The sequence below is a fragment of the Ascaphus truei genome, chromosome 5, assembly GCF_040206685.1.
Source record: "Ascaphus truei isolate aAscTru1 chromosome 5, aAscTru1.hap1, whole genome shotgun sequence".
NCBI lineage: Eukaryota > Metazoa > Chordata > Amphibia > Anura > Ascaphidae > Ascaphus > Ascaphus truei.
In genome coordinates, this window is record NC_134487.1 from 280,059,096 (window position 1) to 280,347,453 (window position 288,358).

The 288,358-nt window shown below is 42.6% G+C and overlaps 2 protein-coding genes across 3 annotated transcripts in view; both read left to right on the plus strand.

The window, feature by feature from the left end:
- Nucleotides 1-28,203: 28,203 nt before the first annotated feature.
- Nucleotides 28,204-210,313, plus strand: ABTB3 (ankyrin repeat and BTB domain containing 3). 2 transcript variants are annotated; one of them, XM_075602253.1, is made up of 17 exons: nt 28,205-29,324; nt 129,233-129,382; nt 156,992-157,196; nt 185,045-185,197; nt 187,704-187,869; nt 190,197-190,286; nt 192,087-192,188; nt 194,177-194,270; nt 195,144-195,279; nt 195,878-196,098; nt 196,986-197,164; nt 200,605-200,710; nt 202,913-203,015; nt 204,424-204,505; nt 205,623-205,691; nt 206,438-206,551; nt 209,736-210,313. In XM_075602253.1, exons 1-17 carry the CDS (start codon nt 28,466-28,468, stop codon nt 209,943-209,945), a joined length of 3,039 nt encoding a protein of 1,012 aa, XP_075458368.1. In that variant the 5' UTR covers nt 28,205-28,465; the 3' UTR covers nt 209,946-210,313. The 2 variants fall into 2 exon arrangements, with proteins under 2 accessions (XP_075458369.1, XP_075458368.1); XM_075602254.1 differs by lacking the exon at nt 129,233-129,382 and having other exon boundaries at nt 28,204-29,324.
- Nucleotides 210,314-279,438: 69,125 nt separating this feature from the next.
- Nucleotides 279,439-288,358, plus strand: part of LDHB (lactate dehydrogenase B) — a 9,060-nt gene continuing 140 nt past the window's right edge. Inside the window, exons 1-8 of the mRNA XM_075602255.1 lie at nt 279,439-279,597; nt 283,738-283,871; nt 284,919-285,036; nt 285,838-286,011; nt 286,523-286,696; nt 286,835-286,952; nt 287,533-287,656; nt 288,195-288,358. The exon at nt 288,195-288,358 is cut by the window's right edge and continues 140 nt beyond it. Coding sequence (XP_075458370.1) covers nt 283,743-283,871; nt 284,919-285,036; nt 285,838-286,011; nt 286,523-286,696; nt 286,835-286,952; nt 287,533-287,656; nt 288,195-288,358 — 1,001 coding nt within the window. The 5' untranslated portion in view covers nt 279,439-279,597; nt 283,738-283,742. The remainder of the gene's footprint in view (nt 279,598-283,737; nt 283,872-284,918; nt 285,037-285,837; nt 286,012-286,522; nt 286,697-286,834; nt 286,953-287,532; nt 287,657-288,194) is intronic.

The following is a 288,358-nucleotide window of genomic DNA, read 5'->3' on the forward strand; positions in this document are numbered from 1 at the left end:
GGACATAGAGCGGACGGGAGGGCGGACGGGAGGGCGGACGGGAGGAGGAGGAGGGGGGGAGAGCGGACGGGAGGAGGAGGAGGGGGGGAGGACGGGAGGAGGAGGAGGGGGGGAGAGCGGACGGGAGGAGGAGGAGGGGGGGGAGAGCGGACGGGAGGAGGAGGAGGGGGGAGAGCAGACGGGAGGAGGAGGGGGGGAGAGCGGACGGGAGGAGGAGGGGGGGAGAGCGGACGGGAGGAGGAGGAGGGGGGGAGAGCGGACGGGAGGAGGAGGAGGGGGGGGAGAGCGGACGGGAGGAGGAGGAGGGGGGGGAGAGCGGACAGGAGGAGGAGGAGGGGGAGGAGGAGGAGGGGGGGGAGAGCGGACGGGAGGAGGAGGGGGGGAGAGCGGATGGGAGGAGGAGGGGGGGAGAGCGGACGGGAGGAGGAGGGGGAGGGCGGACGGGAGGAGGAGGAGGGGGAGAGCGGACGGGAGGAGGAGGAGGGGGGGGAGAGCGGACGGGAGGAGGAGGAGGGGGGGGAGAGCGGACGGGAGGAGGAGGAGGGGGGGGGAGAGCGGACGGGAGGAGGAGGGGGGGAGAGCGGACGGGAGGAGGAGGGGGGGGAGAGCGGACGGGAGGAGGAGGGGGGGGAGAGCGGACGGGAGGAGGAGGGGGGGAGAGCGGACGGGAGGAGGAGGGGGGGAGAGCGGACGGGAGGAGGAGGGGGGGGGAGAGCGGACGGGAGGAGGAGGGGGGGGAGAGCGGACGGGAGGAGGAGGGGGGGAGAGCGGACGGGAGGAGGAGAGCGGACGGGAGGAGGAGGGGGGGGGGAGAGCGGACGGGAGGAGGAGTGGGGGGGGAGAGCGGACGGGAGGAGGAGGGGGGGGGAGAGAGCGGACGGGAGGAGGAGGGGGGGAGAGAGCGGACGGGAGGAGGAGGGGGGGGAGAGAGCGGACGGGAGGAGGAGGGGGGGAGAGAGCGGATGGGAGGAGGAGGGGGGGGAGAGAGCGGACGGGAGGAGGAGGAGGGGGGGGAGAGTGGACAGGAGGGGGGTGGGTTGGTTAAAATTTCCGGGTCTCTCCTCTCCACTACCCCTGTATGTTTCTCCGCTCCCCCCCTCTCTCTCCCCTCCTGCCCCCCCCATGTGACACAGACACACACACACACAGTGACACACACAGTGAGAGCCACACACACACACAGTGTCACACACACACAGTGAGAGACACACACACAATGAGAGACACACACACAGTGTCACACACACACACACACACACACACACACACACACACACACACACACACACACACACACACACACACACACACACACACACACACACACACACACACACAGTGAGACACACACACAGTGAGACACACACACACACACACACACACACACACACAGTGACACACACAGTAACACACACACACACACACACACACACACAGTGACACACACACACACAGTGACACACACACGTCACCTCTCCTTCGGGGCGCCGCCATCTTAGGTGCCGCGTGTCCCCCCGCCGGGGAGGTGAGTGCGGGAGGGAGTAGAGCGGGAGGGAGGTGAGTGCGGGAGTGGAGCGGGAGGGAGGTGAGTGCGGGAGGGAGTGGAGCGGCTTCCGGCCGCCTCTTAGGTGCCGCGTGTGCCAACCCCCGCCAGGGAGGGAGTGGAGCGGGAGGGAATGGAGCGGCTTCCGGGCGCCTCTTAGGTGGGCGTGTGTCCCCCCGCCGGGGAGGGACTGGGAGGGAATGGAGTGGGAGGTGAGTGGAGCGGGAGGGAATGGAGTGAGAGGGAGGTGAGTGGAGCAGCTTCCGGGCGCCTCTTAGGTGGGCGCGTGTCCCCCCGGCGGGGAGGGACTGGGAGGGAATGGAGTGGGAGGTGAGTGGAGCGGGAGGGAATGGAGTGAGAGGGAGGTGAGTGGAGCGGGAGGGAGTGGAGCGGCTTCCGGCCGCCTCTTAGGTGGGCGCGTGTCCCCCCGCCGGGGAGGGACTGGGAGGGAATGGAGTGGGAGGTGAGTGGAGCAGGAGGGAATGGAGTGAGAGGGAGGTGAGTGGAGCGGGAGGGAGTGGAGCGGCTTCCGGGCGCCTCTTAGGTGGGCGCGTGTCCCCCCGCCGGGGAGGGACTGGGAGGGAATGGAGTGGGAGGTGAGTGGAGCGGGAGGGAATGGAGTGAGAGGGAGGTGAGTGGAGCGGGAGGGAATGGAGTGGGAGGGAGGTGAGTGTGATGGGGGGGGGGAGAGGACAGAGAGGGGTGTGTGTGTGTGTGTGTGTGTGTGTGTGTGTGTGTGTGTGTGTGTGTGTGTGTGTGTGTGTGTGTGTGTGTGTGTGTGACACTCTGTGTGTGTGTGACACTGTGTGTGTGTGTGTGTGTGTGTGTGTGTTTTTTTTTTTTTTTTGTGTGGACCTTTGGCCCGTCACTCCGCCTCAGGCCAATGCGAGGTGTGGGGGGCGGGCCAAGGGGGTGGTGTGAGTGTGTGAGGCCAATGAGAGGTGTGCGGGGGTGGGCGGCCCAAGGGACCAATGAGATTGCCGCTAGGGTCACCGGACATCCAGACAGGCAGGCAAACATACAGTGCTTTCACTAATATAGTATAAGATAAATGGGCAGTCTTTAAAACATTGTTAGAAAAGCACACTTATAAGTGTATACCCTTGGGTAATAAGTATAAAAGAAATAAGTCAAAACCAATGTGGCTAAATAAACAAGTAGGGGAGGAAATGGACAAGAAGAGGAAGGCGTTTAGATTCTTTAAGTCAGAAGGGGCGTAGACATTGTATCAGAATTATAAGGAATGTAACAAAAATTGCAAAAGGGCAATCAAATTAACAAAAATGGATAATGAAAAAAGGATTGCAATAGAAAGTAAGGTCAACCCTAAAAAGTTCTCTAAGTACCTTAATAACAAAAAAATGAGAAAAGAAAATATAGGACCCTTTCAGTGTGAGATGGGTAGGCAGATTATTGGAGATAAGGAAAAATCTGAGGTATTAAACAAATTCTTTGCCTCTGTGTTTACCAGGGAAGAATCAAGTTCAATAGTAGTGCCGCAGGAGGAAGCCACAACCTCCATATTAATGAAAAATTGGTTAACTGAGGAAGAAGTTCATAAGCGACTTGAAAAAATTAAAGTTAATAAGGCACCTGGCCCCGATGGCATACATCCAAGAGTTCTCAAGGAGTTAAGCTCAGTAATAGCCAAACCATTATATTTAATATTCAAGGACTCCATTTCCACAGGCTCAGTACCACAAGATTGGCGTAAAGCAGATGTGGTGCCTATATTTAAAAAGGGAGCTAGATCACAACCGGGAAATTACAGACCTGTAAGCCTGACTTCAATAGTAGGGGAACTACTTGAAGGTTTAATACGGGATAATATTCAGGAATACCTAATGGAAAACAAAATTATTAGTAATAGTCAGCATGGATTTATGAAGGATATATCTTGCCAAACTAACCTTATTTGTTTCTTTGAGGAGGTAAGTAGGAATTTAGACCAGGGTAATGCAGTTGATGTGGTATACTTAGATTTTGCAAAGGCTTTTGATACGGTTTCACACAAGAGGTTGGTTTACAAAATAAAGAAAATTGGACTCCGTAATAATATATGCACCTGGATTGAAAACTGGTTAAAGGACAGACAACAGAGGGTTGTCATAAATGGAACTTTTTCAGGTTGGGCTAAAGTCGTGAGTGGAGTACCTCAGGGATCGGTACAGGGACCCTTGCTTTTTAACTTGTTTATTAATGACCTTGAGGTTGGGATCGAGAGCAAAGTCTCCATCTTTGCTGATGATACTAAATTATGTAAGGTAATAGAATCAGAGCAGGATGTAATTTCTCTTCAGAAGGACTTGGAGAGACTGGAAACGTGGGCAGGTAAATGGCAAATGAGGTTTAATACAGATAAATGTAAAGTTATGCATTTGGGATGAAAGAATAAAAAGGCGACTTACAAATTAAATGGAGATATATTGGGGGAATCCTTGATGGAGAAGGATTTAGGAATGCTTGTAGACTGAAGGCTTAGCAATAGTGCCCAATGTCATGCAGTAGCTGCAAAGGCAAACAAGATCTTATCTTGCATCAAACGGGCAATGGATGGAAGGGAAGTAAACATAATTATGCCACTTTACAAAGCACTAGTAAGACCATACCTTGAATATGGAGTATAATTTTGGCACCAATCCTAAGAAAAGACATTATGGAACTAGAGAGAGTGCAGAGAAGAGCCACCAAATTAATAAAGGGGATGGACAATCTAACTTATGAGGAGAGGCTAGCTCAATTAGATTTATTTACATTAGAAAAGAGGGGCCTAAAAGGGGATATGATAACTATATACAAATATATTCGGGGACAATACAAGGAGCTTTCAAAAGAACTATTCATCCCACGGGCAGTATTAAGGACTCAGGGCCATCCCTTAAGGTTGGAAGAAAGGGTTCTTTACAGTAAGGGCAGTTAAAATGTGGAATTCATTACCCATGGAGACTGTGATGGCAGATACAATAGATTTGTTCAAAAAAAGGTGGGACATCTTTTTAGATGGGAAAGGTATACAGGGATATACCAAATAAGTATACATGGGAAGGATGTTGATCCCGGGATTAATCCGATTGCCAATTCTTGGAGTCAGGAAGGAATTAATTTTTCCCCTTAATGGGGTTTTTTGTTTGCCTTCCTCTGTATCAATAAGTATAGATATAGGATAAAGTATCTGTTGTCTAAATTTAGCATATGTTGAACTTGATGGACCTATGTCTTTTTTCAACCTCATCTACGATGTAACTATGTAACTATATGTAACCCAACCTCTATTGTTACTCTGATAATTCCAGAGAATCAGCTGGCCAAATTGGGAGGCTTGTAAATATTTAAGGAAGTTTGGGACGGCCAAAACCCCCTTACAGTCGGCCTCTAGTATAGAGGACAACTCCTCTGGCCCTGGGCCTACTGCATCCCTAAATGAAACGAGACACAAAAGCCTGCATGCCCTTCAGGACGCGGTTCGAGATTGGCAGCGTCCGGAACCAGTAAATAAACTTCGGGAGGAAATCCATTTTCACCTAAATGATTCTGTCTAGCCAAGAGATGCTGTACTTCTTCCATAATTCTAGGTTATCTTTCAAAAGCATCAGTATCGTTGGGTAATTAGCTTTATAAAGAGTCTCAAATGTTCTGGAGATATTAATTCCCTTTTAGGGGAGGGATTCTTTGCACCATGAGAAATTGAAATGAAAGGAGAACAGTAGGCTCTGTGGGGGGTTGATATTGAGGGCCATAGATTTCGCTTGGACATTTAAACCCAGAAATATATCCAAATTTCTCAAGAGCCTGAAACAGATTAGAGAGGGAGGTGGGAGGATTAGAGATTACCAGCAGGATGTCGTCCTCAAAAATGGACACTTTATAGTCCCTACTGCCAACTGTGATACTGGACTACATCTTAATTAAAAACACTGAAGTAATATTTTTTCTTAATATTTGTTCCATCATTTCATATTTCCTCAGTCTTAATTTGTGCCTGTGGCACAAGGGATATACAGTACAGGAGAAGATCACAGTATATACTTAAAAATGAGCGGTAATGCTCAATGTACTACTGTACTTCCTGGTAAAATATTTTTATAAATACATAAAACTAAAAAAGATGCAGAAAATACTGCGTGATACTTTCCAATTCCATCTTTCTTTCAGCATATAACAAATTCAAAGCAATCAAAGGAGACGAATGAAAAACTTATATTCATTCATTGCCGCCTCCCTAAGTCAATGCTTTGGTCGGAGCAGGACCTTCTCAAAAGGTTAAGCTACAGTGTTATCTTTATGACAATAACTTCATTTCATATCGCGCTTTTCTCCCAATGGGACTCAAAGTGCTTCACAATTACAGTGTAGGGCGCGGTACGAAGCACAAAGGAATGTTTACAGACACAGTCCCTGCCCGGATGCGCTTACAATCTATGTGTTTATTGCCTGAGACACAGGGAGATACTGCTGCAAATTCAGTATCATTGATTGTTTCCAGAGTCGGTGCCTTTACTCACTGAGCTTCTCCTTCAGCTCTTATTAGCTTGAACTTTCTTATTTGGGCGCTTCAGCATTTGTACAATGTAGTCTATAGGCTAGAGTGAAAATAGAAAAACAAAACGATGCACAGCAAAGAATATCAGGGCTAGATAGCAAGTGAAGTATTTATTTATTTAGGCAAGAGCCATGAGATAAAAACAGGGACAACAATTCTCTAGCGCGTTTCACGCCCAAACTGGCGATTTGTCAAAGAGTATTTTAAAGAACACCTGACCTGGAGTTGATAGAGAATTGTTTGTCTTGATAGCACATTGCACATGAGATCACTCATGTAAGAGCCTATATCTGGGTAAATATATTTTATTTACTATTGGCTCCATTTTTGCTAATTCTTTGAATTACAGTAGCATTATAAGTTTGGGGGGGAAAAGTACATTGTACACTGTACAATGTATAATGATGTCAAGTATCTCCATACACCTCTAGTCTTCCATAGGTCCTTCTTTTTCATCTTAAATGTTGATGTTGTGCAATGCTGTTCAAAATGGAAAACAAATAGGTAGCGCTATATCCCAATAGGCAGGCAGCCTGTGATATAATCCTGACCCCCAGTCAGGTGATGAGTATGGCAACAAATTATATCTATGGCGCTCTGCACTAGTAATATGCATGATAAAAAATAATAAATAATAAATAATAAATAAATTTATACAACCAGTCAGCTTCCACGCCAGCATCACGTATCCACGGCATTATCCACGCAGGAGACTCCACGTGTGAGCCCAGGAGTTTGTTACAGCAGCGGCCATCCACAAGAGGGGATACTCTTTAACAATATCCATTGCCTGATACCTTCTTACATTTGGTAAGCAGGAACCCCCACTTGAGTTGGAGTATCCTACCAGATCCTTATATATGTTTTTATGTATTTTTTTATGTATTTTTAATGATATACCTTATTAAATGTGTTTGTAATTTGTCACCTGTTGTTCTCAGCGTCTGTCTCATGTTGCATGTTTATATGTGTGTTTAACAGTATTACACTATGTTTTGATTTTCTTTCCTTACATGTGTACCCACCACGTGTGGAGCACCTATACCAAAGGGAGAATATCCACGACACTTTTTGTATAAATTTATTTATTATTTATTATTTTTTATCATGCATATGGTATATTACTAGTGCAGAGCGCCATAGATATAATTTGTTGCAATGCTGTTCAAGCCACTCTTATTTCAGAGCAGCAGCTTCTTCTTCTTCTTAGTACTCGGTGGGGCCTACGTACGTATCAGAGTTTAATTTCTTTTTGTGCGTGACAATTTTAGTGCTAAAAAGTAGTACACACCTTCATAAAATGCGTGTCCCATGTATGCAGGTCGTTATTTTTCTTCATATTGTACATTTGTTGTTTGAATTGAATTTTTGACGCATCATGTTACCTGATTGATATAATTTAAATTAAAACAGAATTATGTGTGGGGTTTTTTTTTTTACTCCGGGAAGTGGAATGGGGGAGTCGGGATATGGGTTTCAGGCTTTAGCCTTTCACTTTGTGGTTTTGTAAAAATTGGTGAAGTATGGGCGATATGGCTGTCTGCCATTGGCTGCTCGTTTTCATTGATAGTGGTTGGCTTTCTCTGTGGGTCCCCACAGTGGCTTAGAAGCCTTCTACCACTATCTTGGATGGACGGGGCCCTCTTGGCGGTTGTAGGCCGGGTCCCCAAGCAGATTATTTATTGATTGATATTTTGATGTATGGGGGACAAGGGGGGGGGGGGGTTGCGGTTTTGGGGTGGCCCCTGGGGACTACTGCCAGTTCTCAATGGGGGGGAGGGGTAAGGGAGAAAGCTCCGCACTCCCCCTAGATGGCGCCGAGGCTCCAAGCACCAAAACAAGATGCTGCCTCTCCCCACCTTGTAGCCTTCCCGGCAGACCTGTTAGCCGATGGCACGCTGTCGGGAACCCTTCCCGGCACTGGAGCGGCGATCCTCCTCTAGCGGCACCTCCCCGCCTCGTCCCCTGCCTTCCACATAGCGCCCCCTCCCCCCCCCCCCGCTGTGATCGGCCGATTTCAGACCTCCTGCTTCGCGCCGCCAGCCACACACGATGTCCGTGGCTCTCCGCCTCCCTGCCGCTTGTCCCGCTTACCTCCGCTGACTTCCCTGGGGCACAATTTTTGACACTTAAGGTGCACATTGAGAAAGAAATGTTAATGCATAGGCGCCTACAAGAGTAATATAATTTCCTCGAGGCCATTTCATGCTATTTGCGATGCTATTTGCGATGCTTAGTACATATGCCCATGTATGTTGATCGTGAATGGTGTTAGAAAACATTGGAGGAAATGAATAGGATCATCAGCTATAAGCCTGTGCATCGAGGGAGCCAAATAGTCTTTTCTTGGTCGCTGTTCTGTTAGGAGAAGCTGAAGTCGGTTAACAGTCATTACTTATTGTCACTTGTAGTTTGTAGATTGAATTATCATTTTAGGAAGTGAAAGGCAACTGTGGTAAAAGTGCCATCAAAATGTGATACTCTGCTTCAGCATAGGAAACTTTTTTGATACCATATATAAAAGGCAACTTTTATGTACTGTATTCTGAAGAAAAATATATGTACTTGAGACTGAATACATAGCAATGCTATTTTAAAGGAGCAATCCATGCAATATTCTACATGTGCTGTTTAAAAAAAATAAAAAAAACAGTTCTGTAGTATAAGATAATACACCTTTTTGTTTGTTTTTAAATCAACTCTTAATGCCATTTTTAATGAGTTTTAATATACTGATCCTCCTTTGATTTATATAGTAAGCTTTAGCACACTTCCCCAGCAGTGCAAAATGTTTGTAACTCTTTCCTGTTTGTGATCATTTGTTGCCAATGTTCCCAGCAGTTTAAGCTGCAATCTGTAACAATAGATAATGTTACCTTAGCAATATAATAGTACATTGTAGCTGCTGAGATACACTGACGGAAAGATTGATGGAAAAGGAAAAGGCGGCCATTAAGTGAACCCTGGGAAGCAGGATTTTGCTGATAGATCTCGGGAGAACTAAACAATTGGCAGCTTAGGTAATTAGTTTTCAATAAAGGAAATCAAAGGCTGCATATATATATATATATTTTTTTTTTTAAAGTGCCACTTGGGTGGCTCTTTAAGAAGGACTGCAGTTGCCTTTTTATGCTTCTTTTTTTTTTTTAACTTAAATTTTTTATTGAATCAAAACAGCATAAAATACATTACAGAATACTTTTGTCTTGTATGTAAACAATATTTTAACAACTGTGTAAGTAGCAACGAGGTCCTACTGTGCTTCGGGACCCGGTCTTCCGGGTATTTTGGTGTGGACTATACAGTCCAAGCCGTCTCTACTTAAGTGGACAAACAGACACTAATAACTCAACTTAAAAGGGGAGACAATACACACTCACAAAAAAAAAAAAATAAAGAAAAGGGAGGGAGGTTGAGGCGGGGTGGGGAGGGGAAAGTGGTAGGTTGGGGGTGAGGTAGGGGGAGTGCGTTGGCAGTAGATGCAACACGAGGCCCCGTGCCAAGCATCTCAGACGCTTGCAAGTTGAGTCGTCTCTCACATTACTGACATTATAATGCTGCTATATGGGATCTTGGGGGTATATAATACTTCCTGGAAATCCCTCCCAAGGAGAACGCATCTACTGCTATCAGAGCCATATTGAGGACCTCTCAATTCCCGGGATATCTGTCTGTGCCAGCCAAGGTGTCCAGACTTTTAGAAAATTGTCACCAGTATCGTTAACTAAACTCGTTAACTTTTCCATCTGGCAAATGAACCAAATTCGATTCCGAATCTTTGGGATGGTTGGGATATCAGATTGTTTCTATAATGCTGCGATCTCGCACCGCGTTGCAATTGCAAAATGGGCAATTAGTTTGTTATGTGCTTTGGAAAGGCCCGTCAATGGCCTGTTCAGGAGGAACAACCACGGGTCTGGGGGAATGGTGAGATCAAACAGTCTCTGTATCCAATGTCTAATGCTTTTAAGCAAAAAGAATATATTTCATTCACTTTAGTCAAATAAAATAAATTAGTGCAAGGAAGGCAGCACTGCAGGTCCGAATAACCTGAAGCCAAGCCAACATGCTGATGTTTAAGGATCCATTAATTATAGATCTGATGTGGCTAGAGAAGTGGAAAGTAAGGGGTTAAGTTAAGAGAAGGTTGTAGGAAGGGGGTGGAGCACTAGCGGGAAATGAGATAGGAGGAAGTGGTATATTTTAGTGTTCCTGGACCTGAGCAGGTGGTAACAGTCTCCATCCTGCCCTTAAAATAATGGATTAAATGTCACGGGTAAAGTCAAAAACAACAAGCTGAGGGCCGATCGCCGGGGGCAAAAGTCCACCAACCTCACACCCCTCCCCCTCCCCCCCCCCCCCTCTTTCCCTCTCCTCTTCTTTGCTAGCTATAGCCTCCCCCTCCTTGGGAGACCCCATTTTCTGGGCATTTCAATATGCCCACCTCCCAGAAAAGTTAGAAAATGTTGTATTGCATTGGGTTATAAAATAACCATATGTATGTCTGTATTCATGTAATTACCCAATAAAAAAATTTGAAAAAATAAATAAATAATGGATTAAAGCAGGGTGTACTCAACCCCAGTCCTCAAGACCCCCCAACAGGTCATTTTTTCCAGATATCCAGCTTTAGCACAGGTGGCTTAATCAGTGGCTCAGTCGCAGACTGATTGAGCTACCTGTACTGAAGCAGAGATATCCTGAAAATCTGACCTGTTGGGAGGTCTTGAGGACTGGGGTTGAAAACCCCTGGATTAAAGGTTAGGTAGGAAGTGGTATGGCTAAACTCTTATGGAACAGGGAACCTACAGTATTGCAGGCATGCTCCTTCTGGAAAGAGGAGGGGGGCGGCAGAAAGGAGGCGGCCGGCATATGTAAGTGCCTAAGGGCGGCGGGTTTTGAAATGGTAGGGCATGGTGGTGTGATCTCATGGAATGTTGGTGATGGAATTCGAGCACGGCTAACGTACAAGATCGACTGGAACTCTACATTTACGTGAGGCCGGAAAACTTCTCTTCATTTCTGTAAATGATTGTGAATAAAACGCTGTGATCATTTTCACCCACAATGTGTGCTTTGGTGGTTTGTGTGTAGGAGTGAATCACAGGGCAAAGGGGCAATGGGGGATTTCACCAGTCATGAATTGGCACGCTGTTGAACTTGGGTTATGAGGTTTTATTTGAGCTGTAGAGTAAATATCAGTGAGAGACCATTATACCTAACAAAGTGCAAAACTATGACTAAAAGGATTTTTCTACAGGAAGTTTTTTTGCAACCATAATAACAATGGAAAGTTGAGAAATCACTGACAATTAAAGTTAGACACAAAAGCTTGTGAAACTAAGGCATGTCTCATCTTGTCTGTTCCCTTAAATTGACTGCAAATGGTGTTTCTTCAGCTGACTTTCTCACTGGTACATATTTCAGCTAGCAATCTAAAACATGCGTTTCAAAATATTATGGTTGAAATATACCAGCAGCTGTGGGCTCCACGCATTAGTACATGCTGCTATTCACTTGATCAGCATTTTAGTGTGAATTGGTTATGCAATTTGGTGTGTCTGATGGCAGTTTGTATCCGACTATATACGCTGTCAAAATGATAACCTTACATTTTCTTAACATAGTGCTGAACGTTTCCAGTGACATTTGCTTATCTATTGTAAAAAATAAATACATCTTACTGTATGTTGCTTATAAAGAATGTACAGTAAAATAAACATCTGTATACAAAGAAGAGCCAAAGCACGTCCAATATGGTAAAACATTTAGTTAATTTCTTTATGTTTAATTTTTTCTATCAAAGTATGGGTCATTTAATAATAATAATAACTTTATTTATATACTATAGCACTTTTCTTCCAATGGGATTCAGAGCACTTCGCAGTTACAAAAAGGGACAAAGAAGAAAACATTTAAGGTTGCAAAAGAGACCAAACACAAGGAAAGATACAATGCAGGATGGAATATGTTACCCAGTGGCAGCATATACACTGCGAACAACATAGGGTTTCCAGTGGGGTTGCCATCACATTCTCAATAACCTTCCCTAGGCAAGGAAAATTTGTTTCAGGCCCGTAATTAGCCATGCAATCCAGGTCTAATGAAGGCTTTTTTAGAAGAGATCTCATGAATACTTCCATCAGCGGTTCAGAAAAGTTCCCCATCTGCAAAGACCACAGGACTATTTTGGCAAACACTGGACCGATTTCATCAACACAGCCTAAAAGAAGGCATGTTTGGACTGGGTCCAAATCACAGGTAGTGGGACGCAACCCCTGGATTGTTTGCACAAGGTCTTCTACATCCAGATGGTCAAAGCTAATCTATAAAGCCAGAGAATCTGCATTTTCATGCCTGGAAGCCTGACACATTAGATAGCACAGTTGGAACCCCAGCCCGGGTGGAGGGCTTACTAGGGCTTACGTGACAGGGAGAGGGGGGGGGGGCAGAAAGATAGCTGGACCAGCCATGGCTATACTTATAAGCAACACACTTATACAATGAGTCTGCCAAACTGGTTGGCCAGCTTGTACTCTTTGTACCGGAAAACTTGAAATAACAAAGCTAGTTGCCCACCACATTGAAGGAGAGAGGCCAAATGGATAAATGTAGACTTCAAACAAAGTGTGAACAGAAACTAAACACCAGTACAACGAAGGAATAAATACTGTGTAACCCCCTGTGTCTGCTATCAGCACAGGACATGGCCCTTTTAAGAATTATATTCCACGGAACCATGTTACTGTGCTTAGCCAGTGGAATGTCAGTTGGTGACATTTGGAAAGGGAGCTGAGGGAGTGAGGGTGTGCAGGCCCATCCTGCACAGAGAGTCCATGCAGGACCCCTGAAAGAGAGGGAACTGCAGAGAGAGAGAGTTGCCCCACTGGACCAGTGCATGCAGCAGGGCCCAGCAGAGATCAAGACCTGACAGTGCAGAGGGAGGTAGGCTACTACAGAGAGAGATTAGGGAGCCCAGCTGTGCAGGAATTACACCAGGTTGGAGTGGACGAGCTAACCCACAAAGTATATAAACTGCAGTTATATTGCCATCACAGTTTAATCTTTTTTAGGCCTGCAACACACACACAGTTTAGGAACTCCAACGATTGTGCTAGCACACAAGGATCTACAGGCCAGTACCCCATGATTGGGAGGCCGGACACAGAGATACAAATTATTATTTGTTTGCACAGTGTTCACACTGTTGGTATAGTTTGTTTAAGTATATACAGCTCAACCCCATTATAGCGCGATCCGTAACAACGCGGATCCGCTTATAACGCGGTCTCTTTTTTTTAAAACAAAATGGCCGCCGAGATCAGGAGTTCTGCAAGGACTTACCTGCATCTGCAGCTCTCTCCCTGCTTCATCAGCTTCGGGCGAGGGTAGTGTGTTTGTTTTGTTTAAATAGGGCTCTTGTTGCCTGTCCTTTCCCCTATGGCTTTTGACACACAAAGACTACATCTCCCAGCATGCTCGCTGCCTGAAAGAGACTCGTGATTTGTTATTAAAGTTTGCCCCAAAAAATTTTTGCAAGGTTCTTCTGGATAGTGCATCGCAAGTGTCTATAATCTTCCAATCATGGTACAACCGATATCTACGACACCTGACACTGCAGCCGCTGAATGGACTTGTTGTGTGGGGCCTCATTGAAGCTAGGTATCCGTACTTGGGCTACGTGGTCGTGAAGTTTGAATTTCCCAAGGAAATTGCTGGGGTAGCCGGACCCCTTGAAGTAGTGGCACTAATATGTCCTGAAGCCCATGAAGGAGGAGAAGCCGGAGCCATAATAGGAACAAATGCAAACATCTTCAGCAGACTAACGAAGTGGTGCCAGACTATTGGAGGAGATGATTACACCACACCATACTGGGAGTATAAAGACCACAGCTTTTATTTAACATCCAAACCATTCTGATATAATTGTTATATTGTAACCAATAACAAACAGAACTATACCAGACTGCCCATCGCTGTGTCATGAGCCAACGCATACATGTGACTCATAATCCCCCTGCTGGCTGGATACCTGGCTCAGCCACCATTACATATTTCACCTTCTGATGATGCCGGCTTCCTGATATCCAACCAGGGCATTATACCACCTTCCCCATAATCACCAAGACATTAAACCCCCATCTGCCCCAGGCCCCAGTCTGGCACCCCCCTAAAACCCTGCAAGCTGTGACAAAATTAAACAGTCAAGAATAAAACCACGAAGTGCAACGTGCTTTAATTTATTCCTCATTACCTTATATTCCTTAATTATTTAATAGCCTTTTTTAAACAAATATACAAATTGTGTTACATTACACACACAAAGAGATATAACACACATAAAACTTCAAACCAACACAAAGGCCATGACCCGAGACCCTTCGTGTTACCAATACTGCCTTAACCAACCAATAATGATGCCTTCCCAAAACAAGGTGAGTGGGAGGGAAGCTCCTAACTATTTATTTATTTTATTTATCAAATGTTTTACCAGGAAGTAATACACTGAGAGATACCTCTCGTTTTCAAGTATGTCCTGGGCATAGCGTTTTGATGACAAATAATACATGGTTACAAATACATAGTTACATAAGTGAACAGTGTTATACATGATATACAAGACATTGCATGCACAGTTAGAGCTAATATGTATTATAGGCATACGTAACAGTTACAGACCAGATTAAAATGTGAGACAGCTTTAGTTTTGAAAGAACTTAGACTAGTGGTGGCTATGTCTCCAGTAGAGTGTTCCAGTTGTGGGGTGCATGGTAAGAGAAGGAGGAGCAGACGGATACTTTGCTGAACTTTGGGACAATGAACAGTTTTTTGGAGTCAGATCTCAGATGATAAATGCTCCATGTGGTAGGGGTGAGGAGCTTGTTTAGGTAGAAGGGTAGCTTGCCCAGAAAGTATTTGAAGGCAAGACGGGAGAGATGAACTTTGCACCTAGACTCAAGTGATGACCAATCTAGTTATTTGATCATTTCGCAGTGATGTGTGTTATAGTTGCATTGGAGAACAAAACGGCATATTGAATTGTAGAGTTTGCTAAGGTGGTGTAACGCTTGTGCTCGCCACAAACCGGGACCGGACCGCGGGGGCGGAGGTGGGGATGTACATACACCGACCTTAAACCACGGAGTCAGGTCCAGAGTGCGTATTCCATGGTCAAACCGAGGTCAGGATTGGAGAAAGCAGAGTGGTCATTGGTCCGGATGCCGAGGTTGGGTCTGGAGAAGAGACGGATGGTCGTGGAAAGACGGGTCGGTACCAGGAGATGCTTCAGCATAGCAGCTTCAGCATAGCCGTGACCTCTTGAATGGAAGCAGGAGCTGGACATCATGGAAGGCCCTTGAAGCAGGTTATGCGGATAGGCCATAGGAACCAAGACGCGATGGTGCAGGAAAACCAGCGCTTCAGCACAGGATAGATTTCCAAAGCAGGCTAGGAACAATGAGTAAAGGAGGCCTCTGGAAGCAAGGTATGCAGAAAGCAACAGGAACTACGAAGCTATAGCACTGGGGATCCAGCACTTTAGCACAGGAAGGGATAGGATCAAGGTAGGCCAGGCTGAGGTGCTTGTAGTAAGCAGCGAAAATAACAATTAACAGATTTCAGAATTATGCTCAGCCCTTCCTGGGGGGAAGGGCTGACACTAAATAGCATGGGCAGCCAATAGTGATAGAGCTACATAGCAAGCAGCATGAAGCAGACTGCAGTGTGAGTCCAGAACCAGGTGATTCCAATTGCCAAGTACAGGGAACGCTTTGCCTGGAAGCTCTGTATGCTTGTAAGGGTGAGTTCCAGCCAAAGCCAGGACCGGAACCCTTACAGGTGGGTTTGGGGTGCCGAGCCGTATACTATGTCCTCATATTCGATAATTGGCATTAGCATCTGCTGTGCGATACGCTTTCTGACCAGCAGACATAGGGAGGATTTGTTCCTAAAAAGTACACCTAGTTTGCATAGGGTTTGGATGTCAGGGTATCAATGTGCATCCCAAATGTTAAATTGGAGTCAAACCATATGCCCAAGTATTTAAAACTAGTAACAGGAGTTAGGGTGGTATTAGCGTGTGTTCTGATCTGGAGCTCAGTCATTGGAAGTTTTAAAAATGCAGCCTTGGTTCCAAATACAATTGTTACAGTCTTGTCAGTGTTTAAAAACAGTTTGTTTTGGGAAATCCAATTTTCAAGTCTCAGAAAGTCAGACAGTATGTGTTCAAGGCCGGAGAGGCTAGGGCTGTGTGCATATAAGATTGTGTCATCTGCATACATGTGTATTGAAGCTCCAGAATAGAGCCTTGCGGGACACCACAGGTGAAATCCAAGGGGTTGGAGTTAAAGCCTGAGATAGACACATGTTGGTATCTACCTGATAGGTAGGAATGAAACCAGTTTAAAGTATGCTCCCCTATTCCAGAGCACTGGAGTTTGTTAAGCAAGATAACATGATCAACAGCCTTTGCAAAATCTAGGAATATTGCACTAGTGAGTTATCCCAGTTCCATTCTACACTAGATTTCATTGCAAACTTTTAGCAGGGTAGTTACCATGGAGTGCTTGGGGCGAAAGCAAGATTGGAATTGGCTAGGGAAATTTGTCTTAGTATAGTAATTCCATAATTGGGAGTGAACACATTTTTCCATGACTTTGGATAGTATTGGGAGAAGAGAGATTGGCCTGTAGTTTGAGACAGTGTTTTGTCCCCACTTTTAAAGATTGGGACAACTCTGGCAGTTTTCCAGGTCTTTGGAATATGTCTTGCAGACAAAATAGAGTTGACTATGGAACCAATTGGTTTGGCAATGGCTGGGGCACCAAGTCTTAGAAACTTAGATTGCAGTAAATCAGGTCCACATTGGCTGTTTATTTTTAATTTGAGGAGCGCTTGTGTAATATCCTCTTCATATACTGGGACAAATTTAAATTTTTGAGCAGTGTTGGGAGATTGTGGGGCTATAGGGGTACTCTCACAATGAGGTTCATGTTTGTGGTTTGGGTTGCATTTCGCTAATAAGTTAGTAGCACACCCCACAAAGTAATCATTGAATGCATTTACAATGTCAGTGGGATTTGTCAGAGTAATATCTTCCTTAGTGATATTACTTGGTTGTTGATGGCTAGTAGGCTGGTATATATTGTGGATAACCTTCCAGAAGTTAGCTGTTTGATGTATTCTGGTGAAGATTGTCATAGTAATATTGTGCTTTTGCATGTCTTGTTTGCCTTGTGCACATATTCTGCAGGCATCTGTAGTTATTAAGATCCTTGGTAGTGCCAGTTACTTTGTAGCATTTCCACTAGGCATCCCTGAAATGGTAGAGCGCTATAAGGTCAGTTGTAACCTACGGAAGGTGGGCCCCCCGTACTCTTATTCTGCATAGTGGAGCATGGGTATCACAGAGTTTTTAGAACTCGGATTGGAAATATTCGAGAGCAGAATCGGGAGTCGGGAATTAAGTCGATTCTGTACCAAGGGCAGTTGGTAAGGTCAGCCAGAAGCTGTTGTGGGTTAAAGTTTCTAAATGTTCTAGTGAGGAGAACTTTATGGCTTGATTGGGGTGATTTTTATTTTCCTTACACAGTACACTATTGCATGGTCACTGAAAATATCAGGAAGGGATGCCAGAGGATTGGATTCTGCTGGGATTTGAGGAGAGAATCCAGTCTAGCAAAGGAATGGTTGTGAGATTTCAGGTTTGTCCGTGTGGGTTGGGAAATGAGTTGCGTTAGGTTAAGGGACTCGAGTTGTATCTGTAGTTTGTGGTTTTTAGAGTCAAGCCAATTGTTGTTGAAATCCCAAAGAACTAGCAGCTCACTCTTCTCATTCAGAGAGGAAATGGAGCAAAGAAACTGGGTGATATCAGTCAGGGACTGTAGAGGGGCTTTAGGGGGGGCGGTAGATGCCAGCAATCAGGACTGGCTTAGAAAAGAGGAGGCAGATTTTGCCAACTAAGATTTCAAAACAGGGTGGGCTTGGGGGGCAATTTAACAGTGTAAATTATAAGGTGTCTGCAATATAAAATAACACCCTCCTCCTCTCTTTGACCTATCTTTCCTAGAAATGGAGTATCCCTGAATGGTGATATTTGCATCGAGGGTTTTAGGAGTTAGCATGTTTCTGTGAGAATAATGGGTTTGGGTTTATGCATAAGGCACCATGCCCTTAGTTCATTCGGTTTGGGCAGCAGGCTCCGGATATTTATATGGGCGACAGATAGACATTTTTGGAATTTGAAGGGGGTATTCTCAGATGTATGGGACAGAGTTTAAAAGGGAGGGCATTGGTTAAGTTCAATATCACCTGCTAAAGAGAGTAACAGTATGAGTAGTTGTTTGCAAGTTGTAAATTTGTGATGTTTGCCATTAGAGTGAGCGGTGGTTGGTGTGCTGGTTTTCAGAGTTTTCCACCAACATTCAGTAGATAGTGCAAGGTTTTTGAGTAGTGTTAGACCGGGTCCTACTTTAAAAAAAAATGGGTGACGAGTACCCAGCCAAAATCAAATGATCTACCCGGCCGGTTACCCGGTTACCCGGTTGGAACTTACCTGGGGGTGGAGGAAGACGGCGGCAACATCTAGGCAGGCCAGCAGAGTTCCTGTGGCAGTGGCAGCACACCCATTGCCATTATACTCAAAAGTAGTGATGTACCAAGTACCCGGAATTACCCGGTACCCGGTGGATTTTCAGCTACCCAGAAATTACCCGGACCCGGCAACTGAGAAGTGGGCCCGGCGCCGGGTTATACCCGGTGCCGGGTAATGTCAGGGTAGCTGAAAAATACATCATTACTTACCTGCTGTCAGAGACGGAAGGCGAGGAAGACCCGTGAGGAAGCCCGCGGCGACATCTAGGCATGTCAGCAGAGATCCTGTGGCGGTGGCAGCATCAGCAGTGTGTGTTCAGCCCATGTGGGAGCTGCAGGACACCATAGCAGTGTGAGCTGAGGAACCATGTGACCGGAGCAGGAGCAGAAGCGTTCCTATTGGACCCAATAATGATATTGGGTGTGGGCCAGGAGGGAGGGGATTGTAATAGGTAGAGAGAGTAACATTTCCATGAAGCCACAAGAAAGTTGAGATACATAGCAGGTTCATTATCACAGAGGTAGGTAATGTTGCATGAAGCTGTTGTGAGCCAAGTGTGTGTGTACAGACTAAACAGCAGAGGTGTGCCTTTTCCTTGCCAAAATATTTTGCTGCATTGCAATACCTGGGCCTATTCTATATAGCTCTATAAACTACATAGCTCTGGGCTACCCCTCTCTTCCTTTACTTACCTCTGAGTAACCCCCCAGCTAACCAATAGAAGCCCTGGGGGGGGGGGGAGAAGGGAGAGGGATACCATCAATCATAGCCACCCCTTCAACCATGGATCATCAGAACAACAGCTTTCCGAGTAAATTTATCAGCTGTACCATCTAACACACAGAAGCCTGAGTCACGGTGGCCTACCTGATCTCAGTCCCTGCACCCATGGACATGCAGGATGTTTTTCAGTGCACAATGAGGAAATTATGAAATTGCAACATGCTTGGATAAAAAAAGAAAATAGAATCAGAGTTGCAACACTCCTGTTATAGGAACAGAAAAAACATATTATTCAGCAGCACCTTCATACGTCTGTAACAGAGAACGAGGATCCCACAAAAAAATGAGATGCCCTTCACAATCATTTTGAGACTGCACAAAATGTTTTTGATGAACGTTTTATTTTCAACAACTGTGAGCAAGCACAGATCAGTATATTGCCAAACTGCGCAAAGTGGCAGATGTGCGTGAATATGGAGGTTTGCTACTGGCTGGTGGTAGGGGCAAAAGACAAAGGAGCTTAGATGAGAATGCGCAGAAATCCTACATTCACCCTCTCATGGGCTGTAGACATGTACGAAGCAAGTGAACAAGAACTCACCCCAATGAAAAGGATAAACTAGTCAGAGGCTCAGGCACTGGAGTGTGCTAATAAAAACAATCAGAGAGCAACACAAAAAATAACTAATAGCTCCACAAAAATAGTATACGGAAAGACACATGTGCAGCGCAGTGAGAACTATGGAAACTGTGCTAATAACAATGACACTAGAAGGTGTAAACACGGTGGAGAGAGGAACCATGAGGACCTAGGTTGTAACCACAGCCGTGACATCCTTCATATTATGACAATACACACTAAAAAGTCAAAGTGGTTTGTGAAGTTAGAGCTAGCCCCTGGACTTCACCACTAAAACACAATTCCAAACAAGGAATAGAATACCAAATAGACAACATCAGTTAGTACAATCTGCTATAAGGACTTTTGCCATGTCATGCAAGATAGATCAGCAAAACTGCAACCAAGAAAAACGAAATGAAAGCTCAATGATGGCAATATACTGTATTAACACCACTAGGTCAATGCTTGTTAAACGCAGAACACCAAGGACAGACATATGAGCTAGAATTTTACATTGTGCACACCAGACAGAAGCCATTACGTTCAGCCAGTACAAGCGAAAGCATAAATCTAGTACCCCTGAACCTCATGCCTAGGATTCATGCCATCAGTTCCCAGCAAAGACTATACATTCACAAAATAAAACACAGAACAGTGGCATCTCTATGGCTCAAATGCTTAAAGATTGCAATGATGTTTTAGAGGGTCTAGGAAGTCTTCCAGGCATGCTACACCTACTGTACATACAGACAAAACGATGCAACCAGTGCAGTACCTGGCAAGAAGAATTCCTGTAGCATTAAAAGAAAAAATAGTGGAAGCTATCAACAAAATGGAAACTGATGGTATCATCACCAAAGTAACAGAACCCACAGACTGGATTAGCAACAAGGTGGCCGTAGAGAAACCAGGAAAGCTTTGTATTTTACATTAACCCAAGTGACTAAAACAAAGCGCTACTAAGAGCTCACTATCAGACGCGTACAGTAGAAGAAATATTGCCAGCTCTTGCCAAAGCAAAAATATTCTCTGTGGTTGATGCAAAGGATGGATACTGGCACGTACTCTTGGATGAAAAAAGTAGTTATCTCGCAGCATTTTGGAGTCCAAAAGGCCTGTTCAGGTAGTTGTGAATGCTATCGGTATGAAACCTGCCACAGAGGAATATCAGCATGCCAACAAGATGCTATATTAAGCCTTAAAGAGATATTAGTGTTATAGCAGATGACATGCAATGTCTTTAAATATAATGTATAAAACTGTTCATTTAATGTAACCATGTATTTGTCATCATAACTGTGTGCCCAGGACATACTTGAAAACAGGAGGTAACTCCCAATGTATTACTTCCTGGTAAAACATTTTTATAAATAAATAAATGTCAAACAAATCGTAGTATACGGGTGTGGAGACAACATGTGTGAAGCAATTACTGACTATGATCTCAACCTTCAAAGTCTTCTGGAAGGAGACAGAAAAGTAAACCTAAAAATAAACAAAAACTAGATGAAGCTACAACTCACAGCTGTGCCATACATAGGACACATACTGAGCTCAGGTCTGCGTACTGATTCTGAGATGGTAAGAACTAACCAGCAAATGCCACAGCCCTCAAATGCCAAGTCCCTCCAATGGCTCTTAGGATTTGTACATTATTTGGCTAAAGTCCTCCCTTCTCAGTTAGACGTTTGTGAACCTCTTCGACGCCTACTAGATGAAGGTATAGTGTGGATGTGGTTGTTCTAACATGACACTGCTCTCAACCACATAAAGAACATGGTTACTAAACACCCTGTGTTGAAATACTATACTATGAAAGAAAATGCTACCATCCAATGTGATGCAAGCGAAAGAGACCTGGGAGCCGTTCTCTTGCAAAAAGGACAACTGTCTTTGCCCCGACATCCTTATCAGTGACAGAATGCTAATATGCTCAGATTGAAAAGGAATGTCTGGCAAAGTTTGATCAGTACATTAGAGCTAAGCAGTTCATAAACCTGTAGGGGCCATAACACCCCCCCCCCCCCTTGCTTTCAGCTCCAAAGCACCTTCAATGCATGCTGTTACAGCGGTATCACTTTAGAGGTTTAACACAAAAAAGTACCTAAAATGTATATAGAAGACTTTTTGTGTAGAACAACAGTACCTCAGCAACGACACCGAAATGCCAAGACTATGAGGTCATCAACATACTGACGCACCAAGAAATACAATAAGAAATTGAACATATTAATCAAACCACATATATTCCAGTTAAGAGAAAGGATTACAGAGAGTATGTGAACATATGATTAGGGACAAGGAACTAGAAATTCTCACATCTGTTATTTTAGCTGGGTGGTCAGACACACAAGAACAGGCTCCTAAGGCCACAACAAGATACTGGAACTATGGGGATGAGCTCAGTATACAGGACAACATAGTGATCAAAGACATCGGAATTGTAATACCCACTACAATGAGAAAATAAACACTTGTTTGCACACACAACAGCCACTCAGAGATACAGGCTTGCTTGTGAAAAGCTAGAGATGCTGTGCAGTGGCCAAATAGTAAGCAATTGTGAAGCTTGCGCAGAAGTTCAAGCAAGACAACAGAAGGAAACACTGAAGACACACAACATTCCAAATAGACCATGTAGAAAAATAGGAATCAACCTTATTGTGATGAATAATACCAACTACCCTCATCATGGTGGATTACTGCTCAGACTGCTCAGAACATTACAAACTATCAGACACCTATTCAACAACAATAATGAATAAAGCAATTAAGCATTTCAGCAGGCAAGGCATACCTGACTGGGTCATCTCATATAATGGGCCACAGTTTACCAGGATTGAATTTGCACAATTTGCCAACGAGTGGGAGTTTCTTCATATAACAACCTCCCTACAATAATCAGTCAAATGGAAAAGTTGAATCAGCTGTCAAAATTACCAAGGCTCTCCTAAAGAAAAGAAAACAAACTAAAGAAAATATAGGTTAAGCCATACCTGAGTGGAGAAATAATCCAACAGACAGCATGAACAGTAGCTCAGTGCAATGCCTAGTGTCAAGACATAAATGTTCATTGGTGCCAATTGACCACTAAGACCTTGAAGTTCTTGAAGGAGTCACAGAAAAGCTAGAAGAAAAAAAAAGGTACAATAGCCAAAAGTTACAATGACAGACATGCCAGAGATCTCCCAGAACAACATCCTGGAGAACCAGTACAAGTACAGATATCTCCTCAAGACTAAGTGGCAACCTGGAAAAAGGCTACACATTTAGGATCACTAAATCTTCGACCCTGTGCAAGTTGAAGGACATACATGCCACCGGAACGGAAACTTCATTTGATCAATACAACGTCATGCAGAACCAATAATGAAAGGGGCTCCTGAAAACAAACGGGGAATAGCGACCTGTACACTGGGGACCTCCAACAGTACTGACATGCAATCCGAAGAAGGCATCCGAAGAAGGCATCACAGAAACCAGAGAAGCTGCCAGCAGAATGGAAAACAACTATGAAAAAGTTGTGACAACTACCCCACCTACCATGAAAAGTACACGCGTCTGCTTCAACATCAAGCCACCAGAAATATACAAAGATTATTTTATTTTTTAAAAACCTCTTAGATTTGCATAGATAGCTGTTGTTATCCTCTTAGTTACATTTAAATAAATAATTGAAGTTCTACTTGGGTGAATTTTGCCTTGATGCAGGAGTGTACAGGTTCTTGGAAGAGAGCTCCAATTCCATAGGCCCTTGCTGGATTCTGGACTTTCACATTGAGACCACTAGGTTTTGCCCTTTTGAAAAAACATAAGTGACCCTCTTTGGCCTGGGGATGCTGGGGGTAGCAAGGGTGGAGAAACATGGAAATACTAGTCCTCTGGGAATTTGTGTTATTAATAATAATAATAAATAATAATAAAAAAAACTTTATTTCATATAGTTCTTTTCTCCCAATAGGACTCAAAGTGCTTCACAGTTACAGTATAACGTAAGCAGCACATAGAATTTTTACAGACAGAGTCCCTGCCCAGATGAGTTAACAATCTATGATTTTGGCACCTGAGGCACAGGGAGATAAAGTGTTTTACCCCGGGGAACTAGGGTGTATGTTGCTTGCAGCTGGTATTGTATCTGGACTAGGTGAGGGTACTTCCGACTTGTCAGCTCTTATTGACTTGTAGTGAGTCTCAGTGGTATGGAGTCAGGTTCCCTGATTTCTTTTAAGCATCAACCATCTCACAGACGTCCATGGAGTCTCACTGATAGAAGTAATTCCATTAAAATGTTCTCGCTGCTAAAAGTCCTTCCATTAAAATATTCCATTAAAATGTCATTTTTTTGGTCCAGACTTCCCTGATTCATTTTGGTCCTTGGAGGTTTACATCCTTGGTTCTGGTGGATTTTAGCTTATTGGAAGAAAGCCTCTTGGGGCAAGGAGGTCAGTGTAACTTGAGGCTCAGGAGTTAAATTTCGACTAATTTCAAATACAAATTTTACTTGTGAGCACAGTCACATCTCAGACAGGTCTGCAACCCTGCCTTTCCCCATTATGTTTCAGCATACAGTGCTTCCATGCAGCCAGGGATTCTGGGAAATTACATGCAAATGAGCACAGTGTCACCTTTTGCTTCCTGTCCATTTTAACATGGATCCCTTTAAGCTTCTGCCTGCCGTATTAAACAGTTTTTCAGCACAGCCTGGGCTAAAGAAGCGCATAGTGAGTAAAACGTAAAGGTGATAACCACGAATTGAGCAGCCTTTATTTATTTCCCCTTTGTGTGTCTTTGGGTGCCTCAGAGTATTTTGTAACCGTGCCTGGAACCCGTTACTTTCCCTCCCACGCTGGTATCAGTACAATGTAGGTAGGTCCTGGTTGCAGGTGGATGTCCTCCCTCAGTTCCTACACACTAGTACTGAGTTTCTTGGTGAGTAGCACGTTAGAATTAAAATGAAATAATAATAATGTGTTACTGGCCCTTTAAAAGGCAGCTACATACAAGCATTAAAATGTGCCCGCTTTTCTTTTCATTCTCATAATGTAGCTGCATGTGGAGAGAAAAAACCTAAAAATAAAGCAAGACAGAGAGACTCTGTGTTGTGCACATTTTTTTTCAAAAAAGCCTCGAGAGCACGAGGTAAAACTGCTCTTGTACCAGACATGCCTGCAATGTATTGCAGAGCCGCAAAGAGTAACTTAAAACAAGCAAAGGGCACTTACATAATGCTGAGTCCCCGCTAGCGCTGAGCGCGCTCATGCTTGGAGATCACTCCAAGCATGAACGCTGGGTGTCCTGTCATTTACGCGCGCGGGGGGGGATATTGAGCTCGCTGGAAAGTTATTTTTTTTGTTTACATAAGCGTCGAGGACCGGTGAGCACGTGCTCACCGCGTGAGCGAGGACTTGCATATATCTATATATGTAAGTAACCGCGGCAAGTGCTGCCCGCTTAGTGCTAGGGGGGACCCAGCCTAAGACGCTCATCGCTGTCTTGTTTCCCTTCTACTTCAAACGTTTTGCTCTCAAATTCAGGCTTACAAATCTCCCAAATTTTAAAAATGAAAGGACCCAGAAAAAAAGTTTTTTTTTTGTCTAATTAGAGTTGTATGGCACTTTTGCTAAATGTCTGTGAACCATGCGAAATTTGTCTATTTGTGTGTGAAAAATGTTGCAAAAATCAATATTTCACATTTTTTTTCACCCAAGCATTTAAAGTGAATGTGCAAGTTCAGGGGGCCCTTTTATCTTGCCTATTAGCTGAATTCTGGCAAAATTGGTATAAAAAAAAAAAGACAACGTTTGGACTAAATTCTGAGCAGTGGGAATTTTCACGAAAATTAGAAGAAAATGTGAATAATTTAGGAAAGCTAATTTAAAGACATTCGCACTTCTCTATCTCTAATACTTACTGCTTAAGGCTGCGCTTATAGTGCCGGAGACAGCGACGTGACGTTGCGTCAAAACAAATGCATTGCCCAGTTGCGTGCACTTATAGTAAGCGTGACGCGATGGCGCGACGGCTTGGTCGCGATCGCTGGAAGTCATCTAAATTTGATTTTTCCAGCAACCGCAGCCTGACATCACCCTCGCTGTCGCCGGCACTATAAGAGTAGCCTAAGGCCGCGGACATGGTGCAGGGAAGAGCGCTGGTCAGCGCTGACGCTCAGGAGCTTTTTCGTGTCCCTGCGTGAGCGTCAGCGAGCGCGCTTGTGTGCCGGGTGGGAGGCGGAGCGGGAGGCGGGGCTAGCCCGCCACGTCACGGCGCCGACGTCACGGACTGCCATTGGCTTCTGGCATTCACGTGACCGGCCCTGCACTTCCCTCAGCGGGAAAACTAAAATTGGGCTGTCGGCTGAAATTCTACATTCCTCCGCACGTCTGCGGAAGCGCCGTCTAAAGCCGTGCTGATAGGGATAATGTTTCCCCTCAGCGCGGCTCAGCACGGTCTTTTTGACCATGTCCGAGGCCTAAGGCAGCAATCCAATCAGCTGTTCCCCCCCCTTCTTTTTTTTTTTACATAGCATTGAAGCAGGGGGTCTCCAGAGCTGAACCCCATATATTTCAGCTCCGTGGACACCCTGCCTCATTAAATACTTAATTCCATAAGGGTCGTCAGTAGCTGTTCCACTCGGCCAGCAGGGTTCACGCAATGGCGGAGTTTCTAAGCTTCCGAGCCCTACGGGCCAATAGGAAGCCGTGATGTCATCAGGTTCGGCCTTTAAACTTTGCCAAGATACCGGCACCTCCTGTGGAGGTCTGTATCTTGGGAAGTAGGGGGTCCCAGGAGCCGAAATTAATGAGGTTCAGCTCCACAGACCCCCTGCTTCAAACCTGTGTTAAAAAAATAATTTAAAAAAAGCGCATGAATGGCTCCTTTAAATAAGAACATTATTATTAGTTTTCTTCTTTATTTTTACATAGTGCCGGCCATTTACACAGTGGGTTACACACACTGTCAACATACTGTACATACAATCTAAAAAGTATATAGAATAATGGATAACAAACACCAGGAAACTGGTATTCCCAGCCTCAGTCTTTGCCCACTTAGGTTGCGCTTATACAGCCGGCGACGGTGACGCGACCGATGACGTCACCCGTCGCGATGAGTTGTATTTGAAGTTTAGGCGACGTCGCTGGCTGACATCATAAAAGGGGAGGGCAGAGGGACGGAGAAGCTCCTGATTGGCCGCAAGGGGAGACCGTCACCGAAAAAATCAAATATCAGTGGCTACCAGATTTCTGGTAGCACTGTCGCTCCGTCGCTTTGTCGCCGTCGTGTGCACTATAAGCGCCGGCGACGGAAACAATGCATTTGTTTTGCCGCGACGCAACGGCGAAGTCGCGTCGCCGGCACTATAAGAGCAGCCTATGGTGGCGGCCAGACAGGGAGTGAGCGCGCTTGTGCTCGTGAGCGATGACATCACACGCTCTACTGGGCCAGGCAATTTATGGCCAGCTAGTTGTGTGCGCGGGGGGGGGGGAGGGGCGCGGCCATGATATCATGGAGCTAGTTCGCCCTCATTGGGCGAACCGCTCATGTGACGCGCCAGCGAGCGGCATAATCAAATTTGCTTGCCTCTGCATGCAGCTGAGCGCCGTGCATGCACAGGCGCTCGCTCACGCTGGCCACACACATTGCAGCAATGTGTTTCATCGCCGCCAGCGAGAGCGCGCCCGCCCGCTCAGGCCGAATAAGGGAAAGCAAAACCAAAATTTAGCACGAAAAAAAAAAGTTATGGAAATGTTAAAAAGTTAGTAACGTTTTTCAGTTTCCTTCAGACTGAGGCAGACACAACACAACAATGACGCAAATGGTCTCATCTGAGCGTCAGCACAGTAGCTGCACTTGCATACTGATAAAGAACACCACGGATTTCATCTTCGTGCTAAGCTTTGGCAATATGTTTCTCGTGCTAGCTTTTTAGAGACCCCCTTATCTGTGAATGTATGGGTTCAGAGACCAGAAACAGACTATGGAGAATGAAAAGAATCCCAATCTAATGTCTTATCTATTCACAATTGTGCCCGAGCGTCTGCCTAATAACTACAGGGCTGGAATTCCAAAGCATCACACTCCCCTTTCCCTGCTGCTGCTGCTCATACTGTTACAGTGCTGCCATTGGTCACTCCTCTGTTTGATTTGCATAGCCGTGCCCATTCCACTTCAGGATTCAGATGCAAGCTAGCTTGTCTTGTTATAATGCAGTGCAGGGCTCTGTGCTAGGTGGATGGCTTTCTGCTGCTGGGTGGGGGAAAAAGAGCACATTAACAGAGGACTTTTCCCTACGTTTTGCTTTTCCTGCAGCGATCTTGGCTATGCCTTGCCATTCATTATTTATTTTCTAACTAGCCATTTGTTGACGCAGAGAGGATTAAACACGGAATTGCAGCGGTGCTCCCTTTCCTCCCTTTAGTTAGTGGTGCAGTATGAAGTGCAGCTATGGCAAGAAGAGGTAAGACAGCCGTGAGGACGCTGGAAGATTTGACCCTGGATTCTGGTTATGGTGGTGCTGCAGATTCCATCAGGTCGTCCAACTTGTCCATCTGTTCTGATTCTCACCCAGTAGCTTATGCCCATGGAGGAAACTGTTGGCATCTAACTGACTCCATGCACAGTAGACACAACAGCTTTGACACTGTCAACACTGTCCTGGCTGAAGACTCAGAGGTCCTGGACTGCTCGGGACAGTGCTCCAGGCTGCCTGACCTTGAGGAAGTCCCCTGGAGCATTGAGGAGGTGGAAGCTCTTCTGAAAAAAGAGCAAATGGTGGCTGGTCCCAGCAGAGATGTCCTCTCCAAACTGTCTACCCTGGTCAGCAGAGCGCTGGTCAGGATTGCCAAAGAGGCTCAAAGGCTGAGCCTGCGCTTCGCCAAATGCACCAAGTATGAGATCCAAAGCGCCATGGAGATAGTCATGGCTTGGTCACTGGCTTCCAGTTGCACTGCTTCGGCTCTGGGTGCCCTGTCTCTGTATAACATGAGCACGGGGGACAGGCTCAGCCGAGGCAAATCCGTGCGCTGTGGCCTCACCTACTCGGTTGGGAAGTTTTATCGATGGATGGTGGATAGTAGGGTGGCCCTGAGGATCCACGAGCACTCAGCCATCTACCTGACTGCCTGCATAGAAACCCTGTTCAAGGAAATGTACAAGAGGGTCATCGCCATGCCTCGCCCAGAGAAGGAGAACGCGACTCCAAACTTTACTGCAGAGTCTCTGGAACAGGCAATCAACAACGATTCCGAGCTTTGGGGACTGCTTCAGCCTTACCAGCACCTTATATGCGGTAAAAATGCTAGTGGTGAGTAATGGAAAGCAAAAATAATGTTAAAAAAAAAGAGACATTAACATGTTCCATTCCATAGGGGCCTGCTGCCATACAGGTCTCTGCCTAGCATGTCATGGGTGATATTGTATTCACTGTTGGTGATATGAGCTGTAGATATACATCATTTTGGCATCACCAGTGACTTTGTCTATGGTATTATCGCAATATATCACAACCTATTGCAGGCATGGTATTCAGGAGTAATGCTGGCACTGTATATAACATCATACTGTAACCTGAACCATATCTTGGGATGAAAGTGCAAATGTACAGATACATGTTTTATGCTGTTAACAATTGCACATCAAGGTGAGGTGAATGCTCATATAAAGTATCCCCTACTGAGGCCAAGCATCTTTAAATCAATCAACCCACAGATATAAGAGGAACAATTTACATTTGGACAGATTAAGGGGCCACGTTTTTAGTGCCAAATATCTGACCTTGATTATGGCAATTTGAACATGATGAGAATATGAATTGAATGCTACATCTTCAGTATGGCTCCCAGGGTAGCTGTGTACACAGTAGTAACATGCACACGCCTCTAGCACAGCAATGTATAAATATGCATCATATGCACTGAAATTATTATTGCATTGGCACTGTATTGTGTTGCTTAGTGAACCAGTACAAATGAAACCCTTTAAAGTGTTTTTCACTATGTCTCCATATCACTCCTATACTACTGTACGTCCACGGTATATTTAACCTATTATTTATAAGATCTTAATTGAACATTACTAGTTATTTAACATTTAGCTAGTTTCTTTTTGTAATCTTTTTTTTTATCACAATGGAGACTGCTCCTAATATTCTTCTTAACAGAGAAAATGACATACTGACTATTAGCATAACACTGTTTGTTTATCTGGTTGGAATGTGTTCATATATAAATGTTTATTCAAATGGTTTGACCACTGGTCCTTGTGGTTGCTGTAGCTTTTGTTGATCTGGACTGTTCATTCATGCTAAGATGTTAATGGTTTCAGAGGGTGCTTGTTTACGCATACTGGCACAATGAATACATGTTGCATCAATTTCTGAGCCATTGCTGTGGTGTGCAGTGCATGGAACAGTGACTTATTTGACCACTTACAGTATATATAAAAAAGCTGTTTTAAAAATTGACTCTATGCAGTATTCATTAGATTTTGTTCTTCTCTTGCAAATCAATGTTTTAGTCTTGTTCCTATGGAATGGATGTACAATAAGGGTTGTATAAATAATATCCATATGAGGTTTCAAAGCTGTGTTTATATTTAGGCAATGTGCAGCTGTAATGTGTGTGTGTGTGTGTGTGTGTGTGTGTGTGTGTGTGTGTGTGTGTGTGTGTGTGTGTGTGTGTGTGTATATATATATATATATATATATATATATATATATATATATATTATATATATATATTTTTTATATATATATATATATATATATATATATGATATATGATTCCACCAAATCTTCACCAGAGAAGAGGTGACAGTGACCAGATATTTACCATTTGTGACGGCATACAAACTGTAATATTTGTAGTCAACATACATGCTGTAAAGTGATGAAAACATACGACAAAAACAAATACAGGTACAGATGATAAAGGTGTCCATGTTTAATGGAGGCTACAGTGTGTCATGTAAATGTGTCTTGCCTTTTGATATCATTGTAGAAATGGGAGTATTCATCCAGACCCCTTTTTCTTAATCTTGGGTTTAAACATAATTGCCCTGCAAGGAAATATGCCAAATATAAAGCTACCAATTGTTTGACACACATGTTGGTTTCTTATACTGCAACACTTACTGACCTCAGTAATGAAACCCTGATGTCATTGACAATTCTTCCAGTCATTTTCATTTTTCACCCCTTTACTGCATAGTAAGTCATTCATTCTTCGAAAAACATAAGGTGATTTCAAATAAAATGACATATAGAGCATAAAGGTGTTATTGTAGAATGTTTGCCTATGGGTTTTATATTCGCTCCTATATTGTTTTTCTAATTTAGGTTCACTTTCTTAGCCGTTTAAATGTTTTTTCTTTTAGCATTATACAAACACACACTCAACGCAAACACATACAGTTTACATACACATGCGTGTGCAAAGCATTATACTGTACACACAAATATATATGTATACACACACATATACTATATATATATATATATATATATATATAGTATACATAATTACATGTGCTGGCAGCTATAGAGATAAATACTAAATGTAATGGAAAAGTAATATATATTTACTTTTTTAATGAAAATTACCCTCCCCAATTGTTATGAGAGCCAGGATACATATGTCCATTGAGTTCAACATATGTTAAATGTTGTCGCCTGAGCTACCGATACTATATTAGTACATATATTATTGATCCAGAGGAAGGCAAACAAAAAAACAGCTGCTGATTTTCTTTTAAGATAAAGACTGAGTTGAGGATAAGTAGGGCTAAATTAGGATAAAGGTTACATTTCATAAATAAACAGATAGATATAATTAAGCAGTAGGATGGGGAGAAACATCATCACTGGGAAGTTCAATTGAAAATCAGCTGAGGAATAGCATCTGAAACTGCAAGAAACTCAGAGGAGAGAGCCCCAATGCATACTGTAACTGGAATACACAGAGGTGAGTCATAGTATGAACAATCATACACTACTGGTCTCCACTGAGCTCTGGAGAATGACGTGGTTCTTGTGGGCTCCATCACTCATTATTTACTGAAACTGAGATAAGTGAGGACTTGAAGTTGTCGCAACATTGTAAATTCCATATATATATACACACACCCGGATGTTGCAGGTGTTATTGCACCCATTAACTCAAAGCATTGCGTTATTTAACAGTAGTGCTATTGAAAATAATTGTTAAGGAGATAATACAAATGTTATTTACTGCATTATTTTGTGCATTTTCTCAGTGCCAATGGGGGTAATGAAATCTGCTACATCTGTGTATGTGTATGTGTGTTTATGATATATATATATCTTCCTATCTTTCATTTTGGTTTATTATAAGATTCACTTATTTGTTGTTTGAAAAACTATTGACTGCTTTCATGTAGTCATATTCTGAGTGTGAGGTAGAACAACTGAAATGGATACGCATCCATATTTATGAATAAACAAACTAAAAAGTCTTAAAGGTGTAAATGTCATTTGTTCAAATCCACTCTCTGGATAAGCTGCCTTAATACAAAGCAGAAAGAGAGAATGCTCTGTTAATTAATTGTGTAATAATATGCTTCAGACATTTGCTTCAGACATCGCCTCTGAACACATTTTAGTCATCAAGCAGTGCTAAGCATGTCAAAGTAGTGTGCAGCACCCCTGGAAAAAGTAATTAAAAAACAAACTATTTAGTTCACCTTTAATCCCTGCACTGCTTCAGGTGCTTGCAATCTATTACTTTGCTCTTCCCTTCAGAGTGGACATGGTTATGAATGTGTACTGGACACAACTAAGAAAGAATAAGGATTAGTTTTGCCACTTTAGGCCTGGGCCATGGTACTGCCGACCGTGCGGAGGCGTCCGCACGCTGAGTGAACAGACTGCCTTAAGGCAGTGTTCGCGTCCATGCAGTGTGTTGGCACGTCCGCGCGGAATCAGGAGGTGGCGCGCGTTGCGTGAGAAATCAGTTAAACTGATTTCTCAGTGCGACAGACAGGTCACGTGAGCGGTTCGCCCAATGAGGGCGAACCAGCTCCGTGACGTCACTGGCCCGCCCTAAGAAACGCCCACGGACGGTGCGCGTACCATGGCCAAAAAGTCACTATGGATCTGGCCTTACTCTAACATCCATGTATGTATGTATGTATGTATGTATATCTTTTTTTACATAGCACCATCCATGTACATAGCGCGTAACAGCAGTAATACGTGTGACATAATAATATAACACATAATGGGAATAAGTGCTTGAGATATAAAAGTAACATTAGGGAAAGGCGGCCCTGCCCAAAAGCTTACGTCCATAAAATACTGCTAAGAAAACCAGTGAATAAAGGCATCCAGGTATACTTCGTTTTTGTAAAGAAGTTTTAGGGGACAATTCTATATACTGGAAAGCAGTCGTTGACCCCAAATGGTCAAAATGACCCCCTTAGTCAACCCCATTACCAACCGATTATAAAGTCACATCATTAATGTAATGGAAAAGAGAGCACACAGATCTCACACCAGACATCATCAGTAAATAGGAAAACAGCTTTGCCTCTGCATGCTCCATGGTTTCCATAAGGCCACATCTGAAATCCATCCGTTTAAATGAAGTTCAACTTATACAAAAGGCATATAAACAAGATTGGTTAAGTGGTTAAGTAGGATAAGAAGTTGAACCTCAAGGCATACGATCAGCCAGGACTACGTCATGTAGATATACTGTAGTACCTAAGATGTAGCCAGAGGGCTAGTGGTCTCAATGGTATGTTACAGTACATGATAGTGCTTTTTGCAGCCTTTAGCAAAGATGAAGCTTTGGGTACCAATCTATCAATGATGTTCTGGCTGGTGCCGAGCCTCAAGGTACAGGTATAATACAGTCACTTTTTTTTAAGGAGTCTGGTTCATAAGTTAAAAGTGAGGCAAAATGCTTGAAATTGTTTTAGAAATACAATTCACTGATGGCTTTGCCATTGTCACAAACAGTTGTGACTCAGCGTTTGGGGCATTTAGATGTAGACAAATTACTGTACCAAAAGGATTGGATATTTTCTCCTGGTAAAATATTTTTTTATAAATAGGCTTTTTAACAAATATGCTGACAAATGACAATGTCTTTATTTTAGCTATAGAATATGTCAACGTATATACTGTGCAACTTTCCAGAATTCTTCTTTTCCCCCCCATTAATCCAGGGATTGCTTCTTTCTACTGAGAGCCCATTGGTTCGAAAAATGACATTAGGGACTTTTCGGAAGTAATAATTGCCTCCCACCCATGAATATCGGAGCTTTCAAGCTTTCGAGGTACACTGATAAAATTGAAAAAAAAAAAATCAAAATTTACACGTTCTGTGTTTTTGACTGAGGAACATATTTTAATTAAGAAAAGCAGCAAAGAAAGGATTGCACTCCTACTGACTTGAACTGGAGTTTTTTGCCTATCACGGTGCTATCAACCACATCAGACTTTATAGATGCATCCCCTAAGTGTCAGGGTTAAATATTGTGTAATTATTGTCCAGTCTTGTATAATGTATTGTTATAGATTGTACACTTGACCATTTTGTATTCATACATGTGACTTCTCTGCCTTTTTCGGCTTCTGATTTAGCAGTTATGTGATCGATTCTACTTAATGACATATAATATATACACTGAGTATCCTTTTCACTTTCCTCTTGTTCTCAGTTGACTCCTGAATTCTCTTTTGACATAGATTTTTCCTTTCTCACATTATCATTCTGCCTCTCTGGACTTGTAATCATTTAGTTTTTGGAACCATTTCAACATGATATTGTTCCCATGCTTTTCTCTGCAGGGTTCTTTCAGTTCAGCTTCTTCTGAAGTGATAACATTTCTCAGTGGAACTGGAGTTTTCATCTTATATTTGCCTTTCTTCAACTTACAATATCTTCCCAAAAGACATTAATTTATACCAGCTTTGGAATTGTTCAGATCAAATACAGCTCAGCATAAAATGAACACAGTCAGAACAATGGTGGGCAATCACAGCTTGCCCACTGCCCCCAAGAGTTTGAGTGATGTCAATAAGCCCTGAATCACTGGGCCATATTTACAGTTATTTTTCTCTCTGCAGAAGCTAAAGTTCTCTCAGGTTAACTTTTTACACAAGGGACACAGCTTTGAAGTTAGGGGCTTCTGAGCTGAGATAGAGAGAGGATATTAGCAAACGAGGAGATTATTTACTTGTTAGTGCAATGGAATTTTGATTAACCTCTTCAGTTCTAAAAGTATTCTTAGGAGGAAAAAAAAAACCTAACTTACTCCCCTTCTTAAAAGTTGGTAGTGCGAGTTGTACATATAAGGAGTTAGTCATATTTTTAGCCTGTTATTACGGGTCTCTCAATTAGCAACAAAATAACACCTGGTGCGAAACCGGGTCCTATTCCGCGTGGCACTGCGACGTGAGAAGGGGGTTATTTATCAACGTCTCCTCGCTGCCAATCTGGGGCTAAACTAGTGCAAACGTACGGCACCAGATTTATCAAAGAGAAAAGCACTATTGGTTTTAATGGGGAAAAAGAGGTTCTTGATAAATTTGGTGCAGTTTTTTTGCCCCAGTTTTCGAGCTGGGAGACTGCCAAATGCCTTCTGAAATCTGCCCCACTGTGTGCAAAGGATTGCCCGTTTATAGATAGCCTCACTTATCTTTTTTTGCTGGCATCAACAAGCTCTAATATCACTCTGTGCATTCAGGTGCTCTGTGCCGCAGCCTGTTCTATGGGCTCCTTGTTTTCTATGCAATTCTTAAATAAAGATTAAAAAAAGAGCATGGAAATGAAGGATTAAAATCTTGAATAAATGTTATTATGGGTCTCAAATGTGGCAGAAGTTTGTAGAAACTGTGTAAAGTTCAGTGCAACTGAGAATCTCCTATGCATTGTAACCTGGCATTGTGGCTCCTAGGAGGTCTGACCACCCTAGGCCTGAGGGTCTTTTTTTAATTTTTTTTTTATTAAAGTAGGCACCAACAACAAAAAGATACTGAAAGTACGGGATAGCATTGTTGATGTAGTTCAACTGAATTTGCCATCTCTTTATTACAGTATCACAATTTCTATTTTTAACATTCACCACTAAACGAGTTTCCTGGCCATCAAATGCGTGATGTCATGAAAGGCCTTGTAGTATCCATGGATGTGATTATCTAGTGTCGAACCACGGCATGCAATTACATCTTCTTAAAGACCACAATCTATTATAACATTATCTATTACAAATTGTGTAAAACGAGTGACACTATGGAAAGGTTAATTAAAAGCCTGTTTTTGTGGTTACGCATTTTATGCAGAAAGTATAGAGAATAAAGTAATTGCTGGTTTTAACTTGACTTTTCCTATAAGAGCCAAAAGCAGCATTCATTTTCTGAGACACTCGGGGGGCTAAAAAGACAAAGGGGGTTCTTGCCGCATTTAATAAGAATAATCTATGTAGAAATATCGCAGCTAAAAAAAAACAAAATGACGTTTTTGTGTCAAAACTGTTTTTTTTTATCATAATAAAAGCTAAATAAAGTTGTTCACAAAGCCGAATTAACCATCTCGGCAGCGGTGAACAAAATGTGTGAGATTTCACCTGCGGGTTTATCATGCGCCATGTGATTACTTAATTTAGCAAGTTTTGCTCATTTGCGTACTACATTTTCCACGAAATAATACAGACCAAACGATATCACCCTAAGACCGCGCTTATAGTGTGCGCGACAGCGGCGCGAAGGATGATGTCGCCGCTAGCGAAAGTTGCAATTCGCTTTCCAGGCGACCTGGTCTTTGATTGGTTCAGAGGCTGTCACATGTGGCGACAGTCTCTGAAAAATCAAATTTGACCCGCTTCAAAAATTCGCATCGCTCCGTGGCGTCACGCTTACTTTAAGCGCACGCGTCGGCGGCAATACATTTGCTTTGCCGCGACTTCGCCGTCGCCGGCACTATAGGCGCAGCCTTAAGTAACACTCATTGCGTGGTTTGCACTTGCAAGCACTCTTTAACCCTTTGGATGCATCGTGTGACCGCTCCTCAGAGCTATTACGTGTTTGCGGCATCACTTAATTTGGAAATGAAACTGGGAGTCAATTTGTCTGCGTTTCCGATCGCGTTTTGCGCTCCATACGATCTCCCCTGTAAAATGAGCACTCAGAGCAGGACGTAACTACCACTACGCTGTTAGGCCCCAGGAGAGCCCGGCACCATGACATAGTGGTTAGGTCCTGGAGAACCCAAGGGGTTAATGAAGGATTTGATCCTTGTTTTGCTTTGCAATTGTTTGCTCTGTGTTCACTGGACTGAGAGAGCTCTAATGAAATGAAAAGGTACAAAATAGATGTGGTTTAGGGAGATTTGGAGCCGTTTCTCCAGCGCAGTAACTTGTAGATCACGTCTTCGTAAACAAGAGTAAATGAATTAGTTAACACTGAAGTTTGCTGCGTCATTACCACCATCTTGGAACTAGGGTTGCCAGGTGTCCAGTATTGAACCGGACTGTCCTGTATTTGGACACTGTCCAGTAAAAATGTAGAGGTAATACTGGACATTTATGTGTCCAGTATTACCTCTCTGGACATGGTGACCTCACTGGCTTGGGGAGGGGGGGGGCACGGGATTTCCCCGAGCAGGGAGAGAGCGAGCAAGGCTGTTGGTAGTGGGCTGGGCAGCTTCCTCCATCTTGATTGGCTACTGCTGGGTAATGCAGCTAATCAGGAGGAGGTGTCAGGAGCCTGAGTGTGGGGCCAAGGAGAAGAAGAAACAGCATGGACCGGAGAGCAGAGAGGTGTGTGTGTGTCTCGGGTGCGTTGCACCTGTCACCATTGTGCCCAGTATTTTTGGAGAAGCCACCTGGAAACCCCTACTTGGAACATGGCCATGAAGCCTGGAACCAAACTGTCACACTTAGGTAAAGGGACAAACATTTTATAGAGTTATAATAAAACACCTGCTTGGTTTTCAACATTATTAAAAAAAATATGGTGTGAAAAGAATCAACAAGTTGCTGTTTCATTAAAGAACCCTGAACTGCTTCCAGAAATTTCAGCGAGGCATTTAATGCATAACAAAATTGTTTTAGATGAAGGAAATGGGGAATAGGTGTTTCTTGTAATTACATCTCCATGTAGGTCCTTTTTTTCTGCCTGGATAATTGTCATCGTTTCTCTCTACCTCAAAATGCTTTTTAGCGACAGGGGAGTGTTCATCCTTTCTGTGAAACTCGATCCATTATGGGATGAGTTTCAGCAGCGTTTAGGTTAGCATAAGCCATCTGGGCTCAGAGTGACTCAGGGTGAATGTAACATCATAACAAGGGCAGGTTGACATATTAAATAAAAGAATTACCTCTCTTACACATATCATTGAGATCTACAGCTGAAATTAGTTACTCAAATTCCTTAGCATGTATAATGCATCTAGTGAAAGGCGTGTGTTAGTGGTAATGACACTGGGTCAATTTTAGTAAATAGTAAGGCCCCTTTCAAGCCAAATCAACCACCATTTGTTATATATGGTCTGCTGATTTAGAGCCAGTGTTAGATCTTTACCTAGGACAACATACTTGATACCTCAGAAACCTTACACACAAATACAACCACACACTCATACACTGACCACAAATACACAAACTCACTCATACAAATACACACACACTCTCACTCATACAAATACACACACGCTCACTCCTACAAATACACACACGCTCACTCATACGAATACACACACGCTCTCACTTATACAATCACACGCTCTCACTCATACAAATACACACACACTCCCTCATACAAACACACACACGCTCACTCATACAAATACACACATGCTCACTCATACAAATACACACAAGCTCCCTCATACAAACACACACACGTTCACCCATACACATACATATGTCACTCCTCTGAAGTTCTTGTTGCTACTCCACTTCACGAGAGGATCTGCTCTGGCTGGGCAGTGAGAGGGGCAGAGAGCAGGCGGCATGGCTTATCGGATCCCCTCCCCTCACTCCTTCCTGGGATTAGCCATGTAGGGAGGTACGCTTTACAGCAGAGATTGCCAACTCCAGTCCTCAAGGGTCACCAACAGGTCAGGTTGAGGATATTCCTGCTTGAGCACTGATTGAGCCACCTGTGCTGAAGCAGGGATATCCCTAATACCTGACCAGCTGGTGACCCTTGAGGCCTGGAGTTGTCCATGCCTGCTTTAGAGTATCTGCCAGTTCCCGTTACAGACTTAGGGCTACAGTGTATTCTATATATACACTGAGGCGGCCATTAGGGTGGTTTTCACCCGAAAAGCCCCATTGAAGTCTACGTGAATTTTCGTCCAAAAATGGTCAGAACTGCTGCTTCGGCGTCTACAGAATGACCTCCTTAGTCTGTGAGCATCGCAGAGAAGGAACTAAGCTATTGTATCTTTAAATTACACAATAGACTGCAGTGCATATATTAACATCCTCAAACGAAATATTTGCAGCAGTTTACACCAGCAACCCATGATGCTCACATTACTTTAAAAATTTTTTACCGTTCTTTGATCCAGATGGGGAACTGCATTACCCTAACTCCTCGCATCTAGTAGCATGCATTAGATTGTACATGCACAAGAAATCCCCTGGAAGCGTATAATCTCATTTTGGTCAAATCACCTGCCTAAGATCACAAGGAGTCGATGGCGAGCGTCACATTTGGTTTTGTTTTCAAATCAATACCTTTCCCACAGGTCCCCAGCTTCTCTTTCAACGAGACTAAATTATGACCTGCTGATTTCAGCAGTTTTTCCCCTTTGCACATTATTTTGAGTACAATTCATATAATCAACCAGGATAAACAAATTGCCAAATGTATAACATCTATCCACCTACTTGTAGCACAATATCATTTTATTCCAAAGCAAAACACACTAAGCCAGTGCCTTGTCTGATAAAATCACTTGGAGAAATAATGAGCAACATGCTGTAGATATGAAAACGGTAACAGCTTGTCTTTTGTTAATGTTATCATTAATAAACCAAATAATGTGGAGGTCATCCTTTTATTCATATGATCAGTAAAAATTGACTGCTCTCTTGACAAATCCCATTTCTCAGTTGTTAGTTGGAAGTACTTGCATATCCCTGAGAATGAAGCACTTTGATGCCATCAATCAAATGTATTCCCATTTTACCAGTTGTAATTAGTGCATAGGTATCCTATGTTAAATGTCTCTTTGTTGCTCGTGCTGCCTCTCTCTTTATTTGAAACGCGGTTCTTTAAAAGCTTTCGCTTTCCTTAAAGGAGCAAGCCGAGCCGTTTTGTATTTTCTTATATATATATTTTTTAAACATAGGATTGAAGCGGGGGGGTCTCTGGAGTTGATCCCCATTAATTTCAGCTCAGGGGACCCCGTCCTTCCAGAGATAGAGACCTCCAAAAGGGGTGCCGGCATCACCCGGGCCAAAAGCAAGCCGGACCTGATGACGTCACTGTTTCCTATTGGCCTGCAGGATGCGGGAGCTTTGAAACTCTGTCTGTGTTTTATGTTCTGTCTCTGGTTTTAAATATATATTGCCATGCTCAGTAGCACTCCTCTGTGACACTCATATGCTTATATATATGTTGTGGTTATTTTGGGGGTTCAATAGGAGCTTGTTAGGTGTCCAGTAAGCTTTGAAACTCTGCCATTCCATTAACAGTAGGAGAATGAGTGGCTCAGTGTGTAAAGACACAGGGGAACCTGGTTCAATTCCCGGTGTTGGCTCCTTGTGACCTTGGGCAAGTTTCTCTCTGTCTCTCTGTCTGTTTGTCTCTCTGTCTCTCTCTCTCTCTCTCTCTCTCTCTCTCTCTCTCTCTCTCTCTCTCTCTCTCTCTCTCTCTCTCTCATGACTGAGCCACCTGTGTTGAAGCCGGGATATCCTTAATACCTGGCCTGTTGGTGGCCCTTGAGGACTGGAGTTGGCCACACTGGATTAAAGCAAACACTCCTTTCCCAACAAATATTGTCTTGTCTGTTGTTGTTTTTGTTGTGACTATACCTTCAGGAGTCCCGTTATTGAACAGATATCTTTTTCCAATGTGAATAACATGGTTTACCCACTGATTATACAATAAATACATATTCTCTGTAATAAATAGTTGGGGACGTATGTTTATCTAGAGAGAAATATAATTCTCTACCATCTGCTAATGAGTATACTTATGCTACTTGCTATGCATTGCATGCATGAGATCCCTGTATCATTACAAATATAGCTAATTAGGGTGTCTGAACATAGATATACAAGTAAGCGACTAGATTAAGTATATGTTTTTGGTATAACTAGTTGGCATCAGTTTTTCCCCTCACACAGGTATTTTTCAAGTTAAAATACATTTATAGTCTTTAGAAATACATTCCGCTGTCTTGGAAAGATACCAGCTCAAAACATCTAACTGGTGGGAGGTATATTTCACAAATAGAAAGATACCTGTAGCAGTCTTATAATGAATGTTATTAAATGTTGGCTAACGTCTTTGACGGCGAGACAGGCGCCACTTGATTCCTGCCCAGACAAAGATTGAGAAGTATGTGCCAGGGTACTTATGTGAAGATTGTGTTCTTGTACCTTGGGTGTAATTTTGTTTCCAAGAATACAACTACTGTACAGTACAATAAATGACAATACCTGAACTTATGCACTAAAGTTTAATGGAAAATGTCATTAAGTACTTCATCACAGAAAGGGTGATGGATTAGTGGAACAGACTCACAAAAGAGGTGGTTGGGGCCAATTCAGAGCATGATGAATTACAATAACTGATCACATCTGAAGATGGAAGAGGAAAATGCAAAATGTGCATTCGTAACACTTGCTAAGATTACAAGAGAACCGCTTCTCCTAGTCTCATACATGGCATTATGTGACGACTCTTCTTGGGGAGATTTTGGGGCCAAGAATTGAACTGAGATAAAGGTATTACTATACGAAAATTAGTTTTTTGGAATTCTCTGTATTCCTTTATATATACGATTGGCAAATGAGGCAATGTCTCTTAAATACCCCCCAAAACGAGTTGATCTATACTCCACGTGCTGAGACAAATGATACCTTGAAAGTAGATACCAACTGGAAATATGTAACATTTTTCACATAGTTTACATGGATATTTCCATGGTATCCTTCATTATAGCACATGGAAAATAGGTTCATTTGTTTGGAGGGATATTTTAAACAGGCATTAACTTGGGTGAAAAGTGTATGCAAATAAGAAATGTTTTTGGGAGATTTTTCTACATACATTATTCTCTGTGAATACGGTGAAAATGCCAGATCTTTATCGCGTCAAATTGTATTCTGCTTTTGGATGATTTTGCATTGGCAATATCAAAGTTTAAAGAATAGGCCCGTAATATAGTGGGCGTGCGTGTCTGTGCGAATGCTTGTGCACGTGACGCACACTTTTTGTGTGTACGGTCCGTGCTGCTGTGAGCGACGCACTTGGAAGGTACTGTGTGTGTGTGTGTGTCACTGTGTGTTTGTGTGTCACTGGGGAAGCTGTGTGTGTGTGTATCTATATATATATATATATGTGTGTGTGTGTATATATTAAAAATTAAAAAAAAGACATGCTGTGAGAATAAATTATTTATTAATATTGTGCACACATATACACATCTTTGTGTGTACTCCCCATGGATCCCCCTTATCGGCTGTGAACTCTCTCTTCTACAATACTATAGATCTCTTGCCTCACATGCCATCTCAGGACTTTATCACAAGGACAATTTTTTCATGATGATCTGCAAGTATACATAGTGATTTTTCCATCTTATCAGTGGTGACCCCTTGTTATTCATTTGTTTCCTTGATGACCTAGGTGGTACTGCATTGGCAATTATTATTAGCAATAAACAATACAAACCGGCGCCTTTAAAGTCCAAATTGGAACAATTGTGGAGTCCAAAAGTGAATAAAGATAATGTCCAAAGGAGGAGAGTCCAATCTTTGACTGCAGGCTCCACAGCAGGAAATTACATCCGTGATGCAAAAGAAAAAAGAAAGACAATCATAGTGCAACAATGTTAAATGTAAACATATAAGACTCACAAGACAAGACAAACACAAAACAATGACAAGTAGGCTGGCTAATAATAAACAAGGAGTATATTTAATAAACTATTAAAAAACGCCTGGAGCAGATATCGGATCCGGTTGGTAAAACCGGAATCCTACTTACAAGATGTCCAATATATAAAAGCAGGGATGCACAGTGATGACACTCCGGCAGCAGCCACTCGAAGACTCGTGGCAATCAGGTGGATGCTCCGATCACTTCCTGGGTTCTGTATCCGGATATACGTCACCGTAGGCTGGTCTCCGGTTTCTCCTGGTGCTTGCTGCCACTCCGTAACCGGAAGTGCGTCGCGGGGGGTGGGACAAACGTCCGAGACTCCCTTCTCCTGCTCGTATGGATGGACGAACTCCTGCAATGCTCTGCTACCAAGCTGTTACTCTCTCTTCCAATTGACCAACGCGTTTCGTGCGCATGCGCACTTCATCAGGGAATCAATTATTATTAGCAGTCAATAGTTTACAGCACACAGCTTCAATTAATAATTTTTTGACCGGCCGGTATATTTCAGGAGTTTACTACTTCTCTCCTCTTGACCAGTATTAATCTGTTCTTATACATGTATTAAGGACTACATTATTGTTCTGTCATTTTGTATGTTTTATAGCTGCAGGGATCCCATGGGGATTGTTTTAACTTTGTATCTTTTTTGTGTTCTCCATGTTCATGAATAAACATCTTTTCATTATTATATTTGCTTGAGTGCTTTTAGTGGGACACTTTTCTTTTTTCTTTTCTCATTAACACGTATACACACATACATATACACACACACACATACATACACACACACATACATACACACACACACATACATACACACATACATACACACACACATACAAACATACATATACATTGCGGTAGCGGCGCAAATACTTACTTTTCTGAGTCTTCCCCCCGATCGCCCGGCTCCATGCTCACTGCCGTGCGCGCTACCCTAGCATACAATGGCTGGCTAACCACAGCCAACTATAAGTGCTGCGCGCGCGCACGGTGCAGCAAACGCGCACACTATATTATGGGCCTTAGAAAGGAAAAACTTTTTCTTTGCTGTTAACATTCCATTCGGAAGATGGAACATTGATTAAGGAACCAGAGCAATTATAGTTTTGAGTTCCCTTTCAGTGAATATCTCTGATAGGTAGGGACAGTTAGACATTATGTAACCTAGTAGTCTCTTTAAAGGTTGGAAACTCATATGTTACCATTTGACTTCTGTGGAAAGTGCTGATAGTGTGGTTTGTGGAAGCCTATCCTTGATACATTGTAATACAGCATCTCCTGATTGTAACCTCATAAAGCCAAGAGACTGTTACATCTGTCTTGGGCATGAGGATTTTGAATTAAGAAGACAAAACACTTTGTCATTAACATGTTCCTGAATAATGTTGCAGGCCATTACAGCATAAGGGAACTGAAAAACCTAAAACATTCTTTACAAATAGCAGAAAACAGGGAGAGAAGGGGACACCCGCTGTGCCTCCAAAAACAGACGTATGTCTGCGGCCCCGGCCCTCACTGCTGCCCGCGCGCCTGGCGGCATGTGCACAAACTACAGCCGTGATCGGCGGTCTGTAGGGAAGCTCTAGGGGAGTGAGGGGGTGGGGCCATGACGGGGGGCGTGGCCATGACGGGGCATATCTGCCTTTCCATTGGCTGCGCCGACCACGTGATCGCGACGCGGCATGAGAAGGCAAAATTCTTGTCTTCCCTGCCAGCGGACGCGTCACAGCGCTCTGCGCGCCCACACACACGCAGCCACTGGGGCCTGCCCCACAGAGGGCTGTGCTGTGGTGTGTGGCGCGCACGCCGCAGCTGCCACTGGGGACCAGCCCACAGTTGTGCGTACTCGTGAGTCTGCAACGTATGGTGTTAGTGTGGCAAGCGAAGGATTAGTAAACTGGTATGAACGGTGCAACATAAAATGTTGCAACCTCAATGTAAAGCCCCAGACACAATTGTAATGTTACGCCAGAATTGCGTGTACGGTAACTAAATGGTCAAATTTAAAACCTGACCTGTTTGTGGCCCTTGAGTACTGGCGTTGGCCACCCCTGTACTAGGTGAAATCTGATTAAAATTCCTAATAATAAGTTGATTATGAAATACTAAAATATCCCTGATTCCTAAGGCCAGCAAATTATTAATAAAACACTATAAGGTCTTTAGCAGATGAAGTATAAATAGCAGGTGTTTCTCACATTTGTTTCATATCTCTGCCAAAGGATTAAGTTGGATTATTTTACCCCTAATGAGATAATGATCATTTATCTATTTAAAGCCCCTCGGAGAGTCTGCAGCTTTAAGTGGTATTTTGTTAACTAGCTACATAAAGAGAGAGAGGTTAAGCGACTTAATTTGCTTCCCTGTGTGTTTCCCCCTTTCCCTTGATTATTTCTACAAAGCTAAACTCGTCTAACTTTCTAATTACTTCTGGCTCCTTAAACACAAAGATTGTTTTAAGAAGAGAATGATCTAAATCGCATCATTACATCTAAAGTAAGCGGAGGATTATACAGAGGGCACACTACTAAGGTTATGTTGAGAAAAGAAGGGGGAAAAGAAAACTCCACCGTGAGAAGTGCAGTGGATATTTAAATTGTCACAATCAACATGCCTTTTCGGAACCATCACAATCTGCTCCAGTCTCCTAACTATTTGGCAACGATAACACCCATTAGTTTGTTTACATGTTTTTCTTAAGTGCACAACCTAAGCACATTCTTCACATATGTCATACAGCAGTTAAATTACAGAAAATAATTCTGGGTAGTCATCACAGGAAAATAATCATCAGTGGTCATGTCATTTGTATCTTCCTATTCCTATATACTTTATTACACAGGTTTTACTTTATTACATGGATTTGCAAGAGCTTTTGCCGTCTGTATTTAACAGCTTATATACTGCAGCTAAAACAGGGGGTCAAGGTAGATGCAAAGTCAGTGGACCCAACCAAAGACAGCTGTATTGAATCATTCTTTTGAACTTATCAGTTTATCATTTGTCACTGATTAAGCCTTGTAAAGCTGGTTGTGGTTGCAAACCAGACACACAACCAAGTTATGGTAAAGATTAAATACCCATGAGTGTATCTGCATGTTGTTCACAGGAACACAAACCTACTTAATTCACCAATTTCTCCCATCATACAGTTGCAGACAAGGATTCTGGGTATTAACCACACAGATGAACAACGAGTGTGTTTGTCACATTAGGTGGATTTCCAAGATCAGTGGTTCTCAAACCTTTCAACAGGGCCCTGAGGCAACAATCCAATATTCTACTCATCTGCAAATTAGGTGTATTCACCTGTGTGCAAGTGCATTGTTTTTGCCTAAACCTGATGTGGTCCCAGTCCTTGAGGAAAGGTTTGAGAGTCACTGTCCTAAAGCTTTTGCCTTCTGCATTATACAGTTAAGACTGGGTCAAGGAATCAGTGGACCCAATCAAAAAGCTGGTTTTCCTCCTTTTCAACTTATTAGCTTGACAGGTGGATAGGAGACTCAATGTAACACACTCATTTGTATGTCACTGCTTAGAATATTTGTTGCAGTTTAACCACCTTATGGGCCTTATTCTCTAGGGTTCCAAATGATCGTTCAAGCTATTTTCGGCCGAAAAGTCCCATTGAAGTCAATAGGGATTTTCAGCCAAAAACAGCCGCTATGGACTACAGCAGGGGTGGCCAACTCCAGTCCTCAAGATATTCTTGCTTCAGCTCAGGTGGCTCAATCTTCGACTGATTGAGCCACCTGTGCTGAAGCAGGGACTGATCGAGCCACCTGTGCTGAAGCTGGAATATCCTTCAAACCTGAACTGTTGGTACTGTAGCTCTTGAGGACTGGAGTTGGCTAGACCTGGATTACAGAACATAGAATCACCACTTATGGCATGTGAAAGTTGGACAAATAAAGCCCCATGATGGACTTGTGGGAACCATGAAAACGCACTCAGTGGTATTTTATCTGTTACTGTACTTTGTACAATGGAGAGTTTTTATGTCCCCCCCTCCCCCCCACCCCCCATAACATAAACATTGTACAGTGTGGTAACCATTCTTGGTTAAAAAAAAATCAAAAAGACATGCAGATGAGTGCAGATCTTCTCCTACATTTCTGACACACATTGTCTTGTTGTCTGTCTGCAGATCATTGAACAGGCCAGTATTGTTAAAGGGTTTTAAAATGTGAACTTTCTAAGGCCTCCCATTTCGTGTCGATTAGAAGTTGCTGTAACTCCAAGGCCAACTGGAAACAATGTCACTTTACAAATGAATCACAAATCCAGATTCTAACTAGCATAGTTGTTTGGGTGATCTGGTGCTAGGTCCCATCTCAGAAAAGAGCTTACCTAATAAAATTAATTCCTTTGTATAATGAATTTTGCTTCTTGCAAACGTGGAGTTCAATATGCTGTTCCGGTGCATTTTCTTTGGTATTAAATCACATTTATTATAAGTTTACATTCAGTATTGCCACATGTCAACATGAGCTTTTAATGCATAACATAAATTCTAATTGCAATTGCCGCATTTTCTGGCTGGTCATAGTAATTGGTTGGTAATACTGTAAATGATTGATTTGCAAAATAACCATCTTGCTTTAATTTACCCATAATCATCATCAGTTAGCATTTTAACTACAGCTCTGGGATTCTCTTGATTTAAGTAACATATTATCCAAATCGAAGCAGAAAAGGACAACAACTCTGTCATTTAACCTTCACATCATGATAATTTAGGACCAAGACTCATGCTAAATAATGTTAAAAGAATGTCAGCGTGAAAAAGCTTGTACATCTTTTGCTGAGATTCTTGCAAGAAAAAAACATTCATATTGTACTGTTTCTGGTGGAAAAGCAAACCCAATTTTTACTCTAAAATAAATGACAGCTACATATTTTAAAGCAGCAAAACATATGAAATCTTAAATCGTTTTTTTTTTTAAATAAATAAGTTCTGTATTATTAGATAATACTTACTGTATTTTGTTTATTCTTTATTATTAACTCAATGCCATTTTTAATGAGTTTTGAAGCATCCTTCGATTTCTATAGCAGGTTTTATCCCACCTCCCCAGCAGTGCAAGATATTTGCAACACTTTCCTGTTTGTTACCAATAGTCCCAGCAGTTTGAACTATAAACTGTAACAATACATAATGTTACCTTAGTAATATAAGGATACATTGTAGTTGCTGAGTTACACGACTAAAGCAGTCATTACATTAGGCATACAATCAGGATTTTTACAGATTTATAACAGGAGCACCAAACGAATGCCAGTTTAGGTAAGAATGTAGAATACATTACCATATGCTTTACATATACAAATAAGAAAAGAAGAAGGGGGGGGAAGGGGGATGTAGTATTGCTGCTTTAAACCAATCATGAATGGCCTGGCAGTCCTTTCGAAAAATAAATAGAAAACATCAGCCCAGATTCCCATATACACTGTAGGTGTTAAACTCCAGCATACGTATACCCTATGCTCAGGAGATACTTGAAAACGAGAGATAACTCTCAATGTACAGCTCAACCCCGTTATAACACGATCCGTTACAACGCGAATCCGCTTATAACGCGGTGCAAGCGCGGCTCCCAATTTTCGTGTTTATGAATACTTTACACCACGATTATTGGCATCTTAAATACTTTATTGTACAATGCATACAATTGTTCATTATTTCTAACGCGATCCGCATATATAAAGACTGTTCATGGTCCCAAGGCTCAACAAAGTATCCGGCCGTTCCTCCTTCTCTTACCGTGCACCCCATAACTGGAATAACCTACCAGAGACTCTCACATCCACCACCAGTTTAAGTTCTTTCAAATCTAAGGCTGTCTCACATTTTAATCTGGTCTGTAACTGTTTCATTCGCCCATAATATATATTATCTCTAACTGTGCATGCAATATCTTGTATATAATGTATACCCTGTTCATTTATGTAACTGTATTTGTAACCATGTATTATTTGTCTTAACACTATGCCCAGGACATACTTGAAAACGAGAGGTAACTCTCAATGTATTACTTCCTGGTAAAATATTTTATAAATAAATAAATATAGCGCGATGTGATTCTTTGAACCCCAGGCACAGCGTTATAAGGGGGTTGAGCTGTTTTACTTCCTGGTAAAACATTTTATAAATAAATGAATAAACTTTAAATCCCATTGAAATAAAAGTCGATTTTTATGACTTTTTCACTTTATCCATGGAGAGAAACGTCAGGGACAATAAAGGAGGTGTACGGTACATTGGCAACAATGAGAATAGGTGTCCCCCCCAGGAGTTAAAGATTTTAGTTCCATATTTTGGCTCTAAATAAACATTTTCAGAATTCCCTGAAAATTTGATATCTTCATTCCTTACAGTCTGAATGAAAGGCATTCAATGTACCCGGCACATTATGTGCCCTGGGGTCAGCCTTAGCCGGGATTCTCCGTGATACAGGGTGTAATTGTTTCCAGGCCTGAAGCATAACATGTTTGTAGATTACTTTTAATACTTTCAGTTGTACGGTTGTTCTAGTTGATCAAAGTTAAATACACTGTTAGAGCAGAAATAGCTGTAATCTGTGGTCACAATGGCTCATGCTACAGCATGGAACAAGAAAAAGATACATGCACACTTAACAGCAAAAATAGACAAGTACACAGAAAAAAAACTCACCACTGCTGATCAAACGCTATATATCAACTATCTTAAAAGAGTATGCACACGAGGGTTGCTAAGTATGTATGTATTATCTTTATTTATACAGCATCATTCATGTACATAGCGCTTCACAGCAGTAATACACGTGACATAATAATATAACACATAATGGGAACAAGTGCTTTAAGACATAAAAGTAGCTCTAGGAAAAGGAGTCCCTGCCCCGAAGAGCTTACATTCGAAGTCGTAAGTAGGGAGAAGTTACAGAGACAGTAGGTGGGTGTTCTGGTAAGTGCGTCTGCCAGGGGTCAAGCTCAGTGCATATGAGTCCAACGATGGACCTTTGTCAAGGTAATTCATCTTGGGACTAAAACGTTGGAAGGTTGAACAATGAACCAACCACTGATAGCAGTCCTGGTGGGCATTCTCTTTTTGGACACGTATTCTCACATGGAACATGAGGCACCAGTAAGTCTTCTAAAACAATTGTGTACAATCTAGGCTGAATCAAAAATAAGCTGTAAGGGGTTTGCTGAACCAGCCTCTGTGGCAGGCAGCACACACCACAAATCTACCTGGATAGAACCAATCAGTTATAACAGCCTTTTGTTAATATTTTACACGAGGGAGTACATTAGATATTGTAACCCAGCAGTGATGGTATCTCTGGAAGATACTTCCTGCAAACCATTTGCTGTCTAGTTATCATTATGTTTATAAAGCTAGCGAGAATACAATGAAACATGCATGGTACATGGCTGGAGAGAGAGAAGAGACAGACGCCCATAAATACTTAGGCCGTAAGACACCTTATGGGCCATTCACGTTTTACTTATGAGTCCTGTTAATGACTGGATATGGTTAAATAAAATAATGACTAGTATTACTATTACTGCTTTTAATTGAATTACATCTGGTGCTATTGTTGTTCAAGTTTTGTGTCCTATTGGCAGCAAGGACACTTGCATAACCCTTAATGTTAACTCTATGTATGTAGGTAGGTATGTATCTTCCCACAAGTGAAACACTAGCTTGTTTTACCTTCAAAAGGTACATAAAACACTAAGAGGATGATGATAATGTGCGAGAAAAACATTATTTTGATGTACTAGGACATATTTTAGTGATTTAAATATGCAAATGGCTCACAAAGTATTTGTATCCAGGCATGGGGACTTATGTATGGTCATGTTACCCGTATGATGTACGTTATTTAAGATTCAGGAGATTAAAAAAAAAGGTCAAAGAATTTAAACAATTTCACTTATCCCTAAACTAAGTCCCAGCTAAATTCCATACTTTTTGTTTATAGGCTTAAGGGAAGTCAGTGGAACTGCCAAAACAAAGTAGGACGCTGTCTGGTCAAGTCAGTCATTATTTAGTACAGGGGTGCGCAAACTTTTCCCCCTGCGTCCCCCTGCCTGCTCTCCCCCTTCTCGTGCACACTCCCTCTTACCTTGTCTCCGGAGTCATGTGACATCACGTTGCCATGGCAATGCGCCATCGTAGACAAAGTAAGAGAAGTTACAGAGGCCTCGAGAACTCCCCAGGCATTTAATTTAAATGCTTTGGGGAAGAGCATTGGCCTCTATAAGCGCTGCGACCCCCATCCCCAGAAAATCCTGCCCCCCCCCCCCCCAGTTTGCGCACCCCTGATTTAGTATATATCAGGGCCCCTGGTATACGGTGGGTTCCATTCCAGAGGCCTGCCGTATAGTGAAAATCGCCGGAAAGCGGATACGGCGATTTTCAGTGCTGCGCATGTGCGATCTATACGCTGCGCGTGCAACCTGAGGTCTGCGCATGCATGCTGGGCGCACCCTCCCATTCTGCGCATGCGCGATTTAAAATTCAACATTGCGGCCCCCTTCTCGGTGCCGCCGTATCAGCGGATCGCCGAAAAGCGGAGCGCCGAGAAGCGGGGCCCTGCTGTATATAATACATAGGCATGAGTATTCTGGGCTAAGCCCAACCTTGCTGCTGCATTTTACCATGCATACGCTTTCCTTTTTCTTCTTGCTGAAAAATTGCATCGTTAAACATTACCTTCCCTGTATTTGCATATTGACAGTAATGAGTTTGTGTTTCTCACATTGTCTAAAATACGAATAACCCAACAAAGAATAATAAAGGAAGGGATGTTTTCCCTTCTTCACAGTAACAAAAAAAGGGGTATTTTTACTCATATTGGGCTTCATGTTATGATTTTAATACTTATTATTATTATTATTATTATTATTATTAATAATAATATAAAATACAACATACAGCCTATAATAAGTAGAGGCACATGCAAAAAATAGACAAAGTTCCAATGTTACATCCAATATAACAAATTATTTATACATTACTATCTGTTTTCACTGTTTATTCTTCTCAAAGGTGAGTGTCATTTATTTAAATCCTTTGGCCAAAACATTTCAAGCCTGCGACCCATGTTGTATTTGAAAAGGGCACTCACATGTATCCAGGTAGTCAGCTGCCACGGGTGCTCAGACTGCCGCTGCAAGCAGCTGACAACCAGAAAACATATTAATAGCCGGCACTCCACAGGACTTGGGGAAGAATTTATTAAGTAATCAGATCAACGTTTCCGTCCCCATCTGGACAAAGGTCCTAATTGGAACCGAAACGTTGATCTGATTACTTAACAAATTCTTTACCCAGTCATCTGGAGTGCTAGCTATTAAAACAGCAGTCCATGCAGCCCCCCACCCCCTTTAATATGTGCATCAATACAATCCACACAATGATAAGTAGAGGCTGCAGAGGAGTATTCTGCAGTCAGTGGAACGCATTTGCATATTGACAAAGTTCTGTGGGGAAGATCATGTGACCAGGCAGTCAGTAGATACAATTGGAGCACTGCTAGAGAGAGGGCAGGGCTCAAAAAGGGGTGTGCCAAAGCCTGTTTCAGAAGAGGAAGGGGATGTGACTTTGTAAATGGTTGCTATAGAAACAAAAAGGCTTGGTACATTATAATACATTAAAATTTAATTCAGAGGGGTTTTTTTTTTTTTTTTTTTAATACTACAAGTATTTTCTCATAGTACAGTACTGATTTATATTAAAGAAAAAACAGGATATTGCTGGTCTGCAGCTTTTATATGTTTCCTAAGCCTGCAACCATGTCAAGGTGACCCTACCAGCAGGTACAACACTACCACTTTTATACTGTTCCTCCTGTAATTCTTCCACTGCGTAGAGAAAAGAGGCAACAAAAACATGTGAATAAAGTGCTGGGAGGGAATAACTCCATAAAGTGCACATTTTAGTTCGACCTAAGAACATTTGGAGAATAATACAGGCTGATGGGAGTATTTTAGGTAGATGAGATTTAAAGAGAGTCAAAGGAAAAAGAATAAACACACTCGGTTTATCAGGTCTATCAGTAAAATTACATGGTTGGAAGGTTGTTGAAAAGTTTGCCAGGAAAAGGCTTTTCAGCTGAAGTAGTTATGTTTGGCGTCTGATTCATTGTGATTGGAAGGAAGTTTGAAAGGCTCCTATTACTTCCTACAGTGCTGAGTGCTTCAGAAATAACAGGTTCAATATGATTGTGACTATTTCACATGCCTGGCCTTGGTAGAGCCTTGGGATGTAGCTATGTGTTCGGGCTAAAATATTGCAGGGGAATGAGCAAGAGGATATACAATGCAATGGTCTTGAATCAGCGAATGAGTGTGTAAGGCTGCGCTTATAGTGCCGGTGACGGTGCTCGGAAACAAATGCATTGTCGCACTCGCAAGCGCGTATAGTAAGCGCGACGCGACGGAAGCGACGTCGCAACCAAAAATTTGGGAGCCGGTCAAATTTGATTTTTCGGAGGCTGTCGCCACATGTGACAGCCTCTGAACCAATCAATGGCCAGGTCGCCAGCGACGTCGCTGCAAAGCGAAGTTCAACTTTCGCGGGCTGTCAAATTTAGAGATGTACTGTGAAGCAGCACAGCTACACTACACATGTATGCTTTTCAGTGCATGAGTAGCCAACTGCAGTCCTCAAAGGCCACCAACAGGCCAGGTTTTCAGGATATTCTTGTTTCACCACAGGTGTCTCAATCAGTGGCTCAGTCATTGTGGGTAATTAGTAGTTGTGTAACACACACGTTGGTACATGTATTATACATTACAGAGAACGCTAGTTGGTACATGGCAAAAAAAAAAAAAAAAAGGCAGGTAATTACAAAAAAAGATCCAGAGGACCTTCCTTCCTTTAAAATACATCATGGCTGTCACTTCAAATAACACACTCTTATGTGTTGAAAATTACCTTTTAGAATTAGTGAATTTGCTTAACATTGTGGGACAATCTCAAATATCACAGTATGCATTGCTTTTAAAGCAGCAGTCCAAGCTGCCGTTTAAAAAAAAATGTTTTTTCCCCCCCTTTAATATGTGCATCAATACAATCCACACAATGATAAGTAATTAGCTAAGTTGCCGATCTATCTGTTCTCCTGTGATCAACCGTCGAAGATTTGGCTCAGGGGTTCACTAAATGGCTGTCAATGCAGCAGAAGAGGACCAACGATGCAAAGTTCTGTGGGGAAGATCATGTGACCAGGCAGTCACTAGATTCAAATGGTGCACTGCTAGAGAGAGGGCAGGGCTCAAAAAGGGGTGTGCCAGAGCCTGTTTCAGAAGGAGAAGGGGATGTGACTTTGTAAATAGTAGCTATAGAAACAAAAATGCTTGTTACATTATAATACATTAAAAATGTAATTCGAAGTTGTTTATAAAAATATATGCTAAAAGTATTTTCTCATAGTACAGAACTGATTTATTTAAAAAACACACGTACAATATTGCTTGATCTGTAGCTTTAATAGGGTGTGTTTTATTATGTCACACTGCACCTGGATAATGGTGCTGTGATTTCAGAGCTGCAGTGCATAAGGGTTTAGTTTCTGGAAAATTCAGAAGAGCCGCTAAAAAAATGTATATCATTCTTTCAATTATCATTCTATCAAAGTGGAAAATGACTGTAACAACGGCAGCTATTTCACAGTGGGGCATGTGGCCAAAATGAAAAAGGAGAACTAATGGCAGCTATTAGAAGAGCAAAAATGTAAACTAAGTGTGGACTGTGAAATATATCGTTTAGCCAATGTTTCATTAAGATCTACTCTTCACATATATTGTTTACAATCATTCGATAAATGATGATTACGGGAGTTTTTCTTTACTGTAATTGTGCCCTTAATCACTAAAGCAGTTGAAAGATATAAAAAGCAAAGCATGGGGACTGCGACAAGGGCGACGGGGGGGAGGGGGGTGCTGCAGCCCCAGTGCCGTCTTAACGCATGGGCACGCTGGGCAGTTGCCCGGGGGCCCCACGAGCATAGGGGCCCCACGCTAATCTATGCACAGACCAGAATTTAACACTCATTTTTCGATCACCCGCTTCAACATTGAAATCTCCCGATAACTCGGTAGAAGGAGAAAAAGTATGATTTGCAGCGGAGAGTTGGCATGTCTGCATTCGCGAGAGAAATGTCGCCGTTTTTATTGCTTGCAATGTTATGGAAGCAGAATATTGTAACGGATTCGCAGGAGGCAATTAACGGTTTTGTTGGAGGTACCAACAAATAAAAGTTTATTTTATCGATAATTGACATTTTTATTCCTGTGAGTGGTTGTGTAGGCCGGGCCCAGTGCACTGCTTTGCCTGGGGGCCTATAATGCGGTTAAGGCGGCCCTGTGCAGCCCACGGGGGAGTATACATGTTATATGTAATGTCCGTATGTTACTGATTTCGTATGTACAGCACCCCCCACCAAAAATATCGCTCCTGCTGCCTGGTAAGAGTCCAAAGGAATATTTATATTTTAATTACCTTGTTAAGGAAATCTTTGTATTGGTGCCAGGTGTAACAAAGCATGTGTAGAGAACATAGTCTGTGTGACTATAAATCACATAGTTTGACATTCTGAATGTAGTGCTCTGTTTTAAACAATGTTTTAATATGATTAATTGTCCAAAAATCAAAAGGGGCTTTGTATTCCGACACATTGGTGCAGAGTTCCCTTCATCAGTAATTTGTAGGCCGTCATTAATCTTTGTGCAACTGAATGAATAAAACACATTTTACACACTGGTTATACCCGAAGAAGAAAAAAAGGTTCATGAAGGAGCTATGTATCTTTTCTACACTGTAGACATAATTAATACAAGTAGAACGTGGTGCCAAGAACAATAGGGCCACTATGTATCAACGTACAGAAGGTTCCAATGCACCATTTTCTACTCCAAGCATCATATGTAACAAGCTTGTTGTCATTTCTGACATCTGCCACCAATTTGCTTAACAAGGAGGGAGACACCACCTGAGAACTGCTAGGTGTGTTGATGCAGGAAATAGGGAGAAAATATGAAGGACAGTGCATCACATTGTAATCTGTGCATCATGTAACGCCAGCCCCCCCCCCCCCCCCCCCAGGGCAGGACCTCGACACTATCGCGCCTTGGACAGACCTAAAATTTGCCGCTTCGTCACTGTCCCATGTGGCTGGGCGCCCTTAGCAATGTCCCTTGCTGCTGCCACTGCTCCAAATCGCGCCGCGTCCACCGCTCTGACACGCGATCTTTAAATGTCCCTCGACATTAACGAGGGTGCTCAGGACTCGGACATTTAAAGATGGCACCGGGGTCGGCATGCGCAGCGAAAAGGCAAGCGGCGAGGTGCCCAGCGGTTTATTTTCTATTTTAATATTTTCTATTTTAATATTTTTTCTAGTCGGGTGACGACGGCGATGGGTGACGTCATCGGTGGCCTTGTCGCCGCCAGCACTATAAGCGCGGACTTACACTATTCTGCCCCGCCTTACATCTCAGCCCTAATTTCTCACTATGCACTATCCCAACTCTTGCGTTCTGCTCAAGGATGCCTTCTCTCTACCCCCTTTGTCTCTAAAGCCCTCTTCCGCCTTAAACCTTTCTCACTGACTGCCCCACACCTCTGGAACGCCCATCCCCTCAATATCCGACTAGCACCCTCTCTATCCACCTTTAAGACCCATCTTAAAACACACCTCCTTAACAAAACATACGAGTTGCTCTGTGGCTATACACCTCTTACATAAAGCTTGGCCCCTTGTAGACGCACTTACAAGAGCACCTTCCTACTGTCTCTGTACGTTCTTCCTACCAACCAATTAGATTGTAAGCTCTTCGGGACAGGGACTCCTTTTCCTAAATGTCACTTTTATGCCTGAAAGCACTTCTTCCCATTATGTTTTATTTGCATTATTTGTTATTTATTTGATCATCACGTGTATTACTGCTGCGAAGCGCTACGTACATTTATGGCGCTATATAAATAAGGATATACATACATACACATTCATTATTTTATATATATTTTATATATATTATATATGTAATTATCTGTATTATTATACATAACAAATATGTACCCATCACTGTTTCTAGTGTATCTAGAGAATAAAACAGCATTACTGTCAAATGATTATGAAAACCACAATGCTTTACATTAAAAAAGAAAGATTATAATTTAGCCTGCCTTGAGTTTAGATGAAGGCCTCGAGTGGATGGAAGCCGGGCCGTTATTGAGTATGCTGTGCAGCTCCGCTAAAGTTGTCTTATTCTGTCCATTAACATCTGCAACAGCCAATTCTCCACTCTGATCAGTGATGCAGCTGGGGAATAGTACCTTGCTACATAGTTAGGAAGGGGGCGTTTTAGGAGCTTGATACTTTGTTTTCACGGTAACCTTTAACGCAATAAATGTAATTTGTAATTTTTTTGTACTCCCTGAAATGTGATGATTAAAAGAATAACTTTTATTTCATATACTGTAGCGCCTCACAATTACAAAATACATGTGACAGACAGATAGACAGACAGACAGAGCCCAGATGAGTTTACAATTTATTTTTTATTTTTCGTACCTGAGGCACAGGCAGATGGTTACCCAAGGACACAAGGAACTGACACCGGGAATTGAATCAGAGTCTCAGGGTTGTGTCTACAGCCAATTACTTTTGACTTTACTCACTGAGCCACCCCTTCAACATACACAACACACAACACACAACACACAACACACCTTTAAGAGATTAGGTGTATATATATATATATATATATATATATATATATATATACAAATCTCTCTTCATGCTCATGGAAGTTTATATATCATTTTATACTGTATATAGTTTTTTTTGTTTATAAAGAAATTGTGGCTGCAAATATCTTCAAAAGTAAAACAGATTATCTGCCCTGATTTACAGAAATTAGATATTTTAAATGGAGCTAAAGAATGTGGCAATTTACAAATCTCTGCATACTTCCAACCAACTGAACAGCGGGTGTATACTGCTTGTGTGTTTAACGTACGGTATATAGAGTTTTTGGCATTGGCTGGATTCTTTTTAACAAAATTAATATTCAGTACCATTTACATTATGAAACTTAAATAACTCTCCTTAAGCCTGTTAAATGTTTTCTTTTTGCTTAAATACGTTTTCCTAGAAATGGTAGAGGTCTTTTAACATATATGAACTGTGATTCCGCCCACATGTGTATTTTACGTTCTTTCATCGCCTTCAGAAGCAAGGTTCAGCCAACTGAATAAGTGGAGCAATGCTTGCGGACTGTTTTCTTTTCCTTAAATAACAAGCTGTAGAATGTCATTCTGCACTGCAGAGAGGGGTTTGGAGTGTGGAGGTAGTTGAAAACTGTAGTTGTTCTAGAACAGGGGTAGCCAACTCCTGTCCTCAGTAGCTACCAACAGGTCAGGTTTTCAGGATATCCCTGCTTCAGCACAGGTGGCTCAGTCTGTGCTGAAGCAGGGATATCCTGAAATCCTGACCTGTTGGGTTGGAGGGGGGCTTGAAGGGCTGGAGTGGAGCACCCTTGTTTTATGGCACAGCACCACCCTGAAGTAGGGATAGTCTGAAAACCTGACCTGTTGGTAGCTCTTGAGGACTGGAGTTGGCCTCTCCTGTTCCATTATTATCCTGGAATTCCTAATAAACCAAGCAGGTTGGAGAGTATTCAAAACAATGAATGATAACACAGTGGGAGTTATTCATTAAACTGCGAATCGGGGCACTGCGTCATGGGAACCCTCATTGAAGTCAATGGGAGTTACCGTATGATAGTGTCCCAATCGGCACTATCGTAGTTTAATGAATAACCGCCATTGTTTCAAAAGGATACAAAATGTCTCTGCAAACTGATCGGCCCTTCCCCCTGTCTTCTTCCACTGGTTTAACAAGCAGCTTCGGCTGCCAAAGTCACCCAGAGTCCAAGCAGCCATCCAGATGTTATAACTGTTAAAATCAGCTACATTCCCTGATTTGTTTGATGTGAACATTTAAAGGGCTCGATTCTCTGAGAACCCTTCTGCGTGCTATCTTTCTATTTTTGAATGAGAAAATGCATGAAAATCTACCTTCTGTACAGATCTAGAGTTTTAAATATAGTTTCTTATGGGGGGGGGGGGGATATTAACCTTGTTATTGTCAGAGTAGAAATGATATTGTATGAAAGGCATTAATATATGATTTTATAAATACAAATAAATACAATTTTCTTGCAATAAAACATGATGCAGGACCCTTCCCATGAGTAGTCCCACCCAAACAAATATCGAAATAAATCTATGTATATAGTGTAGAGAATAGCAGACTTGTTTTACTCATTTTACTCAAGAGTGAACATAAATGTATTATATTTATTACAGGATTGAAGCAGGAGGTCTTTCCGAGCTGAACTGTGTTAATTTCAGCTCCGGGGACCCCCTGCTTACAGAGATACTTACTTACCTCCGTAGGGGTACCGGTATCTCTGCAGTCAGAGAAACTGTGTGTCTAACATTAATGGCGGCGTTTGAATATCCTGCGTCACGCGGACCAATAGGAAGCTGCGACGTCATCCAGTGCGGCTTCCTATTGGCTTGCGGACATTTAAACTGAAAAGAGATACCAGCACCACCTACGGAGGGGAGTATCTCACGAAGCATGGGGTCCCCGGAGCTGAAATTAACACAGTTCAGCTATAAAAAAAAAACACACGAAGCCCATATGGCTGCTTTAAGCTGAAAATGCACAAAAAATTAAATACTGAAAAGTCTCCCAAGAGGAAGCCAAGAATAATATCTATTATTATTCATCGCTGTGTATGTTTGCCTTGCCTGATTTCCCCTCTCTGTATGTTTCTCTCTCTGTCTCTCCACATGGGCCTCCCTCCCCTTGTTTATGTTGCCTTTCTGTTTGGATTACTGCTCGTGTATATTTTCATTATTTTGCTACCGCCGCCCGCGTTCTTTCGTTCTCACGCCTCTCAGCCGCTCTCTTGCAGCCCCCTAACTTCGTCTAGGAAGCAGGGCAGATATTATGGGAGGAATGAGGCTGGAGTGAAGAGCTGGATTGTATTATGCTGACTGGCTGGAGAACCACAGGGTGGTAATGAGAGAAACATTGAAGCATGATTGTGGTTGGGTTTAATGTCACGCCCTAACATAACAAGATGCCATTATGGTTGCCTATGACATCAAAGCCAGCTACTATGTAATCAGCTCAGCATTTCAGTGGATTAAAAGGTCTTTTTGCTATCTATCCCATGCATCAAAATATAAATACATTTATAACAGGACGCAGTAAATGTACATGTATGTACTGCTCCCAAAGTAGTGTAAGCCATTGCAGTAGTCAAGGGGCTCATGGAACGTAAATATACGCATTGGTCTACTGCAGTTTCTAGAATGATTGAAGATTGCAATAAACCTAGAAAACCACATTTGTACTGCAAGTTATAAGAACCCATGTTCAGGAAGCAGTTATCCCGGCTATAACACTCCATGCTGCAGAATTCAGGAGTACATCAGAAAAAAATAACGTTTGATACAATGTATAATGTGCTTTGCCCATGTGTGTATATATTTATATATTTAATATGCAATAAGGGTGGTTGACTATTCAAATTATTTTTGCAAATGCCCTACTGCATATTCTGTGTGGAAGCAAAAAAGAATTGAAGTGATGGGCAGTAAGGCTGCATCCATACAGGTAGTCCTCATTATCCAACGTTTCACTTTACATGGCATATCCAACGCTTTACAATGCAACCATATGGGCTGTTTTTTGACGCCGGAATGCGTTATCCAATGCTCACCGCCACTGATTAACATGGGACTCACTTTACAACGGCTTCACTATCCAACGCTACTTCCACAACGGATTCCGTTGGATAACCGAGGACGCACAGCCTTAGTCCGCGCGGAGGCGTGCGCATACGTGAAGTCACACAAGGGAAACGGGTGCATTTTCAGGGCATGGTAGACGCGCCGTCCGGGGGCGTGTCTAGGGCCGTGTCTGTGATGTCACGGAGCTGGTTCGCCCTCATTGGGCGAACTGCTCATGTTACCGGCCCATCGCGCCGAGAAATCAGTCACAACTGATTCCTCGCGCAATACGCGTCCCCTCCTGCTGTTGCGTGCGCATCCACGCGGTCCATGGTCGCAATTAATACCTTAAGGCAATGTGGTCGCGCCGGTCTTCGGCAGCATGGACGCCGGCTAAGGCGTCTTATGAGTTAGCACCGCTTAGTAAATATGATCATTTATCTTGTTCACGGAGGAAGAGGGAAAACCCCAGTGTCTACAGTTTCACCTAAACCCCACAATCCTTTAACGATTATTTTCTGGATCAATATGACTATATGCTCTGTATTATTTTGCTTGGCTCGAAAACATTGGATTATTCCACCTGTGTATACAACGTTTTTGTTGCTTCATGTGGCAATTCAGAAAAAAAAAGGTGAATTCATGGAAATGTACCTCCAAGCTCAGTTTTGTTCATCCAGCCGTCTGTTCAAGTTTATTTAAATATATATTTTTTAACTATGGGAAATCAAAAGTGGCCGTGTACACGCAACGGAAAAATATTCATAACAGTAGTGCTTCTGTGATCTGAGAAATACAAACCGCATGGCAACAGAATGTGACCTCCAAAATCAGCACAAAAAGTATTGTTTTACATATGTTTGGAAGGCTGATGTTATTTTGGGGGGGAAGAAAAGCAACTGAACTTTCTGCTCTTAGCAGTCCATAAAGCAGGGGTGGGTGACGCCAGTCCTCAAGGGCCACCAAGCGGTCAGGTTTTCAGGATATCCCTGCTTCAACACAGGTACCAGTTCTCAAGGGTCACCAACAGGTCAGGGTTTCAGAATATCCCTGCTTAAGCACAGGTGCCTGTCCTCAAGGGTCACCAACAGGTCAGGTTTTCAGGATATCCCTGCTTCAGCACAGGTGGCTCAATCAGTGGTTCAGTCTCTGGCTGAGCCACTGATTGAGCCACCTGTGCTGAAGCAGGGATATCCTGAAAACCTGACCTGTTGATGGCAGTTGAGGCCTGGAGTTGCCCACACGTGCCATAAAGTCTAACACAGTGAAATATAAAATAATTATCATAAAGTCCCGATGGCCCTACAACATAAGATCTGCCTTACGTTACAACAATAACTTATGAAACCTCATTGATTTTCGCTCCCACACTCCCTCACAATGTACATTTTACAGGCCCTGTGCATATTATTTTTGAACCCTGTTAACATTATTTGTTAGAAGCTGACAATATGGAATTCAGTTTCTCTTGCTAAAATGTGTCACAGAATCAGGAATAATAAAAGTCACTTACACGAGTTAAAAAAGAATCGATCCGTCTGGCACATATTGTCCTATACATTACAAATTTGCTTTCCTCTGTGTAAAAAGCCCATTTCATTTCCTTTTAAAAAAAAAAAATCATTTGGCATCTGATCCCACCGAGCAGAAGGGTGTTTACTTGCAGTGGCCAAGTGTCTTGAACTCAGCCAAACACTTATACTGATGCCTCTATCAGACATACACATTATTAATGTCGTTTTGAAACTGTGACTGAACTCATCAGATACTGCTCAGTAGTTGTACCAAAGCAACACACTTTAAAGCTCAATTCAAGCAATATCCTAAGTGTTTTTTTTATATATAAATCAGTTCTGTACTATGAGAAAATACATGTAGCATTTTTTTAAAAACCCACAATTTTTAAAGACATTTTTTATGTATTCTAATGTAACAAGCATTTTTGTTTCTATGGCAACCATTTACAAAGTCACATCCCCTTCCTCTTCTGAAACAGGCGCTGGCACACCCCTTTTGCCCTCTCTCTAGCAGTGTACCAATTGTATCTAGTGCCTGCCTGGTCACATGATCTTCCTCACAGAACTTTGCATCTTGGGTACTCTTCTGCAGCACTAACAGTGATTTAGTGAACCCCCAAGCCGAATCTTCGCCGATCCATCACAGGAGAATGGATCGATCGGCAACTTAGCTAATAACTTGTCAATGTGCAGATTGTATTGATGCACATATTGAATCAAATTTGTTTTATTTATTTTTTAAATGTCAGCTTGAACTGCTGCTTTAAGGGGATTGCAGATAATAGACTCAGAACAAAGAAATGTACCCACCATTCTGTAAAATATATATATTTTTTTCTGCATCAATGACCAGAAAAGCATTTCCTTCTATAAGCAGTGAAAGCAATAACAAAAGAAGTGGGTCACTGGGACGTCAAAAGATAATACTGAATCAAGGCTAAAAACATTTTGGAGATGTCGACGTGGTAACATGCGTGTCTTCTGCACACAAAATATAGCCATTTAAACCTGCATTACATCCCTACTCTTCTGGAACCAGGATCATATGTGGGATGTGAGTGAGTCCAGTGGTTTAACTCAACCCCTTTTGAGAGCACACAGAGTCCTTTTATTTTCTTCAACTTTAATGTGGGAGTCAAAAACAAATATAAAGGGTACTTGCAGATGGTAATGTGTGGTGAGAGAGTGCTTCTCTATGTGAAGGTGCTCTGTTATGGGGGGATGGTAAAAAAGGATGGCCTTGTAGGTGTGTAATCGAGGAAGCATGTACTCACTAAGCCAGCTAGTTAGAGCTAAAAGCACATGTTCCTGTGGCTGGCAGGAAGGGTCTAAGGACCAAAGTAACTGCTATAAAGGCAGGGGAGCAAGCTGAACTAAACCACCTTTCTAGCTAAGGAGATTGAAAGGTTGCCAGGGCAACCAACTAAGGCTGTGTAAGGGACATAGGTGACAATAATGTTGCCTTTACACATGCAGCTAGCTGCTGGAACAGCAGAATTATAGGCAGCTGAACAAGGGAGACAGGAATGGTCAAAACTGCAACGGGAGACAGAAAATGTGTAATCCTGTTCCAGGACACCTACACTGTGGCTTCTCTGCTAATAGCTTGATGCTATGTGTGTAGCAGAATTCCACTCTTAACTCAAGAACAAGAGAGGGGGCGTGTTAGACTCCAAGGAATGTTGTACTTATTGTTTATACTGTAACATGAAGTTAAAATATATATTGATTAGCAAATTTATATTTCACCTACATATAAAAAAAAGTAATACTCCACACCATTTAACTAAACATGGGCGGGTTCGTGGGTTCGAAATCCGAAATTCACGAACGTCAAAAGTTTGTTTGTTTGTGTTGAGCAAAATTTGAGCCAAAACCAGAGAGAGGCTCATCCTGTCATTTTTTTTTTAAAAATATAATCTGGTTGAACCTTTGAGGTTGCAAAAAGGTGATTACATTTCCAAAACTTTTTTTAAAAAAATCCAGCTTTTATGTTTTTTTTTTTTATATTTCTTTACAAATCCAAATCAAATGAGTTCCAGCAAAACCAAAACGTGCTACATTTTTAGAACCAAACATTTGTGAAAGTGCCCGTCCATACTAACTTCTTTGGTTCCTTTTCACATTCAGTTTTACTGGCACTAATTTTGCCATGGTAATATACTAGTTTCATCTGTTTACTCTCTCAAATGCACCTACTCTGTCCCAGCCACTGATATTTCCTTCCAATTTTACTCCCGACCCAATCACACATTTATTCTGTCACTCACTGTCATTCATGTATTCGCTCTCAACCTATGTTGACTCATTCATGTATCCATTGAACTAATCATGCATTCATACACTCACACCCAGTCACTAATTCCAGCATTAGCACACAGGAACTCAATCATTCACTACATACAGCACATCAATCTGAGATCTAACTCACTCACCTACTCACTAACTATTGTAATTCCCGGGAACATATTTAAATTAACTCCTAGTCCTAAGAAATCAGTGCCAACCCCTCCTCCCCCCAGTATTTGATGTACACGTTCCCTTCTAGAGCTGAATTGAGGAGGGTGTTTTCAGTGTTGATTCAATGATTCCTCACCATTCTAACTGATTGTAAGGGGCATTCCATCTGACTATGGTATGCATGTATTGTTGAGACATGCACCAATGTATGGACTCCAAAAATGTACAGAAGATACAGATGCCATTCTTTTGTGTTTTCAATCATCTGCTACCAAGAGACAATTACCTACACAGCCGGGGTTTCCCTGAGGTTCTCCTGCCTGTAGCATGTGCAGTTCAACAGGTAATAGAGCAGATAAAGCAAATAAAGCAGTTGGAGATAGACAGGTGGGATATAAAGTCCTGGGAGAAAAGATGGGCGGATATTCAGATGCGTGTAAATATTTTCTGTATACAGTGTAAATATTATGTCAAATTGTATATTTTAATTTAACTTTGTTGCTTTTGTATTGATGTTCGTAAAATAGTTTTTTTTTTTTTTATAATAAAAAATACCCTACAGATATCGGAGTTCAGATATAAGTATGTAAATGTTTTCTGTATACAGTGTAAATAATATGTAAAATTGCATTTTTTAATTGGTTACATTTGTTGCTTTTGTATTGATATGTTTGTAAAGTTTTTTTATAATAAAAAAATACCCTACAGATATCTGTGGGAGTTTGGAGACACCAGATACCAGGGAGTTTCACACACCAGCTGAGATTAGTGTGTGTGCTACAATACTTACTGTCTCAGACTATGTTCTGCAGAGAGTAGAAACTTTAGAATGCTGGAAACGCTAAAGAATATTCAGTATTATTTTACATGGCAGCATCATTCATTTTCCTCTTTGGTCCCAAATAATTCATTCGGATTTCAGTTAAGTGTGTATTGTACATGAGCAGTTTTTTTTTCATATAACATGAAACATTTCACTACTTGGAATATTAATATTGTAAAGCCAGTATCACCAGTCTCACACTGATGAGACCCAAAAGGTTGAAATAGCTGTCTGTGAGTAGGGTTACTGGCTTTGTACTTCTTTAACCCAGGCTGTGCTGAAAAGCTGTGTAATTCGGTAGACATAATCTTATAGGGCTCCATTTTAAAATGAATGAGAAGAACAGTAACGAGTGACACTGTGCTCATTTGCATGGCATTACCCAGAATCCCTGGCTGCAGTGGCAGCACTGTATGCTAAGAGATAATGGGGAAAGGCCGGGTTACAGACCTGTCTGAGAAATGTGAATGTGCTCACAAGTGATATTTTTTTTTTTTTTGCTGTACTACTTGAAATACTACATTTTACAGTATTATATTTACAAAAAATCTTGGCTTAATGTTGCATTATATCTCAGGTCACCGTGATAAAACAGGAAGATGACTAATTTTTCACAAACATTATCACCCCCTTCCACCCAAAGCCGCTGTCACATTCTTGAGCAACATAATGCATTCCTAAACAACAGAAACAATACATTTTGCACAAGTCAATAACATATTGGAGACCATGCTCTTTCCCCAATGTCTTTGAAATAATAAAACTAGTTTACAGCTTTGTATTTATGCAATTAAAGCATATTTGGGTGTGGGTTTAATGCTATGTCAGTTTCGTGCCAAAAGACGCGTGGGAATATTAGCTACGTTCACAGCTTGGATTTCCAAATCACCTTATTTGCATAGGTGTATTTAATCAAACCTGCGTTTATACTGAAATGTTTTCTTTAACGTGGTTCGGTTTAGGATTATGCCACACTGATTCTATACTGGAGAGGTGATCTTCCTGAATGCACCTGTTTGGATGGACACATCATTCAAATACTGTAGTATCTCTCTTTATAATGCTACAAGACTATATACTCTTTGGTGGTCATATATCTAAGTTTGCTTTCTAAAAAAAAAACCAAGGCATACTAACTGCACCAAATTTATAGTTCATAAAGTTACCCAATTGAAATCAATGGGACTATTTTCTTTAGTCAACCTGGTGGAGTCTTTTTGCAGACGTTGCTAAAAAAAACAAAACATTTTAGGTGGATTATTACGCCAGGGAGGGCGTGAGACTTTATTGGGGGGGGGGGGGGGGCGGGCCGTGCGGTGGTTACAGAGGCCCCGCGCTAAGAGCGCACGGCTTCTGTAAATTTACTTACGGGCTTCTTGTCCACACGTCTCCATGGCAATGCGGCGTCAATTGACGCATCATTAGAGGCAAGGGGGGGGCACGACTGAGGAGGCAGCAGGTAAGGGGGGGGCAGGTTCAGGGAGTTTGCACACCGCTGGCTTAATCTCTAGTTTCACATGCTACCATGGTAACCATTAGACTGCCCTGGGCTCTGTGAAGAGCTCCATTTTAACCTCCCGGACACGTAATCTATGGAACTCTTACATCTCCTGAACGGAGCATCAGATATCTTATGGTAAGTAAAGAAATACAATGCAAAAATACAATTACGATCACCACGATTTGCTGCTTTCAGGCACCATTAACAGCTTTCTTACATTGTATCCAACCTAGGCCATAAAAAAGCTATATTTTTTTCGATGAAACCGAAACAGATTTGACAAGACGATAGAACGAGGAAGGAAGAAGCATGTTGATGCTGTAGTTAATGGTGTTTCCGCCCCCTCTAAATATATAATTAAGATTTCTTATGAGTTTGTTTGTTGTTCACGGAACAGCATTGTAACATACATTTAACCTACTTGTTGCCTGCTCAACACATGACATTTTACGGAAAAATAATGATGCATGTCGTCCAATTGTTTGTGAGCAGAGCAGATTTTTCTGGAATCCAACCCAGCTGATGGAAAATAAGTTAAAGGAGCAATGCAAGCGGCCATGTTTTTTAAATGTATTTGTGTGTGTGTGTGTGTGTTGCATTGAAGCAGGGGGGTCTCCAAAGCTGAACCCCATTCATTTCAGCTTCGACCCCCGAGATACCTAACTCCAAAGGGGGGAGGGGCAGTGTCTCCTGCAAGTTTAAAGCTCCGCATCTCATGGGCCAATAAGGAAGCGGCACCGGATGACGTCACGGCTTCCTATTGGCCCGCAGGACGCTGGAGCAAGCTAGCGAGCCAGAGCGGACCACCTACGAGGTCAGTATCTCGGGAAGCCGGGGGACCCGTAGATTAAATGAATGGGGTTCAACTCCAACTTGGTTTGCCGCTTTAAGGTAGTGGACTCAGTGGTAGAGATGTGTGGAATGGTCCAAAATGCATTTGCAAAATGTGGCAAATTATTGCAGTAAGCTTTCAGCAAATTATCGCCAGACAACAGCAAAGCATGGTGTGTACCCTGTTTATATTCTTAGCATTCATCAAATCTAGTCTAGCAATTTTAGAAATGCTCACAAATTTGCATAATAAATTGCACTGCACGTCACATGGCGAATCGCCCGCGAACCCTGACAGAGCTAAAAAGGACCAATTTTGCACACTTAGCTTCCTCGTGCAAAAGGTTCGCCCGCCTCCACTCAGGAAGCGTATCAGTCCAGAGCTCAGGGGGCCTACTTATCTCATGGCTACAAAATCAGCACCAAACTGATGCGAAAAGATTTAACACAGAAGGAAATCTCACAGGTTTCAGCGGGAAACATTGTTTGCCCTAGTTTTGCAATGGAGAGGCTGGAAATGTTGTATCTCTTGGAACTCTGCCCATCAGCTGTTAAATGAAACACCGTTGGTTCGCATTGCTATGTGATTATTGCAGCTTGTTACAGGCCCCACTGGCAGCAAAAGGGTTAAAATTATATAAATATTTTAAATGTAGTTTGTACTTTACTCGTGTCCGTGACAAAAGGGAAAGGAAAAAATGTAAACAATATTTTATACTATGTACTGTATTATGCCTTGGCATACAAGCATCCAAATCTCACAGGCTCATGTGATGGCAGGAGAATAATCTAGTTAAATTAGAGGCACATTACTTTGAAGCCAATTTACACAACGGGTATTATACCAGTAAATAAATGTACGTATTATAGAATAGAATAAAACAGGATCTACATGATAAAACAATGACAGTGACTATCACCCGATAACACCACTCCTTAACGCGTGAAATAATAGTTTTTAAGGTGCGAGAAATAACCCTTTTATTAATGCCGGCTGTATGTTTGACATCGTGTTTTCCTCCCGTTGCAGGGCTCCCCAAGTTGAGGTGTTCAGAGCCATCAGCAGGTCTGATATTCAGGGCACTGCATATAAAAATAAAAGATATGTTGTCGTTCGTGGTCTTTATATATTAAAGTCTCCAGGCTGCAAAATTAAGGCTTAAATTCAGCAGCAGCAGCAAAATAAAAATTCACCAGATTTCCTAAAGAAAAGGAATAAAATTGAGATTTTTTTAAATAGGTAGATCGGGCGCAGTTTTCTTGCTGCATTTTTGGCCTGGCTTTGCAGCCTTTGATATATAATGCCCTTGGTGATCTGTAAAGGTAAGTTCAATAGTTAACCTTTTGAGTGCCGGGGGGGGGTGGGGCGTAGTGCCTGACGACAGTTAACCCTTTGAGTGCCAGGAGGAGGGGGAGCATGGTGCCTGATGATAGTTAACCCTTTGGGGGGAGAGGGGAGTCATGACGCCTGAGTGCCACGGTCCTTCCGGCACAGCGCCGTCCACTGACTGTGTTGGCCATTGTGGAGAAAACGGAAAAGGAGGGATCCCCCCCCCCCCCTCTCTCTTGTTTTCTCACTGGTTAAATCGTGTCCTGCCCTCCATGGGAATGCCACCTAACCCGGGAAAAACAAGACCCTTTGAACATGACGTACTCACTACGTCACGAAGCCCGCGGAGTGCCAGTCCCCGTGGCGCAGTGACTATGTCCTGGGCCACTCAAAGGGTTAACTGAGTGTAAAATTGCAGAATTTGACACACCTGGCCTGTTGGTTGCTGACTCCCCAGTGTTCATAATTGTCTGTTTATTTAAAATGATACGCACGAAGGTCATGAAGTTATCCTTCAGAACGTCCTTATGGCGAGGACGTACCTGGTACATCATGGGCCATCACGCACATACGCGTGTTCTAGGGCATGGTCGCCTCATTGCCCCAATGGAGCAGCCAGCCTAATCAAAACGGAAGTGGACCACGCTCCTCTTTTGTTTCCGCCAGCTGGTGGGCGAGGGGGTGTGGTCATGTGATCACTGCTGAAGCCACGGAACCTCTGGCTCGGAAGATGTTAAGGGTGTGGTCATGTGATCACTGCTGAAGCCACGGAACCTCTGGCTCGGAAGATGTTAAGGGTGTGGTCATGTGATCACTGCTGAAGCCACGGAACCTCTGGCTCGGAAGATGTTAAGGGTGTGGTCATGTGATCACTGCTGAAGCCACGGAACGTCTGGCTTGGAAGATGTTAATGTTCTCATAACCTTTCCCTCGCCGCTCTCTGGCTGTGCGCCTCCTGCAAGAGTAGGACAGCATGGGGCTTCCCGAAAGTATTTCACCTTCATTAGCGTCTGACATCTGAGGAAAATGGTAAACCGAGATCGCAGGCATGTTCAATTATTTAAGACAGTTACATTGCTTGAGAAGCAGTTTTTTTTGTTGTAATTAGATACACTGGAGGACCTAATTAATCCCATACAATTAAAAGATGAATAACCGAGAACAGTGTAAAAGGGGAATAGGATATTATAGAAAAGTAGGGATTTTCTGCATGTAACAGGTTTTTCCAATCAATATAAATTCTTTACTACAAGAAAATAGTAATTTACACACCATACATACCACACACCTAATTATACACACACACACAAACACACACACTATTATATACAGTACGTGTGTGTGTGTATATATATATATATATAAATAAACCATACGATACCGTTTGAAACACGAGATCAGGAGGCAGCACTCTGGTAAGTTTGATCACAAGTTTTTGTATTGACAAAGACACATAAACCGACGTTTCGGTCCCCCAGTGGGACCTTTCTCAAGGTTTTCACTGGGGGACCGAAACGTCAATTTATGTGTCTTTTTCAATACAAAAACTTGTGATCAAACTTACCAGAGTGCTATCTCCTGATCTCGTGCTTCAAACGGTATCGTATGGTTTATTATTGCTTTATGGGACAAGCACCCAATTTTTTCTACTTGCAAGTGGAGTGCCGGCTGCTTCTGTGGATTCTATATATATATATATATATATATATAAATATATATATATATATATATATATATATATATATAACTGAGCCACTGATTGAGCCACGTGTGCTGAAGCAGGGATCTCCTTAAAACCTGACCTACTGGTGGCCCTTGAGGACTGGAGTTGCCCAGTCCTGCGTTATACTCTTAATGGTTATGGTGCAGTACTAGAGGAGTGTTCTTTGATTTGTAGTTGTGATGTGTACAGAACATTTACAGGAAGGTTGCAAAATTTAATGCAGTGAAGGGGATGAATAGTTCTTCTGAGCTATTATACTGGGGGAGAGACTCTTGTGGTCCTGATCTGGAACAGGGATGCGCAAACTGGGGTGTGGGGGGGGGGGGGGAGATTTTGCTGGGGGGGGGGGGGAGGCGCGGGCGGTTGGAGAGGCCCTGCGCTCTACCCCAAAGCATTTAATTGAATGCAAGGGGATCGCGTGAGGCCTCTGCAAACTGTACTTACCTTGCTTCAGCCGGCTGTGTGACGTGTCGCAATGGCAACGCAGTGTCAAATTACACCGCGGGACCATGCAACGTCACGTCACATGACCCGTCGCCATGGCAACGCGGCGGAAAATGACGCCGCGGGGTCGTGACGTCACATAACCCCCGCACGCCGGAAAGGAAGGTAAGTGGGGGCGCGAGCACCGGGGGAATAGGCAGGGGGGTGCAGTGCGAATAGTTTGTGCACCCCTGATCTGGAGGATTCCACCGATCAGTTAAAATGAAAGAAAAGAAAAACTATTGTGGGAGAGTTACCACCATGATTTACTTTCATTTGATGTTTTTTTTTACAATATATATACTGTATGACCCACCGCCAATGTTTGATCCAATCAGTGCTGGCCTCTGCGGGATTAGAACACATTGCCATTGAATGTATACCAGGCTTCCCTTGCACTGGAGAGGGGAAGATATAGGGGCCTATTCTTGTACCTCCGAAGTTGTCATTGCCAAACCGCCCGCATTGTACACGCTTTAGAAGCAGAATGACCTGAGGTGCTGCTAACTCCATCCCCGGTCTGACTGATTGGTTTTGCTCTCTCAGCCAAACCCATATTTCAGGCTGTGGATGTAACTCACAATACTAATCTCGGTTTGCATAATGGAGCTATGAGAATTACAGTGTTTGTACAAAAATGCAAGTGGAGCCTTTTTTGACAAACCGATCGGATTGGCAGATCCAGAGTGAAACCGCTTCTAAAAAAAAAGCCTTTTAGAGTCGGATTGGACATTCGAGAAGGGCTTACAGAATAGCAAACCATGCCAATCCGCTTCTAAAGGGTATTTAAGAAGTGGGTTGTCACACTTCAGAGCTACTAGAATAGGCAATGCAGCCTTCCTTATAAAAAGGGATCGTCTGCAACTTGATTGTCTGAATGAGATTCTATATTTGCAACTGATCTGACATGTTTCCAGTACAAAAGAGTTGCTTGCTGTAAACAATTTGGTGACTTAGCTATATACAGAAAATGTAACTGCACGCATGCACTAATTTATATCTGGTAATGTTAGAATTGTGTGATGTGAAGGAATTTTAGACTATGACAAATTGTTGCAGCATAATTATTTTTTCTGCTGGGATCTGCCCTACTTGAATAACAATAGACAAAAAATGCTAGCACAGGCAATCTCGCCTCTGACAGAATGCCAGGGAATGTTTAGGTAAAGTAAAAGGTACATATCCGCAACAGTTTAATTTCCATATATATATATATATATATTTTTTATTATTACTCCCTTTCGGTAAACTCAGAGGCGTGAATGTCACCGAAATCAGTTTGGGGGCACACGGGTTATTTCATATTTTGTGTTGTTCACAATCAAATGTTTCAAATGAGTAGTGGATTTTGAAGACTTTGGTTTCTTGCTCGGTGCGAACCTGACTTTCATGATTAAAAGTATGCAAGAGAGGAAATGAAGGTGTAGAACTTTAAAGATATAAAGGACACAGCGCTATGACTGGACACGCGTGCAAATCAGAGGGAAACATGGCACAAGTAGGATTAAAGAGCAGTATACTTATTATTTTTTGGAATGCCTGCCCTTAAGTAACCATACCCATGAATGAGCTTCCTTCTGAGACACTGCCCCTAAACTGTTAGGTCTCTACTGTGCTTGGGAGCGGGGCAGTATGTAGACTATAGGTACGATGAATCTCTCTCTATTATGACTTGACCAGGGAGGCTGCCAGGAGGTTCCCCTCTCCCCCCGCCCCGTGCCCACATGTAACACACAAATAAAGACAGGAAACGGGAACTTGAGGTAAAATGGCCGCGGCTATTTATTTATACAGAAAACCTAAGAGGGGTTGATGCCACTCCCTGCCAGAGTGCTCCTTTGACAGGAGGAGGGGACGGTCAGCCGGTCCTCGAACCGCTTTCCTTGTGTCCCCTACGCGAGCGGGCTCTCGAAGTCATGGATAAATTACCTCACCCACTCGTACTTCCCCCAGGCTTGAATAGCCCAGCTCCCAGTCTGGCAAGAACTTTATCTAGGTCTGCAAGAGATGTCCCCAAAGGTCTCCACAATCATCTGGCGGGCAGCAAAGAGGCCGTGCTGCCGCCAGCAGTGCCTTAAGTAGGCTCTACGAAAAACCCTCCCATACCCAGGTGTGGGGGGGGTGGGCTAACAAAGGGAAGGTTATCCCCTGGTCAGGAGACCCCCTCCCGCCTATGGCTAGGAGGCCGCTATCTTAGGCCTCGGACACGCTTACCGCTGGCGTGCTGAGGCGCGCTGAGGCTCAGGGAAAGCGGGTGCTTTCCCTGGCCTTGCGGTTGCTTACCGCAAGCGCTCTCAGCAGGCCGTCAGGGGGCGGTCCGGGGGCGGGCGCGTCACTGAGCTGGTTCGCCCTCATTGGGCGAACCACTCACGTGACCGGCCTGTCTCGCCGGCAATCGGGGGAATTTTAAATTCCCCTAAGACCTGCGCTTCCGCAAGCGCGCGGAAGCGTAGGTGAGCCCCTACTAAAGCCGCTCTAATTGCGGCTGTAGGGGCTCAGTGCTGAGCGGGAGCGAGCGGGAGCGAGCGAAGGCACGCTTCCGCCAGCAAGCGCCAAACATGGCCAAGGCCTTACAGTTCTTGTGCATGAGGTAGAGTGGTGCCCATGCTCAACTTCAGCTGCTAATGCCATATTGATACGGTCAGTTCACCTCTGCCTTTAAATATATCTACCTGCCTTGTTAAGGACAGTCCTAAAAAGGAGTTCTAAACATGTGTCTTTTTTTATAATAGAGATAAAATAAGTTGAAATTGCCAGTGTTATAAGGCAGCAAAGTTCTTAAAAACAGAATATGAATTATTACACAAGTTGTTTCTAGAAGTGATGTCAACAGACACTTTGTAATAACATGATCTCCAGAGTGAGCACAATCTGAGCTTCTCATTTCAATCTGTTTGTACACTGCAGTAACTGAAGACTGATAAAGACTAAGATGAGTGAATTTCTCTTAGTTGGGAAATCACAGAATATGATTCTCCAACTAAATCCATACAAAATGTCAAGGTTTGAATCAATCGGGGCTCTTACCAATTTCCTAGAGACCAATTTCCTGCGCTATCAAATGACAATACAGAACAAGTAGATTTGACACAAATCTGTCGTTTTGCTTAACAAAATATGACACAAACTTGATTGTGCACAAAAATCAAGTAAATGCAGTGAGTATGCCCCAAAAACTCAAATACTGTACATAACAGTGTTTTGCTAACACCCACGTCATCAATGTTATTACAATATTACACCTATTGCCTATTTTTGGTAAGATATTTGTAGCTTGTGATACCTTTTAATGGACCCACATATCAACCGTGCAAGATGTGCTTGTGTATAAGCTTTCACGACCTCAGAGGTCTCTTTATCAGTGGGGATGAGGATGTGATGGTGAGTTAATGGTACATATTCGTTCAGTGTTGTGTTCTTCATTCTACTGTAAGTGCTGTTCTGCACATTCCAAAAGCAGATTTCAGTCTCCCTAAGACTGCTACTGTATGCACGTTGTATGGACTCCATTCTAGAACACAGTGCTGATGACAGCAACATAATAGGGCCACTGACACCCCAAATAACCACCCCTGCGAAGGTTTGCATGTTCCAATTATACGTATAAAATGTACAGATCAAAGAATAGAGAGACAAATGATTGGAACAAAGCGACTTATCTTAAAGGTCCCATTTCGCACTTCTTTAACCCTTTAAGTGCCCTATGATGTACCCTGCACGTCATAAAGGGTCAGTACTCTAGGAGTACATCCTATCAGAACGGCTCGTTTTCTAGGGGGAGAACCTTCCACACCTGTCTGCGATCACGTTGCTGCGTTTCCAGCACTCAACGGGTTCATACTGTATAGCAGTGTGTTGTGGTGTTTTTTTTTAAACATTTTTTTACCTTATAAAACCTTAATTAAGAAGATTTTGCCTGGTAATACCTGTTTTCCCCTGCGTGGGAGATTACAAAGAGACTGCGTGCAATCATGCACCTTGAGAATGTATCTGCGTTTCAAGGAACTCATCTGTCAAATACACTTCGTTCTTCCCTTTACATGTTGAAATCATTGTTTATGTGCTGTTACTCTGTTGTAGGGATATTGAAATGAGTAGGCCATCAATTAAAGTGTCATTGAATAGTACTGTATAATTTATGTATTTTTAATCCAGAGGGAAATTGGAACAAGAACACGTTTTTATTTTTATTTTTCATGCCATTTGAGGTGAGATTAGCATTTTAAGACTCTTATAGTTTGTTACTCCTGATATTATCAAGAGTTGTAATGTCATTACTTATGCGTTGTAGTTTTCAGAATATAAATACTGGAAGTGTTGTAGTAAGTCAAACATAACATCAATGACATGAGTACAGGTATTACTTGAGGGAATGCTCAGTGTATAACAACCCCAGTGTGACATGGTGAAATGTCCTACTTTGATAGTGTAGAATTCTGTCTCGGGCTCCTGCTTCATACCACGCACATGGTATGTGCCTTGTGCATGGTATGTGCCTTGTGCATGCCAAATGCATACTGCAGGCCGCATGGTTTTAAGCAACAGCTGTAAATGAATGTTAGCAACAGGCAGCAGACGAGAAACTAAAGCAGCTACATTTCAGGCGTTACAACTGCGGGGTCATTTTTTCCCAATTTTTCCACTGTTGTACAGATCATTTATTTAAAAAAAAAAATTTCAAACGCACGACGTTGGCTAGAACACGGAAATGCCATTGTTCTTTATCGTTTATCTTTCTTTGGTAAATCTGGTGCTGTTTTTGTTCCACATTTTACACCATTTTTGTAGCCAGTACATGAAATATGCAAATAAGTGATATAAAGCTAACAAGCATATGAACACTTCGGTCCCCAGAGGGCATCATCAGGACATACCGGCGATATGTTTATGGTTCACTTCATATAGTTTATTTGCATATTGTTCCGTGTGCTCGGACTGCTTCTTTTTCTCCATGTATTGCTATATGTTTATACCGCGCACTTGCTCCGCAAGGACCTTATACTGTATTATGGCTTTGGTGCCGCTTACCACTTTACCAGTATAGCTGTAGCCAACGTTATTGCACCTGCTAATGTGCCACTCATGCGCCATGGCTCGCGCGTCATTCAACGTGAGATCTGACGTGGTGCCATTCGAACAAATGTTGACACGTGTGAAATGGCGTGCCGCCAAGGGCCACGTAACAAGTTGGTTTTCCCCCCTACAACATTGATGCGGATAACAGATGCAATAACCGTGGCTATCGGCATAGACCACAGCATGTTTGCAGCCAGGAGACATTGGTAAGTATCCTCCAAACAAAATCCTCATTGGATTGGACACATTTCAAAATCTATGGCTAACTCAGGGGAGTGCAAACTTTTTCCCAAGCGCCCCATGCCGGCAGTTCCCCTCTCTCCGCGCCCCCCCCCCCCTCTTACCTTTGCTTCGGTGATGGCGTCATGTCGTCACGTTGCCATGGCAATGGGACGTCACATGACCTCGTGGCGTCATTTGCCGCCACATGACCATGGCGACGCATGTAAGAAGCCGCCGGGGACAAGGTAAGTGAGGTTTACAGAGGCCTACGCCGCTTCCTTTATTTAAGCGCCTTCGGTAAGTGTGTGGGGCCTCTGTAAACCCCGCGCCCACTGCAGTCAGTCTCACGCCCCCCCTGGGGGACGTGCCCCCTAGTTTGCGCACCGCTTGGCTAAATGAACCTCAGTATCCAATCATCGTCCTGTTAGGTATGATTGTCATTGCTATTGCCAACTCATGACATTTTCTTCCCTGTGCTCCTCCTATGCTGTTAGGTGTTTCCCCTCCCCCACCCCCCCCCCCCCATCCGCATGGTGTGGAGGGCAGAAGTTAGACAGAAAAAAAGCACCCTAAACATAATAAAGATGCTCTTCTTTTTGTGTGAATGAAAAAATATTTCACCTGGTTCTTGTACATGAATGAATTTTAGTCTAGTGACAATCACTGAATAGTTACATAGTTAATCGTAACGTAGATGTCGTTCTCTGTACCTTTGTTTCTTATTTGTGTGTGTGTTTGTGTGTGCAAACTTTGTCTGACTGTTTTGCTACTACAGGTGGGCCCCGCTCGTACGGCGGGTTCCGTTACCTGGCGCCGCCACAAAGCAAAAATCGCTGGAAAGCAGAACCGATGATTTTCGGCTTCTGCGCATGCGCAGACTTGCAGTCCCTGTTCTGCGCATGCGCGACCTTGGCCACCCCCCTCTGCGCACGGCGGAACCGCCGGAAAAACGGAACGAGCACCGAACGTAATGAACACGGGAACAATTGGGAAACACTGTATGAGCGGAACGCCAAAAAGCGGGGGCCTAGTGTACCTTGCAGAAACACTATCAATTCTTCAAGCTGAACTTGTGCAGTAGCAAAGGAATAATTTAAGCGGTGCTCCTGGAAGTCAAGATTGGAGGTTAATGTGCACTGTATTGTTACAATTTACTCTGGCTCTTCAGTCTTTGTAACAATACCAGTACCACCTTTTTGACCACACTTCTAAAGAGAGGCATGGATTAATTTCTTGTGTATAACACGTATATTAGGAATTAGGTCACCCCAAAATATTTAGCCATCTCAAGATTGTAGCATTTATTATAACGGTACAATCCATTGAAATGAAATTGGAGATTCTTTCCAGAGTGAGAGAGGAAGGAGAAGGGGAGGTGGGGTGCGGGGGGGGGGAGAGAAAGAGAGGGGGATGACAGGGGGAAGAGAGAGGATGACAGGGGGAAGAGAGGAGGAGGGGGGGAGAGAGATAACAGGAGGAGAGATAGGAGGAGAGGGGGAGAGAGGAGAGTGAGGTGGGGAGAGAGGCCCGGAGTGAGGGAGAAAAGAGAGGAGGAGAGTGAGTGGGGGAGAGATTACTTTTTTCTAAAATCTGCTATATTTCAAATTGCTGATTACTAATTATCTCTGAATTATTATCTTTGCTTCGTAAATCCCTCCCCCTCATCCTCTCTCCCCCCCCCCCTTTATCAAGGTCATAAAGAAAACTGTGGGTATTATGTATTTTGTGATGCACATTATTGTACTTTTCAAGCATTTGGACCTGAATTTTAAAAGCTTTTAAAAACATATTCAATGGTAAAACCAAGATTAAATTAGGCAGAAACAAGTAGTACATTTATATGACTACATTGCCTATCAATGTTATTAAATGGGATTGCACCTTTAAATGACTCTGCGTTGACTTCGAAGAGGCAAACGACCTTGTCAGATAATAACAAAATGCAGATTCCCTCTTTCTTATATACTATATTCTATGAAAGCTGATGGTGGGCGATGCTAGTGCTTTGATTTGAACGGTAACATGGCACTTACTTTTCGGAAACTACATTGAAAAGCTGTTCTGCATGTAAAACAGCCCCATCAAAGGGTCTCGGCACGGTTAACACTTGGGAATACCATTCCCCTTATAATTAGGAGCATCTTGAAAAACTGCATGTCACTATGGATTTGAACCAGGCATGAAAACAGCCGTCCTCATACCGCTGCTTAGAATCCAGCCTGCAGCTAAGTATGTTAATATAGAAGTGTAAGAATCGTCAGGTCCCAGTAACAAGATCGTGCAACAACTGACCATTCTGCGTCATCCTGGGGAAAATTCCACGAGTCTTGATGATTATATTGTAATGCATTTCAACCCCATCAAGTGGTGAGGGTGATAAGAAGAAAATATATTGGATTTTAGTAGGTCCATTTATCAGCCTGGCAGAACTGATTTTATTTTCTGTAAAGCAATCTGTTGGAAGGCCCTCTGGCAGGGAAGAGGTTAAAGCATTATTTTCGGTTTGGCTTATCTAATCAAATGCTAGATTATTTTACGTGATTACTGGACCAACATGACAATTACATATGTATAACTGTATCAAACTTTATTTTACCTACTGATAATGCAAAATATTGCGCTAAAATGCAGAATATCACAGAGTTTTCATAGGATTCAATCTCCGTGATGATGCAGAATATCCCATTATAACGCGCTGCTGGGTGCAATGAACATGGCTACATCTGTACTTTTTGTCCAAAAAATAGAATTCTTCACTAATTATTTTGAAAAGATGTAGTAACAAAGAAGGAGAGGGAGTAGGGGGTATGGCACCTTTTATTGGACCAACAAATAGTTGATATGCTACAAGCTTTCTAACCTCTCAGGGTCCTTCATCGGGTTACAGGGTCCTTCATCGGGTAATCCTGATGAAGGACCGACAGGGCTCAAAAGCTTGTAACATTTGAACTACTTGTGGTCCAATATAAGGTATCGCCCCTACTCCCTCTCCCTCCTCTGTTACTACATGGAAGAAAGGACCAACATGGCTCCCCAGCCTTCTTTGCTTACTTTTGAAAAGATGAAAGATTTAGCCCAGCGAGCGTCTGACAGATATACACTCCTCTTATCTGTTAACAAAGACAGTTTGAAGCATTTCAGTATTTTTTTTGATCCCCTAAAATGGCAGCCACTGTGAATCTTATAAAGCTCCTGGATCCTAGTATCAACAGCAGTGCGTGCTCCTGAGAAGCAATTTGTATGATATATCCAGGGATACGACCAGTTTGAGTTGCAGATGTCGCAAGATTTACTGTCTGCGTGATCACCAAAGGATTACTTCTGCAGGGGGTCCCATTCAGAATCATGTGCAGCAGCTGCATCACACCAGGCTCTGTCCCTGGCATCGCAGCCTTATAATAATAATTGTTTGTTCTTGTATAGCGCTGCTAGTTTTTACGTAGTGCTTTACAGAGACATATTTCAGACACAGTCTCTTCCCCGTAGAGCTTACAATCTATGTTTTTTTGGGTACCTGAGGCACAGGGAGATTAAGTGACTTGCCCAAGGTCACAAGGAGCCGACACCAGGAATTTTTGCTTGTTCGTCTGCAGTGCTGAGGTCAGTAAGGCATGGGCCCCGCTGCATCCGGAGGCGCGTGCGGCCGCATGCGCCTCACTCACCAGGCCCCAGTCTCTCCTCGCTGCAAGGCTCGCTGTGCACTGTGACGCGTCAGCCAGCAGGGGATACACGAGGATCGTGATCCCAAGCGGCGACGCGTCTCATAGCCTCGCTGTGAGCCAATGAGGAGGGGAGCTGTCTGGAGCTACGGGAGGGAAGTCTGTGCAGCCGTGCATAGCACCCCTCCCCCCTCCTCTGGTGCCCGTTTCGCATGCTGCCCCTGCTCCCGGAGGGGGTGGAGGGGCTCCGGGAGTGAGAGAGTACGCAGGTAGCGGTCAATTGCCTCTCGGGCGCGCTGACTGAGGGAGCGGGGCCTTGGCCATGTTTGGCGCTTGCTGGCGAAAGCGTGCTGACGCGCACTCCCGCTCAGCACTGAGCCCCTACAGCCGCAATTAGAGCGGCTTTAGTAGGGGCTCACCTGCGCTTCCGCGCGCTTGCGGAAGCGCAGGTCTTAGGGGAATTTTAAATTCCCCCGCTTGCCGGCGAGACAGGCTGGTCACGTGAGTGGTTCGCCCAATGAGGGCGAACCAGCTCCGTGACATCACTGGCCCGCCCCCGGCCAGTGACGCCCCCGGCCCGCCCCCTGACGGTCTGTCCCCCTTCTGCCCCGATCCCTGTCCCCCTTCTGCCCCGATCCCTGTCCCCCTTCTGCCCCGATCCCTGTCCCCCTTCTGCCCCGATCCATGTCTCCCTTCTGCCCCGATCCCTGTCCCCCTTCTGCCCCGATCCATGTCTCCTATGTGTGTGTGTGTGTCTGTGTGTGCATGTGTGTGTGTGCATTGTGTGTGTGCATGTGTGCGTGTGCATGTGCGTGTGTGTGTATGCATGTGTGTGTGTGTATGCGTGTGTGTGTATGCGTGTGTGTGTGTGTGTGTGTGTGTGTGTGTGTGTGTGTGTGCATGTGTGTGTGCATTGTGTGTATGTGTATGCATGTGTATGTGTATGCATGTGTGTGCGTGTGTGTGTGTATGCATGTGTGTGTGTGTGTGTGCCTTTGTGTGTGTGTGTATGCATGTGTGTGTATGCATGTGTGTGTATGCATGTGCGCACGCGTGTGTGCGTGTGTGTGCGTGCGCGTGTGTGAATATATTTATCAAAGTTGCACAATGTTAATAAATAATTTATTCTCACAACATGTCTTTTTTTTAATTTTTAAAATATTATATAATATACACACACACACACACACACACACATACGTTCCCCAGTGACACACAGACCACTTCAAAGTGACACACACACACTGACGGCTACCAAGTGACACACACACAGTGATACCCACCTCCCAAGCGCTTGCTGTCTCCTCTGTCAGGACAGCAAAAAGCTCCTGGTAGAGCGAGCGGCAGCAAGCGAGAGCGAGCAGCAGCACCTAAGCGCTTACTATGTCCCAGGCCTAAGGCCGAGTCCATAGACGGACAGGCCGTGCTGAGGCGTGCGGACGCTCCGCGCTGAGCCCCTGCATCCTCAATGAGGATGCCTTGAGAGGGGGCTCACGCGAGCGTCCGCAGGCGTGCTGACGAGATGGAGGTTTCAGCCGAGCGCCAAGCTGTTTTTCAGCGCGCTGTCGGCTGAAAACCTCCAATCACAGCACAGCAGTGTCGACGTCACGGCGCCGTGACGTCGTCGACGTCAGTGCGTTGCGGGCGATTGGCTTAGCGACGTCACTGCCCCGCCTCCAACCACCTCCCCCCGGCTCCGATCGCGCCCGCTGGCTCGCCTGTATGGGCATGAAATCGCCCAGATTTCAGCAGGCGAGCCTCAGCGTCAGCGCGGCTCGGATCGCCTCACCCCTCTATGGCCCGGGCCTAAGTCTTGCTATGCTATATCTGTAGGCTTTTGGACTAAATTTCTACAATATTGCTTCACAATACATTGCTGGCTCCTCTCACAGTGACGAGGTTATATAAATGATGAACATTGTAGTGAAATGGTAGAAACATGTTGTTGCAGTTCCTCTGTGATATTATAGAAGGGAGTCAGTCCCAAACAAAAATCTCCAAAAAGACAGAGGAATGGTATTTGTACGGCAAGTGTTTTGAAGTGCTTAATTATCTAAAACTGTCAGCACATATTGTTGTTGACAGTTTACTGTTAAATCAGTTTCCAGAATGTATGCTGTGACTGACTAGGCCTGAGATCTGCTGACATAGTACAAACTGGTGGAGTTTGGCCAGCTGCCTATAAAGACCTGCTCAAGGTCAGCAAATTAGCTCCATTTAGAGCATGTATTCATGGCTGCTAGCGGGTGCGAAGCCTTGTCCATTGTGATTGTCTAGAGTTGTTATTTTTGGCAGCAAATTAAAGCTGCAGACCAAGCAATAACCTACATATGTGTTTATTTTTTTTAAATAAATTAGTTCTGTACTATGAGAAAATACTTGTAGCTTTTTTTGTTTTCCAAACAGCTCTGAATTAAATTTTTAATGTAACAAGCATTTTTTGTTTCTTGAGCAACCTTTTACAAAGTCACATCCCCTTCCTCTTCTGAAACAGGCTCTGGCACACCCCTTTTGAGCACTACCCTCTCTCTAGCAGTGAACCAATTGTTTATAGTGACTACCTGGTCACATGATCTTCCCCAGAGAACTTTGCATCATGGTCCTCTTATACTGCACTGACAGCCATTTAGTGAACCCCCAAGCCGAATCTTCACCAATTATCACAGGAGAACGGATTGATTAGCAATTTAGCTAATTACTTATGATTGTGTGAATTGTATTGATGCACATGTTAAACAGAATTTTTTTTTTTTAACGCCAGCTTGGACTGCTGCTTTAAGAGACATGGGTGATATTAGCTAGCATGAGAGCCAGCGCAGAATTAAGGGCTGGGAGCAGCAGCAGCAGCAGAATCAATGTAATATGACATTGTGTATAATAATAATGTAATGAACTATATTGGGCAACAAGAAACCAGCAGCACTCAAAAACTGAAAATAGTATTTATTGTAACATAATTACATAGTAGATGAGGTGGAAAAAAGACGTACGTCCATCAAGTTCAACCTGTGCTAAATTTAGATGACAGATACTTTATCCTATATCCGTACTTACAGTATATTGATCTAGAGGAAGGCAAACAAAAAACCCCAGTGACACATCATCCAATGATATCTCATAAGGGGGAAGATGAATTTGTTCCTGACTTCAAGAATTGGCAATCAGATTACTCCCTGGATCAACATCCTTCCCATGTTTACTTATTTGGTATATCCCTGTATACCTTTCTTTTCTAAAAAGATGTCCAACCTTTTCTTGAACATATCTATTGTATCTGCCATCACAGTCTCCATGGGTAATGAATTCCACATTTTAACTGCATAATAAACTACCTTTACTCAAAACATCATCTCCTAAGTCTGAACTCAAATGAAAACTATAATATAGGATGGTGCTCACACGGGAGATAAGAAACTGAATAAAAACAAAATGGACCCCAAGTATGAGGGAAGAAATCTCCTAAAATAGGGCAGGGAGGCAAAAAAAAGTAAAACATATATAAATTTATTAGAACGAAGCATCAAAATACACCACTAAATGGACACATCTCACTAAAAACAATTAAAAACAATGGTAGGACTCCCTAAAACATCACAGCCTAAATGTATGACACAAGGAAAATCAACAATTGATAATACAGCTGAACCATGTTATAATGCGGTTCTTGGGGTCCACAGAACGAGACCGTGTTATAACCGGGATCGAGTAAATTTCACCGTGCGAGCACTTGCCGGCATCTGCAGTTCTCTCCTCTCTGCGGCTCTCGGCTCTCTTCGCTGCCGATAAGTCGAGGTGTTTTTAAACCGGAAGCCACGTTTAGACCGCATTATAAGCGGATTTGCATTGTAGCAGATCGCACTATAACGTGGTTGAGCTGTATAACCTTGTGGCTTCAGGGAGTCTCCATATAGGAACTCCCTGCACAGTCACAGTATACCTGGTGTAGTCACAAACACTGTGCACGGATATATATATTGCCCACAGTGTGCATTATGTAGCCCTGTACGTAACATAAAACAGGTATAATAAAAAAAAATACTGTCTATGTTTTTCATGCTAGAGACAAAGGGGTTTCACTTCAGACTTAATACCTTAACCCAAAACATTATCCCTTGCTATAAGGGCATTGTATTTACCCACAGCAACAGAAGGGGCAATGGTTGTCCAGCCACTGATTGACTTTATGACCAGAAGAAGCCAACCATGATAGCAAAACAGCACAAATCTAGGGGGGGAGTTATCACATTGTATTAGTAAAACCTTGTATACTCTGCAATTCACCTGTGAATGTTTTTTGACAGTCCACACCCTAGGGTTTTCCCTGCATCCCTTGAAAAATAGGTTTTGTTTTTTTAGCCAATTTTCCATCATCCAGCTATTCTCATGTTTAGTCTGATTTTCTTTTTGAAAGGTAAATTGAGTTATTTACAGTCAGAAGAAGCTGTGTCTCAACCCTTCAGTGGTCAGTGATTTAGTCATGTGGCTTCTTTGTAACCCTTTGAGCGCTGAAAGACCAGCAGCACCTGAGTGCCACTAGTCTTGCAGATCTCATCCCCATGATCGCTTGGTGTAGGGAACGTGTTATCACAGCAGACACGGCTCCCTTCACATGAACGTTACTGGACGATAGTCAATTTCTATTCCAATCACGTTGCAGTGAACGCGATTTCCCCCCTTAGAAAACTAGCATTTATAGCATGAAGTACCCCTGTACGTCTCTCATGACGTTCATGGTACACTCGTAGGGTTAAAGCATGTGCTCTTAAAAGAGTGTAACAGACTTCCATTCATTGAACTAGGTGATTCACATCCTAATTCGATCTATTATATAAAGTGGATTTTGTTTGTTAGCGACTCTAAGCATGTGTAATTGTAGTACTGTAGGTAGAAATGACGTTAATTTCAAATGAAATATTATTAAGCAAACATGTAATTAACAGGCAGTAGCATAAATGTGAGGACTCAATTGGTAGCCAAACAAATATCTATTGTTTCACTGTGTCCAAGCTAGAAACGAAGGGCAATTATCTTGAATCCCATAATAACGACAACATTTCAAGCAGGTGTATAATTGTTGAAGAGGTTGTTCCAAGAACTAAAGATACATTCCGATCAAGTCTGCATCTATCACAAAAAATAATAATAATTAAAAGAGATAATTGAATCTACTTTGAAACATTTGCTTTTTTTTTATACTTGACTTAAAAATCATGATGCTGCTGATCATTATCTTTAATATATAATGGGTACTGCCAACATGTGGAACCAAGCACATTGGAGGTCAAAACAAACAGATCACATGATAACACAATTGGTCAGAAGGTCTCTGCTCCAAGGAGCTTACATTCCAAATCCCAGACTCATCGAGCTCCGTTATGGGTTGATGCACCCGAACAGGCATTAACGCAATGGAATGTAACACCGGTTTGTGTGCTTTAACCCATAATGGAGCTTGATGAGTCTGGGGGATAGAGGTAGAGAGGGGAAAGAGGACACAATAGGAAAAGTGCTAGTACTCTAATGAATGAATACGTCATATATCCCATACACTACAAATACAACACTTGTTTGGGAAGAAACTACATGAATTTGTGTCATTCTCCTTGCTCTAGAGGAGGTTACATCAAATGGACTATATACAGTACATGGCAGTGCTCAGTCTCTCATAGCTGGTCAGCGTGTTGGGTCCATGCAGGCAGGGCATGGATATGCAGATAGAATAAGGATGGGCGCCAGGAACATTTATGGTACAAAAAGGAGCTTTATTCAACATTCGTTTATATGGCTCAGACTTCACGTTAGACATATTAACTGGTGGTGAATCATAACGTTACTCTGTACTTCTTCCCCTGTTAGTTCTCACTCCTAAACTGGGGAGGTACTCATTCTTGTTTCCCTTAGTATTAGTTAGATCGGCAATCGCCTGCATAGTGGCAGTAATGCCCCATCTCAGGTGGGCTACATTTGTAACTAGTTAAAAGCCCACAAACAAGCAGATATCTCGAGTGTTATAACATACAAAAAAAGAATGGATATTGAGAACATATACCATTTTGGGGGGATTAATTAAAAGTACACTATGCTTCTTTAAGTATATTTGTTAGATAGTGATACCTCTCAACCAAAGCCTACAGTACATATCACCCAATATTTTCTAATAAATAGATTGGAAACGTTTTTGTTTATTTTTTACTTTTTACCCGGTGTAGAAATTCTTCAAATGTACACACGGCACCACTACTTTTTAATGCGCTCGGGCCAAATAGTGAGAAGTGGTTATTAGTTGCGTCATGGTTTTTACATCCGTAATCAAGGTGTTAGTCACGTAAAATGTGTAGTTTACTGTATTTGCAGACAACAGAGTATGTTCGGTAAAGAAACAATAAGGGTATTAATTGATTCACTAACGTTCACTCTCATGCCTGACACACATGCCTATGGAACTGCACCGTACCAGATAACATTATACAATATTTAGCCATAGTAAATAATATTCTCCCAACACTCACATCAACCTTTGTTTTCAACGTTTAAGAAGTTCCTGTTGTACTAATAATAAAGTGAGTACTTTAAAGATAGTCCAGGCAAGCAATGCTCTTCCATGGGAGGACGCAGAGATAACAAGCAGTGAGTTCTATACTTCACAAGAATGTGTATATACTGTAGGATTCCCTGCAGAGCCTATGGTAAAATAGGATTTGTGATTGCTGTGTGAAGCCTCTTTAAAATATCATGACCCTCATAGTGTTTATTAGAGGAAGCTTGTACTTTCAGTGGTAAATCTGGAATTATCAACTGTTACTAAATGTTTATGTCCTTTAAGAAAACGAATCGTCAAAAAGAAGCCAAGGAGTGATAGAAACAAAGAAATATATATATTATGACTCAACGTAGGGGTAAATCCTCAGAAGTCTGTTAAATCTGGGCAACGCCATGTGAAGATAGCACCGCCATGCAATAGTTTCAAATAACATGGCGTTAAGTTTGTCTTACCCAAATATGATGTTACTTCTATCAGGTCCCTCAATTGGTGTTTAATTAAAGTTAAAAAAAATAGAAGAGGAAAAGAACCAGGCCAATAACAAAATGATAGTTAAATCCCACCCAACAGTGGTCTTACACTGATTCACTCATTCATATGGTAAATCCCTGCGGTAACTATAACGGAGCTCTGAGGATAGGCGTTGTTAGAGGGAACCCCTCTTTAGCATACCATTATCACTAACGAGATATATATATGTTATGTTATATGTGTATATATACACATCACCTTGATAAAGGTCCCGTTTGAGGACCTAAACGTTGGAATGATGTCTTGTTGATTCAATACAATATTTTGATTACCATTTGGAGTGCTGCCTCTGATATTTCATCTTGATGCGGTATCGTATTGCCTAAATTATTTTATAGGATTTGCACCCAGTATTTTGTGGATTCGGACGGAGTGCTTGTGGTTCTTTCAAACATATATATATATATATATATATATATATATATATATATATATATATATATGTTATAGCAGGGGTGCGCAAACTTTTTTGTTTGCGCCCCCTTCCTGCTCTCCCCCTGCTTGCGCCCCCCCCCCCCCCATCCCTTACATTTCTCCGGCATTTTCTCATGTCACAACGTCATGTGACCGCACGGCGTAATTTGACGCCACGTTGCCATGGCGATACATCGCCAGAAGCTACGCACGCTCCCCCAGCATTTCATTTAAATGTTGTGGGGAAGAGCGCGGGGCCTCAGTAAGCGCCGTGCCCCCCCCTGAAAATTTCAGGGGACATGCCCCCCGAGTTTGCGCACCCCTGCGTTATAGTAACGTGGGGCTCGTTAAGGCTGAAAACAGCACTTAACGTATCATTACTGAGCTTTGAAGATCCCCCGTTAGCACTTAATGATACGTTAACTGAAGTTAATGTACTCCCAGTATGGTATATATAGTATTTACTATATTCATAAAGACATAAGTCTTGTCACTTGTGGAAAATATATTGTTTTCTGGAAAAGACTGTGCATTGCTATAAAATATTGATGTAACTTTAATGAAACTTTACATTTGACTGACTAGACTTGTCACATTTTCCATTATCACAACATATCAATATCTATTTAATATCTGAGATCAAGAATGAAACATATGTTTTTTTCCCCCTACTCAAACACTATTGTACACCTCGTTGCAGAAAGAAGCTAAGTAGCTAAGCTGGGTTTAATGGGGTATAGTAAAACCTGTCTTGTTGATGGAGTACTGGAATTGGTCCTGGGGAAAAAAGAATAGTGAAACGCTGCTTATTTCAATGTTTGCTGTAAAGGCGAAAAACAATGAACTGTGACGATGTAATCTTCCTCCTCCACTGTTTAGAGTTCTATTTATCCCTAGAAGTCGGTTTTCAGACACTTTTTCATGGAAGTCAATCTGGGTCTATGTACTAAGCGTCGCAAATGGAATGTTTGGCGTTAAATTGACACACTTTATATATACTTACCTATTTTCCTATTGGGCGCCAGGCTATGCATCGTTCTTTTCAGTTTCATACTGTATATTGGTGCAAACAAACTGGATTCACATGGCGCACAGAGGAAATCGTCAAAATTATCCACCAAATTGAACCTGGTGTAAATCCCAAAAAAGAAATCTGTTTCTATTGTTCGCAAATGAAAGCACTTGTAATTCTGCGTCATTTATCAATGATCATTTTATTGGAGGCAGCACAGATGTTGCATTATAACAGTACGATAACAAAATGGGTTATGGTCACAGTATGGCTAATAAAGTTCATTAATAGTAATACACATTGCTCAGCTTTTACCATTTAGATGTAGCTACTACGTCAAGGGGTCTGGGGTCCCATGACATCATAAATGCCCTGTGCGGTTTTCTAGGAGATTGCGTTAAGAGCGCCGAACTCATTCTATAATTAAGGGGAAGAGGCTCTCAAAGGGTTAATCCTATTAGTGCCTAGGCCCCAATGTAACCCATAAAAGTATGTGCAGAAGAGCAGAATATTTTTACTTAGGGAGGCTATCTATCAAAAGTGGGGCAAAACAACAGCACCATATTAATCAGAGCAAAGCGTTCCATTGTATCCGAACGATTCCTTGTTTAAATAAATATGGTGTCATTTTTTTGCTCCAGCCATGACCCAGTTTTGTCCCAGTCTGATACGTAGCCCCCATTCTGTCAGAGCTAAAGGATTTATACAAAATATATATGATAGCAGAAGAAATAAAGGATGTTCTTTTTAAATCAATCAATCATTTATGTATATATATATATATATATATATATAAACACACACGCATATATATATATATGTTGCGGGGTCCCCTTACCCTACCTCTGGGTCGGGGAACTGCTCCGATGCCCTTTGCTGCTCTTGGGCAGGTGGCATCCATTTTGGAAGCTATCACGCATGTGCGAGACTCAGCCATCTTGGCGCCGCAGGCTACATTGCGCATGTGCAGGACTTAGAAAAGGTGGCGGCCATCTTGTAGGTGGCGCCGCAAGGACATTGCGAAGACACGAAGGCCCCGAACCGGAAGGGTAGAAGAGGATATCCTGCACGGGACGACAATCCGCGAGTCAGTGCGTGGGAGCCAGGACAGGAGTAGGTAGTGTGCCGGGAGCAAGTGGCTTCATGGGCTTGGCCTAGATACTGCACCTTAGGCCCCAGATAGTCCCAGTCATACCTAGCGGGGTATTGTAGGGAAGGCCCCAGATAGGGACCCTTCCCCTTAGCGCAAAGTAGTACTGCTGCGCCGGTGGAGGGACGGCCACGTGGTGATCTGAGGCCTGGGACCAGACTGAAGGTTCAGAGACACATGTGAGACACTCCGGCTGGAGCTCACCCCACGTGGAGGACTGGACTCTTAGGCGAGAGGGGATTATTGTCGGAGACCCTGCTGCATGGGACCTTCTTCAGTCCAGTCTACAAGCCACGCCTGGGTACTGCAGTACCCAGGCAGGTACCCAACGTGCACCAACCTTCACAGGGGGTAGCGCTACCTCACACATATGTGCTGCGTACCCCGCATTGTACTGTTATTGCGAAGCGATTGGGAGAAAAGCGCTATATAAAGTAAAGTTATTATATACATGCCACCAATGCAGTAAGAAAAAAGAAGAAGAATTGTTCCTTGTAGGCAGGTGTGAGCAATCCGCCAACATCCTTACATCAAAATAACACAAGGGGGGAAAATCACGAAGAGAAAAATATAAAGGGGAGAAAAGAAAAATCACTTAACATGGCCCCAAAAAAACATTTAGATGAAGTAAATCATTTAAATCAGGGGTGTGCAAACTTTTGAAGCTGCGCCCCCCTGCCTGCTGCTCCCAGCGCTCGCGCCCCCCCCTTACATTTTTGCTTGCGTCACATGACACCACGGGGTCATGTGACGTCAAGTCACGTCAGCCCGTTGCCCTGGTGACGAGCGTCCAATGAGCCGCCGCGTTGCCATGCCGACGCCCGACACCAAGCTTCTGAATCACGGTAGGTGAAGTTGCAGAGGCCTCGCACGGTCCCCCGGCATTTCATTTAAATGACTTGGGGAAGAGCGCGGGGCATCTGCAACCGCCGCACGCCCCCCCCCCCCCCCCCCCAGACAAATATTTAATTTAAAAATCCACTCAGCCTCTTTTCATATCAGTGAATTGCCTCGATCTATTCCGCTTGCCAGTTTAGCTACAGTACTTGCTCTATCCCAATTAACCTTAGTTGGGATACCGTGTGTGCATGTGTTTTACTGTGTTTGGATTAACACTGTAGGTTCTGTGCATTTTGTAATCGTACTCTTATGTGCTATAACAGGGGTAGCCAACTCCTTTCTTCAAGAGCTACCAACAGGTCAGGTTTTCAGGATATTCCTGCTTCAGCACAGGTGGAGCTGTCAAAGACTCACACTGATAAAGCCAACTGTGCTGAACCAGGGATATCCTGAAAACCTGACCTATTGGTAGCTCTTGATGGCTGTAATTGGTCACCCCCTGGTCCATAAACATTGTCCTAAATTTTTTCCGATATCAATAAATCCACAGGGATGTTTTATTAAATAAACCACAAATGTTGAAGTACAAATGATGTGTTGTTTTATGTGTATTTTAATTGCCACAATGTGGATGAGTAAAGAATGGTCCTATGGCCATATTGTTACACACTGAGCGGTTACCACATCTGAAACCAGATTTTAGGTTTAAAGCTGCAAACGAAGCAATATCCTAATTGTGTGTTCTTTTTTTAATAAATCTGTTCTGTACTATGAGAAAATACTTGCAGCATTTTTTTTTAAAACAACTCTGAATTATATTTTCAATGTATCATAATGTAACGAGCATTTTTTTTGTTTCTATAGAAACAATTTACAATGTCACATCCCCTTCCTCTTGCTTGTTACATTACAATACATTCAAAATGTAATCAGATATTGCTTGGTCTTTGCATCTTCAAGGAGACGACCCAGTCTATGAAGTCCAATACCAGGCACTTAGAAAGTTACCTTGTATTTCTGTTCATTTGGTTCCATCATTATGTTTGCAAGCTTTTCAGGCAAAGACTCATTGTGCCTGTATAATCCTATTATGCACAGCTAATGATGGCATGTATTTGCATGAAGCAACGGATACAGTGCCCGTTTGCCCGAAAGCACTATCTAGCAAATTGTTTTTCTTTAAAGTTATCTAATGCAAAAGTACTAATCACTACATACCCGTGAAGCCTCTAAGGTATCCAGTTTTAAAATTAACTGCTGCTCTGGCGATGAAGCCTGTTAATTAACATTGTATATATCAGTGGTTAAATAAAAATGCACAGTAACATAAGAGACAGCTTTTTTACATTCAGTTGCTAGACACCCTGCAGTTAAAGAGAAGGTACGTAGGGAATTTGCACCACAGGGTAGGCCAACCGGTGATTCAATTGTAAAATGAATTTATAATCTACTAAATAGATCAAAAAATGAGCCATAATTATTTAATTTGTTAAAGCACCTATGAATATTTAATTAGCTGTAGCTGCAATGATAGTGTATATCTATCTATCTATCTATCTATCCACACACATATATATATATATATATATATATATATATATATATATATATATATATATATTTATATATTACATATACACTATCATCTTTTGCCCTTGCTGATGCACTGCTGGTCACATTTTCTGGATCCATCGTCCCGTCTTACTTTTGGTCGTTGTCTTGGTCTTTTGTTATCGAGTGCCATCTTTGTCCAAGAAGGGTCTTTCTATTAGCGATATGTCCGTCCCATCGCCATTTTAATTTACTTCCCCCTTGTGATGATGTCACAGACTTTTCTTTGCTTTCAAACCCATTCATTCTTTGTCCCGTTTCTTCAGGTGATACCCAGCATACATCTTTTCCATGTTTCTTGGAGTTGCATGAAGCTTTTGAATTACAGCTCAACCCCGTTATAGCGCAATCCGCTACAACGCGGATCCGATTATAACACGGTTTGAGTGTGGCTCCCGATTTATAAACATCTCCAAGGTTTTTTTTTTCTAATAACATTCAATACTTCTCTCTGCAGCTCTCTCCTCTCCCTGCTTCATCAGGCTGTGTTCACGTGCGCGGCTTTCAATTTGACTTTCGAGCACAGAGCAGGGTCACATGACCCTTCTCTGACCAATAACAGCCCAACATTGAATACATTTTATATAATACACATGCAGGAATCGAACCTATGACCCTTTATATGCGGCCATTTTAACGCGATCCCGGTTATAACGCGGTCTCATTATGTGGACCCCGAGCACCGCGTTATAACAGGGTTCAGCTGTATCTTCACATCACATATCTATGCACAAATGAAAATACACAATTCAAAATAAATGAGGAATGTAAGTCACTAACTTTTATCTAAAGCTACTAAATGTTCTGGTTTTCCCACATATGAACTGCCCAGTTATTAGAAACGCTTTACACAGGTCCCATCATATCAATCTTTGTGACCATTTCCTAACATTTTAAACGAGAGTGACCAAAGAAAAATAAGTAAAAGAATAATCTAACAAATAATCACACTATTGGAAAGGGATGGAGCTCTGGATGTGTGACTTTATTGCTCACAGATATTTTTCATAAAAGATGTCAGACCCTGTTGAATTCAAAATGGCTGTTTGCAATTTCCTAGCCAAAGAGCAATCAGTAGTATGCATTCCACTGATGTTTTTGACCCTACTGATTGTCCCCCTGGCAAGCATAGAGGGTACTAGGGTAAAAATAAATGAAGTAACTGTGAATTTAAGGCCTGAACAAGCTCACAGGTCCCTTATTTATTCTGAGACATTTAAATTATCATTCCACTTACATTTAATCAGTGGTTGACCCTAACACCCCTATAAGCATATATTTGGGTCCTTGCACCTGGACAGTTTACAGAACCTTTATAACTAAGGTTCTGTTATTGCAGGAGAAAGGGGATATTAGTAATACAATTTCTTATTTGAGATTTGGGGATACCATGAGATAAGATGAATAAATGAACTAGATACTACTATAAAATGTACCAATCAATACACTGAGAATGCGTTTAAATTTTTTTTATCTTACCAGCGACTGTAGTCAATATGCTGTGAAAACCTCTTCTCTGTGCTAGAAAAGAATTCAGCTCCACTCAAATAAATGGGACCAAATTATTCTCCAGCTTGGGGAAGATGGCATCGCATTATATTGAATAGAGGAATAAATTGCATACATTACCCTTTTTTCGCTGCTGGAACTCTGGCTACACCCAAATGCCACCGGGCGTTCCTAGACTTGCGGTTATGGGATAACTTCGGTAACATACTGTACACATGTAATCCATATATTTGGAAACTTTTCAAAGTTCCAGAGCCATTAAAGAAACAGCGCACCCTTGTTCTTTGTCTATTGACTATGCTGCTTTTATATTTTGAGTAAATCTCCAGTGTCCTTTGATGCACCTTCAACAATGCATAAATATTAACAACGAGTGCGCTAAACTAATATTAATACATGCAAATGCTGTGTTAAACTTCGACTGTTTGACAGCAAATGTGCACAGACCTTACAGTATTTGCTATATTTATTGCTTCAGTAGGCAGAACTCCATAACATATCCCCCTTCTCTGTACAATAGAGACCTTCAAACCAGTGCTACTGTAAGCAACTTATGTCAGACTCTTCAGCATTGCCAGGATTGTACTCTCTTGTTCTGTAATATTTTGGAAGCTGAGTGAGATCTGACATGAAGGGGTGCTTGAGTCAAGTCACTTCTGTACTTGCTCCGCTTACGTGACAAATAGAGGTTTTGGAGTACTCAATACTTAAAGTTGAAGACTAAGCAATATCCTACATTGTTTTTTTTTGTTTTGTTTTTTTAATAAATCAGTTCTATGAGAAAATACTTATAGCATTATTTTTACACACCTCTGAATGACATTTTTAATGTATTATAATGTAACAAGCCTCCTTTCGCGCCCCCTCCTGAATTGGAACCCCCGGGACGTACTCGTGTACCCCACTTATGTACAGCTTCCAGGAGAGAACCAGGAGGGGGGAATATAATCAAAACTTTCAAATACACAAAGGGTTTCAACAAAGTACAGGAGTGAAGCATATTTTAGGGAAAGAGGAGTGCTAGAACAAGAAGCCATTCTCTGAAGCTGCAGGGTGGCCGGCTAAGGGGAAATGTGAAATGTGGGAAGTAATCATTCCTGGAAAGGGTGGTGGATTCGCAGAACCGCTTCCCAACAGAGGTGGTAGGGGGTAATACAGTAAGGGAAGTCAAACATGCTCGGGACAGACATGAGGCTAAATCGTAAATATGAAATAAAACCAAAGATCACATCGGGTCTCAGATTTTACAGAGGAAAATGGGAAGACGCGGTGGGATGTGTGGTTCTCATCTGCCGCCAAATTAAAATTCTGTGTAAAAGTGCAGCTTTTCTGTTCACAAACTCAACAGTTTCTTTAAAAAATAAATAAATAAAAAACCGCATCCGGTTTAATGTATTAATGTATGCCAATAACTACCAAAATGCATTGCTTCTAAATACAGTTGCGCTAATCCACTCGTATAAAATAGCAATTTGCACTTATCAGCTCTGCCAGCATATGGCTGCAGTGTTCATTTCCCCAGAGAGTCCCCCTGAATTCAAAAATATCATTTATTTTAATGTATACCTAGTTACCAGCAATCTTCTTGGCAGTGAAATAGTCATTTGCTGCGACATCCCTGAAATTTGCCAATTTAATGCATTCTGACTGTTTCATTATTTATGATTGTCCGTACTGCACAGAGTAAAAATATTACTAAAGTCTAAAGGGGGGGGGGGGGAGGGGTGGGACGTTTGGTTTATCATAAAAAGGGCAAACGTAACAATTGAGTATCCCTGGAACTAAGGGAACAGTTCTGATTTCATGGGGCAGTCCCTAAGAAAACAGGATTACCCAACAAATTACATTTTTGCCTATTTGTTTCCAGTGAAAAATGTGCACGGTCCGGTGTAATTCTGATCTAATCTGTCACTTACTGCTCCACAGGTTTCCCCATTTGATTAATGGTGGCAGCATAGTTATTTTACAAACAAAGTAAAGAAGTGGGAATTGAAAATGTACTTATAAGTTCTAGGGAGGAGATTCACTAACCTCAATGCACTGCGATCACACGTCATCTGCTAAACACATCAGTGACGTTTAATGCAGGGTTGTAGTGTATAAGCCATATTAGAGGTAGTTAGTAAATTCTGTTGTAAGACTCACTAACAGTCTTTTCACATGTAGTCATGGCTGGTTCCTGGCTACCATTCTGCCCTCACTGGCATGCAAGTCCTGGTAAGAGCAGGCCGTGCCAGTACTAATCATGGGGTTTCCCCCTACACAGTCAGTCCCTTGAGTGACAGGGGAGGAGGTGTGACTAAGTCTGTGTTCTGCCCAATCCTGGGTTCAGACCTAGTACCTAATACTAATCCCCCTACTGTACTTAAGGGAGGTGCAACCCCAAATTCTTTAGTGTGTCTCTACCGTGAGAGAGACAAGGTATCACACAGGGCTGCTGAGCACTGGCAGGGCCTTGTCCTCTTCCCTACGGGGAGAGTGAGTGATTACCTGTTCCCCTGGACCTGATAGAGGGCTGGGGAAGAGCAAGGACTGCTGTTGGGGGCCCATGAACCATAGTGAAGGTCCAGGGACTATCCTGAGTTTGAGAGACCAGAACAGAGACTGTGTTGGGCGGAGAACTGCCGTGTGCTGTGAGTGTACAGGAATAAATCCATTCCAGTTGAATATACCTCCGGCCTGGTGTGTGATCTTACTGGGGGGAGAGGTAACCGTTTCTACCATAGGAGATCGCCTCCATACATCTGGAGCTTACGGCAGATGGAGGCGCTGTGTACCATGGAGTAAATGTCGGATATATACCCCAGAAGCCTGTCCTATAGTCCCCACAACCATCGGCGGACACCTCAGCCTCTTGTGAACCAACAGGTAGCATGCACCACACACCTGGTAACAGGGGAATCTCCCAGAGGGTGGGGGAAACACCGTTACACACCAAAAAAAATTGGAGATTGCTTCCAGAAAAGTAGGTTTTTTTCAAGTGTTTGTTAGTACTGTACTTTTTTTTGTAAAAAAAATAAAAAGAGGTGCCGGTCCTCATATTAAAAAAAACGTTGATAATAAATATCAAATATACATAATAAAAATCAAAATGTTTAACATTTATAGACTCTTTATTACTTTTAAGTTCATTAACAAAAAAGAAAATACTATAAGGCTTTCCAACAGAAACACACACACACACACACACATACACACTTTCCCTCTCTAAGGATTTTTCCTTAGGGGGGGCGGGGGTAGGCCTGCTCTGGTCCCGTCTGGAACTGCTGTAGTAAGTGTTCCGCCATGCGGTGGCGGGGAGGGATTGGTTGTGTGGAGTGACTGCTTCCCCCCCCACTCCCCCTCTCCCCCCCCCCCCAGAAAGCAGAGGCGGCAGCTGCTCGGAGAAAAAGGTCCATACCGTCATAAGAGAGCACTGTTGTTTTAAGTATCTTATACAATTATGGTGCATATTTTTCATGTTTCTAATAACATATTAGAAAAGTATTAAAAGAGCTCTAGATCTACATCATCAGTAAGGTGCATATTTTAAAGTATTGGACATACTCTTTTAAAAAGAAGAAAATATCCCAAAGGCATGTGGATGAGACACAGCCTTGAACTCAATATAACCTCTTTATTCCTGGCACATGAAAGTCTGTCGCGAAAAATAAAATCTTATATGGGTAGTTCCACTGAGCACAAAGAAAAGTAGAACTTAAACATTTCACTGAAAAGCTTATAAGGACAGAACCCCCAACAGAGGGTTATCTAATGTATGTTGTATGTTTGATCATTATAGCTAGCACAAGCAAACCCTATTGCATGCACTGTACAGTATGTGAATACATTAGCTTTGGTTATGATAACATGAGTGCGGTTGGCCTGGTAGGCCCTACTTCCAAAGAAGGACCCTGACAACTTACTGGGGGTATAAGGCCATAGCTTTTATATCGATTCAACATTGTATTAAACCCAACTCAGAACCAGACTGGCTCGTACCATGTTGAGAACCCCCAGCATTGCTGTGGCTCGTGACCCCCTGTTGCTGTCGGACAACCAACACTGCAACCGTATAGCGTCATCCACCAAGGAGGATGCTTTGGAACACCAGCGGCCCGGTGCGGGCCAAACACCAATTACTACCTGGGCAACTTGCCCAAGCCTGATACTTATGGGTCCAGTCTGTACCATAAACAAACCGCACCATCCAGCTGTGATAAACATATTGTAAATACACTCCCCACATCATTGTTTTTCATCCGAGCATTTGAATGTATTGTTTTATTATTCTTTTTTTTAAATAAATGAACAAACAATAAAAAAAACAACACAAAAACAACCCTGGTAAAGAAGGGAGGGAGTGTGGGCTTGGGTCACGAGATTAGTGACCCCTCATCTTCCTTCCTAGCCCGATATTCCCCTTATTGTATGGCGCTCTCCCACCTCTGCCCATGGAGGTTAACCAATGCCCAGTAGGGGCCAGCCAACCCCATCGTGTTTCCCCAGTCTTATGTGGTGTGGGCTATTCTTTACAGATGTAGTAAGACTTGCTGTCCACAGCACCGCGAACGAACAAGCAAAAGTCTACAGCGCTGAGGACAGGTGTCTCTCATGATCACGATGCATAGGGTCCATGCATCTGAATGGTGACGCAGCCACTGCGGTCGCAGCACCGAAGATGTTACGTCTTGCTACATCTGTACAGTATGAATCTTTTTCATTGATTGCTCCCCAGCTTTATCATTGCGATAGAAAACCATCATAATAAGTGATTACTATCTGATCTCAGTGTATGTGAATATAGTATTACATATATTAAACAAATAGTTCCTTAGACACCTGTACATTAAGCTGGTTTCTTTCCACTGTTCTTTTGTGGGCATGATTGTAGCTTTTCACTTCATTGTTTTCCTTGAGGTTTCCTCATTGTACTTTTTTTCCTACGATGCATTTGAAGTCTGTGCAATGTTCCACTCATAAAATACACATTCTCTCAACAAGAAAAATGTCCTGTGATCTTTTCCGAAAGTACATTATCCTTTTTAATGTTCACACATAGGAAACTACTGTAGCAGCATACTGGGCTTTTTAAGAATTGTATTTTCAGAAAATCTTTTAACTGTGTCCATCACTGTGATCACTTCCATATGCCTGAAATAAAATTGTACGAAGTACTAAAAATAGCATAAAAATAATATAATTCTACCCATACTCATAATGGTTTAGTGCAACAAGATTAATAAACAAATGTTGCTTTGTATATCCTATTAAAACAATACAACTAAAGCTGAATGAAAAGACTATGTATGTTTTGAATTTCCTTACGTCTTCTTGAATCTTTTATTTACAGATGTCTTGTTTTTATTTTTTAGCCGCCCCTGGGTTGAATTATTATATATGTTAGAAGTGTCATTGTTCCTTGTTTTTGGTGTCTTGTTAGCATAGCAACATGTTTTCATGAGATTTTGAACTAGTTCTTCTTTTATAACTAAACACAGGGCCTTGGGTTGTGGCTGTAATGCTTTCTGTCTAAGGATCTGAGTCAACCCCAGTGCTACCAATCTATCTCCATGTTAACATAATATTCTAGTCCAGGTTTTCCAAATCTACATGTCCCACAGAAATAAAAAACATGGCACGCCTGTCTTTTATTTCTGTGGGACATGTAGATTTGGAAAACTTGGACTAGAATATTATGTTAACATGGAGATAGATTGGTAGCACTGGGGTTGGCTCAGATCCTTAGACTGAAAGCGTTACAGCCACAACCTAAGGCCTTTGATGCAAATGTGGCCACAGTTCTTTGATGCAAATGTGGCCATGTATATTGGTACCTCAGACGTTAACTATGTATTTTGGACCCCTCCATTGAGCAGACTAGAGGATTTTAGATAGAGGTGTGACCAGCCTGGACTATAAATAGGAGTTCTCTCTGGGTAGTGCATGCCTGGAACCATGAGGGGTAGGCTATTTGGTGTATTACTCGAAGTCCCACCACACAAACTTAGACTTGGACAAAGGGCCGACGCACCACAGCACATCCATTGGGATAACAGGGTATCATAGTGCTGCAGAGGGCCCAACGAGGGAGGTTCTAGTCCTTCTTCCCAAAGAAGTCCACTAACCTAGAAAGCAAAGTTATATTCCCAATCGTCTAGTCAATATTGAAAAATATTTATCTTTATGTCAGGAACGGACAGATAAGGAATGTTTTATTTAATTTAGAAATAACTCAGAGAAGCAGTCCAATCGAGAAAAAAAAATAGGTTTGAAGCAGGAGGTCTCTGAAACTGAACCGTGCTGATTTCTGTTCCAGGGTGCCCCTGCATCCCGAGATGCTTACCTCCATGAGGGGTGCGGGAAGCAGCTCCGGCTGGGCTTGTTGGGGATACCGTATCTATTGAAATGGCGGTTTAAATGGTGTCTTCCTATTGGCCCGCGTGACCGAGGGCTTTAAACTGCAGAGAAATACCTGCACCCCCTTCGGAGGTCTATATCTCGGGAAGCAGAGATCCCCGGAACTGAAATTATTGGGGTTCAGCACTGGAGACCCCATGCTTCAATCCTATATATAAAAAAAACATGTTGCTTGGATTTCTGTTTAAGGCAGCATTTCATTAAAAAAAATTTTTTTTAAATAAATCCATTGTGTAGTATTAGATAATACTTTCTTATTAAAAGAACGACAAACAAAAACGGGCAAGAGGAAATGCTTTAGAAATGGTTCGTAAGTTGTCATTGTTTAACACTAGTCGGGATATTAAAGAGAAAACAAGGATGGTACAAATAGAACGTCACAATGAGCTCTGAATGAAACCTCTGTGTATAGATAGTAGCTGTTTTCTCTCTCCTGGATCTTTGGTATTGTCAACATCCTTTTGTATCTGACAATCATAGACCTAGTTCAAAGGTTATTATTTGTTCGTGTAATCATGTGGATGGGATAGTTTACCAAGTGGTGAAATCGGCTTATCCAGCCTGCTTGGTTTTCTTTTTTGTTCACTTTAAAAAAAAAAAAAATAATAAGACCTAAGAATATCGCAGTACAGTAGTGACCTAAATAAAAAGGCATTTTATATTGGGCTTCCATTTTTTCAATCAAAAAGCACAAATATCTCGGGGACAAGGGCGCCCCTGGTTGTTGAGGGACTGTACTGTACATTGGCTTTGGGGGTCCCCCTGCTTCTGGTATTTAAAAGGAACGCAAACACAAGACCGGTGCGAATTGATGTTAAGAAAGATTTCGGAATTCTTTGTTCTTCCACCATGTAACTCGGCACATCGCTTTCAATATCATACATTTTGTGGACAAGTTGTGTTTCCGGGCTCCCTATTACATCCTTACTCCAGCTTTTTGTTGTTTTTAAATTTCAGATACCAATAACTCATTTCCCAGTGGACAGTTTCCAAAACATGGGCATATACTTAGTTCTTGTTGGCAGGACAGATATCAAAGAAAGCTGAAGTTTTATTAACCATATCATACCAATTTTGTTTACATGGCCAAAGTGTTCTAATGTTCTGGTGTCAGTGTTACAGTGGCCTTATGATGTTCTGTAGACATCCCTAGGAGGAGCACGCTTGTGACCCTTATAACAGGGGTGCTCAACTCCAGTCCCCCCAACAGGTCAGGTTTTCACGATATCCCAGCTTCAGTACAGGTGGCTCTGATTGAGCCACCTGTGCTGAAGCAGGGACATTGAGCCACCTGTGCTGAAGCAAGTTTATCCTTAAAACCTGACCTTTTTGGGTGGATTGAGGACTGGAGTTGAGCACCCCTACCTTATGACATTCAATGCATTTCATGGCACTTTCGTTCACTTCTGGGCGAGCGATGAGCATATGATCTCTGTTTAAGCAATCACATGGTTGTGGATGCTTGGAGGTCCTTGGTAGTCTGGTGCCACCGACCTACCAGCACTGTATTAGGAGACTTGGAACAGTCTGTTTGAAGTTGGGAGAACAAGTTGTCTATGTGACTTTGGGGAAGGGGGGGGGTGGGAGGGGGTTGAAATGGTTATAAGAAATGCATCCTAGAATTGGTTTCCTTCAAATGTAATGTCATTAAATAATGTTTAATGGACCAACATAAGAGTTATTCATACATATATTTTGTGCATCGCAAATATTTGTATTCTGATAAGTAAAATAATGCTTATTTTTTCTGTTCCTCCTTCTGTAGACCTAGAACATGAAATACAAGTATTAAAACAATATAAAATATAGGATTATTATCCAGTACATCAGCAGTGCGCAAACTGGGGGTGGGACCCCCAGGGAGGGTGGGAGATTTTTTTTTGGGGGGGGGGGGGGCGCAGGCGGTTGCAGAGGTCCCGCACTCTCTCCTAAGGCATTTAAATTAAATGCCGGGGGACCACGCGAGGCCTCTGCAAACTCTACTTACCGAGGTTCAGACGTGTGACTTTGGAAACACGGCGTCATGTTTTGTCGCGGTTGCCACGGTAATGTGACTCAAATGACGCCGCTGTCACGTGATGTGACGTCACACAACCCCGCGGCGTCATTTGACACCGCGCGAGGTAAGTGGGGTGGGGCGCACCAAAGAACCAGCACAGGGGGCGCAGCAAAAAAAGTTTGAGCGCCCCCTGCAGTACATGACAAGGAAGAAAGGTATGAAAGTCAACATAGAAAGAAGAGAAAATAATTTATAATAGTTAGAAATAAGATACCACATCGCAGTGTCCCCAGTGATCAGTTTATCACTGATGCAGCCTGTGTACTGCAGTGAATAACCCCCTCAGTGTGTCTTTTTGTTCCACTTCCGAGCTTATGATTCATACAGTTTGTTGGCATTAAAAATCAGTGCTTTTAATTTCCACTAATATTGGTGTGAAATATGTACATTCAAGATTCAATCAAAAATTATAATCCTTCAAATATCACTTTTCACTTCCAATTGTCTTTTTAATGTCGGGGAAGCTGTTGAAACAAATTGTCACATTATTTTTGGACAATGCTTGGAAGCAAGTATCAGAGAAGTATCCTTAAACTGTAATTATACAATGTGGCACAAGAAGTGCTTCAAACAATCAGTCGTTGAGATAGACAGAGGATGGAAACAAAGTACATATGTTATTAATGTATTATTAATTTTTTTTTTTTAAAGATCCTACATGATGGAATTAAAGAGGCAGTTCAAGCGGCACTTTAAAAAACATATATAGATATAGATATATATATTTTTTTAAATATATATGCAGCCTTTGATTACCTTATTGAAAGCATATTGATTAAGCTGCTGATTGATTAGTTCTCCCTAATTAGGATTAGCAAAGATCCTGCTTTCCAGGGTTCACTAAATGGTTGCTTTTCAGTTTCAATCAATCCAACACCACAACTTTTTTTATACCTCCGCACATCAAATAAGCCATACAGAGATAGCGCCCGGGTACCTCCACAAACAGTCAGTGTAACGCAGCAGCTACAATATATTCTTATATTACTAAGGTAACATTATCTATTGTTACAGTTTCCAGCTCAAACTGCTGGGAATATTGGAAACAAATTATCACAAACAGGAAAGGTGGGCTAAAGTGTGCTATAGAAATCAAAGGACGCTCAGTATATTAAAACTCATTAAAAATGGTATTAAGAGTTGAATATTTTTTTTTTAAAGTAAATGTTATCTAACACTAAAGAACTGATTTATTTAAAAAAAAAAAAACCCCACATGTTGGATATTGTTTGGATTGCTCATTTAATCCAATGTATTTGATTGAGCCATGTTTTCCCTTTTCAGCTAAAAAAAATAAGATTAAAGTAGTTATCACAACATGGGGTAAAAGGATTTCAGCTGATATACAGGTACAGTATATACACTTAACTAAACATTGCATAGTTAATGGAACCGCCACATTATCCCTGTATGTTTGAGTACAAGGTATTCAGATCTCCTTACTAACAAAGGACACAGTTGTCGTCATTGTGAGGAGGACTATTGACAGATTACAGTAATTTTCTGGAAATGTTGTTTTCCGACATCTTTTGCTTTCATTGACTTGTTGTTAAAAGAACATTTAGCAAAAGCAATCCACATGTTCAGATACTATTATCCATACTATTATTTGTATAGTGTCTAATACCTTAAAGTACGCACGCATATTACCCTGTGTTTTCAGAGTACTTTGACCAAAGAATACCTTGATCCTTGATGAATTCATGTCAAAATCCTCATACAAAAGCAAGCAGGGAATTGCATGCCAGGAGGAATTGTGTACACCAGGGGAGCGCAAACTTTTTGTGCTGCGCCCCCCTGTCTCTCTGCCCCCGGCTCTCGCGCCCCCCTGCCTTCCTTCAGGCGCGTCAGATGACGCTGCGTATGCGTGTGACGTCAGGTCACATGGTGCCGCGGCGTCTATTGACGCCGCGTTGCCATGGCGACGCAACACAGACGGCTGAATCCCGGTAAGTAAACAGTTGCAGGGGCCTCACGCGATCCCCCGGCATTTCATTTAAATGCCTGGGGGAAGAGCGCGGGGCCTCTGCAACTGCCCGCGCCCCCCCAGCACAATCTCCCGCCCCCCTGGGGGTCGCGCCCCCCACTTTGCGCACCGCTGGTGTACACTGAAGCTCCCCCACCCCCCGTTGTGATCTTGTCTTTGCTCCCCCTGCTCTTCTCTGGATGCACGTCCAATCGCCAAGTCTAGACCACAGATCACGGCTGAAACTGGTGCACGTGCCGTCAGGCTCTCCAGTGCCTGGGGACGTAACCTAAATGTAATCAGTGTAATAAGTAATCTGACTTGGCTCAGAAATCACATCCTTTGTTGCCCAATATATATGTTGTTGTATAAGACAAAAAGAAAGTACCTACAGAAAAGATGGTGCAGCGTGACCAGGTGGCTCTGCCCCTTCCCTTCACAAATTCATAAGGGTGGCTAAGGGCTAGGTTCTATTGGTGGGTTGTCCTCAGGTAAGACCTTATAAGGGGTGGTCACATGGGGAAGACCTCTTACGTTGTGGTCTTCAAGTGAAGCGGTGCCTCCCACCGTCCCTCTATTTAGTTGTCTGTTGCTACTCTTCTATAGTATATATATATATATATATATATATATATATATATATATATATATATATATATATAGTGCAGAATAAATGAGTTCTTCAGTATTAGGTGATACCTTTTTTATTGGACTAACAATTTATGTCATAGGACAAGCTTTCGAGAGTTATCCTCTCTTCTTCAGGTCAGGCAATACTGATATACAAAGGATTCAATGGCTAAAACAGTGTAGAGAGAGGGAAAAAAAAACAGATATTTACTGTAGATAAGGTAGGGTGTTAAAAGTGTTTGAAGCCTGGGGACAGTGTCAAAGAACGGTGGGGAGGGGGAGGGATGCTGGGGGAGAGAGAAAGTGTGGATAAGAATTGAGGCAAGCAGGATATTTACAAATAATTTTGATAGGGTGTGAGAAATAAATGAGTTCTTCAGTATTAGGTGACACCTTTTTTATTGGACTAACAATTTATGTCATAGGACAAGCTTATATGACATGAATTGTTAGTCCAATAAAAAAGATATCACCTAATACTGAAGAACTCATTTATTCTGCACTATCGCAACTGGACTAACACGGCTATTTTCTGCTTTATATATATATATATAACAACGAAAAGAAAAAGAAGAGCGTCCCAACTCAGCACTCAAGTATACTGAATTGGGACCCTCTTCTTTTTCTTTTCGTTGTTATATTACTTCTAGTCCCTAGCACCGTTAGTGGTTATTATATTACTAATTTAAGTACTCATTATTTGCTTAGTCTGTTGCAGGCAGTTTGTCTTGCTGTAATATATATATATATAAAATATATATATATATATATAATGTTAAAACAAATAAAGGGGGACCTTTAAGTAGAAAATAATAACTCATGTCATTTTGTTGTAGCTCGTGTAAATTGTCACAGCTTGATCGAGTTGGCTTGGGCCCAATTATTTGGTGAGCTGACGTGTAACAGTTGGCATGCAGCCTTCGGGGCAATTCAGTTTAGGGAGTGTGCCCCGTTATTAGTAATACATTTGCTGGTCCAAAGCTCTGGCAGCAGAGCGGGTCACGAGCTGCCTTTGGCACAAGATCAGGGACGGACAGCCGAGCAAGGTCACTTGGTTATCGATATAATGTAACAAAGCTGTGGCCTTGTTTCCACAAAGGAGCGTTGTGTGTTTCTTTTACACAAAGGGAGGAGCGCAGGGCTCTAGGGCCTGCACAGGTCATGACTTTTCCAAATAATTGCAGATCGCCAACAACATCATCTGACTTTGTGAGATCTACACACAGACAAAGCATGTTCATTTTTTGATAACCATCAAGAGAAGACATGTTTGCCTATTACCATAGCCACTTTGAACAGAGACTGCACAAAACAGTGTTGTATAGAGAAGGTCTCTGCTTCACATAATAAACCTGGCCTGATATATTTAGGTTATTGTTTCTTTGTATTCACAATAGAAAGGAGATTATTAATGTCCATTCTTTGTGTTTTTTTACATATTATTTACATGTTTTTTTTTCCTTTATGTATCTATGTTATTGTGTTCTGCTAGCCACAGTGGTTATATTTGCCTGGGAAGATATTACTGCTTAGATCCCCCTAGCCGTGTGTAAAGCAATTAGTATTAGGGATTGTAAGATGATACGTATAAAGTAGACACTTGTTATTCATGGAGATATTCAAGGTATGAATCTCCCACTCCTTAACAACAACTGTAGCTGCTAATAGTACAGCTCAACCCCCTTATAACGCTGTGCTTGGGGTCCAAAGAATCACATCGCGTTATGAGCGAATCGCGTTAGAAATAATGTACAATTGTATGCATTGTACAATAAAGTATTTAAGATACCAATAATCGTGTTGTAAAGTATTCATAAATACGAAAAATGGGAGCCACGCTTGCATCGCGTTATAAGCGGATTCACGTTCTAACGGATCGCGTTATAACGGGGTTGAGCTGTATATGATATATATTTGCCAGCATCTGGTTTTTTTTTTGTTTGTTTTTTAGCAAACCAAAACAGTGATAGTTTAAACAAATAAAAAAATAACATGCAATTCTTTTCTAAACAATACTTTTGAATCAACAAAGAGTTTGAGCTTGCACATATACTGTACAACTAGATACTGGGAAACTGAAGTTCAGATCTCAGTGGGGATGAGGAATTTAACCCCATAGTAATTAGCAGCATGTTCTGTATCCACATGACACCTCTGTAAAGAATCATTCAATTCATGCACTCGAGAGATGGCTCATATTTTTGGCACATTTCCTTTAATTGTCCTTTAATTCCTTATCGCTGTGTTCCCATTTTACCAGTCAGCACTGCTTTTTGTATACAGCAATGGCAGGAAATATTCCTTCATTCATGGAAAAGTTCAAAGACTTATTATAAATGAGACATTGTTTGGCTCTAGTAACACAGCTTCATGCCACGAGGAAACTTATTTGTAGGGTTTCTCTGTACTTATTATGTGCCCGGCGTGACATGGGTAGTGACAATAAGAATGGAAAAAAATTATAATATTTCTTTAACAGCAATAACTGTATTTGACTAGTCTAATTACAAAGTGGAAAATAACTGCATGCTAGATAGAATAGCGGCACATAAGCCTGCATTTATTACAACTGTGATCTCTATAGAGGCATATACTTACACACAAAACCATTAATGTTGCACCAGTTTCAATATTAAAAGACACGAATGTAGTCTACTGTAATAATGTCTGCACCCGACTAACAGATCAATATCTTATATGGAATCACCCACTTGGCTTTTTTTTTTTTAGCATTTCAAGTAAATTCAGTGTACAATAATGATTTATTTTACTGTATATTTAAAGGATAGAGAATCCAGATGTTCTAATTCGCTCTCTAAATGTTAACAAAACCAGCGGTATTGTAAGTACCGTTTTAGACTAAACATTTGGAAAATATGTGGCAAAGCAAAAACACAGATTTTATGATCAGTTCTAACATTATTTCTGGCCTACGCAGCTGAGACAGAGGAATGAGAACCCTCGTAACTTGTTCTATGTATTAAATGTTTAAATATAAGTGAATCGTTTTGGAAATTAGTAACCACAATGTTATGTATTATTCACACTTACTAACTGCACTTTAAAATGCAGCCCCATTTTACCAATCCAAATATTTTCCAACCAGCTTTTCTTTGAGTTACTTGGTCAAATTTTTGAGCGTGAAAAAATGAGTGATAATTGGCTAATATTGGACATTTTCAACTTTTAGAAAGTCACACAAATGGCAAATTCCATTATCTTACTCAAGAAATTACATCTTCAGTGGCCAGAAATGCATTGCGGATCCCTGTTATACCCAAGAGTTGTAATTGTACTTCTCTGCAGATATTTTGGTAACTTTCACCATAACTGATGATTTTCAGCATGAGTTTTGACAAAATTCCACAATTTTTCGCCATATTATTGGCAAACTCCCGTAATGCAGCAAAAGTCGAAATGTGAAGGGAGCATTCGCGACCTATTTCGTTTTCATTTGATGAGTTCCCAGGGCCAGTCAATCCACAGGAGATGTCAACGGTCGCTCAAAAAGTCACATTGTAATTGCTCCCGTTCATCATCTGAGAGGACATAAATGGTACTTGGATTAGCATCCCTTTTATAACACAATGGTTCTCAGTGTGTGGTTCATGAAACTCTGGGGTGCTGCAGAAGGGTAACAGTAGATATAAAGCTCAACCCCGTTATAACGCGATCCGTTACAACGCGAATCCGCTTATAACGCGGTGTAAGCGTGGCTCCCAATTTTCGTATATATATGAATATTTTACAACACGATTATTGGTATCTTAAATACTTTATTGTACAATGCATATAATTGTACATTATTTCTAACGCGATCCGCTTATATCACGATGTGATTCTTTGGACCCCAAGCACAGTGTTATAAGGGGATTGAGCTGTATATATATTTTTAAAGAGATCTTTATTTTTGTCGTACTTTTTATTTTATTTACGCTTTTCTGATGTTGTAAATGATACAGAAAAATGCTTCTTTATTAAAAAGTTTCTTTATGAAAAAGTATTTGTGATCTACCACTTAAGTACATTAGATAGCTAAGCTGGGGCTCTTCTGGGTCATAAAACCAATGATATATGGGTTCTGCAGTTCTTAAATGGTTGGAAACCACTGTTATAACAAATATTGTTTAATCAAACTTTCATTGCCTGAATAGAGCAGCAGAATGTCAGACCAATGTAGAACCGCTGATCAAAGATGTAACATTTACACTCATTGAAACTGCAATAAATCCAATATTTGGAAGAACAAAAGCTGAAATGAACTACAAACGACCCTCTGCTTCCCATCCTGCAAAATATAAGGGGGTATGTAGGGGGGATTGCTGCTATTATTTCAGGATCAGAACTTCCGGCGGTTGGTGTAAGGCACCATGGGCCCAGGCCGCAAACTTAAGGGGTGCACTAGCGCACACCGCTGCTGTGGATAGAGGCAGCAGGCAGGGATCATTTTGAGACTGGTTCTCTGGTGGTGCTGTGAGACACCTCTAAGAGTTCTGCCGGGAGTTATATTTCACTACTCGGCAGCTGTCAGTCACCGCCGCGCACTGAAAATGTTGGCCCCAGAATGCTTAGTGCTGCGGTGCACGGCCCAGTGCATGGCCACGTGTGGGAAGGTGTGTGGCCCGGCCACAGTAGTTACAGCATGGCCGGCGCCTCCTGTCCTGCCAATATGGACTGTCCCTCATCCTGATTGCCTCAGTACTGACTCCTGAGGCACTGGCTGCAGTACTGTGAAGGAGTTAACCTGACCAGTCTAATTAAACATCCCCCTGAGAAGCTAACTAATATATACTATATAATGCGGCATTATGATAAGTTAAGTACTATACAGATGATGTGTGTTTATAATATATGTAACAATATAATTATGTATATATAGTACATTCGAATACTAACTGTGAGCACATTCACATGTCTCAGACAGGTCCACAATCCTGCCTTTCCCCATTATCTCTTGGCATAGAATGCTTCCACTGCAGACAGGGATTCTGGGTAATGACATGCAAATGAGCACTCACTGCGTGCCACTTTTTTTTATTTATTACCATATGTGCATTTTATGTGTCGTTGTGTGCTGGTGGGGGCATTGCACAGTGAACCCCCATTTACCAGTTCCGTCACTGTATAATACTTTAGTAGAATTTACTTAGCCTAGTTCATTCGTTTCACTCTGTGGTGCTCAATCTTTCCTCCCTCCACCCCCCTCCCCCCGCCTGCTTGTGCCCTCCCTCCCTCCCCCACCCTTACCTTGTCCCCTGGCTCTCTGACGTCAAATGACGCAGCGGCATTTGACGTCGCGTTGCCATGACGACCAGTCGCCGAAGACAAAGTAAGGATAGTTGCAGAGGTCTCACGCGATCCCCCGGCATTTCATTTTAATGCCTTGGGGAAGAGCGTGGGGCCTCTGCAACAGCGGCGTCCGCCATGAAAAATCTCGCGCTCCCCCCCCTCACTTTGCGCACCTTTAGTTTAACTAACTGTTTCACGGACAAGAAGGCAGCAGCGGACTACTTTCCCCCCTGTCTCTTGCTTTTCGTTTGTAGCGGTTTATTTAAACCGAATGTCTAGCAAAAAATTGAAAATATACATTGTAACTTCAGACAGGCGGTTTGCTTGGAGGACTTACCATCATCAAGGGTTTTCACTGCTTTAATAAGCAAAATCTTTCTACATACCATCCTGATTGTAGACCATGTTCCTTAAGTCATTAAGCCGCAGGGAATATACATCATCAGAGGGAAGGAAGTAAACTCATTTTGCACAGCTGACTTGGCTCATACTGTGGCTTTAGACTATATATTGCTACTAGTAAACTTGTATTGAGATTTTGCTTTTAACAGTTATGTGTCATTAAAGACCTGGCTATCTTCCAAGAATACTGCACTAAAACTTATGCTGTTTGCATTCTGTTTCCAATTAATACATTTCTCCATAAAGGAGCAATCCAAGCGGCCATTTTTCCCCCCCATAGGTTTGAAACAGGGGATCTCCGGAGCTAAACCCCATTCGTTTCAGCTCCGGGGACCCCTTGCTTCCGGAGATACTTGTCTCCAAAAGGGGGTGCTGGTATCTCAGCAAAGTTTTAAGCTCTCGCGTCATGTGGGCCAATAGGAAGCCGCACAGGATGATGTCACGGCTTCCTATTGGCCCGCAGGGCGCGGGTGCTTTGAAAATACGCCATTAAATGAACCCTGCTAGCGAGCCGGAGTGGCTACCGGCACCCCCTACGGAGGTAAGTATCTCGGGAAGCAGGGGGTCCCCGGAGCTGAAATTAATGGGGTTCAGCTCCGGAGCCCCCCCTGATTCAATCATATGTAAAAATAATGGCCCATTTGGGTTGGGGCTTTAAATATGCTGAACTATTGTATATTCAATAACAGTGTAACACATGAATCTGTAGACGATAAATTGTTAATTACATATAAGTAGCCAAATGTTAAGCTCCCTGACATCTGAATTTACATGGATCTAAACATTGTAACTGGTGCTCAACTGCAAGTAGCTTTATCATTGGGAAAAATAACAGCTGCCAAACTGAAGTCAATTTAGCACTGGAGCAAAATAGGGGTCAAATGATAGGGTGGTACTTAAAGGAGCATTCATTACAAGCTGACATGAATGGGGTTCAGCTCTGAAGACTCCCTGCTTTAATCCTATGTTAAAAAATAAAAATTGCAAAACAAAATCGCCCACTATAAGATTTGCAGCGTTCTTGCAAGCCATAGCTGGGATCACCTTAGGATGAAAAAGTTATGTTTTTATAATGCTCACGGCAAAAACAACAGGAATGGAGTAGCAGTTTGACTATTTTATGGCGCTGCAGGCAAACAAGTTTGAGGCTCATAATAAGTGCAAAACAGTTATTTCTCAGAGTAATTATTTTATGTAATGACCTGGATATTTTATTTCAATACACCTACAAAATAAAATAAAATAAAAATCAGGATTAAAACAGTCTGGGATTATATTTAGATACTTGGATAGTTCATAGAGTTACATGGATTTTTCTTCTGATTTATGACCTCCATTTACTCTTTAAATGTTCTTCATCTTCATGTTAAAAAGTTCAAAAGAATTTGAGCTGTAGTTAAATTAAGTAGCTTGAGATTTTGTAGATTGTTGTCAATGCTTTTCCTTTGATATACAAGACCAAACTGAAATGAATAAAAGCGCATTCTTAGTAAGTGTACTTTTCTAAAAAATAAATACACGGACAATACACTTCTTAATGTAACATTTTGCTTTTGTTTCTTATCTACTAAAGCGGAGACTGTAAAGGGTTTGTCTAAAAATAACATTGTTTGCATTGGTGATCAGTGAAGTAATGATAACATGGGCAAACATTGCAACTTTAAATTGCTGTTGACACAATACACTGTTCTTATGAACATGCCAAAAATGACATCACAAGTTAGTGTGGTTACCTCTTTATTCATTATCAGGTGTAATTGGTGTTTCAATAGCAATTCTTAAAGCTGCAGACCAAACAATGTCCTACATGTGTGTGTTTTTTTTTTAATAAATCAGTTCTGTACTTTGAGAAAATACAACTCAACCCCATTATAGCGCGATTCGCTACAACGCAGATCCGCAATAACACAGTCTGAGTGTGGCTTCCGATTTATAAACATCTACAAGGGTTTTTTTTTTCTAATAACATTCAAGGCTCCTCTCTGCAGCTCTCTCCTCTCCCTGCTTCATCAGGCTGCGTCCACGTGCATGGCTGTCAATTTGATGACTTTCGAGTGCAGAGGAGGGTCACATGACCCTTCTCTGACCAATAACAGCCCAACAGTGAATACATTTTTTTAAAAACAACTGTGAATTACATTTTTTTTATGTATTATAATGTAAGAAGAATTTTTAGTTTCTATAGCAACCATTTACAAAGTCACATCCCCTTCCTCTTCATGCGTTCTGTCGCGCACGCGCAGCCACTATAAACGCGGAAAATGGAGTTACAAAGAAAGCTCATAGTGGTATCCATATTTAAACGTCCCCACATACATGTTATTACAATAATATTTCTCTAGAATTGAGAATTGCTGGAGGGTTAGTAAGTGATGTACATGACATATGTGAAGAGTAACTATTTAAAAAAAAGATATATTTTAAGTGTACAATAACTGTAGCAATGGAGTGCATGTCCCCATGTCAGTAGTAATAGGGGAAATTGTCTCAGAGTCAATGTGTAGTAAAGCCATCTTCTAAGATTGTAGTCTCATTTAGCCCAGCACAGGTAGGACGTCTTCACAGGCATATTAAATAGAGGCCTTATGCGAGTCCTCTCATAAATACAACTACTTTCTACTCAGTAATAAAAAGGTCTTTGTACTCCGTTCTGAGCCTTGAAGTGCGGATTGCAAAGGACAAAATCATTCTGTGTTCATTATTGTAAACACACAAATCAGTCACCACCCAAACCCGTGCATGCTTGTGGTCTGAGACATTACGCTCTTGTTAATTGTACATCTGAAGCTGTATTTACACAAAAAACCTTTTCAGTCACAAATGCATTTAACTTCCCTGCTCTCCATAAGTCCCATTAAACCAGAGGAAAAGCAACTGTAACAGCCACTTCTAAATTGAATGATTTCCTCTTTCCTGTCATTTATTTGTTTAGGTTTCAAAAAAATAGTGATAGACCAAAATGTACACTTTGTTTCCAAGGTATACACTGGACTTTAGTTCCTTCCATTTAGATAATCATCATGGAGCTAAGATTGAAAGGAGGTCTATCTATCAATATGGAACATAATTTTTTTAAAATTAACTTAACCCACAGACTGCCCTTATGACGTTCTATGAATGTCACGAGGGCCCATAACACCGGGGGTCATTATAATGATTAGGGATCGTCATGCCATGAAAACTCGTTTTCTAGAGAGAGCGGTGAACGAGATCGAAATGGAAGGGAAGCCCTCTCCAATTCCATTCACATCACCGGTGGCCCGTAGCAATCACGTGATCACTACCCCAGGCGTTCACATTGTCGCAATCCCAGAAGACTGAAATCACTCGGGTTGTTCAGCAGTGCAATGGTTATGGAGTCATTTATATGCGGTCATTATACGGAGATGACTGAAGTGAGATACGATTGAGGTCATTTAATCATGAAAGAGAAATGTGAAATAAATATGATAAAAGGTTCACTTATTTAGGTATTGCAAAAACAGGAGACGGGAAATAAAATTATGGTGTAGCATATATAAAACAACCATTGTTAGGGAAAGGGGAACAGCACTTTCTGGGATTTCAAATCTTTCCTATTGATCTGCAGGTAGGTGCCCGTTGACTGGCCATTTGTTATTTGCCACCCTTGTGGTCCACAGTATAAAGTAGATCTCAGCGTTAGACACAGCACATACTGACCCCGCTTGTGGTCTATCTTGCACGTAGCTTGCTTAGCCACGCTTGACTCGATGGCCGCAGTGTGATATTTTATGACGTTAGGGACTAAGTAGAGATTGATGTGATTATTGTATTCTTTAAACATAGCAGAAATGCAGGACATGAGACCCTCAGCAAAGATTTGCTATTAGTCTCTTGTACAATGATGAAAACTCTCTTCCGGTTCCATTGTTACCTATATTGTGTATAGGGATGTAATACCGGTAAACTACTGTGTGTATCCTATGTTAACATACCCTATTTTGAGCCCCCTCGTTTCCTCCCCACATCCTTTGTGCCTTATACTGTGGCTGTTTGGCTACATGTACCGTGTGTTACCTTGCAACAGGACACCAATGGCTACCACCAACTTCTGTGTGAGACGCACAGTGAGCCTCTGTTGCAACGTATGAAGTATTTTATATTTTATGTTATTTTGAGATGTTTTGGGGGTGTGGAATTAGGGTTGCCAGGTGTCCAGTGTTGAACTGGATTGTCCTGTATTTAGACACTCTGTCCAGTAAATAATGAGAGGTAATACTGGACATATATGTGTCCAGTATTATCCCTTCGACATTGTGACCTGACCGGTTTGGGGGGCCGTGGGATTACCCTGAGCAGGGAGAGAGCAGGGCTGTTGCTAGAGGGCTGGACAGCTTCCTCCATCCTCATTGGCTGCTATTGGGTAATGCAGACAATCGGGAGGATGTGTCAAGAGCCTGGGGGTGGGGCCAAGGAGAGGAGGGAACAGCATGGAGCGGAGAGAGGTGTGTGTGTCTCACCTTTCAACATTGGGTCCAGTTTTTTTTAGAGAAGCCACCTGGCAGCCCTAGATGTGATTATTCTTCAATAAAGGAGAGGTATCTTTTGAAGCATTGAAGACGTGAGGAGTGCTACTGTATATATAGATATAAAACAAGTAAAATAAAGGAAAACACTTTTTCACTCAACACCACCTGAGGAACTCATTACCGCTGGAGGTTGTGACAGTAAATAATAAACGATGATTAGAGGCATTCATGCAGGTTAGATCCAAAAATGGCTATTAGTGAGATAGACACAAATGCATTATTTGTGGTTTAATGTAAGTATACCTACTAGTATATGAATGAGGGCAATAGTTTTGTTGAAAATGAAGAAGGTTTTTCTTTCAGTGGAGTGCTAAAACCTCAATTCATGTCAACATAATGTTTTGCCCACATTCAGTCCACCCCCAGCCGGCATAAGCAGGAGAAATGGATGAAAGGAGGAGTGCATACTGCAAAGCATAATGTAACATTGCACTAAAGCAATGGGCAATTATTTTGGCTGGAGGGCCACTTGGCAGGCGTTGGTAAGCTTTGCATGCCACACACTTAATGTGGAATGTATATTAAGTCTGTGCCCCATGAAGCTTACCAAAGCTCCACCAGCTTCTTCATAACATACTCCCCTCCTCTCCAGCTTCTCCCCTTCAGCTTCTTCCCTCCGTGCTCTTCTTCTCACCTGCATCTCCCCTACTTTTTCTCTTACACCCGTCATTCTCTCTGATCCCCCCTCATTCTCACTTACTCTCCCCTACTATCCTGTCTCTCCCACCTTCTTTCTCATGCTCCCCCCTCCTTTGTTAATCCTCACCCTTCTCTCTCTTCTCCCCCTCTCTCTCACTCTTCCTCCCTCTGTCTCGCTCTTCCTCCCCCTCTCTCACTCTTCCCACCCCCTCTGACTCTTCTTCCCCTCGTCTCACTCTTCTCCCCCTCCTCAATCTTCCCCCCCTCTCTTACCTCTTTCCCCCGCTCTCTCTCACTCTTCTTCGCCTCACTCTTCTCCCCCCTCTCTCTCACTCCTCCTCCCCCTGTCTCACACTTCCCCCTCCCTCTTACTCTCCTCCCCCTCTCACTTTTCACCCTGCCCACACTCTTCTCCCCCTCTGTCTCACCCTTCCTCCCCTCACTCTTCTCCCCCTCTCTCTCACTCTTCCCCCCTCCCTCTCACTCTTCCTCCCCCTCTCACTTTTCACCCCGCCCACACTCTTCTCCCCCTCTCTCTCACTCTTCCTCCCCTCACTCTTCTCCCCCACTCTCTTCCCTTCTCTCTCACTGTCCTGCCCCCATCCCAGGCCCTACCTGTAGTTGGGCCCGACGCAGGTTCTTAAGAGGTGGTGGGAGCCCAGCCATGCGGTGATTATGGAAGTTGGACCCGACTTCCAGTCGGCACGTTCGTGGTCTCCTGCCACGCAGCTGCCCCTGCCGCCACCTGCACCGCCCACACCACAGGTCAGGCCAGGGAAGTGGGTCGCTACCTGTGGTGGACCACACGACAACAACCGCGGGTTGGATATGGCCCACGGGCCGTATTTTACCCATCCCTACTCTAAAAGGAAAAGCTACATATAATTGTTTGATTTGGGTAATTTTGGCCCTATGAAGAACTCCACATATAAAGATGCATTGATTTGTGATAAATTATTTTCAAGCAAATATGCTAAATACATGCACTGTTATTATATTTTTTTGAGTAGTTCACGCAAAATTGTTGTGTGGGTAACATTTAATATGACTGTCTCCATTTTGTAATCTCTTGGCCAGTTTTTACCTATGTTAATCATAACAAATTATAATATAATACATTTTCACAAAACGTAATAGGCAAAGGGAGAAGCTGGATGTCCGGAGAGAAGCTAAAGTTACCACAGATATGCATCATTTAGCGTTTTTGCTGCATAGTTTTGAAAAAAATTAAATACTGTATTATGTTAAACATTATAAGCATAGACATTCAAGTAATCAAAGATGATTAATTGTAAGTTGAGCAGAACTTTTATAGTAATTTTATCATATTTAAGGGTGAATCGACCTTCAAGTGAACTGTAGCATTAGAATATATTGGAATACTCAGCACAAGTTACATCTCTCATCAGCGAAAGAAGAAAATTAAACAAAATGTCTGGAGATTTGCAGAAAGAAATTCTGAAGTTTAGGGTCCTTTCTAAAAGGTTTCATTGTTGCACACATGGACTTATTCCAGGAAAAACATACTTTTAAGATGTGTCAGTTTTTACTTTCTGAAAGGATGGAGAACAGATTTTAAACTGAAGGCTAAATAGAGTTATATATCCTGAGAAATGTGCAGTGTTATTTTGTGGCAGAGATTGTCTGGTTCGGGGCCATGCTGCTATATGAAAGAGAAATCTGAGATTTTGGGGGGGCGCTTTCTGGGCTTTGTACGGTTATTAATGTGGTAAAACAAAGCTCATTCATACAGGGCTGGTGCCTGAATATCAAAGTTCCAAATACATTTCTCTGTACAGTAAATAAAAAATACCACTTGTGGGGCATTTGCAAGTCTCAGACAGGTCTGCAACCTTTGTCTGCTACTTTCTCGGTAAATATATGTTTGCTGTGTCAGAGGTGGATCTGAAAGCTACTTGAAGGTTTAGTATGGGATAATATTCAGGGATACCTAATGGATAACAAGATTATTAGTAATAGCATGGATTTAGGATGGATAGGTCATTTCAAACTAACCTTATTAGTTTCTTTGAGAGAGAAATGTAGTAATTTAGACCAGGGTAATGCAGTTGATGACCTAGATTTTGCTAAGGCCTTTGATACAGGGTGGCACATGAGAGGTTAGTGTAGATAATACAGTAAATTGGTCTCAGTAGAAATATTTGCACTTGGATTGAAAACTAGTTGAAGGATAGACAGCAGAGAGTTGTCATAAATGGAACCTTTTCAGGTTCGGTTCAAGCTGTAAGTGGATTACCTCAAGGATCGGTACTGGGACCCCTGCTTTTTAACTTGTTTATTAATGACCTTGAGGTTGGTACTGTATACAGAGCAAAGTCTCCATCTTTGCTGATGGCACTAAATAGTTTAAGGTAGTACAATCAGTGCAAGATGTAATTTCTCTCCAGATGGACTTGGACAGACGGTCGATTGGTACTTGCGATCTCTACAAAACAAGCTGGGTTGTTATGTCTACCCCATTGTGCAAGAGGAAACTGAAATTCTCTTCTTTGGAGATCTAGATACTTATGAATGAATATTATGACCCAGGCCGACCAATTATATGGCCCATTGTAATCGAGGGTCACAGCTAAAACAGGTTAATAGAAACAGTCAACCCCAAGAAGTATTTACAAATGATTTTAAATATAAAATACTAGGTGCACGGAAATAAATACTGCACATCCCGATCTACTTTTAAAATTGATTTGTTCCTTTAAATATTGTGACCTGTTCTTAATTTTTAGCAAGCTTACTTAGATCATGGTTCAAAAGCATTGTCATATATAAAACAATGATTGTCTCCTTATTTTGATGATATTGACTTGTAAATCTAAAAATCATTGTATTTTGAGTCAGTTTTGAGTACTTGTAAAAAAAACACACATTCAATCCAGTAACTACAATACTTCTAAAAACCCATCTCACTTTTGACCCGGTTGTTTATTTCTCATTTATAAATTCCTTTGTGTAAGCAAAACATTTCCTATACTCGACATATCTTACGCGCTTAAAATAACTGGCCTTTCACTTTGATGCGCCTCTCAACTTTTCAGAATAGAATAACATTATTCATGCTTCAAGAAAAAAGTGCTTTCTTTCAGTAAGCTATTTACCTTCCGATACTGTTACTGCCATTGGGTTGGATATTTTAGTCTTGGGAGTTTTGTTTTCGTTGTAGCCCCCAGAGAGTCATAACATTTCTATAACGTAACGGAGGAAAACGAATGACAAAGCCATGAGTCGCATTAGCCTAGTTCTGAGAAGATATGTAGCTTTCTTTTTAGAAGCTGTGATATTGCTCATCCCCAGTAAAATAATGCTTGACCTACAGTAGCTTTTAGTTGCGAGTTTATTTACATTTCTGTATCTTGATACTGGGAAACAGATGCAGATGTGTGGGGATAAATTGAGCTATGCGTACTTTTTCACTTACTGTACATCTGCACAAGAAAAGAGTTTATAAATGTGTGAAATACCCCATTCATTTCTCTCTTTAGTCATTTGTGTACATACTGTATTTCTTTCCATATGGAGTTAAAACTGGTATTATGGTTATTGATGTGTTCATTGTAAACAGGGATAAGAAGGCAGAGGGCACTCCAGAAATAAAGGAAAAAGGAGTTATTGAGTTAACATGTAATCCAACGCGTTTCGGTCCCAGCTGGGACCAAAACGCGTTGGATTACATGTTAACTCAATACATTGTTTCTTTATATCTGGAGTGCCCGCTGCCTTCTTTTCCTTGACATTATTCCTTATGGGATTAATCACAGGATTGGATCCCTGTCAGCACTGGTGCACCATACTTTCATATTCCGGTACAGTGAATACTATGATGATTGTCATGATGAATCCATTACGTGTAGGTGCATGTTTCATTTACTGTATGTGAGTTCTACTGGCAGATATTTGTAAAATAAACGTCGACTATCTTTTTGCAGACAACATAAAAGAACTAGACCACGTACGGTTGCATTCATTCTACATAGCACTGCCAGCACTGAACATAGTGTTACGTTCATACTAGTCCATGTACAAATAATTCCTGTCCCAAAGCACTTAGACTATTACTGACAAGAAAGTCACTATCTGACCACGTGACTTGCCCAAGGACACAGGGACAGCTGTAACAAAATCATTGTTATTGCAGTTTGCGGCATAATATTGCTAGAAAGATTTTTTGATTACTAAGAAATCTGTGGAGCCGTTAGTGCAAAAGGTCACTGGATGTGAATGGATGCCTGGATGTTTTGTTTAGAGGAGTTGGAAGGGGATGGCATGTGGTTTATTTGTATGCAATGCAAAGGGATAATTCAGCATTGTGCCAGTTCTGTGCTACACACACACACACACGTTAGGCTTCCATCTACTAATCAATTATTAACTAGGGTTGCCAGACGTCTTGTACAGGGGCTGTTGGGACACTGGGAAAATGCCCAGTGGGCCCGTGGTCCAGTGCCATAGCATGTCTGCAGCACCGGCGTGCTTTGGGTCGGTGCTGTACTTTTCCTCGTTGTTACAGAGGCCCCGCGCTGTTCCCCACAACAATTAAATTGATTACCGGGGAGAGCGCAGGGCCTCTGCAATAGAGCATCCCTACTCCATTGACGCTGGTCTGTCATGTGACGCTGTGTCATCATGGAGGCACGACGTCACATGGTGACGCGTTGCCTTGATAACGCGCTTTCACGTGATGCAGCACAGTCACGGGATGAGGGCCGCCAGGTAAGTCAAATGCCCGTCCCACATTTCACCTCCAATCCACACCTGATCCCGTATATAAGGGATTATCCCTTATTTCATTGGTTTGACCCGTTTTCGCTGAAAGATCTGTCTGGACATAATTGTCCCATATTTTAGCGCCTTGACGTGAAATGCCTGAACTTAAAATTACTGTAATGAAATCAGTCATAAAAACGTAATAGATTCCTACTTGAGTGTAGTAGTTACATTTTACGATAGATGTCGCTTAATTAAATTATTAAAATAAGAAAGTCAGGATACTACCTGGTCATCTCATAATATCATGACATCCACCCCTATACGCGTTAGTCTTTCCAGGCCCGGCCTGGAGCAGAGATGATAAAAAACAAAGAATATAGTGGTCAAGCGGGAGATACCATTCAGCTAGAAGCATTTGCAAATCATTCATCACTCATTATGAAGTCACACCTTCATACTGGATTTCGGCGCCCCGTATTCTAACAACTTCAATGTGGCGACCCTATTATGAACTGTGTGCCACCACCCCTTTCTCCACCACACGGCCCTCAATTTTACCGACTGTCACTCTTCCATTTTTTCCTTGGAAAGGGGAATCCCATTATATCAGAGGATATACATCTCATTACAGAAGACGCCCAAAACAGAAATTGTGCCATTAGAAATGTGAGAACTTTGAAGAATTGAACTAGTTAAAGTTTGCCAATACTCCTGAAATATGTTTTTTTTTTCTGGAGACGAGTGAGAGAGGGAGTTCTATTAAGTAGAATACCCATTACTATGAGTGGGTCCTGGTGCAAACTGTTAGTGCGGGGCATTTTATGCTCTCCGGAGCCCTACCTGTGGGGCAGTTGCGGTGGTGGTGCTGGAGAGAGCCTACCTAGAAGTTCTCACATGGTAGTTGGGCCACACTGGAAGTCAGGCCGGCTTCCATGATCGCCGCCTGGGATGGTTCCCCCCGTCGCTCCTGTTCCACATATGGGGTCCCAGGAGAGAGCGCTAGGCTTCTGCAATGGCGGGCCCGGTGCAGACTCACAGATGACACCTCTATCAAGCCGGCGCTGAGAGAGTCCTATTTAGTAGACTACCAATTGTGAGAGGGGCTTATTTAGTAGAGTACCCATTGACTTATATACTTTCCAAAGCACTCGCCTATATAAGACATCGAAAGATACCTTGTGAACACACCTGGGAAATTAGCACATTTGATTATTCAAACACGCCAATTAAAATATGCAAATTAGCTTATTTCAGGTGCGTTTAAAGGTTTGTTTCCACATATTGTATATATCAGTATTTTGGAAGATATATAACTCTCTCTCTCTCTCTCGCCATTTTTGCCCAAACTTTTTTTTTTATTGTTTTTTTTTTTTTTTTTACACACCTTATTTGAAAGCTTGAGCAAATTTTGGTAAATTGTTACATTTCTATGTGCTATCTTGCATAGATAAATCTACTCTTCCTTTTGGCCAGAGAAAATTAGAATGATTTTGATTTTAACATTATGTTTGTGTATGTCTGTTTCAGTTGTAGCAATGTAATCCTATTATTGTTTTAAAGAAAGGTACATGTCCTACATCACCTCAATAGCATATTTAGAGGCTGTAGGTAGATAGTGTTGAATTTCTGAAAACTGGTTAATGCTAATAATATTCAGACAGGAACACTTTACTTTCCATTAAATAGAGCATTTACAATTTACCTTTACATCAAATACAATTTAATACATTATGATGTCTTGGGCTTCACTATGCCTTTTAACCTCCAGATAATATGTGAGTTACTTTAACGCATTTATTGTCTTTAATAGAGTTTTTTTTTCCTTAGAACAGCAGGTTTCAAATAATCTTAATTATCTCATACTAATTGCCAAAAGCAGGCAGATACATTGTGCAGAGGCAGAAGGAATTCGGTTTGCAAGGATTTATTTTGGCACGTGAAGCTCCGGTTTATTTTGTGGTTCCCATCCCTCCTTTACTGTACTCATTCACCAGATACATTGACTCAACATGATAAACTGTTCTCATGTCAGGCTGTTCCTCCCTACAATCAGATGCAGGCTCTGAAACAACAGGGGTGGGAGAAGTAGAGAGCGCCTCCTTTTCTTATATAAGTAAATCAAATATGAGTAGATGCATATTAACATCTTTGCGGATATATGATCCTGAAATGAGTTGCAAAAACCAAGTCTCTGCTTCCTTGCTAAATGACCAATTAAAATTTTTAATGAAGTGACTATCACAACTGGACAAACACGGCTACTTCTACTTAATTATGAGACTAAACTCAGATTGAACTATGTTGACATTCAGAGGGTGGTTGCTTTTTATATCTTCTCTCTGATTAGATCATGGTTATCATAATTTTCTTTATTAAATCCACAGTATTAAAGCTGCAGTTCAGTCAATATCCTGCATGTGTGTTTTTTTAATAAATCAGTTCTGTAGTAAGAAAAAATACTTTTAGCATTTTCTGTTTTTAAAAAAACAACTTTGAAAGACCAATTTTCTTGTATTCTATTTTAACAACCATTTGCTAAGGCACTGCCCCTTCATGTCCTGTCACAAGCCCTGGCACCCCCCTTTGTCAGCCCTGCCCTTCCTCTAGCACATGTCAGTGCAGGAGTGCTCATGAATATTCATGAGCTTCCACTGACTGACAGAAGCAGAAGAAAAACAGATCCTTTCACTAATGATGTCACCAAATTTCGCCGATCAATACATGGAGAACGAATTGACCTGCAGCTATACAGTTCTTTAGGTAATTAGAGATTGCACACATGAAACTATTGAAGTAAAAAAAAAAAGAAAAAAAAAAAAAGAAAGACTGAACTGCAGCTTTAAAGAGACAATCCAAGCAGATTTCAATTAATCCTTCTGTCAGTGTAACTCAGCAGCTACAATGTATTCATATTACTACGGTAACATTATCTATGGTTAATTTGCTGCTCACACTGCTGGGATAATTGGCAACAAATTATCACAAACAGAAAAGTGTTACAAAGATCTTGCACTGCTTGGGAGGTGGGCTAAAGTCTGCTATAGAAATCAAAGGATGCTCATTATATTAAAACTCATTAAAAATGGCATTAAAAAACAGTATTGTCTAATACTTCAGAACTGATTAAAAAAAAACACACACGCACACGTAAACACACATGTAGGATGTTGCATGAATTGCTTCTTTAAAAATAAAATAGATGTCTGCCTTCCAATTGCTAGTACATATTACACCTTTATTTTCCTTTGTTAAGATGTACAGTAGAAGGTCTTTCTCCAGCGCCTAGAACTTTTAAATGCTTTGTACATTTTAGAAAAGCAGCAGAGCATCTCTTGTAACACTGTAAGTGGTAGAAATGCAATTTGTGATATCTTATTTTAAAGAAAACATAGTTTCACACAAAATAAGTTATGCCGAGTCAAAACATGACAATAAACCTCCACCATCAATTAGATTGTAAGCTCCTCGGAGCAGGGACTCCTCTTCCTTAATGTTACTTCTATGTCTGAAGCACTTATTCTCATGACCTGTTATTGATATTATTTGTTATTTATATGATTACCATGTGTATTACTACTGTGAAGCGCTATGTACATTAATGGCGCTATACAAATAAAGACATACAATACCATACAGTGTGCAGCAAATAAAAATACCACTTGAGGGCACATTCACGTGTCTCAGACAGGTCTGCAACCCTGCCGTTCCCCAATATCTTGTAGCATACAGTGCTTCCACTGCAGCAAGGGATTCTGGTCAGACATGCAAATGAGAACTCACAGCATGTCACTTTTTGTTTCTTGTCCATTTTATTTAACCTGGATCCCAATAAGCCTTTCACGCTGCCCACCGTTATTGTTGACCTGCAGTATTTGTGCTTTTTAAATGACATATTTAAACTGGGACTATCGTAGGTAACGGAGCAGGAGGGATGCAACCAGGCACTCGGTCTTACAAAAATAACAGGCACCAGGTTACAGGTGAGTACTTGGGGTATATATACGGCACTTTGGTGCCTGTTATTTAGCCTTCACCTTGATAAAGACTGCGTATGCAGTCGAAACGTTGGAACTGGATTTGCTCCGTGACTTCTTTGGGGCAGCACAGGGTCTCCCCCATCTCCATGTGCACCGCCAAATTGCCTTTATTACCGCCTTCAATTGTGTGCCTGTAACCCTCTCTGAGTTCTCACTATCCTAGGTAAACCAGGATGTTTGGTAGCTGTGATGGATAACCAAGTAATACTCTATTATTATTTTTGTTAAATAAATCATGGCACGGTGTAATATGTCATGTGTTGTTGTTCATCTGAGGTTGTATTTACCTCATTTTTAGACCTGCTAAAGAACAGATGATTGTTATTAATTCCTGATATGTAAAACCATAGAATTCAAAGAGGGTGTACTTTCTCTTTCACACCACTGTATATTCATTCTCATATTTTGCCATTCTTCAATCATTCCTAAAATCTAATGTGTCTGTTCCCTTGAGAAGTCGGTTAAAAATCACTGACTTAGTCATTTATATGAATGACTGATGTAACGTGGTAACTGCATCTGCAGTAAAAACAAACAAACATTTCTTTAGTATCCAATCTTAATATGGGACGAGAAAAAAAACAGTGCTTATTATAAACTCAAAATATACAGACGAATTCCTGCATTATGATATGGATTTAGGTATATAAAATGTGTATTTTCTTTGTATTTCATTTTACTTCTCTAACAAATATCTTCCCCCACACCAAAACACGAATGTCTATTATCAATAACCGTTAATCGGACTGAAAGATAAGTTGAAATAGCATTGAATATAAGCATTGTCCTCAATCATAGTAACACAATATTGACTTGTTTAATCCATTTTGATATTTATACGCTGGGGGAGGAAGACACCGACCCCTCAGTTACCAAGTTGAATTATTTACAGGGAATACAAACTGACACTAGTGTGAAAATCACGCTCAGAGTTTAAAAAGGTCTATATGTGCCAATATCAATCCCTGTTATTCTGTCACTCATACACTTTTTTGTTCTTTGGTCACGGATTGACGTGACTGCTATGACAACAACAATGTATGGAGACCATTCATAACCATTTTACTGCTAGAGGGGACAGCCATGTGTTTGATGACAATAGAAAGCAACATTCTCCACCACTGAAAGTCCAAGAATGAAAACAAAGGGTATATAGATAAAATAAAAGAGGTGCACTGGATAATCCTTTTATGATCTACGAGTCAAAGAAACCCTCTTTTACTTTCAAAGTAAAACCCATTGAAGAGGCATAATCAGTTCAAAGCCGTCATACCAAACAGCAACATTTACAGATCCCCTTTTCACCTTGCTTTTACAATTCTAGGGTGTGACTTCTTTTTAATGAGGAATTATAAAAAACGTTTTGATTAGCTCTTTTCATCATTGGTGGAGATCTTTTCTCAACAAAATAATTGATTCCTATTTGTCAGCTATCATTTTTCAGAACTTTAATACAACTAAGATAGATAGATAGATAGATAGATAGATAGATATTCACCCACCATAACTTAAATAATGTATATGGTAAACCTACCAGCTTGAAAATTGCAAAGCCAGCACAACCAACCTCACACTGATGAGACCCAAAAGGTTGAAACAGCTGTCTGTGAGTGGTTTGACTGGCTTTGCATCTAATCCCATGCAGCGCTTAAAAGCTGTTTGAACGGCAAGCATTAGTTTATAAGGGTTCCATGTCAAAATGTGTCCATTTGCATGCAGTGCAGAATCCCTTGCTGCAGTGGAAGCACTGTATGCTAGGTGATAATGGTGAAAGGCAGGGTTGCAGAGCTGTCTAAGGGCTGGGACCCGCTGCGCTCGGCGGCGCGGACGGCCGCGCGAGCGTTTCCCACGAGCAGGGGAATCCTCCCTAGCCGATCCCAGTCCCCCCTCGCTGACGGCTCACTACGCACTGTGACGCGTCAGCCGGCAGGGATTCAAGAAAATTGTGATCCCGTGCGGTGACGTGTCACGTGGTGCACTGATGAGCCAATCAGCGGCGGGGGCGGGAGCTGTCATCAGGCAGCTTCCTACTCAAGGTAGAATGTGTGTGTGTGTGTTTTTTGTGGCAGAAGGGGGAGGGAGCTGCTTACCTTACAGCAGCCCGCAGCAGGTCCCTCCGCTCAAGCCACGCCCCCTCCCGCCCACCTCCCGCTCCGGCTCCCACTCCCTACAGAACGCATATCGCGGTCTGTGTCTGTCAGCGCCCCGCCTGTCTGCAGTGCGGGCACGCTGACTGAGGGAGCGGGGCCTTAGCCTATGACAAGTGAATGTGCTCACAAGTGATATTGTTTATTGACTATATGCTAATGGTGGAGGTTTTTTGTCGCCTTTTTCACCCACCATAACTTAAATTATATATACATATATACACCCCTGATACAGTAGTATTCACATGGCAAGCCAATGCACACAAAGGAACACTTACAGTTGAATTCCACAAGTTCTCAGTGCCTCTACTGTTATGTGGTTTATGCTTGTGGTTTTGGTCTTTGTTAAGCTAAATCAAATAGATTCACATGCTTGAATGAAACAGCTGAATGGTTTTATTAACTGCAGGTGTGCGCGCTGTGCTGGCTGAGTGCAGCTTTTCAGTAACTATTGTGCTTTATGAGATTTACTCGTCATTACATGATAGGATATGAAATGGATTATTGGAGCTGCACTTTCAAGGATAACACAGGTACTAAGCTAGATTCTTCAGACTACAGTATTCATTTACACTCTTCCCCCACAGAGCTCAATTGCATATTCTGCATTCAAATTGGTGTTGCAGTATCATACAAAAACAGTGAAAATAACTTTTTTTTGGCTGGACACACTGATACTGGCATTCAAAGTATATATTTCTAAGAGGAGAAATACAATAATACTTCCAAACGGCCGGGGCTCTAGATCAGTGCATTTGAAGATCCCTATGGCGGTTATTTTAGGGGTTCTGCACAAAAATGTTTTATTTACACTAATATGCAGAATTTCTAAATACTGTACAAGTAATCAAGTAATGTAATAGGTGCTCACTTAATGGGCACTATATTAACTTGAAAGCCTTAATCCAGGGGTTCTCAACTTGTCTTTGGCTGGGTCACTGATGAAGTCACCTGTGCTGAAGTATGGGTATCTTGAAAATCTGACCTGTTGGGAGGTCTTGAGGACTGGAGATGAGAACCGCTGCCTTAAATTACACTCGGCTCATTTCCTTTAGCATTAACTGAACTAAGGGGGTGCTTTGCAGAAAATAACTGTGCTAGCTTCAGCTCTTGGGACTCGCTGGTTCATAAATTCCTTCCAGCTTTCCCCCCCCCCCTCCTCCTAGAGTTGGTGGTTTCTCAGTGGAAACAATATGGCTGCCAGGTCAACCTTACTTTGTCAAGCCAAGAGAAACATGATGTCGCGGCTTTCTATTGGGTGGTGATGATGCAAATCATGACCTTTCTCTTGAGGTCTACACGGCTGCCAAAAGTTTAACTATTGGTACAATTCTAAGAGGCTTGTTCTATATAAGATGCAGCGGCCGATTGGGCTGTTTTCGGCCAATGCCCCATTAAAGCCACCATTGACCCCTTTGGCTGATAAGGACTAAGCTGTTCTAAAATGTTCGTTTGATCACCTTTTCATAAAAATAAAAATGCCATTCGAACTATGCAAACAATAGGAATGTGATATGAAGAAAGGCTGGTGGTATTTAGGGTTCCTCCCACATAAGTAAAATACTTCCTTCCTAATATTATACTTTAAAATCTGGATATAATTTCCAATGGTAGTTTTCTTTAGTGTTTAGTAGTTGTATCCCGGGGACTAGAACAAACGGTGCTTTGGTCATATATGCGCTTGTGTTCTGGATGGATGGACTGTCCAAGAGAAACTGAAAGCAAAAACCCGTCAGACTTCTGATTTAGTCTGTGCTACACAAGTTAACATTTTGTACAGCCATGTCATTGTGTTGATTAGCTTAACACAGTGGTTCTCAACGTCAGACCTCAAGCCCCCCCAAACGGGTCAGGTTTTGAGGATGTCCCAGCTTCACGACTGAGCCACTGATTGAGCCACCTGTGCTGAAGCTGGTTTACCCTCAAATCCTGACCTGTTGAGGGGGTCTTGAGGACTGAAGTTAAGAACCCCTGGCTTAACACATTTATAAGAGTACTAACATTTTGCACTATAATAGTTCACTTGCAGAAAGAGCCTTAACTAAAAGAGTATGGTTATTGTATATAAATGGTTACTTTAGTTGCAGTACTAAGAACCCCTCAGTTGTGTTTCTGACTGAGAGCTGCTCAGCATTGCAATGGCTTTGCCATCTTTAATTGCTCCCAGAGGTTATTTTTCTTGGTAAGCTTCGGAATACAGTGTTCTTATTTGTTTTGGTTTTGTATTTTCAGGAGTCCTCTGCCTTCCAGACAGTTTGAACCTCCATAGAGAGCAGCAAAGGCCCAATAAACCAGGTGATGTACAGATGTTTAGCCAATCAGAACTGAGGACTATAGAGCAGTCTTTGCTTGCCACACGTGTGGGAAGTATTGCTGAGCTCAGTAAGTACAAACCAGTCCATATACTTTCCTTTCTTTTCCAACATTGGATAGCTACATTTTCTGTAGGAGACAACCATGGTAACGATAATATATAGTGAAAAAGTGATATAAGACAGGGGTTATCAACTCCAGTCCTCAAGATCTCACAACAGGTCAGGTTTTCGGGATATCACTGCTTCAGCACAGATGGTTTAATCAGTGGCTCAGTCAAAATGAGCCACTGATTGAGCCACATGTGCTGAAGCAGGGATAAAACAACACAAGAATTGTTTGCTCAGCTTTCATAAAAATGTGGAAATGTATATTGGGAGGTGCTCAAGGTGGATATGGTTAAAGGACCAATTTCAAAAAGAGAACAAAATCCCTTTAATTGGCACAGAGCTCCCAAGTACCAGGTTATTAATGAGTTAACGTATCACTGAACTTTTAATGTGTAACTTAAAAGAGGGTTTAAGGCAACAAAGTAGCATACAGTGCCATTATAGTGTTAAAGAACTATGCAATATTAATATGATCACTGAATGCAGACGCTCCATCTATTTTCAATTTACACACAAGGTCACCCATTTTATTGTATCACATTAATCACGTCACTTATTTATTGTTGTTGCGCACCTTTTCTTTGTCACCTTTGTCACAACAAAGTAGCATACTGTGCCATTATAGTGTTAAAGAACTATGCAATATTTATATGATCACTGAATGATAGTAATATATCTAGGAGTAGCATATGTCGTCAGCTAACTGATATCTGATTAACCCCTGTGTGTGCTCATATGTGTCTGCAAGTGTGCTCAACAGGATACAGTAACTCAAGTACAATATATGCAGGTAAATAGGGTTAATCATGATTGTTTCTCAATGTTGGGTTGTAATTGTATCAAATGTGTTACAGTCCTGCACTAGGGATAGTGTAGCAGAAACATGCTTTGAGTTACTGTATCCTGTTGAGCACACTTGCAGACACATATTAGAAGCCGTGTTACAGGATATCAGCACACAATGGGCATAATCAGATATCAGTTAGCAGACGACATATGCTACTCCTAGATAAATAACTATTATTCAGTTATCCCATAAATATTGCCTAGTTCTTAAACACTATATGGCACAGTATGCTAATTTGGTGCCTAAAACCCTCTTTCAAATTACACAATAAAAGTTAAGTGATAAGTAATTAATTAACTAACTCATTAATCAGCTAGGTAGTTGGGAGTTCTGTGCCAATTAAAGGGATTTATTTCTCTTTTTCAATTTTTTTGTCCTCTGAAGCAGGGATATCTTGAAAACCAGACCTGTTGGGGGGTCTTGAGGACAGGAGTTGAGAACCCCTGAGAGAAGGCAAGCGTAAATACTTACTTAAATACCCATTAAGTGATTATATGTTTACCAAACCAGACGAATAAACAAACTGCGCTGTATACTCTTAGTGAATGAATAAAATGAATACAGCCCTGTATGAGAGATGCTGCTCTAAGAACATCTGCAAATAGTAGAACAGAAGAGCCAGAGCACAAGCTGACAGAGAACAGTATATAAAACAAAGATAAAGAAATATAGTGTAATATGTATATACACAGAGAGGAACCTCCCCTCCCCCACTGCCTGGTGCTACCTCCCTCTATATACAAGCAGGACTATATTTATTTTATATTTGTTTCATCTATCCTGCGAGCTTGTGCTCTGGATCTTCTGTTTAACAATAATGTATGCATTACATTTCAGGCCAGCGTGCAGTATTTATGGCACTGCAGCAGAGATGAGTGAACCTGTCATGGTTACAGCATATTGATTTGCAGCTAATATGAAAGGAATACATTATATCCTTACAGTACCAGGGATGGACTTCATGTGTTCAAAAAACATACCCAATGTATAAAGAGAATTTGGAAATATCACACTGTACATTATTTATTTTGTTTGCAGTGGAGTTGTAGTAGATTGTAATATGCAACTTTTTTTTAGAACATACTGTAAGTAAACTAAAATAGGTCCACTTTTCACCTCCGGGGCCATGGTCCAAAATACAGCGCTGAGCCGCGCTGACGCTCATGCTCTCCTGCTCAAGCAGGAGCTTTTTTGTGTCCTGGCATGAGCGTCAGCGAGCGCGCTTGTGAGGCGGGTGGGAGGCGAGGTGGAGCTAGCGCGCCACATCACGGCGCCGACGTCACAGAGTGCCATTGGCTTTTTCCGGTCACATGACCGGCCCTCCGCTTCCCTCAGTGCGAAAAAAATTAAATCATCTGTCGGCTGCAATTCCACACGCCTGCGGAAGCGTCTACCAAAGCCCCACACATGCCGGATGCAGGAGGTAAGTTTCCTGGCTCAGCGCTGTATTTTGTACCATGGCCCCGGCCTAGCAGCATTACAGCTCAGCTTTCTTCCAACACGGTCTGTTTCTGGGGTGAGCGCAATCTGAAATCTAAATAGCCACTCTGATCCCACCACTGATACTCATCATTTTCCTTTAATGGCAATTGACCTGGACATTACCAGGAGACACCTGCTGCTAAAGTAGTCTTTCTCCCCAGGTCCCAGGATAAGTAGCTTCTAATACCATTGCCAACAGTTATTAACACAGTTGTGCTATGATATTTAAGATTATGAATTCATTTTTCATATAATAGAGAAAATAATCGTTTTCATCTTTTACATCAGTTTGACATTCATATATTGTGTTTCTTATTCTGTCAAAGACTGCCCCTTATAAAGCAACCATGCTGTATAACAATTATAACATCAGGGGGTATCTTTATATTTTAACTACTTAGCCTGGAAAAATACCAATACACATAGTAATAGAAATAAGACAAGCCTGGCATGGTGAACGTGGTTTCTTATGGCCCTATTCACTACTATCTATGCTGTGAAGCCATCTTCATACTGTATCATGTTAAATAGGGACCTATGAGAAGAAAAAGAAATAGGCATATTTATTTCAATAACATACCCCCAACTATATCTATTTATCAGGTTCTGTACATATTCTCTATGTCCTGAATCTTATAAAGTGTGTGTGTGTGTGTGTGTGTGTGTGTCTGCGTGCGTGCGTGCGTGTGTGAGTGTGTGTGTGTGTATATATATATATATAGTGAATAGATTGAACAAGGCACTCCGTCAGGTAGATGAGGGTGGGTGCAAATCCTATATGAAACAAATAAGTAATACGATACCGTATGAGCGAATATCAGAGGCAGCACTCCATGAGGTTGTCAAAAAAAATATTATATTCAGTGAGACATAATAACCAACGTTTCGGTCCTCCACACGGGACCTTTCTCAAGGTGATGACCTTGAGAAAGGTCCCGTGTGGAGGACCGAAACGTTGGTTATTATGTCTCACTGAATATAATATTTTTTTTGACAACCTCATGGAGTGCTGCCTCTGATATTCGCTCATACGGTATCGTATATATATATATATATATATATATATATATATATATATATTGTAATTGCTAAAATATCTCCATAGGCAGTGCTCACTGGTTTACATCTCTGCTACAGATTAATTTAAATATACCTATTTCCATGTGACAAATGTTAAAGGGTGTGAATTAATGTAGGTGCTATCCTCTCTAGCAACAGAATAAGAACAAGTTTTTAAGATAGAACAAAATATTTATTTTCAATGGAAATAGAACCCAATCATTAAAGCTTCCTGATTAGCTGAGAAGCTGAGCTACAGTACCAACATCTCTAATGATTGATGACTCCAAAATAGTACAGAAGTATGTTCCTTATTGGAAGGGATGTGTCAACGCATACATTTGTACCTCAAGCCCAGTTTATCTCTCCTTGAGCCTCCTTCCTGTTAGGTATTTTAGAACCACTATAAGCCTTTGATTGGAAGTTGACATTTGCGGCAGAATTTTCATGTGCAGAAATAGCACAGGAAAAATCAATACCTATCCCTTGATGCTCTTTCTTAATATAATCTTACTTTTAATAAGAGGTTATACAGCAGATCACACGTACAGTATAATTTAAATATTTTCAGCTATTTCTAATCTCCAGAGTCATCTCAATTGACCAAATATAAATGAGACTTTTATATCTTGGAATTCACTAATATGTCGTCTAAATTTAACATAGGTTGAACTTGATAGACATTTGTATTTTTCTCAACATCGTCTACTATGTAACTATGTAATTATGTAATTACACACACAGCACCCCCTTTTTATTGCTTTATTATACGTTTTTGTGAAATCACACATTTCCTTGTCACTTTTTCATTAAACTCTCTTCTTTCTTGGTAAGTCCTTTTCTAACATGTGACACCCGGTATCATTTGACATTGTTTGTTCTCCTCGACTGTAGCTATAAATTGCCCGAAAACTGACCATGTCAGTTATCACCATTATGCATCTTCGAGCCACGTTATACTGTCAATGTGCTGCAATCCCTTCCTTTCTATTGTGGAAGAATCTACAATATGTAATACAGAGACATTTCTGCAGGCCCTTCCAATGCTGATGAATGTGATCACCCTCATTGTATACTTGGATAATATGATAATCAGAAAAGCTGAGCACAGATTCATCTGCCCTCAAGCAACAGCTGTTTTAAGTCAAATGCTGTCAGCCCCTGAGTGAAGTCCAAAACATAGTCAGAGAGAATGGCTTTCATTAATTTGTTTATTTTCCTTCCTATTTGATTCATCGGAGCTGTGTTTTGTAAAGAAACACGGAATAAAGGCTTGGCCGTAGTGTTCATAGATAACAGATGACCTAGCAAAGCATCAGTCCATGGGAGATGACCTCAACCCATCGTTTTTAAAGGGGGCACTGCATGTTCCAGCATAAATTGATTTACTAGCAGTTAATGGTTGGAGACCTTCCTTATATGTTACAAAAATGTGATATGTCTCATTGGTCAACATGACATATCTTCAGACACAAACATCACATAATCATCTGTGGGCTCTCTACCCATTCCAAATGGAGTTATGAACATGCTACCCACTCCACTGCTTCTTTTTCAAGCAGCCATCCCCCATATTAAAAAAAATGTCACATCCCATCCACCGTATTGCAAAGACTCCCCACCCCAGTTCCCGAGAATTAGAATTTACTGATGGGCACCTTTTGTTTTCTAGAAATACTGTAGTATGGCCACTGGGGTGAACAGTAGAAGTTGATGACATTGTGGCTTTCTATTGGCTGACAGAAAAGGGATGACCTCAGTGGATATATTGTTCTCCTCCTTCTTACTAAAATCTCATGAGGGAAGGACTGGGACAAAACCATTAAAAAAACACTATATTTATCAAAGGAGAACGAATTTCATTGAAATCAATTGTACTTTTCCATTTGCTAATTCTGGTGCAATTTTCTTGCACTGAGTTTCCCTCAGCTTTGCAGCTGGAGACTTTAGTATATAACCCCCTTAAAATCATAATATCTGCCAATCCAGGATCTCTCAATGGTTGGAATAACGCAGATCAGCTCTGGGGGACCCCATGGTCCTAGTAATGTCAAGCAGCAGTGATTGCTATAGTCAATCTGCTGGGCTATAGTTTGGTTACTGCCTTTTGTTTCCCACATTAAACATGGCAGCTGTGATAAGGTAAATGTTATCTGTCTATAATGCTCTATATTTATACTATTTATAGTATATCAGATTATGTAATGAAGGTCAGTGCTGTTACAGGTAATGTGTGTTCTATTATTTGACAGTATTTCAAATTGTATTTCAAAAGTGTTGGAACAATGCTTTAACAATATGTTTTTTTTCCATAAGAGCACCAATTCTTTAGTAACTGAATTTGTCCTTGCAATAGCTGCATCAGGATTTCTACCTTCGTTTTTAAGATTTGAACTGTAATTTTATTAATGATTATTTTCTCTTTTTTTAACTCATTGTTACTATTTTCCTTGCATAATTTTCCAGTGAATCACATGCTCTTGATGCAGTCAGTTATCAAATTAACAGGTACTACTGTACTTGCCAAGTGCAGAATCAGTTTTTAGTATACTAGACGTTCAAACTTAGCCACAATTATGATTGAGCTTGTTAATAAGGTTCTGGTTCAATCTTTGAAATGGGAGATCTCAGTTTGAGACCAAGGACCACTTCCTTGAGACCATGAATAAACCTGTGTAATTACTCATGTATACACCAAGCTATTAGATGTATGTATATCTTTATTTATATACTGTAGGGCCATTAATTGACATAGCGCTTCACAGTAGTAATATACATGACAATCATATAAATAACAAATAATACAAATAATAGATCATGGGAATTAGATGATATTCCCCTGCAGTAAAAGCAAATATCCACTATGGATATATCATTATACCAGTAACAATATACACTTGCAAGCTGCCTTTCACTCCGTAATAGCTCCTCTTGATAATTACTTTTCTCCTAAATAGCATACAGTAAAATATATAACAACCAAGAGTCAGTTTCCCCAATAATGCCCAAACATCGCTACAGTTGAGTCTGTGCTATACAATTCAGGTGATAAAGTCCATTTCAGGATAAATTATTTATTTATTTATCAAATGTTTTACCAGGAAGTAACACATTGAGAGTTACCTCTCGTTTTCAAGTATGTCCTGGGCATAGATTTAAGATGACAAATAATACATGGTTACAAATACAGTTACATAAGTGAAAAGGGTATACATTATATACAAGGCATATTAGAGATAATATATTATAGGTGTATGTAACAGTTACAGACCAGATTAAAATGTGGGTTAGCTTTAGTTTTGAAAGAACTTAGACTGGTGCTGGCTGTGAGAGTCTCCGGTAGGATGTGCCAGTTGTGGGGTGCACGGTAAGAGAAGGAGAAGCGGCCAGATACTTTGCTGAACCTTGGGACCATGAACAGACTTCTGGAGTCAGATCTCAGATGAGAAGTGCTGCATGTGGTAGGGGTGAGGAGATTGTTCGGATAGATGGGTAGCTTGCCCAGAAAGTATTTGAAGGCAAGACAGGAAAGATGAGCTTTGCGCCTAGACTCTAGTGATGACCAATCTAGTTCTTTGAGCATTTCACAGTGATGTGTGTTGTAGTTACATTGGAAAACAAAACGGCATATTGAATTGTAGAGGGTTTCATGTTTGCTAAGGTGAGTTTGGGGTGCTGAGCCGTATACTATGTCCCTATAGTTGATAATTGGCATTAGCATCTGCTGTGCGATACGCTTTCTGACCAGCAGACGTAGGGAGGATTTGTTCCTGTAAAGTACATGTAGTTTGGCATAGGTTTTGGCTGTCAGGGTATCAATGTGCATCCAGAATGTTAAATGGGGGTCAAACCATAAGCCCAAGTATATAAAACTAGTAACAGTAGTTAAGGTGGTGTTAGTGTTGGTTCTGATCTTGAGCTCAGTCATTGGGAGCTTTAAAAATGTTGCCTTGGTCACAAATACCATTGTTACAGTCTTGTCAGTGTTTAAAAACAGTTTGTTTTCCTGTGCTGGAGGTGATGTGGTCAAAGAGGAGACATAGCCCACATTTGGTGGTCATGCCCAGAGATCCAGAGGTTCTGGACCATGGTTCAGACACTACTCTATGAAACCTTGGGGCTGGAAATCCCCTTGGACCCTCTGACTTATGTGCTGGGAAAATCAATAGAAGACCTCCCCATACCACTAAATAGGTTGATCTCCTGTATCTTGACAGCCGCTAGGTGCTCAATTGCAGCGGCATGGAAGCAGATAAAAGCACCCTCCAAAAGCACAGTCATTAAAAGAATAAACACAGTCATGAACATGGAAAGGCTCACAGCCATGCTAAAGCAGAAAATGCTTCAATTTTATAAGACCTGGATTTGACTTTTATAATCTGCAGTCATGTGCCTATGACACACTGTCAATGGTACAAGGTTACCATTCTCTGTATTTCTGCTACAAGTCTCCAATAAAGGAAAAAGATTGTTTTAAAAAAAAAACAGTTTGTTTTGGGAAATCCAATTTTAAGTCTCAAAAAGTCAGATTGAAGTATGTGTTCAAGGTCAGAGAGGCTATGGCTGAGTGCATATAAGATTGTGTCGTCTGTATACATGTGTATTGAAGCTCCCTTACAAGTTATAGGAAGATCATTGATGAACACTGAGAAGAGTAGGTACCCCAGAACAGAGCCTTGCGGGACACCACAGATGATATCTAAGGCTTAGTCCATAGAGACTGAAGCCGTGCAGAGCCGCGCTGAGGCTGAGGGAAAGCAGTGCTTTCCCTGGCCCGTCCGTGGGCGTGTCTGGGGGGCGGGCCAGTGACGTCACGGAGCTGGTTCGCCCTCATTGGGCGAACCGCTCACGTGACCGGCCCTGCGCTCCGGCGAGCTCAAAAACAAAAGATTTCTTAAGACACACGCTTCCGCAGGCTCTCATTACGGCTGCAGGGGCTCAGTGCCGAGCAGCAGCGCGCTTCAGCATGGGTCAGCGCCTAAGCGCTGACCATGCCCGAGGCCTAAGGGGTTGGAGTTAGAGCCTGAGATGGACACATGTTGGAATCTACCTGATACGTAGGAATGAAACCAATTTAAAGCATGCTTCCCTATTCCAGAGCACTGGAATTTGTTAAGCAAGATAACATGATCAACAGTATCCAATGCCTTTGCAAAATCTAGGAATATTGCACAAGTGAGTTGTCCCCGTTCCATTCCACACTGGATTTCATTGCAAACTTTTAACAGGGTAGTTACGGGGGAGTGTTTGGGGCGGAAGCCAGATTGGAATTGGCTAGGGAAATTTGTCTTGGTATAGTAATCGCTTAATTGGGAGTGAACACATTTTCCCATGACTTTGGATAGTATTAGGAGAAGAGAGATTGACCTGTCATTTGAGACAGTGTTTTTGTCCCCACTTTTGAAGATTGGGACAACTCTGGCAGTTTTCCAGTTTTTAGGGATATGGCCTGCAGACAGGATAGAGTTGACTATGGAAACAATTGGGTTGGCGATGGCTGGGGCACCAAGTCGTAGGAACCTAGATTGTAGTAGGTCAGGTCCACAATGGGAGCTTAGTTTTAATTTGAGAAACACTTGTGTAATCTCCTCTTCGGATACTGGGCCAAATTGAAAATTGTGGGCAGTGTTGTGAGAGGGTGGGGCTATAGGGATACTCACAGAATGAGATTTATATTTGTGGTCTGGGATGCGTTTCGCTAATAAGTTAGTAGCACACCCCACAAAGTAATCATTGAATGCATTTGCAATGTCGGTGGGGTTTGTCAGAGTAATATCCCCCTTAGTGATGTTAATTGGTTGTTGATGGTTAGAAGGCTGGAATATATTGTTGATAACCTTCCAGAAGTTAGCTGGTTGGATGTATTCTGCAGGAGATTGTCAGCGTAATATTGTGCTTTTGCATATCTTGTTTGCCTTGTGCACATATTCCGCAGGCCTCTGTAGTGATTAAGATCCTTGGTAGTGGAGTTACTTTGTAGATTTTCCACAAGGCATCCCTGAACTGGTAGAGTGCCATAAGGTCAGTTGTAACACATGGAAGGTGCCCCGCCCGCCCCCAGTACTCTTATTCTGCATAGTGGAGCATGGGTATCACAGAGTTTTAAGAACTCGGATTGGAAATAGTCGAGTGCAGAATCAGGGTCAGGATTTAAATCGATTCTGTGCCAAGGGCAGTTGGTAAGGTCAGCCAGAAACTGTTGTGGGTTAAAGTTTCTAAATGTTCTAGTGAGGAGAACTTTAGGACTTGATTGGGGTGGTTTAATTCTCCTTACACAGTACACTATTGCATGGTCACTGAAAATGTGAGGAAGATTGCCTGCGGATTGGATTCTGCTGGGATTTGAGGAGAGAATCCAGTCTAGCAAGGAATGGTAACATTCACGGTATCCAGCATGACAAGAATGCTCTAACTAGATGTCTAATCTCTGCAGTCACAAATTACCTATATTCAGCCGCACAAAACGTTTCTCTGAAAAGACCAACACATCAGAATTCCGCACCAGTCCTTGCGTCTTAAAATAACTAGTGTCTGACACGACCTGTCAAGGAATTGGCTCTTGTATCATGTACACCAAATTGAGAAAATTTCACTGCACATCTATCATTACCCCGTGTTGGGAGCAGAATGGAATAAATGGAGCCTAGGTACAATATCTATTAAAGTTCCACTTATCTTTCGAAAGACTTTATAGTTGATTTTTTTTCCTTGTAAGATTACCATCATTTTTTGTTGTTGTAATCATTCCCAGTTACAGACCTCATTGTAAAATCGTCCTGCTGTGTTTTGATAATTTTTCATTAACGTATTAAATATGTTCTGTAATGTGAATTTTCTGATGGTATATATATATATATATATATATATATATATGTGTGTATATGTGCAGTGGTCGACAAATCACCAAAAAATCTACTCGCCGAACAAAAAAATCTACTCACCACCTAGTACCACACGTGTGCTGCTTGGGCCAAAAGAGCTCGCCACGATGTTAAATCCACTTGCCCGGGGCGTGCAAATGTATAGGTTTGTCGAACACTATATATATATATATATATAGATATAGATATAGATATAGATATAGATAGATAGATAGATAGATATACACACACATACATACATACATATGTGCTGTGTGCTGGGTGATAAGGGTGAAAGGCAGGGTTGCAGACCTGCCTAAGACATGCAAATAAGCATACAGTAATCTTTCCATTTGAGATATATATATATAGTATATGCACATGTATTTTAATGGAACAGGTGCACTGCTCTTTCCTTAGTGATGTGGGCACATCTTCTGGGGGTTGTAGTGTAGCTTGTCATTTCAAGTGAGTGTCATCCCTTGAACTAGAGCCCCAATTAAGATAAAAATTATTCCTTTAAAATTATACTTTTTATTATAATCCCCCACATCTCGATCCTTGGACCGTGTGTGTGCTGCATGTAGTATACATTGTCTCATCCTTGTTATATGCCATAGTGCCTATCTGAGTTAGGGTTTCAGCCATTCAAATGCTATTAAATGTATGCTGAAGATATCACAGAAGGTTTTACTAGGTTTAATAACTTTGCTTTAATACGTCTTCAATTGTATTATTCTAAGCATGGCTTGTGATACAAGTCAATTTATTATTCTCTGATATATGTATCATAATTAGATTTTAAGCTCTTCGAGCAGATATTTATCATGCTTACCCCATACAGGGCTGAAAATAACATGGTCCGACCCCGGTGCTAAGTCATAAGTCACCTGGTGGCCCATAAACTTAATTTAGTAAACATGGACAAAATTGTCATGTGCATTTCAGTAATAAATGGGGTTGGTACTGTATAAAAAAAAATCAGATTGCCTCTGGCCCTAGCAAACTCTGGGGAACCCTGTTAATTGCAAAGTCTGATTTAATAAATTTAAGGCCAACAAAGCGATGCTCTAGAACAGTATACATCTTTATACCAGTTACAATATACACTTACAAGCTGCCTTTTACTCTGAAAGAGATCCTATTGACTTTTCTCCATCTAAATCCTTGGACCATATTAGCTGTGTGCGCTGTATGCAGTATACGTTGTATCATCCTTGTTATTTGCCATACTACCTATCTACATGCTTAGAAATGTGGTAAAGGCCTTGCGGTCAGCAAAGGGGTTAATTGATATTTGTCTAAAACCTTTAAGTCTCAGTTATTTGGGTTCATGGACATGGACAGTTATTGGTAACCTGTGTGGCCTGCGATGGTGTTTGAAGTGGGATAACCCTGAACAAGACAAGAGCTTAGGAATAGAAATTAATAGGGTTTGTGTAAGTAATGGGTGAGATGGCAAATGTGTGAAGGTCCTCTGCCTACAGATATTAAAATGTATTTTATACTGCCGTGTGAAAAACACAGGGAAGTGTTGAAAAAGGCCAAATACTGGTTTACTGAGAAAATGTGTTTTCCGCTGAAGATCGAACGCATTTAAAAATTTCAGAAATATTTACATTTACCTTGCATTTTTTTTTAATTAAGACAATAATTTGGACTGCCATTGCTCTAGTCATACTTAATTGCCAAGACTATCTTTCTCACAACTAATAAAAATATTGATTTACACTGCATGCATCTTTGATGACAGATGCTGACCACTTTCTGTATCCCTATGTTATTCTTTACAGCTGTTCTCCATTCATTATTAGAAGAAAATATCATTAATAAACTAGTTGGAAATTCTGGTCATGTAACAAAGTATTCATTCAGTTTACAAAAGGTATTGATTCTCACCTATAATAAATCTATACAGGCGGTCCTCGGTTATCCAACGGAATCCGTTCTGGAAAAAGGGTTGGATAGTGAAACCGTTGTAAAGTGAGTCCCATGTTAATCAGTGGCAGTGAGCGCTGGATAACGCATTCAGGCGTCGAAAAACGGCCCTTAGGGTTGCATTGTAAAGCGTTGGATATGCCATTCGTTGTAAAGTGAAACGTTGGATAACAAGGACTACCTGTACTTCTCTAGAATCAATACGTCACTGTACCACATAATTAACTTACAAATCATATCACAAACATGTTCTTAGTTGATGTTTTTGACAGGACCCCAAAACCTGCTTCACCCCATTGCTACATGTTAAAAAGATTAACTGCAAACAAGGATTCTGGGTAATGAAATGCAAATGAGTACAGTGAGCATGTATGTATGGAGATACCATCAAATACCATAAGAATAAACGTATATCTTTAAGTTTAAAAAAAGGCATCCAAAAAAAGTTGAAAGCTGAGAAGACCTGCCAAAGGTTTTTAGCATGTGTAAAATGAACTTTAAACATAAATTACAATGTAGCACAAAGCCTGGAAGAATACATTGAGCTTTATTTTATGTTTGAAGATATTTCCTTTGAAGGTACAGGAAGGTTGAATGATTTCCCCAAGAACACACACATTGCAAGTGAATAAGGCAAACCCACGCTACGCCCATTCAAATCCAATCACTGTAGTCGCTCTGGCACACCTCCATGGTTTATACCAAGGGTGCTCAACTCCTGTCCTCAAGCTCCCCTCCCTCCCCCCCCCCCCCCCCAATAGATCAGGTTTTCAGGAAATCCCTGCTTCAGCACAGGTGGTTCACTTAGTGTCTGCTTCAGCACAGGTGGCTCCGAATGAGCCTTGAGCCACCTGTGCGGAAGCTGGGATATCCAGTCTTGAGGACTGGAGTTGAGAACCCCCTGCGCTAAGGCAATGATCCGTTCCTTGGGAGAACTTCATACACCTCCTGCAGATTTGTCTCTGTGCACGCATGCAAAGCTCTCCTTTGTTCCAATGTGTTGTCTCCCTCTGGAGAGTGTTTTTGCTTTGCCTGTGTTTATTTAATGACCTGTGGCAAAAGCATGTTTGTGCAGATTGTCACGCTGCTTTCCACATGCTGCACGGCTTTGCACATTTTATTTCCACCAAAACAATTAGCATTGTAATAATGTGTTTACTGCCATCTGCAGCATTTGAAGTCGTGATCTTCGTGTTTTTGAACTGGTTTCTTAACCCCTACAATGCCAGATGGGTCAGCATTGCATCCTTCTGGCTACAAAGGTGTTGACCTCTTGATTTTTTTGCTCTTTATGCTGTGTAAACATATTTGTATCCTACTTTTCTTTCTGTAGATTCCATATACTTTTCTGGCCTAATTCACTGCAATAGAAAAAAATGATGATGGAGCACTGCTGGAAAAAATAAAGGGCTGGAGGCTAATTGCAAAATTAAAAATGCTTTATTTTAGTGCATAAGTAGACAGAGCTACAGAAAAAACAGGTCCTCTAACGCGTTTCGCGCTGTCAAAGCGCTTTGTCAAAGAGTAACCACAGTGTGAAAGAATCACCCCTTTATGGATGCATGAATGAGGAAGTGGATTCGCGCCAAAAAATCCATGAATCCACTTCCTCATTCATGCATCCATAAAGGGGTGATTCTTTCACACTGACAGCGCGAAACGCGTTAGAGGACCTGTTTTTTCTGTAGCTCTGTCTACTTATGCACTAAAATAAAGCATTTTTAATTTTGCAATTAGCCTCCAGCCCTTTATTTTTTCCAGCAGTGCTCCACCATTTTTTTCTACTGTGATTCACTACTACCGGAAGGAGGCACGCTACATTGTTCCAGGACATGCATCAACCGTGAGTTATATCTCTTATCAAGAATATTTGTATATATTACTGGGCTACTTTTCTGCTCAAGCCTAGGGATATAGGTGTCTTGCTCCATTAGTGGGTGTGGGGTGGGCTTTCTTCATTGAGTGCTCATTACACACACTCACTGTGGGGTTCCTCAACCTTTATTTGTTATCCCACACTATGGCTATAAGTTGAGCATCTAAGCCTATACTGCACAAATACTCTTATTGAAGATACAATTTTTCCTGGACTATTATGCTATATGGCAATCTGACTCTGGATATTAGAAGCACCTATTGGGGATTCATTTCCCATTTTCACTAATTCCCTGCAATGTGCTTGCAGTTCCACCTGTTTTCCCACTCACAAGAGACTTGCATTTCACTAATAGAGATGTGCAAACTTTTCACAAAAGCTTGTGAACATGGTAAACCTTGCAGTTTATTTGAAAACAAAAATGGAGCAAAAAGCATATTCGGAGGTCACATGACCAAGCGGCATGTCACACTTGTTATGTGGCATTATTATTATTTGTAAACTTGTTCTTTATTTGATTGTTCTGCAAAAGGTTGGGGATACAGAAAATAAAATTGGGTAGCACAAGACATTTAAATTACAGACAATTACATACATAAATAAACCGAACAGTGACATTCTTTTTTTAATGCCTTTAACAAACAATTTGGCAAACATTCCTTTTATTTATAATCCATTGTTAAAATCCTTATGTTTACCATTATATACCAAAAAGGTGCTTACCACACCGATCCGTTTTGTATGCAATATATAGTTCCTCCCTGTTTGCAGATAGACTAGGATAGGATAAGAAAGAAATTGTGCACATAATAGTTTTACTGATATCAGTAGAGGTAGGTGTGTGTGTGTGTGTGTGTGTGTGTGTGTGTGTGTGTGTGTGTGTGTGTGTGTGTGTGTGTGTGTGTGTGTGTGTGTGTGTGTGTGTGTGTGTGTGTGTGTGTGTGTGTATTGACACTAAAACAAATTATCCCAAATATTCTCTTATTATTAATATAAAGTCAATGTGTGGAGCTTCCCTGACATGTTTTTTCTTATAAGCTGTATGAGATGTATTATTTTACTGTTTCAATAACTATCATAAATAAAGAAAAGATTGAGTTAACTGTAAGCTTCTGTGATGTAAAGATGTTCCTGGTACGTCGTGGACCTTGGCACGCCACTGGGCCTATTAACGTGTCCAGCAGGTCACACGGAAATACTAGTCTTCCAGAGGCTTATGCTTCGGCCCGATCAAAACGGTAGCAGAGTCAGAAGGGCAGTGGCGGCCAAATGGTCATTGCCAGAGCAATGACCATGGTCAGGTGGCACTTCAGTGCTGATGGACCTCCGGCGCTGAAAAGGTTTATAAATGCAGTGAAGACTTAGGGTATTTGGTTAGGCTCATTTGAACTTAGGTATACATGACCCCAGAGCCTGCCCTCTTAGTAATAACAACACAGTAAGTGGAGGAATGCAGACCACAGCTTTATTATTTTATTTACAACAAATCGCTCGAACCACATTCTACCCATAAGCCCTGTGGGTACGGGGTAGCCCCCTGTGGCACGAATCCCTGTGCCACAAGATCCCTGTGGCACGAATCCTTTTTGGCCACAAGAATTTAACTAAATTACCCTCGCTTATGAAAAAGAAAAACAGATAAGTATTTAGCTACTTAATTTGTCACATTGGATGTAGCACTGGGGCTTTTTGTCTTTTGTTATATACATGAGGTCACAATCCCAGTAGCACTTCTTTTTGGCACAAATATATATGGCATGGTGGGTTTAGGTTCTGAGCTTGCACAGGGGTTTTGTGTTTGAATCCTTTTTAACGATATGCTGTACCAGCTCACTGACCCATCCAGTGTTCTGTTAATTTTCTATGGTCCATACTTTTCCATTCTGGATAGCAAGCAATTTATGTTTCATAAAATGCATTGAGCAAACGAGAGAGAAAAAAGCCAACAAGAAATGAGTTGGAAGAAGTCGCCAGTCAAACTAGATAGTAAACAGATTGTGTGAAATATTTGAAATGCAAATTATATAAACAAAAAACATGTGGTGTTATAATACTGGAACGTTGCTGCTGTTATTGTGATTCTCTGTCAAGTGTCTGGATACAATCTATCTTGGAAAAAGTGTTTACTAAAATGTGTACTGATGGACGTATGTGTCTGATACAAAGCTATACAACTGTCTCTACTGGCACTTAACAGTTTATAGGTTCAGTCCAAACCATAGGGAGGTGATATAGGTTGCCTATATTTCAGTGTCTTTAGAAGACAAATGAGACATTTCTAAGTATTCAAAATAATATTTGAAAGCTGCAGATTATATTTTAGAATTTTTCTGCGAACATAATCCATAAAAACATCAGCGGTAACCTGCTTCACACAGACAGTATTCAGCACTCTTCAGATCTCTGTGCATATTTTGGATCTGACACGGCGGGGGTTATTCACCAGCTGCAAAACCAGGGCAAAGAAAAGAAAAAAGCAGTTACCAGATTTATCAAAGAAAAAAGTCCAGGTGCCTTCAATAGGATTCATTTTCTTTGATAAATATGGTGCCGCTGTTACTTGTATTGGTCAGGGCCCCCGTACTGTGCCCCCATACATCCACTGCTTCTAATAAATTAAGCAGCACCAGCGTTTTCTTTGATTTGTTTAATTTGTAACAATAAGGAAGAAGCTTGTCTATTCTTTGGATAATTGTAGCTGTTTCTTATTTGTGGAGGGTGTTTTCCCTTGCACAAAAACAGCTGTGCTGCACTTTGTATCCCGAGTACAAGGCAAGCTAGACCTCACTTGTGTTCTGTGAGCTAATAAAGAATCCCCTTTAGGACTGGTGCAGTGACATAGCTCTCTCGCTGCGCCTGCTGTCTGCATATGACGCCTCTGCAGCATGACTGCAGATTGAATTACAGGGTGAATATATGGGATCTCCAAGATTCAATAAAATGTGGGGGCAGATACTGTAGTGATTGTAGCTTCGTAGTATAAGGACATTGTTGGGTTTTTTTGCACAAAACTAAATGTAATTGTCTAGAAAAGGAAGGTCTATATTTCCTGCATTCTGTATTTCTCTGCACATACATTGTTTTTTCTAATTTGCTAATTTTTTGCTTAATCACTTAAAATCGTTTTATTATCATACTCGTTAAACAGTATTTCAAATTAAATGAAGCAAATGATAAACTGTCAAGTAGTAAATAAATAATAACGTTATCATAATTAACATTCCTACTGTTATCACGAGAAAGTGGTAGACAAGGGTGCCATTTCTGCGGCTAACTAACAATGTTAAGTGACAGACTTGTCAAGATCAGTCCATGTTTGTTCTTTAATCATTCACAATTCAAGGAACCTCATTCACTGATATTTCATAATTGAATGTGGCGCTGGCATCGTTGCTGTAATGCAATCCCTGTCTTTCAAGGGTCTGTAACTCCACAATGGATATTAGCATAAAAAAGGATGGAGGGCTATTTACGAGAAGGAAAAAATGGTCTAAACCTCCCACCGTACCTTGTGCGTCTGTCAGTAGCCATTTGTGAGGCTGCTTCTAAGGCTGCGTCCATAGAGGGGGGAGCCGCGCTCCTCCACGCTGACGCTGAGGCTAGTCTGCGCAATCAGGAGCGATTGCATGAACTAGCAGACGAGCCAGCGTGCGCGATCGGGAGGCGGGGGGAGGCGGGGCAATGACGTCACTTCGCCAATAGCCCGCAAAGCGCCGATGTCAAGGTCACGGCGCCGTGACGTTGACGCTGCTTCGCTCTGGAGATTTTCAGCCGACAGCGCGCTCAGAAACAGGCTCTGCTGTCGGCTGAAAATCCCTGCGCCTCGCCTGCGGACGCTCGCGGGAGCCCCCTCTCAAGACATCCTCATTGAGGATGACGGGGCTCATCGCGGAGCGTCCGCACGGCTCAGCACCGACTGTCCTTCTATGGATTCAGCCTAAAGCACTGGCATCTGCGTTTATGCGCAGTGCGTCTGGTACCGCTCCTAGCCTCATCAAGATATTTACATTGGGCAGAAAAGGGGCATGTTTAGGGGCATGTCTAAAGATTTGCCCAATCCCAGCAATTAAAAAAAAAATAGTAAATAATTCATTACGGTCCGCACAACTTTTTTTGTCCATTTTTTTTCTCCACCACCTCAGAGATGGCGGTTGTGGTTGAATATTCTCCAATACGTTAGTTTTGCCCCATACAATCATGGCAACACTTAAAGGTAATTATTGCATTTGTTCATTGAAACATACATTAGTGATAAGCACGCTGCTTATGCTAGAAGTTACAAAGAAGCGTGCCGCAGTATGTGGGTGTGAACGCTAAAACTGCCACTGGCTTTAGAGACAAGAATAGTAGTGTCTAAGAAATGACCAAGGAAGAAACTTACCAACGAAGAATAAATCTATATGTTAGTCAGTTACTTTAGATCGCTGCTTTCATGGGTATCACAACTTGCCTTATAACAATGTAATAACAGTATTATTAACATCTGTGAAACCTAGTTGGTCATTTTCACCTAAATGCATGTACAGTAGCACCTCTAAGGACCATTTACCCCACAGCTCTTAAAGGTATTGGGGCTTACGTATCATGGCAAAAGTGGAGCAATTCTGGGGAACAAAATAACAACACAGTTTGTATCAAAGAAAACAATTCCAATGCTTTCAATGGGACTTTTTAATTTGAGACACATGGTGCAGTTTGTTTGGCCTCAGAATTGCTTCTCTCTTGCCTTGATACTTACACCCCCTAGTATTTCTAAGATATACAGCAAAGCAGGGGTGCTCACTCCAGTCCTCAAGACCCCCCAACAGGTCAGGTGTTAAGGATATCCCTTCTTCAGCACAGGTGGCTCAATCAGTGGCTCAGTCTTCAACTGCACCACCTGTGCTGAGGCATGGATATCGTGAAAACTTGACCTGTTGGGGGATCTTGAGGATTGGAGGTGAGCACCCCTGTGGTTAAGGACTACCAGGGGCCCTGGTGTGGCAGGCTAAAGAGTTCAGGCTTCAGGACGATCATTCTGAGGCTTTATGAGTTCCACCTTTTTGCTATTGAGCTGAGTGTAAATGAAATTCGTCTAAGCTATTACTGCATTTCTAATAAAAGATAACGTAGCATTTGTCTTGGGCTGTGCAAAAATAGATGTACAATACATTGTACCCAAAGCAGCACAAGCATGGAGCTGTGTCGCCAATGTTTTGCGGGTCCCTCTGGCCACAAAAGGGTTAACTGGAATTACTCTAAATCTATACATTGTTTTGCAAAATATAACCTGTCTGGTCATTCTCGGCATGGTCTGGATTCTCTCATCTCATTGCTCATCCTTTCCTTGTTTATTATTGTTTGTTCCTCTGTGTCTCTTCGAGTTTGTATTTATTTGCTTTGCAGTTGATACTCGTGTTTGCTTTGAAGCACAGCCGAGTCCTACATTCTTGGCGACACAACACACAAACTTCGGTTCTTCATTACTAACTGTTTGCTTCCAGATTATAATAGTTGGCTTATATTCAGGTTGTGGCTGGTTTAGCGCAACTTTTTCTCTAGCAATCTCACAAGGAATCAAATGGAAAACAGTTTCCCATACTTCCATTTTTATCCAATGCTTCTCATCTTGGACTTTCAATACTATTTCATGAGATAAACACTTTGGAAGGGAAAGAAAGAAGGTCTATAGAATGAAAAAGTCAAAACCATAATTATCCTAAACCAGTGGTTTCCAACTTTTTTTTATTAAGGAACCCTATAATATTATTGTGAAATTCTGCAGAACCCCAGCCCTTTCTAATAGCACATTTGAGATCAGATGCATTGTAAGGAACCCCAACCCTTTCTCATAGCGCGTCTGAGATCAGATGCATTGTAAGGAACCCCAACCCTCTCAAATAGCGCATCTGAGATCTGATGCATTGTAAATTCTTCTGTATTTTATACAAATTTCAAATGATCTGAAAATTGCAAGGAACCCTTTAGGGATGCCTGGGGAACTCAAGTTGAAAAACACTGTCCTAAACATAAAATCAACTAGCAGGATAAGATACAAAACAAAAAGAAAATGTTTCTTAAGTTTGTTTTTAACATACTGTAGCAGCTAATATTGCAGAAAATGTTCATGAGCAACTTTTCTGTTACACAGGGGACATGTGTGCCGCCAGAATCCCATCTGCCAGCAACGTCTGTATGCATTTTTGCTAATTTTAAGGCTATTACTTAAGTTTGATCTGCTTATGCTTGAAAAACATATCAGCAGTGCAATGGGAAAAAGACCGAGATGGAGCAGCTGTATTTCTTGTATTGTAACAGTTAAAGTTAACACCTTTACTAAGCGTGTAAAAGTATACATTCCATTTCCCAGTAAAGGGATTCACTTAAACTGGTTAATGTGGGATAATGCCCAGGACTTTAGTTTGCCACTAGTGAATAATAAGACATCAAGGCCTGGATCTTGCTTACTTGCTGATGCTTTTCATAACATATGATTCAGTATTGATTTAGGCTCACATAAACTAAGCAATGCTATGACATGAAAGACACATTGCAGTGCTGGAAGACACATTATGAACCAGTCACACTAATGGACCTTAAGGTGTCTTCCAGCACACAAAGGTGTCTTATAGAATAACAGTGCTTAGTAAATATGGGAATTAATACTATTACAATTGAATGGTTTACTAGATGAAGCGCCCTGTGCGCGAAACATGTCAGAGTGCTTGTCAGGACTTTGTCCCTTATGTGCTTTTAATCCAATAAATATCTGAAATTATTCCTGGTGTCCCACGTTGCTTCTGGTGAGACTGTGCTCCGGTTCCTGTTTGGATCTTGCTTGTTTTCTGTGTAGAGCGATTGAGATAAAGTGAACCGTGAAATATCTGCATCCCATGATTAAGGCTAAAGCATGAACTCAACAGTGCTGTAGTTTGTACGAGCTGTAACAAGTGACTCTATAACAGGGCTCTTGAACCATTTCTACAAAAGGGCCAGATTAGAAACCCTTTAGGAGTTGAAGGGCCCGACGCTTATTGCAATGTTATTTAGATATAGTCATTTTTAAGTCTTTAAATGTATTTCAACATTTTGCTAATATTCATAGCATCTGCACATAACCTTAACTTACAAGTGAGTTTCAGTGTGAAAAACTGCACTTAGCTGCTGAAGCACCTAATATGAAATTAGCAGGAGCAGATGCCCTATCGAAGGGCCATATCGAGGCCCTGCGTGGGCCCAGTTGAAGAACTCTCCCCTACACGAAAAGCAGGGAATAATTAGGTACAATTGTACAGTATACCATAACCAGACTACAGTTCTAACAAACTGTAGACTAGAAGGGAAGTATTCACGTCTAGTGGTGCTTGGGTGAATTTATTCAACTTTACGGACAATTAGTACTCACTTGCAATTTTCCGGCTCACTTTGAGTTATTATTCTTAGTTTATGGCTGTGTTGACTTGACTACATTCACTTGATTGCGTTTCTAACATATTACACAGCAGGCCTAGTAGTAAATGCCTGTCGACAGTTAAAAAATGGCTATAATATCTGAGGTTGGTATATGTTGGTGGTAACTGCACTCAATTAAGTTATCGTTTGATTTTAGCTCGGCTGAAAACGACGAAGGGCTCTGCTAATTGCCAAGTTACTAATTTGGTAATTACTGGGAACTACTGTACTGACATAAAACATTCAATTGGAGGAGCATATTCTATACAACAGTGAGGAACTGCATTGTTCGGCTGATGTCTGGGGCCATTGCAGTGAATGCAAATGAGTGGGATGTTACAGAACAATTATTAGATGTAAATAGGAGAGACTGGTGTGCTTTGGTTTTTCAGTAAAGGATACATAGGCAGCATTACTGCTGTATGCAAAGCGGCTTCATGGCATGTCACTCAAGTTAATGGTTTTTCAATCTCTTCCATGTGCTGCTCCTACCTAAAAGCAAGAGACGGGGCTTCTAGGGAATTTTCTTGGAAAAATGTCAATTGTTTTCCTGCCATCTGACAGTTAAGCAGTAAAGCAGTAAAGCACTACCATAGTGTGGTATTGGAAAGCTGTAGCTGGCTTTAACAAATATGAAAAACAAAATATCATGGATTTCATATCTGTAGAACAGAAGAAATATTTAATTAAAAACCGTTGACAATTTTTTGGAACATGATTATATTAAATGCTATAATTAATTAAACTAAGCACTGCCATTAAAGTTTCAAATGACCCCGATTGATTAACTCTGTTATTGTTTAATTTTGAATCTAGTAAAAATTGGCAGAGCATCAACTGGGAGTTATTGCATGTGCACAGGGTGTGTTTTATTAATGTCAATATGTTTGGATGCATGATTAGTTAGATAAACCAGATTTGATGCTGTTCCATCGTAGTCCAGAGCACAAAACATCTCAGTGATTGCATCCATATGGCGATAATAGGTCTCTGGATGCAATGAAATAAATATTTTGATAGAATAACTTTAGACCTTTAGCTGTAGCTCGGCTGTTCTCATCCGGTTGACTGGTTGCGGCACATGATCTTGTGTTTAAATGAGTCCCCCACTTGGTGAGATTTGATGAGAATAGGACTCTGTCTGGAGAATCCCCCTAAATGTACAACATAGATTATTATAATTACCCGTGTCTGACCCATGTCTGCCTGTTCTTGATGGGACCTTTCAGAGATGTCACACATGCTTTATTTTCCTGAAGCAATCCTTTGTACTTTTAAGATTTGTTATCAAATTAACTGCAATACAACCTAAAACGTCATTTTACAAAAATAACATTCCTAGCCGACAATGAAACTGGAAATTCCTTATAACTTTGCAGTGATGAAGCATTCACTTTTTGCCCTTTCTGTGTTTGCAATTGGCACCTTTTATCTCAAGAGCACCTAATATTACAAGTAATGTAATCTACTTCCATGGAATGTCTACATCTCTTTGCACACTGTCAACCTAAAAATAAGGCAACTTGTCACATCATACCAGTCTTATAATTAAAATAAACACCGTGCAGTAGACAAGATAAGTGAATAATAAAAGACTTGGAACCATATGGTATTGGTCTAATGTTTTCCTAGCTTTCCCACAACTTCCTTGTGGCATTGTGAAATAATACATATGGAAACCACAATTCAAATACAGGCACATACGGTAAGCTCAGGCAGTGAAGTCACCATCATACAGTGTCATGATGTTCTTATCATTTCTATCAGTGGAGATCAGTTTCTCTTGTATTTTGGCTTTCAGTCAATCTGTTCATCTGTTTTGTATTAAAAGCTGGGAATTTAGTCTTTTTGGAATGGGACTGAAATGTTCAGCACTAGAGATAGGCCAATCCGGCCAAATCCGTGTCCCGGATTTTAGCTGATGTTACCCCCAAAATCCGTTTCGTGGTGTAAAATCCGCAAATGTATTTGGGTGGTTTCAATCCGCGCGGATTCATCAAAAACTGCCATTGGATGCAACTTGTGGACGGATTTGTAGAATCCAATCTGCGGAGTCAGCAATCCATGGGCGGATTTGTAGAATCCAATCTGCGGAGTCAGCAATCCATTGGCGGATTTGTAGAATCCAATCTGCGGAGTCAGCAATCCATTGGCGGATTTGTAGAATCCAATCTGCGGAGTCAGCAATCCATTGGCGGATTTGTAGAATCCAATCTGCGGAGTCAGCAATCCATTGGCGGATTTGTAGAATCCAATCTGCGGAGTCAGCAATCCATTGGCGGATTTGTAGAATCCAATCTGCGGAGTCAGCAATCCATTGGCGGATTTGTAGAATCCGCCAGCGGATTGCCGAATCTGTGGATTGGATTCTACAAATCCGTGTATAGGTAATAATAATAATAATGAAAAATCCACAAAATGCGAACCGCCCTTTTTGGGATTGATCCGCTAAAATCCGAGGACCAAAAGAACCGGCTGATCCGTGGCAGATCCAGATTCACTCCAGAAACCCGCCCATCTCTATTCAGTAGGCATCTTCACTGTGCGAAGAAAGAGAATGTGAGAAATATGTCTGTTTTACCTCTTCCATGGCAAAGGAGAGTGAAGAGTAAACAAAAAAAAACACTGGAACACTTTTACATGAATTACACTGTTTCCATACATTCAAATGTATTAATTGTATTCCTTTTTCACTTACCTGAGCCACTGGTCCCCCCGCTCCGCATCCCTGGTTCATCATATGTAGACTAAACAAACTGGTGTTCGTGGCGAAAACAAGAATGTGACTATAACAGTGCAATATAACCGCGCAATAACCCAGTGAATACAAATCAACACTGATATCACTTATACAGGGGAGCGCAAACTTTTAGGGCTGCACCCCCCTGTCTCTCTCCATCCGGCTCTTGCGCCCCCCCCCCCCACCTGCCTACCTGCCTCCGCGTCAGATGACGCTGCGGGGTCATGTTGCGTGTGACGTCACGGCCTCACGCGATCCCCCAGCATTTCATTTAAATGCCTCTGCAACTGCCCACGCACCCCCAGCAAAATCTCCCGCCCCCCCTGGGGGTCACGCCCCCCACTTTGTGCACCGCTGACTTATACTGCAACTCCATGAAACAGGGTCCTCCTTATTGGTTACTCCTTGAAAAACCTCATGTAGAAAAAAAAGCACAGATGCATGCAATATGGTGCATTAACATTTTACTTTCATTAACAAACAACACAGGGGGAAAGAGACAACTCACACTTTCCCCGCTGGTCAAAAGAAGATAGTGACTTTGGGCGCACTCCAACCCTCTCCAGGCTCAGCTCCTTGCTGTGCGCGTGTCCGTGTGCACGGTTTCCCCGTTCTGCGTCTCTCACTCGCGTCCCGGGTTGCCTTGCATCAGTCTCACGTCGGCCGCTCTGATTCCAGGTGCAGTGGGTACGGTGGCCCCTGCAGTCCAAAATGCCCAACTAGTTTCGTCTCTGCATTGACTTCTTCTGGGGTTATGTCACATGTCTCTCTGTAGTCTATCTTATACCCTGCATCATTACAGCCTGGATATGTTCAGCTGTGTCATTCTAGCAATTAGTCCAATAGCTGTGTTTGCTGTGCCTGTTAGTTTCTTTTGCTATTCTAAATTGTTAGAATTTAAATTTTAAACAATCTCTCATTTAAACAGTCTTTCATTTAATGATACAGAGGTACAAAGATCCTACATTGATTGTTAGGCCTCGGCCATGTTACGTGCTTGCTGGCGGAAGCGCGCTGAGGCGCGCTCCCGCTCAGCACTGAGCCCCTACAGCCGCAATTAGAGCGGCTTTAGTAGGGGCTCACCTGCGCTTACGCGCGCTTGCGGAAGCGCAGGTCTTGGGGGAATTTAAAATTCCCCCGCTTGCCGGCGAGACAGGCCGGTCACGTGAGCGGTTCGCCCAATGAGGGCGAACCAGCTCCGTGACGTCACTGGCCCGCCCCCGGCCAGTGACGCGCCCGCCCCCGGACCGCCCCCGGACCGCCCCCTGACGGCTGCTGAGAGCGCTTGCGGTAAGCAACCGCAAGGCCAGGGAAAGCACCCGTTTTCCCTGCGCCTCAGCGCGCCTCAGCACGCCAGCAGGGACCGTGGACTCGGCCTTAGTCATACAGGTTTCCCCCCAATTTTCTTCCTTCTTTCTATATTTAAAGTATGTGATGGTGTATAATTCTATATTCTTACCTAAGTTGACAATCGTTTGGTGCTCCTGTTATAAATCTCTCAAAATCCTGATTGTGTGCCTAACGAAATGGCCGCCTTTCAGGTTCAATCAATCCTTCAGTCAGTGTAGCTCAGAAGCTACAATGTTTCCTGATAATCTTAAAGTAACATTGCCTATTGTTACAGTTTACAGCTCAAACTGCTGGGAACATTGGCAACAAATGATCACAAATCGGAAAGTGTTGCAAAGATCTTGCACTGCTGGGGAGGTGGGCTAAAACCTGCTATAGAAATCAAAGGACGCTCAATAAATTAAAACTCATTAAAAATTGTATAAAAATTACGATTAAAAAATAAAATAAAAAAGTCACTATTATCTAATACTGCAGAACTGATTTATAAAAAAACAAACAAAAAAATATAAGATTTCACGTTTTGTTGCTTTCAAGCACCAAATCTTTGACTAGTATTTCCATTTTCCTTGTATGTTATTCATCCCAGACAGTGATTTTGAAACCTTTTGTAAGTGTGTGATTTCTTAAAAGAGAAAATTACAGTAACATTTATTATTACTGATATTTTGCATGGTGTCTCATCAGAGAATACTAAAGGTGCAGTTCCCCTTACTCGGTTTCTCGCCCCCTCAATTCCTACCCCTTCCCCCCATGCCATTTTCTTCTGCCATGGAATGGAAGCAGGAGGTCCCTGGAGTTGCACTGCGTTATTTGTAGCTCCGGGGATCCCCTGGTTCTCAAGATATCATTGAAGGCCGCACCGGTACCGTTACTTCCAGAGGAAACAAAATGGAGTCACGCAGGTCAATAGGAGGCCGCATGTTTTTCATCCCAGACACAGTGATTTTATAACCTTTTGTAACTGTGTGATTTCTTTAAAGACAAAATTACATTATTATTACCGGGGCTAACTGGTAGTTTGGCGGCGCTCGGTGCCAGGGGGGGCTTCTGACCTTCTCCTCATCTCTGGCACCTCCTCCAGCTACGTTGCGTTGTCGTGATGTCATGGGACATCACGTTGTCATGGCGTTATTGGATGTCGCGTTGTCATGGTGACGTGTCGTCGCAAGTAGAAAATGCCGGAGATGTGGAGCAGGAGAAGATGCAGGAGCTCCCAGAGGCCCCACGCTCTTCCCTGGCAATCGGTTTAAATGTTGCGGGGAGTGCGCGGGGCCTCTGTAAGCGCGGGAGTAGGTACGAGTGCAACCATCCAGCCAGCCCTGCTCAGTAGCCCCATTTTATTTCACATGGTTGGGAAGCAGAAGGTCCCTTTGGCTGAAACACGTCCTTTCTTCGTACACATGTAAAAAACAAAAAATGGGGGGGGGGGGGGAGGGGGAGGCTAGGGATAGTCCGGGAACTGCTACGTTAAGTGGTCAGTATCAAAGATTAGTGTTGTATGGTTCATGAGCAGTATCAAATATTTGTTGCTAATTAAAATAACCTAAAGCAGCAATCCACTTTAGTAAACATTAAAAAATATATAGGTGTTCTTTCTTTTTACCATTGCAACATTGTCGCTGTTTTTAGCTATCCCCAGCCCTTTTTTTTAAATCATGTGCTTGAATTCCGGAGATCCATTGCTCTAAACTTGCCTCCTTGGAAGGCTAAAATGGTCACTGCCGTTCCCGTATCAGAGGTTGCCATGGTAACAGCCGATGCTAGGGAAATAAGGTGAAAACTCAACAAAAAAAATAAAGATTTAAAAAAATATATATAACAAGTAAGAAATTTAGTAGCACAAGATGAACTATCAGGTTATGCTACGGCTTTGGTTTTTTTTTGGGGTGAATAGTTGCTTTAAATTCTGATTTTCATAATGGGATGTGTTGGTTTTTACCAGAGGATTTCAGCGCATGTATATTTTATTTGTTCTTCTCCAGGTGATCTGGTGTCCCGCGCAATGCATCACCTGCAGCCTCTCAATGCAAAGCAACAAGGCAATGGAACGCCGATGCATCACAAGCAGGGACCTCTTTACTGGGAGCCCGAGGCCTTGTATACCCTCTGTTACTTTATGCACTGTCCCCAGATGGAGTGGGAAAACCCCAATGTGGAACCTTCCAAAGTTACTCTTCAGACAGAACGGTAAGACCTAATTTTGAAGCCTTAATTACTGCATTGAGTAATAACAATTAATTACAATTATAATCCAAACTCAGGTGTTCAAAGTACCAATGCCCAATAAACTAATATGGATAATAGATATAGAGATATATATATATATATGGAATGTCAATAGGAGTTACTGGGCACACATTAATTTTAAAATTGTACCAAATACAGAAAAATTTACAATGCATCTTATCTCAGACACGCTATTAGAGCGGGTTTGGGTTCCTTACAATGCATCTGATCTCAGACGCACTATTAGAGCGGGTTTGGGTTCCGTACAATCTTCTGATCTCAGATGTGCTATTTTATTTTTTATTTATAAAAATGTTTTACCAGGAAATAATACATTGAGAGTTACCTCTAATTTTCAAGTATGTCCTTGGCACACAGTTATAAAAATACATGGTTACATTAAAAGAACAGTGATTATACAGTCAATTCACAGATATTTCATGGACAGATAGAGTGGGAAAATTGGGTACAGCGGATAAAGGGTTTGTGAGTTTCAGATTGAAATAGAGCAGCTTTAACATCACTTTAACATCACCAAACGGCTCACACCCTTTGGCTGCGCCAAAGGCTGTCCACCTTTGGGGCAACGCAGATGTACACTGGGGTGGTTGAGATTAAAAAACGTGATTAGAGAGGGTTGGTGATCCTTACAGTGCATCTTATCTCAGATGCGCTATTAGAGAGGATTGGGGTTCCTTAGAATTTCACATTGGGGTCCTTAACCAAAAAAAGGTTGGAAACCACTGGTGTAGTACAATAGGTTGTTAGAAACAATGACAATAAAACTATATGAATATATTCTGGTACAACAAGTAATATGGGCTCCTTTCCCCCCCCCCCCGCTCCCCTTTCCCCCCCCCACTCCCCTTTCCCCCCCCCCCACTCCCCTTTCCCCCCCCCCACTCCCCTTTCCCCCCTCCCACTCCCCTTTCCACCTCCCACTCCCCTTTCCCCCCCCCCTCCGATCCCCTTTCCCCTCCCCTCCGCTCCCGTTTCCCCTCGCCCTCCGCTCCCCTTTACCCCTCCGCTCCCCTTTTACCCCCCGCTCCTTTTACCCCCCCCGCTCCCTTTTACCCCCCCCCGCTCCCTTTTACCCCCCCTTGCTCCTCTTTTACCCCCCTTCCCCTCCTCCCCTTCCCCCCTCCCCTCCTCCCCTCCCCCCCTCCCCCCCTCCCCCCCCTTTCCCCCTCCCCTCCCTCCCCTCCCCCCCTCCCCCCCTCCTCCCCTCCCCTCCCCCTCCTCCCCCCCTCCTCCTCTCCCCCCCCCTCCTCCCCTCCCTCCCCTCCCCCCTCCCTCCCCTCCCCCCCTCCCCCCCTCCCCCCCTCCTCCTCTCCCCCCCCCCCTCCTCCCCCCCTCCTCCTCTCCCCCCCCCCCTCCTCCCCCTCCTCCCCTTCCCCCTCCTCCCCCTCCCCCCTCCTCCCCTCCCCCCCCTCCCCCCCTTCCCCCCCTCCTCCTCCCCTTCCCTTCCCCCCCTCCCCTTCCCCCCCTCCTCCTCCTCCCTTCCCCCCCCGTCCTCCTCCCCTTCCCCCCCCGTCCTCCTCCCCTTCTCCCTCCTCCTCCCCTTCCCCCCTCTCCTCCCCTTCCCCTCCTCCTCCTCCCCTTCCCCCCCTCCTCCTCCCCTTCCCCCCTCCTCCTCCCCTTCCCCCCCTCTCCTCCCCTTCCCCCCCCCTCCTCCTCCCCTCCCCCCCCCCCTCCTCCTCCGCTCCCCCCCTCCTCTCCCCTTTCCCCCTCCTCCCCTTTCCTCCCCCTCCTCCCTTTCCCTCCCCCTCCTCCCCTTTCCTCCCCCTCCTCCCTTTCACGCCCCTACGCACCGAATCACTGACCCACCGCCTCACACCCTAGCAGGACCCCACTCATAGACAGCACTCACAACCCACGCGCCACCTGCCGCCTCACACCCTAGCAGGACCCCCACTCACAGACAGCACTCACAACCCACGCGCCACACCCTAGCAGGACACACGCCTCACATTTTTACATCTGTTATGTCACCAAAATATACATTGTACTGTGTGTGTTTACAATAAACCATTTTTAAACAACATCGTATTACATTTTATTACATCTTTCTTTTCACATTATTATCCAACCTTTCCAACAAATAGTCACCTATTGTTCCACCATTTAAAAATAATACTACCTGTTACGCATTTACATCCCGGGCAATGCCGGGTCTCTCAGCTAGTATATATATATATATATATATATATATATATATATATCCAATTCATATAAAAATACTCCAAGTCCCCCAATCAATTTTAAAAAAATACCCCAATCCATATAAAAAAAAATACCCCCACCCCCCCCAATCTATATAAAAAATACTCCAAGCCCCCCAATCCATATAAAAAATACCCCAATCCATATAAAAAATACCCCAACCCCCCAATCTATATAAAAAATACCCCAACCCCCCCAATCTATATAAAAAATACCCAACCCCCTAATCCATATAAAAAACACCCCAATCCATATAAAAAATACCCCAACCCCCCCAATCTATATAAAAAATACCTCAACCCCCCAATACATATAAAAATACCCCAACACCCCCCCATACATATAAAAATACCCCAAATACATATATATATAAAAATCAGACTTACCTGCAGGTGGGGGGGGGGAGTGGTGGCGGCGGTGCTGTGGGGGGGGGGACCGATGCTGCGGGGAGGGGCGATGTTGCAGTGGGGCGGCGGGTACGGGGGTGTCTGGCGGCAGCGGGGGGTGTCCGGCGGCAGTACGGGGTTGTCCTGCGGCAGCAGGGGGTGGCGGGATGGCCCTGTACTGTGGGGTTGGCGGTGCAGCGGGGGGGGGGGGGGTTTGGTGGCGGTGCGGCGAGGAGCCCGACTGCTGGGCACAGCAGTTGCCGCCGGCCCCGCTGCACCTGTCTCCTGCATGCTGCTCTTGCACGCGCCAGGAATCCCTCTCACGCCGGCGTGCCGGAAGCATAGCCCAGCTTACTTCTGGCGCTGCCAACAATTTTTTTTTTTTTAATTAACTGGGGCCCGGCCGCGGAGCCCGGGATGCCAGTGCCCTTTCTCCCCTGCTGTTGGCGGCCCTGACTCTTACGGTCCTAAAGTTTATTACTATATGTGGATTTAATCCTACAAAAGCTACTAAAGCTGCTCGATATATACCAGTAAAAGGTATTAGTGTTTACTCCCCTCCAGGGGAAACAAAATGGTGGATTACATCTTCTGCGTCACACGGGCCAATAAGACGATGCAACATCATCCATTGCTTCCTATTGTCCCATGTGATGTGGGGGAAATAAATACCAGAAGGTAAATGCCAGTACCTTAACCGGTAGGTATCTCAGGAACTGTGTGGTCCCAGAACTGTAACTAGCACAGTTGAGATATGGGGACCTCCTGTTCCGGGATCACTGCATTAATTAAACAATCACCAACTAGTATGGACAGGAACATTCTAAGGCTCAGTTCCACAAAAGGGTGCTAAGTTTTAGCATGGCTTGACTCCTATTCCTATCAATTGGAGTAAAGGCGTGCTAAAACGTAGCCCTTTTTTGTGGATCTAGGCCTAAATATATTTTCACTTATGTATTGGGTCACCCGGCCATGTAACAGCTATTGTACTACTTTTAACAGGTAGACTGGAAAGTCCAATTGCAAACAACAAAATGACAAACGCTACGGATACACAATCTATATTCTGCACAGCACAGACAGCTTTAAAAAAAAAAAAAAAAGATTTTGGCCGTTCCAAAATCAATTTTTAAAAAAATTGACAGACATTTTCGAGAGTCCAATAAAATATTTCATAACATCAACATTTCTCTGATACAGGAATAAAATATGTGTTCAGCAAGATGGAGAAAGCAATTTGTCAAATACGTGTTCCTACTAAATGGAATTACTGTAGCTACCGAATACGTGATGCAGTTCACTGGCCGGATATATATATGTTATGACTGTGTATTAGAAAATACTGTTCTAATTGTAAATCTTTTAACAGTCACACCCTGTGATATCAGAATACCGACTGGTTCAAGATGACTGTGTGTTCTCTTGCAATGGTTTATATGTTCTCTTATGTCTCACAAAAAAAAAAGAAATTAAAAGGTTTTGAGTTCAATCAAAGCCTGAGTTCCACCTTGCCCCTTCTATAAATGAAAAAAAAGCTATGTGAGAATGTGTGGATTAGAAAGAAGCTTAGTGTGAGAAATAGGTTCTTTTCTGTAGTGCCAGTTTCATTTGTTGCAATCTCGTCCAGTACTTATAGTACTTGCCATGTTTTAACAAGTACTTGCCATGTTTTAACATTTTTAGCCGAGTGGTTTTTTTTGTGGTGCTCTATTTTTTAGGAACATATTCTGAGCAAGTGCTACCTGACATTCAGCTGCTATTTGCTTTTACTTTCCCCGTACAATCAGAACAAGACAAGAAAGCCCCAAATAGTACATCCAATATGACAAATTATTTAATGCATTACTATGTATTTTATCTATATTCTTTCTGCATACGTAAGTTTATTTCAAACCTTTGGCCAAATCATTTGAAGCCGCAACCACATCACAGTAAGCCCATTTCAGTAGGCCCTACACTACCAATATTATACTGTCTTATGTATTTCTTCCACTGCATAGAGCAGCGGTGTGCAAACTGGGGGGGCGCCACCAGGGGGAGCTAGATTATTCAGGGGGGGCGCTGGCGGTTGCAGAGGCCCCGCGCTCTGCCCCCAAAGCATTTAAATTAATGCCGGGGATCGCGTGAGGCCTGTGCAACTTCACTTACCTTCTCTTCGCCGACACGTCACCATGGCAACGCAGCATCAAATGACGCAGCGGAGTCATGTGACGTCATGTTGGCATGGCAACGGGACGTAACGTGACCCAGCGACGTCATTTGATGCCGGGAGCCGGAGAGGAGGTAAGGGAGGGGGGCGCGAGCAGGGGGGAAGTAGGAGGGGGGGCGCGAGCAGGAAAGATTGCGCTGTGCTGGCCTAGAGAGAAGAGGAAACAAAACACTGCAGCCACCAGCCTGGGGTTTGTTTCCTCGTCTCTCTATGCAGTGGAAGAAATACATAACACAGTATAATATTGGTAGTGTAGAACCTGCCAAAATGGGCTTACCATGATGTGGTTGTGGCTTAAAAATTTGGGCCTAAGGATTTAAGTAAATGACCCTTATTTATGAAGAAAGAATATAAATAAAATACATAGTGATGTAGTTAATAATTTGTCGTATTGGATGTAGTGTTGGGGCTTTCGTGTGTTTTGTTGTATACATTCGGTCACTATCCCAGTAGTACACTGATTGAGACAAATATATATACACAATGTAGTGGGTTTGGGTTTTTGCGCTTGCTAAGATTGTGTATGTATTACCAGAAAGAGATAAGCAATTTTGTTTTTTAAATGTGCACAAACGCGGCAAAATTCTCCATCGACAGAAAATCGCTAAATAAAAAATAAAAAAATTAGGCAGTTTGCAAAAAATACATTTGCAAGGGTCACATGAAACAGGCCACGTGAAACTTTTGCCGAAAAATGGGGGAAACTGCCATTTCAAAGAAGGCAACATCTAGCGCGTAAAACTCCCCAGCCAAATTTTGGGAAATGTCTTGAAAAATCACTACAAAAAATGTATAAACGGAAAAACGGCAAATTCGCATGTCTCTAGCGAGGAAGATAATATGGCTGCCAGTGACATTACTGCCAGAGAGCCAATTGGTAAGGGGTTGTGATATGTGACATTCTTATTTATAACTCACTCTAGCAGGGGCGCCAACAGAAATCGTGGGGCCCAGGACAAACATTTTAAGCAGCCCCCCCCCCGTGTCAGCGGTATTGCGAGCCGCCCCCCCATTTCACACCTCACGAGCCCCCTCTCTTTTCCCCCTCCTCTTCCCATGTATTTCTCTCCCTTCCGTCTCACTCTCCCGCCTCGCATGTATTTCTCTCCCCTGCATCTCACTCTTACTCCCTCTTTTCCTCACTCACTGTAACGTACGTGCTTGCCACAAACTGGTACCGGTCCGCGGGGCTGAGGTGGGGATGTATAAGCACGACCTTCGGCCACGGAGTCAGGTCCGGAGTGCGGATTCCATGGTCAGACATAGCCAGGTCAGGATTGGAGAAAGCAGGGTTAACGTTATACAGGCAGGGGTCAAGGCAGGTGGCACAGGAGCGGTGGTCGAGGAAACAAGCCGAGGTCATCAACAGGAAATCTTGGGTGGAGGTATTCCAGCCTAGGAGGCTAGAACCTTGAGAGAAGCCACTGCAGCTGAGAAGCTTCAGCAAAGGTGCTGCAGCGCGTCAGGAAAAGGCCAGGAGTCACAGGGACCAGAAGCTTCGGTACAGGGACTTCCGGACAGGAGCAAACTCCACTTGGAGGAAGTAGGAACCAGAGGTGCAGACACGCCACAGGAAACACTGGGGAAACCAGCGTAGCCGCGTCCGCGCGACAAAGGCGAAGTCTGTCAGGAACAAGGAAGAAGCGCCAAGGCTACTATGCAAGAAGCCCTTGGCCAGCAGGGGACTAGGAGCAGGATACAAGGCACCAGGAGGCCTAGCAGGCCAAACAGAGAGTCTGTGACAAACACAGTTACTTGCAACATGGATTGCAAAGTCTATGTCCAGCAACTTCCTGAGGGCGGGGCAGTCCCTAAATAGCACAGGAGGCCAATCAGGCCAGAGCTGCACAGGAGGCAGCAAGAGGCAGGTGATTGCAGAAACAGGGAATAGTTTGTCTGGAACCTGCAAAGCTCCAAATGGATGGGCTCCAGCCAAACCCAGGAGCGGATTCCTGACACTTACCCCCTCTATCCTCTTCCTCTGTCAATCCCCACCCCCCAAATATATACAACCTCTCCCCCCAAATGCATTCAAAAAAACCACCTACCCAATACATATAAAAAATACATATAACCCCCCCATACGTACGCACACGCAAACACGCACACGCACACACACACCATGTTAAAAAAAACAACCCTCTCCAATACATATAAAAAACTTCCCCAACCCATATAAAAAGACCCCCGCTCCCCCAATACATATAAAAAGACCCCCACTCCCCCCAATACATATAGAAAAGACCCCCACTCCCCCAATACATATAAAAAGACCCCCACTCCCCCAATACATATAAAAAGACCCCCACTCCCCCCAATACATATAGAAAAGAACCCCACTCCCCCAATACATATAAAAAGACCCCCACTCACCCAATACATATAAAAAGACCCCACTCCCCCAATACATATAAAAAGACCCCCACCCCCAATACATATAAAAAGACCCCCACTCCCCCAATACATATAAAAAGACCCCCACCCCCCAATACATCTAAAAAGACCCCCACTCCCCCAAATACATATTAAAAAAAGTAGACATACCTTGGGGATGGTCGCGACCAGTAGCTGCGGGGTCCGGCGGCCGGTGGGGGGTCTGAGGAGCCGCCTGGCTGGGGAGGGCACTGGGGGGGGAAGGATCCTAGTAGGGCCTGGGACTGAGGGGTGGGGAAGGATGCCGGGCATTAGAGCCTGGATGGGGGAGCCAAGGGGATGCCGGTAGGGGCCTGGGGACGGTGGGGGGAGGGAGGCTAAGGAGTGTGGCTGTGGAGAGCGCGGGTGAAGGCCCGGTCGCCCAGGCCCCTACTGCAGGTGGAGCCGAGGGGATGACGGTGGGGGGGGGGGGGGGGAATGGTGGGAGAGGCTGAGGAGCGTGGCTGGAAACTCGGGGAGAGCACGGGTTGAAGCCCGGCCGACAAGGCCCCTACTGCAGGGGGAGCAAAAATGATGGTCATTTGTTTCCCAGACACTTTTCTTTTTTTTTGACACAGGGCTGGTGGCGGCCACCGGCGGATGGGCTCCCTGAGTCACCGGGACGCCAACCCCTGTTGGCGGCCCTGCACTCCAATCGTGTTATCCTTAGACTATGCTTATAGTGCGGGCGACGGTGAAGAACGATTCCAAATCAATCCTTCAGTCAGTGTAACTCAGCAGCTACAATGTACTCTTATATTACTAAGATAACATTACTATTCTTACAGTTAACAGCTCAAACCACTGGGAACTTTGACAACAAATGATCACAAACAGGAAAGTGTTACAAATATCTTGCACTGCTGGGAAAGTGTGCTAAAACCTGCCATACAAATCAGAGGATGCACAGTATATGAAAACTCACTAAATTGGCATTTAAAGTTTAAAAAGAACAAAGTGCACTACAGATTATTTTAAAAGTAATGTTTAATACAATAAATATAGTCCAAATAGACAACAAAACAAAAAGCATATAGATCTCAAAAGACAAAAAGAACAAAGTGCATTTAAAGTTTAATTTAAAAAAAAATGCAAAAAAAAAAGTCACTAATAATACAAAACAGGTTTATTAAAAAAACATATATAAGATTTCACTTGTTTTGTCGCTTTAAGACTGGGGTTGGACTCTTGGAGACCCACTGGATATGGTAATGTAAAAGAAAGTACCCTTCGCTTTTTGTGATGAATGGTGCTTGTTATCCATGTTTCCTGTAACATTTTACATGTAATTTCCTAGTTTACTATTTGCACCAGAGGCGTAAGTAGATTTGTTAATTAACATGCAGCATCACTGTTTCTTCAACCTGTTTCTTTATGCTTCCGCGTGTAAAGAAGTAATACATTTGTAAGATGCAAAACTGGCCTTCTCTTGAGTTTAGAGATAAGGAATCCCTTCAATGATATAGCAGGGTCACCTTCAAACCATTTCCCATTCGGGATCATCTTACAAGTTAATTGCTTGCTAAAATTGTATTGTTAAATAGTCCAATGGAAGATCGCAGATGTTAAAGTGCATTATATGAGGCAAACACAATGATTTTGACTTGAAGACGTTACATATATTACGTGGCAGAGCTAACTCATCAACCTTTGCATGTCTCATTCAATCAGACATTACACCATAATACCAGAGTAAATAATCCTTAGTGCTATTAAAGAAGCAATCCAAGTGGCATTTTATATATATTTTATATATTAAATATCACTTGTGAGCACATTCACATGTCTTAGACAGGTCTGCAACCCTGCCTTTCACCATTATCGCCTAGCATACAGTGCTTCCACTGCAGCAAGGGATTCTGGGAAATTACATGCAAATGAGCACACAGTGTCACCTTTTGCTTAAAATCCATTTTTACATGGACCCTTATAAACTTATGCTAGCTGCATTACACATATATACGTGTGTGTGTATATATATATATATATATATATATACATACATATACACACACACACACACACAAAGAGAAGAATCCCTATTGCGCAGACTCTTCCTCACTCCAAGAAACAAGTAATGGGTCTTGTAGGCAAAAACACCTCCTTGCAGCGTGTGTCGTATGGGCGCTCCGCTCGCCCAAATGGGAGACCCAACAGGATCTTCAAAGACAAGAAGAAAGACACCCAGAACACCAAAATAGGTGTATAGGTAAATTAAAACACACACAACGTCTATCAGAAACTTACATTTAAAATAATAAAAATGTGCTTAGCTGAAGAGCTAGAAAGGAATGAGAATGTAGGTGGAATTCAGGCAGGACCTGGTGCACCGAGTCCCCGGAACACAACTCCAAGCGGACAGCAACGAGGGCACGAGCCGCGTCACAGCATGTAACGCACAAACGGGACGATGTGATGACGTAAGATATGCTAAGACTAGCAAAAATATCTCAACTGGTTTCGCATGTAGTCCGTGCTTCATCAGGACTGATTATATATATATATATATATATATATATATATATATATATATATAAACATCAGACACATAAATGAATACCGCATCAAACAACCAAAAAATAAATGCACTGTCTAAACCAAAGCAGAAAATAACTGAAAATAACAGAAATAATGTCTACTAGGCGGTGCTAGAGTAATAAATTAAATATATAAACACAGAAAAAGAAAAAGAAACCTCTCAAACAGCACTCAGACTAATGATGCAAAGAATAATAGTAATACATTTATTGAGTCAAAATATAAAGGAAAACAAAAAAACAGCTGGCTGGAACCCTGGCTAACTGGACTCTAAAAAATATAAAACCAAAAAATAAGTTAAATCAAAGGGACTATATAATGACCATAAACCTCACTGAATAGAACCACTATGAGGACCAGGTACCCATAGTGATTCACAACCGGCTGGTCAATGGGGTATGGACATAACACAAAATAATAAAAGAATATACCAAGCAAACTATGCTAGTGTATAGGGCTAAATAATGAAAATACCTAATGACATGAAACTATAAATATAGCACATAACAGAAAACATAAAGGTACTTCAGTAACCCAAAACACCAAGCCAAAATGGCAACATGAACAGGAGAGAGACTCATATATTCCAAACCAGTACAGTTACTGGATGATATCAGTGGTATATGGAAAGAGTATACTCAACTCCTTTATGGCATAGTTGACATAAATCCAGATGTAGTGTAGAGTCCTGGATAATGGTAACCGCAAAGTAGAGTGCAGAAACTACATATAAAGAAAGTCCCAGAAAATAATAAAGTTCAAATAGGAGCCAGAAGTCAGGGCCAGCAGCACATATGACCCACAACGCGTTTCGCCAACTAGGGCTTCTTCTAAGGTGGTAAATTGGCCGTGGAGCACATCCGGTTTAAAAAGATATTGCTGAATGACGTATTTTTCGCGCCAAAAAAGTCCAATGTCCACACATATTAAAGGATTGGCTGCCGCACATGCGCATCACAAATACCCATGCCAGGCTCCAGGTAGGTGGCGCTATAGCCAGGCAACATCTGCTGTTCATAACAGATCAATCTCAGAAACTGTAGTAGCGTAGTGACATCATCTTCCCATCGTGCCGCAGCGAGAGTCTGATTCCCGCGCATGCGCTCGACAGACTTCCCAAATAGCCGAATACACTGTACTGCAGCTGGGCACGTGGCAAGCCAATCTCATACAGCCTGAGGTAACTGAATGACATCATCTTCGTGCCGCAACACTGTCACGGCTGTGCTCGCCACAAACCTGGGTCGGACCGCGTGGCTGAGGTGGGGTTGTAAAAGCACCGACCTTAGACCGCGCAGGCTGATCCGGATTGCGCAGTTCGTAGTCATACGTAGCAGGATCAGGATAGGAGAAGACAGCATCGTCGTTGTACAAGCCAGGGTCAGGACAGGAGACGTCAGGATAAACATTGTCCAAGCAGGAGTTCGGCAACAGGTAGTCAGGAAAGCCCCGCTTCAGCTTAGGAGTGCGGGGTGGCCTCTGCGCGTGCGGCGACCATGGCCCATGGTACTGGTCTCAGGAGGTGGTAGACAGACCAGATTTACACACCGCCTAGCTGCACGGGTAAACCAGTGCTACAGCGCAAGGGTCCTGAGCGGGCTAGGGAATCCTCCGTTTCAGCGCAGGAACCAGGACACGGCCTCTCTAGATTAGGGAAAGAGTAGGCCCCAGGAACCAGGAAGCTGAAGAAACACAGGGAAACCTCTGCTAATGCAGGAAAGTAGGAAACTGAAGACGTAGGGGATACCTTTGCTTCAGTGCAGGAAACCAGGAAGCTGAAGACGTAGGGGATACCTTTGCTTCAGCATAGGAGAACGGAAGCTGAAGGACGCAGGGGAAACCTCCGTATTAGCATAGGAGAAGGAAGCTGAAGGACGCAGGGGAGACCTCTGTATCAGCATAGGAGAACAAGCGAAGGCTTGTGGCAGAACAGTAAGTGACATCCGGAAAGGACTATGCTCGGCAGGGAGCATTGTGGGAACACAGTACTTAAAGGCCAGCGGGCCAATCCCCGGCGGGGGGTGTGGAGGTACTGCTCCAATGAGTAAATGCAAATCTAGGTTGCAGTGATAGGCTGCACAGCTGTAGTAGATACCAGAGGGAGTGTGTGGCAGTATAGCTTTGGTGAGTGAATCCAGGCTGCAGTAAATATCAGAGGGAGTGTGTGGCAGTATTGCTTTGATGAGAGAATCCAGGCTGCAGTAAATAACAGAAGAAATGCTCCAGGACTGCACATGTCTGCAAGGTGAGGCAACCAGTAAACCGCGGAGCAGATTCCTTACAAACAGGAGTTCAGTTCCCGCGCATGCGCAGTTAAACTTTCATATCGGGCACCTGAATTAGCAGTGCTGCATCTGGACAATTCCTGCTATCATAGCAGGCAGGACAGGGATGCCGATACTCAAGTGACATGTGCAATAACACACCTCATATCCATAATAGAGACTTTAAAGGCGAAAATATCCATCATTATAGTTGTACTGTCAATGCACACTCAGAATGTGATTTTTATCATGAGCTTCATCAGATGTTGTAGTATAACTGCATAATCATTATGGAAGATCTTAAGGGTATCAGCCCTTATCCAGTGGACGCAAATATAACACACACTCCAATGGTGTGGTATCTCCACTGTGAGGAAAGCCTCAGGATACATTGAAAATCTACAAATATCTAAAATAGTGGAAAAAAGGAGAAAAGAGTCAATGTACAGAATAAAACCAAACTATCATTAGATTAGTACTACAAATACTAGAACAGAAAAGGGGAAAATAAATTTTGATGTAATTATTGTAATATTGGGAGAGAAAGGTAAGCATCACTGTAGACAACTGTAAATAAATAAAACATAAAAAACAGTCATGAACCTAAACACTGACCATTAAATCCCTTAAAAATGAAAAACAACATTTTATTAAGATAGAGCGGGAGGAAAAAGGTGAAACTGGGGAAAAACGGATAACATCATAAATTATAAAAACATAGAAAACCCCAGATAATAGTTCAGATCCTGGGGTAACATTGAGCCCAAGGTGACAATCCACCTGCATTCCCTCTGTAGGAGCGCTCTTTCAATATCGCCACCACGTATCCCCAAAGAGACACGTTATATGGCAAATGCAGATAATACTGAATTGTCAGCCTTATGTTCACATAAAAAAAGTTTCGCAACCGTCGTAATCTTTTTTTAGTGATTCTAGGTCCCTTGATGCAGATTTAATATTCCTACAGTGTTCTAGTATCCTAAAACGAACAAAAGGTAGGATTGGTACAGTATGTGGTTCACAGCCACTACATTGCACATACCAATCCTACCCTTTTGTCAACTTTTGACAAGAAGGGATTCTTTAAATGTAGTGGCTGTTCTGCCTGTAAATTCGTAAGGCAGACCTCTACCTTTGCAGATAGTAAGGGGATACAACAGTTCAAGATCAAGCAATTTTTGAACTGTCGTTCTAAGGGGGTAATCTACTATCTTACATGCCCCTGCAATAAAATTTATGTAGGCATGACTACGCGAGAGGTTCGTTTTAGGATACTAGAACACTGTAGAAATATTAAATCTGCATCAAGGGACCTAGAATCACTAAAAAAGATTACGACGGTTGCGAAACATTTTTTATGTGAACATAAGGCTGACAATTCAGTACTATCTGCATTTGCCATGTGTCTCTTTGGGGATACGTGGTGGCGATATTGAAAGAGCGCTCCTACAGAGGGAATGCAGGTGGATTGTCACCTTGGGCTCAATATTACCCCAGGATCTGAACGATTATCTGGGGTTTTCTATGTTTTTATAATTTATGATGTTATCCGTTTTTCCCCAGTTTCACCTTTTTCCTCCCGCTCTATCTTAATAAAATGTTGGTTTTTATTTTTAAGGGATTTAATGGTCAGTGTTTAGGTTCATGACTGTTTTTTATGTTTTATTTATTTACAATTGTCTACAGTGATGCTTACCTTTCTCTCCCAATATTACAATAATTACATCAAAATTTATTTTCCCCTTTTCTGTTCTAGTATTTGTAGTACTAATCTAATGATAGTTTGGTTTTATTCTGTACATTGACTCTTTTCTCCTTTTTTCCACTATTTTAGATATTTGTAGATTTTCAATGTATCCTGAGGCTTTCCTCACAGTGGAGATACCACACCATTGGAGTGTGTGTTATATTTGTGTCCACTGGATAAGGGCTGATACCCTTAAGATCTTCCATAATGAGTATGCAGTTATACTACAACATCTGATGAAGCTAATGATGAAAATCACATTCTGATTGTGCATTGACAGTACAACTATAATGATGGATATTTTCGCCTTTAAAGTCTCTATTATGGATATGAGGTGTGTTATTGCACATGTCACTTGAGTATCGGCATCCCTGTCCTGCCTGCTATGATAGCAGAAATTGTCCAGTTGCAGCACAGCTAATTCAGGTGCCCGATATGAAAGTTTAACTGCGCATGCGCGGGAACTGAACTCCCGTTGCGGCGCGAAGATGATGTCATTCAGTTACCTCAGGTTGTATGAGATTGGCTTGCCACGTGCCCGGCTGCAGTACAGTGTATTCGGCTATTTGGGAAGTCTGTGGAGCGCATGCGCGGGAATCAGACTCTCGCTGCGGCGCGGTGGGAAGATGACGAAACTACGCTACTACAGTTTCTGAGATTGATCTGTTATGAACAGCAGATGTTGCCTGGCTATAGCGCCACCTACCTGGAGTCTGGCATGGGTATTTGTGATGCGCATGTGCGGCAGCCAATCCTTTAATATGTATGGACGTGGGACTTTTTTGGCGCGAAAAATACGTCATTCAGCAATATCTTTTTAAACCGGATGTGTTCCACAGCCAATTTACCACCTTAGAAGAAGCCCTAGTTGGCGAAACGCGTTGTGGGTCATATGTGCTGCTGGCCCTGACTTCTGGCTCCTATTTGAACTTTATTATTTTCTGGGACTTTCTTTATATGTAGTTTCTGCACTCTACTCTGCGGTTACCATTATCCAGGACTCTACACTACATCTGGATTTATGTCAACTATGCCATAAAGGAGTTGAGTATACTCTTTCCATATACCACTGATATCATCCAGTAACTGTACTGGTTTGGAATATATGAGTCTCTCTCCTGTTCATGTTGCCATTTTGGCTTGGTGTTTTGGGTTACTGAAGTACCTTTATGTTTTCTGTTATGTGCTATATTTATAGTTTCATGTCATTAGGTATTTTCATTATTTAGCCCTATACACTAGCATAGTTTGCTTGGTATATTCTTTTATTATTTTGTGTTATGTCCATACCCCATTGACCGGCCGGTTGTGAATCACTATGGGTACCTGGTCCCCATAGTGGTTCTATTCAGTGAGGTTTATGTTCATTATATAGTCCCTTTGATTTAATTTATTTTTTTGTTTTATATTTTTTAGAATCCAGTTAGCCAGGGTTCCAGCCAGCTGTTTTTTTGTTTTCCTTTATATTTTGACTCAATAAATTTATTACTATTATTCTTTGCATCATTAGTCTGAGTGCTGTTTGAGAGGTTTCTTTTTCTGTGTGTATATTGTGACAGAAACCAGGGGATGGTAATAAATTCCGTATATAGGGCTCCCAGGATACTAGACAGTTTCTATCCTGTTTGGCCTGGGAGTGCAGCCTTATAATACATACACTCCATCCCACAGTTTGGCAAGCGCTGGAACTGAGGGATGAGAGATCCAGACCAGAGTTTGTCTGCTGCCTGATTTCTGTCACCTGTCATGCTAATTAGGAATCAGGTATGAAAGACTGATTTCCTGTTTGCTCTGGTCTCCCCACAAGAGCCAGGAGGCTGGAAGGCTGCTGAACTACAGAGGGGAGAAGCCTCTTCCCCAAACAGGTTCAATCTTTCTGTTCATTTGTGTAAGACTGCAAAAGTACCATGTTTTGATGTTGGAAGTGGAAAAGCCACTTCCAACCCTGAGTCAGGGATATCTAAGTTAAGTTATCGCTCAGGTGAGCAGCTTTTGTTTTGATCTGTTTTCTGTTGTATGCACTGTGGCAGTCTCAGTGCCTGGGACTGAATAAACCAGGCATAGCCTGTTTAAAGGAACAGTACGTGACGCCTCATCATTTAACCTACCCTAAAAGACCGTGTTCTAAACAGTCCCGGACAAACGACGGAGCCCCGGAGTAAGCCGTTTGTCACATATGGTGGAGAATGCGGGCAGAGCACTAGGGGGTCTGCGGGTTGAAGAACTTTGAAAAAAAAAAAAAGTTTTTTTCCTCCTCTGCAAACAAGATGGAAGACGTGGTGGGTGCACTGGTACGCAATGTCGCTGCCCAGAAAGACACGAATGAAACCCAGCAACAGCTGTTAATAGCCCAGCAAGAAACTAATGCAAACCAGCAGCAGACGAATGCAGCCCAGCAACAGCTGCTAATAGCCCAGCAAGAGATTAATGCCAACCAGCAACAGGTGAATGACAACCAGCAACAGGCGAATGCAAACCAGCAACAGACGAATGAAGCCCTGCAAAACGCGAATGCAAACCAGCAAGAGACAAACCGCTTGCTGAGAGAGGAGCAACAGCGGTTCGCTCAGGGCTTACAGCAGGAACTCGAGATCCTGAGGGGGACTATCAGTAACCTTCCACTGGCAGTGGCAGCCCCAGTTCCGAAAATGACCAGGGCAAGCCACTACCTTCAGAAGATGGGACCCTCGGATGATGTGGAAGCCTATCTTCTCACGTTTGAACGCACGGCACAGAGAGAGGGATGGCCAGAAGCTGAGTGGGCTGGTCTAATCGCACCCTTCCTAAGCGGCGAACCCCAGAAGGCTTACTTTGATCTAGAGCCAGCCGAAGCTAACGTCTATGCAAAATTGAAGTTCGAGATCCTCGCCCGCCTCGGCGTAACCACGGCTGTTCGCGCCCAAAGGTTTCACGCATGGTCCTTCACGATGGATAAAGCCACCCGAAGCCAGATGTATGACCTCATCCACCTCGCCCGGAAGTGGCTACAACCCGAGATCAACTCAGCCAGCCACATCGTGGAACGGTTGGTCATGGACCAGTTCTTGAGGAAACTTCCCTCTGCCTTACGCCGTTGGGTCAGTCGGAGTGACCCCCACAATGCGGATGAGCTTGTGGCCCTCGTAGAAAGGTACAATGCAGCAGAAGAGCACCCGCAACCCACAGTCGTGGAGCAACCCCACTACCCGAGGTTCCAGGACTCTTCCAGAGACGGTAAAAGGGTACCGGGGTTAAGGGGCGCTGAAGAGCGGCGACCACCTTCATGCAGCACCAGCAACAGTGGTTCGCACACTAAGGGCAATAGCCAACATGGGGAGCCGGGAAAAGGCTCTAAGTGGGACACAGACTATGTACCTAAATGTGTAAATTGTCATGAGAGGGGCCACACAGCAAAAATCTGCCCACTAAATGATGAGCCCATGCAATGCAACAGCATGGAACCTTATTCGCTGTTGTCCCAATGTATGGGCCCTAGCCCAGAGGACCCCTTGAATAACCATCTGTGGGCATTTGTAAAGGTTAATGGTAAGAGGGTTCGGGCACTTCTTGACTCTGGGAGCATGGTCACACTAGTGTCCGAATACCTCTTGCCCATTAAGAAGAAACAGGGAAACAGTTCACAAAGAGTGGCAATTTGTTGTATACATGGGGATAATCATGAATATTCCACTGTTGATGTTTTTTTTGAAACAGAGTTTGGTTCTTTAGATTTCAAGGTGGGTATTGTACCCAAACTGGCACATGATGTGTTAATAGGGACCGACTTTCCCCATTTTCTAAAAATGTGGTCCCCCGCTCAGAATAGCGCCCAGAGTTCAATAGCGGACCATAACGAAGTATTAGAAGAAACAAATCCTTTCCCTTTTTCAGAAATGGAGGTTGACGAGGGCCCAAATAAGAAGGGGGAAAAGGAGGAGTGCTGTAAAATTCCCTTCCCCATCACTACTTTGGTAGGGAATACCCCAAATCAAGATGTTGAGCAGACACTTACCAACCCAGAACCCGATAAGACCCTCGCTGACCTAGAGGTCAGTCCTGGGAGTTTTAAGAAGGCCCAGTGGGAGGACCCCACATTAGCGGTAGCAAGGGGAAATATACGGGACCAGAATAGTACTCCTGGCCAACCAGATAGGTCACTTGCTTACCCCTACTTCGAGGTAGAGAACGACCTAGTATATCGGGTTGATAAAAGGAAATCAGTTACAACTAAACAATTGTTGGTACCACGGACATTCCGTAACGTAGTATTACACCTCGCACATAGTCATCCATTGGGGGGACACCTAGGGGTGGAAAAGACAAAAGAAAAGGTTCTCCGAAGCTTCTATTGGCCTGGGGTTCTGGCAGAAATTACGAATTATTGTTCCTCATGCCCAGAATGTCAGATCACCGCCCCGTTCAAGGCGTACCGCAGCCCATTGGTACCCCTTCCCATAATAGAGGTACCATTTGACCGGATTGCTATGGATCTAGTAGGACCCCTAATAAAGTCTGCTAGGGGACATCAGCATATATTGGTAATATTAGATTATGCCACCCGATATCCGGAGGCAGTTCCCCTACGTAGCACCTCAGCTAAAAACATAGCAAAAGAGTTAGTAGTTCTGTTTTCCCGGGTCGGGATTCCTAAAGAGATTCTATCTGACCAGGGAACACCATTTATGTCCCAAGTAACGAAAGAGCTATGTAAACTCCTAAAAATCAAGCATCTCAGAACCTCAGTCTATCATCCACAAACAGATGGTTTAGTGGAAAGGTTCAATAAAACCTTAAAGAGCATGTTACGGCGGGCGGTTGATAAAGATGGGAAAAACTGGGATTGTTTGTTACCGTACCTGTTATTTGCCATTAGGGAAGTTCCCCAATCATCCACAGGCTTCTCCCCGTTTGAACTATTGTATGGCCGACACCCAAGGGGCTTACTGGATATAGCCAAAGAGACTTGGGAACACGAGGTTACCCCTTACAGAAGTGTAATAGAGCATGTTGCCCAGATGCAGGACCGCATTGCTGCAGTCCTACCCATAGTGAGGGAACACATGGAGAAAGCTCAAGAAGCACAGAGGAATACATATAATAAGGGTGCTAGGGTCAGAATTTTTTCTCCAGGTGATAGGGTACTAGTTCTGGTTCCCACCGTGGAGAGTAAATTCCTTGCTAAATGGCATGGGCCATATGAGGTCTTGGAAAGAGTGGGAGAAGTAAATTATAAGGTAAGACAGCCAGGTAGGAGGAAACCTGAGCAAATTTACCATATAAACCTACTCAAGCCCTGGAAAGATAGAGAAGTCTTGTTAACCCTAGTACCCCCAGGTCCGTCAGAGAATCAAGAAACTGACCCAGAGGTTAGCATAGCTGAAACCCTGTCTGTTCATCAGAAACGAGAGGTTCAGAATTTTGTGAAAAGAAACAAAGAAATCTTCTCTATACGGCCAGGTAGAACTAGCGTAATTGAACATGACCTAGTCTCTGAACCGGGGGTCCGAGTTAACCTTAAACCGTACCGAATCCCAGAGGCCAAAAGAAAGGCTATAAGTTTAGAGGTTAAAAAAATGCTAAAACTAGGTGTAATTGAGGAATCCCAAAGTGGGTGGAACAGCCCTATAGTCTTAGTCCCAAAGCCAGATGGTACAACAAGGTTTTGTAATGACTACCGGAAACTAAACGCGGTGTCAAAATTTGATACTTATCCTATGCCCAGGGTAGATGAACTTGTAGAGAGACTGGGCAAAGCCCGATATCTCACAACCCTAGACCTAACAAAAGGGTACTGGCAGGTTCCCCTCACAGAAAGGGCAAAAGAAAAGACAGCCTTCTCAACCCCAGACGGCCTCTTTCAGTATAAGGTGTTGCCTTTTGGCTTACATGGAGCTCCCGCCACATTCCAAAGAATGATGGATAAAATTTTAAAACCACATGCTCGGTATGCTGCCGCCTACCTGGATGATGTGGTAATCCATAGTGAAGATTGGCAATCCCACCTTCCAAAGGTCCAAGCTGTGCTTGACGCAGTCCGGTCTGCTGGACTAACTGCTAACCCCGCTAAATGCACTATTGGTCTGGAGGAGGCCAAGTATCTGGGATATTCTATTGGCAGAGGTTTACTCAAACCCCAAACACTCAAAGTGGAGGCGATACAAAATTGGCCAAGGCCAGTTACAAAAAAACAAGTAAGGACCTTTTTGGGGTTAATTGGGTACTATAGAAGGTTTATTCCCAATTTTGCAACTAAGGCAACCCCACTAACTGACCTCACAAAAGCAAGAGGACCGCTAATGGTAAAGTGGTCCCCCGAAACCGAACAGGCCTTTAGAAGCCTGAAAGAAGCTCTCTGTGCCCAACCAGTGTTGGTCACACCTGACTTCTCCAAAGAGTTCGTAGTCCAAACCGACGCATCTGAGGTAGGGCTGGGGGCGGTACTCTCCCAGGAGTCTCAAGGTGAGGAGCACCCCATCCTTTATTTAAGTAGGAAACTAAATCCCCAGGAGAAAAGTTACTCCATAGTAGAGAAAGAGTGTCTCGCAATAAAGTGGGCTGTAGAGACGCTCAAATACTACCTGTTGGGGAGAAAATTCCGGTTGGTCACAGATCATGCACCCCTTACCTGGATGTGTCAAAACAGGGAAAAGAATGCTAGAGTGACCAGGTGGTTCCTAAGCCTACAACCCTTTAAATTTTCTGTGGAACACAGGTCAGGGCACAAACATGGCAATGCTGACGGGTTGTCAAGGATGCACTCCCTAATATCCATGGTCGCTCATCCCTCGAGGTCTGAGCTGGGGGGGAGGATATGTGACAGAAACCAGGGGATGGTAATAAATTCCGTATATAGGGCTCCCAGGATACTAGACAGTTTCTATCCTGTTTGGCCTGGGAGTGCAGCCTTATAATACATACACTCCATCCCACAGTTTGGCAAGCGCTGGAACTGAGGGATGAGAGATCCAGACCAGAGTTTGTCTGCTGCCTGATTTCTGTCACCTGTCATGCTAATTAGGAATCAGGTATGAAAGACTGATTTCCTGTTTGCTCTGGTCTCCCCACAAGAGCCAGGAGGCTGGAAGGCTGCTGAACTACAGAGGGGAGAAGCCTCTTCCCCAAACAGGTTCAATCTTTCTGTTCATTTGTGTAAGACTGCAAAAGTACCATGTTTTGATGTTGGAAGTGGAAAAGCCACTTCCAACCCTGAGTCAGGGATATCTAAGTTAAGTTATCGCTCAGGTGAGCAGCTTTTGTTTTGATCTGTTTTCTGTTGTATGCACTGTGGCAGTCTCAGTGCCTGGGACTGAATAAACCAGGCATAGCCTGTTTAAAGGAACAGTACGTGACGCCTCATCATTTAACCTACCCTAAAAGACCGTGTTCTAAACAGTCCCGGACAAACGACGGAGCCCCGGAGTAAGCCGTTTGTCACAATATATATATATATATATATATATATATATATATATATATAAACATTACTCCTGATGAGTTATATATTTATATATAAAGAAAGCGAGTGCGCACGCTCCTTGTGTGATATCGTAGGGACAAATTTATTAAATCAATATTACTCCACAATCATCAAACTCACAAACGCCGACATGTCTCAGGTATGCATAAGTACATTACTCAAACTCCATCTCTGCTATCCAGGGGCCAAGAACAGGCAGTGAAAAGGTACTTGAAATATTCAAGGACTATTTTCTGTAGTGGGAAAAAGATGACGCTGTGCTCATTTGCATGTAATTTCCCAAAATCCCTGGCTGCAGTGGAAACAGTGTATGCGGAAAGATAACGGGGAAAGGCAGGGTTGCAGACCTGTCTGAAACATGTGAATGTGCTCACAAGTGATTTTATTTACTATTGTGGGAAATACATTCAGATGGGTTACAAATAAATGGCCTTTTCAATTAACCCTTTGGCTGCATGGCCAATGCCTCCTTGTCTGTGAAGCAACTCTGCAAATGAATAATGAGTTGCTGGCCGCTCTGGCAGCGGGGAAGTTAGTACAATAAGGCCTGGGACATAGTGAGTTTGTCCGGGCTGAGGCGCGCTGAGGCTCAGGGAAAGCGGTGCTTTCCCTGGTCTTACACAGCGCGCCGTCAGGGGGCGAAGCGGGGCCGGGCCAGTGACGTCACGGAGCTGGTTCGCCCTCATTGGGCGAACCGCTCACGTGACCGGCCCTGCGCTCCGGCAAGCAGGAAAATCTCAAACCTCCGTCAGACACACGCTTCCCCAAGCGTGCGAACGCGTGCGCGAGCCCCTGCTAAAGCCGCTCTCATTGCGGCTGCAGGGGCTCAGTGCCGAGCAGCAGCACGGTTCAGCACGGCGCTGACCATGTCCGAGGCCTAAACCATATGACTCCGAGCACACCGAGTTTCACTGGAAACCTGTATTTGTTTATTGGAGGAACAAACAAGGTCCAGCAAACCTTCTCCGGCCTGTGGTTTTTCCAAGGCTTTATCTCTGACCTATACTATATGCTGGGAGTTACTGTGCTGCTATCTTTATGCCAACACATATATTACACATGGTCAACATAAAGGGCCAGTGAATGTGGCCCTGGGGACCTAACCAACGTGCTGAAGGGATTTCAGAACAAACAGTTGGCGCTGCTGTACATAGAGCACAAAGACAAGCAAATCTGGTTCCACTAATATTTTTCCATGATGTTTTTCAGTTTGGAAATATTTCCACTTCAGTGTTTAATTTGTCTTTCCCTGTATTTACTTACCTTAACTTTAGACAGTGTGCAGTATGTTATGATGTAAAACAAGTATCCGTCAGCAGCTCGTATGGTTCATGTCCTTTTGCACGTTATTTTCTACTCATTTTTGCATAACATAACTGTTTTTAGATGCTAAGAAACTTGTGGGATGTGGTAAGATACAGGGTAAGGGCTTTGTTTCATTGCCAGAAGCCTGCGGTTTATTGTGGAGAGAGCATAGATTTATTCCGTTCCTCAGTGCACAGATGCAAGGTAACACAAGAGGAAAGGAGAGACATTGGAGAAATGCCCAAGAAATTTCAAATTGGGTTCCACGCTAACATAGGTTGCCATGCAACATTAATCTATGACTTCAGCACAGGTCAGAGATATTTAAGTCACCTTTCTCTGTGCTACATGCCAAGATTTGAAGAAAAAAGGCATTATTGAGAGTGAGAAAGAATGAACGAGTGCTTAAGGTGAGTAAGTGATGTATTTAATAGTCATATAATAGGGCCTCCTACAGAAAACGGTGTCAGCTGTTGCAGAGTGGTGACTGATAACACTGCACCGTCGATGAGGCTTACAGGCCCAGATACAGAAAGCTCTGCTGTTACTTAATGTGGCGTTAACGTAACTTAATGGCACGTTGAAATTAAAGGTCAATGACGTGACTTGAAGTCATGTTTTCTTCAGTGAAGAGCATTGCTTTAACTATAACAGCCATTCATGATGGTGGCGTGCAAATGATATGCAGATTAGGCGTTTTAACATTGGAAAACCACAAAAGTCTGTTATGGTTTACACGATACTTAATGTTATATTAGTTAGGTCATAGCTAAAGACTTTTACAGGGCCTCGGTGTGTGTAACTAATATGGTTTACCTAACATAGTGGTATTTCCCTCTCCTCTCTCAACTTGAGTTAAAGACCTATTTGAGGCTCTGGCTCAGAGTAACGGTAAGACACACTTAACATCAAATTGTCATCTGTAGGGATATACGGTGTCCAAAAAATGACCAAGTAACCGGTACCGGGTACCGGAAGGAAAGAAAAAATTACTCTGCCGGGTAATTTTGACGTACCTGCAGCCGGTGGCGGAGGATAAAGAAGATCAAGGCGACATCCTGGTGGAAGTGGGAGCAGAGGAAGACATCCTTCAGCCGGTGAGAGCAGAGGAACATGTGACCAGAGCTGGAGCATTAACAGAGGATAGCCGGGGAGGAGCACGCCCCAGCGGTCCGTCTTCCGGTGTCTGCTACAGCGCAGCTCCTCCCCGGCTGTCCTCTAGTAACGCTCCTGCTCCGGTCACATGTTCCTCTGCTCCCGCAGCCACCAGGATATCGCCCGTCGTCCTCCTCGCCGTCTGCAGGCAAGTTACTTCTGCTGCTCTGCTGCTGCTGTTCTCCAAGAGGAGGACCAAGGGAACAGAGCAGGATGGAAATACCCGGCACCTGGTCCCAGCGCCCTGGGCCAGTTCCGGGTAATTTCCGGGTACTTTAAATATGGACGGGTACCGGGTAATTTCCAGGCACCCGGTACATCACTAGTCATCTGATAACACAATGTTTATGTTTCGTATGTTGATCCCCCCCTCCTCCCTGCTCGACCCCGGCTTCAGTTTGTGCACCGCTGGTCTAGGGAATAAAGTGATGCTGCTGTTAAGTACTATAGAATGATTTCGTATTGACCACTGTAATTCAATCTAATGCTCTGATGGATCCTGCTTTGGGTTTTTTTCTATAAATGAAGGTCAAAGCTGTAATCGAAGTGGCAAATATCTCATTTATTTGATGGTTTGCATATTTGTGTTTTCAATACTACGTATGTTTGAATCAGTCAGTCATGCATAACACATAATCACAGTACAGGTAGGCTATTAGAAAAAGATTACTTACATGATATGTTTATGAGCTCCCACCATATTTTATACTAACGACCAGACCTGCTATTCAAATGAATGACTTGCACAAGTAGAGAAAATGTCACAAGCAGCAAAACACTCGTTTTCCTTTCACATACCGGCCAGGGGGATATTGGATGATATCTTAATAAGATATCTTAATAAGATACATTGAGGTAATTAGGCTGTATGTATACTACGATGTCTGTCAATTATATCCATGCCTAATAAAAACGTTTGTAAAAAAAAAAAAAAGATACATTGAGGTGGACATCTTGTAGATGACTCATCTTGTGGTTTTGTGTCTTGCATCCTTGTCACGTGTAAAGAACTTATTATTCAAGCATCAAACGTTGATCACAGATTGCTATCAAAAAACATTTTTGCCAAATCAGGGTTGACTGATTATTTCTTTTCATACGAAAGAGTGAAAAAAAAACCTATTTAAAGCCACAGCAGTCCTCGCTGGTTATTGTATTGATTTTTTTTAAAACTGTATTCAGACTGGGGATTCATCCGAGCTTAACCACTCTATTGGGAGCTATGGGGACCCCACGATCCTGAGATACATACCCGTGATCGAGAGGGTTGCCAGGTGGCTTCTCCAAACATACTGGACACAATGGTGGAAGGTGTGACGCGCTCGAAACAGTTGACGTTGCGGCTTTCTATTGAATGACTGTGGACGCCATTTAAAAAAAAAACACATTAGGAAGTGTCCCAACACCTAAAAAGTATTTAACACCTGGAAGTATCTGAGGACTGAGGGGTTGGTGGAGCTGAAAAAAAGGGCACGTTTAAAATGCTTTTCTTTGTGCCAATTCATATAAAAACACAGCTTGCTATGTCACCCTCTGGTTTTGTTATTTACATAAAGTGTAGGTGAGATATGCAGAATTGAACCCACAAATGTGTGCAATTAAGGACAACACCGTAGCCACTGTAGAATTTTTCACCTCTTCCTCCAGCACTGTATATTAATTGAAAATGAGTTGTACTTATCATTTGATATTTATTATTGGAATTGCAATATTTTAGGAATGTATCATTTCTGCATATCCATCTTGCATTTGTAATCACGTATGGTGTGTGTGTGTGTGTGTGTGTGTGTGTGTCTGTGTGTGTGTGTGTGTGTGTGTGTGTGTGTGTGTGTGTGTGTGTGTGTGTGTGTGTGTGTGTGTGTGTGTGTGTGTGTGTGTGTGTGTGTGTGTGTGTGTGTGTGTGTGTGTGTGTCTGTGTGTGTCTGTGTGTGTCTGTGTGTGTCTGTGTCTGTGTGTGTGTTTCATTCTGAGAAACCAGGCATAATTCAATTTACAAAACAATTGTTCTAATCTATTCAATATATTCAACAAAGCATTTTAGAAGCCTTCTTTCTCAGAACTGTATTACCATTCTCACATCATTGTTTGTTAATATCGCCCTGCATTAACGCATTGTTTTACCTTGTTCTGTTAGAAACTCTTACAGGTCCACATTTCCCTAGTTAATACAGAAATAAATATTTTCTTTTTGTATCCCCTGCTTAACACCCTTGAAATGAGCTCTGAGGCAATAGCTTAAGTACCCGGTGCTAGTAATTGGCAATACAGAGAAGATTGATTTTGTTTTTAAATTGCCGTGGTGTTTAACAGGTAGTGGAAGTCTTTCTGTGATTTGAGTGAACACCTTTTACTAAAAGTCTGGTCCTAAAATGAGTCAAACGCAGAGATCATGTTTGGTAAAAAAAAATGCTCAATCTGAATCCAACCGTAGTTGGTGTGTTGGTGTGTTGGTGTGTGTGTGTTGGTGTGTGTGTGTGTGTGTGTGTGTGTGTGTCACTATGACACAGAAACGCCCATTAAAGTCAATAAGAATTCCCGTGCTCCTACTACAGCCTCTATATAACTGCCCCAGATGCACAGAGATTATCCCCCATCGGGGAGACCTATGATGTAGGGACACATACTCCTAAAACAAGACAGACACCTCATCCTCTGGTGCCTCTGGAGTGCCGGTTCCTTCTTGTTTTATGAGGATGTGTCCTACTTTATAGGAGTAACACCAGGGCTAGGTATATAACATAATCTGAAGCCCCAGCGGTAACCTTAGCGGACCTTTGTGGCTATGCAATGTTATGGTAACGCCTCATTTGCATGTTATTTGCATAGTATTATTACTACCGCCTGTTATAGTTTACACTATATGCTTTAAGCGAGAAAACATGACCCAACGTTATATTATTGTCCTGTGAAGATACGCCATTAGTGTTAATGTGACGTTATGGTACAGTAGGTTATCGCCACGTTAAGTGACTTAACCCAGCTTTGTGGATCTGGACTTTAATGTCCAGCTGGTCAGTCCAGCAGGATGAGGTATAAAGAATCATGTAGCTGAAATGCCAATGACTAATGAATCAGGCAAGTATTGGCCTGCTAACGGTCCCCTCGTTTGCAGATCTAAATCTGCTTCATAGATTAAAGTACGGTAGTTGCCACTGAAAGTATCCTTGTTCATACAGTGTATGAAAATACTTTTATCAGTTTTGCTCTAAATAAAAATGACTTTAAAGCAGGTCAAGTATTAAGGATATCCCTGATTCAGCACAGATGGCTCATTGTTTTACTGAAGCAGGGATATCCTGAAAACCTGACCTGCTCCTGGCCCTTGAGGACTGGAGTTGCCCACCTGCTTTAAATTATAGTGCAAGAAAATATGTTGTCGCAACAACAAAACAAAAAAACCCTAATCAAGTTCAAGTATATGAAAGTATATATGATGATTTCTACATAGCGTGCAATACCATAATAAAACAAATGGTAATAATCATATTGTAATAGCATAACTTACATTAAGCTCCATTCTGCGTATTGATATTACATCATACCTGCCAACTGATTACAGATCGCCAGCGTTAAAGATTATCCAGGGGCATCTTTCTTTATATCGTGACCTTATGTTAAAGCTGCCAATGAACTACCAACGAAATGCAAAACTGGGACAAGGTGACCTAGAGGTAGTTGCCGCCAATGAGTGATGATTATATGCCGTTAGGTCCGGGGTGCTCAACTCCAGTCCTCGAGCCCCCCCCCCAACAGGTCAGGTTTGTAGGATATCCCAGCTTCAGCACAGGTGGCTCAATCAGAGGCTCAGTCTTCAACTGAGCCTCTGATTAAGCCACCTGTGCTGAAGCAGGGACTGATTGAGCTATCTGTGCTGAAGCAGGGACTGATTTAACCTCCTGTGCTGAAGCTGGGATATCCTGAAAACCTGACCTGTTGGGGGGAGGGGGGTTAGCTTGAGAACTGAAGTCGAGCACCCCAGCATTAAGTAATAAGGAAAGAAACTTATTTCCAGCGTGTCGGGATTTCAGTGGCTTATACTGAGCATGTACATGGATTGTGTTCTTAATGGAGGAACATCTCGTCATTGGTAATCTCAATGTGTTTACATTCTCAGGCCATTTTTAATGCTCCCACCTCTAATGGAATGGATACGGGTGGCTGTGGCTCACGCAGGGTACCGCCGAAGCTTTTCCGTGGACAGTGATGATGTTCGACAAGCCGCTCGCCTTCTTCTTCCTGGCGTTGACTGTGAACCCCGACAGCTAAAGTATGTACAATCATTATGTAGGACAGGGGTGGCCAACTCAGTCGTCATGGGCTACCAGCAGGTCAGGTTCTCAGGATATCCCTGATTCAGCACAGGTGGCTCAATCAGTGGCTCAGTCTTTGACTGAGCCACTGATTGAGCCACCTGTGCTGAAGCAGGGATATCCTGAGAACCTAACCTATTGGTAGCCCTTGACGACTGGAGTTTCCCACCCCTGATGTAGGAATAGACAATGGCAGACACTGTTTTTTTCTCTTGTTCCTTATTGTTCACACTATTTATATTAGGAAGTAAACAAACACACAAAACCTCAGCAAGCTCTTTTTGGGAACTCCTGAGCCCCCACAAAATATATATGTATATATGTATATAAGTGTCAAAAAGGAGAGCTATTGAGCGTGGCATATGTATACAACAGAAAGAGAAGCCCAATGCTACATCCAATATGACAAAAATACACAGTAAAATACTTATATGTTCTCTGGAAAAAGGGTCATTTAGTTTAACCCTTTGGCAAATGAGAATTTTAATCCTAATAGAGGTGTATTAGTATTTTATCTGGTAGCGTTAGGACTTGCGGGCAGGGTCTGCCTTGATGTGGCTCACAGGCTTACAACGCTTTGGCCAAAGGGTTAAACTAAATGACCCTTTTTCAAGAGAATACTGTATGTAAGTATTTTACTGTGTATTTTTGTCATATTGGATGTAGCATTGGGCTTCTCTGTCGTTTATTATATTAGGAAGTATCAAGAAATAAATCATTAGTAGGTATCTCCCCCTTAAAAATACAGTATTTTGCCATCTGGAAAATTAACGAATGCTTTGTTAGTTATTTAATGTGTATGTATATTTTATTCCTATTTATTATTAATGTTTTGTTATTTTATAGAAGTATATATCACATTTTGTTATCTTAATAATTCAGAAACCTCCTCTTTGGTTAGGCTTGGACAGGTATACAAATACATTTTATGGCCACTATAATTAGGCAAGATGTCATTTATTTAGAATAGGGAAAATTCATCAAATGTATACTCGCAACAGCAAAAAAGCTGTAGTTTTAGTCAAGTGATTATTAATGTTGCTGCTATGTGAATTAAGTGGTCAACGCTATTTGGAGGGGATCCATGTGCTTCTAGCAGTTAGCATGGAGAGAAAAGGGAGCAATTTTACAATAGCCTAGCTGCCTCAAACATTATTTCTGCATCTTATACAAGGTACTGTTTATTTAGCTTAGACAAGGGCAAAACAGAAGAGGAGACTTGGTAAAAAAAGAAACACGGCTCACTAAGGGCCTCATGCAGAGAGCAGCGCTATTTAAAATTGGAGAGGGGAATAAAAAGTAGCTTTAATGGAGAGTTTTTTTCTCCATATGCAGAAAGGTCCGAAAACTGCATTTAAAATGCGTTTCAACCAGCGATATGCGCGCTGTTGAAACTTGTGGGGAAAAAATCGCGTTTTTTTTTTTTTCTCCCCCACCGGCCGCCGAGCTCCAGCTTCTTGCCAAATTTTTTTGGAGAAGCAAAATGTTGAAAATCGCGCCATTTTTTTGGCGTGAACAGCCACTAGATGGCGATCGCGCCTCTCTGAATACGGCAGTTTTCAACACTGGAGAGATTTAGGTTCTCTCCAGCCGCGCGGCGAAATTTGCAAAAAAAAAAAAAAATGGCGCTTTTTTTAAAACTCGCCAGTACCTGCCTTTCTACAGGCATTTTTCTCCAAAAAATGCCGCTATTCCCCTTACCGCTGCTCTCTGCATAGGCCCCTAAGTGCGCCCGATCATGCAAGTTAAAGCAGCCGTTCAAGCTGCCGTGTTTTTTTATTTTTTTTATTATTATTTATTTGTCTCTTCAAAATGTGCATCAATACAATCCACACAACGATAAGTAATTAGCTAGGTTGCGATCAATCCGTTCTCCTGTGATTGATCGACGGAGAGTCGGATCAGGGGTTTACTAAACAGTGCAGCAGAAGAGGACCAAAGATGCAAAGTTCTGTGGGGAAGATCATGTGACCAGGCAGTCTCTAGATACAACTGGAGCACTGCTAGAGAGATGGCAAGGCTCAAAAAGGGTGTGCCAGAGCCTGTTTCAGAAGAGGAAGGGGATGTGACTTTTGCTATAGAAACAAAAAATGATTGTTACAATATACTACATAAAAAATGTCATTCAGAGTTGGTTTTTTTTTTTGGTTTTTTTACGAATATGCTACCAGTATTTTTTCATAGTATAGAACTGATTTACACAAGGCATAGCGCAACTATCAACAATAGAAAGACATATCTTATTGCATTATTGTAAATGTAACATTAGTCATTACTACAAGTTTATGGATACAGTCAGAGAAGCTATGCTGATGATCAGGAAGGCAAACCCATCTGCAAATTTGACATCATTTATGGTAGTCTAGAAAACTAACACCCTCACCGTAACAGTAACTTTAGTTAAATATTTTTGATCCATTGTAAATCTAATTGTACTCATTAGATTATTCCTGTTTTGTGCAGGGCTGATGACTGTTTTTGTGCTTCTCGCAAATTGGATGCAGTGGCCACAGAAGCAAAATTTAAGCAGGATCTTGGCTTCCGAATGCTCAATTGTGGTAGAACAGACTTAGTTAAACAAGCAGTAACTTTGCTTGGCCCCGATGGAATTAACAGCATGAGTGAACAGGTGGGTACTGTTTGAAAAGTAATCGCCAACATTCAAAGTCAACTAAATCTAGGTCATGAAAATATATTTTCCTATATAAATTGAATGTTTTCTTACCTACCTGCCTACTGCATTAATGTTGGAATAGTCTTGCTTTTTAGAAATGACAACTCAATTTAAAAAATCATTGGGCAGACCCAGAATGATCAAAGCACACTTATTTACTGTAGGTTGTTGGACCTTGACAATTTTAACAAGTAATTGAGATGTTTAATTTATTACAACATTTTAAAAACAGAACCTGTCAAGGGGAAAAAAATGACTTTTTGCTCAAACATCAGAAAAATTGTGATCATTATTTTCTTAGTAAAGAGAATTAAACTAAAATATGAAAACCGCTAACAGATATTCCTTCTGAAAATCTTTGCCCTCATTCTGCCATCCCACTAAGCTCTAAGATGCCTGGAACTATTATTGTTGTTAATATCATTAATCACATTGTACATTAGGCACCAACAAATGAGATTAAAGACTGTAACGTACAGCTGAAAACAGATGCCAGTGGTAAATGAGGATGATAGTAGGGTGTAGCAATCACAAGGAGATTGTACTGTACATGTTTCCTGAAACTAAAGACTGAGCGAAAGAATTCATAAGACTTCAGTTCTAGCAATACCTACCCTATTTCTGGAGGGTCTTGGCACTGAAGGGATAAAAAGAACAAACAAGTGGAACAAATGCTTGGACATAATGGTCCGCTAGAAGAAACTCTATTATAACCTGCAAGAATCGACCCTTCTCCATAACCAATGCGGGTTCTGGAACTTGGAACTGCATGACTGTATAACCCAGGACTGTCACCTGGTAACACATCAAAATGTATTTCAAGTTTCTAATATTGCGAACAGATCAAATACCAATACAGGTGGTCCTGGGTATCCGACTGCACGCTTTCCGGCAGATGCCTTATCCGACGCCGCCTAATGCTGGCCCCTGGATGCCTTATCTCACTTCGGATCAGTTTTTCTGACAGTCACCGCCGGCGATTAACATGGACCCGCAATCCGACGGTCTGTTATCTGCCGGCGGTTTGCGGGACGCATTACGTCGGATAAGCGAGGACCGGCTGTATATGTTAATACTGTCTCAGACCTGGTGGACTTTCTAGATGCAGCAAAAAGAAATAAAAAGGGTGGCATAAGTATCATACCTTAATAACTCATATTATAATATCACACCAAGTACTTCCTCTCCTTACACATTGCTCAGTGACACAAGTGGGGCAAAATAGGTGCAAAGTCCTTTGCTTGTGTGTAATATGACTCTTAACATCAATGTTATAGTTCTTGGTTCCTTATATATGATGTACTGTTAATAGTAGATACTAATTATGGTATATTGGGTACATCACTGTGCGGTAACTAGCAATACATTATATTATGTCATTGTAATATATAAGATGTGCATTTAAACTCTTGGGCCCAGATCCACAAAGCTCGGTTATTGACTTAAGGAGGTGTTAAGCTAACGCATCATTACGTGTTAAGGGGTATCGTCATGGCTCACTAATGCAGTGTTAAGTGCTGTTTCAGCCGTAACGAGCCTGGTGGTAACTATAATGGTCGTTAGTGCTAATGATATGCAAATGAGGTGTTCCCCTAACAATGCATATCCCCAAAATAACTTGCTCGGCCTCTTATTATACATCATAGGTAGGTGCATGCAGGGTTACATTGAGATAACTTGTAGATCGAAGAAGGAAAATCCCTTTAACAACTGCACTCCATACATAAAATAGTTTATCTAGGTTAGAACGTAACTTTTCATTTTCATATAAGGCCTCCTTAAAATACATCTTACTTTAAAACAGACCAACAAACTATACTAGTAAAAATTGCTATATTTAATACTGGAGTCTAGAGCAGCCTAGATTGTAATTGTGAATTATGTTTAGTCTTGTTACGCTGACTTAAACTATATTGTAACAGGAACTTGCATTGAGCTCATCACATCACGGAGATAAGTATAGAAATGCATCTCTATTGATCTCCTTATTAAAGTAGGTCTAGTTTAGTCTTCATAAAATTAGTATGTTCTTCTATTTTACCAGATTACTTCAAGATTTAAAATGAGAACCTAATTGTGTCCAAAGCCAAAGTGCTACTAAGAAGTAAAATTATTATTACGAATAGAGACCCAAACAAGTGTTTTTACTTTTTGTTTACTTTCAAACACTTGTTTGGGTTTCTATGCATAATAACAGAGTGGCTGTTCTTTAATATTATGGCACGTACTGTCAGAGATATGTTAAATTGTAATACATAATCTCCCCTCTTTATAATGCTCAGGGAATGACCCCACTGATGTATGCCTGTGTAAGAGGAGACGAAGCCATGGTACAGATGTTGCTTGATGCTGGTGCCGGACTGAATGTTGAGGTGAGAAAATACTAACTGTATGTTAGATGTTCAGAACCATCTAAATGTCTGTGAACTACACAATTAATACTGTACTAGCTTACAAGGGAACATCTACTCACACAAGAGTCTGCAGACTCCTGCACTGTGCATAAGCAGATGTTCCCTTCTATGGCAGTATTGATTTGTCAGTGATGTTTATATTGTTGGGAACTTGCACCTACCATTCATTATTTGCCTTGTTTTGTAATCTTTACAATTTTAGGAGTGCACCACCTTGATTATTGTTTTACTTGTAAACTGCACAATTAGCATAGGTGTGACATTGAGAACAAGTAGCTGATATTCAGTATACAATCCTATTCTTAATAAATTATTTGGGAATCATTGCAATTTTTTGAAACTCCAAAAGCCTGTACGCGTGTAAGTATAATTCTGCAATTCTGTACAGTCCAAATGTCTTATTCAGTGCTACAAAGCTTTGCTCCCAGTCAGCCTTTAAACAGCTTCACAACTGCCCATAGTCATTATTTGTTCAATATCAGTATTACAATCAATTGGAAACCAAAAAAAGTAGAGGACATCATTTTTCAAGTGTTTTAAAAGTGATCTTAATATCCAGTAAAGGCCCAAATTTACTAAGCCGTAGTTGCACTAAGATTTAATACCATTTTGGCATATCTGGATCAAAATGCTCTACCAGTTACAGTAACAATCCTGCCTACCTTTTTTTAATGTATATTGATATTTTTACATTAGAACCTGAGGGTCCTCCAGAGTTGAACCAAACTATTTTCTAGCTCCAGAGCGCTCAAGGTACTTACCGGTTTAGTTGCTCGTGTTTCAACTCCCACTAAGGAAATGCCAAATCCTGTGGGTCTTGCGGGCCAATAGGAAGGCGCAATATCATCGGAGGGCTGGCGTGTGTGCACCCATTGGCTGACCATGCACTCCATTTAGTAAACATCCAGGAAGGAACTCCGGCAACTAAACCGGTAGTAGGGAGTCCACTAAGGTAAAAATAGCTTGGTTCAGCTCCGGAGAACCTTACCGTTCAAATTCTTAAAAAAATAAAAATGTCAAATAGGTTGTATCGCTGCTTTAAATGGCTGTGGTACTCAATTATAGATATTCCTTGTCAGGTTATTTCATTTTTTTTTTAAAATGTCTCTATATCCATTTCTCACAGAAACCTTACATCACATATCCAAATATGGTATGTAAAAAAAAAATATGGTATCGCGGATTGTGACTTTGATTGAAAGACAACGCTTTATCTTTATATGTTCCGAATATTTTCATATGCTTAGATAAGTCTAATATCTAGATATTTAATATCTAATATATAATATCTAGATAAGGCCGTGCTTATAGTGCCGGGAGACGGAGACGCGACCGATGACGTCACCCGTCGCCACTAGCGAAAGTTATATTTTAGTTTTAAGCGACGTTGCTGGCGACAAGGCCAGTGACGTCACGAAGGGGGCGGGCAGCGCTCTCTGATTGGTTTAGAGACAGTCACATGTGGCGACTGTCTCTAAAAAATGAAATTTACCCGGCTTCAAAATTTTTGGTCGCTCCGTCGCCGCCGCCACCGCGCTTACTATAGGCGCTTGCGACGGAGTCAATGTATTTGTTTTGGAGCGACGTCGCCGTCGCCAGGCACTATAAGCGCAGCCATAGTCTCATAGATTTTAAAAGAGTGTCACAGAAAATATTTTACGTCATTATCATCGTGTTCTTTACAAAGAAATCAAAAGGAAGCTGTTAAGTTATTTAATAATTCACGTATGACCATATTATCTTCTTTATTTTGTGCAGGTCCCCAGCACAGCACACAAGTTTCCATCTGTCCACCCTGAGACCCGTCACTGGACAGCACTGACGTTCGCTGTCCTGCAAGGGCACATTCCTGTAGTGCAGGTAACATTCATCGTTTTATTGACTAACACACCCGCTGAACCTATCATTTTATAAGTACAAGTTCCAACAGGGTTCACCTGTTCCAGTGAGAGTTATTACCACTTTGCAATGTACGTATATATTTTCTTATATAACACCAACAATGTACACAACACTTTACACTTTAAGAGAAGGAGCGGCTCAGTGCGTAAAGACACTGGCTGGCACTGAGGTTGAAGCAGGGAACCTGGTTAAATTCCCGGTGTCGGCTCCTTGTGACCTTGGGCAAGTCACTTTATCTCCCTGTGCCTCAGGCACCAAAAACATCTATTGATTGGCAGGGACCTGTGTCTGCAAAATGTCTCTGTAAAGCGCTACGTAAAACTAGCAGCGCTATACAAATACAAACTATATTATTATTTACAAAAAAGACAGACAGGGATTATTATATAATAGGAAAGGGAGAAGAGATTTTACAATCTAAGGCCTAGATTCACTAGGCGTCTTTAAATCAGGACAAAAAAGAGAAACGGCCGTTATTTTCCCTGAGTTAACGCCTTATTGATAAGGTAATTCTATGCACAAATAGCAGAAATAATTGAGCTAGGTAGAATGGGGTTATCGTCATGTTATTTCAGGGTAACGCTGCATTATATTCAAATAACATGACATTCAGTGGTGGATTTCCCCTTAGGCCGGGCCTAGGGTGGCAAATTATTATTCCCTCCCCCCCCCCAATATACAGAGGCTCTGCCCTCTTCCCCACTGATTGCCAGGGAAAGAGCTGGACCTCTGTAAAGTTCTTACCTTCTCCGTTGTGCCGTGCTCCTCCTTTGTGTCGCCCCCCCCTCCTCCTCCTTCAGCGTCAAATGATGCTGCGACGTCACCCGGCGTTGTGTTGCCATGACAATGCAATGCCGTGTGAATCACGTTACCGTGGTAACACAATGCCATGTGACGTCGCAGCGTTGTTTGACGCTGCAGAAGGAGGAGAGCAGCACGGAGGAGCGTAGCACCAGGTAAGTGCCTATGGGCGGCGTTTTTGTAAATCAGCCACTGGTGACATTATTTAAGTCTTGGCACTACCCCTATCCAGACACTGAAATAGATGTTTGCTATGGGGGGAGAAGAGAGAGAAGGGGGGAAAGTGAGAAGTATCTCAGGTTTGTTCAGGTGTGGTCACAGGTATCTCCCCACACACAGAAGGGTAATTTATTTGATGGTAAATAAGTCAGTGTACCCCCTCCTAAATTAGTCGCCCCCTCACTCCATGACTTCTGTTCCCCTCTCCCTATGGTGCCCTTCTCCACCATATCCCCCCTCGTTCATCTCTCCCCCTGTCCGCCTCCCAACGCCAGAGTTGGGTATTACTTAAATAATGCTACGTTATGTCCCAGTGTTAACTCGGGCTCAGTGAATATGGGAGGAATACAATGTAGGCTGTGATGAGCTCATTTGCATACAATTTAGAATAAAAGGCGTTAAAAATAACGCCATGCTTTTTATGGAAGTAAAACATGTTTAACGCCCCGCTATTTCCTTTAATTTAATAGTGTTATGCTTAAATAGGGAAATAGAGCTTAATGAATCTGAGCCTAAGTATCATGTATCATGTAAGGGGAGGAGTAGGTGTAGTGTAGGGTTGGTAAGTGACTCTGTTGGTGTAGGGATATTTGGGCTAAGATTCACTATGGGTATCGTAACTAATTTGGCGTTAACTGCCCATTGACTTTAATGTCAGTTAATGCCATATTGGGTTGCGATACCCCCATATTGGCGCTTAGTGAATCTCCCCTGGTGTCCATTTTTAGTGTATATGTATTTAAACAAATACTTTTAAATCGGGTAAAGGTTAATACTTAGTTCATGCCTACTGAGAGACCTGTGCCCCCTTCCCTGCAGGGAATTAAAATAATAATGCAGACTTGCGTCATTTTACCTTGTTAATAGTTTTTTTGGATTCATTACCCCTGACTTTATTTTGAGTAAGTGTGTGCTTTCCTGTGTAGTTACTGTTGGACGCAGGAGCAAATGTAGAAGGATCTTTAGAATCGGGAGAGGAAAACTATTCAGAAACTCCATTACAATTGGCCGCAGCTGCAGGCAAGTATATCAGATTGTTACCATATAGTAAGGAGTGAATATTCTGGGTCACCTTCCAGTGCAAATGAACCTGCTGTGATACAGTATGCTGTATATGGACATGGGTATCACTACACACACCTGGCACTACGGTGCATCTTGTAGAACATCACAAATGATTATGTCACCTACAGTAGAAGAGGTGCAGAGGAAACTTGCATTTGCAAGGGCAGACTTTCATATTTGATGTAGGAATCGTTGACGGAAAGGACAAAGACAGTGATCTAACAAGAGTCCAGTGACCACGTTTACTAAATCATGCAGGTGGTTTCGTTAGCGCTACTTCAGTTCAGGATATCACTGGCTGTATGAGTGGACACAGTAAAAGTGATGACAATTATCTTTAGGTGGTTATTAATAACATTAGTTTTTATTCTGTTATCATTGTAATTATTTTTTATATTGAAGACTTATTTACAGTTTTAAATGACAGGCAATGTCAAAAATAGTGATATTACATTACATTGATACAATACAATGATAAGATCAACAGACATACAGTAAAAGAAATCCTATCCAACGAAAATCACAATCTACAATGTGTGATTGGACACGTAGCTGCATTAAGGTTGATACAGTTTCCATTCTGAATATGAATAGACATGTCTGAATATTTCTATTTAATATTCTAAATATGGACTTCTTCATATATACTGAAGAATTGGTAACCTGGATGATAACAATTAATTTTAATCTAATATACCGCTTTCTGTGGATGGGTGTATTGTCACTGTATTGTTCGTATGAACTGCCACTTCAAATGATAAAAATTGTAATAATAAGGCAAAATAAAATATCAAACATCTTCTTTTTTTTTTTAATTTCTGGTTGCAGGAAACTTTGAGCTTGTGACTTTGCTGCTGGAACGCGGGACAGATCCCATGATAGGTACAATGTACAGAAATGGGATATCCACGGCCCCTCAAGGAGATATGAACTCTTTCAGCCAGGCTGCTGCACACGGACACAGGTAGACTGGGAAACACTTGCATGCTTTTTTAAATGACAGTGGTTGTATTTTTAACATTGTCTTCGGAGCGCTACTCCTTTACAGGAGCAAAGGCAGATGGAAACCAAATCTAAGTAGCGAATTAGGCGCCTAGGAGTAATATTAACACAGTCAAGGAGCAAAATGAATTGGGAGGAGTAGCCGACTACTAAACTGTTGAGTGTAAAAGATGTCACATTAATCCCTACTTTTACTAAGGGACAAGTAATGCACTCTGACTCTATACCAGGGGTATCCAACTCCAGTCCTCAAGAGCTACCAACAGGTCAGGTTCTCAGGATATCCCTGCTTCAGCACAGGTGACTCAATCAGTACAGTGCTGCAAAATATGCTGGTACTTTATAATAAACGGTAAGAATTATAGTCATGTTTTGCTGGCCCTTCCTGCAGAAAATAGGTTAAATTAGTTAGGGATAAGAGGCAAAAGTTCAAAGGGGGGGTGGCTATCAGCTCCTACATAATGGAGGACCCTGTCAGGTAATGATCATGCACTGAAAAGTTACATGTGCTCATATTATTTGGCTTCCCATTTTTAACATGTACGTGGCATGTTTTTCAGGAACGTATTTCGCAAGCTGCTGTCCCAGCCTGAGAAAGAGAAGCGGGATATACTGTCCTTGGAGGAGATGTTAGCGGAGGGAACAGACCTGACTGAGACAGCCCCCACTCCATTGTGCCCAAGCCGCAACAGCAAAGCCAAGCTAAAGGCGCTAAAAGAAGCAATGTATCACAGTGCTGAACATGGATATGTGGATGTAACTATTGACATAAGGAGCTTAGGTCAGTTGGTTATACTCTGTTATAGAACTTTTGCCAATCAGAAAAGAACCAGAACCTATATTAACAATGTTTACTGGATACAATTTATACATATGTTACAGAGTTCAAATAGATAAGATATATTCACACATTTAGAACATAAGTCCACAGTAATTTCTGATTTGTTTTACATTAGCTGGTAGGGCACAAATAAAATGTATCACCTGCATTAGCTTCATTATTATGCTAGTGGAAACGGTACTCGATGTTTCCATCTGGTATTTGGCCAGTTAGGGAACAATGGTTTAGAGTAGCGCGTGACTCCCATAATTCATTGCGAATTAAATGGACACAGGCTTACATGGCATTATTTCACTCGGCACAGACAGCAGGGGTTCAAGTATCGTAGTGTTATCATCACCTTTGTGTACGGTGAGTGTCGTACTGATCAGATCTGTTAAAAGTATGAAACCAACTGTTGTATTATAGAGTGTAAGAACACCACAGTCCATCAGTTATTAAAGACAAGGATATACAGATAATACAATAGCGTATCTAACAAATATCATGTATTTTATATGTCAACAAATGTTGTATTCCTGTTTGTCAAATTGACAGAAGGAAAACTGAGGCAGTTTTAAATAACGGAAAATAAACTTAATCTTACCATATTTGTTTCCTTCTAACTGTTCTGCCACTGTACACTTGAAGAAGAAACCTATGGCATTTTGAAAGCTCTGTACACTATAATTGAATCTATGAAGGACTCTGTTTGTCAATTAAATGGCATCGCAGCCTCCAACAAAACTGCTTTTCTCCAGGGCCAACAAGTCTACTAGAACTTTAACTACGTAAAAAAATGAATAAATGATTTGCTAATTCCAAAATAACTTTATTTTGTTCCCTAGGTGTTCCATGGACCCTACATACATGGTTGGAGTCTCTGAGAATTTCCTTTCACCAACACAGAAGACCTCTGATCCAATGCTTGTTAAAAGAATTCAAGTCTATTCAAGAGGAAGAATATACAGAGGAGCTGATTACACAAGGGTTGCCTCTAATGTTTGAAATACTGAAAGCCAGCAAGGTATGGTTATCATCAGCTATCATGCTGTAAATTTTCCTGCATTGAGCTGTTCATTGAAACCTTCTGTTCTTCCTTGTATTTTAAAGTTGCATAGCAATTTTTTTACACTTCCAACACAGATTTAATTTGATTACATATGACTTAAACACATTTTCATGGAACGTACTTGACTGTCCTTATTTATGACTGAGGTTCCGTCATTCCTACAATCTCCACATTTATCACCTCCAGGGGGTAACCTTCTTCCTAGTTATGGGTTTTCTAGAGTTCAGTGATTTAAGCAGACTTTCCAACTTAAACTTTGGCAGTTTTCCCAGCACAAGTCTGAGGAGGCCTTTTATTCTTCACCTCATTTCATTTTGGTCTACAGAGGGAAAGCCTTCCTTTACCTTAAAGATAACAAGCTTTGTAATGCAACTTTCTACTGCAGTCCATTTCTACCGACCCGAACGCTTTTTCAAGATGTTGATTTGTTTTTAATTATAAGTGCTACTCGGCTAGCTAGGACTAGTACTCTGGAGTGAAATTTAATCAATTTTACTACAGCTAACAAAGAGAATTACACCAGAGAACCTCATGAGAGAGATGCCTAAAAGGAGTTTTAAGTATTTGCGAGCTTGACAATGGCTGAAAGATTTTATTGCTTCAGTGAGTTTGAAAACTAAAAAGTTTATTTAGGCTGTAAATGTAATAAAGAGACAGCTGGTGATAAAAGTACAACAAAAGTTGGAAAATAACCCACAAGCCTTGGTCTGGAATTTGAATGACAATTCACAACAAAATATATATAGTAGTAAAAATGCATGGCAAAACCCAAAACTTGTGTTATTGTTATTATTCATGAAAAGGGATTAATGGCAATGGCTAACATTATGTATTACTACTGATATGAATAAGCTGTTTATAACTATTGAGTTTGCGTAAAGTGTGAAATACCACACATGGCTAAATTTAATACCGAATGCTAAATGGGTGTAAATCAGTTCTAATTCACAAACATGAATATATATGTACCTAACTAATACAAGTAATTGTGCTTAGAAGAGGCTTTCTATAAAACACATGTGGAGAAACTGTCCTGCGCTTCAATAGATAGTCCCTGCACCCTTGGGTGTCAATGAGTCACTTGAAAACGGAATGGGTGATGCAGATAAAGACCCCTAAGTTAAAGCTGCAGTTCAGTCAATATCCTGCATGTGTGTTTTTTTTAATAAATCAGTTCTGTATTAAGAAAAAATACTTTTAGCATTTTCTGTTTTTAAAAAAACAACTTTGAAAGACCAATTTTCTTGTATTCTCTTTTAACAACCATTTACTAAGGCACTGCCCCTTCATGCCCTGTCACAAGCTCTGGCACACCCCTTTGTCAGCCCTGCCCTCCCTCTAGCACATGTCAGTGCAGGAGTGCTCATGAATATTCATGAGCTTCCACTGACTGACAGAAGCAAATAAAAACATATGCCAGCTCTAATTATGTCACCAAATTTCGCCTATCAATACATGGAGAACGAATTGACCTGCAGCTATACTGTTCTTTAGGTAATTAGAGATTGCCCACATGAAAATATTGAAGTAAAAAAAATTTTTAAAAAAAAAATAAAAAGTTTGAACTGCAGCTTTAATCAGGGCTGGGAGGGAAATCCCTTTCCACTATGTGCTCTCCGATCTGGGTCCTGCTCTCCTCTGTCTTCCGTTTGCCAGCATGCAGCCTTCAGAGAGAATGAATAGAAGAAAGGAGATCCGGCGTCACTGCTAGTGACAAATGCAGGCTACTTCCGGGTTGAAGGAAAAAACTTTATTGGGACATCACACACACACAAGGCTACACCACAGCCTGCAATAAGACATGGTTCCCTATTGGTTAATATAGGAGCCAGGGGAGGTATATTAGTGCCTCTCTGAGTGTCTATGGCCAAGCCCTGATGAAGTGTCATGTGACACGAAATGCGTTGGTGACGTCATTACGCAGCGACGCACGGCCGTGACGACGGTCAGTTTGTGCAGCTGTTGGAGCCCTGCTTGCCACGAGGAGCACAAAGGAGAATTTTAGTGCTTAAGGTCTGTTTATTTATAACATTTTGCTTTCCTAGCACCTCTCCTCCCTGTTACAACTAGGGTTTGTGCATTTGGGTGTTTATATCCCTCATGTGGCTTGGGCTCTGGTAAAATTTATTTGTGTCATTTTAGACAAGGTTATTAATATATTGTTGGATTATGTGTATTTTTGTATGATGAAATATTTTCCTTGATAAAAATATATGTATTCATTTTGGCTTCTTTTGGTTTCATTTTCATGCGCTCCTATTTTTGTTTTTTGTACACCACGATCTCCCCAAGACGAAGCGCTGTTCCATAGCGTGAAACGCGTTGAGGGAGAGATCGTGGTGTAGCCTTGTGTGTGTGATGTCCCAATAAAGTTTTTTCCTTCAACCCGGAAGTAGCCTGGATTTGTCACTAGCAGTGGCGCCGGATCTTCTTTCTTCTCTTTCTATAAAACACACACAGTTTTTGTTTTAGAGATTTTCTTTGTACACTAATAATGTTCTCAGCGTTTTTTTTATTAACGTTTGACATTTGCCTCTCCAGCCACATGATACAACATTAATACTTAATGAGCAATGAAAAAAAACAATCAGACAAAAAATTAATTTCCTTGCGTACATCTCAATAATATATTTCTGATGCATTAGAGCAGGGGAGCGCAAACTTTTCCTGCTGCCCCCCCCTCTCTGGCCTGCTCTGGATACACACCCCACCCCTCCTGCAAGCCTGCACGTCAGATGACGCTCCGGGGTCATGTGACATCAGGTCAGGTGACCCGCAGCGTCATGTGACACCTGTGACGTCACGTCACATTACCCCGCAGCGTCATTTGACACCGCATTGCCATGGAGACCCGCCACAGCTTCTGAATCGCGGTAAGTTTTCCTGTTGTAGAGGCCTCACGCGATCCCCCGGCATTTAATTTAAATGCCTGGGGGAAGAGTGCGGGTCCTCGGCAACTGCCCGCACCCCCCAGACAAATCTCCCACGCCCCAGTTTGCGCACCCCTGCATTAGAGAGCTGGTTGTAAATGAGCTTTTGCTAAGTAAAAATAATTATACATACTGTACGTCAGGGATGCGCAAAGTGGGGGGGCACAAGATTTTCCAGGGGGGGCGCGGCAGTTGCAGTGGCCCCACGCTCTTCCTCAAGGCCGAGGGATCGCGATGTGTCACCATGGCAACGCGGCATCAAATGATGCTGCGGGTTGACGGCACGTGACGCAGACGACAAGGTATGGAGGGGGGATCAGGAGGGTGTGCAGGCAGGGGGTGAAGACTGAAAAGTTTGCGCACCCCTGCAGTAGGTGATATTTTGAGCCTCAGAAGCCTAATGTTTTTCTTATATATATTTATCAAAAATTAAAATGTATGTTTTTTTTTATTAATTATGTTTAGAATGAAGTCATCAGTCAGCAATTAACAGTCATATTCAGCCAATGCTATGGACCTTATCCTATTCCAAAGCTGACAGAAATGAAACGCAAACAGACTTCTAGACTGGGTAAGTCTCCCAATCAGTGCTGGAATTATCACAGTTCCCTTGTTTACTCAATTCTTTGTAAATTGCTACACTTCAGAACACTAAAGAACAATGTGTTGCATGCGACTTACGCGTGTGTATGAGAATTCTGATCCCATTTAAAGTTTTCAAAATCATCACCTGCTTATAAAATGAAAAATGGTTCAAAAAATGTATTGATGTAAAAAAAACGTTTATTTTCAACACTAAATAATTGACTTTAGTCCCCAAACGTGTAAGAAACTAAACTGTAATTTTTTTTTTTAAATACATAACACAGACATATTGGTGTGGCAATTTCTTGCTACACTTCAAGGTACAAACCTTATACTATACAAGTGTACATTACATAGCGTATTATATTTTCAAATTGCTTATTCAGAGCTGGTGGAGCGAATATTGCAGGCGATCCTAAGCAGGAGAGCTACAGCTCATTAGTGAACTTGGCTTGAATGTAGAATCAGGCTTAATCAGGTGATTGTCGTACAAACTTGACGTGCTGCTGTGAACATAGCATGCGCTTTGCAGACATACGACAGTATTTCGTTCTGTTGCTCAAATGTGTTATACAGACCCTAATTTAATTTGGATTCTGCAAATAATATCAAAGGAAATTCTTCTGGTGTCAGCCTCCTTTGTGACTGTCCTCTGCAAAGCTTTCCCTGTTAATCTAAGATTAAACTGAACCGCCCGAATTTCGAGTGGTCTGGGAACCTCCGGACCTAAGTACCCGGACTATTGCTGTCTGGGTAAATCGAAACCGCAAACCAGATCTACGTGTATGAGCCAATTAAAGAGCAAAACCGCATTGTGGATTCCCACTTGGATTGGATCTCGCACTATTTCCCTCTCCCTGTAAAAACGCGTCCCCGTTCCCCTGCCGCTGCTTGGCATCTGCGGCAGAAGAGAGAGGGCGGGTGGGAGTAGTGTTACTCAATGCTCATTGCAGCCTGCACCCTGCAGTGAGTAGGGAGATAGCAATAGCACTGCAAGGAGCCCAGTGATAATGGGTACAAAATAATATGAGCTAATATAATATTAGCGTATTCTATTATTAATAAATAAAGAGACGTCACAGAAAGCAGAGGATGGAGAGAGGTCAGAAAGACAGCAGAGGAAAGAATGTCAGAGAGACTGCATGAGTAGTGCAGAGGCAGACAAGAGTGCATTAATTAACCTTTTAGTTTATGTTTTGGTAACATATATACATATATATATATACATGTATCTCGAAAGCTTGCACAAATAAAAGCATTTCGTTAGCCACAGAACGGTATCATCTATTTATTTTTTGATTTTATATATATATATATATATATATATATATATATATATATATATGAGCAAAGATATACCACCATCTGACCTGGCACTATTTGTCTTCTCTACTTGTTAATAGTATACCGGGCAATAATTGGCAGATGTTTTAACACCGTTACATTACACTGGTATTGGGTTGACTGGTTGATATATAGCTATTTGCATCGCTCTCTTCTCGCTGCTGTGTACTAGCCAATCAGTGCCAGTTCAGTTAGCACCATTACGTTACGCCTGTATTGGGTATAAACTAGGTTGGTATAGAGCAGGGGTCATAAACTCAGTCCTCAAGGGCCACAACCAGGACAGCTTTTATGGATATCCCTGCTTGAGTATGGTGGCTCAGTCGACGACTGAGTCACTGATTGAGCCATCTGTGCTGAAGCAGGGATATCCATAAAAGCTGCCCTGTTGTGGCCCTTGAGGACTGAGTTTGGGTCCCCTGGTATAGAGGTACGAAAATCTCACCTCTCTACTGGTATAAGGTGAATCCGTTTTATTTTGAGTAACCCCGTTGCATTATACCTGGCACAGATATTGGTTGGCATAGAGATATCGTTTTCAATTATTTTAAGTTTTCAATTACCATCATTTTAGTTTCCTAATTGTTTTAATTTGTTCATACTTTATTACGTTATTTTAGCATCACCCTCCAAACTGAAAGAAAATTGCAAACCCGAATACAAAACATTAAAAAAAAAAAATTACCACAAAATTCATGTCTAAAACACAAAAAATGTTTACAACTAAAGCATCAATGAACGTTACTATTCATGTCTACAGTATTCTATAGAATAATAGTTTCTTCATTAACTTAAACATATTCGACATTTCCTAAATAATTATTTCTTGTTTACTCATGTTTAGATCCTCATTTTCTCAACAATAAAGAAATGTCAGATATCACTTTTGTTGTGGAAGGAAGACCCTTTTATGCACACAAAGTATTATTATTTACAGCATCTCCGAGGTATGTACGGATAATAAGCAGACTGACATCTACTGTAAATTGAATATTTGAATGAAAGGAAGTTTTATTGATGTCAATTTTTTTAACATATAGGATTTAGATTTCGTTTTCATACATCCAATACCTTCTTTATTCACACTTGCCAAGACAAAGCACAATGGCCATAGCAGACACTTGGATTTAGAGAGTATGAAAAGCAAAAGCTCTTCCTTTTGTTAAGAAGGAACTAAAATGTGGACTGATTGAGCCACCTGTGCTGAAGCCGAGATATCCCGAGAACCTGCCCTGTTGGGGTGGCGGGGGGGGGGGGGGGGGTGGTCTTGAGGACTTGAGTTGAGAACCCTGCCTTACATCAAACAGAGAATCTAACAGATAAAGCTGTCATTAGTACCACTGGTGGGATTGTAGCAGTGTTTGGTACAATATCAACTGACACTGACCAACTTGATATTTTAATGTTGCACAATATAGTAGCATCTTGCACATTTCTGGTCCACTCAGGTTGTCAGCAATCAGCGTTGTGCTCGCATGCTGTGGCACGTTCCAGAAGCAGTACATAATGTAGACTAGTTTTAGCAATGCAGTATCCAGAAATAATGTGAATAATCCAATAGAAGATACTGTACCACAATCCCCAATTCTCCTCTGATTTCAACAGTAACATGCTACTCCAAATAATCCTTCAATTTGACCAAGATAAGTAGCCAGATAAAAGGTCAGTGGTAAGAAGATCCCTAGTATAACAAAACCAAACGCGTTTTCAGGTTTAAGCTATTTTATTTTGGATTGTACTCATTTTTTTTAGTTTCCATAAAATAATAATCTCTGTAAAATTAGAATAATAATGTCCATACACTCTAGAGCACTAGTTGTTTGGGGATTTACTCCCCTGTCCCTTCAATATCACAAATATAGAAGACGTTTGATAATGTTCGTTCTGTGGCTTTTTTCAGTTACTTTTCTCACTTTTTGCAATACTATGGGGTCTAGTTCTTAAAGTCTCCTAACTTCAAAAGTGGAGCAAACCCAGTGCAAACAAAAGCACCCCAGAAAGAAATAGGAGTTTTCCGTTTGATAAATCAGAAGCATTTCTTTGGTACTGGATTTACAGCCAGGAGACTATAGGAAACCAGCCCTGAAGTCGATGATATATCAGTGTAAAGCACATGTGGATAGAAGTTTGTTTTGATGCTTTGCTCCATTTTCTGCTTGCGCATGCGCTAAATGTATAAACCGTTTCCTATCTTTGATGCTAATTGTTACCCAGAAAAGATTATGCCACTTCAGACTTGGTGTATTTTTTTATATTAGTTATTTGTTGGTAAATGCTTTCTATTTAATTCATTCTTCTTACTACTTACCTTCTTCATGTTTTCATGTATTTTGTAATTTCCTGTTTTTATTTCAGGTTTAAAGCGCTTCTTACCAACAAACCTTCTACAGAAAACAGCTGCATTGAGATCAATTATGTGAAGTATCATATCTTTCAGGTACAAGTACATGACGCATGCAAATATTATTTAATGTGGTAGTATTCAAAAGATTTGACAGATGGTTTTAAAAGTTTGTAAATTTGATATTTGATATTATTATGCACTCAATGTACTATGTAATCACTGCACTTTATTAGATGCCGTAACACAGATTTTTAATACTGTATACTCCGTTATTTGCTGTAATACTACTAATTTTTCCAGATGTTTCCCTTGAAATAATGTAGAGAAGTTATAAAACTATCTCCCAAAATCATGTTCATCCATGTATGCTTCTTTGGGGGGGAAAAGTATAAAAGTGGAATGATGCACAACCCAAATGAAAACAATGTTAATTATTCAAACACATAGTTAGGGCAAGTGCCAAACGGCTGCTGTTGGAGTCACCACTCATAGCAAAGAACAGGTAGAAGACATAGTGGGAACCCAAGCACACCACTTTAAAATGCACTACAGATGATTTATTTCAAGTTGCAAAGATACATCAAAGGCATCGCCAACGTTTTGGTCCTCTTGGAACCTTCATCAGGGCTTCAATAAGGAAAAGCCAATAGCAACCCTCCATAAGTATCCTCCACCTTCCCTGGTGACTGTCAGGCAAGGGATAGAGTACTTTTGTAGGCTTGCGATTGCCGGTTCCTCATTGCAGCCCTGATGATGGTGCCATGAGGATCGAAATGTTGGCAATGACTTTGTGTTTGCAATAAGCAATAAATCCACTCCCGTGCAATCTAAAGTGGTGTGTCTGGCTTCTCACTGCAGAATATCTTCTACATGCTCGTTTAGGACAATTTTACAATCTTAATGTAGTTCCACTGCCATTCTGTTAATTCAGCATTTTAATACTCCTTTAAACTATAGGATGGTGCACGCTTGCAATTGCCATCTAATTATTTTAATCCTAAAAGCAAATGTAAGACATTTAGCAAATACACAAACGAGAGGTTAATGTTGATAAGCACTGAGCCTAAGAGCAGAGAACTTAGATTCTGGTGATATACAGCTTGCTGGGAGATGCTTACAGGTAAAGGGAAATGTACCCAGATTAGTGTAAAGAGAAAATCTGACAAATGTCAATGTTGTTACTACAATGTTTATTTCTATTGTCTTCTAGTTGGTCATGCAGTACCTATACTATGGAGGCACAGAGTCACTTCTCATTAAAAGTAATGAAATCATGGAGGTAAGATGTGTTTAGAGGAAGTCTTGAGTAAATGATATGTTCACAGACTTATTCAGTCAACATTTTTGCTGGTTGCTGGGGTAGGGTTGCCAGGTGGCCAGTATTGAACCGGATTGTCCTGTATTTGAATACGCTGTCCAGTAAAAAATTAGAGGTAATACTGGACATGTATGTGTCCGGTATTACCTGTCTGGACATAGTGATCTGACCGGCTTGGGGGGCCACAGGGTTTCCCCGTGCAGGGAGAGAGCAGGGCTGCTGCTAGGGGGCTGGGCATCTTCCTCCATCCTGATTGGCTGCTGCTGGGCAATGCAGCCAATCAGGAGGAGTTGTCAGGAGCCTGGGGGTGGGTCCAAGGAGAGGAGGAAACAGCATGGAGCGGAGAGAGGTGAGGGGTGTGTGTGTCTCGAGCGTGTCATACCTTTCACCATTGGGACCAGTATTTTTGGAGAAGCCATCTGACAACCCTATGGTGGGAGGGTGGGGACGAGGGGGTCTGTGCTGAAATGCCAATTTCCTAATTATTATTGCGTGTGCAAAATAAGGAGATGAAACATTTAGGGGCTTATTCTATCAGCCAAAGTGCCCAATTGGACCATTTTTGTCCGAAATTCCCTTTTGAAGTCGATGGGCAGATATTGCATATGCCCCTTAGACTGTTTAGTTTAATTGCCTGAATATTTGTGCACAAAATAGGTGAAATAATCTTTCAACTATGTTTCTTTTTGTGGGGGGTTTTTTTCCAGCTGTTGTCTGCTGCCAAATTTTTTCACCTTGAAGCTTTGCAACGTCACTGTGAGATCATCTGTGCAAAGAGTATTAACACGGAGAACTGTGTGGATATTTACAACCATGCCAAGGTAAACATAACACAGATTATACATTTGCCAAAAGGGTATTGTCCTTATTGCATCTCAATAAGTGATTAGAAAGCATATATTTAATGAAAATCCACATGAAAACACGCATGTGTACAGGCACTGGACGGGGGTTAAATATACAATAAACACACACACACACAATTAAATATATTATATCAAATGAAATTGGTTAAAGCTGCAGTTCAAGCTGCCGTTTCCAAAAAAAATTACAAATTCCCATTCAATATGTGCATCAATACAATCTGCACACTGACAAGTGATTAGCTAAGCTGCAGATCGATCTGTTATCCTGTAATCAATCGCTTTGCTCAGGGTTATTAAATTCAGCATTATGGGAAATGTAGTTCTGGAATATGATTGACTGGGCAGTTACTAGATACAATGGGTGCACTGCTAGGGAGGGGGCGGGGCGCCAGAGCCTATCAGAAGGGGAAGGGATCTTACTTTGGAAATGCTTCCTACATTAGAAACATTAAAAATGTCTTTAAAACATGCTACAATTATTTTCTCATAATACAGAACGGATTTATTTAAAAATAAAACACACTTGTAGGATATTGCTTGAACTGCTGCTTTAAAGGATCCTTCCACTAATAGCCCTGGAGTGTATCATGACTACAAAGTCATTAAATAAAAGGTAAAAAAAAAAAAAAAGATATAATTTTTGCATGAATCTGTATCAAAAGTAAGAAAAGTAAGAAAATTGTTACCCTTGGCTCTCATGCATGACAGGGTGTTAGGCAGGTATATTTATTCTGAATTACACCTAGAATCGAGTTTTGATGCACACAAAGAAAACTGTCACAGAGGTGATTCCCATATGGGTTGTTGCTTGAGATTAGGAGTTTAGTGAATTTTGGTTACGACATCTGTCTGATATAATCAACTCCTTCCCTAACTCCCCCTCAAATCACATTGTGATATACAAGACTCCCAAGCAGCCAAAATTGTGGCAAAGTAAGGCCTCGTCCCGCTGCGCTCGTTGGCGCGGGCGGCGGGTCGCGAGTTCCCCACCAGCAGGGGAATCCTCGCGAGCCGGTCCCGGTCCCCACTGGCTGCACAGCTGACTACACGCTGTAGCGCGTCAGCCGCTGGAGACACCAGAGAATGGTGTTTCCTAGCGTTGACGCGTGACGTGTGTGGCTGTGAGCCAATGGGGAGGGGAGGCTGCGGGAGGAGGAGAGGCTTCGGGGAGCGGGGAGGAGTGTGGAGTGACAGCAGGTGAGTGCCTTTCTCTGTGTGTGTGTGTCTGAGTGCCTGTCTGTGTGTGTATGTGTCTGAGTGCGTGAGTGCCTGTCTGTGTGTGTATGTGTCTGAGTGCGTGAGTGCCTGTCTGTGTGTGTGTGTGTGTGTATGAGTGCGTGAGTGCCTGCCTGTGTGTGTGTGTGTGCGCGTGTGTGTGTGTGTGTATGAATGAGTGCCTGCGTGTGTGTGTTTAAACTTACCTTCCAGCTCCAGCCCGAGTCCGTGGAGGGAGGGGGGGGGGAGAGTAGCGGGTCCCTCCGCTCAAGCCACGCCCCCCCTCCCTGTCAAACCGCCCACCTCCCGCCCACCTCCCGATCAAACCTCCCACCTCCCGCTCCGGCTCCCGCTCCCTACAGACCGCAGATCGCGGTCTGTGTATCTCAGCGCACCGCCTGTCAGCAGCGCAGGTGCGCTGACTCTGGGAGCGGGGCCTTAGCCTAAGTTGATACATTGATTATGTCCAAACTCCATTTAAGAAAAAAATGTTTTGCTTTAATGTAATAATATCCAAAAAAAAGAAGGTGAGCGGGGGACAGCACGGAGCAAAAGAGGAAACACAAAAGGACACAATAGGGTAATAATGCAGGAACCAGATGTAATGGAGTCTTGTTCAATCTTCCGAAGGCTATACTCACATTCTATAAGAATATATAAGGCACATTGCAATCTGTGGCAAATGACCGGTAGATGATCTGGTGGGGGCAGGTGATCTCAGAAGACTACAGTACCATATACACTTTATATCAATAAAAATCTTCAGAATGCGCACCTACAAGAAGTATATTCTTTAGAGCAGTAATACAATGACAATGAAGTCGGGATCTCCCGAGTACAGAGCTTGCTGCGATCTCACCACCTTCGTGGATGCTGGCGTCTACCGTTATCGTTGGTCTGCTGGTGTTGCTGCCGGTTACAGCCCCCCGGAAACAATGGACTGATCTCTCTGACTCCTCTCAGCTTCTCACCCCCTGGGTTCCGGGACTTGACGCGTCTCGTTGCATCAGCTTCCTCAGAAGTCATATCTCCCTCCCACTCGAACAGATGTATTTATACCACACTTGATTGACTATAACATCATATCTACCAATTAATGAATAACCTCATAGCTATCAATCAGCAATCTTCAATACATAATTATTGCTCACAAAAATACAAAACTAACCTAAATATAAAATATCGTAGAGACGCCGAGAGGGGACCAAGAGAGATCCATCCATTGTTTTCAGGCAAACGTAACTGGAAGCAACACCAGCAGACCGACGATCACAGGAGACGCTCTGCACTCGGGAGATCCCGACTTCATTGTCATTGTTTTACTGCTCTAAAGAATATACTTCTTGTATGTGTGCATTCTGGAGCTTTTTATTGATATAAAGTGTATATTTTTTTACCATCTATGTTATCGTATCCTTTGTCTCCTCTCTTCTGAGATCACCTGCCCCCACCAGATCATCTACCTGTCATTTGCCACAGATTACAATGTGCCTTATATATTCTTATAGAATGTGAGTATAGCCTTCGGAAGATTGAACAAGACTCCATTACATCTGGTCCCTGCATTATTACCCTATTGCGTCCCTTTGTGTCTCCTCTTTTTCTCAGTGCTGTCCCCCGCTCACCTTCTTTTTGGTTCTTTAAGTGTTCACTCTGTTATCCGGTTGCTTAAAGCTACCTAAAGGAATTTTATCGGGACGTGTACATTTTAGAAGCCCAGGACAAATACAGACCAGTAATACTCCATATTGGTCAAGAGATTCGAGTTGTGGGTGACACATACCTTTATCTAGTACAAGTGTTAAAAGTAATCCTTGGGAGATTTATGATTAAGGATCCGGGGTTTTGGTCGTTTTTGTTAAATTATAATACCCACACTTCTAATTCTCTCATATAAATTCTAATGTATTTTTTATTCCCAAAGTTCCTTGGAGTTCCTGAACTACAATCCTATTGTGAAGGTTACTTTCTGAAAAACATGATGCTCCTAATTGAAAACGAAGCCTTTAAACAACTCTTATATGATAAGAATGGGGAAACGACAGGTCAAGATGTGCTAGGGGACTTGCAGAGGACGTTGGCCGCGAGGATACAGTCAATTCACCTCTCTTCTTCAAAAGGGTCTATAGTATAAAAATGTGAGCTGCCACGATGGACAGTGTACGGTGTTTACTTGCAAAGGCTTAAATGAAGATTACAAGCTTTTCACTTGACGGGATTGACTTCTTTTTTCTGCACGGGTAAGGTAGAGACTTCAGTCCTCACGGCTGCAGGAAGAAGAAAAAACTAATCTAGAAAAAAATGAAATTCCTCTTTTTTAAGATATGTACTCGGTGAAAGATGGCTCTAGTTTGTTCTGAAGACAAACCAGTTGAAGGCGCAGTCAACAAAAGACATATGAATGAGAAACGAAAAGCTACGTAACAAGAAAATATAAACATGTCAAAAAAATGTACCTAGATATAAATCTAGATCCACTAATTAAAGTAATATTTTGAATTTCTCAATGGTATGCATCTCTTATCTCCTTAGCTGTGCATTTATGAAGCCGGCAGTATAGTAGCTACTTTTTATCAGCGTTGAACTGTTGAAGAATTGGATCTGACTGGTACAGTCCGACGGAAATATGCTGGCAAGTTTTTAAGGCTGAGACTTTTTAAAGTTTTCATAAAATTGGGGTGGCCTTGTAGGTAGAAGAGATTTCGTAACCTCTAGCTCTCATTTTCAAAAGTTGTATTTAATATGTACGGCCTTGTTCCCCTGTTTGTTTAATGACTTGGTGTTAAATATGTGGACCCTGTAAGACTGCGATTGTCTTCTTTATTCAGGTGGTATCTTTCCCAAATAGACTCTATTTCAAAAGAGGTTTATTGTCGCTATAAACTCTGATAGTTAGAAACCCGGGCGGTGCTGATAAGCTGTGTAACACGGCAGGCATACGCTTATAGGGTTCCATGTTAAAATGGATAAGAAGATAAGAGTGACACTGTGCTCATTTGCAAGTCATTACCCAGAATCCTTGGCTGCAGTGGAAGCACTGTTTGCTAAGCAATGATGGGGAAAGACAGGGTTACAGACCTGTCTGAGACATGCAAGTGCACCACAAGTGGTATTTTTATTTACTGTACACGTGGAGGGTTTTTGTCACTTTTTTTTTACCCGCCATAACTTTTTTTAATGGATAGTTAGAAATTGGCATGTCAATAATTACTTTCGACAAATTAAGCAGACTTGGATTCACGTGGTATTGTCATTGTGCTTCATTTTGCCAAGAAAAATGCAGTTACTTACCAGTCAACATCCATTTGTGAAGTACAAAAGAAGAACAATTCTGTTTCATTGTGAATATGTTAAATTGTTGATTGTAGATGTTAATTTTTACATTACATCGTACAGATTATGCTAAAGTGTTACTCTATTCTTGTAATATAAGGTAATTATTTTTGATTGCATTGTAGAGATAATACCAGCGTGTTGCTGTGTTCTAGTACTATAAGCCATATGGATCATTGCTATCATTCAAATATAAAACACAATTATCTCTTGTTTGGTTCTGCAGGACATGTATTGTAGAATGGCATCTCAGCAACATAGTATGTTTCTTTGTAGGCATCAAATTCCTTTATTAGGGCACTGCCAGGAAGACAGACTTGTTAAGTGCCACATGGTCCTGATACATGGCTTAGTAACAGATACTGTATGCATGTACCATTCAATGTAAAACCGGTGAAACTATGACAGACGTTATTAGAATAACATTTTTCATGGCAAAATCATGGCATTGTTCATTTATACTAGCATGCCACTCTTACATTAAGGCTTTGATAACGGATAGATGTTAGAGGCTTTAATTTGGCAATGCGATGTAATTTTGGTACATTGTTTGAATATAAATGTCCGATGCTGTTTGATGTTTATGGCTTTTGGAATACTCAAGCCGCACAGGTATCAGTGTATCTAACAACGTGATATAAAGCTGTTTTAAAGCTTTGATGAGTAAATCCTGTATGTACATGCTTGGTCACGTCGTCAACTATGTGTCCAATAGATCCCACGTAACTGTTCACAATAAAGAGACACAGCATGACAACCTAACAATGAAGTACACATCTGATATGTTATAATATGTTGTCTGAAGTATTTGACTAATTTACCCCTTGTAAATGCTAAAACATGGATGTCAAAAATTGATTTTGTGCTAAAGGAACCATTTTTTTTTAAACTTTTGGTGTATTTTGTTACATTATTAAGACAAAGGATACATACATATTCTGTGCTTCATGTTTTATATTACAGGTTAACAGCACCCTGTTTATGCTAGAACTAGACCAATTAAAAATCTAAAGGATTAAAACAAAATAGGTTTAATGATCTCATAGTAATATATTTCACAATTTGACCTGCAAACGTCATGCTAAATGGGTTGCTATTTAAGAATTTATTGAACTAGATTACATTGCTTTTAAACAAAGAAAAGGGAAGTAGAAGCAGAACTATAGTGGACCAGGAATGGAGTTCCAGCATTTATATTAGCAGAACGGGATACTGGCAGTTCTATGTTAGCCTCAGAAGGCCTATCCGTAGAGAAAACTCATGGGGCAGGCACTATGTCATGCCCCTGCAGTTTTAGTTACTGCTGCAGGATCAGGACCACGTTGAAGTTAAGGTGTGCAGGAGAGCTAGGCTGGTTCTCCGGGAAGCACATACATTTCTAATAAAGTTCATTTAAAAAAAAAAAATCCCTGACATCTCTGTCCTGAGCTGTCTCTCTCCCGCCTTTTGTGTTGAGCACCGCGGCAGGAAGTGTTTGTGTGTCCATTTGTCACTGCCACCCACTCCACTCTGTCCCTGTGTCACTGCCACCCACTCCACTCTGTCCCGGTGTCACTGCCACCCACTCCACTCTGTCCCTGTGTCACTGCCACCCACTCCACTCTGTCCCTGTGTCACTGCCACCCACTCCACTCTGTCCCTGTGTCACTGCCACCCACTCCACTCTGTCACTGTCACTGTGTCACTGCCACACACCCCACTTTGTCCCTGTGTCACTGCCACCCAATCCACTCTGTCCCTGTGTCACTGCCACACACCCCACTTTGTCCCTGTGTCACTGCCACCCACTCCACTCTGTCCCTGTGTCACTGCCACCCAATCCACTCTGTCCCTGTGTCACTGCCACACACCCCACTATGTCCCTGTGTCACTGCCACCGCCTTTGTTTGTACCTACGTCAATGCCACCATATGTAACCAAAATTGTAACAATTGTGCTTGGTTTTATTGAAGTTGAAGGCGGGTGACTTGGTTTGTCAGCCCGGTGGGGGACACTGCATTTAAAAAGGTGCAAAATGCACAGCAGGTACAGACAATATAAGCGGTATAGTTGTCAGACGCTGCAGTGCCTTTTGAAGTTGTGCTCCACAATACCCTGTGTCTATTGAGTGTCCCTGCATCTTTTTTTTTTTAGGACTCGAGCACTGAGTAGAAGTGATACGTTTTATAGTTAACTGGTGTTAACCAATATTCCAGGAAGTGTTAAGCAGGGATGTGCAAAAAGTTCAAACAAGTTCATGTTCATAGCACAGTTATTAATACAAAAAAATAGTGAAAATGCCATCATGTAGCCATTTTTGTGAGATTTCAGCAAAAACTGCAACATTTCACACAATTTTAGCAAATCGTGAATTTTCAATTAAAAAAAAATGTATGAAAAAATATTGGCAAACTACAAAATTAACACTTTGCACGTCTCTAGTAGTGAGAGGGAGATCAAAATGTATTTTTTTTTAACAAAATGTTCTTTCTACATCTCTCATAACAAGTCAACACAAGGGAGATCTGTCTGTGGGATGCCCCTGAAAAGGGTATCCGGATGGACAGCAAAATCAATGAATATAGAAATAATAATAAAAAGCGGTGTTCTAATATTTGCCACAAATTGTCAGACAAGTGAGACTGGGGAGGTTATGTATCAAAAGGGGTTATTCATTAAAGGACGATATTGCTAATGATCAGTCACTACCACATGGAATCTTACATTGATTTAAATGGTCATTTCCGTGCGGTCGTGCCCCATTGCGCCTATCACACTTTAATGAATAACCCCTAAAGTTTGTCGGCTGCCAAAGTGGAGCACAAAAAAAAAAACATCAGTACGAAAACCGTTTCATAGGAAGCAATGGTATTTTTCCATTTGATACAAAACCCTTCTTTGTTGGTGTTTTGTTGTCACTAATAAAATGGAAAGAAATCACACGCACGGAAGCACAATGTGAAGCATCCCACTACTATTGGACAATTCCTCCCCAGCACCCTACAGTAAATATCCTCTCATCAAACCTGTACATTTGCAAGCTAAAGTACATAGAACAAAGTAGGTAATTAATAAGGATTAGGTCTGTGTTATAAATGCCTCTGTAAGCATCAATCCTACAGTAAAATGGGCATTTGCATTACTTACTACAGGGGGCTCAACTCCAGTCATCAAGCATCCCCCTCCCCCCCACCCCCTCAACAGGCCTGGTTTTCGGGATATCCCAGCTTCAGCACAGGTATCTCAATCAGAGGCTCAGTTTAAGACCTAAGACCAGCTGGACTGATTGAGCCACCTGTGCTGAAGCTGGGACTGATTGAGCTACCTGTGCTGAAGCTGGGACTGATTGAGCCTACTGTGCTGAAGCTGGGATATCTTGGAAACCTGACCGGTGGGGGGGGGATGGCTTGAGGACTGGAGTTGAGCACCTTTGACTTCCTACATATTCCCCAGATGCTTTTTAAAGTCCAGTGTTTTAATGAGATGTGTGGTATTTATTTTTTCCAGCACATACTGGTTTGGGTAAGGAATTTATTTATTTTATAATTATTTGGTCTTATTCCCATTTCAACTTCAATCGTCCTAGGCACAGATAAGTACCATCACCCCCGAAGAATGTCTAAATGTGCTTCCTGTGCTGAATATCTCCTGAATTACACCTCACCGCACACAAAGCCAAATATCACAGATGACTAACAATTAATTTACAAGGGCAATGGACCTACTGTTGTATAGTGTTGGGATGATAACCTGCTCCCCAAATGCCTACACCAGGGGAGGCCAACTGCAGTCCTCAAGGGCCATCAACAGGTCAGGTTTTCAGGATATCCCTGCTTCAGCACAGGTGTCTCAGTCAATGAAAGCCACTGATTGAGCCACCTGTGCTGAAGCAGGGATATCCTGAAAGCCTGACCTGTTGGTGGCCCTTGAGGACTGCAGTTGGCCACCCCTGGCCTACACCAATAGAAATATCTACACAGAGATATCAGTCAATGCAAGCCTGCATCAATTTAGATGCACAGTACTTGCAAGTCCATATTTAAAGTGGCAATCTCCCCCACAAACTTTTTTTAACTTACCTGAGCCAGGGGTCCACTTATCCGTGGTCCTGAAGCCTCCATGACTCCCCTGTTACCTGTGCCAGCGTTTGACACACAAAAAAATCTAGAAATATGTCCGCGGGTCACCAATAGAAATTAGCACTATCGGCTCCCGTTGACATGGCAGATTTCTATTGGCTGCTGGAGCGAGACTGGCCATTTTGTGTCTAGGGCAAATAGTATTGCCCGGTGCCGGTACCGGTACCGCAGGAATCAGGGGGTCTCCGGAGGTCAGGGCCCGGAGATCAGCTCCGGGGGACCACCAGAAAATAACGAGCAATGCGGACTGCCGCTTTATTATAATGTGCCTGTGCGCAGACCCTGCGACACACACATGGTATAACAGGGCGAGTAAAAACGTAAGTGTGGTCAATTGTTTTAAGGTCTGAAAGAATCTTTACCTCATTTACTTCAATGGATAAAATGTAAATAAACTACTTTGATTAAAATAAAACTACTTTCATACGGTTACATTTTTGCATTTCTACATATATTCCGATTAATTTAAGGTTCCACCAGGAAACGGCATTTTTGGAAGCTGCAAAAATTTGGCTAACTGCAAATGCTGCTTATATCAGAGGGAGGTGTGTGTCGGTGAAAGGAACAATTCCCATTGTGCTAGCTACAAATCCCTTAGGATATCAAACTATTTTATCATATCCTAACTTTCTGAACGTCTCAAAATACTGAAAGTGATAAGTCTATTTATCTTCCATATATCTATTTATTATTTACTTTGCTTATTCCTTTTATTTTCATTTTTTTCCATTTACCAATTAAGTTTGTGCCGGTGTTTAAAGGAGCAATCCAAGCAATATCCTATGTGTGGTTTAAAAAAACAAAAAACAAAATCAGTTCTGTAGTATTAGATAATACTACCTTTTTTATTTTAAAATTCAACTCTTAATGACATTTTTAATGAGTTTTAATATACTAACCACCTTCCAAGTAGTGTAAGATCTTTGCAACACTTTCCTGTTTGTGATAATTTGTTGCCAATATTTCCAGCCGTTTGAGCTGCAAACTGTAACAATAGAGAATGTTACCTTAGTAATATCGGGATACATTGTAGCTGCTGAGTTACACTGAGTGAAGGATTGATTTGAAACTGAAATGCAGCCATTTAGTGAACCCTGGGAAGCAGGATTTTGCTGATCGCTCACGGGAGACCTAATCGATCGGCAGCTTAGGTAATTAATTTTCAATAAAAGTAATCAAAGGCTGCATATATTAAAACAATATTTAAAAAATTTTTAAGATACTTGGACTGCCTCTTTAAAGAGCACGTGGTGGAAACCATACGACATACAGGCATACCCCGCATTAACGTACGCAATGGGACCGGAGCATGTATGTAAAGTGAAAATGTACTTAAAGTGAAGCACTCCCCTTTTCCCACTTTTGATGCACGTACTGTACTGCAATCGTTATATACGTGCATAACTGATGTAAATAACGCATGTGTAACAGGCTCTATAACCTCCCCGCTTGTGCACAGCTTCGGTACAGGTAGGGAGCCAGTATGGCTGTTCAGGACGTGCTGACAGGCGCATGCGTGAGCTGCCTTTTGCCTATTGAGCGAAATGTACTTACTCGCGAGTGTACTTAAAGTGAGTGTCCTTAAAGCGGGGTATGCCTGTATACTCCTTTTCTGCATGGTAAAGAGTAATATTTATTTATTCACAACTGATAGCCTTTGTCTTTAGATAGACAATGCCCTTAATTATAATGTAATCAAGGTTTTTTTTTTGCATATTTGCCATCTACACAGTTCTGTTTTATCATTTATTTTCTAAACATCTAGCTGTTGTCACACTTCCTAGAAAGGGCCACGGTTGCTATTTCTCAGATCTATAATACCTGTTTCTTAAAATATTTAACCCTTTCAGTGACAGGAAGGTCTTCAACATTCAATTCGCCAGTGACCTTTGTAATCCTCCAAGTGATGTCATGTGTGGGGTCAAATAATCCTAGTTTGTTTCTTCCCTGTGTCAGAAAATGATTAGGGCCACTTGTATATATATATGTATGTATATATATATATATATATATACATACACATCTCTTAATTACAGCATATGGTATATGGCAACAGGGAATTCGTTTCTGTATAAATCTTTATTGTATGAAAATCAGTTGGCCTGTGGAAAAGTTACCCAGAGCAAGGTTGGGACATTAGTCTGACCATAGGCAGCATGAAGAAGAACGCCTGCTTAGGTAACCGGTTTAGTGTACTGTATATTGTATTATTGCTGCAGTAAGATGAGATTCAATAAAAGGAACAACTTTCATTTGCACCTCTGGATAGTAACACAAAATGCTAGAAATATATATATCACAAAAAGTGGCACTGTGTGCTCATTTGCACGTCATTTCCCAGAATCCCTTGCTGCAGTGGAAGCACTGTGGTAATGGTGAAATGTGAGGTTGCAGACCTGTTTAAGACATGCAAATGAGCATACAGTAATATTTCCATTTGCGATATGCTTTACTGTGGACGGTTTTTGGCACCTTTTTTACCCACCACAACTTAACTAAGTATATATATATATATATATATATATATATATATATATATATATATATATATATATATATATATATATATATATATATATATATATATATATATATATATACACACATACACATACACATACACTATGGTGAGTAAAAAAGTGACAAAAATCCTCCACAGCAAAGCATATAGCAAATGGAAATATAACTGTATGCTCACTTGCATGGCTTAGGCAGGTCTGCAACCCTGCCTTTCACCATTATCACCCAGCACATAGCACTTCCACTGCAGCAAGGGATTATGGGAAATGACATGCAAATGAGCACACAGTGCCACTTTTTGCTTCAAAACCATTTTAAACATGGTTCCCTATAGGCTTAAGCTTGCTGCATGGTCACAGCTTTAAGCACAGCCTGGCTGTGCTTAAAGCTGTGACCTTGCAGCAAGCTTAAGCCTATAGCAAGCTTAAGCCTATATATTTATTAGTGTGTGTGTTTAAGTGGTCCAAGGATGATAAATACAGACCACTGAGAACAAACATCATTGTTTTAGAGATGAGGTACTAGTTACACTGGAAATCCTTTTGAAAGGTTAATCTTGCTGACACCAATATATAAATGTAAGTCATATATTTTTATTCTGGCTAAACTACATTTAAGGTTGATGTTTTCTTTTCATTTTGGTGTGCAAACTAAATGTAAAATCATTGCATTTCAGCCAAGTAGAGTTACAGTATAACAAGGATGAAATACTGTGTTTAATCTTTCAGCCTTAATATAAACAGAAACTAATTATGATGTGAATGAGCTTGTGAGTGACACACACATTTAGTTTTAATGCATTATTTTTTCTTTAAGATAAAACACAGTTTGATTCATTAACAGCACATGCACTTTCAATGAGAGAAAACATTACAATAATCTGGTGAACTACCCAAGAATGAAGTTTATTTATTAAAGTTTTATGGCTGCAGAACTAGTCCATGGAAACCATCACATATATCAAAGGAAAAATGACATTACTTTTAATGGGGTTCCTAAATCTGGTGGTTTATTTATTTTTCCCCCACCAGCTTTGCCTTAGGTTTGCAGCCAGGAGACTTGAGGATGAGGAGGGGATGGGGGGGGGGGGAGGGGGCATTTATCCACATCTCCCAGCTGCAAAACAGGGACAAAAAAAAATTCCACCAAATGTATCCAGGAAAAACATTCCCGTTGACATGAATGTGGTTCTGTTCTTTGATAAATCTGGTGCAGTCTAATAAACGACTCCCTTTGGGTCAATTTATCAAACTGTCTTAGGCTGCAAAACTGGTGCAAAAAAAGTACCAGACTGCAGAGAACAACAATTTATCAAAGAAAGGAAAATCCCATTGAAGCATTGCAGTTTTATTTATTTTTATAAATGGGGTAGCCCGGGGACTTATATTTTATTCCTTCCCCTGTTCGTTGTTGCTAGTTAAGCAACTAAATAATATATGGATGTATATATTTAGTCCTGACAAGGTACATCAAATGACATAGGATAGAAACAGCACAAGTCCCCAATGAGGTTATACTGTCATTTATGTCCCCCCGATGCACAGGGAGATAGACGTCATTTGCCCAAGGTCACAAAGAGATACTGATGCCGAGAATCTAAGCAGGTTCAACAGCAGCAAAGGCTGAGTTAGCAAGTAGTTGTAATCTATTCCCTGCTAAGAAATGACTTGATTCTTACTATAACAGACTGTCAGGCTGCGGCTATGCTAGGCGCGTGCGTGCGCCTGCCACAGAAGCGATTTCTGGCCTAGGGGGAGACGCGACAGGGAGGCGTTGCGTGATCGTGATGTCACAGAGTAGGTTCGCCCTCATTGGCTGAACCGCTCACGTGACCCGGCTGTCGCACGACAAAATCAAATTGTTTTGTCTCGCTAAAAAATCGGTCGCGCTCCATCGCGCGCGCACTATGGCCGTCCTCATTGAGGTAAGGCCTTTTGTTTTCGGCACGTGTGACATCATGCACGCCGTCACGCTAAGCATGGACGTGGCCTTACAATGCTTAGCTTAGCGCGCTGTACCACATGCACTTTAGATTTTCCTACCGTTCTATATAAAACAATTACTGCTATGGACTGAAAGTTTTTTTCTTTTTCAAGTTGAGGTTCTTTTCTATAGTAGCTGTAAACCTAAATGTTTCATCCCCGCCAGCTAATTATAGGAGAACAATATTGACAAACATGTGGGATAAGCATTGCCTTCTGCAGCTTTTGAATGGCTTTCAGGAGGGAGCTGATACAGGTGTAGGGAGACTTCCTGTCCCGGAGCCGCGGATGAACAAGCAAACGTCTGCGGCGCCCGGGACAGTGTCTGCCGTGATGGAGCTCCAGGGGGGGGTCCATGCTTCGGAACGAGACCCCCTGCAGCATGAATGCTTCGGTGCCACGACCGTGCGTTGCAGTGGGCACCCAAGACACTGCACGAGGCTGATGAAAAGGAGGGTAAACCCGCCCCCCCTCCATGTTCCATATGAAATAACAGATGAGTTAAAATCCGTAATTATAGTTGTGTTCGATATTGAGTAGTTAATCCATTCTAAAAAATAAAAAAAAACTCCCGACATTTTCTCCTGAAGTCTCTGTGAATGGTTTTATTGGTTTTATTCGTCTGTTTAAATTACATTCAAGTCGGGCAATGAAATAATCTGTAAATAACATTAGTCTTGGAGAAAACTAGACGTTTACAGGGTTGATGCCTTTTTGGAATCAACTTTGAGGGTCTTCAGCAATGTTATTATACATGGGGAACTCCTAAAGACCTCCGGGAAAGAGATCTTTGAGGTCTAACAACACTCCCCTGATATGTGAAGGGCTTTCATATCGGTCCCATAAAATATATCCTTACTGCAAAAGAATCAGATTGATACATTTTAACTTAAACTGTGTTTTATAAAAAAAATATATATATAATTTTATAATGACTAAGTATGTGAGTGTTGTCTTGGTAACATTAAAAACAAGTTCACAATCATGGCATGAATGCATTCTAGTGATTCACAACTACGGGAAAACACACCAGAGAATAATTGGTCTCACTCTGATGGGATATATCTAGACTCCATTATCTCTTGCATTAAACCGGTTCAGAAGCTTGAAACAGTTAATTGTTCCTAATGGACACCTTCACAGTGCATGAATTCCAGCATAAAAGAATTTGAGAAAAAGTATATATTGTATCTTGTGAAACATTCTTGTTGGCAAGCTAGTTTTTCTGTGAATTGTACATTCTTGTGAGCAATATTGAAATATCTAAACTTTTATTGATTATCGTCGATAAAATATGTTTCTACTTATGTTTTTAAAATGTGTTTTTCCTTAACAACTACTTGTAAACCTGAACCTGCAAGTATTCAAATTTGTCAAGTAGGAATTGGGGAATTTCTTTGGATATTGATTCTTTACCAAATGTGTGTGTTATTCTAGATGGTATTGGGTAATGCTTTAAAGACCAAACATATCTCATTGACATGGCATGATATTATTTTATTGGACACAAGTAAACTCTAAAAAAAAAAGACATTTGGCCTGCCGATTTCTGCATTTTTAAAGAGGGTAAAAAGTCTTCTGTGAACTAAAAACCCTGTGCATAATATTAATGATAAATGTATCTCTAATAAAAGACATGTACTAAATAAATTGTAATGGACAAAATATTACAATTGTAACTTTTTTTTGCAAAAAATAATAACAAACATAAGGTAGAAGTGGTAACTTTAATAGCGAACTCATGATTAAAAAGAGTGCAAGCTTGCAGGACCATCGTTTTTTTTTAGGTCAGAAATCTGCCGGAAGAAGAACATACTTTTGTGGCCCTAACAGCTTGCGCTAATTGTAACTACCAGTTAGCTATTAAAGGAGCAATTCATGCATTTTGTTTTTTCAATTATTATTATTTAACATAGGTTTGAAGCAGGGGGTCTCCAGAGCCGAACCCCATTAATTTCAGCTCCAGGGACCCCGTGCTTCCCGAGATACAGACCTGCCAAGGGGGTGCCGATATCTCGGAACAGTTAAAAGCTCCAGCATCACGTGGGCCAATCGGAAGCCTCACCGGATGACGTCACAGCTTCCTATTGGCTCCCCAGGGAGCGGGAGCTTTGAAACTCCGCCATTATATGAATCCTGCTAGCCGAGCAGATTCGCTACCGGCACCCCTTTCGGAGGTAAGTATCTCTGGAAGCAGGGAGTCCCCAGAGCCGAAATTAATGGGGTCCAGCTCCGGCGACCCCCTGCTTCAATCCTATGCTAAAAAAAATATGTGCAAAGAAATCGCTAACTTGGATTGCCGTTTTAAAGGTTTCACTTCTACCTTACTATTATTTGTTGATACAGTCTAACATGGTACCATTCTCTCTTTGTGGGTAGGGGGGGATTACTAATAATATCAACCAAATATCATGATCGTATGTAAAAATGAAGGGATTCCTGTAGTGTCTATAGAACGATGCACACTTTGTGTGAATGTTTTCTATGCCAAGTGATAAAAAAATCAATCTTTAAAAATTCTCCCATTCCTACTGTCTGAGTTATGATTAATTTTTAAATGTTTATACATGGCTTAATTAGCCTTGTTTTGTTAATGTTGTCCTGTCCATGATGCATGTTATAACAAATAGACAACACGGTTGTTCTCATGTTCCCTCTGAAATCCAATAAATACTACTTTTTTATATTTGACATAAAGGAACTTCTTTCTGCTTCTGATTGTAATCTGCTTTTCTGCTGTTTTTCTGAATTGCATTTCCAAAATTGATTGAGATTAGAGATTGGAGGTTACAGGAGTTTACCAAGTGCGTCAAAACAATGCACAGTTTTTAGACACAAGTGGATTTGGGGGGGGGGTGGGACACAGGGGGTTGCACTGAATTTCCTTCTTTGAATGATAGTGCTATACTGTACAGTTTGTATTGAAACTATGCTTAGATTTCAGTGGATACAACAACTACTTCCAACGGCATCAAATCAGCACATCACTCTAAAGATGACAGAAGAGCAGCAGGACCCAGTTTTGAAACAAACTTTAAATTGGGATAGATTGTCATCCCATTTTCAGACACAATATTTGCCCGATTATAGGGTGGCCTTGAATATGTCAACCCCCCAAATGTCAGTAGTAGCTGGAAATTAAAAACACACACTGTCTCTGTGTCTCTCTCTATCTCGGTGTGTCTCTCGGTTTGAGATTCCTGCCGCAAGTAACGTGGCTGCTTCAGGCCCCCAAGGTGGAGCTTCATCTGTTTTACCCTCTACCTCATACATCCGACTGCTGATTGGCTCGTAAAGTGGGCAGGACCCGATTATAAGGCAAGTATGTACGTTTCAACTTAACTTTACTTTATTGAAGAAAAAAAAACGTTCCTTATAATCAGGCAAAACCGGTACTTCCGTGATTGTGCACCACAATTGTGGGAGAACAAAGAGGATGATAAGAGAAATAAGAAAGAAGATGCACCACATGTACAGCAGCATAGCCGGTTGGGCTCGCCAACATGGTATGAAACTACATTTGTAAATTGTTAATGTCACGGGAGACCAGGGCTAACACACCAGGGATCAATTCCCCAGACAGAAACACAGAGTTTATAAAATTAATTTATTGGAAAAAGGAATATCCACAACTGTGCAGTAAATTAACACACACACACTTACAACTGGGAAACCCTATAAATCTAGGTGCAGAGACCGCCCAAAAGAGATTTTCTCTGTTCTTCCTGCAATATCCATGCAGCTTCTTCCCAGCTGCTGCTCCCAACAAAATCTGCTACACAACTACAACACTCTGACCTCACAGCTAACACACAGCTGATCTTATCTCTTCTGGCTAGGTGTTTGCAATAAGACCCCAGCCCCTGATTGGTGGGGGGAGTGCAACAACAAACACCATTAAGTTACTTAGGAATGGCACAGACCACTGTGCAACATTCAAACAGAAAACAAAATTAACCCCTGGTCCTTGAATACATATGCACATATAACATAATACAGGTGTATTACTGACAGGTAGGGGTAGTGGCAGGCTTGGCCTTTATTAAAAGCAGTCACATTTAACCCTACCATCACAGTTAATTCAACATACCTTTTATCAGGGTGCCAAAGCATTGGACACATGTTGAATTGAAGATTAAACATTTACATGTAGCATTTGTGTGCCAACTAACTACATACTGGTTGGCCAGACAGAGTATGTGTGTTGAAGTGAGACTCCACTTTTAATCTAGAACCCTGGGGTTTATTGCAGTTATATTTTGTGAGCCCCAGTTAAAAGCACACCCAGAGAAAATGGAAATTGCACTAGTCATGCTATCTAATTATGGTGCAGATTCTGGGCCACATTTACTAAACTAGGCTTTGAGGCACCTTACATACCATTCACTTGAATGAAACATAAGGTAATTTACAGATTAACACCATTTAGTAAATCAGGACTTTTATCGCTTTTGAACTATTCTGAACTTTAGCATAAAGTACGGTACATATTTGATGCGATTATGCTAATGTCACCTGAACACCTCTCTGAGTTTAGAGGCGGCTGCCAAACACGCACAATTAAAGTTTTAACTTAGTATTTAAGAGGCCACTTCACAATGTAATCGTATTTTCTCACGCTCTGCTTTACTCCATTTCTTTCTTTTCTAATACAATTAATTCTATCACAGCCCTATTCTAAAATGTACTCAAGAGAGAGAGTTATACTTGACTAGCATCCCAAGTGCTATATATATATATATATATATATATATATATATATATATATATATATATATATCCCTAAGCATACCTTTAAATAACACACCGAGAGACACCTGTGCACAAAAAGAAGCACACCTGAGATACCTGGGATATATGATAATATGAATATGCAAAGTATATTTAAACGAGTTAAATTACCCCATCTCCCAGGTATTTCAGGTGATCTCCTTTTTGTGCACGTGTTGTATAAAGGTGTGTTAGGGGAGGGGGGTATATATAGCACTTGGGACTAGTAAAATAGGTCTCACTCTCTCTAACTCTCTCTCTAACTCTCTCTCTAACTCTCTCTCTAACTCTCTCTCTAACTCTCTCTCTAACTCTCTGTCTCTCATTTCAAAATAGGGGAGTATATATAGCACTTGGGACTAGTAAAATAGGTCTCTCTCTCTCTCTCTCTCTCTCTCTCTCTCTCTCTCTCTCTCTCTCTCTCTCTCTCTCTCTCTCTCTCTCTCTCTCTCTCTCTCTCTCTCTCTCTCTCTCTCTCTCTCTCTCTCTCTCTCTCGATAACTCTCTCTAACTCTCTCTCTCTCTAACTCTCTCTCTCTCTAACTCATTTCAAAATAGGGTTGTGATAGAATTAATTGTATTAAAAAGAGAGAGAAATCGAGTGAGGTAAAGCATGACAAAAGAAGATTACTTTGTGTAGTAATCCCTTAAATACTAAACTAAAACTTTAAACTTAATCTCTCTCTCTCTCCCTGATACAGCTGAAATCAGCACTTAACAGTGCATTAGTGAGCTTTGGAGATACCCGTTAGCACTTAATGAGGCGACAATGTCTGGTTAAATAAATAACAGAGCTGTGTGGTTCTGGACCATTGTTCACCTATTTTAACAAACATGGCACACAAAAAAAATCAGACCAGGACCAATCCTTTTCTCAGTTGGGAATTGTCTCAAAATGGAAATTTAACATGAAACAGATGGCCGGCCCATATCTATTTCTATGGTTTTATATTTGTGTAATACAGCACATAGATCTATGATATATATATATATATCATTGATCTAATCTATCTATATATATATATATATATATATAGATAGATAGATAGATAGATAGATAGATAGATAGATAGATAGATAGATAGATAGATTAGATCAATGAAAAACTTCTGAATAAAGAGCACTGTGTATGTTACAGGATCACTTGTGCTTACAAAACGTGAGCCTTTGTGTATCTTTTCCCCAGTTAGAGCCCTGTGACTTTTGTCTCAAACAACTGTGCCGCGCCTTGTATGAAGCTCAGCCAAGGTAGAGGAATGACATTGAGGCTACTGTAACTGTAACCAAACATTCATTTGCCATTGATAATGGATTTTAACATGTGGCACATTCCAGTTGCTTGACTTACTATATTGTTGGGTTGGCTGTCTGTCCATTACAGAAAGAACGCTTAGAATGTATCACTTGTTGTGTGGTGCTTTGTTACTGACAATTGGTCACCATGTTAGAAGCAAGTAGCCAGGAACACACAAAGGAGCCTATTGCCTAACGTCACAAAAATGTTTAGATAATTGTACATTTTTTTAATAGAGACATACAAGCAATGGGGGAGCGTGGGATTAGAAAAACATTTGACAATAAAAAACAATAAAATACAATAAAATTAATGTGGTTACAACAATATTGCTGGGGGTTGGTGAAAATATTAAATACACTTACACGGCCATGTGTAAGCAGACACGATGATGTGGTTTCTTTAAGCAATTCCAGTCACTCCCAACAACAGGTAATGGTGGTTTAGAGGGTTTTGAAATAAATATATAAATATATCTGTACTCACACGGCCATGTGTGAGTCCTTGCAGGAAATTGGTAACTTTGGGGTTAAATTAACCCATCTGCATCTCCCCCCAGTGTAGACTCTTCTTTGTTTGCAACCAACGTGGGATTCTAACTCCAGTCTTGGGCATCAGATGGGGACTCTCCCCAGTGGTGGTAGTAGGGGGGGGGAGTAGGTAGAGAAAGTGAGGCACGTTGTCAGTGGGGTTTAAAACACATTTATTAGTTTTAAAAGCAATTGGTACAACAAAACTCACATACATACATAGTGGTTGGACCCCTGGCCTCCTCGTGCAGTCCAGGATACAGTTTAAGCAGCCGTTATTGCCAATCACGCGTCCGTGATGCAGGAGGAAAAAAAACAAAACTTTTTCTCCTTATATTCGTCGAATCATCGATGAGCCTGAGGAAGTCGATGATTCGACGAAACGCGTAGCTCTAAAGTTCCTGCTGAATTTGGCCCAACGTGGCTCCCGTAGCCGGATCAACCAGGCAGCCATTGCAGATAAGGAGAAAAAGTTTTTTTTTTTTTTTTCCTCCTGCATCACGGACGCGTGATTGGCAATAACGGCTGCTTAAACTGTATCCTGGACTGCACGAGGAGGCCAGGGGTCCAACCACTATGTATGTATGTGAGTCTTGTTGTACCAATTGCTTTTAAAACTAATAAATGTGTTTTAAACCCCACTGACAACGTGCCTCACTTTCTCTACCTACTCCCCCCCCCTACTACCACCACTGGGGAGAGTCCCCATCTGATGCCCAAGACTGGAGTTAGAATCCCACGTTGGTTGCAAACAAAGAAGAGTCTACACTGGGGGGAGATGCAGATGGGTTAATTTAACCCCAAAGTTACCAATTTCCTGCAAGGACTCACACATGGCCGTGTGAGTACAGATATATTTATATATTTATTTCAAAACCCTCTAAACCACCATTACCTGTTGTTGGGAGTGACTGGAATTGCTTAAAGAAACCACATCATCGTGTCTGCTTACACATGGCCGTGTAAGTGTATTTAATATTTTCACCAACCCCCAGCAATATTGTTGTAACCACATTAATTTTATTGTATTTTATTGTTTTTTATTGTCAAATGTTTTTCTAATCCCACGCTCCCCCATTGCTTGTATGTCTCTATATCTTTAAAAGGGTTCCGGATTAACCCTTCCCTGGGGTTGCAGCAGAGGGGAACTCCATGCTGGCTCAAAGCATCTGTCATAGAGCCGTGGTCTAACTTACTGCCACATTGTAAGCACACCTCATATATTAAGCTTAAGGTAAGCGCCAGGTTTTTTCCTATTGTACATTTTTTTAATGTAACTTGAAAAAGTTTGTAGCTTAACTCCAGGAATGGATTGCCATATTGGGCGTTGGGCCGTTGCTGAGGGCGGCCAGTGCTGTTGTTACAGAGGCCCCGCTCTCTTCCTCACGACAATTAAACTGATTGCCTGGGGAGAGCGTGAGGCCTCTGTAAAGGTCTGTTACCTTCTCCAGCAGCATCGCCCTCCTCCTCCTGCAGCATGGCTGTCACATGGTGACGCAATGCCATGACAATGTGATGTCATATGGTGTTGCGCTGTCATAGGAAACGCATCTCCACATGATGTCACAATGCTGAAAGAGAAGGTCGACCCGGGCCTATGGCTGTCCGCAATCCGTCCCAGCATAACTAGTATCCCTTTAAAGAGGAAGGCCTAAAACTAGGAGAGCAGCGTGTTAATTAGGTTCAATGTACCTGAATCAGACCTTTATTATACAATCATAAATATTTTGTAAACTTTAAAGCAGCAGCCCCTCTTTTTTGTGTTACAGGATAGGAACTAGGGGTTCTCTGGAGCTGAGCCGTGCTATTTTCAGCACTGGGGATTTCCCGGTTCCATGACACTTGCCAGTATTACCACAAAAGGTCCAACTAGGTTCCCAGCAGTCAAGGGTTAATAATGAGCCAATGTCAAATGGATATGCCAAAGTAAGATATTTACTTAAATAAAAAACAAGGTCATAACAAAAAACACTAGTGAATGAACAGTGTAGGCCCAGTGTGTAAACGCAATAAATATGAACAGAAATCAGTCCAGTACGGAGCACAGTGTGCAAATGGGGAAGTATACACAGGAGATAAGGTGTCAGGGTGTTTAGATTAGAGATGCAAGAATCTAGCTCAAACCATTTGCAGATGTCAGCTCAAGTGAGTCACAAACAGCTTTTATTTCACCAATTCTCCCAGCAGACACATTCACTTTTTCAATCAGATTGGCTGTATAATCCTCCCACACACTTACACAGAATCACCTGTGACAATATAAAAGAGATCAACGTTTTCCAACATATGAATTCCACATTGTTGAACGTTCTGGTGTCTTAACAGGAGAAAATAGAACTAAGCATCCAGTAGCAGACGTACCTTTTTGCCTCCCATAGGCTCGGGGTCGCCCTCCCACGTAGGGTAGTGGCGTCATGAGGTCACGGCAGCATGTGATGCCGCTTTGTCATGGCAATGCATCATCATCACGTGACGTTGCAGCGCCTTTTGATGACGGGGCATCATGTGACATCGGGTCGCCATGACAACGTGACGCTGCAAGAGGGGGGCCGCTCCGGAGAAGGTAAGACCCCCTCTCAACACACACAGACACATAAAAATCGCTGCTCTAGGCTATAGCCTAGTCAGCCTTGTGGGAAATCCGCCTCTGTATGTATCCCTAAACTGTGTAGCTAGGTATAATGTTCATTAATCCAATTATTACTTAAATTATTAAATGACAGTAGTATTTGCATGCCTTTTCCATAGAGATGGAAAAAAGATGCACTACATTCAAGTAGTTAGTGATAAACACTGAACCCTTAATCTCACATGGCCCTAAAGGCCCCAGTCAGCGGGTGTGTGTTAGAGCACAAGGCACGATGCGTTTGTCTCATGGCGTTGTGTCCGAGCATTGGCCACGTCACGGCGGCGGTTCAGCCAATGAGAGCAAACCAGCCGCGTGACGTCATGGCCACACCCCCAGCGCACCCCTGCCATGCCTCCCTGTCGCGAGTTCCCTGGAGTCCATCAGGTTGCGCTGATGCAGGTGACGAGCGTCGACAGGCACCCCGTCACACGTGCAGCGCGCGTAGTGGGGCCTTAGCCTAAGGATGAATCAGAGAGTCATCTGTATATAGATGCAACCTAAGAAATATATTAATTAGGGCATATATGTCAGATATATAGATTTAAACGCGTTTTATTCAAATCTAAACCAAGTTGTATTAGATGTGAAACCTGCTTGGTTTGTGAAAAGTTATTCTGAAAAACACATTTTCACACTCGCTATTTCTTAAACCTTTAACCATTAATAATAATCACATCACTTGTGGCAATGTAATGATAGATATATATATATATACATGTAGAGGTATCAGTACCGTGTTAGCCGAGCTTCAATAATCAAAAAATAAATAGATGATACCGTTCTGTGGCTAACGAAATGCTTTTATTTGTGCGAGCTTTCGAGATACACTGATCTCTTCTTCCGGCGATGTTACAATGAATGAAGCAAGCAAAGGGTATACTTAAAAACAGTGTCTCTTGGAATGTTATCTGTGCTTGTCCTTCCCCCGGTGTGGATGAGATTTATGGCTAGAGGTGTTAAATTGTTCCTGAAAGTAAGTGATATAAGAGTGTGTGTGTGTGTATATATATATATTCACACAGATATACACACACACACTCTTACATCACTTACTTTCAGGAACAATTTAACACCTCTAGCCATAAATCTCATCCACACCGGGGGAAGGACAAGCACAGATAACATTCCAAGAGACACTGTTTTTAAGTATACCCTTTGCTTGCTTCATTCATTGTAACATCGCCGGAAGAAGAGATCAGTGTATCTCGAAAGCTCGCACAAATAAAAGCATTTCGTTAGCCACAGAACGGTATCATCTATTTATTTTTTGATTATATATATATGGGGGGAAAGAAATCAATGCTACAGCTGATATATTAAATGCAAATTGATGCATTTATGTGAAATAGATTGCTTGAGGGAAATGAATCACTTGAAAATAAAAATATGTTCTTACAAATTGTGATAACTTGATAATAAACACAAATGTGAATGAAATAATAAAGATTACATTTCTATTAAACTGTGATAGAATCCTACCTGCAATCAATGATTGAATATAATTACTGCCAGCTCAAAAAGGAGTAAAGTTGGAGACTTTCAAAGGAACCAAGTTCCAAAATAACCTAAAACCCAAAAAGGAAAAGAAAGCGCAAGCCCCATATTATAAATCAATATTAATGTATTTGAGAGTTAAAACAGATAAAGGTACACTGCAAAGCACAGTGATTATTGGGAATCTGATAGTATATAATTACCACACTGGGACTCACTACAAAACAGCTGAATGAATTGCAGAAAAAGATATACAGGCATACCCCGCATTAACGTACGCAATGGGACCGGAGCATGTATGTAAAGCGAAAATGTACTTAAAGTGAAGCACTACCTTTTTTCACTTATCGATGCATGTACTGTACTGCAATCGTCATATACGTGCATAACTGATGTAAATAACGCATTTGTAACATGCTCTATAGTCTCCCCGCTTGCACGCAGCTTCCGTATAGGTAGGGAGTCGGTATTGCTGTTCAGGACGTGCTGACAGGCGCATGCGTGAGCTGCCGTTTACCTATTGGGCGATTTGTCCTTACTCGCAAGTGTACTTAAAGTGAGTGTCCTTAAACGGGGTATGCCTGTATGTCCAGAACGATTAGAATGCTCTAAAGTAAATGTTAGAGTCGTTGGGAGGAAGACACAAGAGGAACAGGGGCCACTCTATAACCCTGTCACACTACGGGATCAACCTCCCAAAATCAAATCTGTCTGAGGTTGCTGTTCGTATCTCGCACCTAACAGACTTGCACAAAACAGCAAACAGCTCTTTACCTGCATCCAGCGTATATCTGGTAAGAAGACACCGTCGCTCACATGGAAAGGTTTCCACTTGGTGAATAAATTAAAAACACATTTGTCCATAGTGTCTACGCAATGGAGTGAATTTTAAAGGTCAGCTGGAAGAAGCTGATTAACAGACCAGGGGGAGAAAGCCGTGGAAAAACTCTGGTCCCAAAACCAAAAGGCTGGATTTCTGCAATAGATGCGGTCAGGGCCGCCGACAGGGGGAGAGACTCTGTTCACCTCTGTTCCAAAGGGATAATAAGTTATAAGCGGTTGCTATATATATATATATATATATATATATATATATATATATATATATAATACTGAGTTAAGTTATGGTGAGTAAAAAAAGTGACAAAAACCCTCCACAGGAAAGCAAATATGCAAATATAGCTGTATGCTCATCTGCATGTCTTAGGCAGGTCTGCAACCCCGCCTCTCTGGGAAATGACATGCAAATGAGCACACAGTGTCACTTTTTGCCTCAATAACCATTTTTAACATGGTTCCCTATAGGCTTAAGAACCACCCACAGACAGCTGTTTCGACCTTGATGGGTCTCATCAGTGTGGGGTTGATTTTACTGGGAATGCAAGAGAGGCTATGGGATAGGCTAAACCATAATACTGAGTTAAGTTATGGTGAGTAAAAAAAGTGACAAAAACCCTCCACAGGAAAGCAAATATATATATATATATATATATATATATATATATATATATATATATACATATAGTATATAGTACTGTAGTGCACCTTGGAAGACGGAAAAAAGGGTTGGAAATGACCATGATGTAGTTTCTAAAACAATAGCGCCACCTGCTGTTAGCAGATAAGAAACATTAAATGTACATGTATTGTACAATACATAGTACTGCCTGGGGGTCACACTCGACTCCTCTCTCACATTCTCCTCTCACATTCAAAAGGTAGCTAAAACCTGTCGCTTGTTCCTCTGCAATATTACAAAGATACACACTTTCCTATGTTGCTTGACTGCTAAAACTCTGACTCGGGCCCTCATTCTCTCCCGTCTCGACTACTGTAAGCTCCTGCTGTCCGGCCTTCCTGTCTCTCACCTGTCTCCCCTACAATCTATCCTAAACGCTGCTGCCAGAATCACTTTATTCTTGCATAAATCTGTCTCAGCGTCTCCCCTGCTGAAATCTCTATTCTGGCTTCCTATCAAATCCTGTTTCACACACTCAACTCTCCAACTCACTTTTAAGGCTTTACACTCTTCTGCCCCTCCTTACTGTACATCTCAACCCTAATTTCTCGCTATACACCATCCTGACACTTGCGTTCCACTCAAGATGTCTTCTCTCTACCCCTTTTGTGTCTAAAGCCCTCACCCGCCTTAAACCCTTCTCACTGACTGCCCCACACCTCTGAAATGCCCTTTCCCTCAATGCCCGATTAGCACCCTGTCTATCCACCTTTAAGACCAACCTTAAAACCCACCTGCTTAACAAAGCATATGAGTAGCTCCATGGCTGATACTTTACACTTCATACATAAACCGTGGCCCCTTGCAGACACACTTACCAGAACACCTTCCTACTGTCTCTGTACGTTCTTCCTACTTACCAATTAGATTGCAAGCTCTTCAGGATAGGCACTCCTTTTGCTAAATGTCACTTTTATATCTGATGCTTCTTCCCATTATGTGTTATTTGTATTATTTGTTATTTATATGATTTTGTCACGTGTATTTCTGCTGTTAAGCGCTATGTACATTAATGACGCTATATAAATAAAGACATACATACATACATAGTACAACAAATAAAAATACCTCTCGTGAGCACATTCACATGTCTCAGACGGGTCTGCAACCCTGCCGTTCCCCATCATCTCTTAGCATACACTGCTTCCACTGCAGCCAGGGATTCTGGGATATGATATGCAAATGAGCACTCACAATGTCAACCTTTTGCTGCTAGTCCATTTTAACATGGACCTCAATAAGCTTCTGCCTGCCGTGTTACACAGCTGTACACTGAACGTTGGAGGGCATTCAGCACTTTTACCAACCTTTACTTATTTTGTGTACAGTACAGTAGATATCTTTGTGTGTGTTGTTTTTTTACTATGATCTTTCTCTCATCGTTTAAACAAACAAACAAAAAATCCCTGGACAACTATGCCAGAGTTTATCTCATTTCTTGACACAAATAATGTTAATTTGCATTAAACCCCTCTGTGTCAACAAGTGTTTTACATCTGATGTGCTGAAGAAGAGACTTTTGGAGCAGCTTATTTGTAAACACATTTATGACGAGGAACCATCAGCTTGACGTAGTAAAGAGATGACAAATTATTTAATTTATTAGGCCATTTCAACTATCCCTCTAAAAATAAAACGGGGCTCTCATAATACACACCTTCCAGCTATTGACTGTGTCCTTGTATGGGACACATTTTTACATGCATTAGAAAATATAATACAAATAATGAAGTAATAATCATGTATGTTCTTTAACATGACTAATTTATTGGACTACATTTCAAAACTCACTTATTTTAGATACATGATATGATTGTGCGTTTCCTTTACTTGTTTAAATTACAACGATTATGGTTCTTTCAATATTCTCACGATAAACAAACATAAAACAGAGCCCAGTGCTACAGCCAATGGCACAAATACACAGTGAAAAACCTATATATTCTCTTGTAAAAAGGGTCATTTAGTTTAACCCTTTGGCCAAAGCCTGCTGCCACTTACAAGGCATGGCCATAGCAGGGCCTAACACTGATTAAAATTCTTAATAACCTGTACAATACTAGGAAGAATGTTCATATTTAATGATGTGGTAACTTTTGGGGCTTAAATGAGCTTACTGGGTATTGGTGTGTTTTGTTAATATTCTCACGAATCAGATACTCCCTAGAATGGCTAACTACTTAAAGTGCAGATTTCAAGGGATAAATGAGGAAACTGGTAAAACGGACTATTGATATTAATGTTGTATTGCTTGTGATTTCTCCCCTTGAAATATACACCTGACAAGTCTTGTGACTGTTGTGTCCAGTACGACAGTTTCAGGTGGCAGAGCGCCCAGCTAGAGCTAAAGAGGCAATACAAGCAGGCCAATGTTGTGTCATTGTTTTTTTCTTTTAACATGGAATTGAAGTAGGGGGTCTTTGACGCTGAACCCCATTAATTTCAGCTCTAGGGACCCCCTGCTTCCGGAGATACTTACCTCCACATAGGGGGTGCCGGTAGCCGCTCCGACTTGCTAGCAGGGTTCACGTAATGGCTGCTTTTCAAAGTTCTCGTGTCCTGCCGGCCAATAGGAAGCTGTGACATCATCCGGTGCGGCTTCCTATTGGTCCGCGTGACGCAGGAGCTTTAAAAAGCAGAGAGATGCCGGCACCCGCTTCGGAGGTAAGTATCTCTCGAAGAAAGTTGTTCCCGGATCTGAAAGTAACAGGGTTCAGTTCTGGGGACCCCCTACTTCAATCCTTTTTTTTTTTTTAAACACCGCTTTCGGCCGCTTGGCGTGCTCCTTTAAAACCCACTAGTCTGTGCACGTTATTTAAGAATGTATTACCACATATAACCACGTGGTGGTGCTGTGTGCTGTTCTCCCAAACCTAAGAGATAAGCAGTAAAGACAAGGGAATATCTCCAACTACCAACAAACAAAGTAAAAAATACCAGCAGTGTGTGTGATACTGCAGGTGCCAAGGGAATTGAGAATTGTTCCTACAGAGCAATGCCAATTTAACAGAGATTAAGGCTGCAATTATACAGAAAAACGCCCGTGGTGTCGCCCGTAGCGACACTGTGCGGCGCGAAAAACAAGTTTCATACATACGCGATAAGTGGCTATACCATATTCAACTGTCTCCCCGCTTGGCGCTACGGGCGACACCGCGGGCGTTTTTCCGTGTAATCGCAGCCTAAGCATACATTTGTTATAAATTGCCAGTGAGGACGACACTCTAAACTTCAATGAATCACAGCAGGGAACAACCTTAGGCCGTGCTTATACCGGTGGCGGCCGGGGGCGCACGATAGGCGCCGCGCCGGAAACAAATGAATGTAACCTAATGCAGTTGCTTATACTTTGCGTGCGGCGCGAGCGCTGCAGAGCGACTGCGCGATATTCTCCCAAGCAGATTTGAATTTTTTTATTTTGGTGTGCGGCTGCCGCGTCACGTGAGCGGTCCAGCCAATGAGGGCGAACCGCTCACGGCCACGCCTCCCTGTCGCCTTCTGCCGGGAGTGCAGGTTTCAGAGATGCGCATCGCCCTAGTGACTTCACGAGGGCGCGCGTACGCTCGCACGGACCAGGCCTTAGGGACACACGAAAGAGAGTTTGAACTCTCGCAGTCACGAAACCCTATTCAACAAAGAAAAAAAATGCAGCTTTGGCATCGCAAACATTTTTTTTGGACCTCTTCCCCGAAAAATGTTTAGACTTTTCACCTGATTCAATGGAAAGTGTGTGTGTGCACAAATTTTGGGGGGGAAGAGGCTGGTAATTTGCATACACAGATCAGGGAAAACATCAACAAAAAAATTCTTTAAACTACAGAAGGGCTAACATTATCTTTTAGTTTTCGCTCATTTCTAAACATACAGAACCCCTATAAGCTCATATTGAACCCCCAAAATAACCACAACATATATATATATGCATATAAGTGTCAAAGAGGAGTGCTATGGAGCATGGCAATATATATTTAAAACCAGAGACAGAACATGAAACACAGACAGAGCCCAGTGCTACATCCATTGACACAAATACACGGTACAGTGCCTATATATATATATATATATATATATATATATATATATATATATATATATATATATATATATGTGTGTGTGTGTGTGTAGGGGTGTTTTAGGTACCTATGCTGTTGCAGTGCGTGCCGGAGAGAGAGGGGTAAGGTTCCGCGGTGGCCCGACAGTATAGGGCACCGCCATGTTTATTGCGCAACATCCGGAGGACACTGGCAGAGCAGACAGGTCACGCATGCGCAATGCAAGCGCGCGAACGACGGGCCTATAAGGGAAAGGCTCCATTGGTGTACTACAACTCCCATGAGCTCTAGCGCAGTCACCTGATGCCGGGAGCCAATCAGAGGGCTGGTTTTGCGGGAGGAGGAAACTGAAGCGTGGGGGAGAGACCACGCTAGGCAGAGGGGAGCCGGAGGGCAGAGGAAGAGGTAGTGTGGGTGCAGGGGGTCCGTGACCCGCCTGCATAGGACAGATCTTCCCTGCAGGCCCCTAAGAGAATCCCTGAGCCACCGTAGAGTGAGTTGCTGCAAGGACGCCCTGTAGTGGTAGCGTTATTCCCTTACTGAGTAACAGTTAGAGACAAAGTTAGAGACAAAGGCGCAGAGTTGCGGTTGTTGCAGTCATCTGGGACCAGACGACGGGACACTGCGACCTCAGGAAGCAAGGCGTTGGATCGACGGATCCTTTTCGAAGCTGTTACCAGTCACCGCAGTGACCGGAAGGTATTTACAACAAGTGCACCAACACCGGTCAACAGGCGCTGATTCTGTCTTAAGGAACACTCTTTGGAGACACTAGTGGAGTGGCCAAAGGACTGAGCCTATACAAATACATTACAGTACATGGACACAGTGTGGGGCACGCAGTGACGGGACAGAGACACTACTCATTAGGAGCATGGCCGAGCCACTAACATTATAAGGACATTGCCAGTTATCAGTGTGTTATGTATGGTTGCCAATGCTAAGTGCTAAGATAAGTGATAAGGTATTAGTGATTACAGTAAAGTTTGTGCAAGCATATGTGTGTGGATATGTTTCTTGCCCAGGGGAATCTTACATGATGGGGATCCTGGGTAAGTGGAGGCGCTGCCGTTAGTATAAGTGTTACCCCAGGCTCCCAGCTAGCAGAGGCTCAGATCTCCTGGAGCCACAGGTGTGCGCAGTACCCATAGTCTCTTTAGAGCGTCAGAAAGAGGGCTACACACACATATATATATATATATATATATCGTTTGAATAAAATGGTCTTTTAGTTTAACTCTTTGGCTAAAGTGTTGTAAGCCCTTGAGCCCCTCCAAGGCAGACCACCTCTCAAGGGTCCTAACACTAATATAAATTCTTAATAACCTGTACATTACCAGGAAGAATGATTTATAATAAATCTGTCAAAATTAGTTGCATAGTTCTAAGTCTAGTTGAAGCTCTTATTAACCTGTACATTACCAGGAAAAGCACTCTGTAATAGATTTGTCGCAATCAAACTGCATGCAAGTTCCCATGAGTGTGGAATGTGAAATGGAGTGAGCTTTAACCATTCATTTCGCTCATTTCTATCCTCACTATTAATGTTGCAGGTGTATATTGATGAAGTAATAATCCCCAAAGGACAGGGCATTACCTGGTCATTAGTGTCCAGGGTGGAAGAGTTGAAAGCCTGAGGCGAAGCTGGAATTATTACTATTACAGGTGTAGCCAGGTCCGCCTCTTACCTCCAGGCTGCGTGAGGGGGGCGGCGTTTAGTCTCTGCGGGGCAGGGAGCAGGCGAGCGGGTCGCCGGTGCCCCGGTGAGGGCACCGCCATCTTTCTGTGTGCCAGGCATGCGCAGTAAGTTCCCAAGTTGTAGTGGCCCTCTTTGTACACTTCACACATGCGCAGTACAGCGCAAGCTGTGACCATTACACCCACAGCTCCGCAGGGGAACTACAAGTCCCAGCAGCAGCTGGGGCTGCACAACACATAGCCCACAGCAGCCAATAGGGCTCCTGGAATCCCCCTGCACCAGACTGACACATTTGAGCCCTCAGCAGGACCACACCAGTCAGAGAAGGGAGCCCGACAAAGAGGTATGGTCTCAGGAGCCTGTGGCTCTGAGACTAGGCCTAGTTTTTCACCTTAGGCTCCAGATCACGTGTAGCTTGTGGCTGCTTCAGGGAAGGCCCCTTTGATAGGGACGCTTCCCCAGTCTTCTGTACTGTCTAGTGTCAGGGACACAGTGAAGACGCCACACAATGACTGCGGCCTGTGGTCTGGGACCAGACCACCTCTGTTATAAGAGACCCTGCATGGTAATATTATCCATGCCGGAATTCACCCAAAGCAGAAGCGGATGCCTTCGCGGACGACGTCGCTGGATTGGCGGATCCCTTTTGCTAAGTCGGCCGCACCGAGTACTGGAGTACTCAGCAGGTACCTTAATTAAGTGTACCAGCACATAACGGGATAGCGCTATCTCCTACATATATGGGTGGGCCCAGACATTGGGGGAAAAGGACATCAGGGTATTGGTGCCACGCTCCATATGTACTTTGGGGGACACTCACTGCTGGTATCAGGTTGGGGCATTGTTATACTGTGGGGTACAGGGTACTGTGGTCAGTGTTCAGTAGAGGTTGTTGTTATATACCCGATTGTGTACTATTGTTATTGTTCCTGTATGGAGCCTATCCCACCACGTTGGGATCCCTTACAGGTGGAGGTGCTGCACCAAGACGAATCAGAATCACCCCAGGCTCCCAGTGGCAGAGTCAGGCCCAACAGGTAATAGCAGCATTGGTAGTTCCTTCCTGGGTACGGGGGAACAGGGGCCACAGAGGCAACATTTTTGTATTTTTATTAAAATATATATTTTTTTAAATAACCACAGGCCGCTCCCTTCCCAATCCCCCAGCCCGCCTTTAGACATCCCACCTGCTTCTCCAGGCCACTCCCTTCCCGATCCCCCAGCCCACCTTTAGACATCCCACCTGCTTCTCCAGGCCGCCCCTCCCACATGATATCCCCTCCCGGGACTAAGAATGTTTGTGTTTTACACACTCCGATATATTGAGTTATTTTACAACAGTAGAACAACCGTTAGTATTCTGGTTTGTCGAGTGTGAATGTCAACCTGGTTATGACGTTATCAAACTTATTTAGAGTTGTACTTATCCGTCAAAAGAGGGGATTTGATCTACACTACATCTTTGTTTTATTTATTTTTATTTGAACATGTCCATTTCTGGACAGGGTTTAAACTATGGCTGCCAAACATATATCATAATAATTCTGTACATGTTAAATAACCTGGACCTGAATAGAATTCCTAGAATACCATGATTGCTTCTCTTATCTCGCGTAGTAAGGGGTGTGATTGGCATCTCTCAGTAATGTGACCTGGCCAGATCGGTGTTCTGACACATGTTGGCCCTGCTAAGCCAGTTCTGGCAGTTCTTTGGATGACACAGCATGACATGTATAAAGGATATATCTGAGTTAATTAAAAATTTCTGAACTTGCATGCGTTTTATGAAAAAGTGACTAGGGAATTAGTGACATTTTCATGTATTTTTTCTATAATGTTGACATTAGATTATGTAGACAATTTTGGGGGTTGCTGAGGCATTGGGACATAATGTAACATGCACAAGGTCACCAGGAGCTAACATTAGGTCTCAAACCGACGTCTCTCTATATAAAGACAATATTTTGATGCAACTATTTTAAATGGTTGCTGTATATTTAAGATATGCTTCATATATTTTCAAGTTTAGACGCAAAACAAAATGAATATAGATTATGTATGTAACGGGTATTCCCCCACCCAATCGCATATAGAGTGAATGTGAGGGGGAACCTATATGTTACCAGGTGTGGTGCTATACCTGCAGGTTCACAGGAGGCCTGAGCCTCCGCTTGCTGGGAACCTAGGGTGCTTCTCTGGAACGTTTCTTCAATCAGCGCCTCCACCTATGTGAGATTCTAGGAGTGTAGAATGGCCCTCACATAGGAACATCCATAAAGTAACCAGCCCACACCAAAGGTTATGGCTAAAAGGGTTTATTATAGGGATCAGTAACATAACACACAGTATCATAATATAGAGTATCAACAGCTCTTTGCATAACTAACATACATTGGGTGCAAGGGCACCAATATCCCCTTGTACAGGCCCTTGGCCTCTCCGCCCAATAGTAACCCAACCATACAGTGCCCACAATAATTGGGTGCACGGCACTAGCGTCCCAGTGTCCTGGACCCCCACCCAGATGTGTGGCAGCGCTGCTCACGTGTGTATAGTTGGTGCACTAATAGATACCTGCCCGGGCACACGTCCATGCCCGGGTGTAAAGCTCTTCAAAAAGGGTCTGGCGCAGGAACGGGAATCCGCCTCCGCATGAGGTGTCTCCCTCGTGGAGCGTCTCACCCACAGAATGTCTCTTGCAATAGATCCTGTCTGAGCCCAGACGCAGGCCGCGATCACCGCGTGCAACTGGCACCGGTGATATCACAGAACACTGTACTGTAGAAAGCAACCCCCCCTCGCACTGAAAGGGGCCTTTCCTGAAACTGCCAAACTAACTGCTGTGGCTGCACTGCAAAGCAACACTGTCTCTTCTTGTCAGAGCACACAGCACTGCAGCTGTGTCCCTGACTACAACAGATATAATGGGGCAGGGTCCCTACCTTAGGGCCTTCCCTATGAACTTACCCACTAAACCTAGTGGGGAGTGGGGCCTACCTGGGGTTTCTCTGGCCTAGTACAGCAAAGCACTGCTCTCTGTACACTACCTTCCCCAATCGCTTCCTGGATCCAACTGACTAGCTTTGTCTCTGCAACATTGTATCCTTCTCCAACTCGAGAAGCTGCAAACTCTATTTGCTGTCTGGCTGCACGTGATGTGGGGGAAAGGGCAGTCCCCAGAGGCTGCTGGGAGTTGTAGTCCGTTATGGCCCTCTTTAACATTGGGTCTGCATGCGCTATGTCTACCGTGCCTGCGCAACCCTGTAATGGCCGCCGCTACTTCCCTGACACTCCACTGCTCAGGCTCTACATGTAATGGCCGCCGCTTAGGCATCTGTGCATGCGCGACGCCCTGTACACGCGCGACTCTGCACACCAACCCTAACATGGCTGCCGCATCGCTTCTGCGTGTGCGCAAGCCTCCGCGCACGTGAGAACACAAAGATGGCGGCGTCCTGTCACTGAGGTCGCCGGGAGCCTCCGCAGCAGCACACACGCAAGGGGGAAAGAAACCGGGAGACGGGGGACCGGAGGGACCCTGGCTACATGTAATAGAGCTTAAAGGTATATTTCTCTGTGTTGTATCGATGAATGTATTAGGAGGTATATACTGTAAGTCAGTAGGTACTCTACTAAATAGCACTCCACAGTCTCTCTATCAAAGTTTGGGGCAAATATTTTGAAAGTTCGAGTGTAACATCGGTGAAGTGAATAAAACTTAGATTATGAGCCAAGGTCGGCATCAGCTACGTATATATTTACTTTATGTGACCTTGGGCAAATCACTTTATCTTTGTGCATCACAAGAATCAAGCTTTATATTGCAAGATCTCCAGTTAAGTCTCATAGTGTCTGTTTTACTGGACTGTGTTCAGCAGGGCACATAATAATAACATTGTAAAAGGGTAAAAGTGTTACAATGAGGAGATGGGTTCATAATAGTGAATAATAATGATAATGCTCTGAACAAGCGGAAGACCATGTGTGTCTATATTGTATGATTTAGGAATTCATAATACTGCACTTTATTTTCACCTAATACATTAAGCAGGAGTGTGAAAAAAATATTGTGGCACAGAAGAAATGATTCACTAATCTTTTTACCAATATTTACTGATTGCAAAATTGGGCAACACTGGTGGCCACAAAGTCACACATTGGTATCTTTACCACTAAAATACTACAGGTTTCCCGCATAAGGTTCTATTATAATGTGTTCAAAATGACGGCTGTATATTCCTGTGTGCCCCTGTAACATTTATTCCCCATATGTAATGTGAGATGCTGTATTTCTATGTCTCCTTTGTGTGCTGAAGTGAGGGAGTGGGGAGGGGTGTTTACTCAGGTCTGAGGAACTGTGACTCCAAAAGCCAAGCCATTGTTTATCCCAGACTCTGAGTCATCTATCTCTGCAGGAGGTATCGTGCCAGCTCTGGGAACCGTTGTTGAATCCCAAAGGCACGATTTCCATTGGTCAATTCAAATTTCCCTCTCCCCTTAAGCCCGTATCTGGGGGCTGTCGTAGAAGCACGGTCACTGCCCACGGCCCAGATTGGTCCATCGCTGCCGAGCCCTAGCTCTGTGATTGGCCGTCGCGTAGCATCCACGCTCTGAGGCAGATACGAGACTATATAAACTGCAAAGCCAAGGGAGAAGTGTGTTGCCTTATCCTTAAATATATTGAGATCACAACTTGAGAAGTTCGTAGGATACTGCTGGAACATGCTAATGGCATGACTATTGCAGCCAGAGATTTGAATCTCTTCAAAAAACCTACTAGTGTCGTAAGACATTTTGTATATGCTCATTAAGCATCGTCTAAGGGGTTAATATGCTTTGGAATTGAAAAGGTTAACCTAGGAATCTGAGGGGGCAATTTAGAGAAGACTTTGCTTAAAATAAAAAGTTGTTGGATTTTTATATTTGATTGTGTTCAACCTAAAGGTCTAAACAAGAACGTAATTTTTCTATGTACCGTATATATGATTTATGTATAGTTATTTTTAACTTGTGTTCTCTCCTTTTTTACAATAGTAATTTGCATTAGTCTTTTTTGATGAGGTCACACATGACCATTATCAAAAGGAGGGGCACAGCTTGTATAGACCCGTTCCCTGATGAAGCTGTGGTGAAGCGCGCGCGTCTGGCTGTTTTTGTTTGTGTGACTGCTGGAGAACTTAGCAGCACAGACCTGTTCTACAGAGAGGAAACAGACTATATTTGTACTACAAACTGCTACCTCTGAGATCTAATATGGATTTGAGGCATCTGAGATAGAGCTTGATTTCTGCTCACTGGTGAAGGACGCCCTTTTCCCCCCTTTTCCCTGTGGGACGCCTGCCTCCGCCATCTTGAAAGTTATACAAGAGTTCCACAAGTATCTTCTACTTTCAGCCCTATTTGAACTGGCCTCTGCATTGAGACTTACCCCTTTAATGCAATCTGGATATGAAGATGTACTATATTTGACTGCTTTCTTTATTTGGAAACATTCATTTTTATTTTCATTCATGTTTGCTGTTGATCCATATACACACATTGGGTCAGGTTTTATTCTCTAGGCCAATTGTCCACTACTTCTTACATTGATAACAGTCAATGCACTATGGGCTATGGATCTGACTTTATATGCTGATGACTTTTTTGAAATGTCAGGATTCATTCCTCTCTGCACTATTCCCAATAAACATATACATACATACAAATATATATATATATATATATATATATATATATATATATATATATATATATATATATTGTGGCAGGACGGCCTCGCGGCGGGGTCAGTAAGACGCTAGACACGATGGGAAACGTTAAACTATAGTGGTTTATTAGCCACAACCAAAATAAAGTATGGGTGCACTGTCCCTTTAAGAAACTACTTTCTAGAAATTAAAGCCTAGTCCTGTTAGGGAAACTAACTCACTTCTTGAGCCCTTACTAACAGGGCAGCCAGCTAATCTGGTTATGCCCAAAACATATGCTACACATAGTATAACCAATAAGTATAAGAATAAAGTCTTATCTGTTTTGCAGCTCCAACAGCAAACAGGAACACGGTTCCGGGAGCAGGCTGTGTCCAGCTCGCAGCAATCTTTATCCTGGGTTGGGGTCCCAGCTGGTCCCAGCAGCAAAGCTCCTCGCAGGACTGGGGGACCAGAGCAACAGCTACGGCTTCCTAGCCGGGAGAATTCTCTCCACCCTCACGTGGAAAAACAAGCTCACCTTGTGTGAGCAACTTCCTGCTTTTTAAAGCACTTGTTTCACTGATGAGTTCAGCCCCTGTTTAATCAGTCTTCAGCTGTGCTTTCTCTCTGAGGCGATTAACACTCTGTGAACTGGCTGCAGTGTCTCTCCATTCACTCTTCCAGCCTACTGAGTCAGTGACTCTGTCACATATCCCTCTCCCCAGCGAAACATTGTCCTGTGGAGCGGCCCGTGCACCATTCCCGTGCACCAGCATATTTGTCGAAAATGTCTGACGTCGGCCCTTCACTCCCCCCTTTTTTTTTCTTGCCTTCCAATTTAGGCATTTTCTTTTTGGGGTAATTACCACTCACTATCTCCTTGTGTTGTGCCAGTTTAAGGTTGATGCTCTGCTTTTGTTGTGTCTCTTCTTGCAAAGGTTCCTGAGCATCCTGCTGTCTATTGGCTCTCTCTGCCAGGACTCTACGCCACTTTGTGACCTTGATCTGCAAATCCTGAAGATGCATCGTTCTCTTGTGCTCAGAGTCTCCCTTACCCTGTAGAAGAGCCTTGACCTCGGTCAGCTCATTGCATACACTCGCCAGTGACTATTTGGCCTTCTCTTGCGATGATAGCAACTCTGTTTTAGCAGTAATGGCTTTTGAACCTTTCTCCTTCAGCGTACCTTCAGTCTTGGGTTCCACAATATTTATCCTTAGTACTTCAACTTGGTCGGGATTGTTATTAACCCGAAGTGCACCCCATGGCACCTCTCTTTTACCGTCAGCAGACTCATAGGCTTGGGCCTTTCTGTCTTGACTCTTTAACTTACTCTGTTGAGAGAGTCGCTGGACAATCTGTACGGTCTTTCACCTCTTACGATCACGGGCACACTTCCATCTCATTCGCGACTGTCTCTGCACAGTGGCTGCCCTCATGGCAATAAATCCACTTTGGGTCCCCTGGGCACTGTAGTATGATTGGATTCTTACTGTGCTACTGCATCGCCACTTGGCCTTCGCCTTCCGTGCCTTGAGGAACGTAGACTGTAGAACTGCAACGGTATCGCGGTCATGCGTCCTGGAGTGCCTCCCTTGTTTTATCTCTACCGCCACCTTTTCCATGGACTGCTTCAGTGACCCAAATGTCTGTCTTGGGGTTGTAAGCTTTTCCTCCAGCTTTATCTGAGAAACCTCCGGCTGGGCAGCCGTAGAGTCCAACGTAGCGTCTGGCTTAGTCTTCAGAGCCTCGAGCTCCTTGCCTAGGTCACACTTTTGTTTCTCCGCCATCTTGCGGCCAGCACACTCAGACTCCAGGTCCTTCCTCAGGTCTTGAAGCTGTCCTTCTGCCTTTCTTCTTTCACTCTGTGCGGCTGCTAGTTCATCTTCGTTAGAATTCTACATCTCCTAGTAGACTCAAAGCAAGGCTTAAATCTGTCCCTGTTTCTTTATTCTGGACCTGCAGTTGCTGGTGCTCCTCACGGACCTTGTCCAGCTCCAGCTGTAGCTGTGCCCCCTCATTGGTCGTGTAGTCCAGCCGCCTGTGGATATCAGCCATCTCGGTTTCATGGTGCAATGACAGGCAGGCCACCTGACGGACACCTCCTCCCTCTTGGCGCACTGCATCTCGCGCTCAGCCATCTGCAACTCTTCAATCTGATGCTGCCAGTCCCCTCTCAGGGCCTTCACCTGTTCCCGGTGCTTACTCTGGGTTTGCATCAGCGCCTCCTTCATCTTTGGGAGCTCTGCAGTTCTTGTCGCTAGGATCGCTGCTGCTTCTGTTTTCAAGGCCTCTTTCTCCTTGGTATACTGACTCATTGGGATGGCGCTACCTCTCTGCTTCTCCAGCTCTTGCTTCAGTCTTTGGACCTTCTCATGTTCCCTCTCACACAGAGTCACCTGGCTTCTAAGCTCCGCCTCCAGCGATGCTCTTGTGGCGCTCATCGTGACCTTCAGCTGCTCCAGGGCGAGGCATTCTTTTTCCAGCATTTTCTCTGCATTCTGCAGTGCAGCCTGTACTTCTAATTTTTCTTGTGCCAATTGCATTTTCACTTTCTGTGCTTGGTGAAGCTTCTCAGTCCCATCACTGACCTGACCAGTCAGGTTTAAAACCTCTTCCTTCAGGTGTATATTCTCCATTTTCACAGTCTCTATATCCCTTAGGACCGTCTCATTGGCTTTCTCCAAAGTACCCAGCTCTGTAGTTAGACAGTGGCCCCCCTGGCGTGAGAACTCCAGCTCTGTTTTGAGCACGCAAGCCTCTTGGTGAGAAACTTCTAAGTCTTTGATGAAGTTTTGCACATCTCTCTGGGACATCTTATAGCATAGTCTCCAGTCAGGACTTGTTCTCTCTGATTCCATGTTAGCAATTGCGGTGTTGCCTTATCCAAACTTGTCTTCAGCTCCTCCAACTCACTCCGTAAGAGACGCTCTGTTTTCTTTAACGCCTCATACTCAAGTATAGCTGGGAGTATACACCTCTGTATCTCGGCGTTCGCTTCTCGCTCCCTATTCAATTGCTCCTGCAAGACATCATAATCACGGTGGGCAGTTTGGAGTGCAGAAATTAAGGCCTCCTTGTCCTGGATCAAGGATTCAGCTTCCCTTTGCTCCTCCTTTTCCTTTGCCACCGTTCCTGTGACAATTCTGCCAATCACTCCGGTCTGCAGCACATCTCGGTGCCTTGCTGACGCCTGTTGTCCTGGTTCATGACAGGCTCAGCATACTGAATCCTTTAGAAAGTCACCTGGTTTCCTTCTAGCCGGCACGGCTCCGAACTCCTGGTCACCGACTCCAAGGTTATGGGGTCCTGCGCTCTGGACACCGGTCATTTTTGCAGCTGTCATCTGCGGGTACGTCTCTCGTCTCGGGGCCACATATGTGTCGTCATCATCATCATCATATGGCCTGAAGGGACACTGTTTTGTATGGTTATGTACATTGCAAAACTGACACTTGACGGCGGCCATTTTAAAACCCCGGGTTTTTTTTGTTTTTTTTTGGGTTTTTTCCACACCCGACAAGGCAGACTTTGCACAACACATGTAAGTTGTACGTGCTTTATAATCTTTGAACCTTCTGGGTTCTTCTTAGGGCAACATCTTTGCCAAAATTCATTTTCACTTTCTTTTATACCTGACAGGGCAAATTTTACACACAGCGCTTGCTAGCTGCAAATTCACTCGTTCAGCAAAAGGCATTAGCTTTACACAGCAATCCTTTCATACCCGACGGGGCAAACTTCACACTCAGCACTTGCTAGCTGTAAATTCAATACTTCAGCAAAATAATGCTTTTTTTCCGCTTGAGTTCAGTGTCTCAACACATCTTCATCTACTGACCCCCAGAGGCGTAGCATCCCACTTCTGACACTACCTGAGGCAGGACGGCTTCGCGGCGGGGTCAGTAAGACGCTAGACATGATGGGAAACGTTAAACTATAGTGGTTTATTAGCCACAACCAAAATAAAGTACGGGTGAACTGTCCCTTTAAGAAACTACTTTCTAGAAATTAAAGCCTAGTCCCGTTAGGGAAACTAACTCACTTCTTGAGCCCTTACTAACAGGGCAGCCAGCTAATCTGGTTATGCCCAAAACATATGCTACACATAGTATAACCAATAAGAATAAGAATAAAGTCTTATCTGTTTTGCAGCTCCAACAGCAAACAGGAACACGGTTCCGGGGAGCAGGCTGTGTCCAGCTCGCAGCAATCTGTATCTTTATCCTGGGTTGGGGTCCCAGCTGGTCCCAGCAGCAAAGCTCCTCACAGGACTGGTGGACCAGAGCAACAGCTACGGCTTCCTAGCCGGGAGAATTCTCTCCACCCTCATGTGGAAAAACAAGCTCACCTTGTGTGAGCAACTTCCTGCTTTTTAAAGCACTTGTTTCACTGATGAGTTCAGCCCCTGTTTAATCAGTCTTCAGCTGTGCTTTCTCTGTCTGAGGAGATTAACACTCTGTGAACTGGCTGCAGTGTCTCTCCATTCACTCTTCCAGCCTACTGAGTCAGTGACTCTGTCACAATATATATATATATATATATATATATATATATATATATATATATATATATATATATATATATATATATATATATATATATATATAGACACTAATTAGGGTCTTGTACACGTCTGCTGCTAAACCTATTATATATTTTTTTTGTCGGTTACACGTATGAGTTCCATTATTGTGTTGGTTTCTCTACCTAATCTTATTGTGTTTATTTTGTATTGTCTGGATATTTTCAAAAAAAATTATTATTCTCATTTTTTGTATTTCACAATAAATGTGTGTGTGTGTATATATATATATATATATATATTTAGACTTGGCATAATGAGTACATCTTTTCTTCAGAACATCTTATGTGCCACATTCTTGTGTGTGTGTGTGTGTGTGTGTATATCTCTTGGATTTAATCAGCTGTGTTACTCTGAGATTTTTGATAGAGAACAAAAACCCGGGCGCTACCTATGGGGATGGTAAGTATGGTATAAGGGTGATATAGCAACCTTGGTGGTAGGCAAGGTATCCCTCTGCTTCTTTTCCGCCTATGACTCTAAAGACCCCAATAAAGGATCTACCCAGGATCCTTCAACAAATGAGACAAGAAAAAAAGGGGGGGATGGGGGAGCACTGGTGGAAGGCTGGTGTATAACCTAAATTGGTTGTATAATGCTCTATGGCAATGTGGAGGGTATTGTAGGTGTAAAATAGTTTTTAACACTCACACGGCCTTGTGCGAATGCTGTCGCATCAAGGTATCTTTTGGACTCCCTTTTCTTTTTTCTTTCTTCTTTCGTCTCCTTCCTGTCTTCTGGATTCTTTCGCCGCCTTGCGTCTGCGTTCTTCTTCTCCTACTTCTTTGATGTTAGTCTCACCCTCGGAATAAATATATATATACACAAAATATATGAGCAATCTGTGATTATATCAGGAAGGTATCAGGATACATAATAGGAATATAAATAAAACACTCACACGGGCATGTGTGCGTGCGCTCTAAGGGGTGGTATCTTGGTCTCTAAGGGGCAGTTCCACTTCTTAATGTAGAGTTGAAGCTCTAAAAACAGAAAGTCACAGGCCACACCTTAGTAAAAGGTAGAAACAAAATAAAATTATACTACTCACACGGCCAAGTGTGAGTGCACACTTGGATGGGGTATCTTTTGTTGCTCCTTCTGTGGTCCCCGCTGGGAGAGGTCCACTGGTGCTGGACTTGAGTTCTCACCCCCCCCCCCCAATGGGTAAAAAAGTTCTGAGCCCGAAAAAGTCAAGGCCAAGGTCTTTATTAAATAAAAAATAAAACAACAGGAACACAGCTAACTCAACCCGTGAGTTACTCTGTGGAAAAGGTAAAAAAGCCAGTCTTTAGGGAATTGGGCAGGACTTGTGGTACTGCAGCTGAACTGCCTCCGTGTCCGGATGTAGCGCTGCACGTCCGCGTGACCCCAGTAATTTTGACCCTTTCAAGCCACCGTCGGGAGCGGGTCACGCGGACGTGCAGCGCTACATCCGGACACGCGGAGTGTTAAAACTATTATACACCTACAATACCCTCCACATTGCCATAGAGCATTATACAACCAATTTAGGTTATACACCAGCCTTCCACCAGTGCTCCCCCATCCCCCCCTTTTTTTCTCTACTCTGAGATTTTTGCCAGAGACACCGAAAACGAAGCTTGGTCGTGTAGACAAGTGGGAACTCTGAACTTGCTATTCCCCGAATAGCATTCTTACTGTTTTGGGGTACCAGAGACCTACGTAGTGTGGAAGACATCCTGGGTAAGTCAACCAAAGTGGTGCCCAGCACCTACAGTACTGATCTAGAATTCCTCCCGTAGTCCCTGTTTTGGCGAATGTGAACCTAAAGCTTTGTATTGTGTTGCTCCTGTTAGCTCTAGGCTGAAATAAACTTGTTTAATTGAACTCCTCCGTTCTCTCTGGTGGTTGCGATCCCGTGTACTTGTCCTGGTCTGCCGTGACATATACTATAAGGGTTTAAAGCAGAATTATATTTAGATACACATTCTCTAGAAATGTGTATCATATTTAATTTATAACAAACAATAAGGAAAAGCGCTAACGAAAGGGATATTTACAATTCTAAACTAATCGCATGATGAAGAGTGTTCCCAGTCCCAGATGAGAGAGTTCGGAAATGGTATCAGCGCAACCTCAAAACAAAGAGGAAAGATATATAGTGAAGTACGTTCGAAATTGAAAGGTTCAGAAATGAAGATGAGATATACACTCACATGGAGTACCCAGACCACAGGCAATTAAAGGTATCGTTGGTAGTTCGTCTCTGTCTAGAAATTTCTCCATCATATGTAAAGAAAACAGAGCAGCCTCATAGTGTAAATATGAAAAACATTTATAAAAAGTTTAAATAGGGATAAATAGAAGAAGGGGTTACACGGCGCGCAATTCTTAGGATCTCCCAAATGATATTGTTTATCCCTCTGCTGCTCCTATTCTCCCGCGGTCAACGGGATCAATCCAAGCAAAAAACACAAAAAAGGGCGCAAAAGAGAAAAACAAAACAAAAAGCAAAATCAATTATAATGCAAAAAATATATTTGATAAAAATCACAAATAACAGTTTACAATAAAAAGAGAAAAGATCACATAGATCTATACATCCACGCCTCAAATGCACCCATCCTCACGAGAGATAAAAACCTGAAAGAGTTCAGGAACCCACAATCTCACAGTCTCAGTTGGAAGCAAAGGCAGGAGGGGGAGAGGAAAAAACTCAATCCACAATAGCTCTAAACACAAAGCTTATATTTGGGGTTAGTGTCCTCGTGGAGCTAGGAACGGCAGCTTCCGGGTATCGTCGTCACAATCTCGTGTCGCTGCGTGATGACCTCAACACGTTTCGCGCCTAAATGGTGCCTCATCAGGGGAATTGGCCATACCCTGTAGCATATTTAAATAGTAACGAGATATTCCCTATTCACCAATCAGGGTTGTATCAAGTGGTTCTAAATGAGCCATCCAATCAGCATACTAATATGCTTAACATACGATAAAACTTTTAAGAAAAATAATACATAAAACCCTGAATTACAAACATTGGACAAAAGCAACAACAATAACAAACCAAACGACAAAGAATGAATAATGAATCCTAAATAAACCATTAAAAACGAACGCCAGAAAAAAAATATATGTTTAAAACCAACAATAGGCACTTAAAGGTATCTTTGGTAGTTCGTCTCTGGGGTTAGAAATGTCTCCATGGAAGTATAATATATAAAGAAAACAGAGAAGCCACAGTGAAAATATGAAAAACATTTATAAAAAGTTAAAATGGGGATAAACCATATCAACTCACATTTGGGCAGATGGCATACTTGGTGCAAACCTGGTGCTTTGGAAAAGGTTCATAGATGATATAATCTTTATATGGAGGGGAAGTACTGAAACTTTGAAATCTTTTATATTAATGATAAATATAAATGAAAAAAATCTAACATTCACTACCAAATTTAGTCAAGAAGAAAAGGAATTTCTGGATTTGTGCATTTATATTGAAAATCAAGTTATTAAAGCCAAAACATTTTATGAAAAAGTTGATTGCAATAGTTACATTTTTTTCTTCCAGCAACTATCACTATAAATGGATTAAAAATATTCCCTTTGGCGAATTTAAACGTATTAGACGAAATTGTACCGATTAAAACGTCTTTATTGAACTATCGAAAATACATGCCAAAAAAAAATTGAAGAAAGACATTATCAAAATAAAATCATAAACACAGCACAAAAACAAGCTTTGGAAACCAAGAAAAAAAAAGAACTATAATGAGAGTTTGGTTCCATTGTAACTCAATATATAATATAGAAAAATGGAAGGAATTCTTTTTAAAAAATCATCATATTTTACAACAACCCTTTGCTAAAGGAATTCATTACAGATAAACCGATAATTATATATACAAAAGCAGAAATATAAAAAAAAAAGGGTAGCAACAAGTATTCCCCAAAATGAAAGAGGATCATAAAAACTGGCTACAATATAAAACACCTTCAGAATTTCTGAAGTGTGGAAAATGTAGATATTGTAAATTTGGAAACAAAACCAACCATTTCCAATCTAAAACAACAGTAGAAAAATTCAACATTAAAAAAAATTATCAATTGTAATAGCAAATACGTAATATATTTGCTATATTGTCTGTGCGGCCTGCAACATGTAGGCCAGTGGTGCGCAATCTGGGGGGGCGCCAGATTTTCTGGGGGGGGGTGCAGCAGTTATAGTGGTCCCGCACTCTTCCCCCCAGGCATTGAAATTAAATGCTGGGGGACCGCGCGAGGCCTCTATAACACACTTACCTTCCCATCCTTGTAACCTGGCGTCAAAGGGCCTGTGGTCTGGGCACTCCGTGTGCGTGTATATCACCATCATTTCTCAAGCTTTCCATTTTGAACGTATTTTACCATATATATCTTTCCTATTTGTTGTGAGGTTGCGCTATCATATTTAATCTGTTTACTGCCAGAGGAATCTTATCTGGCAACAAATTCATTGAACCAATGTTTCCCCATAATCTTACCTAAGCCGGCATCTTATCCTTTCTTACACTAAACACAACGTTGTGAATAAATACAAAAAGGTAGGTCTGTGTAGCACAAGACGCAAAGAAAAAGAAGACAGCAAAACACTGAAGTATAGGTGGCTAATCCAGGGAAGGTCGCACATAACGGAAATCCAGAGGACTTGATATAATAAAGTGAACATTTTATTAAAAGAGAGATCACTCTTTTAATAAGATTTTCACTTTATTATATTAAGTCCTCTAGAGTGCCGTTATGTTCTACCTTCCATGGATTAGCCACTTATACTACTCGCAGCATGGGCACCCGAGGCAGTCTCTATGAAGTCATGTGAGTGCATCTTTCTCTTACTATAGCTAAACATGGAAAGCATTCAAATTTACATTATATAATAATAATTTCATATAGTGTTTTTATCCCAATGGGACTCAAAGCGCTACACAATTACAGTATAGTGCGCAGTACATAGGCATTTTTACAGACACAGCCCCTGCCCGGATGAGCTCACAATCTATGTGCTTTTGGTGCTTGAGGCACAGGGGGACAAGATGAGCTGCCCAAGGTCACAAGGAGCCGACACTGGGAATTGAACCAGGTTCCCCTGATTCAAACTCAGTGCTATTGTTTATAGAGTCAGTGTCTATACTCACTGAACAACTCTCTCTTAAAGAGGGATTATAGAATAAATATGTTGAAAAAAATGCTGCTGGAATTGCGGTCACTGCCCTCCGATAATTAGAACAAACCAAGCACAATTATTCCAAATAAAAAATCATTTAATAGTCAAAAATAGACATACACAGAGCAGAGATACTCTTTGACAAAGTCCTTTGTCTACGCCAAAAACGTGCGAGAGTATCTCTGCTCTGTGTATGTGTACTTTTGACTAATAAATTATTTTTTATTTGAAATAATTGCTCTTGGTTTGTTCTAATTATCGGAGGGCAGTGACCGCCATTGCAGCAGAATTTTTTCTACCTATCACATCGGCTGACGCAGACCATCTCAACGTTTGTACCCAGCTAACTGGCTCAGCTACATCAGCGTCACTCGGCAGACACCAGGATCGGGTTGTGAGTACTTGCCAGCTGATTTCCATGGTGTGGGACACAGGGTGTTAGTGAGGGTAGCGGTTGTGAGACAGCGATTTACCATGGGACACGCTTAACGGCGTGCTCACCGGTACCTCGTCTCGTCATTTGACGTCACGTCTACATGGTAAAAGGCGTCATTTGATGCCGCGTTGCCATGGAGACACGTGGACAAGAACCAGTAAGTAAATTTACAGAGGCCTCGTGGTCTTAGCGTGGGGCCTCTGTAACCGCGCAGCCCCCACCAAAAAAGTATTGCGCCCCCCCCCAGTTTGCGCACCACTGTATAATATAGTGGAACAATGGCAATAAGAGCATTGGATGTTTGCATTCAGTGCAAGATCCTGTTTCAAAAAAGTGTGTGGTGTGAGAGAGAGAGAGAGAGAGAGAAAGACCTATTTTACTAGTCCCAAGTGCTATATATATTCCCCTATTTTGAAATGAGAGACAGAGAGAGAGTTAGAGAGAGTTAGAGAGTTAGAGAGAGAGTTAGAGAGAGACCGAGAGAGAGACCTATTTTACTAGTCCCAAGTGCTATATATACCCCCCTCCCCTGAAGAAAGAAACAAGGTCAGAAGAAAAAAAGTGAGAATGTTAAAAAGACTCTGAGAGGGGGAATAAAAGAAGATAGAAGGAGGGAAAGAGAAAAGGGTAAGAGCTGAATAATGAATAAATAAAAAGAGAACAGAACAAAGATAAAATAAAAAAGACAAGAAGCAGAGCTATCTCTCACCTGTATATACAGAGAGAGGATAGACTAAGCTATCTATCTGAGCCCTGTTGGGATGGATAAGAAATATTGCCTGGGATCCTTATGAAAGTGACTTGCTCACTAGGTGGGCTTTACTATCAATTTTCTTTGTCAACCACAACTGTTCTTGTTTGACCCTGGCAGGGAGCTATACTTCATGCACCGTATACAATACACATCTGCTGAAAAGATTGAAGTGTTTTCTTTACTTGAATGGTTTCTTAAATCTGTCCAGTGCTGTTGATTGTTCTCCTGTATCACTTTTACCACCTGCCACATCTCTTCGGAGGTAGGAAACAGTGCCATTAAATCTGTATGCTGATGGTGTACATCTCTACTCACAGGCTTCTAGATGTTGACGGTTAATCCATGAAATTGCTTTCAGAATTCTATGAGACTGCTAGCATTGTGGTAAATAAGTAATAAAGTTCATATAAATGTACATTTGAAATTATTGATATATGTTTCAGGGTTAACAGTGCACTCTATTCCGAAAGTGATTTGTTTGTTTTGGATTCCTTAACTTTGCTCTGTTGTGTTCTCCTGTGAGCCCCTCTTATAGCATCATGGACCTTTCTCATTTGGAGGAATTCCATCTGAAAAGTGGTGTTGTCTGGGATAGTACAGCATGGCAGGGAGAATCTGTTGAAGCTTCACTTCTGGTCTGTAAATGCCCTCACTTATTTATTTATTTATAAAATGTTGTACCAGGAAGTAATACACTGAGAGTTACCTCTCGTTTTCAAGTATGTCCTGGACATAGAGTTAAGATGACAAATAATACATGGTTACAAATACAGTTACATAAGTGAACAGGTGAGCATTATGTAACGGTTTTTGTGAACCGGCCTGACCCACCCAATCTCATATTGGCCCCTGTGGTCTAACCAGTCCCCATTACAGTGTGATAGTATCTGGTGGTGCACCTGTTGGCAACAGGACTCCTGAGTCTCCCGCATGATGGTGTGTGGGGAGGACCCGTCCAGACAGGCAGCTGAGGTAGTGTGCTGAGTCCTACCTAAATCCAGTGCAGCGCCTCCACCTCATCAGGGTCCCTTCGGTCACTTGGGGATGGTCCTGGCGAGGAACTCCTCTGTGGTGCTCCTCTCTGTACAATCACTCCACACATGTACACGAGACGGTTTGTAATTAAGAGCATCTTTATTGTACGGTGGGCCATGCTGCCCTCCACAATGGGTGTAATTAGCCCTCCATTGTCACCGTACTTCCCTTTGAAAAGTATTGTTCGCCTCAATTAGGGATTCCCTATCCCAGCCGGGATGTCCTTACTCTGTGCCAGGTCCCTGGACACAGACTCCTGCTTCAGCCACTAGAACATAACTGGATTTGTACTTGAACTAGAAGTAGAACTAGCCGAACTCGCACTTGAACTAACTCTTAGACACAGTGCTGTGCCTTATGTACACTCTGGGGGCTGACACAACTCTGACATCACCAACCAGGGAGTCAGAGTCTGTAACCACTCCCATCATTACATAGGGCACCTCACCAGGGTGTGAGGGCAAACCTCCATAATTACTGCTGGAATGCCCACAACTTACCAGGCCTTACTGTCAGCAGGAGAGATGACTGTAGCCATTTTACATGACCGCTACAATTATATACAAGACATTGCATACACAGTTAAAGATAATATATATTATAGGCGTATGTAACAGTTACAGACCAGATTAAAATGTGAGACAGAGAAAAAGTTGAAGACCAATGCAGCAGCCGCTCCAAAGGACTGGGACTCACCAGAGGGAATTAAAATCTAAAAATCTTTATTGGACTACATAAAAAAGGACACTCAGGACATACAAAAATAGGGGAACCTCCTCCCCCGCGTTTCGGGCATAGACTGCCCTTTCTCAAGGAGTATTACGAAAGCAGTGGGAGGGAGCTATTTAAACCTCCTACATACTAATTAATGGGTGTATGACACCTGAGTCAATGAGTGAAATTAAAATCGCAAATACATTGGGTTATTTAAACCTACAGGGTATAATGTATAATACGGTTGAAATCCATATATAAAAATGCAATTATGTAGATCATGATAGTTAAAGATAGAGTCCAGTAACGCTCATGAAATAATATCACAGCCTAAGAAAAGGAACCTAGCAGTATTAACTATGTTATGGGAAGTAATTCAATCCCCAGGTGTATATGTTTTTTATATATTGAATATACCCAGATGTCTAGTTGGCACTAAAAGGTAGTGCCAAATGCATCCTACGTATATAAGTAATTTATATAGTTTGTATTTGTTTTGCTATTAGTGATAAAAACATGAGCATGTTACTGAATTCTCATTGTACAACTAGTAGGGAATAAAGCATACATACATTTTGTAAGTTTCTACATTCTTATTGTACACATGCTAGAAAATGAAGAGCATATCATATACCGAGTATTTCTTTTGTATAATGATCAATGTTCACATATAGTATTGTGAGAATCATCTATCTAGTTACAGAACATCTAATACAAAAATATCAAGTTAATTGTATCTGTGACAGGGTGAATGAACGTCACCAGTCATATACCTGGCAAACCTATGTTTAGGCTTGCAGTGCAGCAGTGACGAGGTTAAGTTTCAGTTGAGAAGGGCTGCTTAATTAGTTTGATCCCAGCTGTATAATCAAGGTGTTTTAAAACCCCCAGGCTGTACACACATGCAAGCTAGCTGGTCAGGAGACAGGACTGAAATACTGAAGAGATTACTGCTATAAGGTCTGTTTTACATCTGTGATAACTGTCTGTGTCCTGCATGCTGAAGAGAAGCTGCCTTGTTTTCTATGCTGATGAGAAGCTATTTTGTTTTTGTCTGCTGAAGAGAAGCTATTTTGTTTTTGTATGCTGAAGAGAAGCTATTTTGTTTTTGTGTGCTGTATGTTTTTAAGGCTCAATAAATAAGCCTTATCAAGAGAACCCACGTGTGTGGTTGCATGTACCCTGCAACAGTATCAATAATGAAGTTTAGTTGAAAAACATCCAATATGTATATACCGCAAACAACATAACAAATTAGTACCAACAAGGGAAGGGATAAGGGGGGGAAAGGGGGGAGGGAAGGGAGGGGAGGGGAAGGGAGAGGAGGGGAAGGGGAGGAAGGGAAAGAGGGGGGGAAATGCGAGACAGCCTTAGTTTTGAAAGAACTTAAACTGGTGGTGGATGTGAGAGTCTCCGGTAGGTTGTTCCAGTTTTGGGGTGCACGGTATGAGAAGGAGGAGCGGCCGGATACTTTGTTGAACCTTGGGACCATGAACAGTCTTTTGGTGTCAGATATCAGATGATAAGTGCTGCATGTGGTAGGGGTGAGGAGCTTGTTCAGATAGACGGGTAGCTTGCCCTGAAAGTATTTGAAGGCAAGACAGGAAAGGTGAACTTTGCACCTACACTCAAGTGATGACCAATCTAGTTCTTTGAGCATTTCGCAGTGATGTGTGTTGCAGTTGTATTGGAGAACAAAATGGCGTATTGAATTGTAGAGGGTGTCAAGTTTGCTAAGGTGGGTTTGGGGTACTGAGCCATATAGTATGTCCCCATAGTCGATAATTGGCATTAGCATCTACTGTGTGATACACTTTCTGAACAGCAGACTTAGGGAGGATTTATTCCAATAAAGTACACCTAGTTTGGCATACAGTAGGTTTGGATGTCAGGGTATCAATGTGCATCCTGAATGTTAAGTGGGAGTCAAACCATATGCCCAGGTATTTAAAACTAGTAACAGGAGTAAGGGTGTTAGCGTTGGTTCTGATCTGGAGCTCAGTCACTGGAAGCTTTGAAAATTTAGTCTTGGTCCCAAATACCATTGTTACAGTCTTGTCAGTGTTTAAAAACAGTTTTCGAGTCTCAAAAAGTCAGACTGAAGTATATGTTCAAGGTCGGAGAGGCTATGGCTGTGTGCATATAGGATTGTGTCATCTGCATACATGTTTATTGAAGCTTCCTTACAAGCTGTGGGAAGATCATTGATGAACACTGAGAAGAGTAGGGGCCCCAGAACAGAGCCTTGCGGGACACCACAGGTGATATCCAAGTGGTTGGAGTTATAGCCTGAGATGGACACATGTTGGGATCTACCTGATAGGTAGGACTGAAACCAGTTTAAAGCATGCTTCCATATTCCAGAACTCTGGAGTTTGTTAAGCAGGATAGCATGATCAACTGTGTCAAAAGCCTTTGCAAAATCTAGGAATATTGCACCAGTGAGTTGTCCCCATTCCATTCCACACATGTGAGGGAAAGCAGACGTCAGTGATGATGAAACAAGCACGGGATTATGGGAGAGCAAGTAGCGACCCCAGAGTCTACTTAAGTAACGTTATCCCCAAATGCGCATTTGTGGATTAGGTCTGTTAGGGGTGTAACGGTTTTACGCCCCCCTCCCCAATCTCACATTGGCCCCTGTGGTCTACTAGCCCCATTACATGTATGGTGTGTGGTGCACCTGCTGGCTTACAGGACTCCTGAGTCTCCCGCTGGGTTGGAATGGGGATATCAGCACGACAGGCATCTGAGGTAGTGTGATCTGAGTTCTACTCACATCCGATGCAGCGCCTCCACCCCATCAGGATCTCTGCAGCTGCAGGGAGAAGTGTCTGATGGGGACCTCCTTCTGGGTGCCTCCTTCTGTGTAAGAACTTCACTCACACACAGCAAGGGTCTTGTGAAACTGGGCATCTTTATTATCATCTTTCCAGGCAGACTGCCCCTCATAGCGGTCGTGCTTAGCCGCTCATCTCTTTGCTGCACTCCATTGGGAAGGTTCCTTCTCTCTCAATAGAGTGGCTCTCCACCTCTCCCCTAAGGGAGATTCACCAGCTTGTCTCTCTCTGCCAGTTGAGCTGCACAGACTCACAGCTCTTGCATCAGACACTGCAACACTGTTGCAGACCTCCACATGACTCTCCTGAACACAGTCAGAACACAGACTGAACAACTAACTTTAGGCAGTGCTGTTTCTTATATAGACTCAGAAACAGACTCACCACTGTGTCACTAATAGTGGACACAGAGCATGTTGTCACTTCCCTTGTGTACATATGACACCTCACCAGGGTGTGAGGGCAAACCTCCATGATTGTTGCTGGCAACCCTGCATACTTACCAGATTTACTGCCAGCATGAGGAGGAGCTGTATACTTTTTATTTTTATACATGGCTACAGGGGGAATATATCTTTTGTATACTGCCATCTCTAAAAGCCGTTTTGTGTCCCAGTTCCGAGCTGAAACACCGGCAACTAAACCGTATCCCTAGAGAGAAAAATAGTTTGATTCAGCTCGGGAAAGCCAGGGGGGATTGCTGTTTAAAGTTATGACATATCCCAGATGACATTGCAGCTTCCTATTGTCCCAAGGGACGGCAGCCACTTTGCAGCCATTCTGATTTCCCAAATGGGAGAGGAAACACTGTCAACTACAAGGGGCAGCGCCTTGGTAGCACGGTTTCATTCCAGAGGATCTTACCACTCAAATTAAGGGAAAAAAACATTAGGAAGAATTGAATAAGATAAGGTTAACAAAAATTAATCATCATGGATTACTGCTTTAATATAGAGACTAAAACACTGGACAAGGATCATGTCACAGCATTTTTCTTAAATCATGGATCTATCTATCTATCCATCTATCCATCTATCAATCCATCCATCCATCTATCTATCCATCTATCTATCCATCTATCCATCTATCTATCTATCTGTGTGTCTATCTGTGTGTCTATCTGTGTGTCTATCTGTGTGTCTATCTATCTGTGTATCTATCCATCCATCCATCCATCCATCCACCCATCCATCCATCTATCCATCTAACTATCCATCTCTCTGTGTGTCTATCTGTGTGTCTATCTATCTATCCATCTATCTATCTGTGTATCTATCTATCTATCTATCTATCTGTGTATCTGTCAATCTATCTGTGTATCTATCTATATATCTGTGTATCTATCTATATATCTGTGTATCTATCTATATATCTGTGTATCTATCTATATATCTGTGTATCTATCTATATATCTGTGTATCTATTTATTTATCTATCTGTGTGTGTGTATTTTTCTGTGTATCTGTCTGTCTATCTATCTTATATATATTAATTCCTGTCTATTGATTCAGTATAATGTCAGTATAATGTCAGTATAATGTCACATGTCAGATGCATACTGTAGATTATTATATGATTTACATTTATTGATTAAGTTGTAGGGTTGTGGATTCGAGATTAGGAGGTCCCTAGGTTAGATCATTGACTGGTGCACACTTCCAAAATTCAGACCACATTTTAAATAGATTTCTGTTCTGAAAGTCATTCTTTATCATTTGACCTTCATTAAATTCTTAGGAGGCTATTTATTCAACAGTAATAATGCTGATCGGAGCACTATCACACAGAAACGCCTATTGACTTCAATGAAAGTTTCTGTGTGACAGTGCCCCGATCGGTATAATCACAGTTTATTGAATAACCCCCATAATCGTTCAGTTGAGCTCACCACTTAATCATGAATATTAAAGTACCAACAGCAATGTGTTAGAAAATAAGTGTTACATTGCACCATAACTCACAATGTGCTTCTAACTGACACGGTAAACCCGTATACAGATATGTATATATACATATAAATTATATGCTTATATGGGAGGGGGGGCGCTGACCTGGCCTCCCGACGTCTCCCCAGCTACTGGCCTGCCTCTCTCATGAACTGTCCCATGCTGAGCTCTGTGACATCGGCTAGCACCGGAAGTTGCGACACGCAATGCCGGCGTGCACCGGCACGAGAGACCGGTGTGGGCAGTATAGGAGAGAGGCAGGCCAGCAGCTGGGGAGACGCCGGGTCCGACGGCAACAAGAGGCCCGACTAGCGCCAGCCGGGCCCCCTCCGCAGCCACCGCCAGAATAGTGAGGGAGAGAGGCAGCAGCTGGGGGTCAGCAACCTTTCCCATGACCCCCCCTCCCCCCGAGCCACCGGCAGGACAGTGTCAAGATTCTAGGAGAGAAAAAAAGGAAAACAAAGGCAGAAAAGATACAATTATTAGCTCAATAAATGGAGTTAGAACATATACATATAGTAAACTTCTAATAAACTGGATTATTTGCTTTCCAATACACCTCATAAAAGCAAGGGGCAAACCCCCCAAAATACCCTTAAAAAACAAAAAGGAGGCACAGCGTAAAAACTGTAAACACTACACTGCCCACTGTCCTCCCATCCCCGCACGCATCACGCCGCGTCTGCGAGCGGCGCTGACTGAGAACGGTGAGCGGACACTTTTTTTTAAGGGAATGACCGAGACCTTTGGAGAGTACAAATGAGACGGCTTACAGCAATTAGACTTTTGGGACACTGGGACAGGCGCTCTAAAACTGGCACAGTACCGGTCCAACCGGTATGTCTAGTCACCTTACACAATGTTAAGTCTAAAATGTGCTTAGCATGCACACTGGTTTAATGGTTTAATTTCCCATGCATACACTGTAATTGTGCTACGTTTACGTCTTTGTACATTGTTACATAATAATAGGGTTGGGAAACACACTACATGCCTTCCAGTAACTTTTTTTCTTATCTAATTGCACTACAAAAGTTACTGAATCACATGCAAGTTATTAATATGGAATGTTGTTCAAGAAACTGGAACCGGATTCTACTGACCTACCTGGGGGTATTGATCTTGGGAGAGTGAATGTGACAAGAAGCAAAAGTCACTTAATTCGAGTCATTTTTCTTAAGCATCATTTTTCCAATTAACTTCATTTTTTTTTTAACCTTTCATTGATTTTTTTGGAAAGTAAGCATTCATATTTCTCAGGGAATAAGTGGTAATGTACAGTACTAAGTAGACGTTTAGATGCACTAAAACACTGTACGTTATCTAAAACAGGATTGGACGTTATGTTCCCTAACTTAACATGGTATCCCCAAAGCTAAGTATATGCAAAAACAATGTCCCAACATCTTCTCATGCTGTTATTTAAATTAAGCCTAATGGTGACGTTTCAACCATCCAGACCCTGCAAAAGCCCTATTTCAGCTTCTGTATAAGAGTAACGCCAAATATAGCTGTAGCCCTGGTAAGAAAAAGGGCTATATGTCTATCCTCCTACTGGTATAAGCCCTGCTAAGGACAGGCTGCCAGTAGTCATCATGGGTTTCCCCCACCTCAAGCCCTGCCCTGAGTGGTGGAGGTAGGCCACCTGACTCTGTGTATAAGGCAAGAGACATAGGGGAGGGGCCTGCCAAAGTCATAAAGGGCAGTGCACAGTCTATTTAGTGTGTCAGTTCTGAGTGAAAGAGTTCCTGTTAGTGTGATACAGTTGGAGGAGATCAGACAGGCCCTGATTAGAGCTGATAGAGCTACGGTGTACCAATGCCTCTCACCCTGCATAGGGGGTGAGGGAAGAGCTAGCCCCACCCTGAGCGCCCACAGCTTGGGGTGGTGGCAGGGATACAGAGATCCAGAGCCCATCCTGAAGGGTGCAGTGTGGAGGGAGAGAAGACCCTGTACCTGCTATAAAGCGTGTTGCTGTTGCTACTCTGCTGTGTGAACAATAAAGAGAGCTGCTGCTGCTTTTAACAAAGACCTGACTGAGACTGGAATCTCTCATCCCTGAGTGGGAGTTCTCTGTAAGGGTTCCACCCCATATCCCTGGGGCTTCACAGAGATGGAGGCGTTGCACCACTGAGAACGGATGAAGGCATTCACCCCAGAAACCTGGTCCTGTCATCCCCCACACCATCGAGGGAGACTCAGGCCCTCCTGTTGCCAGCAGGTATGCACCACCTAGACACATGTAGCCAGACCTTAGTACACCCTAGGGGGTCCGATCTGCGACCGGGGGGGTCTGAGGGCTACATAGCTATGAATTTAAAAAAATGTAACGTTAAGTTCATGCGTTAATGGCCTACAGTGGATAGGCGATGCTATGATAACATTTAATTGGCATATCAATTGCATGTCAAAGTCCGTTATAGTCATTGTCCGGTAGTGTTTGATACGCTGTACCGGTGCACCCGTATGAATTATTTGGGATTTTAACAAAAGAAAACTAACCTGCCTGTCTCTCGTCTCCTCTCCCTGCTCTCTCCGTGTCTCCCCAGCAGAAGTCAATTCCGGTCAGTGACGTAGGATTCCCTAGTATGGGTATATCCATATATGGGCATATCCATATTAGGGCGCCCGGCTTCTTCTGGGGAGACACGGACAGAGCAGGGAGACGAGAGAGAGAGAGAGGCAGGTTAGTTTTCTTTATGTTTGGTCAGAAGATTAACGCTGTGGGGGTTCCATTCAGAAGCAGGGACCCCCACAGTGTTAATCCTTACTGTCGTACCGCACTGGAGCCGCAAGTGCTCACGAACCCCGAAAACAGTAGATCGGGCTACATCACTCTAGCTCAGTGATTTTCAATCTCCCCCTCAAGGGTTCCAGCTCTCTCAGGCACAGCCGGGGACCCCATGTAGCAGCAGTGACGCAGCGGCTCCCCAGAAGCGGCAGCCCGGCGGTCACTGCAATCCTCTCTCTCCTCCTGTTAGCGCCGGTAGTCGGGTCCAACTTCCAGCCAACCGGAGGAGGGCGTGGCGGACTGGCGTAGCACCGCAGGCCTGAAGGTGAGAGAGAGTGTGTGTAGAGGAGAGAGGGGGGAAGAGTGTAAGGGAGGGGAGAGAGAGGGGAGGGGATAGAGTGTAAGTGGGTGGGAGAGAGAGAAGAGTGTAGGTGGGGAAGAGAGAAAGGAAACAAAGAGAGAGGAGGTAAGGGGGAGGGAAAGAGGGAGTTGAGTGTAGGGGGGGAGATAGGAGAGAGATGAGGGGAGTGTAAGGGGGGGAGAGAAGAGAGAGAGAGAGTGTGTAAGGGGGAAGATAGAGAGAGAGGAGTGTTAGGGGGTCGAGAGAGTACCCCGAGACACCCCAGTCCCCACCTCGGATGTTTTAAATGCTTGGATGAGTGTCTGTAAGAATAAAAATCTACTTTCACCACTGATAATAGTTAAAGTTATGCTCTTTACAGGAGAAAATGTCAGAAAGCCACAATCCTGCTTCACTATTTTTGTAATAGTTTTGAAGCGAGGGGTCTCTGAACTGCGTTAATTTTAGGTCCAGGGACCCCCTGATTCCCAAGACACTAACCTCTGTAGGGGGTGCCATTAGCATCTCCGGCTGGGCTGTGTGTGGCGATCATAATGGCAGCTTATATGTCCCGCATTGAGCAGGCCAATAGGAAGCAGTGATGTCATGCATTCCTTTGGCCCGTGTGACCAGGACTTTTAAACCTGTGGAGCTGCTACCGTTATGGAGGTTAAGTATCTCGGGGAGACGGGGGTCCCCAGGGCTGAAATTAACGCGGCTCAGCTCCGGAGACCCCCTACTTTAAAACTTATATAAAAAAAAAACAATGCTTCTGCTTTCGTTTGATGTTTTTGTCCTTTGTGGATACAGTATTACACTTAATGTAACATTAACTTAGACTCGAAACGTAATGTTAAGTGCAGCAAGGCCTCGCTTCTCGGTGCTCCGTCGATACGCAGTACCGAGAAGGGGGCGCCATGTCCACGCATGCGCAGAATGGGGCCGGTCCGGGGCCGCGCATGCGCAGAATGGAGGGTTTTGCCGATGTTGCGCATGCGTAGAAAGGCGCATTGCCGGTCTGCGCATGCGCACATAATGAAAATCGCCGGTTCCGCTTTCCGGTGATTTTCGCTTTGCGGCGGGTCCTTAGAACGGAACCCGCCGCATGACTGGGGCCCTGCTGTGGTTTAAAAAAGTTTAGCGCATTTAGGTCAGAGTGATACGTGTATCGGTTCTTAGGCTGAGTCCCCGCTGGCGCTGAGCGGGCGGTGCTTGCCACTTTTAGTTAAATAAAAGTTATAGGGCAAGTCCCTGCTCACGCGGTGCGCACGCGCGTGCGTGGGCACACACGCTCACCCGCGCTCGGTGCTTACATAAACAAAAAAATCTGACTTTCTAGCACGCTCAATGCCCTGCCCCTCTCCTGCGCGCGTAAATGCAAGGACACCCGGCGCTCATGCTTAGAGTGCTCTCCAAGCATGAGCGCGCTCAATCTCCCATTTCCATGTAATAATGCCCGGATTGGCGAAATCCAATCGGAGCACGATAACATGGAAACTCCCTTTAACTTCAATGGGAGTTTCCGTGTTACAATGCCCCGACCGGCACTATCATAATTGAATGAATAACATATTATAGAAATAAACTCCTTAAAAATACATTTTTAAAAACAACGGTTTTATTTTACAGTGCACTAAAAAGTAAAAAAATAATTTTTTTTCAGCCGTCACCAGCTGATCAGAATATTTTTGGACATTTGTAACTAAAAAATAAAACTATGGGGCGCACCTTAAATATACCTTACCTTGTTCTAGTGATATCAGATACCACTCCCTTCATATTGTGAGACTTTAGTTTACAGAGGAACGCTACAAGCCATTTCATATTAGACTTTGTTCCAACTCTTCAAAACCTAAATACTTGAATTTTAGCATGGAATAGTTTTGATGATTGTAAACGTGCTACTAAGACATGAAGCCATCTCAACCAACTAAGTACCATCATGAGATTGGTAATAGCAAATAGAGATAGCCCCGCTATATTATTAGAAATCTTATAGCATTTTGTTATGCTATTGAGTACCATATTTGTTGATAACTTTCTTTAGCTATTCTTGGTCATCGATTAAGATAATAGTCATATTAAAGGAGCGCCCCACGGTTTTATTTTTTAGTTACAAATGTCCAAAAATATTCTGATCAGCTGGTGACGGATGAAAAAAAAATATTTTTTACTTTTTAATGCACTTTAAAATAAAACCGTTGGTTTTAAAAATGTATTTTTAATGAGTTTATTTTTTTAATTTTTAGTCTTTATTTTAACAATCAATTTTTTTCAAGGAATATTCTTTGATACTTTTTCAAAATACATCTCACCCTAATACAGTATCTCACGATCCTCTCCTCTGCCCATCCTTACATCTCACCCTAATATCTCACTATACCCTCCTCTGCCCCTCCTTACATCTCACCCTAATCTCTCACTATACCCTCCGTTTATCCTCCTTACATCACACCCTAAAAGGTTAATACAGGTATAAGGTCTGAGGAAGGGGCGTTTGTGAACAGAAACGTCACATTTTGTTTGTACTGTACCTGCCCTGCTTATTGATAAAAACAGAGCTTTATACAGTTTTGATTCCTGTGTGCTTCTTTCATAATTACTACTTGTATACCTGGGGTGTTATAATTGGATTGGTGAGCCACTAACCCATGGTATGCCACCACTCTGCCTATCTTGTTAACGGGAAGGAGTTGGGGGGGTTGCTGGTTGCTGTTGACCACCAAGCCTCCCCTCCTTAAGCCACAATGACGTCACACATGTGTTACAGCAGATAACATCACAGAGGCTGGGTAGGTATATGCCCTGTTGGTGGCAGTTTGCAGGAGCCCTCAGGCAGTACGCGGAGTAACAAGGTCAAGAAGCTAAAGACCAGGATCCGAAGGCCAGGGAGACATCCCAGAGATAGAAGCATGGAGCTGTTACAGAGCCACGACCTGGAGAACGAGAGCGTCAGGCTGCTGACTGAGAATGGGGAGCTGCGGAACATGGTGGGGCTGATGCAAGAGAACCTGGAGCTGCGCTGCTCTCTGAGGGACCACGAAAGCACCATGCGCAGCCTATCCCCCTCCGGGAAGGAGCACAAGGAATCCAAGGCCAAGGGTAAGAGAAGGGGGTAGAGGGTGGGGGAGACTCCTCCATAGGGGATGGTCAAGAAATGCCTCCTCGATCTGGGGGTGCCTGTGATGTTCTGCTTCCTCTACCAGAGTTCTCTACTTCTTCATATGCATCTTCATCGATATTAACTTCAAGATCGTCTTGTGCTTTTGCGTAATGTGGTTCAAACAACATTGCAAACTGTACCAAGCACATATCTTGATATTGCAAAGGACGCTTTTCGTATCGTTCAAAGATGTTGGCACAATATCCAGATGCTTGAGCTAGTTCATTGAATCTCAAGTATCGCTGCTCGGGTTTTCGAGTATTGAGGAAGAGACATTTTCTTGGACTCGCTCGAAGGTTAAGATGACATAATCAGAATACACATTCACTAGTTGAAACCTGTCGCTCCTTCATTATTCTCATGCAGATCTTGAACAGTTTATGCGACACATCATTTTCTTCACGTCGAATTTGCTGTATTGCTTATCTGATTCCTGGGGAAAGCTCTGTAGGTTCAGATTTTGCAATGTACTTTGAGTTCATTTGGATCTTCAGCGGGTCTTCCATCAGCTATTAAGTGTGCCTTGCGCATATCAAGCCAATTCAAATCATCGCAACTGAATGTCACAAAGTATGTTGGTGGTCCTATTGAACGTATTTGTCCGATCAATTCATTCAGCGCTATTTGCCAATGACAGCCACTAAGGCTTCCATACAAAATATTAATTGCTTTAAACGAGGCAATTAATTGATTAATTGACGCCGATTTTATACAGGCATGCATTGTCTCCGGATCGGAGTACGTGTGCAAAATTTGGGATCGATTGGACAACGGGAAGTGGACGAAATTTTGATTAAAAGATTTGACCAAGACAGACAAAGTGTAAGGAATCGAGGAACACGTCCCTTGCGACGTGTTCCCTCCTTACCTGCCACTGCTGCTGCCTCCGTTCCGGTCCCTGGTCATGCGCGCACCCCCCATCTGATTACAGAATGTGCACACACCGGCAGCTCTTCAGGCCGTGCCACAGAGCTTGACTCCGCACCCCGGACGCGCCGCGCCTCCCTCGCGGCGCGCACATGTGACAACATGCACCGATCCCCAGCTGCGAGTCAACACTGCTAAGTGCCCCTTGTCTCCTGCAGCCTATGGTAACCTCCGCAGAGGCCGCGCCTCCGCTCCGCCTCCCTTCCTACTGGTTCCTGTTCCCTTTATATACCTGGTTCTGCCATTCAGTCTTTGCTCAGCATAACCACTTGTAGCCTTGTTGCTTCCACGTCCGCTATGCAGCGCTACGCCAATGGGGGCGGACCTGCCGGGTGACGTCATGGCTGCACCCCCTGCAACTCACCGCAGACCTCAGCTGCACGCGCCGCCACCCTGGCAGGGGTCTCAGCCTAATGGTGAACTCAAGGAAGCAGAATCCTCATTTAGATATTGCTGTCTCATGATTTAATTGTACTTTTTTCCAGGTGCCGAAGTATTGGGAAATGGAATATACTGTCAGGTCTTTGGTTAGGTGGCACCTAGTAAATGTCTACATGAGCGTGAATAAAACCTGCCGGAAAACCAGCACATCTAGTTTTTAAGTGAAACTTCTTTAGTGGCACCTAGTCAATTTTGATGGGACAAAACTGGAGACATGGAGACGAAAATGTGAAACGGAAATGACGTCACGTAATGGCCGCTGCTCCCCCCACACGCTCGCTGTCACATGTGGCGGCGGCGATTGCCGCCGCGCCGCTCAGTGGCGGGATTCAGCCGGTTCTCGAACCGGTGCCTAAAATTTTCTCAGTTCTTAGAACCGGCTGCCTTCCCCCCTCTGTGTGTGTGTCTTGCTGCTGCTTAGACCCCTTGCGGAGGAGCACTCAGCCACCGCTCTGCCTGTAACACCTTCACGGCGCCACTCAGGTGGGGGGGAAGGGTGAGGGGGGTCAGAGTATGCCCAGTTACACAAGCTGGCATCACTCAAGTAAGAAGTTGGAGAGAACTTGCCTGCTGCTGCTGCTCCAAAACTGTCTCACTACCGGGTAAGCATTGCAGGCAGCCGCTCAGTTGAACTGGCACACAACCCCCCCTCTCTCCCCCTCCCTCCCGACACACTGTTTTAGCTGAGAGAGAAAAACATACAATGTATCAAATTTGTACTTGCACTGCTTGCAAGTTGCACTTTGGAAAATGCATTGCATTGGGTCCCCCTGGTCTCTCTGCTCCCCCCTGTCTCTCTGTTCCCCCCTGTCTCTCTGCCCCCCCTGATTTCTCTGCCCCTCCCTGATTTCTCTGCCCCCCCTGATTTCTCTGCCCCCCCCTGATTTCTCATTTCTCTGCCCCCCTGAATTCTCTGCTCCCCCCTGATTTCTCTGCTCTCCCCCTTGTCTCTCTGCTCTCCCCTCTGTCTCTCTGTTCTCCCCCTTGTCTCTCTGCTCTCCCCCCTGTCTCTCTGCTCTCCCCTTTATTTCTCTGCTTCCCCCCCCCCTCCCCTGGTTTCTCTGCTTCCCCCCCCCCCCCTCCCCTGGTTTCTCTGCTTCCCCCTCCCCTGGTTTCTCTGCTCCCCTCCCCTGGTTTCTCTGCTCCCCTCCCCTGGTTTCTCTGCTCCCCCACCCTCCTCTGGTTTCTCTGCTCCCCCCACCCTCCCCTGGTTTCTCTTCCCCCCCCCCCACCCTCCCCTGGTTTCTCTGCTCCCCCCCCACCCTTCCCTGGTTTCTCTGCTCCCCCCCCCACCCTCCCCAGGTTTCTCTGCTCCCCCCCACCCTCCCCTGGTTTCTCTGCTCCCCCCCACCCTCCCCTGGTTTCTCTGCTCCCCCCCACCCTCCCCTGGTTTCTCTGCTCCCCCCACCCTCCCCTGATTTCTCTTCTCCCCCCACCCTCCCCTGGTTTCTCTGCTCCCCCCCCCCCCCACCCTCCCTTGGTTTCTCTGCTCCCCCCCGTCTCTCTGCTCTCCCCCCCCTGTCTCTCTGCTATCCCCCCCCCTGTCTCTCTGCTCTCCCCCCCTGTTTCTCTGCTCTCCCCCCTGTCTCTCTGCTCTCTCCCCCCGTCTCTCTGCTCTCCCCCCCGTCTCTCTGCTCTCCCCCGTCTCTCTGCTTTCCCGCCCTGTCTCTCGGGCCTCCCCCCCCCCTGTCTCTCTGCTCTCTCCCCCCGTCTCTCTGCTCTCCCCCCCCGTCTCTCTGCTCTCCCCCCCGTCTCTCTGCTCTCCCCCGTCTCTCTGCTTTCCCGCCCCGTCTCTCGGGCCTCCCCCCCCGTCTCTCTGCTCTCTCCCCCCGTCTCTCTGCTCTCCCCCCCCCGTCTCTCTGCTCTCCCCCGTCTCTCTGCTTTCCCGCCCCGTCTCTCTGCTCTCCCCCCCGTCTCTCTGCTCTCCCCCCTGTCTCTCTGCTCTCCCCCCCTGTCTCTCTGCTCTCCCCCCCTGTCTCTCTGCTCTCCCCCCTGTCTCTCTGCTCTCCCCCCTGTCTCTCTGCTCTCCCCCCCTGTCTCTCTGCTCTCCCCTTTATTTCTCTGCTCCCCTCCCCTGGTTTCTCTGCTCCCCCCACCCTCCCCTGGTTTCTCTGCTCCCCTTCCCTGGTTTCTCTGCTCCCCTCCCCTGGTTTCTCTGCTCCCCCCCACCCTCCCCTGGTTACTCTGCTCCCCCCCTCCCCTGGTTTCTCTGCTCCCCCCCCCTCCCCTGGTTTCTCTGCTCCCCCCCTCCCCTGATTTCTCTGCTCCCCCCACCCTCCCCTGGTTTCTCTGCTCCCCCCCCCCCACCATCCCCTGGTTTCTCTGCTCCCCCCCCCACCCTCCCCTGGTTTCTCTGCTCCCCCCCCCTCCCCTGGTTTCTCTGCTCCCCCCCCCTCCCCTGGTTTCTCTGCTCCCCCCCCCCACCCTCCCCTGGTTTCTCTGCTCCCCCCATCTCTCTGCTCTCCCCCCCTGTCTCTCTGCTCTCCCCCCCTGTCTCTCTGCTCTCCCCCCTGTCTCTCTGCTTTCCCCCCTGTCCCTCTGCTCTCCCCACCTATCCCTCTGCTCTCCCCCCCTGACCCTCTGCTCTCCCCCCCTGACCCTCTGCTCTTCCCCCCTGTCCCTCTGTTATCCCCCGGGTTTCTCTGTTCTCCCCCCCTGTCCCTCTGTTATCCCCCAGGTTTCTCTGTTCTCCCCCCCTACCCTGGTTTCTCTGCTCCCCCCCGTCTCTTTCCCCCCCCCACCGTCTCTTCCCCCCCGTCGTCTCTTCCCCCCCGCCGTCTCTTCCCCCCCCCACCGTCTCTTCCCCCCCCCCCCACCGTCTCCTCCCCCCCTCCCCCTGTCTCTCTTCTCCCCCCTCCCCCTGTCTCTCTTCCCCCCCGTCTCTCTACTCCCCCCGTCTCTCTTCTCCCCCCGTCTCTCTTTCCCCCCGTCTCTCTTCCCCCCGTCTCTCTTCCCCCCGTCTCTCTTTCCCCCGTCTCTCTTTCCCCCCCTCTCTTCCCCCCCCTCTCTTCCCCCCGTCTCTCTTTCTCCCCCCCGTCTCTCTTTCTCCCCCCCCCGTCTCTCTTCTCCCCCCCATCTCTTTTTCCCGCCGGTCTCTCTTTCCCCCGTCTCTCTTTCCCTCCGTCTCTCTTTCCCCCCGTCTCTCTTTCCCCCCCGTCTCTCTTTCCCCCCGTTTCTCTTCCCCCCCCGTCTCTCTTCCCCCCCCGTCTCTCTTTCCCCCCCATCTCTCTTCCCCCCCCCTCTCTTCCCCCCCCCTCTCTTCCCCCCCTCTCTTCCCCCCTCTCTTTCCCCCCCCTCTCTTCCCCCCCTCTCTTTCCCCCCCCCTCTCTTTCCCCCCCCCTCTCTTCCCTTCCTTCTCTTTCCCCCCCTCTCTTTCCCCCCTCTCTTTCCCCCCTCCATCTCTCTTCCCCCCCATCTCTCTTTCCCCCCCCGTCTCTCTTTCCCCCCCCGTCTCTCTTTCCCCCCGTCTCTCTTTCCCCCCCCCGACTCTCTTTCCCCCCCGTCTCTCTTTCCCCCCCCCCCGTCTCTCTTTCCCCCCCCCATCTCTCTTTCCCCCCCCCCCCGTCCCTCTTTCCCCCCCTCCCCCCGTCCCTCTTTCCCCCCCTCCCCCCGTCTCTCTTTTCTCCCTCCCTCCCCCCCTGGTGAGAGAGAACCAGTTGCTAAAATTTTTGAATCCCACCACTGCCGCCGCTCCCCCCACACGGCCGCTGACATGCCTCGCATGTCCAGTAGTGATGGCGCCGCTGATGGATGCCACGCATGCGCAGAAGCGGCTGGCAGCGGCGCCATTCACCCCAAACGCCCGCTGACATGCCGAACGTCACGTGCGCATGCACTCGCGAGTGCAGTACCGTTGAACACACACACGCCACTTCAATCAACCCAGGCAGTCTACCTACTACTTTACCTTGTATACAACCCATGCCACTGACAGCCCCTGCCTCTCGCTGTATAACCATCATGATCTCCCACTATAAACCCTTCAACCCGCGCAGGCTGGTCTGATCTCCTGTCTCCGTCCCCAGGATTGTGTCAGACAAGCGTCGGCAACTTTGAGCAGGCGTGCAGCAGTTATGGTTCAGACGAGGTCATCCTGTTTGTCTTTGTGAACAGCTGACCTCAGCTGCGACTCACAAGGGGGCATCCGCTTCTCTTGGTGCCTCTTCCCCCCAAGCCCCTCACACACACCCCCTTACATCCCCCCTCACACACACACAAAATCCGCCCGCCGTGTCCATACCTCTGCTGGGGGGGGGGGGTGGGAGGAGAGATGGGTGGTTGACTCTGGGTCGGGGGACTTGGACAGCGGTGGCCTGTGGATGCTGAACACCCCCTCCCCCCGTCTCTCTGCTCTCCCTACCACGTGTTCTAAGTCAAACTTCTTTGCGTTTTGGCACTGAAATTGTATTTTTTATTTTTCATTAAAAATATCGTTCTTACAAATAAAATTTCTGTGACAAAACAGTGACAAAAGACAAAGAAGTTTCACTTACTATGCGCGTGCACAGCACACACAGCTTTTTTTGTCTTGATTTTCGGTTGTAATACACTAAGTCCAGGCCGACAGTGTCATAATGTAATAGCTTTTTGCCTGAGGTTAGTACCATAGTTTGTACAAAATGGGCTGAAGGAGTTGATCAGCAGCAATGTCGCTGCCTTTGATGTGAGTGACCCAGGTGTTAGCTCCTTGTGACCTTGGGCAAGTCCCTCAATATCTCCCTGTGCCTCAGGCACCAGCATTAGATTGTAAGCTGTATGGGGGAGGGATACATTGGGCCTGAAAAATTCCATGTGCAGCACTGCATACACTGTCAGCACTGTACAAGAAGACATTATAATTATTATAAGTAAGATCTCAAGACAGACCCATGTGGATCATGTCTCTGTTCACCTGGGCTCAGTTGGCAAGTATACAGGGGTAACCCCTCCTTGCCCGGCTCCTAAGGTGTGTCACTATGAGGTGGTGTAGATGTGGTGCCACAGACTCGCTTTACCTTCTCAGGGTGCTGGCATTCGGCTGGTAGTGTAAGCTCTCAGGGTGGTAAGAAAAGGGTGCAAGGAACTTTTATACAAACAGGACAGGCTTTGTTGACAGGATAGGGTTTTAATCTTACATTCTCTTCCCTGGAGTCCATACATCTCCACATGCACTCTTGTCTTGTACATAGTCAAAGGGGAATATCCATTTCCATAACCTCTAATATCCTGGAGTCCTCTGCAGGCACTTTCCTAGAACTTCTGCCTGGGGATGTAATGCTGTCAGGGTTAGGAGTATGATGCAAAGACAGATACACTGTAGCTGAACGGTTGTATGAACTAATGGGCCAACCCTGAAAATATGCATGCGCTTTGTCTACTATTAACTGAATAGAGTAACAACATTTAATTGTGGGCAGTACCTTTGTCGCAGTAGATAAATCTGCATGTATTGCGGTGATACAACTGTTTCATTTGGGTTTGGAAGGCCTATTAATGTTCAATTACTGATAGCTGAACTTTAAGCTTATTAACCGTGGTTACAATATGACATACAGCATACACAATTGCACATAGATCGCTGTAATATCACACTGATCTAATGTGTATTTGCATATTATATGCAAACGTTCGTATCCATTGATAAATATATGATACATTTGCACACTCCAGCGCTATCCATTTTTAGTTGTTTTTATATAAAACAAAAAATATACAAAAGAAATTAGTGTCTTTATTTAGAAGTGTTTGAATATAAGAATAAATAATTTTTTGTTTTGTGTTTTTAACCTCCTGGTTCCCTATATGGTTTGGGATTTATTCCTTTGGATGTTGTTATAATTGAGCAGTGTGCAAAATATTGGGATCTCTTTTGGTGGTCATTCTGGATCACTTTTTGCAAATGCTATCAGGGTTCCCAGCGACCCCTCAGTAATACATGACCCCAGCTGTCCTCTTTAGTGACCTGGTATGCTTACTTCTTGGCCTTAGTGCAACTTTGCTAGTGATAGTACACACACACACACCTCAGTGTATAACTATGGACTTCCCATCAGATCTTCATGGGGCCCAATCTACTTAGGGACACTTTCCCTATCTATCAAAACAATAAAAGTGACCTCACATACTTAAAAAACACAACGTTACACACTTATTAGACATACGAATACACACACATACACAGATACACACATAAACACATACACCCACTCCTGTTTCTCTGGTGGTCCTCCTGATGTTGTAGATGCACTCCTTGGGTCTCCTGGGGTCAGAGGCCCAACCCCCTATATCTCCATCTTTATACCACCTGGTGATCTCACAGGTCACCATAGTTACCTGAGAGTGGTTGGGCTCATCTCACCCCATCCTTGTTAGGCTTGGTCCCTGCGGGGACAAGAGCCACCCCTCAATGGGGCCAGGCCCCCGAGCTTTTCAGACATACATTAAAATTGAGATCAGACCTAGCGACGGAGCGCTTTGCCACGCCCCCCGCGGTTCAGCCTATGAGGGCAAACCTGCCGGGTGATGTCACGGCCACCCCCGTCTTTCCCCCTGCAGACCGGGGAACTCGGCTGCACGCACCGCCAGCCTGGCAGACGCGTGTGCAGCGCTAGCAACGGGGCTGTAGCCTTAGGCTGAGCTCAGACAGGCTGCAACACTACCACGCACCTGCGCGTCCGCCTTTGCGAGCCTCTGTCTGCTGAGCGATGTGTGCGCATGCCCCAGCAGACAGAATGACGCGACTTGGAGGCGGGACTTACGTCATCCGTTTAATTTTTAAAAAGAAACAAAGTGTGTGTGTGTTTGTGATTGGCTGGCGAAATACACGTGACACGGCTGGCGCTTAGAAATTACTTCAGTTGTCTCCTTAAAGTGCAGCCGCGTCAACGCTGCACTTCGCCGCTTGGAGCCGTTTCCAGTTTGAAAACTCCCACAGAACAAACCGAAAGAGTGATGAACGTGCGCGCGCACACAAGCGCTCGCACGTCGTGTAGCATCCTGTCTGATCGGGGCCTTAGACTGAGCACCGCACGGTTACGTGCGCCCACACGTTCGCCACTCTTTCGCTTTCGTGTGTGTGAGTTTTCACACTGAATACGACCCACCGCGGCGAAGTACAGCGTTGACGCCGCTGCACTTGAAGGAGACAAATGCAGTTACGATTTCAAGCAGCAACAGCGTCACGTGTACTTCGCCAGCCAATCACACACACACACACGCGCACTTTGTTTCTTTTTTTTAATTAAATGGCTGAGTAGTCCCGCCTCCAAGTCGGCTCATTCTGTCTGCTGGGCATGAGCACACATCGCACAGCAGACACAGAGGCGGGGACGCGCAGTAGCCGGCCTGAACTCTGCCCTGCTGGGCAAAACAAGGGTGAGCTCTTTTCAAAATAGGGGCGGGGCTTACATGGCAGTTGGCTGACTTGCAACAATACCTTGAAGGTCATTGGCTAGCAACAATTCCCCAGACATTAACCCCTTCTATACCTTTAGTAACCAAGAGGGGGGGGGGGGTGGAGGGTCACACAGGTATTTATAAAACTACAAAGCAGCAGCAGCAAAAAAATAAAAAATAAAACTGCACAAGATTAACCAAACATTTTATTGCTCTACGAAATATTTTTTTTATTTATTAAATCTAGTGCTGTTTTCCATTTAAAAAAAACCCTTGCTAAATAGCTCTATTTCCATATACATACCTAAAGTACACACATTTGATGATTTGTATATTATTTTACTGCTCTATATTATGGCTACTTTTTACTGTGTAACTGCATGCAAAGTCCCAACATTTTAGTGCTCCCGTCTTGCTCCAGATCAACAGTGTGATGATGACGCAGGCTTGTTTTTTTTTTTTATTCCCACTTGCTTGTCTGTTAACACCATCGTATAGGAGAATTGAAAATCTTAAGGCTGCGTCCAGGGTGCCTTCTCCCGTGCTGAGGCTCGCAGAGGCTGAGGGAAAGCGGGTGCTTTCCCTGGCCTTGGTCCGCGCGCCCTCCGTGGGCGTGTCGGGGGGCGGGCCAGTGACATCATGGAGCTGGTTCGCCCTCATTGGGCGAACCGCTCACGTGACCGGCCCTGCGCTCCGGCGAGCGCCAAATCTAAAATTTGTATAAGACCCACACTTCCGCACGCTTGCGGAAGCGTAGGCGAGCCCCTACTAAAGCCGCTTCCTCATTGCGGCTGTAGGGGCTCATTGGTAAGCACCAGCGCGCCTCAGCACAGCGCACTGACCATGCCCGAGGCCTAAGAAAGATTGGTCTGGATCTTTATTTATAAAATGTTTTACCAGGAAGTAATACATTGAGAGTTACCTCTCGTTTTTAAGTCTGTCCTGGGCAGAGAGATAGGACAAATAATACATGGTTACAAATAAAGTTACAGAAGTGAGCAGGGTATACAATGTTAGCTTGGAATTAGTTGGCAGAAAGGCAATGGGATCGTTTCTTTGCTAAAAAACAGGGGTTGGGGGGGCGGGGAGATTCACCAGCGTTTCACATTGATGCATACATAGCCTTATGCATGAAAAAACATGAAAAAAAAAAACTCTAGTACTATGCCTCCAGTAATGACATTTTAAAAGTGTAGTCAGAATTAGTAAAGGGTAACTTTAGCCTAAAAGAGGCCAACTTCAGTCCCTCAAAGGCCAACAACAGGTCACGTTTTAAGGATATCCCTGCTTCAGCACAGGTGGCTCAGTCCTGCTGTAGCCCAAGGTGAACACAGTTAGTAAACTGTTCTAACAACAAGGTGACTCAGAATTGATGGCTGTTAAGAACCATCTTCTGGTTACTTGAGGCTACCTATAGCTGATGGAATGGGCCGCATTACAGAAACAGACACCTGTGCTTTTTAAGTTCTTTTTAAAAGGAACGGATCGCATCCATATGATACATTCTTTGTTAAAAGCTCATCGCAATAGGAAAATAAGATCACAATTTTCCTCTAATCTTTTGCAACGACCAAATTGAAAAAGTATAATTAATTTTGCATTAGAATAATTCTGATCTAATGATTAGATAATTGATTAATTGTGTTTAATTGACAAGTCGGTATAAATGCCAGGTAAGTGGAGGCAGTAACACCCCTCAGTTGATTGAAGTATCCTACTCTGAATAGCAGGCTCTTGGTGAGTAGTTAGTTTTGTAGCATGTGAGGGTTGATTCTTTTTATGAATGTGTTGGTTCATACAAGAAAATAAGCTTGTGAAATGTTTTTCTTGTATTGAAATTATTGTGTTTATGGAAAGGATGGGTTAATTATTAACCTTTAAGTGCCCAATTCTCCTCATAAACCAAATTCATGATGTTTAACTGAAGGACATTGCATATTTGTTTTTGTACTTGCGCTTTTCCGGATGTAAAAGCTTTGTTCTATTCATAAGTCAATGGAAGTTATTGGTCTCCTGGCTGCAAAGCTGGAGCAAAAGAACTGTACCAGATTTATCCTTTTAAATTTAACCTATATTTCTGGAATTTGGTGCAGTCATTTTGCATCCAGTTGCCCTAGTTTTGCAGCTGGGAGACTTGTACATGATGCAGCGTATCACACGCGCTGAATTCAGGTGAAGGGTAAAAGTCTTGTGTCCCTCCTGCTGCTCCAAATCATCCCGCGATCAACAGGGCAACACTTGGAAATCGAAAACAAGGAGCGCAACGAGGCGACTGAGTATAAAAAGAATTTTATGAGTGGTAACAAAGTATTAACATTGGCAAGCCCACAACGCCAGAACACAATGAAGTGCCTGGCTGATAGTCTCCTGACCTCCTATAATGGAGTGTCCCGCAAGGCAGCACAGAAGTTGGTTTGAAACGTGGTTTCCCCAGCAGGACCGCTGTAAAAGCACTGGTGGCCCATGTCACAGTGGGAGAATAAGATATTCTCTGTCACTGTGACATCACCACCAGTACCTTTACTTGCTGCCTGGTGGGACACTCCATTATAGGAGGTCGGAGGACTATCGCCTTGGCACTTCGTAATGGTGTTTCGTGGGCTTGCCGATGGTCTTAATACTTGATGTGAGTTTAATATTTTGTTACCACTCTGTATAAATGTTTTTTTTTTTTTTTTTTATACTTTGCAGTCTCCTTGTTGCGTATTTATTTTTATTTTTTAGACTTGTAAATGATTCCTTAAGTACAGTAAAGCTCACTGTGGCGGCTCAGGCACGCGCTTCCGTTCGCGCGCCCTCCTGCAGCCCAGTGATGCGTGCGCTAGCTGCAGGAGATGGGGCGTGGCGAACGCACCGGAGCTGGTTCGCATTAATTGGCTGAACCAGCTGACGTCATGCGACTGCAGCCCCAATTTCAATTTTTGTTGTGGCAGCAAAATGTAGCTGCGTCGGCGTGCGCAGCGGGCACTTTAGGAACTACCTTAGACAATCAGGTAAGAGTCCTTGAAGTGCGGACACAAGCGCGCTCGTAGCGATGCTGCCACCGTAAGCTCGGCCTAACTATCTTTCTTGAATAATAGAGGAACATAAACTGCATTTTGTAAATGCAAATCTTTCAAGGGGGTTTGCTTAATCTGTATATTAGAGCACTTTTTTTTTGATAGTATATGCCCTTGACTGATTAGAACTGAATTAATAGCCTGCTGTATAATGTGCATTTGTATTCCCCCTCTATGTATAATAATTTAAAAAAGGCAATGTATAAACATGCCTGTTGCATGCTCCCTGGGCAGTGATTGCAAATCAAATATTGCGTATTTTATTTCTCAACCTGTCGCCAAAGCACTAAACTAATTTGGATTCCTCATTCATTCCTTGCCATTATTAGATGCTCATTATTGCCCTCTTGCCATATCCAGCAGCTGAAACCATATACTTGTGGTGACTGGCTATAACAATGGCCTGTGGCCTTGAAATTTAGGGGAAGGGGGTGGAGATCATATGGGCTGGGCCTCCTGTGCCCTTGCAGTGCCGTCCTTGGAGTGGATTGAGCGAGATGATGGGGTGTGTGCTGCTTGTGTTTCCAATCACAATGATGTAGTCTGAGTTACAAGAGACTAAACCCAGGCTCTAGCCCCACCTCCCTCACTCAGACAGCAGCAGGCACACGACGCATTTGGATCCCTGCTAACCCTTCACAGTAATGTATGTTCTCTTTGACACATGCATGTTAAACCCGGCGAGCTCTGCCATGCATAGTACTGAGCGGTGAAGGGATGCAGCTCGCTTGTGCTTTGTTTATTAACTGTACGTGCAGGATAGGGGCAGCTGCATCACATTCCTGTTGAGGTCTCCAACTGCTGCCCTTACATTCTTGTATTGTTTTGCTTTACAGATCTCCTCCATTGTTTGAGATCTGCGATGGTTAATAGCTGTAGATATACGTGATTCATGTATTTGGATGTTTTTTTAGAGCAGCGGAAGGAGGACCACAGCTGCCCTTGAATTGTGACCCTTGCAGTCTCTTGGCAGACAACCTACAGCACATTGCTCCACATCCAGTAATTGGCTGTAGATCTTGTGTGTTTTGAAGTAGTGCATGATTGCTTGGCAGTGGCTACACTTTAATGATGTTTGATCTTTTTTTTTTTAAAGATTGTATGCAGTGTTTAATCATTATGCTTTAAATTGTTTTTAAATGGCTAGAAACAGTATTTGGTACAATGTATCACACAGTAGTAGATAAGGTTGACAGATCCTGTATTAACTTGTATTAAATGTACCAGTTCTGACTGTATTTTGGGGGGTGTTGTAACAAGCAGGCTGGCCTGATATATGAAAGCCGGTCTTGTCTGCTTCAGTGAAATCAGGGACCGGCCTCTCAATGAGGCTTTGACTGAGCAATAAAGAAATTGGCTGTTCTCCAAAATCCACGTCTGTGTTGTGCAATCCTCGCTAATTCCTGCAACTTCACTTATTCTATATACATATATATTTATTTTTGTGCAGAATTTTTAACGTTCTTATGGTGAGGAGCAAAAATGGGTTAAATAAATTAGATGTTTGCTCACGAGCTGCACAGACAGAATCCAATGTATAGCAGTTGGCATTGACCACCCCCACTCATGTGCCTTATTTAGGTTGTGTAATGGCTTCCTTTCCACTGCTCGCTTCAGAACAGTTGTGTTAAATGAGCAACCCTGTGTTTAATTTGTAATGGTTACAATAATGTCATTTCATATGTGGTTCTGTGTTTTTATAAGTTATTATTATTTATTATTATTATTACTGCTGGAATTCCTTTTTTTTTTTTTTTTTTTTTCCTCTTCCCGTAAGCACAGGCCATGCTGGGCCTCCCCCACCCCCTCCATGATGAGACATTTCCTGACAATGAATGACACTTTCAGCAGCTGCCTGTATTTAGTTTTGGTACATGGTATAACACAGCCAGCCTTTTGTGGTGTGGGGGGGGGGTGGGGGGGGGGAATTCTTAAAGTGAATAAATCTGAGCACTTACAATTTCAATACAACGCTATATTTTGGGGGGGGGGGGGGGGGGGTGCTGGCAAGGAGGGCTTTTAATTGTTAATTTACAGCTACCGCGTAATCACTGCAAACAGGAGCCGAGCAGTTTAATTCTCCCCTGACCCGTTCAAGTATGACTAATACTCCCCACAAAAAAAGTCTGATTGCTAATTTAACCCCTTTGTGATGCCAGTATTCTGTCTTTCAAGCACATGATTGCTTGGTGTAGAGATGTCCTGGCAGCCCCTCTCCTCTAAAATCATGGGGGGGGGGGGGGGGGAGAGAAGTGAACATCCCAGTTCTGTTAAGCAGTAAAGCTTTTTATAGCAGGGGCGCAGAAACGTATTTATTTTTTTCTCTTCTCCCCCTGCGCCCCCCCCCACCTGCTCTCCTACATTGGTGTCATTTGCCCATTACTGTGGCGTCATTTCGACACCATGTGTTTAAAAAAAATAAAAAATAAAAAATGTCTTGCCAGAAAGTAATACCTAGAGTTCTCTTGTTTTCAAGTATATCCTGGGCACAGAGTTAAGACAAATACATGGTTTAAAAGAACAGGGTTAAACAGTCAATTCACAGACATTATCAAGGACAATGAGTTGGAAAATTGGGTACAGGGGATATAGGGCTTGTGATTTTTCCGATTTTATTTTTTTTTGAAATGGAGCAGCTTTAACATCACCAAATGGCTCACACCCTTTGGCTGTGCCAAAGGCTGTCTGCCTTTGGGGCAACGCAGATGTGCACTGGGGTGGTTGATTTTTCAATGCAGCTGTGAACAAAAAGTTCTGTCCTCTTGGCTCATTAACATTCCAGTGGGTGGAAATGATGTTTCACGAAGTACAAGCAAATGTTAACCCTTGGCACACTGGTCGTGTGCAGAGGGGAGCAGCTCTTGGAGCCCCACCAGGCTGTCTGCCTTTGGGGCAACGCAGATGTACGTTGCCATGTCATGCGTCCTGAAGCAGGTGCGGTCCCCCAGCATTTAATTTAAATGCCTTCGGGAAGAGTGCAGGACCTCTGCAACCACCCGTGCACCGCTGGCCTAAGGTCGTGCCGGCTCCCATAGTTTAAGGGGGGGAGGGGTAAATAATTGCACACACAAAAAAAAAAAAAAATATTAAACTTTTTTTTAATTGAAAAAATCTTACTTACACTCCCCCTTACACTCACACAACATGTACACGCATATACACTTACCTGCAGCTCCCGGCTCTATATACACGGAAAGCATGCGGCACGTGCACGCGCGTTCGCATAGGAACGCATGGCCGCATGCTGTATAGAACAGCCCTAAGATTCAGGTTTGCTTAAATGTGAGGCAGATTCTAAACTGCCTGTGATTAGTAAATGTTTGGGTGGGTTTTTGGTAATCTTACTAGAATTGGTTTAACTAGGGGGATGGGTTGTTGGGTTTTCCAAATGGGCTTTTAAGGGGGTATTACAAGGGTTGGACATTGGGTGCCATCTCAGGGCCATTGCTCTTTGAGGGGTATATTGAAGTTGATCTAAATGTGACTGGAAGGCAGTAAGTGGGTTATGGCTGGTATGGTCTGGGTTTTGTTGGTCTTTAATGTTTATGGTAAAGGTATTTAGGCCACAACATTTATTAAAAGTCTTAGTTTGTTTTTTAAGGGTTTTTTTTCCCCCCGTTTGGTAAGTTGTTTTACAGTTTAGAGACTAACCACAAAGGTTTGTGTGTCCTTGGAAAGGATTCTAACGAACGTTATACTGTAGCTTCAATGTAATAAAATGATACCTACCTGGATAGAGTAACTTGTAAAAGCAATCATGTCTTTTATTATACTTTTGCATTTTTCAAAGGGAGATTAATGTTAACAATGATCGTTTAATAGACAAGGGGCGCATACATTTGGCGCAGCACCCCCTTACCTGCTCTCACACCCCCTTACCTTGTTTGACAGCGTCAAATGACGCTGTGGGGTGATGTCACATGACGCCCTGTTGCCATGGAGACGGCCGTGTGACATCACTCCACACGACACCGCGGCGTCATTTGACGCCGCTTTGCCATGGCAATGCGTCCCGGTAACACTTACCGGGATTCTGAAGTTACAGAGGCCTAACGCGATTCCCCAAGCATTTAATTTAAATGCCTCTGGGAACAGCACTGGGCTTCTGCAACTACACACTTCCCCCCCCCCCCCCCCCCCCCCCCCCAACCCAAAAAACTAATCCTGCGCCCCATACTTTGCGCACCGCTGTAATGGACAATGAAATGTTTCTTTGGATTGCCGCAGCAAAGTTGGCATGCTTATTGTGCTGGAAACAATGATTTCTGTATTGGGGGATCAGTAGCAGCTTTGTATTGTCTGACAGCATTAGTGTGGGTGTTCTCACTCCACCCATAGTTGGCAAGTAAGGGGGCTTGGACCAGGGGTGCTCAACTCCATTCCTCAAGCGTGCGCCCTGCCCCAACAGGTCAGGCTATCCCAGCTTCAGCACAGGTGCCTCAATCAAAGACTGCGCCTCTGCTTCACCTGTGCTGAAGCAGGGATATGAGAACCTGACACAATGGAAAGCTAAATGTCATAGGGAGATGTGTGCTCCACCCCCCTCCCCCCATGGCACTGTAGTTCTTTTTAAATGCTGACATCTCTGGGAGGGTCTATGAAGGTCAGGGGACCACAAATCAGCTCCTGGGAAGACCTGATTTGGTGCAGTATAAACAAATGCTGCTTCAAGTTAAACAACTTGTTTTGAAAGATTAATTGGAGCACACTTCCTGTTTGTAGAAACCTATATTTTAGACTTGCATGACTTGTTTCTTATCTTGTTTTATTTATTTTTTGCTTTTAGCAATCATGGCTGGTGTACAAGACAAACTGATCACTTCACTTACAGAGGACAAGAATGCTCTTCCAACCAGCAAGATCACAATAGTGGGGGTTGGTCAAGTTGGCATGGCCTGTGCTGTCAGCATCCTACAGAAGGTATGTCTGCCAAACCTCTCAAAAGCTGTACTGTGCACTCCCCTCTCCCTCCTCCATTCCCCTTTGTGTTCCAGCAGATGCCCTTGAAAAACCAATCTGATTCTATTCAAATACTGTCCTCTGGGATTATGAACTACATGGGTGTGGGAAAGGCCTTTTGTTACGACTGCTAAATTGCAGACTTCTTGTATAGGAACTAGCTTGTATGTAAGTGTAGCATTTGGTTTCTCCCCCTGCCACGGAAGATCTGGTCACTACATGGGTGTTTCCCGGGTGCTGTCGCTCATCTGCTCTGTGGTGGTTGTTTAGGAGCAGCAACAGCGCAGGCTTTCTCCATCTCTCATAGTGCAGCCCCTCCATCCCATAAGTATCCTGCTTGCAACTCTCCTCCCCAATAATCACACAGCATGGTTTGGCCAACAGCAGATTTATTGTACAAACAGCATGCCATATCTCCATTCCCTGGAGCAGACCCCAGGGGCTTGAGGCACCAAGAGTCCCTCATCTCCTTTACCCTCTTGCAGGGAAAAGGGTATCACATCGTACCGTACACTGCTAATCATAGCGCATCCATAGAACACCTCAATTTGGTGGTGTCAGCTTTTTATACCCAGGGGGAAGGGCTTGTAACACCGACCCATAACAGAGCAGGTCTAGGTACTTACAGGCGTAACACCATATACATGTGACCCAGTCAGTAACCTCCCCAGATATGACACTCCAACTACTGGTTTAGGCCTGCCACTGGATAATGCAACATAGAACCCATCCAGGCTGCAACTGCAGGCTAGGCCCTGTGCAGGAGATTAACCCCAACACTGCCTGTTCCTATCAGGACTTGGTGTTGATGCCAGCGGAAGGCAAGAGGGGCACTTGGCTACATAAATATTACATGTACACATTGCCTCCAAATTAGGTTTTGAGAAACTGACCTTTTTTGTATACATTTAATTGGCTTGCCACAGTTATTACTTCCTGTGAGGTCACGGTGAAGCCGTAATTCGCACTTTAAATCTAATGAAACAGTGGCCCTTTTTTTGTGAATAGGATCTTGCTGATGAACTTGCCCTGGTTGATATCTTGGAAGACAAACTGAAGGGTGAGATGATGGATCTGCAGCATGGAAGCCTGTTCCTCAAAACACCAAAGATTGTGGCAAACAAAGGTAGGTTTTGTTCCCAGTTTGTGATTATTTCTTAATTGAAAAACTGTCCTGAATGGAACTTCCTAAGCCTCCAATTTACACTGCAACAAAAAATTGGGTAACATTATTTTTTTTATAATGGCACAATTCCACAGCATTATTTATTTATTATTTTGTCTAGGCTCCAAGCCTGCACATGTGGTAACTCTTACTTATTCTTCATCAGGGAGGACTAGAGTTGACAACTATTTCTATAGGATTCCTTTGGGAGAGACCTCAGTTTTGTGGCCGAGACAAAAAAAAAAAAGTCCCTTGGTTCCTGAGATTAACTTTTTTTTTTTTTTTTTTTTTTTTTTTTTTTTTTTATTCTCCCTCTAGCATAAACTACTTGACGACCAAATACCTTGCTAATATCTCTATTGTGGCCTCTTATTGGACAGCTATTTAAATCCACTCTAAAAAAACAAAAACTGGTCAGCATCTCCAGAACTAGGAGATCCATGAAGGTGAAATTGGTGTGGTTCAGCTCTAGAGGATCCCTGGTTCCATTCCTATTTGGGGAAGAGGGAGAAATACAATTGCTGTTCTATCCAACACTCCTGTTTCATACATTTGTGCTACTTGGCCTATGCAAGTATGCTTTACACATATATTTTAAAAACATTCCTGTTACTTGGGATAAATCTAGAACCTCACAAAAATGTAACCTGAGCCATTCCTCCTGTTCAGTTAGATGTACAGTAGGAGTTGTTGCATGCACCATTGTGATCAAGCTAAAAGGTGTGGGTGTTTTTTATTTTATTTTTATTTTTTTTCCCTCAGATTATTCTGTAACGGCCAACTCTAGAATCGTAGTGGTCACAGGTGGCGTCCGTCAGCAGGAGGGAGAGAGCCGCCTTGACTTGGTTCAGAGAAATGTCAATGTCTTCAAGTTCATCATTCCCCAGGTTGTGAAGTATAGCCCTGACTGCATCATCATTGTGGTTTCCAATCCAGGTAAGATCAACTTGTGTAACTGCTTTTCTATAAGTGCATACACCCAATGGACATTTTAGACTATTTCCAATGCCGACTGACTTGCAATCTTAAAGCTGAGCATTGCTAATCGCGAGTCCTCAAAATACTTGGTTTTAAATATCTAGAAATTACTTGTGCAGTCTACAAATGTTGAAATTCTCCACAATTAAAGAATAATTCCAGGAGAAACTATTTCTCTTGTACTTCCTTTTAGTAGATGGACAAACTTTGGGGGGTAATTGAACTGCAATGGTGCAGTATCAGATGTAAAGTCCCATGGACGTCTTTGCACGTATCTATGGCACTATCTCTGTTTAATGAATGACACCCAAAGTGTGTGTGCCCCACTTGTCCTTTATGCATTGAAAAATGTAGACCAATGAGTAGCTTCTCAAATCAATTATATAGATGGTCTTCTAACAAATTGCCATGCCTCAAACCCTGTTTTCTAAAGAAATGAAGTGTACTAAAGGTATGACTTTTCATCTAGTGGACATCTTGACGTACGTTACTTGGAAATTGAGTGGCCTGCCCCAGCACCGTATCATTGGCAGCGGATGCAATCTGGATTCTGCAAGGTTTCGGTATCTGATGGCTGAGAAACTTGGCGTCCATCCTTCTAGTTGCCATGGCTATATCTTGGGAGAACATGGAGATTCCAGTGGTAAGAACCAGGGTAGTGTGGCAATCAAACGCCTGTATCTTTATTGATTACTTCCATACATTGCATCAATTACCAACCCTGCATATTTAATCTATGAATAGAAAGTACTAACTGTATCCAACATGTACACATTTATAGTGGCTGTCTGGAGTGGTGTTAATGTTGCCGGTGTGACTCTTCAGTCACTCAATCCTGCAGTTGGCACAGATAAGGACAGTGAGAATTGGAAAGAAATTCACAAACAAGTGGTTGACAGGTAATTGGATTATTTGTTCATACGATTTATTAAGTGGTCCAGGACCTGATAACGAGAGCTTTGGCTCCTTCAATGAAAGGATGCTAACACAAAGGATGTATACATAATTCTCACTGCAAGGGCCCAGGTGTGTTTTTGTTTCTTTTTTACTGAGGTGGGGGGAAAACAAAAAACCCTGCAGCTGCTAGTTTTAATGTAATTTATTTTACTGAAACTCTAGATTCTGCACAACAGATTCTCCTGTTTTATAGTCCAAGTTATGGCACATTGTATCAATAAGTTATGCATCTCAAACCTCAAACATTCACCTAAAGCTATAGCATAATGTAGAACCAGTTGCATAAACAATACTAGTGTGCTGTTGATTGTAGGCATTGCATTACTGTGCAGTATTTGTTTTTTTTTTTCCATAAATGTACATCGCAATAAAAACAAGCACCTTAACTGGTATAGCTTGGATTGGTGAATCCATCAGATGGATGTTGTATACATATGTAGGCTGCCAGATCACATAACTGCTGGCAGCTTGCACAATTGTGAAAGTTGGGCATTAACTTTTTTTTTTTTTTTTCCTTTGTAGTGCATATGAAGTAATCAGGCTTAAAGGATACACCAACTGGGCTATTGGTTTTAGTGTGGCTGATCTGGTAGAATCCATTGTTAAAAACCTAGCTAGAGTCCATCCAGTCTCTGCTATGGTAAAGGTAAGTGAGTGATTTTTAACCAACACACTTCACTTGAGATTTGGATGCATTCCTAGAGTCTGGGCTATGGTTACTGTGCATCACACATACTACCAACCCTAGATGCTCGTTATAAATGTGGTAATCAAAACACTTCAGTGATCAACTTCAGTCCTATCACTTGCTAAATAACTTTTGTGATGCATATTCCTGGCAACAATTTGTCAGTTGGATAATGTATAGTCCAGCAATGATCAAATACTGTATTTTGTATCTTATGACCACTAATTCATAATGTATGTAAATGCTTTCCCTCAGTGCAAGTCCAATTTGGGGCTCTGCAAAGTTCTTGGGTGCTGAAGTTCCACTTCAAAACACGTAGTTGACTGCATTTTGCCAAATGTACAATACACTCCTTAAATGTGGCAACAACGCTTAGTTGGTTGTATGTTAGGAAACTAGTTTGACTTGCATAATTACAACTTTGAAACACTGTTCCCATTTATGTGCAGTTGTAAATTCATGAAGATTGACTTTTTTTTTTTTTTAATATCATTAGGGTATGTATGGCATTGAGAATGAGGTCTTCCTGAGTGTTCCCAGTGTTCTGAATGCCAAAGGATTGACGCGTGTCATCAACCAGAAGCTGAAGGATGAAGAGGTTGCACAACTGAAGAAGAGTGCTGATACTTTGTGGAACATCCAGAAAGACCTGAAGGACCT

What these genes read in the sequence shown, in the direction of transcription:
- ABTB3 (XM_075602253.1), top strand. Translation starts at nt 28,466, where the DNA reads ATGGCAAGAAGAGGTAAGACAGCCGTGAGGACGCTGGAAGATTTGACC. An exon ending in TTAACAGCATGAGTGAACAG is followed by an intron (nt 187,870 to 190,196) that starts GTGGGTACTGTT and finishes TATAATGCTCAG; the next exon opens with GGAATGACCCCACTGATGTA. An exon ending in ATATTTACAACCATGCCAAG is followed by an intron (nt 206,552 to 209,735) that starts GTAAACATAACA and finishes TTATTCCCAAAG; the next exon opens with TTCCTTGGAGTTCCTGAACT.